The sequence below is a fragment of the Rhineura floridana genome, chromosome 10, assembly GCF_030035675.1.
Source record: "Rhineura floridana isolate rRhiFlo1 chromosome 10, rRhiFlo1.hap2, whole genome shotgun sequence".
Taxonomy (NCBI): domain Eukaryota; kingdom Metazoa; phylum Chordata; class Lepidosauria; order Squamata; family Rhineuridae; genus Rhineura; species Rhineura floridana.
In genome coordinates this window covers 23,814,072-24,069,561 of record NC_084489.1, presented here as the reverse complement: position 1 = coordinate 24,069,561, position 255,490 = coordinate 23,814,072, and the positions used below count along the sequence as shown (strand labels likewise).

Here is a 255,490-nt window from a genome sequence, read left to right as displayed (position 1 = left end):
TCGCTGCCAGCGCTGTAACCTTTCCCACCCATGACGTTACAGAGCGGAAGTAACTCAAAAGGCTGTGAGGCGGCTGGAGCTCTGCTGTTGCTGTGTCGTTTTCTGGTCACTCAGCTGCATTTCCCTCCCTTCTCCCCGACTGGGTTCTCTTCTTTAGTTTCTTTCTTCTCCACCCCCCTCTCCAGCTCTGCTTGCCTGCCATGTCGGCCCCAGGAAGAGCTTGCTGCGAGTTCGGCAATCTGCTGCGCAAGTTCAAGTTGGTTTTCCTCGGGAGCAGAGCAGTGAGCCTGGGGCTGGGGCAGGCTGCAGGTGAGGGCATGGAGGGTGGGAGGTCTTTGGAGCAACAGGAAGCTACACAGAGGCAGGAATACTCCTGGGGTGGTGGTAGTATGCTCTCAAATGTATATGGTGCCTCACAGAATTATATAAGCAAAATCAGGTAAGATATCTCCCCCCCCCAAGTCAACACCTGTGTAAATCTCATGCCCACAAATAGGTTTTCAGGTACCCGATCTTTCCTGGGTGGGCAGCAGATGAGGCTCAGTGTGTGTGATGTCATTCTAGGGAGTTTTGTGAGAAATCCTTAAACAAGTTCAAAACTAAAGGTGCCACAACTGCACGTTAGTTAAGTGTACTAAACACTTCTCTTCCCCAGTCACAGACATAATGCTGCTGCACCACCACCTACTAGCCATCCTCCTCCTGAACTAGATGGTTTGGGCTGAATGGGAAGGTGTGCATTGCAAGCTCTTTTGAATAGGAGTGATTTAGCTTGCATGCATAGTGGCTGCACAGCTTAAAACTACTCAACATGCATTCTATATCTGGTAATTTTCTGCCAGGCAGCCACTACTCATGCAATCTGGATCACTCCCATTCTCAAGTGCCTACACTGCACACCTTCCCACCAAACATGGCGTGCAGGAGGAAGCCAGCCCAGATTGAAAACCTGCAGTAAAGGGACAAGGGAGTGGAGGCAGGAGCAGCTTTTACCGAGGCTTTTATCTTCTCTGATGAAGGGAGAACAGCATTTGGCTGAAAAAGTCAGAAGGGATGTTTTCTTCTTCCCTCCTGGCATGGTTGCTTCTTGAAAAGTAAGAGGAAGCCCTTTTCTTGCGAGGGGGGAGGAGAAAGGGGGGGGGAGAGAAGAAGCCAATGCACTTGTTGCATTGAAATCAAAATAGTGAAACAAATTAGATGTGGAACCAGATTTAAGGTTGAAACTTACATCGCTTCAAGCACACTTCCAATCTCTGACAGCTGCAAAACTGCACCACCCTTCTCATTAACTCAGTTATACCATGGATGTATGAGCTTGCTTTTAAGAACCTGTCAATAGTTAATCATTTGGTCACCTGGACACTCTTGGGCTGCATTCACTGTACATTTATTCCACTATTATTCCACTTGAAACAGTCATGGCTTCCCCCAAAGTATGCTGGGAAATGTAGTTTCTTAAGGGTGCTGAGAGTTGTTATGAGACCCTTGTTCCCCTCACAGATCTACAATTTCCAGAGTTTCCTGGGAAGAGGGTTGGAATGTTAAGCCACTCAGGGAACTGTAGCTGTCTGAGGAGTACAGGAGCCTCCTAACAACTTGCAGCACTCTTCACAAACTACACTTCTCAGGCTTCTTTGGGGGAAAGCCATGAGTATTTAAACCGGAATAATAGTGGAATAAATGCATGGTGTGAATATGGTCTGGTTTCACTCATCTTTACATTGTGGGTTACAGAAGTAATTATCTGAGCAGATTCAGTTGGGGAGGAACATGTTCTGGAGTCGTCCCTGTGTGTGCCTGCGTCCATGTGCACACACGCATGTGGGGGTGGGACTCCCTGGGTGTGGGTGTTGGATGCGTGTGTTTTGGGAGCTCCAGTGTGTGTTTGTACGTATGTGTGTATGAGGTTGGCACATGAAGCTCCTAGTTACCTAGTAAGTTGACTATCCTTCAAAATTTGTTAGATGCTGTTTATATTCTGTAATCTGCCCTGGGACTTTCTGGTGAAGGGCAGATAATAAATATCATCATATTTGTTGTTGAGATGAATAAAAAATGACATTACTTAACTCTTCATTATGTATTTTTTCAATTAACAGAGACTTAAATTACAACAGTTATCATGTGGGGGTCATGAAAGTTTTTGAGTTTAGAAAGGGGGTCCCGTACTGTACTCATAAAGGTTGGGAGCCACTGGCATAGAGAACACATCCTTCCTTCCATATGCCGCTGTTATACCAGTCTAACCAAGAATGAATCCTAAAAAGTACCATCTGTGTACTGTATGTGAATTACAGGGGCATGGGTCTTTATTGACTGCTTCTCACTAAAGTGGAGATGGGGAACCTCAGGTATGGGGGCCAAATGCAGCCCTCCAGGCCTCTCTACCAGCTCTTGAGACTGTCTGTAAGCCACACCCCCTCCCCATGGCACTCATTGTTTCTGCTTCATACCATCCTAAATTAGGACAGAAAGCATATGCATGCTGTATAAGAGTGACTATAAGAGTAAGAAGTTATTACAATTGGAGAAATATCATGCTGCTTTACCAAAGAATTGCAAAGTAATTTTCATAAATGATATCTGCAGCAGCAACATAGTTTACATGCATTGTATAATCTGAATCCACGCACAAAGAGAAGCTCTCAGAATAGATGCCACTGATGAAGACTTGATTCAAGTTGAAACATGTTTGGCATATTGTTTGACATTTGTTGTGCATTTTATCTGCATTTTATTATACAGCCACAAGAGTGGCTGCATACTATAGTCAGCATGGATTTTTTGCGTTCCGCAATGTTAATTTGAAAATAACCCCATGCCATTCTGATGCTTCCCGTAAACTCATTTCAAAACAAAAGCTTATAACACTTATAGCCCTGAACTCAGAAACGCTTGCTTAACAACCCTCTAAATTTTCATGGCAATACACAAAACAGTCAAAGAGAATCAAGAGTTCAAAGTGTAAAAAGAAAGAGAAGAAAACACTCCCCTTTTGGATTTTTTTCCGTCGGAGTTCCCATACTTTGTTGAAATTAATTAAAAATCAGCCATGTTTACAGAATACCTGTAATCCTATTACTGAATTTGCCCCATACTCTGACCTTCATCTTCTGCAGTTAAAAAAATGCCTGGCTGATTTAAAGAAATTTAGCACTGAACTCAATGATAAGGCTGGACATGCTCAGTAAGAACCAACTGTCAGTGTTCAAAAAGCCAGACTCACAGCTGCTGGACTTGCCACACCCACACCAGACTTTTATTTTACTTGAGACAGTCATGGCTTCCCCCAAAGAATCCTGGGAAGTGTAGTTTGTGCAGGGTGCTGAAGGGAGACTGCTATTCCCCTGACAAGATTCCAATGGCCAGAGTGGTTTAACAGTCAGCTGCTCTGATTGAAGCTCTGTGAAGGGAACAGGGCCTCTCCTAGCAACTCTCAGCACCCTCCACTAACTACACTTCCCAGGATTCTTTGGGAGAAGCCATGACTGTCTAAAGTGAAATAAAGGTCTGGAGTGGATGTGGCCAGGGACAGCTTTGGTTTAAATTTGGGTGGGAGGCTACATGTGCCTGCTGTAGAATAAAAAGGTGGGGGAAACCCTGAAAAAGAATGATACTGTTCACAATGTTTTCCTTTTGGAAAGGAAAGGGGCTTCCCCTCTGCCCAGTGCCCACCCATTAATTCTCCACCCCTGTCCCTCCCCCAGGTCAGTTTCACCTATTCTAAACATGATTGCACAGGAGTAAATTCTACTGAACTCAAAAAGCATGCAAATGATCAAACCTGCCCTCCCCTCCTCTCTCCTATCCCATCCCTCTTGCCCCTGCCCTCCCCCTTCCTTAACCCCTCTGTTCTCCTCCCCATCCCCTTTCAATCCCCTCTTTCCCCCTCCCTCTCCTCCCCCATGGTCAGTTTTACCTATCCTAAGCATGATTGCACAGGAGTAAATCCCACTGAACTCAATAAACATGCAAGTTATCAAACCTGCCCTCCCCTCCTCCTTCCTCCCATCACCTTCCTTTTGCTCATTCTCTCCCCCTTTCCTTCCAACCCCTCCTTCCTCCTCCCCCTCCTTCTGCTCCAGTCTTCTCCCTTCCTCCTTCCCTCTACTCTCCCCTCTTCCTCCTCCCCCCCATGGTCAGTTTTACCTATCCTAGCCATGATTGCAAGGGAGTAAATCCCACTGAACTCAATAATCATGCAAATGATCAAAGCTGCCCTCCTCCTCCATCTCCTACCTGCTCCCCTACCCCTCCTTCCCTCCTCATCCCCTGTGGTCAGTTTTACCTATCTTAAGCATGATTGCAGGGGTGTAAATCCCACTGAACTCAATAAGCATGCAAATGATCAATCCATTCTCAGCAAACTTGCACAGGATCTCATTTCTTACTTCCCAGATTAAAAAAGCAGAGAAATTCACTAACAGGCAAAAAACCGTACGGTTTAAGAATGTACCTATAGCCAACAGATATTTCTATCAAAATTTAGAAAGCAGGGAATTTGGGACAGCTATGGTGAATGCACCAGGGTAGCAAGAGGCCTGACCTCCTCTCTGAGAAATTGTACTGCCCTACAAACTTGTCAAAATGCAAACACAATTTGGGTTGGTCTTTCAAATTCCAATCCACTTCCTGTGTAGCTTGGAAGAATTTGGTAACGTGCCTCTGAGCATATGGTGAGTGGTGACAACACCTGCAATCAGCCCAAATAACAGAAACAAGACATGTGCTGTGCTGATCTTGTTTTAGCAGAGAAAGCAACAATATTAAAACAGTTGATATAGTTCAGGTAGTCACTTTAAATAGGTTTGATTTACTTTGCAATTTTAGTGAAGTTTCCTATAGTAAATCATTTTCTTGTGCTTCTGTTTCTGTGAATATGTGAAATACAGCAACACTTCGCAACACTAAAAACAGCTCCACCACTCACCATATGCTCAGAGGCACATGTTACCAAATTCTTCCAAGCTACACAGGAAGTGGATTGGACCGTGAAAGACCAACCTAAATTGTGTTTGCATTTTGACAAATTTGTAGTACAATATCTCAGAGAGGAGGTCAGGTCTCCTGCTCCCTTGGTGCATTCACTATAGCTGCCCAATTTCCCTGCCTTTTAAAGTTTGATAGAAATATCTGTTGGCTGTAGGTACATTCTTAAACTTCAAGGTTTTTTGCTTATTAGTGAATATGTCTGTCTTTGTACACCTCTGCATTTTATTGCTGCGCTGTCATTGGGAGTGTGTGTATATTTTGTCTATAGAGCTAACAACTCACTTCACACTCTGTGTAGTAAAGTGCATTTGCATTTGAAATTGGTCATTGTGTATTCTGTCAGCTATCAGCCAAGACTATATTTTCCACTGTTCATTTCTATATATATATATTAGAATCATATTATGTTTGATTAGACCTTGACTTTATTTGTTTTTCATTATTTGGTCTTTGGTCAAGCATTATTTTCTCCATGTCAGGTTTTTGATTTCTAATTAATTTCAACAAATTATGAGAGCACTGACAGAAAAAAGTCCAATCAGGGTCTGGAGTTTTTTCTTTTGTTCTCTCGATTCTCTCTGAGTTTTTTGTATATCATCATGAAAACATAGAGGGTTGTTAAGCAAGTGTTTCTGAGTTCAGGTGATGGGGAATTTTGTAGTTCGTTGAACTGGGGATCCTTGAGTAAAATCTAAGAACACAGGCTTGCAGCAAAAAGGCAGGCCTTTATTGGATGACAACTATATGCTTGGTCAGTCTCCCTCTTAGTGAGTAGAGAACTGCAACATGGCGCTGGTTGCCTGGGTTTTTTATACATTTCAGGACAAAGACTTTGGCATCTACCAATCAGGATTTAACACATCAGTATGACACAGGCATTACAGTATTGCAAAAGGAATTGCACAGACATCATGTCCTAGTGAATTTGGCAATGTTCAGTACTTCACATAAAAGTACATTTTTGCCATGAGCTGAGTACTTCACCTAGTGAGCTAAGCAATTTTGGTAAGCATTTTAGCTACTGCAATTCTTTCTACATCTTAGAGATATTGAGATGTTCAGCACAGTGTTATAAATTGTTTTGAGTACAAGTAGTTCCAAACAAACCAGCACAGTCAGGGAAGACAGCTACAAGAAGAAAAAGGGTTCTGGTTGGCTACTAAAATTATTGAATGTTAAACTAAACTATTAAAATGTTATAAACCTTTATAGCTTTATAAAAGAATATATTTTGCTTATTGTTTGTATATAATAATTTTCCCAACACAGGACTATAGGTTTTGTAAGATTTTGTTTTGAAATGAGCTTATGGGTAGCAGCAGAATGGCATGGGGGAGGTAATTTCAGTTTAACATTGAGGAATGTGAAAAACCCATGCTGGCTATAGTATAGAGCCACTTTTGTGTAATGAGAAATCCTGACATTTGAAAAGTTAGGTGTGTTGTTCTATGACTATCTCTCTTTGCAGTCTGATTTCTGTCTATACATTTTCACTCTCCAGAGTGCAGTGTTTTTCATTCCTAAGGCAACTGACAGTTCTTGATCTTTTAAAAGTAAAGTGAACTGAAGTCTGGATACGTAATTACCAAGCATATCCCTCTGTTCCTTCTCAAATGGAAATGGACTGCCTTCAAGTCGATTCCGACTTACGGTGACCCTATGAATAGGGTTTTCATGGTAAGTGGTATTCAGAGGGGGTTTACCATTGCCTTCCTCTGAGGCTGAGAGGCAGTGACTGGCCCAAGGCCACCCAGTGAGCTTCTTGGCTGTGTGGGGATTCGAACCCTGGCCTCCCAGGTCATAGTCCAACACCTTAACCACTACACCACACTGGAAATGTATGGTAACCAACCACTGTATTTTTCTCAAAATGTTTTCCAGTTAACTGTTCAGTGATCTAGTCCGTTCCCTTCTCAGTATGCTAACAATGCAGTTCTAGGCACATCTCACAAGTAAGTCTCACTGAATTAAATGGGATGTACTCCCATGTAATCCTATAATGGGGGGGCTGTGGCCCTGCCTGCAGATCTTGTCAGGCTCCAACTCTCATCAGTCCCACCCATCATGGCCAATGGTCAGGAATGATGGGAGTTGTGGTCCAGCAACTGGAGGGCCACAGTTTTCCCACCTCACTTAACCTGGTATCCTTATTATGGTATTATTCTTACTATTATTATTTTGGGATTTTTCTTATGGGCCAACATGGCTATCTTTACTGTTTGTGTGACTAAACCTGACGGTAAGTTTCATTACACTTCTAAATAGGCACCTACAGGAGTGTTCTGTCAATGTCCTCAATCTCTATAAGTTCTCAAAGATCTCAATTAGTGCATGATTGGGTGACTTCAGTTGGCACCATTAGGATATTTAGGGGGATGTTATTAAGACTTATTACTTGTTTTTGCCTTGTTCATAAGAGGCTGCAGCAGAGTAGTCAATCAACCATCCAGTGGTCCTAAGCATGCTGTGTAGAAGTTAGTTTGCTTATTGAGATGCAACATATCCATCTCCATAGTATATTTAGGATTAGGATACCAGCGGGCAGTATTCTAAAATGCCACTAGCTGGTGCTGTTCCTTCATTATGAAAACTGAACTTGTAGTACAATTAAAACATAAGCCTCTTTTGAAAGTGTCAGTATAATGGCTACCCGGGGTGTGTGTGAGTAAGAGAGAGAAACCTTGTTATTTTCCAAAGGTCCTTGTATATATATACAGAGAGAGAGAGAGTTCTAAGAAAATAACATTAATGCTTCTTAATGACTGTGAATGATCACCCGTATGGGCAATCCCTTTGCAGTGGTGGGGGTTTAGACAAAATCTCTGCAGGATGTTGAGAAACCTGAGTGGACAGAGATGAAGAAAGTACCTGATTAGAAACTACGACTTTTTTTTTTGTAGCCATTGGGACCAGAGTGCATCTTGCAACCCACTGTGCACTGCAGTTAGCATTAGAATCTTTGGAGAGTGATTCTAATTCAGTGATTCACCACAATCAGCTGGACTCCTTGCTTTTGATGGCCACACGTTTGGAAGTAGCTAGCAAATGGTAGGAGGAGTCTAGCCCCTCCAGAGAGCGGTGGTGGTCTCAAGTCTGGGGCAGAGCTTTGTCTGAACACCTTACATATCATATTATATATGGTTTGGTGAAGCATGATAAGTTTGATAGAGTTTGGTTATCCTTCCTTCGCTTTGACAATAAAAATAGTCAATTTCTCAGCCCCCCCTCTACCCGTGCAGGGCTCTGGAGAAAATATTTCTTCCAATACTTCTTCTTTTTGGTTTTTAGAACTGAATTGTATATTATTGTTTGTGATGGAAAGGGTTTGATTTATCAACCCATGATGGGATGCCTTAATTCAACTGACTTGTATATGCTCTACTTGTGTTTTGCTTTTTCTCTTTTTCTAAAATTTTCAATTAATTAAAAAAAAAGGTCTCATTAGCATTAGAAAAATAGTTGGGTAGTCTAACTTGGCATTGTTCATCTATTTGGCAGTGGGAAATTGTGTTTGTGCACAGCAGTAGGTGTGCATCTTGCTGCTATGCAAAAACACCTCTCGATCAAGGCTCTCCTTTTACTAGGATATCAAGACATCCTAGTATGGGCATAGTCCATTTGCAGCACACGGAGGATTCCCATAGGGATCAATAGAGTTGTGTCTTCCCACTTTTCACTTCTAATGTACTTTTGCAAAAAGCACATCAGGCCATGGGGGTGGAAAAAGGGGTTTTGGCATTGTTTTAGGCAGGCATAGTAGATGGATTGCATCAGGATATGGGAGAAACAAATAGACCTCCCATTCATTTGATAGTCTGATGTGCTGTGCTTGTGTAATAAGTGGATTATGTCTTATCTGTGTTCACAATTTTAAGAATTCTATTATATCAGGCACAGGGAACCTCTGGCCTGTAGGCCAAGTTGGTGTGGCAGGAACCCTAGTTTGGCCTGCTGCACCACACCTGATGTCATATGTGGGGAACCTTTGACCCTCCAGATGTTTATTTATTTTATTTAATTATTGATTATTTAATTTATATCCTGCCCTTCCTCCCAGCAGGAGCCCAGGGCGGCAAACCAAAGCACTAAACTTTAAAACATCATAAAAACAGACTTTAAAATACATTAAAACAAAACATCTTTAAAAACATTTTTTTTAAAAGCCTTGAAGACATCTTAAAAAAGAAAAAAGTTTACAAACATATTAAAAAGCAATTCCGACACAGATGCAGACTGGGATAAGGTCTCAACTTAAAAGGCTTGTTGAAAGAGGAAGGTCTTCAATAGGCGCCGAACAGATAACAGAGATGGAGCCTGTCTAATATTTAAGAGGAGGAAATTCCACAGGGTAGGCGCCACCACACTAAAGGTCCATTTCCTATGTTGTGCAGAACAGACCTCCTGATAAGATGGTATCTGCAGGAGGTCCTCACCTGCAGAGCACAGTGATCGACTGGGTATATAAGGGATAAGGTCCCAAGCTGTATAGGGCTTTGTACACCAAAACTAGAACCTATTGCTGAACTGTAACTCCCATCAGCCCTGGGAAGCATGTTCAATAGCAGGGCTGATGGGAGTTGTAGTTCAGCAACATCTGGAGAGCCAAAGGTTCCTCAAACCTGGCTTATACCACATTTCTAATGTTGCAAGTGTTGAAGTAATGTTGAATGTGATGCCTTCTCAATTGATCTCTTTATGCCATAGCATAAGGTCTCTCTTTGCAAGTAGCGGCTCTGCTTCTATTATTTTATCATGACAAAAAAACTCCTATATTAAAGCTAAATTTACTGCTTGATACCACCAAGCTATATTTGGAACCCCACACCTCCTTTATCTTTGTATATAACAATTTTGCTGCTACCCTGGGTGGTTTAGTAGCAATTTCTGCCATTTTGCCAATATTGCCTGTGGAACTGATACTGGAATATTTATAAATAAGAACAATATTTTTGGCAGTACGTTCATTTTCACTGCCAAAATTCTTGTTTTAGTAAAATAACTAAATCAGCGTTATTCAAATAAGTGCTATCTAATTTCCCTTCTTGAGGTTTCCTTAACTCTTTGTTAACCCATATTAAAGATATGGGAGCATTGTCTGTGTATAACCTTGGCTCAATTTTTACTCCAGTTGTTTGTCTTAATAAAGCTGGAGAAACTAAAAAGAAAACAATTTCTGAGTCAGAACTGTGTATGGAGGAATAAAGCGTATGAACCTGGGGTAGAGACATACTTACGGTTCTGCAGGTTCCAGTGCAGGTTCTCTTTTCTGAAAATGGGGTACATGATACGAGTCAAACCCTGCCCCTTTTTACTCTAAAAGCTTGAGTGTTTTTTTTAAAAAAAATTGCTTCAAAGAGATTTTGCAACTGATCAGAAGATCAACCTATTTCCCCATCAGATGTGGACAATAGAAACACTTTGCTGTAGGCGACTAGTGTGCTCACAGCCTTGTTCTGTTTCAAACTTGTTTCTCCATGGATCTGTCACATTTAACCCTTTAATACATTTATAAAGGCTGGCAACCTCTTTGTCTGTTGAGGGCTGCAATACCTTGAGGGTAATCTGCCAGGGAAGAGGGCATCATGCTGGTGGTGAGCAGGGATGAAGCTAGCAGTGGGTGGGGCCAGAAGAAAAAGTGAACACTGTCACTCCTTCCCCCCTCACTTTCTCACTCTTGTCTCTCTCTATCTCCCTTTTTCCTCCCTGCTTGGTAGGCTTTGGGGAGAAAGACAGATCTTTGGCAGAGGTCTGAACTTATAACTTCCAAAGGGCTTTTGAAACTGGGCTGAAGGCTGCATGCAACAATGGTGTGGCGTGTGTGTGATTTGGATCTTGGTGCTGGGGGAGGGAGATTTCCCCCAATGAAAATAATTCTTCTGAAACTACTATTTGCCCTCTTAAGGGAGAATTATGTGTATACATAGGTTTCCCTTAATCATGGAACAAATAGGGGCTTTATGAAGGTATTTTCATTAGGAAAATGGCACTGGTAGAAAGGGTTAACCCCCCACCCACCCACTCCAGCACTGCAGATCCCAGTTGGCTGCTATTTGCTAAAATATAAAAAGCTATATAAACAGATAACAGAAAAAGAGAAAGATGGAAGGTATGAGTTGGTTGGTGAGCAGCGGGATGTCTAAATCCATTCCATTTTTTTCTGTGCTTTGGTTGATTTCAAGGAAGCTACTCTTGTGGCCACCAGCCAGTTGGGCACTCTCCATTGATTCAAACTACTTATGAGAACATCCTAAAATACCATTACCCTATATAGAAAGAACGGAAATTGGAATAAGTTCAGCAGAGAGTGTCATCATTTTTTAAAATGTCCCTTAATACATGTTCTTTGAGAGAGTTGTTTTGAATATGTGCTCTATGTCCATAAACAGTTTGGATTTTCAGGGATATGGTAGTTGACAAAGCAAACACAAGCCCTAAAACCCCAGTCTTGGCTCCTGGAAGAGTTGCAGCTGTTTGAGGAACTGGTTCCATTTTGTTGTCATCCCTTGGGAATGAGGAAGATGGAAAAGACTGCTTATCCAGAAGGAAAATATTGCAAAGACGCAAGCTGGGCTTTTCAAGCTTCTCTGGTAAAGCTACTGTTTATATAGGGTAGCCAAATGTTCTTTATTTTATAGAGCTTTCACTACTCCCCATCACAGGGCATTATAAGACTTCTTTGTGGAAAACTATTCAAATGTACTTAAACTTGTAGCTAGGAACATTAAATATATCATTTCTAACCAGACTTGGGTTAATCTCCTGTATGTGCAGTTGGGGTTTCTCCTAACTCTTAGATTTTAGTGTTGGTCCCATGATGATCCATTATATACTCAGTAGGTAGAAGAACAAAGAATCATTGCTGTAGCCATTACAGTTTTCAAGAAAATGTACTGTAAAGTATGCTCAGCCACAGTGGAGACTGAGGACCAAACCAGATGTGATGTTTGTCACATGGTTTGGCCTTGCACAGTTGCTTTTTCTTTTTTCAGGAGTCAGCTTGGGAGCCCAAGCCAGATCATGGTGTGTAGGAAGGGATCTTTAACTCTTTCCCCTGCTGTGGTACTGATTGCAATTCCCCCTAGCCTGTATTTGAAATGGGCTTTTCTTCGATTGCAAATAGTAGGGGCATTGCAAATAGGGGGAATTCCTATTGGGACCACAGTGCGGGTAGAAAGTTATAGCCCTCCATGCCACAATCCCAAACCGGCTCAGTCCCCACCTCATTGCACCAGTTACTTGTTAAAGAAAAACCAATCATGCAATGCCAAAAATGATGACAAATGTCACATCTAATTTGGCCCCGAAAACACCATCCATCTGGCTGTCAGGATTATGACATCACTGTTCAGTTCCTCCATCTGCAGACATTTAGTTAGGTGCACACTCTCATCCCTGCCTTTTTAATAGTTCTGCTGTCACCTGGTAGGCTCCAAGATCTTGCTAGGTTCTTAAGATTAGGAACTTTAAATCATTCCAATTCAAGGAAGATGGGGTCTCCCTCCAGTGACTGAGCTAGATTCTCACTGTGTCTTTTCTCCCTATCTTGACCAATTTTCAGGCACTTTTGAGGATGAGAAGCTTGCAGTCTTATTTGGGTGGGTGAAGGGAGGCACTGAGTAATGCACTCTTTCACCCTACACCTATCTCTAGCAAACCTGCTTGGATCTAGACTGATGGGGAGCAGAAGGCAGGGAACAGCATCTGGGACGGGTTGCTGGATTTGAGTGAAAAGCAAGGCCATGGACAATGAGCAATGTGTCTGTTCAGGATTTTCACAGTCTCCTGCCATGTCATATGTCTGTCAGCCAAGAGGGGGCATGTTCAGTCTCTCCAGGATTGCAGTTTTCAGCTAACTTTAAAGGACATTGAAATGAAAATTATAACACCAGGATGGGGAACCTGTGGCCCTCCAGAGGTTGTTGGACACCATATCCCATCTACCCCAGCCGGTGTGGCCAATGGTAAGGGATGATGGGAGTTGTAGTCCAGGAACAGCTGAAGGGCTACAAATTTCCCATCCCAGCTTTTGGAGAATTCTTACCACAGTGTCCTTTAAGGTCATGAGTAATGCTTCTCCACAGTTCAATAAGCCAGCCCCACCCCTTGGCAGATATAACCAGTCAGTGCAGGCAAAGATCAGGAGCACTAGTGCTAGAGTCTCTGGTTGCATAAACAAATGATTCCAAAAAAACCAAAAAGCTAGGCACGTCTACTGTAAAACGCTTTCTATAATTAATGTAGTCATCTACATTGGAATGAATATGAGAAATTTTATCTGCAACTTGTTTAGCAAATTAATCACAGGGGGCCAGAGAGGATTCTTCCAGCACCCTTGGAGGCCCAGATGTAAAATGCCAGCAACCGCTCAAAACACTGCCATCAGACCACACTTTGTTGATGCAATCACAATGCAGTGGAATGTTTTCTTTGTAGCCACCACTATTGTTATGTCAAACTCCAAGATGAGTTTGAGCCTACAGGCATCCTTTAATTCTTCAGCATTTGATTATTAAGAGCTGAATATGTGAACCGGGTTCATTGCACAAGTAGTACAGGACAGGATTATATTTCTATCACAATAATGAAAGACAAACTAGCAGCTATGAGAATCCAAATCTTCTCTCTAGAGTCACCATGTGCCCTACTTTACAGACGACAACTCTATATTTGAACAGTTCTTTGGTTAAAGTATGGTTTAAAGATAAAATAATCCAAAAAAGGAAGAGCAGGAGGGGTTTTGAAGTTGCTCATCAACAGTTAGCACCTGGGTAGAAGTCTGAGCAGCTACATAGGTCACGTGGTTACAAACATCCCCACTATGGTGAGATGTGTTTCTATTTAAATTATAGTAATTACTAAAATGCATCTGTGGATAAAGTATAAATTACATGCAAATCTATGTCCTCTTTTACGATGGTGCATTTCCTTTTTTCTATTGGTGATACATGACTGGCCACCCTACTTGACTCTGAAATGTTATAGAGGGCTGTGACTACTGGATACCAAATAAAATAAAATGCTGCTCATGAACTTCTGCAACTGGATTCAAAAAGTATAGGCATAACTAGCTATTCTGCATGCAAAGCAACAGAATGGAGACTTGTTTTTCTTGCACAAGTGTTTCCCCCCCCTGCATTATTTCTTGTGCAAGCTGCTTGCATAAAGAAAAGATATTTATTTATTTATTTAATACATTTTTGGCCCGACCTTTATCACTGCCAATCCTGAAGTGGGTTTCAATAGGGTAACATCACAAAATAAAAATGTAGCATTCAACAAATTTTGTGACAACTGATAGGAGCAGCTAAAATAGCATCATTAAAACAACAATAATTAATCAATCCTTTACATTACCACAATGCTACATAAGTATTGTGTTCAAGTGCCCAACATGAGATTGGCTCAGTTAATGGACCCCTAAAAAGCTCAAGCAAATAGGTTTTAAGCTGGTGCCAAAAGAATATCAAGATGACCATACTGCAGGGGTGGGGGGATTCCTCAAACAGGGCACTGCTACCCAGAAGGCCCTTTCTCACTTCACAACACACACAGTGAACTCCCAGTAACGGAACACAGAGCAAGGCCTTCCCTAAAGATCTTAAAGCATGGGCAGACTGATACAGAGACAGGCATTCCTTTAAGTCTTTAGGTCCCAAGGCTTTGAGAGCTTTATAAGTCTTCACCAGCACCTTGAATTGGGTCAAATAACATAGGAAATCAGTGCAGATCCTTCAGAATCAGGATTATATTATTCTGGACAACTAAACCAGTTTGTAATCTTGCCTCTACAATGTACTAAAAACCCAATTCAAGGTACTGTTTCTAAAAATTCAGGATTTTCTTGAGCATTAGTATGTCAGAGTACAAAAATTGTTGAATAATCTATTTTGCTTAATTTTATAGGTTCCTATAACCTTCATTTTATTTTATTATTTAGTGAAATTTAATTATAAAAAGCTTAAAGCGAGTTACATAAAATAAAATATACATTAAAATTATCAATAAAAGCCAGTTAATTTTTTTTAGATTAATTTGTTTTTGATACAAATAAAACCAGTAGTTAAAAAATTATACATTATAAAATAAAGTTACTTCCTAAAATCAGTGCTTTTTTATGACAGTAGTCACCAGTATGAAGTACCGGCACCTCTTTCTTGGCTGCCCATGGCAAACACCCACTGCACTTTTATCAAGGTATGAGTACCAGAGCCTCATTTTATTTTTACCAGAAAAAGCACTGCTTAAAATGCATGTCAACTTTACATCTCTGGGTAGATTTGTCTAAACAAACCAATTTTTAGCAGGCTCTGAAAACAATACTGCAAAGGTGCCTGCCTAATGTTGATGAGGAGGGAGTTCCAGAGTTGAAGTTATGAGGAAGGGGGAAATGTCTTTCACACCAGATCCAGCCAAAGACCCTATGCTGCCTTAGGCACAGCAGTAAATGGCAGTAGGGATGCAAGGTCTCTGGTTTTCCCCCAGAGATCTGGATTTTTGGAGTGTTCTCTGGGTGAGTCACCTTAATCTCCAGACCCTCAGTTTCATTTTTAAAAAGTTAAGTTTCTAGGTGGTTTGGTTCCCCAGATATACACCAAAACATCACCCCTCCCTGCAACTTCAGTTAAATGAGCTTGTGGCTGGCTGCTCTAATCCCGCCCATTCAGGTTTGTAGCCAATAAGTGAAATCAGGATTGTGATTGACAAGGCAGTAACTAGAGCCCTTTGCAACTCAGAAAACTTGTTTTTTCCTGCTTTTCTGAAAATCTCATAAATTGATAAAGGGAGGAAATTATAAACCCCCTCTGAATACTGCTTACCATGAAAACCCTATTCATAGAGTCGCCATAAGTCAGGATCGACTTGAAGGCAGTCTATTTCCATAGCTTTCCATCTTTTTCTCTCTTGTGTGCAGGAGTCAAGTTTAAATTTTCCTGGGCTGTTGAAGAGGGCAGGGTTTTAAAAACCTTCCCAATATGAAGCTTTAATCTAGTACTTGCTTTTCTGTGAGTAAAGCTGCAATGCTAATCCCACATATCTAGAGTAAACCCCACTGAATTCAATAGGACTTACTTTTGAGTATACATGGTTAGGATTGTGCTGTAAATTGATGGGACTTTTGAGTGAACATAGCAAAGAATTGTGTTTGTGTTGTAAATCTTTCTCGTCCTCTCCAATCCTATTTTTAAAGCAATTAAGCAGGGCTTACATAGGTGTCACTGCTTTTATTATGAAGGAAACTAATACTGATTTTTAAAAAATGTTCTGCAATGATCAACTGGTTTTGACAATAAACTATTATATGGGGTGTATGTGTTTTTTCATTTCCAGTGTGTGTGTGTATATGGAGTCTTTCCAACAACCGTGTGAGATAGGCTTGCAGACTGAAAACCAAGGCAGCTCACAATAAGAAATAAATCCCTTTAAAATCCAATAACCATAAAACCAAGACTAAACAGTTGCAAAACAGCTTAAAGTGGCATGATTTTGAATTTTGGGTTGCATGAATGAAGCTGCTTATCACTTGAGGTTGTAGTTCTGTGCACGCTTCCCTGTTTGAGTACACCCCACTGAATACATTGGGTCTTGTTTCTGAGTAAACAAATGTAGGATTGCAGTATAAATATCTTTACAGGTTGTGTAAACAATAAACATATTTTATAGTCATGCTTATATAAATATTTATTCATACCATGTCCCGATAAGCATCTGATTTCACACTATGGTTGTACAGTATTACTCCCTCTACATTTTCAATGTACCCATTTTTCTTGGTGTGTTCATGGTTCCCCTCTGTTGTTTTCATCCTGAGGGGCAGATTAGGCTGAGAGATGGTGAGTAGCCCATGGTCACCCAATAAACTTGTAGCTGATTTCCATTTAAAAAATAATTTTAAAACAATTTTCATGCAGGCACAGTTTATTAAGTATATCCACACAATACGTTTAAAGTACATCCAACTTGCATATAAAGCACATGACTTCCCCTAAAGAATCCTGGGAAGTGTAGTTTCCCTCTTACAGTTATAATTCCCACTACCCTTAACAAACTACAGTTCCCATGATTCTGTGGTGTGATTCATGTGCTTCAAATGTGTTTTGAATGAATAGTGTGGATCTGCACTAGGTATGATGTGCATTCATTAGTGAAATGAAAAGAACAATTTTAAAAGATATATTTTAAAACATGGGAAGGGCTATAGCTCAGTGGTAGGGCATATGCTTTGCATGCAAAGGTCCAAAATTCAATTTCTGGAAAATACTATTGCCTGGAATCCTGGAGAGCCAATGCTAGTCTATGTCATCAGTACTCAGCTAGATGGCACCAAATGGCCTGAGTGCTATAAGGCAGATTCCTTTGTTCCTAAAAATGGAAAGAGACCCAAGGGCCACAGTGACTCTAAAATGTATGTATGTATTTTAATTACAACATTTATATATATTGTAAAAAATCTCAAAGTAGTTTACAGAAAGAATTAAAACAAAACAATTATTGGCAAAAACAGTTAAAGACAGCTATTTAAAAATATCAAAATATAACACCAACAATGAGTTAAAAATAGATAAAAATGTAATACCTTTTACATGCCTGGGTAGGCTTGCCTAAACAAAAATGTTTTTAGCAGGTGCCAAAAAGAGTACAATGAAGGCACCTGCTAATGTCAAAACAGCACCAAAAAGTAGGTGCTGCCACAAATAAGGGACTGATTTCTTACAAGAGCAGAACAAGTACTATGTGACACCCATAACATGGAAAGCACGCCTTGAATTTGGCCTGGTAGCAAATCAGCAACCAGTGCAGATTTCAGAGCAGAGGTATTATGTGCTGATAGGGTCTCACTCATGTCAGCAATCGGGCCACAGCATTCTGCACTAACTGCAGCCCCTGGGTCAGGTTGTGCTGCATGGGGATTTCTGTGACCTTGACTGACTGGCTGCCAGGTTTTTTTAGTTTTGGTTTTTGGCTAGAAATCCTGACTGGTTGTGGGATTCATAGGAATCTTGTTGTGGTTGATATGGTACTGCATTTAGGAAATCATCACTGTCTTGTTTTTCTTTTTCTATTTGCATTTCTATTTGCATTACCTTTATCCTCACTCCCTTTCATCCATAGAAGCAACACAGTGGTTCAATGTGCTCTGTTCAAACCCACCGATGATGCACCTTGTTGTTTGTTTCTTGCCCAATAATGGTAAAAGAGAATTCACATACTGGGCAGCGTGGCTGCAATTGTTGTAGTTCCCAAGCTACTGCCTGTGAAGGCAGACCAAACCATGTGGTTTTCTCTCTGCCAATTATTATTCACTGGAGTTGGGTTGGTTGTCAAAGTGAGTTTATAGCAGCCCACAGAGGAGACAGAAAAGAGTAGAGAATGTTCGTATTCTTACTTATTTCTCACACCTCTTGCTGAAGTGAAGGGTCAAATCTGTAAAGAAATTTGAATGTTAAAAGGTAGGGGCAGGGCATTCCAAGCAGGGGGTTGCCAACCCTACTTGGATATGGATATCTTTGCAGAGGATCCCTAGTCAAGCTTTACCAACAATCCAATCCAAACTACATCTACTCAGAAGTAAGTCCTATTGAGTTCTATGGGGCTTAGTCCCTTAGTATGTTTAGAATTGCAGCCCTTTGGGGGCATCCATCTTTACTCCTGAGTGCTCCCATCTAACATCTCCACAACACTAGGCTCCTTTCTTCCTACAGTGGCTTTCTGGTGACTGGCCTGGCCTGAGGGCACTTAAACTCTTCTTGCCAGAAACAAGTTGGCTAGATTAAATGTTTCCTACCCAGGCTCCATCTTTTAGCTAATATTTCTATCTTAATTTCTAATCAGATAAATGTTTTTGTTTGAATTGTATGTGCCAAGCTTGATCACTGACATAATCAGTAATCGCTGGTTGTTCCCTGAGTTGGTGAGAATCATTTGATGTGAACACGAAACCAAGCCTTCAGTGACATCTACCCAGCCCTGTGGAATGCTCTTCCAATAGAGATTCAGCAGGCGTTGTCTGTGTCAACTTCTAAACATTTGCTGAAAGCCACCAGGCTTAAGCAGACATTTAAGAAAAATATATTTCTGTAATGGTTGGTGATTTGCAATTTTAATTTGTATGTGTTTTCATTGTATATGTAGATGTATAACCATTTTAATGTTGATTTTAGACATCAGCATTTTTTAAAAAATAAATAAAAATATTTGCTACTTTTCATGACTCTCCAAATCAGCTCCCTGGAGAGGCTGTTTCACTCACTCTGGCAGGGCCAGACACATGATATTCTTGCAGTCTAGGGACTCATGCTTTGCTTACCCAAGTTAGTCATAACTAAGTCCCATTGAAGCAAATGGAGTAAATTAGTTGGCACAAAATTAAGACCTGCTTTCAATGAGACAGTGGCAACTGACTGTAGCTGGATTAAAGCCCAGACACTGAGCCAGCCTGAAATGTGCAGTGCAGATGTTCCTTTCTGCATTTCTGTTCCAGAAGGATGTAATAAATGTTTGATGCTGCTGTTTAAAGTATCTGTATCTTCACATCAAAATGATGCATAAAGGCTAATGTATTGTTTAAAGCATGTGGTGCACAGATAGTTTATATACTGCATTAGCTAAAATAACACAGGATAAGACATAAGTAAATACAGGAAGGGCAGTTCTGCTCTAGTTACAGATGTAACAGTGTCAGCCATCCATATTGTCCTAAACTTACCCCCTCCTAGAAAGGGACAAAAGTATATTCTTTGCTCTACATTCATTGCAACTTTCCTCCTGAAAGAAACAGCAGTTTGGGGATGTGGATAATTTTCATCAGCAAAATGAAACAGGGCAATTGGCAGGTGGGGTAGTGCTGCTTTCCTGGTCTTCTGTCACCACAGTCACTGTGGCGTACCGGGAGAGGAAGGCACAAGGTGGTGGTGAGGACAATGTTGGGTCAAGGAGTACTTCAAGACTACGTACCTGTTTCTTCAGAGGGAGTGCAACCCCATCCAGAGTAGGTAACTGATGTATATGCTGAACAGTAGAACTACTCACCCACAGGGCTTCCATCCTAGCAAGATTCAGCTTTAGTTTATTGGCCTTCATCCATCCCACTCCTGCATCCAGACACTGGCTGTGGGCTAGCACAGCTGCACTTGAAGTCACAGAGGAATAAGAGTTGGGAGATTAGAGCTCCAAATCTCCTTATGTCTGCACTCAATGGCTTCATTTAGATGTTAAGCAGCAAGGGGAAAAATATGATACCCTGTGGGATCCCTAGCATAGTTGCAAGGGGACCAATAGGCAGTCCCCTATTACTATCCTCTGAAACCAACCCTGCAGGTAGGAACAGAGCCACAGAAGAACAGTGACAGCTGGAGAGTCACCTGTCAGGTATGCTTTAACTTGCATTGAGCAGGGGATTGGACTCAATGGCCCTATATGCCCCTTCCAATTCTACTGTTCTATGATTTTATGATTCTAATTCCCATCTCCTACAGCCAGTCCAGGAGGATACCATGGTTGAGGGTATCAAAAGCAACTGAGAGATTAAGCAAGAGTAACAGGGTCATGCTCTCCCATCCTTATTTTGATAATGGTCATCTACCAGGATGACTAAGGCCAATTCAGTTCCAAAGCCAGGTCAGAACCCAGACTGGAATGGGTCTAGATCATCTGTATCCTCCAAGAATGCCACCATGATTCTCAATCACCTTGCTCAAAAAGGGGGTGTTAGCAACTCATTCATTCAGTGGCGATCACTCATGGCCGAGTAAGATTGTCTTCCAAGATAAGGTCTTTAACAGTGGGTCCGTAAGTGACTGTGGAGGCCAATTCTGGATCCACACAGCCTCCCACAGTGAAGACATACGTTTCCAGATGGAAGATGGTCACGATGAGGATTTGCTTGACGTGCCTTCCACTTCGCTCGTTTGTCCCGTTCGCCCTGTATTCGTGCTTCTTCAAAGTCCACAGCACCTTTGATAATAGCCAACTTCCATTTGGGACGTTCATGGGCCAAGACTTCCCAGTTCTCGATGTTCATGTTACATTTTTTTAGATTCACTTTAAGAACATCTTTAAACCTCTTTTGCTGTCCACCAATATTCCATTTTCCATCCTTACGTTGGGAGTAAAGTAGCTGCTTTGGAAGACAGTGATTAGGCATTCAAATAACATGGCCAGTCCAGTGCAGTTGATGTTGGAGGATCATTGTTTCAACACTGGTAGTCTTTGCTTCTTCCAAAACGCTAACATTAGTCTGTCTTCTCAAGTAATTTGCAAAATTTTCCAGAGACAGCATTGGTGGGATCTTTTAAGAAGTTCGTGGTGTTTATAAATGGTCCATGTTTCACAGGCGTACAATAAGGTTGGTAGTACAATGGCTTTGTAAATAAGCATTTTGGTCTCCCTGCGAATATCCCGATCCTTGAACACTCTACACTTCATTTGGGAGAATGCAGCACTCACAGAGCTCAGACGATGTTGAATTTCAGCATCGTTGTCAGCTTTTAAAGAGAGATGGCTGCCAATATAGGGGAAGTGATCAACGTTCTCCAGTGTTGCACCATTAAGCTGGATTGATGGTGCTACAGAGGGACTAGTTTGCACCTGTTGATGAAGCACTTTGGTTTTTTTAATATTAAGTGAGTGCCCAAGCTTTTCATATGCTTCTGCAAAGGCATTTAGGATAGTTTGAAGATCTTTCTCTGAATGTGCAGAGACTACATTATCATCGGCATATTGAAGTTCTGCGACAGAGGTTGACATTACCTTACTTTTTGCTTTGAGTCTACTGAGATTAAAAAGCTTTCCATCGGTTCAATATATGATTTCCACACCAGTAGGAAGTTTCTCCTCAATAAGGTGTAGAATCATAGCAATGAAGATAGCAAATAAGATAGGAGCAATAACGCATCCCTGTTTTACGCCTGATCCGACTCTGAATGGATTGCTCTGAAAGCCATTGTTGTCCAAAATTGTTGCTGTCATGTTGTCATGAAGGAGTTGCAAAATATTCACAAATTTATCAGGGCATCCAGTTTTCAGAAGGATGCTCCAGAGAGCGGTTCTATTCACAGTGTCAAAGGCCTTAATCAGATCAATAAATGCCACATATAAAGGTTGATTCTGCTCCCTGCATTTTTCTTGAAGCTGTCATGCAGTGAAGATAATGTCCACTGTCCCCCTGGAAGGGTGGAAACCATTTTGAGATTCGGGGAGGACATCCTCTGAGATCGGCAGGAGGCGATTTGCAAGGATCCCTGCATGGATTTTATCTGCGGTAGTAATAGGAGAAATGCCTCGATAGTTCCCGTAATCTGTTCTATCACCCTTCTTGAAAAGGGGATAATTATGGCATCCCTAAAGTCTTCCGGGATCTCCTCCCTCATCCAGATTTTTTCGATGAGTTTATGAAGTTGTTGTGTAAGTTCAGGCCCACCTTCTTTAAAGACTTCAGCAGGAATTCCATCAGGTCCACTAGATTTGTTGTTCTTCATTTGATTGATGGCTTTACTGACTTCATCCAAATTAGGGGATACTGCAAGCTCATCTCTAGTTTGTTGTTGTGGAACTTGCGAGAAGACTTCATCAGCCATGATAGAGTTACAATTGAGGAGGTCATGGTAATGCTCTTTCCAACGCAGTGCAATAGACTCTTTATCCTTAAGAAGTTTGCTACCATCCATTGAACGTAAGAGATTTGTACCATAATTTGTTGGTCCATAGATGGCCTTTGTGGCATTAAAAAAGCCCCGTGTATCATGAGCATCTGCAAAGTGCTGGATTTCTTGAGCTTTCTTTATCCACCAGGCGTTCTTAAGTTCTCTAGTTCTTCCTTGGACCTCAGCCTTTGCACTGGTATAGATTTTTTTTCTTATCAGCACAGTTAATGTCTTTCTGCCATATCTAGAAGGCTTCTTGTCAATGATATGTTCAATCTCACTATCATTCTCATCAAACCAATCCTGATGTTTCTTAGTTTGGTATCCAATAGTTTGTTCACATGCTGCAATAATGGATGTCTTCAGTTTAATCCAGTGTTTTCCAACATTTTCAGGGAGTTCCATCGGTAGATGTTTCTTGAGAATTGTTTGAAAACAGGCTAGCTTAATAGGATCTTGAAGGGCGTGGATGTTCATTTTACACCTTGGTTTTCTTCCTTGGAGCCTATGTTGAGGAACAATATTAATGGCCATAGTGGATCAAATTAGTCAGTGATCTGTCCAGCGGTCATCAGCACCTGTCATGGCCCTAGTGAGGAGTATATCATGACGATCTCTGGCACAGACAATTACGTAATCCAGGAGATGCCAGTGTTTTGACGGAGGGTGCTTCTTTTATGTTTTAAATTTATTTTTCTGGCGAAAGAGTGTGTTTGTAATAACAAGATTATGCTCTGCACATTTAGTCAGAAGTAGAATTCCATTCAGGTTGTTGTTGCCAACTCCTTCTTTCCCAATGGTTTCTGGCCATAAATCGAAATCATGCCCAACTCTTGCATTGAAATCACCCAAGAGGATAATTTTATCTTCCTTAGGTGTCTCTGATAAGTTGGTGTCTAGCTGGTTATAAAAATTTTCCTTGATGTCTTCATCAGCATCTAATGTTGGTGCATAAGCACTTAGAATAGTTGCCTGCTGGTTTTGGGCAAGTTTTAACCGGAGAGTTGAAAGTTGTTCATTAATGCCAATAGGAACTTCTGACAAGAGCTTCACAAGCTTATTTTTAATAGCAAAGCCTACTCCATGTATTTGTTGTTCTTGTTCAGGCAGTCCTTTCCAGAAGAAGGTATAACCTCCTTTTTCATCCTTCAGTTTTCTTCTCCTGCTGTTCAAGTTTCTTGGAGTGCTGCTATGTCAATATTAAAATGTCTCCACTCCCTCGCGATGATGGCAGTCCTGTGTTCAGGACGTTCACTATCTGTATTGTCCAGCAATGTCTGTATATTCCATGTCCCAAAGTTCAATTGTCTTTTGCAACTGCTAAGTTGTGACCCCACTGGACGTGGTAATCCAGTCAGGGAGAGAGATGAGGCAGACTATGTTTAGGGCACCTTTTCTAGCCTCCTCCCCATACAGGGTGAGCAGAGTGGATCCTGAATAGGACTGCTCATTTGTGGATATAGCTGTCGAACTACTCAACTACCTTGGTTCTTGAGCCAGGACATGACTAGGGGCTTCCGGATTTCACAGTCCTGCCCCCATTGTCATTCGCCATGGGACTTTTGGTTTGGTTTGGTTTGGTTTGGTTGGGAGACACCTGTGCGTGAATTTCTTTTGCTTGGGGAGATCAGCGCACAATGATCAACATGCAATCTTGACAGAAAAAGGCTTTGATCCAATGGCATGGATACCATGACAATTGGAAGTCTTTTATCTGCTGCAGCCTTCATCCGTCTTCACAGCCATTGTAACATATGCACTGTTATCCTCTGCCTGTTCTGCCGTTGAGGACATTCTTGGATCGTTCTTTGTCTGGTTTCTCTCCCTTGACCTTACTGCCATGGGTGACCCTGCTGGGAGTACATGACTCCCAAAGGCATTGCTCATAGGGTTCATTGGGACACACAAGCCCATTCACCACTACAAGGTGAAGATCCAGCGAGGGGGTTAGCAACTAGACAGTAGTTGTCTAATACCATTTGATCTAGAGTGGGGGTTTTCAGAAGTGGTCACAGTATTGCCTCCTTAAGGATAGCAGGCACCACTCTCCTACATAAAGACACATTCCTTACATCCACAGCCCATCTGGTTAACACCCATCTTGGCCCTACCTAGCTTTAATCAGCCAAGAAGGACAAGGGGTCCAAAGAGTTCGTGGTTTGCCACATTACTGGATGCATCTCTGTGGAGTCGTATACCACCTATAAAAGAATTTATACTGACTTTCTCTTATATGTGAACTAAGATTTGATTATTTAATTGTTTGATCAATGTATTATCATCCACACCTTCTCAGAGGGGTTCTGTTCCAAATCCCAAGACCAAGATAACTAGCATGAATTTCATGTTTTAATGATAATAACAGCTGCTGCAAGTTTGAATAAAGGCCCATAGAGTGCAATCTAAGTTATATTTGCACCAGACTGGGGGGACTTGTAAGTGGCGGACTTCCGCCAGGACCCTATTGGCTCAACCAGGGGTCTGCCAGAGATGGCCAGCCTGGCAAATGGAGAGCCAGCAGAAGCCAGCAGAGGAGAAGCCGAGGGGGCAGGACTTATGCATCCACCTCCTTGCATTCAGGGCACTCCTTTGGGTCGTGATCCATGCAAAATGTCTGCTGGGCAATAGGCTGGTGGAATAAAATTATTTCAATGGTGCTAAATGGGGAATGCTTACTCCCTGGTAGGGGTATTCATGGGAGCTGGCTTTTGCTTTTCTGACCCTAGCATGTGGCTCCCGATTGAGCCAGCATTCAGCCGGCCTGGTGGCTCCCGAATGAGAAGTGGATGCTGTGGAGCTTCCCACTGGCTCCTCCTCCACCAGCCCCCCTCCTGCCGGCTTCCATTGATTTGGATTGCTAACAGGAGTTTGGCAGAGGGGTAGTAGGGAAGAAGAGACAGACAAAGAGGGCTCTGAAGCCATGTGCTCTGATCGTGTGCTCTGAAGGGCTCCATAGCAGCTTGATTGGAAGGGTCATGGCCTGATAGCTGCTGGCTGAAAAGGTGTGGCGTGATAGCTGCTAAGAGTGCAATTAGGAGCAGCTGTGTGTGCTGGGAGTTTTCATTCTGTTTCCTGACTCCTGATTGAGCAGAGCAAAGGGAACTATGTCACCTGGTCCAGAGGAGATATAGGTGGGCCACCTCTCAACGAATGAGTGAACAGGGAGAGCTAACAGGAGTTTGGCAGAGGAGGTCAAGTGGGAGATCCCTAAATTTTTTACCTTGTATGGCGCATCACATACCAGTGGGACTCTTATTTACCTGGAAGGAGGACAGGACAAAGCACAGGCCATTCCAATACAAGTAGGAAGAAAAAATGAAAAGGCAGGAGAGACTATGGATGAGAAGGACATTCCAGTGGTGGTGACCTGCGAGATGTGTGCAATGTTTCTTTTCTTGTCTCAGAACAACATGGTGTACATGTGCAACAAGTGCTGTTGAAAGAAAAAGTGAGAGGCCTGGAAAGGCAGGTGAGCACAGTGAAGAGTATAAGAGAAGATGAAGAGTTCTTAGAATGTTGGAACAACAGCAAAGAGAAGTACAGGAGGTGGAAGAACAACAGCATGTTGAAGCAGAAGAGGAGATTGTTGTGGAGAGCAACAATGAAGTAGAGGAAACTCCATGGAAAAGGGTGACAGGAGCAGAAGAGCAAGAAGACACCCTTCACTGATGGAATTATGAACTTTCCAGGCACTTGAGAATGAGACTAGAGGACAGTCTGCAGGGGATGAATTACAGGAGACCCCACACAACAGCGAGCAAGAGATTGAAGCTCAGTCAAGCAGAGATGATGAAACCATGACCCACAACAAGAAGAGTATGACAAGAAGATCCATGGACTCGCCAGGTATGCTTTCTCCCTGGAAGACAGATTACAGATGTGACAGAAGGGTTGCCATCACTCATAAAACCCAGTGACAGGTATCCCTTTCTTCTCATCCATGTGGGAATGAATGATGCTGCCAAGTGGAGCTACAAAGAAATCACATCAGACTTTGGAGCTCTGGGAAGGAAACTCAAGGGCTTTGGGGCCCAGATAGTTTTCTTGTCCATCCTTCCGGTTTTCTTGTCCATCCTTCTGGTACTTAGAAGAGGAGTAGAAAGGGAAAGAAAAATAATCCAGGTGAATGACTGGCTACGAAGGTGGTGCTGACGTGAGAGATTTGGGTTCTGGGACCACGGGTTTTGCTTCCTTTAAGATAGACTGCTGGCAAGTGATGGGTTGCACCTCACTAGGACTGGGAAGAATGCATTTAGTCACAACATGGAGAACTACATCAACTTTAAACTGAATCCTAAGGGGGAGGGAGATGTAAACTTGGCAGTAACAACTAACAACGCTTCTGCATTATAAGAGGAACTGAGGGAACAGCTCTAATGGGGCCCAGTAATAGTTTTGATAAAAGTGTAAGAAGGAAGCCAGGCTGTAAATCACATGGTCTTCAGTGCCTGTATATTAATGCCCAGAGTATGGGAAACAAGCAGGATGAACTTGAACTCTTAATACAGGAAAGTAAATATGACTTGATAGGTATAACTGAAACTTGGTGGAATACAGCGATTGAAGGATATAACTTGTTCAAAAAGAACAGAAGGATTTGAAAGGGAGGCAGAGTCATGCTATATGCTAAAAATGTATATCCCTGCACAGAAATACAGGAGGATGAGCTTGGTAGCTCCACTGAGAATATCTGGATTAAAATTAATGGGGCAAGTAATAAAAGGAATGTGCTGCTTGGAATCTACTACTGGCCACCCAGTCAAGGAGAAGATGAGGATGAAGAGAAACTTTTGCAAAGCAAATTGCCAATGTTTTGAGGAGACATGATATGGTACTAATGGGGGACTTCAATTACCCTGATATATGTTGGAAGACAACACAGCCCCTACAAGAAATTTCTGACTTGTGTTGGAGATAAGTTTCTCCTACAGAAAGTGGAAGAAGCTACTAGAGGATCAGCTGTCCTTGACTTGATTCCAACCAAAAGAAATGACCTGGTGGATGAAGTGGCACTTAATGGGAACGCTGTGGGAAAGTGACCACACTATACTTGAGTTCTTGATTTTAAAGGAAGCAAAAGCTGAGAGTAGCCATATGCGTACCCTGGACTTCAGGAAAGCCAATTTTAATAAACTCAGAACAATGGTAAATAAGGTTCCATGGCAAGCGACCCTAATAAGAAAAGGAGTCCAAGATGGGTGGGAGTTTCTAAAAGAGGAAATTCTAAAGTCAGAATGGCAAACAATTCCATCAAGGAAAAAACGGTGAAGACAGCAGAAGAAGCCAGTGTGACTTCACAGAAAGCTTAGAGATGACCTGAAAACAAAAAGGACACATACAGGAAGTGGCAGGAAGGCCAGGCCAGAAAGGAAGAGTACAGACAGATAGTACGGAATTGCAGGGATGACGTCAGGAAGGCTAAAGCTGAGATTGCGCTGAGGTTAGCGAGAGATGCCACAAGCAACAAAAAAGCTTTCTACAGGTACATCCATAGTGAAAGACAGAGAAAATAAATGATGGTGCCGCTACTCGATGATGACAAAATGATAACAAAGAAAAGGCAGAAGTGCCCATTTCCTTCTTTGACTCAGTCCTCTTCCAAAAGAGGGTCTATGACCCTCCTGGGAAACGTGAAGTTGAAGGGGCAGCATTGCAGCTTGAGATTGATAGATAAATGGTCAACAAATACCTCATCACCTTGAACGAGTTCAAATCTGCAGGGCCAGATGAACTGTATCCTAGAGTATTGAAGAAACTGGATGAAGACTTCTCAGAACCAGTATCTATTATCTTTGTGAAACCGTGGAGGATGGGTGAAGTGCCGGCTGGCTGGAGGAGGAGTAACGATGTCCCTATCTGCCAAAAGGGCAAAAAGGAGGAACCTGGGAACTACAGATCAGTCAGCCTGACATCAATCCTGGGAAAATTCTGGAGCAGATTATAAAGCAGTAAGTCTGTAAGCACCTTGAAAACAATGCAGTGATATTAGAAGCCAACATGGATTTATCAAGAACAAATCCTGCCAGACAAATCTTATCTCATTTTTTATCTCATTTTTAACTTCCCTGATAGATTGTGGGAATGATGGGACATAATATATCTTGACTTCAGCAAAGTTTTTGACAAAGTGCCCCATGTTATTCTGATTAGCAAGCTAGCTAAATGTGGGCAGGATGGCACAACTATCAAATGGATCCAGTGTTGGCTACAGAATCATACTCAAGCAGTCCTTATCAATGTGTCCTTCTCAAACTGGGGGGAGGTAACGAATGGGGTACTTCAGGACTTGGTCCTGGGCCCAGTGCTCTTCAACATTTTTATTGACTTGGATGAGGAGGTGAAGGGAATGCTTATCAAATTTCAGATGATAAAAAAATTGGGAGGGATAACAAATTCCTTGGAAGACAGAAACAAAATTCAAAGGGATCTTGATAGGCTGGAGTATTGGGCTGAAAACAACATAATGAAATTTAACAGGGATAAGTGCAAGGTTCTACACCTAGGAAAAAGAAACCAAATGCACAGTTATAAAATGGGGGATACTTGGCTCAGCAATACTACATGTGAGAAGGATCCTGGGATTGTTGTTGATCACAAGCTGAATATGAGCCAATAGTGTGATGTGGCAGCAAAAAAGGCAAATGCTATTTTAGGCTGCATTAACAGAAGTAGTTTCCAAATTGTGTGAAGTATTGGTTCCCCTCTATTCAGCATTGGTTAGGCCTCATCTTGACTACTGCATCCTGTTCTGGACACCATACTTTAAGAACGATGCAGACAAACTGGGAACGGGTTCAGAGGAGGGCAATAACGATGATCAGGGGACTGGAAAGAAAGCCATATGAGGAGAGAGTGAAATGTTTAGCATGTTTAGCCTGGAGAAGAGAAGACTGAGGGGAGATATGATAGCACTCTTCAAGTACATGAAAGGTTGTTACACAGAATAGGCCAGGATCTCTTCTTGATTGTCCCAGAGTGCAGGACACGGAATAATGGGCTCACAGGAAGCCAGATTTCAACTAAACATCAGGAAAAACTTCGTAACTGTTAGTGATGGAGAATTTTATATATTCAAACAAAAAGCAAAATATATTATTTTATAAAGCTATTAAGGTTTGTAACATTTTAATAAGTTCAGTAGCCAGCCAGAAGCCTTTTTCTTCTTGGAGCTGTCTTCCCTGACGTTGCTGGATTGTTTGAAACAGTGTGAACTCTATTAGATAACACTGAACATCCTTGTGCTCTCCAAGATGTAGGAAAGATTGCATTAGCTGGAATGCTTAGCTCACAGTGAAAATGTACTTTTATGTGAAGTACTGAACATTGCCAAATTGACCAGAACATAATGCAGAACGTACAGTACCTATGCAATGCCTATGCAATACCTGTTCAATGCTTATGCAATGCCTATGTAATACCTATGCAATGCCTATGTAATACTGTAATGCCTATGTCATACTGATGTGTAACCTCCAGATTGGTAGATGCTAAAGTCTTTGTCCTGAAATCAGAGCTTGGAAAAGTTACTTTTTTGAACTACAACTCCCATCAGCCCAATCCAGTGCCCATGCTGGCTGGGGCTGATGGGAGTTGTAGTTTTAAAAAAGTAACTTTTCCAAGCTCTGCCTGAAATGTATAAAAACCCCAGGCAACCAGAGCCATGTTACAGTTCTCCATGCACTCAGAGGGAGACTGACCAAGTGTACGCCTGTCATCCAATAAAGGCCTATCTCTTTGCTGCAAGCCTGTATCTTCAATTCCCTCAAGGACCCCCAGTCCAATGAACTACAAAATTCCCTGTCATTAGAGCAGTATGACAATGGAACCAATTATCTAGGGAGGTGGAGGTTCTCTCCAATGCTGGAGGCATTCAAGAGACACTTGGACAGCTACTTGTTGGATATGCTTTAATTTGGATTCCTGCATTAAGCAGGGGGTTGCACTTGATGGCCTTATAGGCCCCTTCCAACTCTATGATTCTATTCTATGATTCTATGCTCGCCTCCTCCACTTCCAACAACAGCTATTCCAAAAGAGTAAACTCAAGTTATTTCCATGGGGCTTATTAGTTATGCTTTGTCATTTGTTTTTAAATGAATGCACATACTCCTAGTAAAGTGAACTCTGACAGGGGTAGCCAAAGTAGTGCCCTCCAGAAGTTGTTGGACTCCCGACTCCTATTAGCTCCAGCCAGTATGGCCAATGGCCAAGAATGATGGGAGTTATAGTTTATCTGGAGGTCATCATGTTGGCTAGAATAAAAAAAAGACTGCCTAATGTATTTCATCCAGACTGCATTCTCTCTCTGAGCTATAGCTGAGTAATAATTGTGCAGCTAGAATTCCAGAATATACATTTTATACACGTCTTTTCCACTTCTCCTGCTTAGTTATGATGGTCACAAATTATTTCTGGGTTCCAGATGCTTTCTTTGATCTTACATTCTTCAGTGAGGTTTTATAAATGACGCTCCTTTTGCCAAGTTTATTCAAGAGTGCTGCAAGCTGAATATCTCTGTCTCTATTTCTTTGTGCACACAAGAAACTTTTAAAGAGGATATAAATTAATTTACACATCAGACAGCTTTATCACAATTCATTATGAACAACCTCTTTGATCGTCCTCATTTACTATGTTGCTTCCCGATTTCCAAGAATACTCCAAATAAGTTTGTTATATCCATAAATGGTTGGGAATATAACCCTTTCCAGCTTGTGGTGTTGTTATTAATAAAATGATTTTTGACAAGTGTTGGCTTTTAGTACTCGTCCTTAGTTTTCAAATTTTGTCCAACAGCCTTCTAAATGTAACTTTTTAAATGAAAAGTAAGTTCTGAAACACAGGAGGACAGCTGAAAGCTATTTCCAAAGTTGCATACCTATGGTAGTCTGATGCATCAGAACAACAAAGAGTCTTGTGGCAATTTAAAGACACCTGTCAGATATGTGGGATGGGGAGCATCCTTAAAGGGCTGAAAATCCTCAGAACCCCATACCTGTCTTTTACTTCACGAGAAGTATAGTGATTCCCTTACTCCTGGGCAGTAGGTTTGGGTGCTATCCTCTGTTTATAAGATTTTCTAAATACAGACAGTGAATGTGTAGCCCTTTTTTCTACCCACCTGATTTCTACCCCCTCTTGTCTCCCAGGTATTCTCCTCAAAATGGTCCTTCAGTTTCAGGGTCACCACTTAGTATTAGACCCAAATAAGTTCCAATTTCCATCTCCTCAGCAACCTCCTTTGCTCTCCTTTGTCGGAGAGGTTTTCACTTTTGTTCCACAGTCTGTCTACACCTCCTCCATCAGCCCCTTTATCATGCAGTTGTGAAGGAGGCTAGAGTGCATTGGATGGCCAGTCCTGTCGCAACACATTACTTCAAACCTGGCCATGTTTACTTCTGGTTGGGCTGGCCACAAGGTGCTGTGGAGGCAGGCAGGCACCAGCTGCCTCTTCCTCCTCACACACTTTATTGTGGCATAAGCTTTTGTGGAGAACTACACTTCAGCAGATGCATGAAGTGTTATTTTGAGTTGCAGGTATGTATAAACATGGTTGGGAAAAGGAGACTGTAAGCTGTGAAGTTAGATTTGTGCCCATTCATTCTTCTGTGTAGAGATTGGCCTCTTTATCCTGTGTAGAATGCACAAGTGCATTGCAGGCAGATGCATAGTACATTGGAAGCAGGGATGAATGGATCTGTTAATTTTGGTTTTTTGGTTTCTCATTTTTCCAAGCTTAAATTCAGTACTCTACATTTCTGCAGCAATTTGCTATTTTTTAAAAAATAAATCCTCATGAAAATTGAAAATGGACTGCCTTCAAGTCGATCCCAACTTATGGTGACCCTATGAATAGAGATTTCATGGTAAGCAGTATTCAGAAGGGGTTTACCATTGCTTGTCTCTGAGGCTAGTCCTCCCCAGCTGGCTAGGGCCTGCTCAGCTTGCCACAGCTGCACAAGCCAGCCCCTTCCTTGTCCGCAACTGCCAGCTGAGGGGCAACTGGGCTCCTTGGGACTATGCAGCTTGCCCACGGCTGCACAGGTGGCAGGGCATGTGACCCCTGAGCTACTCACTGTGGGGGTGATCTTTAGCTGGCCCTTGACACCTAGGAGACACGAGCGGAGATTTGAACTCACAGACTCTCGACTCCCAGCCAGGCTCTCCTCCCCACTGTGCTATACCAGCTCTTTCATGAAAATTAATCAGGATTTTATTGCAAATTTCTTCTAATAAACACATTTTTGTATGTAGTTTGAACAAATGTACATATATTTGCATGCATTTCCCCCTAATATAATGCATTTTTGTATGTTGTTTTCACTAATATATGTATTTTATGCATACCCAGTCCTCTTACATATGCCTGGAGGGACTCTTCATTGAAAAGTATGTGTTACAGCATTACCATTTCCTTGGCCACATCCACATCAGACATTTATTCTACTTTAAACACTATGGCTTCTCCCAGAGAATCTTGGGAAGTGTAGTTTGTGTAGGGTGTTGAGTGTTATTAGGAGACCCCTATTCTCCTGATGGAGCTCCAATGGTCAGAGTGGTTTAACAGTCAGCCTCTCTTCCCAGACAATTCTGGGAACTGGAGCTTGAGAGGGGAATAATTATCTCCTAACAACTCCTAGCAGTCTTCACAAACCACGCTTCCCAGGATTCTTTGGGGGAAGCCATGATTATTTAAAGTGGAATAAATGTCTGGTGTTGATGAAGCCCTTGTCACTTGCTCCACTTCATTGGCTTCTGCTTGCAGGCTGAAATGGTCTCACGGGCCAAATGGGAATGCCTGGTGGACCTAATCAGGTCTGTGGACCGGATGCTTCCCATTGTTACTGAAGCCATCCATGACACCAAATTGGCTCTTGTTCCTCCAGCCTGAGTCCTATGTAAGATGGTTGACTGAAACCATTTAATAGAAGGAGCTGCTTATAACATTTGCTCTATCCAGCCTAGTATTATTTATTCTGATGGGCAGCATTTTTCCAGGATCTCAGACAGGGATCTTTCCCAGCACTGCTGTAGTTGCCAGGGACTGAAGTAGAATCTTTTGCATGCCAGGCATGTGCTTACTATTGAGTAATGACATAGGAAATCCCCCTAGCAGTTTTTCCTAAGTATTATAGTAGGATCTATAAATGTGTAAAGCTGTATAAAAAAGTCACGTTTATTGATTCTGAAACCCTTGATAAAATCACGTCTCGCATCATATCTACGTAAACCTTTTAAGGTGTAATTCTACACCCACTTACTTGGGAGTAAGGCCCATTGAATGCAATGAAACATTTCCAAGGCAACATCTATAAGTTTGTGTTGCCTAACAAACCACACTTTATTTAATATCCCTTGTCTCATTCATCCTGCCTTGCCACAACCCCCTCTCATTGGCCTGGAATAATAATACAGTTTTACAGATAAGGAATTGAGACTGAACGATGCCTGTGGTCAGTTATACTATCTGTGGTTAATCAGGGGTTTGATCTGAGATTGAAAGTCCTGCAAACAATTATTTTGAGTACATAGACTCCAAAATATACTCCAGGACCTCTTTTACTAGCAACATTTTTTATTAATCCTGCATGCATGTCAGAGAAAGTTTTCCTTCTGGGACAAGCCAGAGTTTACGCAACAGTCTGAGAGTTCAGTCTCAGAGCGTGCATTATTCAGGGAGTATACCACACAGGGGATGTCTTGGGAGGAGGGCTCCCAGTCAATTTCCAACAGGGTGATTGGCCTCATGCTTCTGGAGGAGCTTCAGAGAGGACAGATGGTCGATCATATGGACCTCTAAGAAGTCAGGTGAGTACAATGTTTAGGATGTCCTTCATCATTAATTCACCATCATTCTGTTTGTACTTCTGTTAGAAAAAAAAAGTTATTCCCCATCAGATCTCCAAAGGAATTGGTGACTTTCTTCACAGCGACATTTTAATGTTACTTTCTTCCCAAAATGTACTAATAAAATTTCTGTAAGCATTTTCTATGCATCATTGATAAGAAAGACATTGGTTAATGCAAGATATCTCATCGCATAAAATGTTTAGACTTGAGATGCATTGCAAGTTAAATGTTCTGGTCCTCATGATTTATTCTAGAATTAAAGTGTAACATTCTGAAGAGGCTAGGGTGGGAGGTGAACAAGAGTATTCCCAAATGGTGCTGCTGCTTTATGAAGTAAGATAATCAGGAATCCAGTTTTTAATATGCTTTGAAAAGAGGCAGAAAACCAGACATGTGCATCAAAGCTGTGCGCATCATTTTTTTGTATTTCAGTGCTTTAGCCTTTGTATACGACTGCATGGGGAAGAAAAAGTGAGATTGCACAAGAGGAAAAGTTTCTCCAGGTAAGAAGTATAATTATTCACAATTATTTAAACTGGATGCAATAATATTTGAACTTGCCATACAAATAGGATACTTCTTGCCTTTAAGTTCATAGGAAGTGAAATAAAGAATAAAACGTTTGCAGGAAGATGGAAAGTCAGCATGAGATACCAGAGGTCTTTCAAGTGATGGAATCTGGGTTCCAGCTTAATATGAAATCCAAACAATTGTTCTTCAAGTGTATTTTTTCATCCAGAAGGAGTTCATTTCAGCAAGTCTGTCAGATACATAACATGAGTGTATTACTCTAGCAGAAAATAGAGATGCAAAAATGCCTAACATTAAAGGTCACCTCTAAAGCACACTGTATGTGCTTTAGATGAAGTATTTAGCAGTACTGTGAAAATCAAGAAGATCAACCCTCCTGTTAAAATGTAATATTTTATTTGTTTTCATAGTTTCAAAACTAGTGGTTTTCATAAATCATAATATAATAGTAATGGGTAAAAAAGACAACCACAAATATATTTGACTTTTTTATATCCCAAAAGCTGTTTTTGTACAAGTAAGGTGGTCTGATATTTAATATAATTCTTTTTATTTATAGGATATCTTACCTGCCCTTCACCATATGGTCCTAGGGTGAGTGACAATATTAAACTACAATATTAAAAGCTGTTAAAACAATTTACATCAAAAGAATAGGGCAGCTCCTAAAAATATTTATCTCATGTGTCAAAGGGATGCAATGTAAAGATGTACAATGAGAGCTATATAGTGAAGGTGTCACATGCACAGGGGTGTAGCTGCTTGGGGTCTTGGGGGGTCTAAGGCTGCTTTCCCACTGGACTTTATTTTGTTATTCTGACAACTTCTTACCGGGTAATTTGCGCATTATATTTGACATTTCACATGATGTACAAGCTAGTTCTGGAATTCTAGTGGAATATAGTGCAAGTTTAGCCCTAATTTTAGTCATAAACAAGACCAGAAATAATCCATTTGGAAGCTTGGGAACCCAGATAATTGCATGAGTTTTTCGCTAGCTGCAGCTGCTCATGTGACAGGCATCTCAGCATGCAGTGTGTTCCCACCTTTTAGGTGCACACTTTTTTTTTTGCCTGACAAAAATTGTACCGGTATTCTGGTGTAAAACAGCATTTCCCACACATACCCTGTGTCTATACAACTAAAAAAAAAGAAATTAAAAGATGCTAAAGGGAGAGGGGTTGCATGGCAACAGGAAGAGATCTTAGACTTCCTACACAGTGGGGAACTACATTGTACATGTGTATAATGGGTGAGGGACAAAAACAAGGTGCTGTTCATTGCAGCTATGTGAAAGACAGTTGCATGAAATGCTGGTATATCGGCTGAAAAGGTTACTGTTCCTTAATGCAACAGGTACTGCATTGTGAAAGGAATTTTAGAAATCGGGACAGAAGTGCTACCATTTTAATGCGTTAAACTAATACAATAAGCCCCATGTTTGAAATCAGCCTTAGACCCATTACTTTTTTGGGAGCCAAGTCCCAGCAGGGTCTCTGTTTCTCCAGTGTCCTAGAGCCAATCAGCATGAAAGGGGAGTGTGTTGGCCACTAAGAAGAGTCTGCTAGTTTGCTTCCTTATCCTTTCCTGCTGATTGGAGCCAATCAGAGTGAAAGGAGGTGAGTCAGCCGCTGAGAAGACTCTAGGAGCAGGTAAATAAAAGTGCAGACACTGAATTCAGTAATCCAAGTAATATGTTTGGCAGTGAGAAAGGACAGTCAAATGGTGACAGTGATACAGAAGCAGAAAGCAGTATTGAAGACTGGCCAGATAATTCTATAATCTTAGCTGGTTGTATAATCTTAAAAGGGCTGTGGCTGTGAGAGGGTATAGCTATGGGTGTGAAGCAACCCTTCCCTTCTGAATTTACCACTACACTATTGCATATGCACTTCTGCGGGGATGGAACTCCACAGTTTATGGGCTGCCACAAAGAATGCCCTCTGCCAAACTTCTATGCCCTAAACTTCCAAGGGTGATGGAACTACCAAGAGGGCCCCTCTGCTGATCTTTATACCTGAGAGGTTCATCGGGAAGGAGGCAGTCTTTCAGATATTTGGACCTAAGCAGGGCCAGATTAAGATAAGGAGGGCCCCTAGGCTGATTCTGAACCGCCTCCTGTCCCGTCCCATCCCATCACATCCCCCCGTTTCACTTACCTTTTTCTCCGCTGTTTTTTGCGGTTTGCTATCAATCAAGATGACGGCCAAGGTTTCCCTAAGGGGTTGAAGCCTCTGCCGCCATCTTGGTTGATGGCAGCAATGTGCGCATCCTCGGCTCCTGTCCTGCTTCTGCGGATCGCGGGCCCCCAAGAGCTCTGGGCCCCTAGGCTTCAGCCTACTAAGCCTAATGGATAATCTGGCCCTGGGCCTAAGTCATTTCGGGCTTTAAACACTAACATGAGCATTTTGAATTAGGCCCAGAAGTGATGTGGGAACCAGTGCAGCTGGTAATGCGAGTTCTAAATGGAAGTGCAGCCAGTAATCTATCTGCTGCATGTTGGACCAGTTGACATTTCCAAGTCATCTTCAAGGACAGCCCTAGGTGGACCATGTTGCAATAATGTAGTCTGAAAGTTTCCAGAGCACAGAGTACAGTGGCCAAGTCATCTCTGTCTAATGATAGTGGATGAACATTCTCTCCCTCTCTCTCCCTCTCCCTCTCTGTCAAGAGAAAGACTGATTTTGTGCTGTTTTGCACACTTTTAAAAATAAATTATACAAGGCAATTATGTTTTATACATATGAAATAATGGTGCCCAAGGCTGTTTTTTTTGTAACTGTTATGCTACAATGGAGCTTTGTAATATGTGTATTTGGCATGTTGTTCTGCTATGACTCTTTTGCTACCCTTTGATTATGAAATGCTTATAATTAAGGTATGAAATGAATCCTCTGATCTGGCATTGCAATCTTCTTTAGTTAAGGAGCTAGTGAAAAGACTGTTTTTTGAGGAGGCACAATACATGCAGTGTAATAAATGGAGAACACAAATCACATGCAGCCACTGGGAATCGTATTCTCATTGCCCCAACTGCACTGGGCATGGTTCAGCCAAGTTAAGTACTTTTAAGTTCCATGAGCTTCTTTCAATAGGAAAGTTACGCTCATGGGACCTGTAACAGAAAGTTGGAGTGCTCTTGTTCAGGGTTCCAGCCAAAGGGACAAAAGCAGGGGCAAGACCTTGAAATGGTACCGGGAGATATTTTTACTGAATAATAATAGTCTTAACAAAACAGAGCTGGGTTCATTTTTCAGCCCGAGGGCTGCATCCCTTCATGGGTAACCTTTCAGGGGCTACAAGGCTGTGTGGTAGGTGCAGCTAGAGGCAAAAAGTCGATGGGCCAAGAGATGCATCGTTTACCTTTCTACAGTAGGCTACGTTCCAGCCACACAAAAGCCAGAAGTTTCTACACATAGTACTCCTCTCTCAGTATCCACACACCCACCCACCCATCCACCCACCCATCCATCCATCCATCTATCCATCCATCTGAGCGAGCGAGCGGCATTATTATAGTTCAGGGACACATTCCAACCAGGCAGAGGGGTGTGCCCTGGAGAGGGGGTGTTGCCTGAGGAGAGTCCCCAGCATCAAATAGACAGGCCTGGAGGACTGCTTTCAGCCTCTGGGCCAGAGGTTCACTACACATGTAATAAAACAGTAAAGTGCCCAATGTGTTTTAGATTATGACAACCTTCCTAAGGGGTACAAGACTAAGGAACTGGACAGGAGATCATTTTCAGTAGCATTTTGGGGCTTTGCTTCTTAATTTTCTTCCTTTGGATTTTAGTGTTGCTCCCCTTTTTTCCTTTGGGGTGCTAGCCAGTCATGCTCTATTCAAGTTTACACCATTCTATCCGCCCTGTCCATCATTTTCTTATTCCTTTGACTACATAAGGATCATCACAAGGAAAATGAGTTTGCTATTAGTATACAGGATATATTTCCCTAAAAGAAGCATAAACCACTTCAGGTCACCAAATTTTCCCTCAAAGAATATGGTGATGCATAGGCATGCCATGTGTACATTCTTCTTTTGCACAAAAGTGTGTATGCATACACAGAGGATTGGGCTTGGGAGATTTGTACATCAGTTGATAGTGCACTGGTGGTGGGTACTTTGGGGATATGTGATAGGAACAACTAAGGAGGAATAGACTTGGAGGAATTGCTCTTGAAGGTTTCCTGCTCTCTGGGAACTACCCCTAAAGTACCACCCTGAGATTGTGGCATAGTTCTGGATACAAACTGAAATAAGTATATGAATCAGGGTGGGGTGCGGAACCTCAGGCCTGGGAACCAAATACAGCCCTCCAGGACTCCCTCTGGCTCTTGAGACTCTCTCCAGGCCGCACCTCCTCTCCAGCTGCATCCTCCTTGAGTACAGGCGGGCCCTGCTTATACTGCAGGTTCAGTTCCGGACTGCTGCCGTAAGGTGGAAATCGCCGTAAGGCCGAACCCATTGAGTATAATGGGGTGCGTTGTGCAAAAATGCTGCAAAATGCCGCAAAAGCACAAAACTGGCTTTAAAATGGGGAATTTCCCGCCACTGCATTAGTGGAACGCCAGAAAGCGGGGCCCTACTGTATGTTTGCCTTGAATGCTGATCATACCCCTTGCTTGCCTGGATGGAGGACAGAGAGGCATATGTGAGTGTATGTAGAAACTAGCTTAATGTATAAAGGGTCACATTTACATTCATTGCTCTGCCCACTTTTGCCTCTGGCCCTGCCCATCGCTACCATGAGGCTCCTGGATGGTTGCCCATAAGGGAATGTGGCTCCCAGGCTGAAAAAAGTTTATCACCTCTGATGCAAATAAATAACTGAACAAGTCACTACTGAAGAATGTGAGCTTATGAAGAACAGAAATAACAACAATAATAATTTAAAATTATGTTAAAAGATAATATGCTTGTCTGGTCAGTGAAATGTAGCTAAATCTTACATCAAATACAGAAGTTTCACGGCAGGCATTAACATTTGCCACCAATTTACTCATATATTGCAATCCAAATATTATGATGGCTTTCATTAGGCAATAACATTGGATGGACCAACTATTTTTATGTGTCAGCAACTTTTTTTTTTAATGACATTTCTTTACATCTCAAAATAATGCCTTTTCCCCTTCCCAAAATACAAAACGTGATGAGCACCTTGCTTGAGTTTTTCATATGGCTTATAATGGCATTATTTTAATTGGAGGAATAAGAGAAAACTCTTGAACACACGTTATCTGTATGCCTGCTCTATCCAAGGTATAGATCATGAGGCAAACCCATTCCGCTTCAGACTGTGAAATGTATTATGAGGGAAGAGGCCACACAGAGGATCTAAACAATAACAAGAACTTTACTATAACTAATTATATACAGAGAACAAGGCCCACAACATGGTGCTGCTTGTAAGGCAGGCCTGGAACGGAAACTAAGCAGAGGGTGGCTAGCATCCAAAAGAGAAATCAAAAAAGGGGTCAAAGACCAAGATGCTGGAAAATGGGAACTTTTATTATAGATAAAACCCAACGCGTTTCAGCCTGTTATCTGCAGGCCTTCATCAGGGGATAATAGTTTATAAGATTATAAGACCAGCAAATCACTTTCTGTACTGTAGAAATTTGAGACATTTGATATTGACACAGTACAGAAAGTGATTTGCTGGTCTTATAATCTTATAAACTATTATCCCCTGATGAAGGCCTGCAGATAACAGGCTGAAACGCGTTGGGTTTTATCTATAATAAAAGTTCCCATTTTCCAGCATCTTGGTCTTTGACCCCTTTTGTGATTTCTGGAACTGAAACTGCCACAGCCTGGGGCAGACTCAGCAGTTCGTGGTATGGCAAGCCTGGAGGGCCAATACACTACACCCCTCCCCCCTAGCTCTCATAGTTCTGAAGATACTTGGGACGAGCCCTGGTGCGGGTCGATCAAGGACAATTTTGCATTGAAGCTGACAGTGCATCCCCTAGTTCCCCATTTGGCTTTGGTTCATGCTGGTCCACTTCAGGGTCCAGGTGCAACTGCTCTTGTCTGGCATCAGGAGCAGCTACTGGCTCATTTTCTCTTTCCACTTGGGTATTTCCAGCACCCTCAGAGAGAACTGATGGAGCTGGGCTTCGTCCTCTCATCTGGTCCACATATCGACATAACACATGGCTATCTGGTGTTGGAGCCCTGTAGGACAATGGGCCCGTGGCTTGGGTTACAGTGGCAGGAATCCATATTTCACCAGCACTGTAGTTCCTGACATACACAGGGTCACCTGGGGTGAACACCCATGCAGGTTCTTGAACTGCAATGGACTCCCTTGGTCAGTCCTCGGTCAAGTCAGGATGCAACTGATCAAGCAGAGTCATTAGTCGTCTGTTCATTAATAGCTCAGCTGGGTTTCTTCCAGTTGTGGCACAAGGTGTGATGTGTTGTGCCAGGAGAAAACTTGCAAGGCGTCGGTCCAAGTCACCTTCTACAATCAGTTTCAATGCATCTTTTGTTGTCCTGACCATCCTCTCAGCCTGGCCAGCCTGGCCATTGGTTGCTGGATGAAAAGGGGCTGAAGTGACATGCCAGATCAGTCCATTATCCAGGAATGTGCAGAATTCCGCAGATGTGAACTGGGCCCCATCGTCTGAGACAATGGTGTTTGGCAACCCATGTGTTGTGAAAAGCCTGCAAAAGGACTTGATAGCAATACGAGATGTCATTGACGATACCGGAACCACTTCTAACCATTTGGAGTATGAATCAACAACAATCAAGAAAGTTTGTCCCTGGAAGAGGCCTGCAAAGTTGATATGAAGCCATGACCTGTTGACCATTGTACTGTACTGTCACTGAGTGTTTTTCCATCAAGTCTAGAAAAGTTACAAGAAGTGTTTGGAGAAGCAGCCTTATCTGCTGTGCCTGGCCTGAGAGAGCAGAAATCCAAGGCCAGTAGTTGTCATGGTAACTGTAGATAACAGCTTGGGAAAAGGCTCTAACTGTTGATGTTAGAGTGCTGTCTGTGTCTTTCTTACTTTGCTTTTGAAGAGGGAAGAAGGGGGGGAACTATGCCTTTGGCCGTAATGTCTTAGTAAAGACTCTTAAAACTTTCTCAAGCCTCTGTGAAGTTTCTTGCTCAACTTAACTCCAAAGTAACGTGTTGTTTCACGCAACAATGCTCACACATCAACATGACCATGGCATTTTTGTTGATTCCCATGGGTGCACTGGGGCATGTGGTGGAGCTGGTCTTGAAACGTGACACTTCTCACATCTCTTGATGCATTCTTCAATCTTGCTGTCCATCTTGGATCACCATACATAGCTGCGCCCCACAGCCTTCATTCGCACTATACCAGGGTGTCCGATATGTAGGGCCTCCAACACCCGATGTCTCAACACAGTAGGAATGACAACTCTATTTTCCCCCAGGAGGCATCCCTTGTGCACTGATAGTTCATGTTGTTTGGATACAAATGGTCTAAATTTCTCCTCAAGCTTCCCTAATGGCCATCCCCTCCACACCCAGTTGAGAACACGGGCAAGAACTGGGTCCTTGGATGACACAGTGCCAATATTCCCAGCATGGGGGGGGGTTGGGTAATGACTCTAACAACAGCACATCCAGCAGGTTTCATCAACCCCAGCAGAAGGGAGAGGAAGGTGGCTCAAAGCATCAGCATGGGCAATGCTCCTGCCAGGCTGAAGTTGCAATGTGTAATTGTACGTGTTCAGGAAAATCGCCCACCTCAACATGCATGGAAATAATATTTGAGGTGTCTGCTGGTTAGGGGCAAACAATCTCAAGCTTGTGGTGAGTACCAATAGTGAATGGTTGACCATAGACATAGTCATGGAATATTTTTATGCTAGCCACAATAGCCAGGGCCTCCTTATCAATTTGGGCATAGTTGGAGTGTCTCCACCTTGCGCTGGGCCAGAGAGACAGGCTGGGAATTTTGTTGGTGTACCGTCCGCCCTGCTGCTCAACAAATTCCCTAACTGAGCTGACAGAAGTAGTCTCGGAGGTACTGTTGCAGTCCCCTAGACTGTTGGTACTGGGGGACTTCAACGTCCATGCCGAGACTGCTTTATCTGGGGCGGCTCAGGACTTCATGGCGTCCATGACAACCATGGGGCTGTCTCAGTTTGTTACTGGCCCGACGCATGTGTCGGGACATACCCTTGATTTGATCTTCGCCACTGGACAGGGAGATGGTGATCTGGAGGTTGGGGGTTTTTCATCTACCCCATTGTCATGGACAGATCACTGCTTGCTGAGGTTTAGGCTTACGACGACCCTTTCCCTCTGCAAGGGTGGGGGACCTATTAAATTGGTCCGCCCCCAGAGATTAATGGATCCTGAGGGTTTCCAAAGGGCTCTGGGGGATTTTCTGACTGAGAAGACTGGCGCTCCTGTTGAAGCCCTGGTTGATCTGTGGAATACGGAGATGACCTGGGCGGTTGACATGATCGCTCCCATGCGCCCCCTCCTATGTAGAGCTCATGCAGCTCCATGGTATACCTTGGAGCTGAGAGTGATGAAGCAAGAGAGGAGGAGGCTTGAGTGCAGATGGAGGCGAACTCCTGACGAATGCAATTATGCCTTGGTAAGTGCCTGCTCTAAGCGATATACAGCAGCGGTGAGGGCAGCAAAAAAGAGATATTTTGCTGCCAGTATTAAGGCATCACTCTCTCGCCCAGCGGAGGTTTTTAAAACTGTACGAGGGCTTTTACATCTTGGGCCTCGGGATACTATAGATTCATCTGTAGCCCGCTGTGATGAGTTCTCTGGACACTTCCAAGACAAGATCGCTAGCATTCGTCGGGACTTAGACTCCAATATTACAGCAGTTGGATTCAATGAAGCATCCAGACCACGGTCTTGTCTTCATTTATTGGATGAGTTTCAGTTGGTGCAGCTTGAGGATGTTGACAAGATCCTTGGACTGGTGCGGGCGACCACGTCTGTGCTGGATCCTTGCCCCTCTTGGCTGGTGAAAGCTGGTAGGACTGGAACTGCCGACTGGGCCAAGGAGGTAATCAATGCCTCTTTGCGAGAGGGAGTGGTCCCTGACTGCCTAAAAGCGGCGGTAGTGAGACCACTCCTGAAGAAACCCTCCTTGGACCCAGATAACTTGAACTACTATAGACCTGTGGTGAATGTTCCGTTCCTGGGCAAGGTTCTGGAGCGGGTGGTGGCCGGCCAGCTCCAGGGGCTCTTGGATGACACTGATTATCTTGATCCGTTTCAATCCGGTTTTAGGCCTGGGTTTGGTACCGAAACAGCCTTGGTCGCCCTGTATGATGACCTTTGTCGGGAGAGGGACAGGGGGAGTGTGACCCTGTTGATTCTCCTTGATCTCTCAGCTGCTTTTGATACCATCGACCATGGTATCCTTCTGGGGAGACTCACGGAGTTGGGAGTTGGGGGTACTGCTTGGCAGTGGCTCCTCTCCTACTTGGTGGGTCGTCAACAGAAGGTAGTGCTTGGGGAACACTGTTCGACACCCTGGACTCTCCATTGTGGAGTCCCACAGGGATCGGTACTGTCCCCCATGCTTTTCAACATCTATATGAAGCCGCTGGGTACAGTCATCAGGAGTTTTGGAGTGCGTTGTCACCAGTACGCTGATGACACGCAACTCTATTTCTCCTTTTCATCTTCCTCAGGTGAGGTTGTTAACGTACTAAACCGTTGCCTGGCCGCGATAATGGATTGGATGGGAGCTAACAGACTGAAGCTTAATCCAGACAAGACCGAGACGCTGTTAGTGAGTGCCTTCTCTGCCCAGATGGTGGATGTTCACCCTGTTCTGGATGGGGTTACACTCCCCTTGAAAGAACAGGTTTGTAGCTTGGGAGTTCTTTTCGACTCTTCCTTGTCTCTTGAGGCTCAGGTAGCCTCAGTGGCAAGGAATGCTTTTTACCATCTCCGATTGGTAGCCCAGCTACATCCCTATCTGGACAGTGACAACCTTGCCTCAGTCGTTCATGCTCTGGTAACTTCTAGATTGGACTACTGCAATGCGCTCTACGTTGGGCTGCCCTTGAAGACAGTTCGGAAACTACAGTTAGTCCAGAATGCAGCGGCCAGATTGTTGACGCGGACAAGAAGGTCCGCTCATATCACACCTGTTCTGGCTCGTCTGCACTGGCTTCCTATTTGTTTCCGGGCTAAATTCAAAGTGCTGGTTTTGACCTATAAAGCCTTACACGGCATGGGACCGCAATACCTGGTGGAGCGCCTCTCCCAATATGAAACTACCCGTACACTGCGCTCAACATCTAAGGCCCTCCTCCGAGTACCATCCCATTGAGAAGCTCGGAGGGTGGTGACTAGAAATAGGGCCTTTTCGGTTGTGGCTCCCGAACTGTGGAATGGTCCCCCTGATGAGGTGCGCCTGGCGCCGACGCTGCTATCTTTTCGGCGCCAGGTGAAAACCTTTTTATATTCCCAGGCATTTTAATGCGTATTAGTATATGTATTTGATGTATTTTGCTACTGTTTGATTATTTTGTTTACCTTTGTTGGTTTGATTTTAGTGTATTATTGTATTTATATATTTTGATTGCTTTATTGTATGTACACCGCCCAGAGAGCCCTTGGGCTTAGGGCGGTATATAAATTAAATTAAATAAATAAATAAAAATAAATTCCGTTCTGTTGAAGACATTGCTCTGGAGTAGAAAGCGATAGGCACCTCATGAGAGTCCTCAAGTTAGTGGCTCAGGACAGCTCCAATACCATATGGAAATGCATCAGATGCGAGAATCAAGGGCTTCCATTCATCATAGTGCACCAAGACACTGTCAGACGATAACAGGTGTTTTACATCACGGAAAGCCTTATCATGCCGGGCTGTCCACTGCCATGCAGCATACTTGTCAAGAAGGCGATGCAATGGTTCTGCCACTGTAGCCTTATGTTTCAAGAGGGCGTGATAGAAGTTCAAGAGTCCCAAGAAGGCTTGGAGTTCCTGTTTATTACGGGGCACTGGAGCTTCATGAATTGCTTTAATTTTTTCCGGGGTAGGCCAAATGCCAGTGGTATCAATACTGTAGCCAAGGTTCAATTTGGGAAACACCAAATACACATTTGTCATGCTTGACCCGGAGACCAGCAACAGCAAAACGATGCAGTACATCCTGCACCAGTGAGGCAAGTTCAGCAATGGAGTTGCCGGCAACCAAGACATCATCAAAATACAGTATGGCACCTGGTACTCCTTTGAGAATGTCCTCCATTAAGCTCTGAAAAATTCCAGGGGCCACAGAAACACCAAACTGGAGGTGTTTTACTCTGAATGCTCCACAATGAGTGGTGATAGTCTGAGCATCGGCAGTAGCATCATTCACAGACAGTTGCTGATAGGCCTGGACCAGGTCAAACTTCGCAAAATGTTTTCCTTGTAAAAGTGATGCCAAAAGATGATGCACCACTGGGATTGGATATGGATGCTGATGCAGGGCTTTACTGATCATAGAATTATAGAATAGTAGAATTGGAAGGGGCCTATAGGGCCATCAAGTCCAACCCCCTGCTGAATGCAGGAATCCAAATCAAAGCATTCCCGACAGATGGCTGTCCAGCTGCCTCTTGAATGCCTTCAGTGTTGGAGAGTCCACTACCTCTCTAGGTAATTGATGCCATTGTCATTTGGCTCTAACAGTTAGGAGGTTTTTCCTGATGTCCAGTCGAAATCTGGCTTCCTGCATTCCGTGTCCTGCATTCTGGAATGATTAAGAAGAGATCCCGGCCCTCCTCTGTGTGACAACCTTTCATGTACTTGAAGAGTGTTATCATATCTCCCTTGGTCTTCTCTTCTCCAGGCTAAACATGCCCAGTTCTTTCAGTCTCTCCTCATAGGACTTTGTTTCCAGTCCCCTGATCATCCTTGTTGCCCTCCTCTGAACCTGTTCCAGTTTGTCTGCATCCTTCTTGAAGTGCGGAGACCAGAACCACAAATGCGGATGCTGCCATTGGCCTTCAATGGAGTGACAATGGGTGTCTCCCATGGAGGGTGTGTCACTGGCTCCAAGATGCCTTGCTCTATGAGGTGATCAAGTTCAGCATCAATCTTTGACTGCAGTTCAAACAGAACATGATGGGGTTTCATACTGATGGGGGCCACAGTAGGATACAAGAACAATGAAATAGGTGGCCCCTTATATTTCCCAAGACCTTTATCAAAAACAGCTTTGAAATCATTTAGGATGCTATCCCATAATGATTCACCAATCTGGTGGACCCCCGTGAGAGCAATGCCCAATGGCTCAAACTAGTCTAAGCCAAGGAGACTGGTGCAATGCCCTTGAGCAACCAATAACTGTAAAGTTCCATGGAAATTACACCTCAAGTTGGTAATGCACCTCAACTTCACAGGCGTTCTTTATTGGAACCTGATTTTCCTGGTAATCAGTAAGTTTGGAGTGGAAAGGGACAATTTGTGGGCCCCCACAAGGAAATATTTGCTGGTAGGTTTCCGATGAGATGATAGTATAACCTGAGCCCGAATCAACTTCCATGGTGCATGGAGTGCCCTGGATGGTGACTGTCACCTTCACCTTCCTCACATTGGCGGAGTACTGCAACCCTGGCTTGATGTGGTTAATCACTTCCTATGTGTTGTCACATGTGGAAAACTTCTGTACAGTATGTGTGGTACTGCTTTGTGTCCTTGATGGTGTTTTCCCTTCCACTGCACTTCTGGGGGCATCTGCTTCCACTTTGGCTTGGCATACTCACTCAATATGCCCAACTTTTTGACAATACCGACACTGTACACCTCTGAAACTGCAGGCACGTCATTCATGGGATCCGCCACAGCTCTTACATTTCACTGGAGAAACATGTCTGGATCTCGGAGGTCCTGCAGCACCTACTCTGGTTGATGAGCATTTGCACTGCAGCCTGTGGATCTCTAGAAGTTGTTGATTTGAATCATTAGCCAGCTGGGTTTCTGAACAGGGTGAGTTTCTTGCCAAGTGCACTTCTCGGGTGCTTGCTGCTGCTGCTTCTGTAGTCAGAGCTTCCTCTAAAGCTGTCTTAAACGTGATCTGTCCTTTTGCAAACAGACACTTTTGCAGGCCCTCATCATGCAACCCACAGACCAGGCAATCATGCAGCATCTCCTCAAGGTTTGGGAAACTGCAGTGTTTTGCCATGCGTCTAAGTTCAGCAACATACAGTGACACACTCTCTGTTGGGCCCTGATTTCATTTGTAGAAAGAATTATGTTGTGCTATTTCAGACAGTTTTGGAGAGAAATGTCCTTGTAAAACATTCAGGATATCATCATAAGATGTATTAGCAATACACTGCATAACACAGCACACTTCTTCTCTGACTCTGTAATGCCATTTGCTGCCAAGTAAAACGCCAGCCTGACTGCACAACTTTCCCACTTTCTGGGACCTGCAGGGTTAAATTCTTCAAGATGCCCTTGGGTGGCCATATTCCTCAAGATGCACACTGACCTGGAGTCCTTTGCAGTGATTTCCACAAGGCCCAAGCTGATGTCCTAATCCAGTCTAAGAAGAAATGTTCTCTCCCTTTCAGCCTCTAATGCATGAAGAAAACACTCTGTGTGCCTCATTAGATCCCATCCTCGTCACCAGTGAAATGTATCATGAAGAGGCCACACGGAGGATCTAAACAATAACAAGAACTTTACTATAACTAATTATATACAGAGAACAAGGCCCACAGCATGGTGCTGCTTGTAAGGCAAGCCTAGAACTGAAACTGCTACAGCCTGGGTCTGACTCAGCAGTTCCTGGTATGGCAAGCCTGGAGGGCCAATACACTACAGACTGCATAGGGGAATCACATGCTTGTCTTTGGACATCCCCCTCCTACATATGATTTTTTATAATGTCATGGAAAAGATTTCATATATATCCCGCCCTTCCTCCCAGTAGGAGCCCAGGGCGGCAATCAAAGATGAGGTCTGCATGCTTCTTCCAGATATCTATTTTTTATGTGCATATGGGAAAACTGAATCATGCCACCTCCTTCCTTCAGTCTGAAGTTGTACAATCCAGGAATAGTTTTACCAGTTATTTGCTATTTGTAAATTAGATGTTCAGTTTCTGCCAGGACAATTTTTAAAAACTGTAAAGAAAGAAAATGTTTATAACAATTTATAATAATCTTGATTTCATCCTTAAGAAAGGAAGTTTTTGTTTTTTGAGGGATTTCTGAGGTAGAAGGGCTTCCAATTTAACAAAAATCAAAACCATATTCTGTAGTGTTGATGAAATATTATTACAATTTAACAAATTTCCAAATGTGTGGGTAGGTAGCAGTACATAGTATTTTTTTCGGAGGGAAAATCCAAATTTTCTATTATATTAAGTGAAGGTTAAAGCATTAGTATGATATGTGGTGAAAACTGGTTGGACAATAACCATATCCTGCCCTGGAGGAAGGAATTTTACTTTCTTCACTTCATGTTATCTTCATGACTAATGAATCCTTCCTATTTGTCTATGTAAACTAAAGCCCTGTTTTCCAAGCCAAGATGGACATTGGCTTATATTTAACATAGTCTCCCTTGTGTGGTCCCGACCTTTCTCACCACATGAATAGAATCACTAACCCAGATTATCTCTCTCTCCCCCCCCCATTGCTCTCCGGATATTTGTTTGATGGTGTTGTTGCTCTGAAAGCTGTCCAGAAATGACATGCTTATCAAATGTGATTAAATGCTGTAGACTGTCTGATTGGAAATAAGCAACAGGAAAAAGTGGCTTTCTTTAGAAAAATATACTTTTTGCTCTGTTGAGAACACATTGCCTCAATACCAAGATACAAATGTATCTTCATAGCCATGCAGTTTTAAGGCTTAGACAAGGCCTTTTACTGTATTGTGTATAGTCGTCAATGGTGATACTAGGTGATGAAACAATTTTTTTCTTTTAAAAAATCCCAAATTAGGCTGCAATCCAATACACACTTACCTTGGGCTATGTCCCATTGAACTCAACAGAGCTTAATTTTGAGCAGAAATGTATTGGATTGCAGCCTTAGCATTGCCAGGGCTGGTGCCAGGCATTAGTGGGCCCTGGGGCACCAGCCTGCCTTCGCCCGTGGCACCTGCCCACATGTTTCACTTACCTCTCCCATCACTGTGAATGCCGCGTGAACTTCCTACCATCAACCAAGATGGCAGTGGGGGCATCAATCCCTTAGGGAAGACCCTGCCACCAACTTAGTTGATGGCAGGCATGCGTGCACAGCACACACAACATTCTCAGCAATGAAAAGGTAGGTGGGGTGTGTGTGCGGGCTTATTGAAGCCCACACTGTCTGTAGGGGGGAGGTGTCTGGGAGCTCCCTCTCCTCGATCTGTGGCAGGGTCAGGACCTGCTGCTCCACAGATCGTGGAATAGGAGTGCTACCCTTCCACTCTAAGGAGGAGCCCTTAAGGGGCCCCTCTGGGCTGCAGGGGCCTTGGCCAGGACCCAACCTGGCCACCCTTTGGCACTGGCTCTGAGTGTTGCCACTGAACTAGTATCTTTTAACATGAGAGTGAGATGGCACTAAAGGCTAGGTCCACTTTTTTACATCTACTGTGTTGTTACCATGATATGTGGCCTACTGTCTTCCATATATGATCTGTTGTGATATGTAGCACTCTGCCAAATTGCTACAGCGGGTAGAGACGGGGGAGATATTAGATTCAGTTTGCATTTAAAGATGAATCTACCTAATTCACACTTTCCGAAACAATACATGAATCGAAACACAACCATCCTTCGAAATTTGCATTTCTGTGAATTTTGTAAAGCAGTTTTCTAGTCAAGTAATGTGTACAAAAATGCATATGCTAGGGTATAATATGCATAATATATATATATTAATGAAAATAACATACCAAAATGTGTTATATTAAGGAAACTTGCTTTGTAAAAATGTGTATATTAAGCCAAATGCATATAAACCTGCATATTGGGGAAAATTTGTGCTAAAATGCTGATGAATTTTCATGAGGTCTTCTTTTTTAAAAAATTGCAAACTGATGTGGAAATGTTGAGAACTGACCTTAGAGTGGAAAAATAAGAAATGGAGAGAAACTGGAATGGATAGAGACGCCCAAACCTAATAGCAGGCGAGTGGTAAAAGACTGAAAAGTCAGGCCTAAGGGGAACTATGATTAAAAAGGGCAAGTGTTAAGTTCATCCAGGGCTTTGGAACCCTATCTCAAGAACATATAACAATTAAGAGGCAAAAATGTGACTGAACTCAGTCAATTTAATTGGAGGAAGTTGTATTATTTTATGTGGGTCTATCCTTCAGCAAGCATTTTAAGTTGGAGCTTATGTGAGAAAGCAACAAAGGACTCAGATTTCAAAGTGGGGAAGAATCCAAAACCTTTAGGATGACTTTGTAACATTCATGTTGATGACTAGGTTGGATAGATTTCTTTCTCCTCTCTACATCCCACAGTATCTATTGCCATCCACCCCTTGAGGTTGATGTTCCTGTACATCTATCAATAGCTAGGCTTTAGCTGATGTAGGGTATATCTGTGCACATCTGTCTTGCTATTTGCAACTGGCTTTTCAAACTACTCCTTCTCCTCTGAATTTTATGAAACTAAAACATATTTCAAGTCTTTAGACAAGTCATTGTGGCTTGGCTAGTTTCAAAAAGGGATTTGAGTGGGAGTGTCATTCAAAGGCTCTTGGGGCCATGCTTTGAGTAGTAGTAAAGCAAGACTCTAACATTTTGGAAGCAGTTTCTCAGACTGGTTTCCATAAGGGGGAAAAAGCAGTGCAGTTCAGTTTCAAATAGTTTCTGAAGGTCAACCCAGAGGAGCTTCTGAAATGCTCAAACCCAGCTTGCTTGCATAATCATTCCAGTGGCCTGTGCAGCTGCTGGGGCATATGACATAATAATAAACAGTTTGTCTTTGCCCACACACCCAAGAACACTCGTGACACAAGTTGGAATAATGTTATATTTATTAAATATAACATTCAGCATCAAATGCAAATAAGCCAATTCATCAGATTAAATTGCTTCGGGCAGGTGAGGCCTCCTACAAATGTGGGAATATTCCCACGCCTTCTAAAGGCAAATAATTCTCTTCAGACCTTAACTCCATAGCCAAGGACGTGGGGGAAAACCTCCCTCCTTGCTGCTGAAGTCAGTTGTGGTTCCCACCTCCGCACCATGGCCCCGCCGTACAGGCGTTCACCCTGATGCGCAAGCAGGTCCCACAAGGACACTCCTCAGTTCGCCACGAGGCATTAAGCTTTGATGGTTCCCTGGGGAGTGCCCCTTACCTGTATACTTTAACCGCCTCAAAATAACCCAATATACCTCACCTGCCCGAATTCCATGCCACAAGAGGGGATCAGCTCAAGCTTGGTCCCCTCAACCCAATAAAGAAAACAGACTCCTTAAACCCAACCTCAAATCCTCTAAAAACAAATCACATCCCCACTCAGACAAGTGGACACCGTCGTCCCTAAACAATTGAGGGGAATAAAACCTTATCCTATCATGGGCTATGCACGCCCCCCCAAGGGATAAGATCAAATCCCTGACCTTCCTATTCACCCATTTGCGCGACCTATCAATTTTGTTTGGGTGAAGTGCACCCTTCCATACTCGTCTCACGAGCATATCAGACCACACCAAAATTAAATTAGGATAAGAACGCCTAAGCCACATGAGATCACGCCTGACCTAAGCAGCAAGTCTATACCAGGGGGCTGCACAAGGTCATTCTCCCCCAAATGAATTAACAAAATATGCGGCTGTGCCGCTGATGCCATGGTGCAGCACACCAATGGCAACAACACATCCCATAACATGCCCCTCCGCGACTCCCAGCTAACTGTCGCTGATGCAGAAAGCTGCAGCTGCGTCCCAGAAAACGACGAAGAGGCCCTCTGATGCGCCCAAAACAAGATGGAATGTCCACACAGAACGATCCGCACCGGGACTGGAAGATTCAAAATACCTAAAGGAAAACAAAATTAAATACAACATTAATACCGGACATAAGACTGGAAGGCTGAGGAACGCCACCTGCCAATTGCCTGGATATCGCCAACGCTCATGCCCACGAGGGCAGCGGCCGTGGGCGCTCCAATCCGAAATGAATGCAGCCCATAGACTCCAGCATCGCGACCAGTGGCCAACAAGGCCCGCCGAACAACGGCCCAAAATTGGAACTGAGTCAGGGCAGAACCATCTGCATGTATAAAAAGATAACGCAGGCCCGCCGGCCTTAGAAGCAAGAATTGACGCATGGCAGCTACAGGGCATAATTCCAAAACCTGGCAGCTGCGTAAAGACACAAGACTGCCACGGCCCTTCTGATCAGTCTTAGAGACTCGCAGGGAGAACCTAACCATATCAGCACCTAACATGCAATTGCCAGAGCATAAGGCCCTGTAAGACACATCGCGCTTAGAGAGGACTAACACTTCACTAGGGCGGAAGGCACCATAGAACATCGTCAGACTTACTGCGGCGAAAAGGTGCGCCTCATACAAAGATGAGCATAAAGAACGAAACAATGCCAGGATCTGGAGGAGGACATCGGGTGTGATTGGCCTCCTCCGGTCAGCGGGCCTGGGAGCGGAACGCGACCAACCCTCAAGGACCTTTCTGACCCTAAAATCTACAGAATGATCCGGCAGTCCTCGTGCCTTAGAGATAAAGGCCAGCGCAGAAAGGTGCCCAGCAATAGTAGAAACAGAAGAGCCTTGCCCTTTCAAGTGCGTCATATACTGTAACAATTGATCCACGGGGATAGGCCACGCCATATATAAAGCAGCACTGATTCGGAAAGCTTGGAACTTCGCAAAAGCACGCTGATACGCTGTCTGAGTACTGGGAGCAAGAGCAGATGCAATAGCGGCCCCAACTTCTAAACGCCAAGGTTCCACAAGAAAGGCGGGACCCAGACAGGGTCCAGAGCCGCTCCAGGTGCAAGCTCCCGAAAGCGCGCCATCTGTAATTGGGAAAGAGCATCAGCAATGCTGTTTTGTAAACCTGGAACATGCCGAGCAACGAAAAGGATGTTAAAACGCAAACATTGCAATACAAATGTGCGCACTAGTCGCATAACTCGCGGAGATTTGGAAGTCTGGGCATTAATAACACACACAGTAGACAGATTATCGCACCAAAAGCGTACTGTACGGTTTTTAAATGCCTGCGGCCAAATATGGACCGCCACAACTATCGGGAAAAATTCCAAAAAGGTCATATCTCCGGTGGTCCCAGAGGCCTGCCATGTATTAGGCCACCTATCAGTACACCACTGCGACCGGAATATAACACCAAAACCTATACTCCCGGCAGCATCAGAATGTACTTGTAATTCAGCTTCCAAAAGCAATTCATCGCGCCAAAAGGAAAGACCATTAAAGTCCTTCAAAAACGTAAGCCACATACATAAGTCAGCCCTCATCCCGGCAGACACACGAATGAAATAGGATCGAGAGCGCACACCCTTCATGGCGTCACAGAGACGCCTGAGAAATGCACGCCCTGGGGAAATGACTTTAGAGGCAAACACTGTCCCACTAGTTCCTGTAATTGAGCTAATGTAATCTTTTTTAATACAAGTACAGTCCGGAGACGCTGCCGCAAAGCAAGCAATTTGTCCTGTGGCAAACAGGACGACTGGGCAATCGTATCTAATTTGATACCCAAAAAGGTAAGTGAAGAAGAAGGGCCCTCAGTCTTTTCTGGAGCTAAGGGGACACCCAATTCAGCCGTTAAGGCCTCAAAAGAGCGCATCAAATGTAGGCAATGGGAAGACCCTGCCGGCCCAACAAACAAAAAATCATCAAGATAATGAACTGACAGAGAGGAAAAAGTCCTCCTTCTCAGCGCCCATTCTAAAAATGTGCTAAATGCTTCAAAAGCAGCACAAGATACGGAACAACCCATTGGCATGGCCCTATCTATATAAAACTGACCTTGAAATTTGAAACCCAGTAAGTCCACATCATCGGGATGCACTGGTAGGAGACGAAATGCAGATTTTATATCGCATTTCGCTAATAAAGCACCTTTACCAGCTCTGCGAACTACTCGCACAGCCTCATCGAAGGATGTATACTTAACTGATGCATGACTTGGGGAAATGCCATCATTAACAGAAGCACCTTTGGGGAATGACAAATTGTGTATAAGGCGATATTCGCCCGGCTGTTTCTTAGGAACAATACCCAAAGGAGAAATTCTCAAGTTCTCCAAAGGAGGAGAAGTAAAGGGACCTGAAATCCGGTCAGCACTTATCTCCTTCCTGATTTTGGCCAACACTATAGGGGCCATATACGTGAGAGAGGGCTGATTCTTTGACGAAATAGCAACCCTGGGGCCCTGAAAGGGTATACGAAAACCTTTAGTAAAACCCGCTAGCAAAAAACTAGCAGCAGACCTATTAGGGTAACCTGCCAACAGGTGAGCCAGGGGAATTAATTTAACAGGGCTACTGGCCTTGCGACGTACCGCCGCTGTTGCCAGCCCCACGTTTATGCTGCTGGTGTTCCCCTGTACCCTGGCGAGCCTGCCGGGCACGCTGACAGGAAGAACTGGGGTGGTTGCCACCACACAGTCCGCAGGCGTGTCGAAACCTACATGGACGCCTGAGGCATCGGCCACTGCTGTTAAACGTCCAACAGACCTGCTGGGATTGAACCCACTGTCCGCCCTGACTAGAGCCAGTGGCGGAAGTCTGCGCTCATGCTAACAGGTGTCCACTATCTGCCCTATCACCAGAAGTAGGCCTGGCTGCAGTCATGGAGCGAAGCCACAAACCGGCATGCTCCACGTCCCAACGGAGGGTGGGGTCCAATGCCGCCCTCTGCCTGAAATTTTCATCGTACCGCAACCACGCGGTACCCGAAAATTCTCGAAAGGCCCGATGAATGATATCCTGGTATTTTATCATAGATAGGGCCCTTGATGGATAAGCCTGCGTCATAACTCCCATATAAATCGTGTAAGCGTTCAGCCAGTTAGGCCATACACGATCAACTCTCTTTTTTGTGACAACCTCACGTTCTTTGCCTTCCTGACCCTCTTTAGTTTTAACCTCGTTCTCACAAAAAAGACGAGTAAATAGATCAATGTACTTTCCCCGCCAGATTCTTTCCTTCGTTGTGACCAATAAATGGTCACCCAAAGGAAGAGAAGTATCACCCTGAGGATAAACACCCTGAGGGAGAGGCAAGGAAGCAGTAGGAAGACCCAAGGCAGCCACTGATGGCTGCCAAGGGGTCACAGCCGCAGCAGGCCAAGGGAGCTGTGGTTGTTGCGGAACTAAAACTCCCCCCATAAACACCACTGGTGGGGAGCCACTCTGCTGCTGAGAACCAGCTGAAGAGGAATCTAAAGGACTAACACCTGCAACGTTATTCTGTGTAACAGGAATACGTGGTGCGAGTGTCTCACCTGCATAAGCAGCCGGAGAAGCAACAAGCGGCGAAGCCACCAAAGCAGAGGGCTCAGACGACCCGGGCAAGACACTGGACTGTGGAGACTGAGCCTGTCCCTGCAACAACCCTTCTACAGCGGGACGTGAGAACACGGGAGAGGAGGACGCAAGCGGAACCACAGACGAAGCCACTGCGGATGGGAGAACCGCAGGCTCCTGCGCCGGTGCAGCAGCTTCAAGAACGCCAATCCTAGAAACCAAAGAAGCAAGAATTTTTGACTTAGTGCACTTCTCTGCGAGGCGGGCAGACTTCTTACCTGTAGAGGCAGTACTAGGCCCCGCCCCTGCGTCACAAGGCTGCAAACGCTCCCTTTCAAGCGCATCCACACGCGCCACCAAAGCATGAATGGTGCCCATATCCTCCTCTTCATCAGACGACTGGTGATGCTGAGCTGAGGGGCGCTTAGAAGCCTGCTTCAATATGCGAACGCCTTTCTTCTGTTGCACCTTCCTAGGCGGCATGTTTCTTGCCAGTATCAGAAATATAACAGCAGGAACAACGATTAACGCTTAACAAGTAACCAAAACCATAAGAAAGCAGCGATCAACTTAGCAACTGGATTTATTTTTCTTATATATTTATTTGTTTATTTATTTATTTATTTATTTAAAGGGGGGGTCAGAAATAATTATGAAGGGTGGTAAGGATAAAAGAAATAATATATTTACTATAATAAAATAAATTTAACAATTAATATATTTCCAAGATAATTAAATATTAATATATGTAAACTACTTAATATAATTATTAAAGAACAAAATAAAAACCAAAACCTATAAAAAGCTCAACAATGAGCACAACAAACAAATGAACTATAAAACAACAATAAATACAAGTAAGCTAGAAATTAATTTCAAACACTAATGGAATTAGGAACAGTAATGTACTGGGAGTTAAAATGCAACGCAACCAAATGTGAACTAAATTTAAAAAAACCAAAAAAAACTTTTTTGGGGGGGGGAGTAAACAAACGGAACAATTCCTTAAAGACAAGAAAAATTAACAGCCCCAACTAAATGTTCCCAAACGTTAAATCACAAAGGAAATTACCCCAAGTTATTCAAATCTATCACAGAAAGACGGGCTGTGTGGAGAACGATCAGCTGTGAAGCGGCGAAAAGCCGCCTGTGCTTGAGCAGAAGCCCGCAGCCCAGCTGATTGGCGGGAAATTCAAGCCAAACTCAATTAAAGAATTAAAGCACAGGACGGGAGCACGCAGCAAGGGCAAACAAACGAAAATGCAATAAGGAAACCAAAAAGCCGCGAAGCGGCAGAAAGCCGCTGGGGACGTGGGTGGACGCCCGCAGCCCAGCAAATCGGCGGGAATCCAAGCCGAGTTAAATAAATTAATTAATCACAAAACGGAAGGAAACAGCAGCGACTAACAAACCAGCCAGTTAAGAAATGGAAACGACCACCACGAGATGCAGGCAGAGCCCCTTGCAAACGCTATGCTCAAAGGTGCAGCGAGACAAAAAAGGCAAATGCTGAGGGAAGGAGCGGCTTTAAATACCCCGCTCAAACCCAGACCTAATTGGTCCCTTGATCTCACGTGGCACGCTTGAAATTTCTCTAGAACATTCCCGAGCCTTCTCAGCATTTTGGGTGTAGGCAAAAACGCCCCTATATAGGAACGACATTTGGAGGTAGATTCTAATCATTTGGTTTCCCATAAACAATGTTAGCCTTGGCTGCCGGGCTTTACTTGTCATAGTTAATTCAGAAACAGATGTTTCATTTTTTATTAATTGTTGTCATAGGTGTTTGCCAGAACCATTAGTATTCCCCAGCTGGTCTGTCATTGCCAAAAGAACAAAACCAGAACATCACAGCATTGACCTCTGCAGTACCTCAAGCAACAGTAAACAATGACTTGCGCTAACTATAGTTAATAACCCCCACTATGGTTTGAACTTCCAAATATACAACAGACTAACTATTGTTTATTTTATTTTATTTTTTTACAATAATTTTTATTCAGATTTTCATAAAACATACAAAACAAAACCATAAAACATTCAAAGACAAAAAACAAAATCAAAAATAGTTAGACAAAAAAAAAATAAAAAGTAAAATATTGACTTCCCATTTGTCACAGATCAAATCAGTTATAGGTCTACAATGTATAACAATCCTGTCTCTAAAATCATATTATAAAATCACTTTCCTCCAGTAGTTATCTTACTTAATCATCAAATCTCATAAACATTACTTTATTCTTTCCACAAAAAGTCAAAGAGAGGTTTCAATTCTTTAAGAAATATATCTATCAATTTTTCTCCAGAAAAGCATGTCGATTAATCCATCTCATTAATAATTATAATAATCTTATTGTCATAACCATAGTCAAAATAAACATTTCGATTAATCCATCTCATCAGAATCTGTTAGGTTCAATAATTTCAATAGCCATTATTCTATTATCCCTATTAGTTCCATCTTCCATCTTCCATCTTCAATAGTCTTGTTAAGTCCAGTAATTTCAGTGTCCAATCTTCCATTATCAGTATTCCGTAATAATCTTGCTGTCATAACCATAGAAATATTAACTTCCCATTTGTCACAGATCAAATCAGTTATAGGTCTACAATGTATAACAATCCTGTCTCTTAAATCATATTATAAAATCACTTTCCTCCAGTAGTTATCTTACTTAATCATCAAATCTCATAAACATTACTTTATTCTTTCCACAAAAAGTCAAAGAGAGGTTTCAATTCTTTAAGAAATATATCTATCAATTTTTCTCCAGATAAGCATGTCGATTAATCCATCTCATTAATAATTATAATAATCTTATTGTCATAACCATAGTCAAAATAAACATTTCGATTAATCCATCTCATCAGAGTCTATTAGGTTCAATAATTTCAATAGCCATTATTCTATTATCCCTATTAGTTCCATCTTCCATCTTCCATCTTCAATAGTCTTGTTAACTCCAGTAATTTCAGTGTCCAATCTTCCATTATCAGTATTCCGTAATAATCTTGCTGTCATAACCATAGTCATATAGTAAGAGTCTAATGGGAATTTCCTCTATCCCAAATATTTTCTTGCCATCCATTCTGAATAGGTTGCTGGAATACTGCAGTAAAAACATATCTCTGTTCTTTTTTACAAAATGTACTGGCTCATCTCTTGAAAGTTTTTCCCTTGTCACATGGCTGCAGTTAATTCCATAGGTCTTCTCCATATTAGGCTCCATCACATCATTCCAGTCCAGAAGATTATCCATGCCATTGACAACCTTATCTCCAATATCTTCATTAATTTCTTCAGAGATAACATTGAATTCCAAACAGTAGATTTTATTTCTAAAATCCATAAATTCCAAATCTTTTTCCTGTTCCACGTTTGTTCCAGGCTCCAGGGTCTCCTCTCTCACAGGGACCCCTATTTCTTTAAACTCCTGGATCATTTTGCACAATTCAATTTTCAGCTCCTTACAACCCTGTCGCAGGGTTCGTTTCGTTATCTCAATCTCATCCATTATTTTCTGAAACCTAGTTACTTCCAGATTCTCAGCCACTTTCTTGATTGCCATTTTAAAAGAAAAATATAAGAGAACCACTTCTTATTTCAGCAACAATTGGGTTAATACTCCAAACTTGATGACATCACAGTATAAACAGAACAGCCAGCCTTATCTCACTATGCTTAGGAAAACAAAATGTAGTTCCCAGGATCGAAACAATTAATGGCGTCGTCAGGAAACAGATTCGTCAAAATAAAATAAACCAAAAAGAGAGTAATCTCAGACAATATAATATTCTTCAGAATAGAAATCAGGAATAGAAATCTCTCTTCTGTGTATATCTTTAGAATGCAAATCCAGGACAGCTTTTTGCAACAAAAACAGAGATAAGCTGTTAATTAGTGCATAGCAGAGAAGAGTTATAGCTCACCGAAAAGATGTCCAAAGCCGATCCATCTGGCAAATCTCCTTTTACTGCAACAGTTTAAGTCAAGTAAAAAAATATAGAAAGAAGGGTGCTTGCCTGTTAGTCCGTTCTCTCTCTAAAGAAAAGATGAACGTGTCGCTTTATCAGATAGAGCTTGTTGAAAATCCGTCCTTCCTTGTTGGCTGGACCTCGTCTCATAAATCAATGAAATCTAGTCCTCCCAACAAAAATAGGCTTTGAGGTTAATCTCTTCGTTTCTCCCTGCCCGGGAGAAGTTTCATCAGTCAAAAAAAAAAATGTTTTGACTGATTTATATCTGAATAAGCTTCTTTTGCGGCGGGAGCCCGTCCCAAAAGCAGGCACAGGCTAAGTCACCCTTCCCGGAAGTCAACAGACTAACTATTGTTTAGAGCAGCTTGTCTGTTTTCATTTTCCAGCACATAGCTTCATAAGCCCACTTCCATCTCCATGGTGCAGCAGCCTCTTCAGGTGGAACAGTGGTCCTTTGCCTTGTCAGTGGTTTATGAATTCAGATATAGCAGCAAACCACAGTTAGCATACACTGTAGCTTGCAAGCTGGCTTTAAACCATGGTTGATATCCTGGTCAGCCCCTCACAATCTATAGTTTGCAGCATAGGTTCAGATACGATACCAAACCACAGTATGGCATTATGTCTGAATGCAGCCTATGAAGATGATTATTCCTCAATCCCTGCTTTTCCTGAGCGTGAGTAGAGTCACACCAGGCTGATTAGCAGGTGCCTGTCCAATGGATGCAATTGCAAGTGACGACTAGTACATAAAAATTGCAGGGAAAACATCACAAGACACTTATACTTTTGAGTAAAGTCAATTCATACACTCAGGGTTATAAGAAAGTAGTAAGCCTTAGTCAGACCATTGATCCTTCTAGGACATCATTGCCTAAACAGGGGTGGGGACACTTTTTCAGCCTGAGTGCCAAATTCACTCGTGGGACAACTCCTGGGAGCTGCATGCTAGTGGTGGGCATGGCCAGAGGCAAACGTGGGCAGACCAACAGATGTGAATCTTACCTTTGTACAGCAGGCCACATAAAATCCAGAGATTTGCGCTAACCTCTCCATCCTCCAGCCAGGCAACAAAGAGGCATTAGCACAGTTCAAGCCAGGCAAAAGCACTTGGGGGGGGGGGAACAGGGCAGTAAGAGGCATGGTAGGAGAAGTGTCCTGAAGGCCAGACAGAGTGGCCTGGAGCATTTAGGCCCTAGGCTTGAAGATTCTCTACCCCTGGTCTACACTGCCAGGCAGTGGGTCTCCAGTGTTTTAAGCAAAGTCCCAGCCCTACCTAGAGATGCCAGAGATTGAACCTGAGACCTACTGCATGCAAAGCAGATGCTCTACCACTGAGATACGGCCGTCATATCATGTCCTGAAGTGATAACAGCATAATAGGGGATATAATTTTCAGTATGAATTAATGATGTTCTATCATCAGTATGAATAATAATAATAATAATAATAATAATAATAATAATAATAGTTAATAATAATAATTTTGTTTTGTTTGCTTTGCTTTGTTTTGTTTGCATTGTCTCTAGGGGTGCACTCAGGATGGACAATAGGAACAAAATATTTATTCTTGTGTTTTTGACCATGTTCTGCTCAACTGATGCCCAAACTACTGGTAATGTAATATTCCTACTTCTTTTGCACCTGATGAGATCAGTGACCAAATTTCTGTCATCTTTTAAGTAGAAATAGCGATAGATAGTGAGTGCAACTCACCCCCAATGAAGTCAGTGGCACAACTGTCACACAGTTGAATTAGGTTGTTTATTTTTTTTATCCAAAAGAGGTGAGATAGTTTTACAGCTGTATCCTGGCACTCCCATAGTGAAGTATGCCTCGGCTATTGAACAGCTGCTGCCAGGCATCTGTTGAAAGCATCAGAGTGCTGCCAGAGAAAAGGACAGTAGTCCTAGATCTGTATGGAGACTTTTTGCTTCCTCACTGCTCACAGATCCTGCAGGTCTCTTGTAAAATTAAGAATAACATTTCCTTTTTTTTTTTTTTTACAATAATTTTTATTCAAATTTTCATAAAACATAGAAAACAAAATCATAAAACATTCAAAGACAAAAAACAAAACAAAACAAAAATGATTAAACAATAAAATAAAATAAAATAAAATGTTGACTTCCCATTTGTCACATATCAAATCAGTTATAGGTCTACAATATATAACAATCCTGTCTCTTAAATCATATTATAAAATCACTTTCCTCCAGTAGTTATCTTAATTAATCATCAAATCTCATAAACATTACTTTATTCTTTCCACAAAAAGTCAAAGAGAGGTTTCAATTCTTTAAGAAATATATCTATCAATTTTTCTCCAAATAAACATGTCAATTAATCCATCTCATTAATAATTATAATAATCTTATTGTCATAACCATAGTCCAAATAAACATTTTGATTAATCCATCTCATCAGAATCTGTTAGGTCCAATAATTTCAATAGCCATTATTCCATTATCCCTATTAGTTCCATCTTCCATCTTCAATAGTCCTGTTAAATCCAGTAATTTCAGTGTCCAATCTTCCATTATCAGTATTCCATAATAATCTTGCTGTTGTAGCCATAGTCATATAATAAGAGTCTGATGGGAATTTCCTCTATCCCAAATATTTTCTTGCCATCCATTCTGAATAAGTTGCTGAAATACTGTTGTAAAGTCATATCTGTGTTCTTCTTTTTTACAAAATGCACTGGCTCATCTCTTAAGAGTTTTTCCATTGTCACATGGCTGCAGTTAATTCCATAGATTTTCTCTATATCAAGCTCCATCACATCATTCCAGTCCAGAAGATTATCCAAGCCATTGATAACTTTATCTCTAATATCTTCATTAATTTCTTCAGAGATAACGTTAAATTCCAAACAGTAGATTTTATTTCTAAAATCCATAAACTCCAGATCTTTTTCCAATTCCACATTTGTTCCAATCTCCAGGGCTTGTATCTTCCCTTTATTTTTTCTTTTCTCATCTCTGATCTCATTCTCCTCTCTCACAGGGTCCCCTATTTCTTTAAGCTCCTGCGTCATTTTGCTCAGTTCAATTTTCAGCTCCTTACTACCCTGTCGCAGGGTTTGTTTCGTTATCTCAATCTCATCCATTATTTTCTGAAACATAATTACTTCCAGATTCTCAGCCACTTTCTTGATTGCCATTTTTAAAACCACGAAAACAAAGCAAAACAAAAATAAAGAAGAACCACTTCTTATTTCAGCAACAATTGGGTTAATATTCCAGGCTTGATGACATCACAGTATAAACAGAGCAACCTGCCTTATCTCTCTTGTGCAAGAATGCAAAACAAATTTAGTTCCCAGCATCAAAACAGTTAGTGGCGTCGTGAAGAAGCAGATTCGTCAAAATAAAATAGACCAAAAAAAGAATAGTCCCAGACAATATAATATTCCTCGGAATAGAAATCAGGAATAGAAATCCCTCTTCTGTTTATTATCTTTAGAATGCACTTCCAGGACAGCTTTTTGCGACAGAAACAGAGATAAGCTGTTAATTTCGTGAATAACAGAGAAAAGCTATATCTCACCCAGAAGTTGTCCAAAGCCGATCAATCTGACAAATCTCCTTTTGCTGCAACAATTTAAACCAAGTAAAAAAAATAATAGAAAGAAGGGTGCTTGCCTGTTAGTCCGTTCTCTCTTTGAAGAAAAGATAAACGTATCGCTTAAGCAGATAGAGCTTGTTAGAAAGTCCGTCCGGCATTGTTGGCTGGACCTTATCTCATAAATTAATGAAATCCAGTCCTCCCAACAAAAACAGGCTTTGAGGTTGATCTCTACGTTTCTCCCTGCCCGGGAGAAATTTCATCAGTCAAAAAAAAAAAAATGTTCTGACTGATTTATATCTGAATAAGCTTCTTTTGAGGCGGGAGCCCGTCCCAAAAGCAGGCACAAGCGAAGTCACCCTTCCTGGAAGTCAAGAATAACATTTCCCAAGATAGGTAACATTATTCTGCCTATTCAAAAGAACAGAGAAGCAAATATAGAACACAAGAGGGCAACAGAAGTCCTGGTTAGCATTTAGGATGTGGCTTCATTGAAAATTGCGGAAGGTGGGAATACGCTATTGAGGGGTGTGTGTGAAATCTATTAATTATTTTTGAATTTTATTGAGTGGAATTAAAAAAAAAACCCACACACAAACCCTGAAAATGTAATTAGATAATGAATGCACACATTCTTCTAGATCTAGCATTCTCTTCAGTATTGATTAGCCAGATCTCAGAAGGACAGGGCTTGAAGGTTGTTTGTCCCTTGTATCTTTGCTCCAAGGAATACTGCCTCTGAAGATAGATGTTCTGTTTAGCTAAGATAGCTAACAGACATTTATGGACCTGTCCTTCATGGGTTTGACTAAGTAAACATAAAACAATTTAAGCCAGTGCGCATCAGAATATCTAGTGGCAGCAAACTGCAGAAGTTAAAAATGTGTTAGCAGATGTTATTGGACTCCAGCTGTCCTCAACCCCATCCAGCATGGTCAGGGAAGATGGGAGTTGGAATCCAACAACATTTGGAGGGCTACATGTTTTCCCAACCCCTGGGTTACATGAAGTACTTTCTTTTGTCAGTCCTATATCTAACAAATGCCCGTTGGTAAGAAAGAATGTTGCAATGTGTTTCTTTAGTCTGCAGAGAAGCCTCCGTTGCAGACCTTGTGTTCCTGGTGGATGGATCCTGGAGTATAGGAACGAAGGACTTCAAAAGCATGCAAGACTTTCTATACACCCTGGTTAATGGTTTGGACATTGGAGAGGATAAAATCCAAATTGGGCTGATTCAGTACAGTGATCAGCCCCACAATGAGTTCTTCTTGAATACTTTCCACCGCAAAGAGGACATCTTAAAGAAAATACAGGACTTGCACTATAAAGGAGGGGGTACCAAAACTGGAAAGAGTTTGAAGTTTATGCTGGACAATCAGTTCAGTGAAATGGCTGGAAGTCGGCGCTATGAAGGTGTTCCCCAAATTGCCATAGTGATAACAGATGGGCAAGCTCAGGATAGGATCGATGAACCGGCAAAGGAGATCAAGAGCGCAGGCATTACACTTTATGCTGTGGGCATAAAAGACGCTGTTTTGTCTGAGCTTCAAGAAATTGCTAGTGACCCAGATGAAATGCATGTCTACAGTGTGGAAGATTTTGCTGGTCTGCAGAGTATTTCCCAAAATATACTTCAGGTGATTTGTACTACTGTTGAGGAAGCCTCTCGACACATCACTCAGGTTTCTCCAGGTAAATCCAAAAAGAGTGTGTGTGTATGAACAGTGGTAATTTTTATTCCTCCCTGTAAATAGATCACAAACCCTTTTATATTATGCAACCCAGGCGCATAGCCAGAGGAGGGAATCTATTGCAAACTAAGAATCTGATACAAGATAAGATAGACCAATAAGGGCATTTTCCACACATATCACTGAACTCAGTATGGCTTACTTCTGAGAACGTGTATAGGACTGCACTATGTCACTTACAAATAAATAAGTTAATATTTAGAGAACCAGAGAAACAAAATGAGATCTGTCAGTTTTGAATGCTGTTAATATAACACAGAACATGGAAGATAGCCAATTCTCAGTAGAATGCACATTTTAGCCAGTTGTGGATTTTTACCTTCAAAGTGCACAATTATGTAAACATTATATCTAAAAACAGCCTCTTTTTTCTCCTTTCAAATAACTGCCCTTTTCTGATTTCAATAGATGGATGGTTCTGACCAGAGGTCCCAACAGGATTTTCTGAGCCCACTACACTGTATGTGGATTAGGCCCTCCACCTCACTTGCAAAAGAGGGTTCAAATTTACATGCTTACATTGTGTCATAGGCAAATTTGAATCACCTTTTGTGGGTGGGGTAGAGGGTTCAAAAATATATCAGAGGCCACATGCAAATAATATGTCTGCCAGACAGAGGGCCTGTCCATATGTATAATCTGCAGTGTTATTGCTTTGTGTCCTCATTAATTCACCATCATCCATATGATGTTGCAAGCTACTATGGATTTTTACATTCACAAATCCGCATTAGAAATACCATCAAAAAACCGATATGCTTTTCTGTATTGATAATCAATCGCATTAACGTCTGTGCGCTCGGACACAATGCTGTGGACTTTCCTGCAATAGGCGGTCCATGGGCGTTCCTCCATCATATGCCAAGCTCCCTGTCTCCTTCCCCCCTAATAGCCAGTTGCATTTCCAGTACTAAATTTGGATCCACCCCCTGTCCTTCCTTACAGTTCATTCCTGCTTCTGGGACTGAACTGGGGTATCCTCCTTCTGGCTTCTGTAACTGTATCACATTGGTTTTTTTTAAAAAAAAAACACCTATTTTGCGATCAACTGTAAAATCAAATGTTTAATGAATAATATTTCCACTTAAAAGCTATTTTGCGACATTATGCAAACAATTCGTTGAAAACATGGAGTTCAAAGGAGGAGGTTTTTAAATGAGCTTCATTGGGCTGATAGGGGGAGGGGGGAGAGGAGCAAGCTCTAGTACTTTAATGTGGCATTGATCTTGCAGCTGATCCAGCAGCAGGCAAAGCCTCCCTTTTCCTGCCCAACAGAGCCAGGCAGCCAGATCCCCCCCCTCTCTCTGTGTATGTGTGTGTGTGTGTGTGTGCATGCATGCACTGTAAGTTGTGTTCTTTTCTCTGGGACATAAACTGACTAATCTGGGTCTTCCCCTTGCTAACTTGAAACTGAATGCTTTCTCCCATGGTGGGTGGTGGAGTATTTAATACAATTTGGGAGGAGGAGGCATGAAGGGGAGATTTGGTGGGTGCACTGGGCAGAAGGAAAGTCCTTTCAGAACAGTAGCAGCAGGAGATAGTGGAAAACATTATGGAAAGGGATTTGCCTCCCAGTTCGACAAATCCAATGGAATCGGGAATAACCAGCAGCTCCTATCCTTAGTATCCACTATGTTATATGTAACAGCCCAAAGGTTTATTTTGCTTGCATTTGAGGGGGGGTCCATTAATTTTGCCCTTTTGCACACCCACAAACCTGCACATGCATGGGAATTAAAAATATGCATGTCTGCACTCTTCCAAAAAAGTGTGCGAAAAGCAAATGACTGTTATGGACCAATCACTGAAAAGGGGTAGACTTTGGGCTCATCCAGACGACTGCAAAATGTGTGACATGCCCGCTATGTGTGTTCATTATTTTTTGGTCGTCCAAATGACGTCTCGCGCTGTTACGCATTTTCGTGTGTTAAATCCGCTCCTTGCAATACCGGCAAAAATGCGATTTGCTGTTTAAAATCGGGAATCATCCACTGTGCCTTCAGGAGTTAGGATGCAATACCGCGGACTTTACAGCTGATGGGCGGTTCTTGGGTGTTTCCCCTTGCCCCTTGTCCTCATTCCAGCCAATCACATATCTGCACTTTTGTGCATGTGCGAGAATAAGCCCGGGAAAATTGAACCAATCATCGCAATGGTGGGGTGTTGTGGTGTGTGTCTGCAACTACTGCGCAGATGCATTTTATTTTTTGCCAGCCTGCAAACTGGGCGGCCGCTATGGGTGAGATCTGCAATGCATAGCAAGCGAGAAAGGGGGGATGGTCGGTTTCAGCCTGCCTCCGAAAGCCTTGTCAATTTCATTCTACTTGCTGGGGTTTTTGCTTCAAATCAGAAAAGCATACATTCCTTTAAGTGTAATATGGCAAATGCAAACAAGAAAAGAGCTTCTGGTCAGTTTCAAGCCTGCTCCAGAAAGCTTTGTCAATTTCATTCTCGTGGGAAGGAAAGGGAGAAGAGGGGGGGGACACGTTTCTTGCTTTTTTGGAGAAATAAGTACATTGCCAGAGTGTGTGTAACCTTAAATATCAATAAAGGCAGAAAAACATACATTTGTTTAAGTGTAATATCGCAAATGCAAACAAGAAAAGGGTGTCAATTTCATTCTCAGTGGGAAGGCAGGCGTGAAACCAACCAGCAGCCTTTCCTTCGGAGGCGAGAACTCCTTTACAGCCATATTGTGCTTCGTTGCAAAGGGGGAGAGGAGCATACGTAATTTTTTTGCTGGCCAATTGGTTGATAGGGGGAGGTTTTAGAGGCGGAGCTTGGAAAAAGCGAAAAGAATGTAGGGGTCTTACCACTGCGTGTGCGGGTGTGAAAAAGCGTTTTTTTTAATTGGGAAAGAGCGAACTAAAAGGCAAAGTGAGGACTATCAGATGACAAACCGAATATGGAAACCGTGGATTATCCCACTCCGTTTGGATAAGCCCTTAGAGGAGTGGTCAATGTTAAAGCAATTTAGACAACAACAACAACAACAACAAAAAGCTCACAATATGGATGCTTGAAAATTGGGTTTTCACAATATAAATCTGACCGCAAACAGGACATGTATGGAACTCAAAGCCACCAACCGAATATAGAAAACGTGGATGGGCCCAGAATGTCAGCAGAAAAGCTTTTTCCAGAATTGTATTTTCATGTGAGAAAAGATTTAACCTGTTTGCCACACAGTTGTTAAAGGCACATGAACATTGTGCTTCCCCAATGCCAACCCTAAACCATGCAAGGAGTTTAATGAGTTGTAAACCAGTTATGCTACTGTAGGTCTTTCATCAGTTGATTTTAGGCTGGCAATACAACTCAGTGCAAGACCTTCCTTAGACCCAGATAACTTGAACAATTATAGACCGGTGGCAAATATCCCCTTTTTGGGCAAGGTTCTGGAGCGGGTGGTTGCCAATCAGCTCCAGGTGCTCTTGGATGAGACCGATTATCTGGATCCGTTTCAATCCGGTTTTAGGCCTGGTTTTGGCACTGAAACAGCCTTGTTTGCCCTGTACGATGACCTCTGTCGGGAGAGGGACAGGGGGAGTGTGACTCTGTTGATTCTCCTTGATCTCTCAGCGGCTTTCGATACCATCGACCATGGTATCCTTCTGGGGAGACTCGCGGAGTTGGGAGTTGGAGGCACTGCTTGGCAGTGGTTCCGCTCCTACTTGGCGGATCATCGCCAGAAGGTAGTACTTTGGGAACATTGCTCGACACCTTGGACTCTCCATTGTGGAGTCCCTCAGGGGTCGATTTTGTCCCCCATGCTTTTTAACATCTACATGCAGCCTCTGGGTGCCGTCATCAGGAGTTTTGGAGTGCGTTGCCACCAGTACGCTGATGACACGCAGCTCTATTTCTCCTTTTCATCTTCTACAGGTGAGTCTGTGGATGTGCTGAATCATTGCCTGACCACGATAATGGACTGGATGAGAGCTAATAAACTGAGACTCAATCCAGACAAGACTGAGACACTGTTGGTGAGTGCCTCCCCTGCCCAGATGGTGGATGTTCACCCTGTTCTAGATGGGGTCACACTCCCCTTGAAGGAACAGGTTCGTAGTCTGGGAGTTCTTTTCGATCCTTCCTTGTCTCTTGAGGCGTAAGTGGCCTCGGTGGCAAGGAATGCGTTCTACCACCTTCGGTTGGTAGCCCAGCTACGCCCCTATCTGGACAGGGATGACCTCGCCTCAGTTGTTCATGCTCTGGTAACTTCTAGGCTGGATTACTGTAATGCGCTCTACGTAGGGCTGCCCTTGAAGACAGTTCGGAAGCTTCAGCTAGTGCAAAACGCAGCAGCCAGACTGCTGACGAGGACCAGCCGGTCAGCACATATAACACCTGTTCTGGCCCGTTTGCACTGGCTACCTATTTGTTTCCGAGCCAGATTCAAGGTGCTGGTTTTGACCTATAAAGCCTTATACGGCGTGGGACCGCAATATCTTGTGGAATGCCTCTCCCGCTATGAACCTACCCGGTCACTTCGCTCAGCATCTAAGGCCCTCCTCCGGGTACCAACCCATCGAGAAGCCCGGAGGACAGTTACTCGATCTAGGGCCTTTTCTGTAGTGGCCCCCGAACTGTGGAACAGCCTCCCCGAAGAAGTACGCCTGGCGCCTACGCTTCTATCTTTTTGGCGCCAGGTTAAGACCTGGCTATGCTCCCAGGCATTTTAAGCGTTTATGTTATAATTTAAATTTTTTATGTTTTATTTTTTTCTTTAGTTGCTGCTTGTGTTTATTGTTTGTTGTCTGATTTTATTGTTGGTATTTTGTATTTTAACCTTTTTGTACACTGCCCAGAGAGCCACTCGCTATGGGCGGTCTATAAATGAAACAAATAATAATAAAAAAAGACCAGGTGTGATATTCCAGATAACTGGAGTGGTGGTGCATGGTAGTCAAATAAGCCAATACAGTAGTGGCTGTATATTAATTCTACTCAGAGTACACCCATTGAAATTAATGAACCTAAGTTAGTCATGTGTATTGAATGGATCTACTCTGAATAGGACTAACATTGGATACCACCATTGAAACTGAAGAACCCAAACCAGTCATGTTCACCCATTTCAATGGGTCTACTCTGAGAATGACTAACACTGGATAAACCTTTCCTTTTTTCCTTTTTCTATTTTGAAGAAAAGAGGGGAGGAAAGAATAATTCAGAGTCTTTATGCCCAGTTCCTGGTGGATCTGGTTCTGAGAGAGCATTTTCCTTCACAGGAGCGCATTTGGAACGAGCCTTGTATAGAAATACTTGTGGTTCTGTTCCCTTGGAAGCAATCCATGCAGAGCAGAAATATCCATAAGCTAGGTTAATGTTAGCTGCTGTTGACATCTCTTTCTTAAGAATGCATGAATTTCCTGTGACTCTCTGCCAGTGTCGTTCCAAAGGCATTTCAGGGAGAAAAAAAGTTATGTTGAAATAAGTTCATGGGAAATATACTTTAACCTGATTTTCATAAAATGTTAAAGGCCTTTATATCAGGCCTGCTGCCAGAACAGCTTGTGATTCATCAGGCTGAAGAGCTATGCAGTTTTACTTCTGTTTTTCTTGCTGTCTGGGAATGCAAACATGTGTGTGTCTCAAAAACACCTGGCCAGCCATAGTGCGTGTCTGGAGGGCCATATTTGGCTTGGTGTTCAGGCTTCTCTTTCAGTTAAGCCGATACTCTGATGTATAGCGCCGTCAATAGGATTTGGAACTGAGTTCTTGGTGCCAGCGATGCTTTGCAACACATACTAATCCTAGAATCATAGAGTCGGCATGTACAAGAACCAGAACTCAGCTGAATTCATAGTCCTTCATTACCCCAGGCTTTTTCATTTCCGCAGTGTAATTTGGGAGGGGGGGTCACTTTTTGTTGCTATTGTTAAGCCATGTTTGCTGGGGCTTCTGGAAGTTGTTGACACATCTGGAGGGCGCCAGTTTGGGGAAGGCTGTTCTAGTTCAGCCCCCAGCTTGATGTAGAAAATCCAGAGCTGGAGAATCCCCAACAGATGGCTGTCCAGCCTCTACTTTGAAGACCTCCAGTGAGGGAGAGCCTAACAAACCCTCTAGGAAATTGGTTCCATGGTTGAATTGTGGTTTCTCTCAAGACCTTTTTCCCAGTGTTCAACTGAAATCTCATCTCCTTAACCCCATTAAACCTGCAGAGAAGAAGTCTTTGGCCCCTTTTATGGGACAACCCTTTAGGTTTTGAAGATTTCATTTCATTTTTTATTATTACATTTATATCCCACCTTTCCTCCAAGGAGCTCAAGGTTCTCCTCCTTCCCATTTTATCTTCACAACAACCCTGTGAGGTAGATTAGGCTGAGAGACAATGATTGGCCCATGGTCACCCAGTGATGACAAGTGACTCTCTGACCACCTTACCACACTGACTCTCATGTTCTGTCATGTCCCCCCCTCAGTCACGTTTTCTCCAGGTTAACCAGTTCCCTCAACCTCCTATAAGGATCATTAGAGCAATCGTGTTTAGCACTACTAATGCTGGGGAAGAGAACATTTGGGGCTTTTGAACAGCAAGTTGGGCAGAGCTGCACGGCTCCACCTGGCTTATCTGGGACAGGATGCTGCTTATAGCAACAATAAAATATTAACAACAGCAACATCAGAAGAGCCTAATTACTAAATTACTAAAGGTAATTCTTGTTCATCACACTGATTGCCACAGGGGGCAACCAGATGCCTTTGGGAAGCCTACAAGCCAGCATTGTTCCCCTTGGTCTTCAGAGGCATCCTGCCTCTGATGATAATAATAATAAATACCCTGCTATGGTCCACACATATGCTAACTTCTTTTTATTGCATCAAAATTAAATCCATTTGAACAACAATTCTAATTTGGGTCGACCAAAGAAATATCAGGATGTGTTTTAGTTTGGGGCCAGAAGTAACCTCAAATAGAAATGTAATAACCACCCCCCCGTCTCCCTTTTAAAAATGTCTTTCTCATTTAGCGTGTCGAAAAGCCACTGTGGCTGACATTGTGGTTTTGGTGGACAGTTCAGCCAGCATTGGTCTGGAGAATTTTCAGAAGGTGAAAAGCTTCCTGTACACAGTGATTTCCAGCCTTGATGTTGGCCGCAGCCAGATTAGAATTGGGCTGGCCCAGTATAGCAATGACACCTTCAGGGAGTTTCTCCTAAACCAGTATTCTACGAAAAGCGACATTCTGGAACAAATACAGAATTTGCCTTTCCGGAGTGGAGGCACTTACACAGGAGCTGCCTTGGATTTTATCCGGGAAGGATACTTCACTGAATCTGCTGGGAGCAGAGTACAGGAAAACATCCCGCAAATTGTCATTCTGCTCACAGATGGGGATTCTAACGATGAAGTCAAGGTTCCAGCCAGCAAACTGAGGGCAGGAGGCATCTCCATTTATGTGGTGGGAATTGGTGTCCAGGATACTACTGAGCTTAAGGAAATGGCCAGCAGGCCTTTTAATAAGTTTCTGTTTAGTGTCCACAGTTTTGATATCCTCCAAGATCTTACCAGCAGTCTCCTCCAAACTATGTGCTTTGCAGTGGAGAGCCAGATTAAAGGTAAGCAAAATTGCCTTCTTTGGTGACATAGCATTTCAAGCAGTGCTTTGCTCCTACAGGACTGCACTGATCCTGATTTTTCTGAATTAACTCTGATGGCTTCCATGTCTCCTCACTTTAGAGTTGACATCTGAAGTACTTGGAAATACTTTGGACTAGATGGTAGATTTCGAAAGTTGACTTTGTTCCCAAGAATACCAAGCCTGAGGGTTACATAGTCATTTACTGATTTTGATTGTTCACCTTACCTCTATAGATGACACTGTTTTTCTTTCTTTCAAAACCCATGGAAGTGGTTCGTGGCAGTAAGAGAGATCGCCACTGTATCCCTTTTACAGGAGAGGGGTTGAGGTTGAGAGAGAGAGTTTCTACCCCTAGCCACACCCGAGGAATCAATAGCAGATCCAGAAAGTAAATCCAGGACATAAATATGAAAGTTCCTCTGCAAAATCTCCAATTTAAATGTGTATCAATCCAAATTCATGCTTTCCAATTCATGCTGTCAAAGATCCAAATTAAATATGATGCAAGAGATTCATAACTGGTTTGTCCAATTTTTCTCTGCTTAGGAACAGTCAGTAGTGCACTTGGGGCAAGGATCTGGGGCCAAATGAGTACAATGAGCAGGAACACCCCCCACCCCCCAGTGGAGCAGGTCTGGTGTATCACATTTTTGAAGTAATTGAAGTTATACAAATTATCATCTGAAGACCGCATCTCCATAATAAGATCATTAAGTCTAGAGTTTAAAATTACCTAATAGCACCACTGGGGACAGCTGTAGCTGGGAGGGAGATGGGATTGGGGCTATGGTGCTGGGGGAAACCTTATCTCCCATTTCTCAGATTCAAATTCCCCCAAGGTACTATTAGCCACAGAGAGTAACCTGTTCTGCTTGTCTTAATACCCCCTGTGGCTAGTAATAATGCCCAGAGGGAGGTGATCACATCAAGGAAGCAAGTAGCGATGGGAGAGTCAGCCCTCTCCCCTCAACCCCTTTAGCTCTGAACCAATTGAACCTCTCCCGTGGCTGCTTTTAAAGCAAAGCAAATGTCTAGTGTGCCTGAATCTCTCAATTGTTAACTCAGTGAACAAGGAAGGACAGCTCCATAACTGATCAATAACTTCAAATAAATTATCTCTGAAATACCCAGCTTCCGCTCTTGTAGCAAACTCGATTCTAGACTTGTTAGGACTTTTGTATACTAATGATGAATGATCATAATGAAGGCCAGGCTCTGCTGTGGTTATTCACAGAATCATAGAATTGTAGAGTTGGAAAGGGATTATAAGGCCATCAAGTCCAACCCCCTGCTTAATGCAGGAATCCAAATTACAGCATACCCGCCAAGTGACTGTCCAGCTACCTCTTGAATGCCTCCAGTACTGGAGAGCCCAACACCTCACTAGGCAATTGGTTCCATTGTTGTACTGCTCTAAGAGGAAGTTTTTCCTGATGTTCAGCTGAAATTTGGCTTCCTGTAACTGGAGGCCATTATTCCGTGTCCTGCACTCTGGAATGACTGAGAAGAGATCCTGGCCCTCCTCCTGTGTGACAAGTACTTGAAGAATGCTATCCTATCTCCCCTCAGTCTTCTCTTCTCCAGGCTAAACATGCCCAGTTCTTTCCGTCTCTCCTCATAGGACTTTATTTCCAGTCCCCTGATCATCCTTGTTACCCTCCTCTGAACCTGTTCCAGTTTGTCTGCAACCTTCTTAAAGTGCAGTGTCCAGAACTGGATGCAGTAGTCAAGATGAGGCCTAACCAGTGCTGAATAGAAGGGAACGAGTACTTCATGTGATTTGGAAACTATACTTCTGTTAATGCAGCTTAAAATAGCAGGTGCCTTTTTTGCAGCCACATCACACTGTTGACTCATATTCAGGTTGTGATCAACAACCATTTCAAGATCCTTCTCACATATAGTATTGCTGAGCCAAGTGTCACCCATCTTACAACTGTGCATTTGGTTTCTTTTTCCTAGGTGTAGAACTTTGCACTTATTCCTGTTACATTTCATTCTGTTGTTTTCAGCCCAATGCTCTAGCCTGTCAAGATCTCTTTGAATTTTGTATCTGTCCTCCAGGGTATTAGCTATCCCTCCCAATTTTGTATCATCTGCAGATTGGATAAGCTTTCCCTGTACCTCCTCATCCAAGACATTAATAAGTAAGGCAAGAGTTGCTTTAGAATGAGAATGGGGAACCTCAGGCCCAGGGGCCTTTCTATTTGACCCTCGAAACCCTCCCCAGCCCCCAGCCCCTCTCCCTGGGCCACACACGCATTGGCCCTGCTTCTACCTGTCTTGAATCAGAGTCCTTGAACTCTAATAATGCCTTTTGCTTGCCTGGATGGAGTATGTTGTACAAAGGTAAAATTCACACTTGTTGTTCTGCCCTCTTTTGCCTCTGGCTCCACCCACCACTGATATGTGGCCCTTGGAAGGTTGCCTGGAAGGGAATGTGGCCCTCGAGAAAAAAGTGAGGTAGGCAAGGGAATGAACAGAGTGGCCAGAATCCTGAAAGGCAGCATTCCACGCTACAACATTTTATTGCAGGGCTCACTTCTCTCCATTCTAAAAGCAAAGTCTGTACTTCATGGAGTTCCTGTGATCAGAGAGGTATGAGGGCTATACTAGATATTACACTAGCTGTATATTTGTGTCTTTAAGTGCAGGGGTTTTTGTATTTTTTTAAAGCATACATTGCCAGTATAGGGAGAGCCTGGCCTGAATCAGGGCCCTAGCATGGAGATAGGGGCCCTTAATCCTTTGTACACTGTTATGTTCTGACCTCAGGCCCTTGCCCCTGCAATTTGCATAGGAAAAAATCTCCCATTGAGTCTCTCCCCCCATTCCAATTGCAGTCTGGTTCAGGACCACAGCAGGAGGCAAACAGTTAAACACCCCTGACCTTTGGTGCTAGCATCCAGATTTGAATGGGGTGCGGTGGCAACAAACTGGCAATTTGTATAAAAAAACAAACCCTGCATTTAGGCACACATTCGTAATTGATATAACAAATAGTTTCACCCTAAAAGGTCTTTATGGTTGAAAGGATGGAATGTTGATAGCAGCAAAGGAGGAATGGAAGAAATGGACACCAGCCAAGGAACCAGACTGTGGGTGGGCTACTATAGGACTAGGATGAAGTTCTGCAGGAAGGCCAGGAGGGCGACAGCTAGCATTGGAATATTTTTTGTCAAGTTAAACCACAATGTACAAGAAAGTTTGAACTAAATCAGCCAACAGCTTTTGACAGCCCCAAAGATGAACAAATTTATTAAGACATAATAAATGTTTTAGTTATAAAGATGCCCCAAGAATCTTTGTAGAGATTTGAAAAAAGCTAGAATAAAACATGTTAACAACAAAGTGTATAGGGAAGTTACAATAAACACTGTCAAGCTCATGCACTCTCCTGCCTCTCCAGCCCACAAATATTCAGCCACAAATGCAAAAGTATTCATCTTTTCCTCTTACGTTACTCTCACTACTAACTGGTAGAAGTTCATATTATTAAAGCTGATGCTGATGATGCAGACCAAGGACCCTCCCAACAAGCAAACTACCTAAGCAACTAACCAATGGAAGAGGGAGGACGCTTGCTCTAGGAAATGCTCCCATTCCTTCCCCCTCCAGCCACCAATACCACCAAAAAGCCTCTCTGGAGGGTTGGGAGACCCTCCTAAATGTTTTGCATTTGCCATTTGGGGAGGGGATCCTTTAACATCCAACCACACTTATTGTGTAGTAGCATTTGCAGAAATTAATGTCTAGGAAACACCTGATCTCAGACAACCCACCACAGGAAGGATGCATCCTGGTTGCTAGGCAAAAGGGAAAACTATGGAGATTCCAAGGACTACAAGAAAATAATACAGAAGCAAGGGAAATGCACCAAAGTGGAGGGAAAAACAGAAGCTGTTTAGGACTCCAGGGGTTCCTATTGCCTGGTGTCCAAACCACTCACTTATCAATCACAGCTCTGATTTCACTTATTGGCTAAAAACACTGACAGGAGGGAGCAGCCAGGCTGGTTCATTTCACAGAAATCACATAGAGGGGTACTTTTACATTTTGCTTCATAACTTTCTTTCCAGGAGGGCTTGAGACTTAAAAATGAAAGCTCAGAGTCTGGGGGCCCTTATTGGGGATGCCAATGAAGGCCTTTGTAGGCACCATGGCACCTGCAGCCACTGGGTTGACAACCCTGCAGTATGCATTAGGAAAAGTAATGTCCCAAACTAGAGTATTTTCAGGACGTGAGGGGTTTTTCTTTTATCCTGAATTGCAATACACAACAGTTGAAATTTCAGGAGGGGGTTTCAGAGCTCTTCTGATTGGATATATATGATTATATGATCTCAATAGGGCAACCTTTACCATACTTAATTTTGATAGCTCACATCTTTCTGTTTTGAAACTAAGCTTTTACTGATAGTAATCAATTTCACAACAAAAATTCATAGGATATCATAAGATTGGACTCAACGTAAGGGATTGGATCCAGACTAAGTTGTCCTTTCATCCCACTGATATCAGTGTGATAAGTTAGCCATCATATCCCATTGATTTCAATGGAAACTAAATTAAATGAATTTAGTCTGGATCTAATCTGAGGTCTTGAGAAGCATAAAAAACCCTTTTTAGATCGTAGTTTAAGTATTGCTGTTGAAGACAGAACTTGGGACATCCTAGCAGTGTCAATTATGGGCAATATTCTTATCCAGTAATTAAATATACAAATGTGCACACCCATGTCAACAGGTAATGCCTCACTTCTGAAGTGCTTTCAGAGTATTCTTGAAGGCATCTAATACTGATATGTTTACTAACTTCTTAATGGTGAATAAAAGTTGATGGTCAATGAAAGGAAGCAAGTTTCATAGGATGTTGGAGCCAACCACCTTGGAAGTCATGTTTAATCCGTTTGAACCTATTGCAAGGTATGTCTGGCTTTCTCTTTAGATTCTTGGGATACAGCTTAGGAAGACTCAATTCATACTATATTATGTGTGTCAGTAGTTTGCTTCTTGTCCATGATGTTTCTTCCTGGGGAACACACTTGATTTTTGAAGGGGTGGGGGCTGCAGCTGCTAACTCTCCCTAATGAGCCTTTGCAATCAACCTTACCAATAGGTTTAAACTTATTAAATATGACTTCTGATTTGATCGGCTCTAAACATCCTTTGCAACTCCTTGGCTCAAGCTTTGTCGACCATCTGAGCATGTCAGTATTAGGAACTGCTGAATCATCAGAGACCAAGGCCTGTAGCTGGCTTTCGGCAAGTCACTGTTGGAAACAGGAAGCTGGACTAGAAGGACACTTGTTCTGATCTGGCAGGGCAATTTTTATGTTCTTGTAGGTAGCCTGGCAGAGAAGGTGATCCAGCACTCCAGGGGGCCTTTGTTTCTATTTCTAACCCATTTAAAAATACTCGTTCTGACCAAAGAGCTGTTTTCCCCATGCACTTGTAGCTTTTGGATTGCCACCCTGCTTTCTGAAATTCAAGGAGAGTGGAAGTAGGGTGATTCTAATTGCATTTCAGCAATCATATAAACACACATTATACAATTTAACTTTATGAGCAAATAATAATGTTTGTGAACAATGAACACAGAAATAATTTCAGTGGGTTTTGTAATTAAAATGTGGATTCTATTTCATATCAGCATGCCCTGTTAAAAAAACATCCTGTTGTTTTTTCCTCTAGCATTTACAAAGCACTATGCTGACGTTGTTTTCCTTAGTGGCTCCTCTGAAACAATGGGATCCTCCAACTTTGAAGATGTAAAAAAATTCATTGCTCAGATTGTCGAACAACTTGATGTTGGGGCTGACAAGTATCGGATTGGCTTTGCACAATACAGTGGAGAAGGGAAAAAGGAATTTTTGCTGAACACTTACGAGAGTAAGCAAGATGTTCTCGACCACATCCAGAGCAGCATCGTATTCATGGGAGGCCCCCTGCAGACTGGGGGTGCCCTGCGATTTCTGCATGACGTCTATTTTATTGAGGAAGCTGGGAGCCGATTTAACCAAGGAACGCCACAGTTTACGGTGGTTGTCACCTCTGCTAAATCTGAGGATGATGTCAAGGAATCCATAAAGGAGCTGAAAGAAATGGGAGTGAAAGTTATAACAGTTGGTGTCTTCAATTCTGACAGGGAGGAGTTGGAGGAGATTGCTACCTCACCCTTGGTTTATCAGGCTGATGATGTACAGAGCCTTGATCAGATTCAGAAGACTGTGGTAGATATTTTGGAAGCACCGGTTCAGCAACAGTATGATGATGCTCTGGAGGCAGATGTGCCAGCAGGTACAGTTATGTTCCTGAAGAGATTACTTCATGTTAAAGTAGGCCATAGGCTGGAGAATACTGTAATTCATTCAGTTTCCAGCAAATATAACATTATTGTTATTCAGAAAGTGAGTTCTCTGTGTCTTCAGTGAACATCTGTCACTGTAACAGGGAGAAACCTTCACTGTGGAGAGTTTGTGTAACTTGTCCTCAGCAGATGTTGCTCTCTGCCTGTCCACCAGGCTCCCATATTGTCCTACGAATGTGTGGCCTCACACATTGCTCACACTGGGGCTGCCCTTAGGACAACTGTGCCCGTTGTCTCCTCTCTTTGCCTTTTGCTATTGGAGTCGGAAGATTGGCCATGCTTAGAATAGTCAAGAATTCATGCTGCAGACTTGTACAAACTTTCTGATGGGGCTTACCTATACACATTTCAATCAACGGCGCTCACATTTGAGGAGACGTGTTTAGAATTGAGCTATCAATGTCTCTTCGTAGTTAAGGATTTGGGAACCTCAGGCCTGGGGACCAAATGTGGCCACCCAGCCCTCTCTCTAGGCCACACACCCTTTTCCCAGGCCACATCTGTCACTGGCCTTGCTTCATACCCTCTTCCAATGCTTTTGCCTGACTGGAATGTGTCTTTGAACTGTGTTAATGCCTGTTGCTTGTCTGGATGGAGGATGGCGAAGTGTCTCTGTGTAGAAACCTCTGACACCCATTGCTCCATCCAGCTTTGCCTCTGGCTCTGCCTGTTATATTGATCAGGATGAGACTGAGAATACAATAGAGCTTCTTTATTTAATAATTCTTAAACAGTAAAACATCTGAACTTGTTCTGTACTTGGCCTCACCCAGCAGACACAGCACTGACTAACTCCAGTAACTCAATCAGTCTAGCTCCCCCTAGGGTGTGTAATGCCCTCTAGAGAAAGTTATTTCTTTCTCTGCTGTGCATCTAACCTAAAGACACATTTCACTACACTGCCCACATTTTGCCTCTAGCTCTGCCTACCACCAGCGTACAGTCCTTAGAAGATTAGAAGGTTGCTTAGGAGGGACTGGTGCCCTGGTGAAGGTTCCCCACCTCTGGTTAAGGATTTGATGTCTCTGCCCATATTGAACATGCAGTCATTTCTCTAACTTTTACATGCTTGTTTTGTTCACAGTTTGCTCCAGTGCATCTGTGGCAGACATTGTCTTCCTTTTAGATGAATCCAGCAAAATTGGTGAAAGGAATTATCATCTGACCAGGACGTTTCTGCTCAAGGTTATCAGTGCTCTGGATATAGCCCCAGATAATGTACGAGTTGCCTTGGTACTTTACAGTGACAAACCAAGGTTAGAGTTCAGCCTGGATACATTTGAGCAGAAGTCAGAAGTTGTGAACTATGTGAAAAAGTTGCCGTATCGTGGAGGGGAAACATACACTGGTGCTGCCATAGACTTCCTAAGGAAGAAGGTTTTCACCAAGAAAGCAGGAAGCAGGAAGCATTTAGGAGTTCACCAGCTGGCTGTGGTGATCACTGATGGCCAGTCCCTAGATAATTTCACTAGACCTGCATCCAAGCTTCGCCGGAGTGGTGTCACCGTATATGCTGTGGGCATCCAAAATAGCTCAGAGAGCAGACAGCTACACAAAATTGCATCTCATCCCCCAAGGAAACATGTTGCCAACCTGGAATCTTTTTTGCAGTTATCGAACATTGAATGGAAGATAAAGAAACGACTTTGTAATGAGATTGTTTCACAAACATTTGTCATTCCAGTGCGGTCCCGTACACTGAAGGAAGGTAAGAGACTCATGTCACAATCACTTCCAAGATCCTATCCAAGCAAGCTTGGGTAAGTGCAGACATGCTCACTGAGTGTCTGTGAATCTTCCTGGGTTCGCCATTGTTATGAGCTAATCTACTCTCTCTCTCTCCAGACAACTAATAAGGGACAAACTAGGGTCTCCCCCTGCTTTGGGAAGAGAGGCAATGTACCAAGTGGTAGAAAGCTAACTAGCATGTGAATGTTACAAATAAAGACTTGTCAGAGGATTGGCCAGCCATTGCCACAGTAACATTCACAGGGTGAAATTGGTTTTTAGGTCAAGCACTGTTGCATGAGTCTATGACAACACTAGATATTACAGTGGCATGCCCCTTTATTAAGATTTTAAGGTCTGTTTTTATGATGTTTTAAAGTGTTTTCAGTGCTTTTGTTTGCCGCCCTGGACTCCTCCTGGGAGGAAGGGTGGGATATAAATCAAATAATAAATAAATAAAATATTACAGCCAGGCTGAGAAACCTTTGGTCCTCCAGATGTTGCTAGACTACAACTCCCATCATCCCTAACCTTTTGTCATGCTAGCTGGGGCTGATGGGAAGTGGAGTCCAACAACAACTGGAGGGCCAAAGGTTCCCCAGCCCTGTATTACAATGTGGGGTGTGCCTGTATCCTATGAAGCAGGGAGGCAGAGAGGATTTAAAGTGTAGAATGGGTGGGCAAGAGGGAAGTGGTGAACTGTTCTCCCACCTGTGCTTCCTTTCTAGTTGGTTTTTTCCCCTCCTGGTGGGGCTTTGAGATGGGAAATAACCCCCACCAGAAGGAAAAAAATAGTTGGAGAGAGGTGATTTTAGAAGTTAAAGCCTGGGTGCAGAGCTTGGAAAAGTTACTTTTTTGAACTACAACTCCCATCAGCCCAATGCAGTGGCCATGCTGGCTGGAGCTGATGGGAGTTGTAGTTCAAAAAAGTAACTTTTCCAAGCTCTGCCTGGGTGCATGATGGTCTCAGCACATCCTCCTGCCTGCCCATGTTGTAGCTTAAGTTTGCCCCCTTTCCACTGTATAGGAAATGGTTATGATCTGCATTGTAGCACACAGCCTAGTTTGGCCCTCACCAAGGGCTTCCGTGTGCACTGTGTTAAGTTACCATTTGGTAGATAATTGTTTGATGTGTATTCACTACCTGGTCATTTTTCTTTTGGGAAACAAATTTATATTAGGCAACATTTTATTTCTGGTTTGGGGGGAGGAGCTGAGCATTTTCTGAACATCACAGTAAATGAATTGTTCTTCTCTTGTTTCTTCTTTATTAGGCTGCGAGGAGACTGAGGAAGCAGACATTTATTTCTTGATCGATGGCTCAGGCAGCATCTGTCCACATGATTTCCATGACATGAAAGTCTTCATGAATGAAATGTTTAGTATGTTCCAGGTTGGCACCAACCAAGTTCGTTTTGGAGTTGTTCAGTATGGCAGCACTCCACAAACTGAGTTTGTGATCACCCAGTACAATAACATGGCACAATTAAAGGAAGCCATCAAAGTGATCCAGCAGATAGGTGGTGGTACCAATACTGGAGATGCTTTAAGATACATGCAGGGCCTGTTTAAAAGAGCTTCCAGGAACAATGTTCCCCAGTTCCTCATCATCATTACAGATGGCGAATCCCAGGATCAGGTGACCAAAGCAGCAGAAGAGCTGCGGCAGGAAGGGATTGTCATATATGCCATTGGTGTCAAGAATGCCGTGGAAAAAGAACTGGAAGATATAGCGGGCACAAAAGACCGGATGTTTTTTGTGAATGATTTTGATTCCCTAAAGCTCATCAAACATGATATTGTGCAAGACATCTGCTCTCCTGAGGGTAAGGTGTTTTCCTTTTTCCTTTTAATTTTTTAAATTAGTTTTCAGGAAAGAAATACAAATCAAATAAAACATAAGTACATACAGTCAGATCATCTTGAACAGAGGATATATGAAATATTTGTTACATGTAAGTGTGTCCTCGGTCATCTCTGAGGACATCTAGAAGACTAGGCCTGCACTGTGCCTTATGTTTTCTTAAGTTGTCTGTTGGATAAGCAGTGTGTCCTGTAACATTTTCTCACTATTCTTAGGATTGTCAGTTGGATCAACAATAAGGTGGTTATGTAGCTTTTCCTGGTCCAGTCAAAATGAGCTGTGTTACTTACCTGTAGGAATGTACAATGTGAATGAATGAATGAATGAATGTTTATTTTGGTCCATGACCAGCAAGAATGTACAATGTGAAGGGGAATCATGTGCCCACAAAGATTTAGCTATACAAACGGAATGGAATCATGATTGGCTGTTTCTCCCTAGTATGTGCCCACTATAGGTTTGGGAATTTTATGAATTTTCCAGACAAAGCCCAACAGAACCCAGTTTCTATGTAAAGTGTAAAGCAGGTCTATTTGTTTCATACTTAGGCAGAGAATTACTTTCAACTTCTAAATCATTGCTCCTGGATCTTTTGAAGGAAACTTGGGGGGAAATACCATATTGTTAAATGGTTGAAAGTCAGAAATGCAACACTGAGCCATGGCTTAGGCTCTGGAAAAAACTCTTATCAATTTCTGTTGAGTCATGTGGTAAGAATGAATGACTTCAGAGCAGACTACTGTCCAGATTAGAAGTCAAAGGATATTAGACTGTGAAAATGGTGAATGAGAAGGCATCACTGAACTTAATGATGGGCAGGGCTGGTGCCAGACATGCCGGGGCCCTTGGGCACAAGCCTGGCCCAGGCCCTGGCATCCACTAGCATGGCCCACCTACCTTTCCCTTGAAGTGAATGCTGGCTGTGCTGTGCACGCATGCCTGCCATCAACCAAGATGGTGTCAGGGGCATTAGCACCTTAGGGAAGTCTCGGCCACCATCTTGGTTGATAGCAGGCATGCACCCACAGCACAGCCAGCATTTACTTCAAGGGAAAGGTAGATGGGGCGTGCAGAATCATAGAATCATAGAATAGTAGAGTTGGAAGGGTCCCATAAGGCCATCAAGTCCAACCCCCTGCTCAATGCAGGAATCCAAATCAAAGCATTCCCGACAGATGGCTGTCCAGCTGCCTCTTGAATGTTTCCAGTGTCAGAGAGCTCACTACCTCTCTAGGTAATTGGTTCCATTGTCGTATGGCCCTAACAGGTACGAAGTTTTTCCTGATGTCCAGTCGAAATCTGGCTTCCTGCAACTTGAGCCCATTATTCCGTGCCCTGCACTCTGGGACAATTGAGAAGAGATCCCGGCCCTTCTCTGTATGACAACCTTTCATGTACTTGAAGGGTGCTATCATATCTCCCCTCAGTCTTCTCTTCTCCAGGCTAAACATGCCCAGTTCTTTCAGTCTCTCCTCATAGGGCTTTGTTTCCAGTCCCCTGATCATCCTTGTTGCCCTCCTCTGAACCTGTTCCAGTTTGTCTGCATCCTTCTTGAAGTGCGGAGACCAGAACTGGACGCAGTATTCAAGATGAGGCCTAACCAGTGCTGAATAGAGGGGAACTAATACTTCACGTGATTTGGAAACTATACTTCTGTTAATGCAGCTTAAAATAGCATTTGCCTTTTTTTGCAGCCACATCACACTGTTGGCTCATATTTAGCTTGTGATCAACGACAATTCCAAGATCCTTCTCACATGTTGTAATGCTGAGCCAAGTATCCCCCATCTTATAACTGTGCATTTGGTTTCTTTTTCCTAAGTGTAAAACTTTGCATTTATCCCTGTTGAATTTCATTCTGTTGTTTTCAGCCCACATTTAGCTAGCTTGCTAATCAGAATAACATGGGGCACTTTGTCAAAAGCTTTGCTGAAGTTGAGATATATTATGTCCACAGCATTCCCACAGTCTACAAGGGAGGTTAACTGATCAAAAAATGAGATAAAGTTAGTTTGGCAGGATTTGTTCTTCATAAATCCATGTTGGCTCCTAGTAATCGCAGCATTGTTTTTAAGGTGCTTGCAGATTGACTGCTTTATAATCTGCTCCAGTTTTTCCAGGGATTGATGTTAGGCTGACTGGTCTGTAGTTCCCCAGTTCCTCCTTCTTGCCCTTTTTGAAGATAGGGACAACATTAGCTCTCCTCCAGTCATCCAGCACTTCACCAGTCCTCCATGATTTCGCAAAGATAATAGACAGCGGTTCTGAGAGTTCACAGTTGTGGGACTGTGTGGTAGTAGGGGGGGTGCATGGGAGCTCCCTCTCTGCGATCCATGGCAGGTTCAAGAGCTGACAATGGCACAGATCGCAGAAGGGAGAGCTACCCACCCACCCTAAAGAGGGGCCCTTCAGAGGTCCTTGGCCAGGGCCTGACCTGGCTGCCCTCTAGTGCCAGCCCTGATGATTAGAACCTTATGAATGCTCTGTTGCTGTGTTTTTCACTTGACATTCAGAAGGAATGCTTATTTAGCATATATTTTAGTACGTTTGCCCTTATTTTTTCTTATTTTTTGCATTTTCAGTATGTAAAAACTTGAAAGCTGACATTATTTTGCTGATTGATTCTTCTGAAAGCATGAATAAAGATCAGTTTGACCAGACAAAGAACTTCATTCACTTGATTGTAAACGGGTCTGATATTGGAGCCGATAGGGTTCAGATTGGACTTCTCCAGTTCAGTTCAAATCCAAAAGAAGAGTTCCCACTCAACAGACACCACAACAAGGCTGACTTGAGGAAAGCCATATCCACAATGAAGCAGATTAAAGAAGGAACAAAGACTGGGAAAGCTCTAGACTTTGCCTCTCCTTACTTTGACACATCCAGAGGAGGACGTCTGGGCATAAAGCAGTATCTGATAGTGGTCACAGATGGAGAATCTGATGATGAAGTGAAAATCCCTGCCAGAGCCCTTAGGAACAAGGGTGTCACCATATATGCCATTGGAATACTCAGAGCCAATGACTCTCAACTTGTAGAGATTGCTGGCACTCAGGACAAAGTGTTTTCTGAGGATAACTTTGAATCACTTATGTTTTTGTATAAGACAATACTGTTTGAAATGTGCAATCCTGAGGAAGGTAAGTGGCCACATCTAAATGATGGAACTCCCTAATTTTCTCCCAGCGTTCCACTACCTAGCAAAGAGTTTTTAAAAACTTAAGCAGATATTTACAGGGCTGGCTCCAGGCCTGTATCCAGGAGAGGGCAAATGGGGGCACCACCCCCATGAGCTATGCTTTGCCCTCACCCGGATTTTTTTGGGGAAATTGTCTTTTTGTGACATGAGAGACAATGACAACCTCCATTTAACAAATGATAGCTTGAATATCTGAATATTCTGATGTTCCAGCACCCAGTATATGTATCTTTGTAAACATGGTTTGGTTGGAGAACTGCATTGCAAAATTCAGATATGTGTGAATTTCAAAAGATGACTTTGTTTCGTTTCTCATATTGTTTCTGAAAGTGCAGATTTGATAAATCTGGCTTTAAATGTGAACTGAATTCTCCTCTATCCCTATCATACAGTTTTTGGCGAGTGCCAGAGACTCACTTCTTTTCTTTGGCCTTTGACACCTGAGATATATATTTTTAGGATCCACCCTATTTTTGTGATTTTTGTAAGTTGTTTTAAATTGTTTTAAGGATATATTTTAACCTGCCCTGGGACCGCAGAGTGACTGAAAAAAAATAAGTAAGGGACAAACACAAAACTGATCCAAACCCATTTTCTGTGGTTTCTCCACTTACTTTCCTAAAGTTGAATGCATCAGACAAAAATGTATTAAATCTTTCAAATCTCAAGTGTGCTGTAATAATCAACCACCCCTCCCGGTTTCGTTGGGCATAAATCTTTTGTCATTCCATGTATCCCACGATTGTTTGCCAGTCAGTTATTATTAACTTTGACCATTTGAATTACTAAAACATGATTCCCTAATTATTTTTGCAATACTCTGTGGAAAACTGTTTGTGTCCCTGCAGTTAACAGAGAGGACAGAAGAAGGATGGGTTGACTTGACATCACACACTGAGCTGGGTTGATAACATGTCATGACTTTACTGTTTAATAAAATTTAATCAGGCTTCCAAAGCAAAAAAATAGTGGCGTAGTGTGGGCAGGATACTCTGAAGTTGTCGATGGCCCAAGTGCTAGGAAGGGAAACCCTATTCTCCTACAAGGCAAACTAGAGAGCAACAGTTGCCTAAGAGAGCAGATGGGGTGAGTTGTTTACTCTCTCTGTAAGCCACAGATCTAGGAGTGCTGCTGGATCCCAATCCCCGTGGAAGGGAAGTCAGACTCCTGAGAAGCTCCTGAAGCAGGCCTGTAGCCAGGAGGAGGCAAATGGGGGCACAGCCCCACCTAGAGCTATGCTTTGTCCCCGATAGGATTTTGGGGGGAAATTGTCTTTTTGTGACATGATAGACAATTTTAACCTCCATTTAACAAATGATAGCTTGTTTTAAGAACAGGAGCAATTTAAGAATAGGAGCCTCTGAATAATTTAGTGAATAAGGCAGAGTGAGGGCACAACAAAAGTCTCATCTGAAAGAGCCCCCAAAAGTCTGGCCACTCAAGACTTTCCCTCACTAAGAGTAGATTTTTCATTATCACAATCGCCCTATAATTACTCCAGTGATCCTGAAAAATCCATCCTGTATGGCACTTGAAGAGTTAAATATTAGAACTTTGTATTATGGGCTAGAGTTAAACTCCACCCTTTGGACATTCATTTGCCCTGCTCTTCAGTTTCAATTTCACTTGTGTTCTCTACCCAGCCAGCAAAAAAGAAGCATGTTTGTTTGCCTGCTGTAAAAAGTAGGAGTTTGTTTATTCTGCAGTTATTCTAATGAGTAGAACAGGATTGGGTGGTTATTGCTAAAGGGTGAAATAAAGAGATAACTCAAAGTGATCTGAAACAATACCTACCCTAAGTTACCCTTTACTCTTTTAAAGCACTCACAATAATCATAGTAGCTATTTTCTTCTTCTTTTTCTTGAGTACTTGATGACAAAGGTTGTAAACAGCTCTAGAGGAACAGAAACACTGCTGTGCACAGCATGGATAGCTAGCTGGTTGGCCACATAAGCTGTAACTCGGGCCTAATTTCTGATTTTCCCAATATGTGCAGCTGAGCATGATGCCTTTTCTGGTTTCTATACAGAATCGTCAATCCAGCAACCAGTAAAAAAAAATTCCAGCTGCTTCCCACAATTAGTTTCCTCTTGCTTAGGTAGTCTTTTATGTAACAGCCACTTAAAAAGTTTCCCCTTGATTGTCCAACAGGAAGGAAAATCTAAAGGTCAGGAACAAGACTAGAAGGAGGGACTATCAAGGAGGAGTTAACAAATGCACCCTGAAGTATTTGTTTTTGCTTTGTGCTTTCTAAACCTGCAGTACAAACAAGTTTGGTTTTCGGGTAGAATTTAAAACTGAGAAAACTACTGGAGCATGAAAGCCAAGCTCAGAAGCTCACTGTCATTACCAGAGTAGTTCAGGTCATGAAGAAATGGAACATAGGGACAGGTGAAAGAGGACTGTAGCTACAGTAGGGCCCTGCTTTATGGTGTTCTGTTTTCCAGCATTCTGCTGATGCAGCGGCTTTTAATTAGGGGAAATTCCCCGTTTTAAAGCTGATTCTGCACTTTTGCAGCATTTTGCATCATTTTCGCGCGACGTGACCCATTATAGTCTATGGGGTTCCACTTTACGGCGATTTCCGCTTTACGGCGGGGGCCTGGTCCCTAACCCGCCGTATAAGCGGGGCCCTACTGTATAGGCAAAGTCAAACTTTTGAGTCTGGTGTTCCTGAGGATCTCTCAAGAAAGGGTGACATAATTCAACAGATTAAAGTTCATTGACGTTAAGTTACACTCTCTGAACAGAGGAGGAGTGAAGGGGAAGGTCACTGCCTCCGCCTCCCCCTGGCCCTCCCATCTTCTCCACCAGTTGGGGGGATTGGCTGGCGCTATGCGCCTCTCCCCCTCAAATGCCCCACCTAGAAATGTGGCTGCCCCACCTAACAAGGAAGGCTGGCTACAGGGCTGGCTGGCTGTACCATTAGAGGAGCAGCAGCAAGCTGTTGGAGGACAGAGCTATGTGTACAATGCAACCTGCCCTGGGGCCTCTAATTGAGCCTGTTACCCTCAGGTGTTCCCATTCAACAGGCATCTGAGGAAAGCTATATCTGCAATGATGGTTATAAGAGTCAATTGCTAGCATTGAACTGAGAGTCAACTGTCAGTCCCCTTGGCCTGTGGAAGGGGGCACCATTTTGTCCTTTTTTTAAAAGTAGCAAAATATCTTGAGCCAGCCCTGGGTATTTATTTATTTTTATTTTTACTTTATTTTACTTTCTTGTTTCAAAATGGTTGTAAATTTCCTTGAGTGCTGTGTCTACAGTGGAAGGGTGGGATTAAGTGCCACCAGCTGCTGATTCTTCAGTAAGGTGATTAGATGCCAAGAAGGACAAGACTGTTGTATCTTGAACAGTTGTACAAAAAAGGAGTTCAGCTTGTTCGGCTTCTGTTACCCTGGATGACAAGCTGTACCAGTCAAAATTCCCTCTTTGTTACAGTTATTAAAAATTTAGGAGTCCAATTCTCCTTTATATTTAGTCACTCTGTCCATTTTATGCCGCTTTAAAAAAAATCATCCTTGTAAAAGAGGCTGCTAAACAGAGGTCAAAGAAATATTTGGTGATGGAACAGGGAGAGTAGGAATCCATTTATAACACTTTGTTTTTCCAATTGCAGTGTGCAAACGAACTGAAGTTGCTGATATCATCTTTGTAGTGCATGGATCAAAAGACGTTACAGAACTGCAGTTCAAGGCTGTTCAGTGGCTCATGGAGGCCATTGTGAATGACACGGTGATGGGAAAAGACAATGTACAGTTTGGGGCAGTTATCTATAGTAATATTCCCGAAGAGCAATTCCTGCTGAATAGGTACTCCACAAAAAATCAGCTCAGGGAAGCCATTTCCAAGTTGATGCCTTTTGGAGAGTTCACCTTTACAGCGAGGGCTTTGGATTTTGCAAGGGAAAGGTTTGACGTGGCCTATGGTGGCCGAACATCCTCTCTTGGTGTCACACGGATCATTGTGCTTATCACTGAGGAGCCAACCACACCAACTGATAGGCCCAATCTTCCAGCAGCCTTACAGGCTTTGAGGCAAGAAGGGATCCAGGTCATTGCCATTGGGATAGATGATGCCAGTAGAACAGAACTCGAAGAGATTGCCGGTGACAAGGGAAGGTGGTTTTATACTCCAAGTTATAATGCATTGGAAAGTTTACATGAAAACATCACTAGTGTAATATGTGATGGATCAAAGCCAGGTAACGGAATCCTTGAAATGAACTTTATACACAGCTAACTTATTATTAATATTAATATCATTTCTGTTACCTCCCTAGTTCAAGACACGTGTCTGCAATATGTGTTTGAACCTACTTCTGTGTCTTGTGCGTAAACCCTTCAGGGACAACAGATGAATGGGGGCATTTAGTTGGTGCTACAGTAACCTCTTACCTCTGCAGTCCCTGGCTCTATTCCCAATGGATGACTTCGTACTGCCAGTTTGGGGGAGGTGACTCTGGAAATCAGCACCGTAGCCAAATTAAGAAGAGCTCGCATTTGATTGGAAAATGAACAATAGTTTAGGGCCCACAAGAGATTAAAAAGTGAAATGAAATGTGACAAAGACTTTAGTATAACTCAGCTTAAAGGATATTTATCTCAGGATAATGATTATGCAGGCAGAGCTCAACAACACAGAATGATACTTCAAGGATTATTTGTTCACCAGGAATGCTATATGTATTTTGACAGAGTTGGAACAAGTGTACTTTTTGTGACGAGTACAAGATAAGTACATACCATATGTACACCAAAAAGGAGGATGAAATTTCACAAATCAGGTGTATATGACTATACCCAATTACCTGATTTGTGAAATTTCATCCTTCCTTTTGAGTAGGAAGGTTCAAATGAATCAAAAGTTACATGTGCATGCAACCACACACACTCTCATTCTACAGTCCATCCCACATCATACGCCATATGCATAATGATGAAATAAATATGTGAACCAGCCCTTAGAAGATGCACCATTATAAGTAAATCCTAAACTCTCTGACAGTGTGTTTAATGTGGTTCCCCTGTCAACCTTAGATAGTTCAATGAATTTCTCTTAGGATGCAAGTAACATCTAATGTAATGAGTCTATAGCTTCTCTAGAGACATGAGACTGACCAATTTAATGTGATTTTTTGATTTCTGATGCTTGATTACTGAGAATACTAAAAGCAGTCATCACTAGACAGGATAAGGCGATAAAAAGAAAGGTCTACATGTCAAAGGTTTCAGTCTGCACCTGTCCTTGACTTTGTCGAAGTAAGTCTCACTGGGTTCAGTGGAACTTTTTCCTAGTAGGTGTGTTTTGAGAATAGCTGTCTAACTATTGTAAGGGCTAATTCTTATTTTTCTGTCTTTATGAGGAAAAGCGTGGACTTAATCCTCGTAGCAAAGTGGTTTGTTTCGCTCCTCTGCAGCTTGTGGCACTCAAGAGGCAGACGTCGTGTTTCTGATTGATGGCTCAGGAAGCATATCGGCACGCAATTTCTCTGCTATGAAGACATTTATGAAGGAAATTGTAGACAGCTTCATCATTGCTCAGGACAAAGTCCGGATTGGGGTGGCCCAGTACAGCAAAGATCCTCAGAAAGAATTTTATCTTAATGAATTCGAGACTGACATTGCTATAAAGGGGAAGATCGACAACATTGTCCAGTTGAAAACCAGCACCTTCACTGGCGAGGGGTTGAGGTTTGTCAAAAGCTTTTTTGAGCCTGTCAACGGGGGCCGTAAAAACAAAGATGTGTTGCAGTCTCTAATTGTCATTACTGATGGGCAGTCCAACGATACTGTGGATGAGGCAGCCATTGCTCTAAGAAAAGACGGGATCCAAGTTTTTGCTATAGGAATAGGGATGAGAAATTCCTTTGAGCTGCTTCGAATTGCTGGTGATGCTTGCAGAGTCTATGTGGTGGAGAACTTTGAAGTTTTGCAAACTATTGAAAGGAAGATTGTCAAAGAGATCTGTGATCCTGGGGATCCACCTAGTCAGGGTAAGTTCTCAGCAATAGTTTTTTTTTAAATCTATACATTCTTTCTAGCATAGGAATGTTAGCCAGTCTTCACTGGAGATGTTATTAATAGAAGCCAACAACCTTATTGGGAAAAAATCACCTAGCATACTATGTTCAAGAACACTACAGATGAACCAGAAGGATTACGTAGTTATTCAGTTTATATCCTGCCCTTCCTCCTGAAACAGCCAAGGGTGGCAGGGTCTGACGTTTAGAAATCGATCCAGAGGAGACACTGGAGGAACTGAATATGTTTAGCACAGAGAAAAGTAGATTATGTTTTACTGGTGGGGATGGAAGAAGTAAAAGGGAGAATCGTTGCTTGTCCTAATCTGGGGTGGCCAATGTTTTTGGGCCCATGGACACATTTTCAAACCATAGAAACTTGTGGACCTCTTTCCAACCAAGCACACACTGCAACCTAGTCTATTGGTTACAACAGCATACTTCTAAGTTCTAATTTCAGCAGGGGGAGGAGAACCAGTGGGCTTCAGGGAAAGTCTCTGTGGGTGCCTGTGTGCCTGGGGGGACCACACTAGTGACCCTTGACCTAACCACTGAATAAGATATAAATAAATAAATAAACAAGCTTCCTAGGCGGATTATAGAATACACCATTCCTGGGAGTTTTCAAGATAAATTAGAATGGGCAGCCTTGGGAATTGTAAGATTAGACTGGATGGTTCATAGACTCCCTCCCAATTCTATAATCACCTGATTTAGAACAGGATAAGGATCATAGGGGCTAAGTTGTTAAAGACCCAGAGACCTCAGGACAATTAAGGAGCAATGTTCAGGCAGGCCCAGGGTCTGGTCAAACCTAGTAGATCAGGCCAGTCCAAAATATCTAATCAAACTGATAATCAAAATCAGGGTCATGCATGTCAAACTGCAGACAAAACAGTCTAAGATGAGCCAAGGAATAGGCAGGGACGCAAAATAAAACCTACTGCTGGCCAGGTAGGCAACAGGCCCTTCCTCTTTCTTCATAAAGGACTGCTGGAAGGCTGGTGCCTCTTAGTGACATGCTGAGACAATAGGATGGGAAGTTGATACAAACTATAACAGCTGCCGAGCATAACTGAACTGGCTGGTTTATGCACATTTTGGCTCACAGAGTAGGTATTTTGCCACTTAGACCCCCTTGCCCATCTGCCTTGGTGGGCTGTGCCAAGTGATACTGTGTGCCCTACCCTCTCTTTGATGCATGGCAAACCTCTCTGGGACTCTTGACTTGCACGGATCTAATTTGCAAGGAGGCACATAAACAAATCCTGTTCTGCAATGACATTATTCATGGAAGTGACTTCTGAAGCACTTTCAGAAATCTATGATAGCAGAAGCAGATTTGAACCCCTGTTTGGTATGTGGTGGCAATCGGAGAGTCCCCAGTGCTGTTCAGGGAATTATGACTGCCCGAATCAAGCCATTGTATTTCTAGTAAGCAAAGACAAAGAAGGGTGAATGCTGCACAGGACCTTGGTAAACGAGATTTGGAACTAGCAGGAATTTCAGAAAGGGCTGCTTTAACAGCTGGGAAGCTTTTAGATTAGGAATCTTTCCCTCCATTTAACCTTACACGCTGTTAGCTGGGATGTTTGAGCCATGATAAATACAGTCTGTTGCATGCAAAATGTTGTCAAGCATATGCATAATCCAGATGTTTCCAAAAAAGATGTGCAACCAGAAGGTAACCAGCCTGGGAACTAATAACTGGTTAATAGGGAATAGCAAAATTATACAACAGCACCTCCTAGTGGCTCATTTGTAGCCCACATTATTATTATTATTATTATTATTATTATTATTATTATTATTATTATTATTTCTTGCTCACCCTTCATATATGGTCAGAAGCTGAAGCAGTTTACTGGGCAGGGCAGAGCTGCTACTTGTAGCGTCCCTGAAGATAGGTTGCTGTTGGTTACTGGGAGGGAGAGGGGTGAGGCAAATGCACTGGTGGAGTCTGGCATATGGCAGTTAAGCATAGTATAGTCTTTAACACCCCCCACCCAACTTCACTCATTCCTTTTAAACATGTGTTTATCTTATGTGGATCTGACATATTTTAAAAATCGGGCTGGGATCCAAAAAGTTTCACTGGGTGCATCCATTGGTCTTGGACATGAGCAGTGTCTACTAACCACAATGGTTACGTTCTCCCTCCACTGTTGGAGGCAGTGTGCTTCTGAATGCCTGTTGCTGGGAATCACATGTGGGGTGAGTGGCTGTTGCACTCAGGTCCTGCTTGCAGGCTTCCCATGAGCATCTGGCTGGCCACTGTGAGAACAGGATGCTGGACTAGTTGGGTCTTTGGCCTGATCTTTGGGTCTTCCTATGTTCTTATTAGGTTTAATGTGCTGTTGTGAAACATGAGTTTCTTGAGTAGAGCTGCTTCTTTGAGTTTAAAATTCCCTTGGGCATGCAGAACTAATTTATTTAGTTGAGGCCTCAAGTGCAAAGATGTATCGCTGAACACTAAGTCAGGATCATTCAGACCATGGTGTTCCCGATCTTTATGTACGGATGTGAAAGTTGGACAGTGAAAAAAGTGGGAAGGAGAAAAATCAACTCATTTGAAATGTGATGTTGGGGGAGGCTTTGTGCGTACCATGAACTGAGAAAAAGACAAGTAATTGGGTGTCAGAACAAATTAAACCAGAACTGTCACTAGAAGCTAAAATGATGAAACTGAGGTTATCATCCTTTGGACACTTAATGAGAAGACATGATTCACTAGAAAAGACAGAAGGGAGCAGAAAAAGAGGAAGGCCAAACAAGAGATGGATTGATTTCGTAAAGGAAACCACAGACCTGAACTTACAAGATCTGAACAGGGTGGTTTATGACAGATGCTCTTGGAGGTCACTGATTCATAGGGTCGCCATAAGTCGTAATCAATTTGAAGGTACATAACAACTTATAAACCTCCAACCCATAAGGAATAATATCATGGTGGTGTACTATAAAATCATGAAAACATCATAAATTATAAAATACAGAACAAATGGCTAACACTGGATCAAATTAATTCTTTGAAAACACTTGATGAAACTATCATGTGGAACTTTGGCTATCTAGTGCCTAAGATAGTTTAAGCAGTTTTTATGTCAATGTGTACTGTTTGTACACACTTGGGTTTTTAAAAAAAAAATTAAGTGGGTGGTTTAGTAGAAGTTTTAAATAAAATAAAGAAATAAGCAGTTTCTTTGAAGAAACTCCAGAAAAAGCCTTTTGATTTGAAACATGCTGGGCCCTAATAAACAGATTCTTGTGCATCTTTGAAGTTTCTTCATTTCTTATCCTAGTGCTGCTGCCTTCTATCCCTCCCTTCTTTGGATTGAGGCCTTATATTCAAGCTAATCTTGTACCACTATGGTGGGCATGGGAATGAACCAGTTTTTGTATGTATGTCTCTGGCTTTATAGTGTCAGCCAGTGGCAAATTCAGAAGTGCAGGGTCCCTTCATGATAGCCACAGCCACACACACCTCTCCTCCTTTTTATTGCTACTGGACTGAGAATGAGATCCTTGTTAATGCCTTCTCCTACAACAGACTCCCAAGGAGCCAATAAGCATGACAGGAGAGAGTGTTAGCTACTAAGGAGAGTCATCTCAGTGACTGACTCACCTCCTTTCACTCTGATTGGCTCCAATCAGCAGGAAAGGGCAAGGAAGCATGTTAGAACACTCTTCTCCGTGGCCAGCACGCACACCCCTTTTATGCTGATTGGCTTGTAGGATGCTGGAGACATAGGGACCCTGCTCCCCAAAACGTAAGGTGTCTAAACCCCCCAAGAGCCTAAATAACTACACCCCTGGTGTCGGCACAGGGCAAGGGGAGAAGGGAGAAGCTGACCTTGTGTTTTCATTGCAGAGGTAACTGCAATGCTCAGGGCTTCCAAGAATGCTTGAGGGCCAGCACCTGTTCAATGCCTGGCTGCTACAGACAACAGCTCCCCAATATGGTCGTCCCCACAACCTGAATAAACCCCCTCCCCAGCACTTTCATTCTGGCTGCCTTGAACAGGGGAGGGCAGGGCACCACTTCCAGCTAAACTTGGTGATGAACATTGGACTAGATGGGCCTTTGGCCTGATCCAGCAGGACTCTTCTTGTGTTCTTATGTGTCCCTATTTAGCTTGGAATTAGCAAGTGCCTGAATTCTGTAATGTCTAAATAAAAAAATGTCCATAAGATTCCTCAGAGACTGAGGAAGACGCAGAGAAGTGGCCTAAGCAGAGTACAGTTTTATTATGACAAAAAAAGTACTTTGAGATCTACCAGAATTTTTCATGGCTGTCTGTACTGACCAGCTTGGACAGCTGCTTGAAAGTTTGAACTAAAACCCAGAGTGGATTCACTGCCCCAAGGACATCGGAGCCAACAGCCTCCACTGGAAATAATAGTAATTTAAATTAAGATACAAGCCATCCCACCAGAGTGGGGAAGACTGTGACCAGGTGACCTATGTGGTTACTCAGTCTGCCAACTTCCAGGCCCCTCCTGCTCCCACTTCTTTTATGGCTCTTTAAACCAGGCTTGGACCACACAGCCCTTCAAACAGAGAACTGTCCTCTAAACTCATGGCGATTGTAACTCTGATGTACCTCTACTGAACACGTGGGTGAAGGTTTGCTAGATAAATGGGTCTTGTAAGGCTTATAAAAGGTCCATAACACTGAGGCATTGAGCTGGCCCCAAATGGCAATGTCTTCAATGAAAGAAAAGGAAAACCAAAATACATATGCCATTTTCTGTGGCATGACAAAAAAAAATCTGCAAACCCAGCCATGCCTATTTGTAACCTTGCTACAGTTTCCCTTTCCCTCACGCATGCAGGGCTCCTTAATTTAGGTGGTGGCGATGTGTGGGCAGGGTCGGTTTACTACAGTTTTAGCTTTATGAATATTTATTCCTCTGCATTGTGCTTTTAATTGATTTAAAACTGTGAAGTTGTGTTGTTCTGCTCTCTGTTTTTAAAGTGGCTTTTTAAAAACTTGTTTTAGTTGCTGCTTTTTATTGTAATTTTGGATATTTTAGTTTTTCCTTTTAAAAAAAAAATCTTGTAAGCTATCCAGATAATTTCTTTTATAGGCCAGCCTATAAATAGTATGCATGCATGTATGTATTAATAATAATTAAACAGTATTCACCGTTTGTTTGTTCTTCAGCATTTTTCTATATAATTTTTGTTGTTGCTATCTAAAAGAGCTCTACAACCACCAAATCATTGCCCTATGTGGATTTTTCCTGATGTTCCTGTAGCCCTTTCTTCACATTTGCAGTGAGCGGCTTGTGCAATGTGGACTGTCACCCTTTTTAGTCTGATTATTTATTCTTTATAAATGCAGCTACTGCCAGTCAGATTTTAAGCAAACTCAAGTGGATGCTCAGCTGTCCCAGGGTCGGAGCCAGGCATGATAGGGCCCTTGTGCACCAACACCCCCCTGATGCAGCCGGGATGGAGTTAAATAAGTCCAGCTGTGCTGCCTCCCAAGTTGTCAGTTCAGCACACTAGTGCACTGTGTGCACATGCTTTCACATGCACTGATGTGGCAATATGGGAGGCAGGGCGGCTGAGCCTATTTAATCCCGTGCCAGCTTCATTGGGCAGGGGGTTATCTGGGAGGGTGGAGCTCCATGATCTGTGCTGGTGTCAGGTCGTGGGGTGTGATTTGAGACCTGGGGTAAGGGGTTGACATGTGCTGTAAATCACACCCCAAAACTCAATGTTTGTGTGGATTTTGGAGCAAGAGTTCAGTCCTCCCAGGGGCCCTCTGAGCTCCACTGGCCTTCAGGTGTGTGCCCTACTGGCTTCCTGCTGGCGCCAGGCCTGGGCAGCCCTATATATGAGCCATGCCATGGCACAAAAAGAGGAGATCAATGACAGCTGTATAAAAAAAGATAACTCAAGCAAATGAACAAGAGCGCTGCCTAGGCCAACATGGTTCATTATGTTGCATTTTGTTCCAGGCAGGTTTGTTTTTGTTTCCTTAAGAAGTGGAAATCAATATCTCAAGTAGTCCTTTTATGTTTTGTTTATGCTATGGATCTGTGGAGAAACCCAGCATGGTTGCCAATGTAACTAGCATTTCCTTGAATCATTCCACCTGCGGGAGTGGTATCAGTGCTATTTTGTTCTGTCCCTTACTCTCCCTAGTTTTCTTCAATACATTAATACATGCAATACAATAAAATTTTATAACCATTTGACTCACTTGCTATATCACTGCAGCAGGAGTTAATGGCCAATCTTTCTGCTGCTGATGCTGTTGGAAGTAGAACAAATGTATATCATCAAGCATCTCAATCCACTGGCAGCTTGGTATGGTGTTTCATATATAGGGTTGCCATATTGCCTGGTTAGCCGGGTTTTACCCGGATTCTATGCATGCCACCCGGTGCCCGGCTAGCCCTTTAGGTGGCCCGCATTCTCACCTTTAATTTTAAAAAAAATTAAGTTTCTAGGTGGTCCGGTTCTCAAGATATACATAAAAACGTCAGCCGCCGCCCCCCGACTGTTAAATCTTTCTTTAAACAGTACTGTATAGCACTTCATAGCTTTAACCCCGTCCATTCAGGATTGCAGCCAATCAGGGATTGTGTTTCAGTTTCATTGACCTTAGGCAGTGTCTAGAAAACAAAATGGTGGTTTCACCCCCTGTTTATCTGAAAATCTCATAAATTGGGTAAGTATATACATTTCAGTTTTTTTTCCTCTTGTGTGCAGGAGTCAGATCTTGGGCAGTGTTTTGAAAACCTTCCCAATGCTTGCTTTTTGTAAAAGCAATGCTAATCCCATATGCCCAGAGTAAATCCCATTGAATTCAATAGGACTTACTTTTGAGTAGACATGGTTATGAATGTGCTGAAAATCAGTGGGACTTTGGAGTGAATGTAAAAAAGAATTGTGTTTGTGCCCTCCAGTCCTATTTTAAAGCAAGTAGGTAGGGCTTACTTAGGTATTACAGTTTTTATTCTGTAGGAAAGTAATACTGATTTTTTAAAAACTAATACTGATTTTTCTGCCATGACCAACTGGTTTGACAATAAACTATTATATGGGCTGTATGTATTTATACATCTGCAGTGTGTGCGTGTGCGTGTATGGAGTCTTTCCAACACCCCTGTGAGGTAGGGTTGGAAACCAAGGCAGCTCACAAAAAGAAATAAAGCCATTTAAAATCCAATAACCATAAAAACAAGTATAAACAGTTGCAAAACAGCGTAAAGTGGCATGATTCGGAATTTTGGGTTGTGTGAATGAAGTTGCTTATCACTTGAAGTTGCATTTCTGTCCCTGTTTGCGTAAGCCCTACTGAATACGCTGGGACTTGCTTCTGAATAAATAAACCTAGGATTGCACTATAAATATCTTTACAGTTTGTGTAAATAATAAATATATTTGATAGTCATGCTTTTATATAAATATTTCTTCATTTATCATATTTTTGGTTGTGAGATGCTTAGTTTTCTGCCTTACTCATAGGAATCTTGTTGTGGTTGGTATGGTATTACATTTAGGAAAGTGTTACTGCCTTTTGTGTTTTTTTTCCTATTTGCATTTCACTTATCTTTAACCTCACTCCGTTACAGCCATAGAAGCAACAGCAGCATATGCAAGATAATTAACTCCCATTAGTGATAAGAACAAGAATTTATAATTATTATTTCAATTAAAACAAGAGGCTTATCAATACTTTGAAGAGGACCAGATATTTATTTTCTTTCTGAGCCCAGGACTGGGTCTTTCATGATGCCTGGGGGGGGAGCAGGAGAGTAGTCGATAAGACAGACATCCTGGCATTGGTAATCTAATTAGCAAGGTATGTGTGGGGTTGTTGCACACTTCCAGGCCCAGTTTCATTTTGAGTAGGGAGGTGGAACCTGTGTAGATGTGGTTGATCAAAGGGAGAAGAAATTTTGAGTTAAGCAAAGCTCTGCTTTTATAAAACCTAAGAAACATACAGATACTTTGAATGTCTGAGTGCCTGCACCAGTGGAATACTGGAGGAACCTGTAAAGCTTGCTGCAACAGTATTTAGAACTGAGCATGTGGTGTGAAAGACTCCTTTTCCTAGCATTTTGGCTTCTTGTTTTTCTCCACCCACTACATCTTTGAAATATATCGTATATGGTTAACCGTACTGTTGCCCTGACTTACTTTATGTTTGTTGCTATTTTGTGTTTTTATTATTTTTTTATATTGATTGTGTATTTTTATTGTTTTTATTATATTTGTAAGCTGTGCTGAGCTCTGTTTTTAACAGCAAAAGGGCAGGATATAAATTCTCTTAATTAATCAATAAATACTCCATAGTGTTGGAAACTAGAGTCTAGGCATTTAAGGCTAAAAATGTTGCTTTTAAAAAAAAGATTTCTCACATCTTTCCCCAGTTTTTGGTGGTAATTCCTAGGCACAAAAACAAACCAACTGGACAATCCAAGTATTAATATGCAAATAATTTGCATAATATGCAAATTAACCTGCCCGGATTTGTGGAACTGGAATATGGCAACCCTATTCATATATCCTCAGCCAGTTTAAGTAGATGAGTCACTGAAGTGCCTTATTCAATGCAGACAGTTTACATTAGCTGAATTTTCAGGTGCTTTGAACTTCAGTCTTTGAATTTTCAGCATGTTACTAAGAGATCATAATGAACATGTGTTTCAGAATTGTCTGTCTTTCATAACTGATAGTTCATTTCTCTCCCCCCTCTTTACAGACTGCAACATTGATATTTCTGTAGGAGTTGATCTTTCAGAGAATGTGAGGCCTACATCTGCCTTGCATTTGAAGCAGAAAATGCAAGCATATTTGCCGCGGCTCATGCAGCAAATAGGCTCCATGATCAATATCAGTTGCATTGCTGAATCTCCCGTCAACATCAGGTTTAGGTACCAAGTGTTTTCTGAAAGTGGCCAGTCCTTGTTTGACTCTGACTTTGAAGCATATAATGAGGAGATCATTCAAAAATTCTTGGCTATGCAAACTACAGTGGACACTTATTTGAATATAGGCTTCCTGCAGTCCTTTTGGGACAGATCTCTCAGCCTGGCCTCTGCTAAATTGAAGGTAATAGGAGGTTTCTTTTCTTTTTGTTGCTTTTATGGCTGATGGAAAAGGCATCAAAATATGAACCAGTTTCAGTGGACTTTGAGCCATTCCTTGCTTTGTTCTAGGCATGCCAAATCACCACCTAAGGATTCATATGCTGTAGGAAAATGTGTCCATATATTTTTTTTATCAAGGCATAATGCGGTCCTTTCTGCTGAGGTGGGAGAGCAGTGCTAGAACTCCAACCCTGAACAGCAACCAAGTTGAGTCCTTAAACCCTTACAGAAGGCTGTATGGTGATGGTGGTGGTGAGGTGGGATTAATAAACCAGTTTGCAGAGAACGCAAGAGACAGAGAGACCTGGTATTACCATTGTGGCAACTCTGGTTTTGATGAGCTGCATTATGCGTTGCCCACTGTGACCCAGAGTGCATAAACAGGCCTCCTTGGTCATGGACAGTAGATTATAAGCAGCCTTCTTGACATCTCCCTCCAAGCTGAGCATGGTATTCATTTATTTAGAGCAGGGGTAGGGAACCCTCTTCAGGCTGAGGCCCACATTCCCTTCTGAGTAACCTTCTGGGGGCCTCATGCAAGTAGTGAATGAATGTGAATTTTACCTTTGAACAGTAGGCTTATTTCTACACACAACTGTATACCTGTATGCCCCTCATCCAGGCAACAAGAAGCATTATCAGAGTTCAAGGGCACATTCCATAAGAACATAAGAACATAAGAAGAGCCTGCTGGATCAGGCCAGTGGCCCATCTAGTCCAGCATCCTGTTCTCACAGTGGCCTACCAGGTGCCTGGGGGAAGCCCGCAAGCAGGACCCGAGTGCAAGAACACTCTCCCCTCCTGAGGCTTCCGGCAACTGGTTTTCAGAAGCATGCTGCCTCTGACTAGGGTGGCAGAGCACAGCCATCATGGCTAGTAGCCATTGATAGCCCTGTCCTCCATGAATTTGTCTAATCTTCTTTTAAAGCCATCCAAGCTGGTGGCCATTACTGCATCTTGTGGGAGCAAATTCCATAGTTTAACTATGCGCTGAGTAAAGAAGTACTTCCTTTTGTCTGTCCTGAATCTTCCAACATTCAGCTTCTTTGAATGTCCACGAGTTCTAGTATTATGAGAGAGGGAGAAGAACTTTTCTCTATCCACTTTCTCAATGCCATGCATAATTTTATACACTTCTATCATGTCTCCTCTGACCCGCCTTTTCTCTAAACTAAAAAGCCCCAAATGCTGCAACCTTTCCTCGTAAGGGAGTCGCTGCATCCCCTTGATCATTCTGGTTGCCCTCTTCTGAACCTTTTCCAACTCTATAATATCCTTTCTGAGATGAGGCGACCAGAACTGTACACAGTATTCCAAATGCGGCCGCACCATAGATTTATACAACGGCATTATGATATCGGCTGTTTTATTTTCAATACCTTTCCTAATTATTGCTAGCATGGAATTTGCCTTTTTCACAGCTGCCGCACACTGGGTCAATATTTTCATTGTGCTGTCCACCACAACTCCGAGGTCTCTCTCCTGGTCGGTCACCGCCAGTTCAGACCCCATGAGCGTATATGTGAAATTAAGATTTTTTGCTCCAATATGCATAATTTTACACTTGTTTATATTGAATTGCATTTGCCATTTTTCCGCCCATTCACTCAGTTTGGAGAGATGTTTTTGGAGCTCTTCGCAATCCCTTTTTGTTTTAACAACCCTGAACAATTTAGTGTCATCAGCAAACTTGGCCACTTCACTGCTCACTCCTAATTCTAGGTCATTAATGAACAAGTTGAAAAGTACAGGTCCCAATACCGATCCTTGAGGGACTCCACTTTCTACAGCCCTCCATTGGGAGAACTGTCCGTTTATTCCTACTCTCTGCTTTCTGCTTCTTAACCAATTCCTTATCCACAAGAGGACCTCTCCTCTTATTCCATGACTGCTAAGCTTCCTCAGAAGTCTTTGGTGAGGTACCTTGTCAAACGCTTTTTGAAAGTCTAAGTACACTATGTCCACTGGATCACCTCTATCTATATGCTTGTTGACACTCTCAAAGAATTCTAATAGGTTACTGAGACAGGACTTTCCCTTGCAGAAGCCATGCTGGCTCTGCTTCAGCAAGGCTTGTTCTTCTATGTGCTTAGTTAATCTAGCTTTAATAATACTTTCTACCAGTTTTCCAGGGACAGAAGTTAAGCTAACTGGCCTGTAATTTCCGGGATCCCCTCTGGATCCCTTTTTGAAGATTGGTGTTACATTTGCCACTTTCCAGTCCTCAGGCATGGAGGAGGACCCGAGGGACAAGTTACATATTTTAGTTAGCAGATCAGCAATTTCACCTTTGAGTTCTTTGAGAACTCTCGGGTGGATGCCATCCGGGCCCGGTGATTTGTCAGTTTTTATATTGTCCATTAAGCTTAGAACTTCCTCTCTCGTTACCACTATTTGTCTTAGTTCCTCAGAATCCCTTCCTGCAAATGTTAGTTCAGGTTCAGGGATCTGCCCTATATCTTCCACTGTGAAGACAGATGCAAAGAATTCATTTAGCTTCTCTGCAATCTCCTTATCGTTCTTTAGTACACCTTTGACTCCCTTATCATCCAAGGGTCCAATTGTCTCCCTAGATGGTCTCCTGCTTTGAATGTATTTATAGAATTTTTTGTTGTTGGTTTTTATGTTCTTAGCAATGTGCTCCTCAAATTCTTTTTTAGCATCCCTTATTGTCTTGCATTTCTTTTGCCAGAGTTTGTGTTCTTTTTTATTTTCTTCATTCGGACAAGACTTCCATTTTCTGAAGGAAGACTTTTTGCCTCTAAGAGCTTCCTTGACTTTGCTTGTTAACCATGCTGGCATCTTCTTGGCCCTGGCGGTACCTTTTCTGATCTGCGGTATGCACTCCAGTTGAGCTTCTAATATAGTGTTTTTAAACAACTTCCAAGCATTTTCGAGTGATGTGACCCTCTGGACTTTGTTTTTCAGCTTTCTTTTTACCAATCCCCTCATTTTTGTGAAGTTTCCTCTTTTGAAGTCAAATGTGACCGTGCTGGATTTTCTTGGCAATTGGCCAGTTACATGTATGTTTAATTTAATAGCACTGTGGTCACTGCTCCCAATCGGTTCAACAACACCTACATCTCGCACCAGGTCCCGGTCCCCACTGAGGATTAAGTCCAGGGTTGCTGTCCCTCTGGTCGGTTCCATGACCAACTGATCTAGGAAATAGTCATTTAGAATATCTAGAAACTTTGCTTCTTTGTCATGACTGGAACACATATGCAGCCAGTCTATGTCCGGGTAGTTGAAGTCACCCATTACTACCACATTTCCTAGTTTGGATGCTTCCTCAATTTCATATCTCATCTCAAGGTCTCCCTGAGCATTTTGATCAGGGGGACGATAGATCGTTCCCAGTATTAAGTCCCTCCTGAGGCACGGTATCACCACCCACAACGATTCTGTGGAGGAGTCTGCCTCTTTTGGGGTTTTGAGCTTGCTGGATTCAATGCCTTCTTTCACGTATAGAGCGATTCCGCCACCAATACGTCCTTCCCTGTCCTTCCGATATAGTTTATATCCAGGGATAACCGTATCCCACTGTTTTTCTCCATTCCACCAGGTCTCGGTTATGCTCACTATATCAATGCTCTTCTCTAAGACCAAGCACTCCAGTTCTCCCATCTTGGTTCGGAGGCTCCTAGCATTAGCGTACAGGCACTTGTAAGCAGTGTCTCTCTTCAAGTGTCTTTGGCACTTGTGGTTAGGCTTGTGGTAATTTTGCTCTTCTGAATTTATATCCTGTGCCCCTGCTCTCACAATGCCTACTTCTAGGCCTACCCCTTTTAAAATTTCATCATTTCTTTGGTTTTTATCCCAGGGGGGAGGTTTATTCCGAACCGGACCTTTCTCAGCTCCTGTCGGGTTTCCCCCCTCAGTCAGTTTAAAAGCTGCTCTGCTACCTTTTTAATTTTAAGTGCCAGCAGTCTGGTTCCATTCTGGTTCAAGTGGAGCCCGTCCCTTTTGTACAGGCCCGGCTTGTCCCAAAATGTTCCCCAGTGCCTAACAAATCCGAACCCTTCCAGCCGACACCATCGTCTCATCCATGCATTGAGACTGCGAAGCTGGGCCTGGGATAAAAAAAACACTCAGGAGAGTATATTTTTAAGAATGTTTGATGAGGAAGCTTGACTACATTCTAAGGGTCTTGAATCTAGGAGAAGCCTGCAAAACCTGTGAGCCGCCAACCACAATGCAGCCCGGCACTCATGTATGGTGGCCCAATCGGGCTTTGATAAGTTTCCAGTTTTGGCTGCCTGCTAAGATCTTGCAGAACAGGAGCATTGTTAAGCACCTAGTAGGCTCCAGTGTATGACTGTATAGTTGTTACCTCGACCATTACTGCAAGCCGACACTATGTCCAATGGGTGAGAACCTGACTACATGTTACATTCATCTCTTGAGAAGAAGCAGTGTTTAAGCCATGCTCTGACTGTTCAGAATTCTGAAGGTTCTCCTGGAGACATGCAGAGAAATCTGGAGGGGATCACAAAGCCACTTCCTTGCTTTGCCCATGGTTTGTCTGTCTGGCTATCATATTTGTATTATCTTTCCTTTATTTTCCTTAGGGTTTAGGAGATGGAGGCTCAACGGAAATTTAGTCGCTGAAATAGATAAGATAACATCTATGATCCCCTCTTTCCAAGGAACCCTTTTGAATTCACAGCAGTCAAAGCCTAGCTATGATACAGCTGTTTTTCACATGGTTAATGTTACAGATTGCCAGGATCTGTATAGTTTAAGAAAGTTGAACATCGCAAATAAGCAGTGGTATCATTGCTGCAATTTTCTGGAGTACCATAGCCCCATACATTGTGTCTTAAATTTGCCATTTCTGCTAAGTAGGGCTGTACATATTTATGCCATCCTCACAGTTGTTGTTTCATTGCAGGTTCTCTTAGTTTTTACTGACGGACCAGATGATACCATAGAGATGCTCAAATCAACAGCTGACTTTCTTCGCAGGAAAGGTATCTAGATGCTGGAAAACATCTCTGCACCACCATGATACCCAAGACATTGTGTTTATCTGTAGGCAGAACCAGGAACAGAACAAGGGATGTGTTGATTGCTTTGAGACTGCCTTGCCTATTCCTCTTGCCCTTTATCTTCTGATAAACAAAAGGCATTGTATTGTCATCCATATGGGAGGCATTTAGTAAATGCCAACCACCTTGCATAGATTGCTAGGAAACAAACAGAACCTCCTGTGACAGGTTTATACGAAGCCAACATTTCCAAGCTCTGGAATTTTGATGCATGATCATCGTGCAGCTTGATATGTAGCCTGAGATGATGGCATTCTGAAACTTCCATTAAGAAATAATCTGAAATCCCTAAAGCATGTTGTTTCTTATTCTTTTCCTTTTCCTTCCTTCCCAAACTGATATTAATCTTATTTCGATAAACTATCATATTTCTTTGCTTAACTCCTATTATTTACTACTAAATCATTAAATATTCTAAGGGTAGAAACAGACTCACTGTTCCGCTGGTTCCAGTGCGTCTATACCTCTCTCTTCTGAAAACCAGGACACATGATGCTACTCAAACCCCGCCCCTTTTCCCATGTAAAACCTGGTGGGAGCCACCTGAGTGCAGTTTTTCTTTTAATTCGCTTCTAAGAGATTTCATAATTGCTCGGCTGATAAACCCGTTCTCCCCTCCAGGTGTGCCTAATGGAAATGCTTTGATCCGGAAACTAGTGTGTTTACAGCCTTACTGTGCAATTTCTTCCTGAAAACTGATTTGTTCCCTGATACTATTTGTATGCCTGAACACAACTGATACTTTTAATATATACAGATTATTTCCCCCTCTTCATTTCTTATCTCCCTCCCTCTACGCCATTATCTTCCTTCATATTTTTCTATCTTAATTAATTTCAGTAGATGTGGATTTACCTTAAAGGATCACATGCAGTGGGGTATACATTTCAGTCCTCAAATACTCACAAGGAGGCAATCAATCACCTGTCTAAAAATTTTTGAAACAAAAAGAATGAAGTCAGCTGTTTTAGAATAAGTGTCAGATATTATCAGATTCTGACTGCCTGTACGTGAGAGTTTCTCTTAAAACACGATGGAAATAAAGAATGCATTCTTATACAGCTGTGTTTCAGTTTTAAATCCAGAAAAATGTACCCGCCATCTGTTAAGCTGATTCTGGCAGTCTCCTCCCAGAAGAAAGCTCAGAAATGGTATTTCACATCTGCTTTGCTCAAGTGTGGAGATACAGCTGTAGCCAACATGCTAGAAGCACACCAGGACACTATCGTAATTTTATGGATTTCATTATACTGGTTTGGCCCTATTTAATGAAAGCCATCTATAGACTGATGCAGAAAATGAATTATCTACAGTCATTTTGCTTAAAAGGAAATGAAATCAAGTAGTTAGGGTTTTTTAAAAAAATAAATATGAATAAAATATATGGCTGAACATTATAATCAAAGTTTGTATTCTAATAAGAAATGAATAAAAGCTTACTTTCTACAAATGTATCCGTTAACGTTAAGTGAAAAGTACAACTTTCCATACTATACCGTAGATGGTGATTTCCATGATGTTGAGCAGCCATCAGCAAACTTGCCAGTTCTAAATCATCTCCCAGAATGAGATTTTTTAAACACCCAAGAAGTGCTGTATGGAGTCATTAGGGCTGTCCTTTCTCTATAAAGCTTCTTCCTAAGTTTTATTTTTAATCCTGAATATATAGTTTAAAAATGTCTGCTTTAGAAAATCACATAGCTTTAACACATTTTTTTTTTCAGGACTCAATGCATTTTTAATGATTGGCCTGGGAAACTTTAAGGAATATCATGAACTGCAAGAAATAGAGTTTGGTAGAGGATTTGGATATCAGGAGCCATTGCACATTGGAAGCCTGGAACTCCCGATCATGTTATGGAGAGCGCTTGTAAGTTTCTTCATGGAAAGAGAAGGGAAAAAGATAGGACACCTTTCTTGGTTCTTAATGAAGAAGATGGTCACAATGGCTGGCATTCTTTATTTTGCAGGACACTATCGCTGAACGAGAATGCTGCCATGTTTGCTGCAAATGTTTTGGGGAAGCTGGAATTCGGGGTGCACATGGAACTCCTGGAATGAAGGTAAAATTAGAGGAGAGTGGGGCACATTAGAGTACTGCATGGAGAGTGCTTTGAAAAATGAAGCCACCATGTTGGATGCATCCAGTACTCAATATTGCTTAAAGCAAAAAAGCCATATGTGATACAGATTCCTGCCCCACGCCAACCTATGGTTATACCATCCTAATACAGGCAGGCAGCAGGTATCAGGATTCAGTGACACAGCCTGTAATACAATTAACAGATTTAAGGAAGTCCCTAAAGCATATTTTTCTTTATAACATTTCTATCACTTCTTCGTCAAAAAGCTGTGCATAGTGTGGCTGGTCATCTAGCTGGCCAATGTTGAAAACAGAATGGTTGACTAGATGGCTCTTTGATCTGATCCAGGAGGCCTCTTATTTGTTTTTATGGCATGGTTAAGAAAACGCATAAGTGAAACCTGACTCTAATTTTAATCCAGAAAAACTGCTGTGCTTCACTTATCAAAATGTTGGGAAACCCTCATTAAGTTCGTTCCTTTAAAACTCTCAATAAAACAATGCATATGTAAATATCTGAAAAAGCAGGAGTATTGCTAACAAGAAGTAAAATCTTGATACATTTCCAAGGCCAGGAATCCAGACAAAATCCCATGCCATACATCAGGGCCGGGGAACCTTTTTGGCTCCACAGGCCAGATCCTTATGAGTATCAGCCTCATGGGCCAAATTCAACAGGTACGCTAAACCTCAGTTTTAGCAGGGGGTTCCATCAGGAAGAGACTTTAATAGAATCAGGAAGGGGTTTTCATGGAATCCGGCTGAACGGAGCAGGATTTAACCCCTGCTGATCAGCACCTATTCCTTGTGTTCCTGTTTGGCTGTACGTGCCAATGTAGGATTTAACTCCACCCTCCCAACCATTGGATGATATCACAAATGATGTCAGCTGATGGGTGGGTGGCTGTGGTTTGGGGAAAATGGCCTTGTGGGACAACTTGGACCCTCTGGCAGGCTAGGATTGACCCACAGACCACAGGTTCCCCATCCCCACAATACGTGATCATTTTATCCATTACATCTTAGTCTGGATTGGTGTCTGGATACAGCGGTGGACTGGATAAGGGTCAATCAACTGACCTTGAATCCTGGAAAGACAGAGACCTTTGGGTGGAAGGTTCCAGTGTCTGGGAAATAGGGCAATTGCCTGTTTTGGATGGAGTTACATTCAGTTTGAAGGAGCAATGGGCAGATCTTGATCAATCTTTGTCACTAGGAGCCCAAGTGACCTCTGTTGCTAGATATAGGGTTGCCAGGTCTCCAGTTTTTGGCCGGAGATTCTGGATTTTTGGGGTCCTCCCCTGGTCTCTGGGTGAGTCACCCCAATCTCTGGACTCCCAGCTTTCATTTTAAAAAAAAGTTTCTAAGTGGTCTGGTTCAAGAGATATACACCAAAACATCAGCCGCCCTCCCGCAACTTCTGTTAAATGAGTTCATAACTGGCTGCTCTAACCCCGCCCTTTCAGGTTTGTAGCCAATAAGTGAAGTCAGGATTGTGATTGACAAGGGATTTGTTGACCTCCAGGCAATAGCTAGAACCCATTGCAAGGCCAGAAAACTGTTGTCTTTTCTTGCTTGTCTGAAAATCTCATAAATTGAGTAAGTTTATAGCTTTCAGCAGTAGTAAAGGTCCCTTTCTTTCTGTGTGCAGGAGATGTAGAACAAAAAATCATAGCAGGATCTTGGTAGGCAATTGTTTACTGCAAACAATTTTGAACAGAAATTTAAAAGAAGTGTACATGTAACTTATGATGTCATTACAATGTTATACTTTTCTAATTACAAGGAGTCAAACATGTTTAAATTTTCCTGGGCTATTGAAGAGGGCAGTTTATTTGTCTAATTCATAGCCTGTTTTGTAAACCCTCCCAATCTGAACCTTAAATTCTATACTCCGCTTTCTGGGAGTAAAGCTGCAATGCTAATCCCACATACCTGGAGTAAACACCATTGAATTCAGTAGGACTCCCTTTTGAGTAGACATGGTTAGGATTGTGCTGTAAATCAATGGGACCTTTAAGTGAACATTGCAAAGGGTTGTGTATGTGTTTTAAATATTTCTCCCTCCCTATTTTAAAAACCAATTAGGCAGGGCCTACTTAGGTGTCACTGCTCTTATTTTTTAGAAAACTAATACTGATTTTATTTAAAAAAATGTTCTGCAATGACCAACTGGTTTTGACAATAAACTATTATATGGGGTGTATATATTTTTACATCTCCAGTGTTTGTGTATATGGAGTCTTTCCAACAACCCTGTGAGGTAGGGTTGCCGACTGGAAACCACAGCAGCTCACAATAAGAAATAAATCCATTTAAAATCTAATAACCACAAAAAGGTATAAAGCAGTTGCAAGACAACTTAAAGTGGCATGATTCTGAATTTTAGGTGGGTCACTAGAGGTTGCAGTCCTGTGCACACTTCCCTGTTTGAGTAGGTCCCATTGAATACATTGGGACTTGCTTCTCAGTAAATGTGCATAGGATTGCACTATAAATATCTTTACAGGTTGTGTAAATAAACATCTTTGACACTTATGCTTATATAAATATTTCTTCATACTATGTCCTGATAAGCATCTAATTGTACACTATGGTTGTACGTTATTATTTCTTCTGCATTTTAAGTGTGCCCTTCTTTCTTTGTGTAGCCATAGTCCCTCCTCTGTTGTTTTTACCCTGAGGGGCAGATTAGGCTGAGAGATGGTGAGTAGCCCATGGTCACCCAATAAACTTCGTAGCTGATTTCCATTTAAAAAATTAATTGAAATGATTTACATGCAGGCAAAGTTTATGAAGTAAGTCCACACAATACATTTAAAGCATATCCAACTCGCATTTAAAGCACATTACTTCCCCTAAAGAATCCTGGGAAGTGTAGTTTCTCCCTCACAGTTATAATTCCCACCACCTTTAACAAACTACAGTTCCCAGGATGGGATTCATGTGCTTCAAATGTGTGTTGATGTGCTTTGTGTCGATCTGTCCTAGGTGTACTGTGCATTCATTACTGAATTGAAAAGAACAATTTTAAAAGATACTTTTTTAAACGGGAAGGGCTGTAGCTTAATGGTAAGGCACATACTTTGCATGCAAAGGTCCATAATTCAATCTCTGGAAAAGACTTGCCTGGAATTCTGGAGAGCCAATGCTAGTTCATGTCATCAGTACTCAGCTAGATGGTATCAAATGGCCTGAGTCGGTATAAGGGAGATTCCCTTGTGCCTAAAAGAGGAAAGAGACCTAAGGGTGACAGTGACTCTGAAATTTATTTATGTATTTTATTGTAAAAAACCTCAAAACGGTTTACAGAAGGAATTAAAACAATAAAATTATTGGCAAAAACAGTTAAAGGTATTAAAAAACATTCAAAATAATAAAATAATGATTTAAAACAGATAAAAAACAAAATAGCTTCAACATAACTGGGTAGGCTTGCCTAAACAAAAATGTTTTCAGCAGGTGCCAAAAAGAGTATAATAAAGGTGCCTGCCCAATAGGCAGGGAGTTCCAAAGTGTAGGTACTGCCACAGTAAAGGGTTAATTTCTTACAAGAGCAGAACAAGTACTATGTGGCACCCGTAATATGGAGAAAACATCTTGAACTTGGCCTGGTAGCAATTTGGCAACCAGTGCAGATTTCAGAGCAGAGGTATTATGTGCTGATAGGATCTCACTCATGTCAGCAATCGGGCCACAGCATTCCGCACTAACTGCAGCCCCCGGGTCAGGTTGTGCTGCATGGGGATTTCTGTGACCTTGACTGACTGGCTGCCAGGTTTTTTTTAGTTTTGGTTTTTGGCTAGGAATCCTGACTGGTTGTGGGATGCTGAGTTTTCTGCCTTGCTCATAGGAATCTTGTTGTGGTTGGTATGGTATTGCATTTAGGAAATCATCACTGTCTTATGTTGTTCTTTTTCTATTTGCATTTCATTTACCTTTAACCTCACTCCCTTACATCCATAGAAGCAACAATAGTGGTTCCATGTGCTCAGCTCAACCCCCTTAAACCCACTGATGATGCACCTTGTTGTTTGCATGATGGTTTGTATCTTGCCCAATAGTGGTAAAAGAGAATTCACATACTGGGAGTGTGGCTTCCATTGCTGTTGTTCCCTGTCAACATATTGCACTGCTGTTGAAAGGTCTGTACTGGCTGCCAGTATATGAAATTGTTTTCCAGTGACTCCCACCCATACCTGAGATTCTGCTGGCCATATATTTTTAATGGATATGTCCATTTTCAACAGAGTCCTGGGTCTTATCAGAATGTATCTTTCAAGATATCATGTTGAAGTTCAGTCACGTGCTGATAACATAGCCTGCAGGTAACATTTTCAGTCAATATTAATTTAAAATAGTGTTAGTGTATTACTGAGCTAAGTTCAAAGTATTCCTTTTAGCATATAAAGCTATAAACAGTCCACCTAAAAAGTGATATATAAATGTGTTAAATAAATAAATAAATAAATAATAAACTGCCTAGGACCAGGTCTTGTCCCTTATACACCAGCATAATCACTGTGATCATCTAGCGAAGCCCTCTTAACTGTCTCCAACTGATCTCACATTTATTTAGTTTCTCCATGAACCAAGGCTTTAAGCATAGTGACACCAGTGTTTTGGAATGCTGTTCCTACTGAAATCAGGCAGGGACCCATGTTTCATGGGAAAGGGCTATAGCTCAGTGGTAGAGCATCTGTCTTGCAAGTCGAAGGTCCCAGGTTCAGTCCCCAGCGTCTCCAGGTAGGGCTGGGAGAGAACCCTCTGAAACTTTGGAGAGCTACTGCCAGTCTGTAAAGACAATACTAAGCTGGATGGATCATTGGTCTGACTTGGTATAAGGCAGCTTCCTATGTTCTTATATTTTGCTGCCTGCCAGGCATTTTTAGAGAATTAATTTGATTCCATATTGGCCATTTGTTCCATATGTTGTGATTTTAGAATTTTATGAAGTTTTCATGACTGGTTAGGCTACTGATTTGCTTCCGGGCTACGTTCAAGGTTCTTGTGTTAATTCACAAAGTTCTAAACAACTTGGGCCCAAAGGACCTTAAGGACTGCCTGATTCCTTATGCTCCACCTCGATCACTGAGGTCTTCTGATGGGGAATCTTTGGTGGTTCCCCCATGCCCCTGAGCTTTGGTCAGCCTTTAATAGAGGTGGAGGCTTTAGTATGGCAGGCTCCTTGCCAATAGGGGTTCAGCAGAAGTCATCTCAGCTTTCTTGCAGACCTGTTGTAGAAACTGTATTGCTCAGACAGGCTTTTGGAATGTAACATTTTTTTTACCAACGAGTTTCTATTGATATGTTATTGATGTTTTTTACTGCTTTTATTATAATACTGCATTTTTATGTTGTAATGCTACCTTGTTATATTTTCTCTGAAAGTGCAATTTATACCAATTTTAAAAAATAGAATTAAAATAAATTTGTATACATTGTGAATAAAAATCTAAAAAGGTACCGGATTAAAGTACAAGCTGCTGCTTTTGATGTACAAAGCCCTATACAGCTTGGGACCAGGATGCCTGAAAGACCATCTTGTCCCTTATGTACCTTATTTACCTAGAGGTAGAGGGCTCTCCGACACTGGAGGTATTCAAGAGGCAGCTGGACAGCCATCTGTTGGGAATGCTTTGATTTGGATTCCTGCATTGAGCAGGGGGTTGGACTTGATGGTCTTATAGGCCCCTTCCAACTCTACTATTCTATGATTCTATACCCAGTCGATGACTGCGCTCTGCAGGTGAGGGTCTCCTGCAGACACCATCTTATCAGGAGGTCTGTTCCATACAACATAGGAAGTGGACCTTTAGTGTAGTGGCACCTACCTTTTGGAATTCCCTCCCCTTAAATATTAGACAGGCTCCATCTCTGTTATCTTTTCGGCACCTACTGAAGACCTTCCTCTTTCAAAAAGCCTTTTAAGTAGAAACTTTATCCTAGTCTGCATCTGTGTCCAAATTGCTTTTTAATGCATTTTAAAGCTCTTTTAAAAAAAATGTTTTTAAAGCTATTTTAAAAAATATGTTTTAAAGCTTTTTTTTAAAGATTTTTTTTAAAATATGTTTTTAAGGATGTTTTAATATATTTTAAAGTCTGTTTTTATGATGTTTCTAGAGTGTTTTTAGTGCTTTTGTTTGCCACCCTGAGCTCCTACTGGGAGGAAGAGCGGGATATAAATACAACAAATAAATAAATAAATAAAAACCAACAGTTTTCCATAATGCATAGAACTGAGGCTAAACTAGAGAAGACAATAAGAGATCCATGGCTGGATCTTCTGACAAAAGCACTGAGAACAGAATTGGGCTGGGGCTACAGTACTGGGGAGAGGTTTTTACCCTTCCCCCCTGGACAAACACCTCCCTAGGTGGTTTACAGTATATATAAAATACAGTAAGTAACCATAAAAATACAATGCAAAATTATCATGTGACAGTTAATTAAAACAATGCATGGAAGCTAGTAAAACCTATCACTGTAGCTCAGAACCAGCATTATCATAAAGCCACCAAGAAAAAGCAACTTGGAATAGATGGGTTTTAAAAGTCCATTTAAAAACCTTAATCAAAGGGGCCGTAGGCACCTCACTTTGTAGATAGATGTAAGGCCACCACCAACAAGGCCCCACAGCTGCTATTAAATTTGTCCCATTGGGAAAAACATGCAGGAACCGGTATGTTTTCCCCTAGCAAGGCAAATAGCAGTTTTGAGAGCTTGTTGATTTAGAATGGGAAAACCTTCTCGCACAGTACTGTGCTTCCCTTTTGATTTGCCTCCAGTTGAGATGGCTTTGAATGGTAACACCAGAATATCTGATGTTCTAGCACCTAGTATATATATCTTTGTAAACATGGTTCGGTTGCAGAACTGCAATGCAAAATTCAGATATGTGTGAATTTCAAAAGATGACTATGTTTCATTTCTCATATTGTTTCAGAAAGTGCATTTTTGATAAATCCAGCTTTAAATGTGATCTGCATTTTCCTCTATCCCTATCATACAGTTTTCGGCGAATGCCAGAGACTCACTTCTTTACTTTGGCCTTTGACACCTGAGATGTATATTTTTAGGATCCACCCTATTTTTGTGATTTTTGTAAGTTGTTTTAAATTGTTTTAAGGATATATTTTAACCTGCCCTGGGACCGTAGAGTGAAGTGTAGGTAATAAATTATATTAATAATAATAATAGTTTAGGCCCAAGAAAATACTGGTTGAGATTGATTAAAATCAGCAGCCTTATGCTAAGAGCACTGATATTTAAAGCAACTTATCTGAGAAGAATACGTTATGATATGTTTAGTGGGCTATTAATCTGAAATGGCAAACAAATGTCATTTGGTTTTTATAACTTAACAAAAGACAGAACAAAGACAGAGAACTGCCATAGCTGAGTAGCAGAGCACGTGTTTATCATGTAAAAGGTACTAGGTTGTCCCTGGTATTTCCAGAAAGAGCTGGGAGTGATTCTAGTCTGAAATCCTGGACAGCTGCTGCTAGTCAGTGCAGAAAATACTGAGCTAGATGGATCAATGATCCGACTTGGTACAAGGCAATTTTCTATGTTCCTATGTAAGCATGAAAGAAAGCAGGACACTGAGGTCCACTTAAAAGCCATGATCACAGAATCATAGAGTTGGAAGAGGCCTATGAGGCCATCGAGTCTAATCCCCCTGCTCAATGCAGGAATCCAAGTTAAAGCATACCCAACAGGTGGCTGCCTCTTGAATGCCTCCAGTGTTGGAGAGCCCACCACCTCCCTAGGGAATTGGTTCCATTGTTGTACTGCTCTAACAGTTAGGAAGTTTTTCCTAACTGACTGTAGTACATTTAACTAGAAAAAATAACTAAGGGACAAACACAAAACTGATCCAAACCCGTTTTCTGTGGTTTCTTCACTTACTTTCCTAAAGTTGAATGCATCAGACAAAAATGTATTAAATCTTTCAAATCTCAAGCATGCAATAACAATCAACCTCTCTTCCCAGCTTCATTGGACATAAATCTTTTGTCATTCCATGTATCACACGATTGTTTGCCAGTCAGTTTTTCTTATTAACTTTGACCCTCTGAATTACTAAAACATGATTCACTAATTATTTTTGCAATGCTCTATGGAAAGCTGTTTGTGTCCCTGCAGTTAACAGAGAGGACAGAAGAAGGATGGGCTGACTTGACACCACACACTGAGCTGGGTTGATAATATGTCATGACTTTATTGTTTAATAAAGTTTAATCAGGCTTCCAAAGCAAAGAAAAAGGGGCGTAGTGTGGGCAGGATGCTCTGAAGTTGTCGATGGCCCAAGTGCTAGGAAGGGAAACCCTATTCTCCTACAAGGCAAACTAGGGAGCAACAGTTGCCTAAGAGAGCAACTGTCTGTAAGTTTGGTTTTTGGGTAGAATTTAAAACTGAGATAACTACTGGAGCATCAAAGTCAAGCTCAGAAGCTCACTGTCATTACCAAAGTAGTTCAGGTCATGAAGAAATGGAACATAGGGACAGACCACAGATGAAAGAGGACTGTAGCTATAGGCAAAGTCAAGCTTTTGAGTCTGGTGTTCCTGAGGATCTCTCAAGAAAGGGTGAGATGATTCAACAGATTAAAGTTCATGATGTAAGTTAACACACTCTCTGAACAGAGGAGTGAAGGGGAAGGTCACTGCCTCTGCCTCCCCCTGGCTCTCCCATCTTCTCCACCAGTTGGGAGGGTTGGCTGGTGCTATGTGCCTCTCCCCCTCAAATGCCCTACCTAGAAATGTGGCTGCCCCACCTAACAAGGAAGGCTGGCTACTGGGCTGGCTGTCCTCGAGTAGGGATGGCAGGATCTATCAAAGCCAATTCTCTCAGTTTCTCATTTTTCCATTCTCAAATTCAGTTCTCCACATTTCTGGAGCAATTTGCAAATCCTCATGAGAATTCTTCAGCATTTTAAGTGTGATTTTCTCCTAATAAACACATTTTTGTATGCAGTATTGACTACATGTTTTTGCAAGCAATTTCTGCTAATACAACATATTTTTGTATATTTTTACTAACACATGCATTTTTATGCTCACTTTCCCCCAATATTTGCATTTTTATAAACTTTGATTGCAGAACTGCATCACAAAATTTGGGTAAGTGTGAATTTTAAATGATGCCTGTGTCTTGATTCTCATATTGTTTTGGGAAGTGTGGGAAGTGTGCTTCTCACCTGTAGGAAGTCCCTTAGCAGTAAACCTGCAGCATTCAACCAGCTCTGTGTTGCAAGGCTTTAAATTCCAGTTTAATCTAATTTCTCCCCCCTTGGTGAGAGGGGGTTACAGGGAGCCCACATCTTTCTTAATTTCTTAAAAGTGTCCTTGCCTGATGCCTCAGTCCCAGTAAGACATTAGGAATAGCAAAGCAACCAACCAACTGACCAGGGCCCAAATAGGACAACTTACTTTGCAATGAAGAAGACCTGATGCCAAATTGTGGGCCTGGTAAAATGCCTTCAATTAGCAGCTTTAGTTACCTATATATTTTTAAAAAGTTTTATTAATTTTATCTTTGTTTTTAATGATGCAGGTTTAGGTACATTTGTTTTTAATTGATTTGTGGATTTTAGCCATGCTTTATCTACAATTTTATTTGTCCCTACTTGGAGAGCTTTTTGAGCAAGTGATTTTAAAGATATTTCTAAATAAATAAACCAAATGAAGTTGACACCAAAGTAAAATAGTAAATCCTCTGAAAGTAATGGGAAGGTGGGTGGGGAAGGCAAACTGCATATTGGTCTTTAACCCCGCCTGACCCCTTATAAACCTATGGAATGCAGCAAAGTAGGCCCCATCTGCACTAAACATTTAAAGCAGTATCATACCACTTTAAACAGCCATGGCTTCCCCCCAAAAATCCTGTCATTTGTTAAGGGTGCTAAGAATTGTTAGGAGACATTGTATTTCCTTCACAAAGCTACAATTCCCAGAGTGGTTTCCAGAGCTTGGAAAAGTTACTTTTTTGAACTACATCTCCCATCAGCCCAATCCAGTGGCCATGCTGGCTGGGGCTGATGGAAATTGTAGTTCAAAAAAAGTAACTTTTCCAAGCTCTGGGTTTAACGGCCAATCCCTCTTCCCTGGGAACTCTGGGAATAGTAGTTCTTTAAATGTATAGTGTTGATAGAGCTGTAGTCTACACCTTGGTCCCTCCCCCATCGGAATCAACAAACACTAGACCAGCCAGCTAAGGGGACAGTCATTCTTCATGGGCAATGAAATCTGCAACAAGTCTGCAGCTGTACCACTGTGGGTTGCATTCCCACCTGCCTCTCTCTCCTATACTTTGGTCACAGATGGGTGCTGCTGAATGGAGAGTTGGGAACTGTTCTGACAAGTGGGGGGCTGTAGTTCAGTAGCAGAGCACCTGCCTTGCATATAACAAGTTCCAGTCTCAAGCCCCGGCATACATTTCCTGGTTAGGGCTGGAGATAACCGCTGTCTGAAACCCCAGAGAAGCATTGCCAGTCAGTGAAGACAATACTGAGCTAGATGGACCAATGGTCTGATTCAGCATAAGGCAGCTTCTTATGTTCTCTCTAGGGTATCTATTTCAGTTTGAGTGTAAGAAGTAGGGATGGAAAGATCTGTCAATTTCGGTTCTCTCGCTTTCTCATTTTTCCAATCTTAAATTCAGTTCTCCCCATTTCTGCAGCAATTTGTGATTTTTCTTTAAATCCTCATGAAAATTCTCCAGCACTTTAGTGCAAATTTCTCCTAATAAACAAATTTTAGTAGGCACTTTTGACTAATGTACACACTTTTGCAAGCCATTTTTGTCATATATTCATTTTTATGCACACATTCCCCTAATATATGTCTTTTTGTTTGGTTGGCCAGCTGCATTACAAAATTCGGGTACGTGCGAATTGTGAAGGTTTGCTGTGTTTTGGTTCTCATATTGTGTAGGAAAGTGTGAATTTGATAAATTCAACTTGAAATTTGAACTGAATTGAAATTCTTGCTCATCCATAGTAAGGAGTAAGTTATGATGTATCCAGCTGGGGGGGGGAATATCTTTCAGCATCATTTTTATTTTCAGATGGTACATTATTTCTGTTTGCAGCAGCTCACATAACATGTGTGTAAAGATTCTTACTCAGACACCAAAAAGGTAGAGAAAAGATCTACCATATTTTCCTATCCTTTTCTCTTGTTAATAGCAGGGTGTTCTCTGCAGCAGCCTTTCCCAACCTTCGGGACTCCAGATGTCGTTGAACTACAATTTCCATCATTCTTGACCATTAGCCATGCTGGCTGGGGCTGATGGAAGTTGTAGTCCAGCAACATCTGGGGACCCAAAGGCTGGGAAAGGCTGCCCTGCATCATAAATTTTCATTGCCAGTTTAAGTACATGTGGAATTCACTGGAGGAGAACACTTTGAATACATCACAACATTGTAAGTTTTGGCAGTAGTATTTACTAGAACATCTCTTATCTTAGCCTCCTAATTTTCTGAACTCATTCCATTCCATCTAGACTTAATGTGAGTGTGACTACACTGAAATGCTGATTCATTTTCCACTCTTCTCCAAAATATTCAATTAATTCAGCTTATATGATGTTTTATTTTGCATGGGTATCAATGCATTTCAAATAAAACAAAATAATTTGCTTGTAATTGTTGACTGTGAAAGGTTGGGTTGGTCTGACTTTGAAAAGGTTGCTAGGTCCTTAACTCTTGAGTGACATCCTTCTTGGAGGTACTGCCTTCCTCAGTGAAGAACAGAAGAGCCCTACTGGATAAGGCCAAAGGCACATCTAGTCCAGCATCCTGTTATCCTAGTGTTCGACCAGATGCCTCTGGGAAGGTTGAAAGCAGCACCTGAATGCAACAGTGCTTTCACCACTTGTGATTCCCACCCTCTGGTATTCAGAGGCATACTGTCTCCGACAGTGGAGATAGAACGTAAGCCATTATGGCTTATAACCATTGATAGCCTTATCCTTCATTATTCTCTAATGATTTATTACTAATAGGGCACTTGTGGATGGCAATGAAGAGACAGACACATAACAATTTGCATTTAGACTTGCCAACTAAATACAGACTGGTGATGAGGAGATGCAGTGGTGCCCCTATGCCCATGAAGACTTGCATGGCTGCCCTACTGATTGAACTGAGGGGCCATCTTGGCACTCAGCTGTCCTGGCTAGGTCAAGCCTGTTAGTCCTCTCAGATGAGGGGGGGTTCCATACAAATGGACACTGCCATCCAGCTGATACCTCCTACATCTCTCATAGCTGTCCTAATCTCTCCCATCCTCCCTTAGGGTGTTACCTTCCTTCTACCCTATCATCTAACTGGCTCTTCCTCAGTTACTGGTCCGTCTGCCAAGATGTGACGAAATACAGAAAGCAGATTAGCTAAATCAGGACTTAATAAACTATCTCCTTGCTCTCCCACAGTCCATCTCCTTGAGGAAGGAGAAAAATACGCCTGGAAGGGCTGGCCCTATCATTAGGTAGAATGAGGCAACCATCTCAGGCAGCAAACACCAGGCGGAGCAGGAGAGGCAGCCCCCTGTCCGTCCCTCCTGAGCTTCCTGGCTGAATCCTCCTGTTAAGAGGACAGAGCTGGCTCTGCCACATGGCCTGTCCTGCACCTCCATAACTAGCCAGCTGTCCTCAGGTAGAGCGGAAGACGTTATCCCACTGCTAGTATTGAAATAATATTCAACTGCCAGTTCATTCTGTACATGGATTGTGGATGCCATCTTCTACTTTGCCTCAAACAGGAAAATGTCTTGGGCCAGCCCCAGTGCCTCATAGGCCAATCTAACCAGGCATGCAAAAATTCCTTACCAGTCCCAAAATGGTGACCACATCACTGGGGGCTGTAGACACAACAAAAGGTTCTCTGAAGGAAACCCCCCAACTGTCAGTCTTAGCCCAGAGTTCCCGCCCTTTCCTCATCAATCAGGTAAAGGGTCTCTTCTGATGATGTGGTCTAAGAGGTGTCCACTCCTCTGCTCCTGCAAATGATCTCCAGCTGGCAAGCTACGCAACTTGAGCAAAGGGCTCTTCCGGAGGTTATTGCTAACTAGTGTGTGTGTGCTGGTGGTTTGGAACAATTTTTTTCTGGTGTGTTTCAGAAGCTGTGCCACCTCATCCAATCCTGCTCATCCAGTCGGGACTAGCATTTATCACTACTACCTTTTAATGATGTTTAATCTACCTGGTTTTATGTTTTGATTGCCATTTCGTATTTGACTGTTCAAGGCTCTGCATACATAACATTTTATTCTAGAACCAGTGGAGATGGATATTTTTTCTACGTAGTCCACACACAATCTAGATCTATTGCAATTTTTTTGCCCTTGAAAAGGGCTTCTTGAGAAACTGGTTTCATTCTGAAAATAAAAGCGTATTGCAGATAGAATCTCCATCACCCTGCTGTGTGTCCATTTGAAAACAGAGGTAGGTGATTCCAGCAGTGGGTGTGTGTGTATCCATACCTGCCCAATGATGTTGTGGGTGGGCATATATCAAGATCACAAGCACTGCTTCCTTCCTCATTCATTTGCGGCATGTGCAGGGAAGAAAAGGCATGAATGACCTCATCAAGAAGAAGGTTTTCAAATGCGTTTCAAGTAACTACACTCACCCTTGTGGACAGCAGGAGCTAGAATCATTCTAGACTGAAAGCAGCATGTTGAGGATGAGCATGAACAATTCTGGATTGAGAGGAACTACATCTTTGTGCTATAAATGGGCTAGTATGTACACAGCCTTTGTGATCTTGAGCATCATTTGATAGAAAGGCAGAATGTAAATTTTAAAAAGCAAAGAAAAATAAACCACATCCCCTCAGATCTTCAAAATAAGTGCAAAAAAGCTCTGTTATTTATAAGAAACAACATTATTGAATTAAGTGTGACCCTCTATCTGAACGGTTGTCTTTTAGGGAAGTGTGGGCTTTCAAGGCTATCCAGGCCATCCTGGTGAGGAAGGGGGAATGGTAAGTAACACAAAATTCAGTAGTACAGAAACAGCAGCCTGATTGCCTAAGTGAGAGTTATCTGGTTCCGTCTCTGGAAATCTGCATAAAATATGACTTTTATAACATTGTAAATGTGGAAGATTTATTTCTTCATCTGTTTAAATAAAATTTTATAGCTCACCATGCTATCCCAGTAGTGGAACCTCCAGGGCTGTTTTCTCATATATGCTAATACCAATCTAAGTTCTCTAAGTGCTGCTTGTTAAGAAGACAAAATGAGATCACCCATGCACAAGTGGAAGGAATCAGCAGAACTGAAGGAATCCTGAAGTTTGCAGAAGTACAAAAAAGCTTTAGAAGCCCCTCTTGGTGGTGGTGGTGGTCATAGAACCCGGAAAACAATCCAGTGAGAACTGTGTGCTCAGTGGCCATGGAATGCTGATTGGCCAGTGTGGAAGGAACAGAAATGGAATGGAGCGTGTTGGAAATTGTAATACTCCATACTGCAACATTTTGTTGCAAGTCACACTGGTCAATTGTAACAAACCCCAATGTAATAACACAAAGCCAGATTAAAGCGCCTCCCCATAAAAAACAGCAGCAAAGAAAATAAAGTTAGCATTATGGAAATAGTGTGTGAAGTGCTCTGAACATGCAAAAAGCCCCATACTATTTATTAAACTATATCCTGTCTTTCTGCCTGACACTAGACATCCAACAGGCTGACAATAAGCTAAAATTTATGAAAATAAAGATAAGATTTTTAAAGTCAGCAGTGACTTTCAAAGGCTCTGTGTGTGGGGGGGATGATGGAAAATATCACAATATGTTGCTGCTGCTGAGGCTGTTGCAGCTGCTACTTGTCAAAATTTTATTAATTTATTTATTTATTAGATTTATATCCTGCCCTTTGTCCCAGTAGGAGACCAAGATGTTTCCAAGGTGACCATTGGGGAGATTAATCCTTCACCCCTAAAATGGGCTACTGAGCAACCAAGACTAAGTTGCAGCAGATGTTTTTGTCCTGAGGGGTGCATCTTCTCACCCAGGCAGCTGAACAATCTGAGTGAGGCTCCTGGTTCTTGCTAATAGTAGTGTGGTGGTGTGGAGTGGGGTGATGAAGGTTCTAGAGGGATGGTAATAGAAAATGTCAGTTCGCCAAGCCTGATATATTGTGGCTGCTGCTGTTAGTAGCAGAAGAAGGGGGACTTGTAGCAAAATGTTGCATAGGGAAAGGCTCATGTTAAGGGTGCCAGCCAGCCAACCATGCCCTCTCCCTTAGATATTCCATTGCATTCCCCCTATCCCGCTGGGTTTCCATTCTCCCTCAACAGTCAGTCAGTATCCCATGAGCCACTGAGCATTTTCAATCCTTTTTGGGCTGTTTCAATTTTTTTCAACTTCTGAAAACCTTGGGGCTCCCCTTGTGCCTGCTCACACCTCCCCCTTGTGCATGTTTGGTGCTGTTTTGGCTACCTGAGGGTCCACACTTGGAGAATCAGTTCACTATTTGTGGACAGTGTTGAAGACCTCACAATGCAACACTATAGTGCTTAATTTACCATTGTTGAGGCTGGCAGTCCCTAATTTAGTAAAAGCTGGCCACCACCGTGTGGCAGGGAGATAGTTCAGAAGAGGTCAACCACGGTGGTCACAGGTCCTTCAGAGGCAAAGGCTGGCAAGCTTAAGTAGTGGTTCATGTTGAATGCATGACTTTTACTAATCTCTTTCTATTCGTTAGGGAGACCGGGGTCCAATGGGTGTTTCAGGGATGCAAGGAGCTGCAGGGTGCCCTGGCTCAAGAGGTCCAAAGGCAAGTGAATAGCCTTAAGCTGTCCTTTTTTCTCAGGGTGCATCCAGATCACTGTTCTGGTCGCAATTTGTTTCATTTCACTTTTTGTCCCTCCCTGTCTTGGTATGAATCTTTGTGTAGTTCCAACATGCATGTGCTTCTTTCTCCAAGGTTTTTGGGCTCAGATGCCCTCCCTTAACAAATGCAGAATATGCACCTTTGCACGCCTGAATCCATACATCTGTCTCAATAAATCCATGAGCTTCCTGTTCAGGAGTAGCCAATGGGGTGCCTTCTGGATGTTGTTGGACTCCAGATCCTGTCAGCTCCAACCAGCATGGCCGCTGGTCAGGGATAATGGGAGTAGAAAGTCCAGCAACATCTGGAGCTCATGCCTGTTCTAGTAAATGAAATTAGCAAAATTAAATGGATAAGGAATCTAGGGGAATGGGTGCAAATTCATGATAAAAGCTCTGACCAGCATCCTTGTGTACCTTTTGACTGAGGCAGTTGTTGTTAGGTAATATCTCCTGGATGAGATTGCAAACTCAATATACCCTGATTTTTGTGATTGTAATTTGATTATAATTTGAAACTTGATCCATGTTGATTATAATTTGTTTTAAACTGTTGTTAATGTTGCATTTTAAATTGTTGTGACAAGTGGGGTGAAGATTGGGATGATGATGATGATAATGACCACCTTGTTTTTTGTTTTGTTCATTTCCCCTTCCCCTACACATTTATTTACATCCTTTGGCATAGTATTTTTAGCTTCTGAGAATACTGGTGCAACCTCCCTTTCAACCCATTCCACTTTCTTATGGGAAAGGGCCATTGCTCAGCAACAGAACATATGCTTTGCGTTGAGAAGGTCCCAGGTTCAATCTTCGGCATCTCCAGAAAGGGCTGAGAATGTCCTTGGGCTGGATCACTGGAGAGCTGCTGTCAGTCAGTGTAGCCAATATTCAGCAAGATGGACCAGTGATCTGACTCGGTGTAAGGCAGCTACCTATGTTCTATGTTTGCAAATGTTGGCACTCATATTTCAGAGCGAACCAATCCAGAGGATAAGTCAATATTCCTCCTATTAGTGTCCGTTCTTATGCAAAGCATAAAGTTATCTTCTGTCTCTCACACTCAGTCCTAGGACTTGTGGCAAGTAACAGCAAACTAAAAAACAAGAACACAATAATGCCCCATTTAAAAAACAGCAACATTTTCTCCATGTAACTTTCTGCCACTGAGCTTTGAGGGCAATGCACCCTCTTCTCCCATAGGGGGTGTAAGTCCATTTTAGAAGTCTGGTATAAAAGTTAACGGGTTCCCTCTCTTCATGGTGGGAAGAGATGGATTGGATCCCTTTTTGGTTCCCTGAGCAATGATGGCTGGAGAAGACAATGCCAGGTTGCACCTGTGGAATGAACTACTGTTAGGGATGGGCCTACTTCTTGCACCACAAGCATCAGTACTGTGACATAAGGAGATCTGCTGGTTCAGCTCCTATATCTTGCCTTTACATTTTCTGGTTTCTAGTATTATTAGTTGAGATAGATGACTTCATACTTAGGTCCTGCCCAGAATTTCTGAATTCTTTCTGGCATAACTCACTTACAGCATGTCTCTTTCAAATTTCAGGGAATAAGAGGATACCGAGGAAGGAAGGTATGTAATCTTTTAAAATATGGGAATAAAGCCCTGTCTTCAAAGAATATGCATGAATGTTTCACTTTGGCTTCTTTTCACAAGCACTTAGAAAAAAATGTTTATGAAAAATAGGGTTTTGTATAATAACAGAGGGCCTTGCCTAGACCAGGACCCCCTCCAGTGGGCTGAGGGGGGATTGGATATTTTTGGAGATATCCAAGAAGGGTCCCACTGTGCCCAGGTGGCTCCCTTTGCTGGTGTCTGTACTTCCTAGAAGGTCCCTGGAGCCATGTGACACAATGTGACTTCCTGGACACAGGAGCAGTGCAATGGCATATTGTATCACAGTGCTCTGAAGACCTTCTAGAGGTGTAGGCATTGGTGGAGAGAGAGGACTAGGCATAGAGGGCCTGTAATGCTGTTAAGTGGCACAGACCACTTTTTTTTTAAGATTAAAAATCAGCAAAACAACCTCTGGCCATCTTGTATAATTATGGCAAGAGACAGATGGAGTGGCCGGGGGTGAAAGGCAGAAGGCACCTGGTCCGCCTGGATCCCTGAAACCTGGTAGTGCCCCTGGGCTTGGTACATGGTTTAAATAATAATAAGATTGTTAGGAAGGAATTTTTTGAGAGCAGTCTTCTCCAGTCTGGTGCCCTCCAGATTTTGGACTACAATGTGCATCAGCCCCTGCTAGCATGACCAGCCACATAGTCAGGGATGATAGAAATTGTAGTCCAAAACATCTGGAGGGCACCAATTGGGGAAGACTGTTTGAGACTATTAAATACTGTTTGCATTTGGTCCTACTGGTAGCCTGAGATGGCTTTGGCAGCACTTTGCAGTTTGGATCAGTGATGGGTGTGTTGTATAACCATATATGGACTACATTAAGAACATAAGAACATAAGAAGAGCCTGCTGGATCAGGCCAGTGGCCCATCTAGTCCAGCATCCTGTTCTCATAGTGGCCAACCAGGTGCCTGGGGGAAGCCCGCAAGCAGGACCCGAGTGCAAGAACACTCTCCCCTCCTGAGGCTTCCGGCAACTGGTTTTCAGAAGCATGCTGCCTCTGACTAGGGTGGCAGAGCACAGCCATCATGGCTAGTAGCCATTGATAGCCCTGTCCTCCATGAATTTGTCTAATCTTCTTTTAAAGCCATCCAAGCTGGTGGCCATTACTGCATCTTGTGGGAGCAAATTCCATAGTTTAACTATGCGCTGAGTAAAGAAGTACTTCCTTTTGTCTGTCCTGAATCTTCCAACATTCAGCTTCTTTGAATGTCCACGAGTTCTAGTATTATGAGACAGGGAGAAGAACTTTTCTCTATCCACTTTCTCAATGCCATGCATAATTTTATACACTTCTATCATGTCTCCTCTGACCCGCCTTTTCTCTAAACTAAAAAGCCTCAAATGCTGCAACCTTTCCTCGTAAGGGAGTCGCTCCATCCCCTTGATCATTCTGGTTGCCCTCTTCTGAACCTTTTCCAACTCTATAATATCCTTTTTGAGATGAGGCGACCAGAACTGAACACAGTATTCCAAATGCGGCTGCACCATAGATTTATACAATGGCATTATGATATCGGCTGTTTTATTTTCAATACCTTTCCTAATTATTGCTAGCATGGAATTTGCCTTTTTCACAGCTGCCGCACACTGGGTCGACATTTTCATCGTGCTGTCCACTACAACCCTGTGGTCTCTCTCCTGGTCGGTCACCGCCAGTTCAGACCCCATGAGCGTATATGTGAAATTAAGATTTTTTGCTCCAATATGCATAATTTTACACTTGTTTATATTGAATTGCATTTGCCATTTTTCTGCCCATTCACTCAGTTTGGAGAGGTCTTTTTGGAGCTCTTTGCAATCCCTTTTTGTTTTAACAACCCTGAACAATTTAGTGTCGTCAGCAAACTTGGCCACTTCACTGCTCACTCCTAATTCTAGGTCATTAATGAACAAGTTGAAAAGTACAGGTCCCAATACTGATCCTTGAGGGACTCCACTTTCTACAGCCCTCCATTGGGAGAACTGTCCGTTGATTCCTACTCTCTGCTTTCTGCTTCTTAACCAATTCCTTATCCACAAGAGGACCTCTCCTCTTATTCCATGACTGCTAAGCTTCCTCAGAAGCCTTTGGTGAGGTACCTTGTCAAACGCTTTTTGAAAGTCTAAGTACACTATGTCCACTGGATCACCTCTATCTATATGCTTGTTGACACTCTCAAAGAATTCTAATAGGTTACTGAGACAGGACTTTCCCTTGCAGAAGCCATGCTGGCTCTGCTTCAGCAAGGCTTGTTCTTCTATGTGCTTGGTTAATCTAGCTTTAATAATACTTTCTACCAGTTTTCCAGGGACAGAAGTTAAGCTAACTGGCCTGTAATTTCCGGGATCCCCTCTGGATCCCTTTTTGAAGATTGGTGTTACATTTGCCACTTTCCAGTCCTCAGGCACGGAGGAGGACCCGAGGGACAAGTTACATATTTTAGTTAGCAGATCAGCAATTTCACCTTTGAGTTCTTTGAGAACTCTCGGGTGGATGCCATCCGGGCCCGGTGATTTGTCAGTTTTTATATTGTCCATTAAGCTTAGAACTTCCTCTCTCGTTACCACTATTTGTCTCAGTTCCTCAGAATCCCTTCCTGCAAATGTTAGTTCAGGTTCAGGGATCTGCCCTATATCTTCCACTGTGAAGACAGATGCAAAGAATTCATTTAGCTTCTCTGCAATCTCCTTATCGTTCTTTAGTACACCTTTGACTCCCTTATCATCCAAGGGTCCAATTGTCTCCCTAGATGGTCTCCTGCTTTGAATGTATTTATAGAATTTTTTGTTCTTGGTTTTTATGTTCTTAGCAATGTGCTCCTCAAATTCTTTTTTAGCATCCCTTATTGTCTTCTTGCATTTCTTTTGCCAGAGTTTGTGTTCTTTTTTATTTTCTTCATTCGGACAAGACTTCCATTTTCTGAAGGAAGACTTTTTGCCTCTAAGAGCTTCCTTGACTTTGCTTGTTAACCATGCTGGCATCTTCTTGGCCCTGGCGGTACCTTTTCTGATCTGCGGTATGCTCTCCAGTTGAGCTTCTAATATAGTGTTTTTAAACAACTTCCAAGCATTTTCGAGTGATGTGACCCTCTGGACTTTGTTTTTCAGCTTTCTTTTTACCAATCCCCTCATTTTTGTGAAGTTTCCTCTTTTGAAGTCAAATGTGACCGTGTTGGATTTTCTTGGCAATTGGCCAGTTACATGTATGTTTAATTTAATAGCACTGTGGTCACTGCTCCCAATCGGTTCAACAACACCTACATCTCGCACCAGGTCCCGGTCCCCACTGAGAATTAAGTCCAGGGTTGCTGTCCCTCTGGTCGGTTCCATGACCAACTGATCTAGGGAATAGTCATTTAGAATATCTAGAAACTTTGCTTCTTTGTCATGACTGGAACACATATGCAGCCAGTCTATGTCCGGGTAGTTGAAGTCACCCATTACTACCACATTTCCTAGTTTGGATGCTTCCTCAATTTCATATCTCATCTCAAGGTCTCCCTGAGCATTTTGATCAGGGGGACAATAGATCGTTCCCAGTATTAAGTCCCTCCTGGGGCACGGTATCACCACCCACAACGATTCTGTGGAGGAGTCTGCCTCTTTTGGGGTTTTGAGCTTGCTGGATTCAACGCCTTCTTTCACGTATAGAGCGACTCCGCCACCAATATGTCCTTCCCTGTCCTTCCGATATAGTTTATATCCAGGGATAACCGTATCCCACTGTTTTTCTCCATTCCACCAGGTCTCGGTTATGCTCACTATATCAATGCTCTTCTCTAAGACCAAGCACTCCAGTTCTCCCATCTTGGTTCAGAGGCTCCTAGCATTAGCGTACAGGCACTTGTAAGCAGTGTCTCTCTTCAAGTGTCTTTGGCACTTGTGGTTAGGCCTGTGGTAATTTTGCTCTTCTGAATTTATATCCTGTGCCCCTGCTCTCACAATGCCTACTTCTAGGCCTACCCCTTTTAAAATTTCATCATTTCTGTATTATATATATGTTTATTGCAGCAACAATGTCCCAGAGACTTTATATACAAGGGTGCTCCATTTCATAATGAGCATATTTTCACATTGTTTCAACAGGGTCAAGATGGTGATGTCGGACTTGATGGCATTGGTGGAGAGGAGGTATCGTTTAACAGAAATGTGATGATGGATTTCTTGCATAGCCTACTTTCTTGAATGGTTCAAAGAAGTGATTCATTTTTAAGGAAGTGTTACAAATCAGTAATTGCTTAAAGGCATTCTCCAGATTGATATCCTGGGCGCCTACTGAGAGGAAGGGCAAGATATAAATCTAATAAATAAAAATAAATTAAATAATAAAAAATAAACATTGCTTAAACATTCTCCAGATATCATCATAAATTGGCTGGTATATACTGTATCATCTGACAGACTGGAGGCTCTGACTGAGACAGATTTCCATGATATTCCACAGGTTTCCTGAGATGGGCTTCTTTAAAGGAAAACATGCTATTTTTTCTTTTTCTTTTGGGGTTCTAGGGAGAACGAGGATCTCCTGGATCACCTGGACCAAAGGGCAGCTCAGGACAAAGGGTAAAGATACTTCTATATTTTAACACGCAGTTGGTAGGAGCCACTAGGCGTGTTCTAGGGATGGGCAAGAATTCAGTTCACATTTCAAGCAAAATCTATCCAGTTCACACTTTCTGAAACAATATGAAAACCGAAACATCCATAGTAAAAGACAGAGAAAAGAAATGGTGGTTCAGTTACTCATTGAGGATGGAATGATAACAGATGACAAAGAAAGGGCAGAAGCGCTCAATTCCTATTTTGGCTCAGTCTTCTCCCAAAAGAGGATCTATGATCCTCCTGGAAAATGGGAAGTACAAATTGAAGGGGCAGGATTGCAGATTGAGATTGATAGACAAATGGTCAAGGAAAACCTAATTGCTTTGAATGAGTTTAAATCTCAAGGGTCCAATGGAAGACAGAAACAAAATTCACAATGAAAACAATACAATGACATTTAACAGGGATAAATACAAAGTTCTACACCTAGGAAAAATAAACTAAATGCACAGTTATAAGATGGGAGATACTTGGCTCAGCAATACTACATGTGAGAAGGATCTTGAAATTGTTGATGATCACACCTTGCAGTGGTGAGTGGGCTTGCATGTTCCAATGAACCCTATGAGCGATGCCGTTGGGAGTTATGTACTCCCAGCAGGGTCACCCATGGCGGTAAGGTCAAGGAAGAGGAACCAGACAAAGAACGATCCAAGAATGTCCTCAACGGCAGAACAGATGGAGGATAACCATGTGTATGTTACAATGACTGTGAAGGCGGATGAAGGCTGCAGCAGATAAAGGACTTCCAATCATCGTGGTACCCATGCCATTGGATCAAAGCCTTGTGTGTTGTCAAGATTGTGTGTTGATCGTGGTGCGCTGATCTCCTCAAGCAAAACAAAATCATGCAGAGGTGTCTTCCATAGCAAAAGTCCCATGGAAAGACTTTAGTTTGGAAGACAATCTTACTAGGTCAGGAGTGATCGCCAAGCAAGCATGAGCCAATGTGTGATGTGGCAGCAAAAAAGGCAAAATGCTATTTTAGGCTGCGTTAACAGAAGTATAGTTTCCAAATTGCGTGAATAGTTCCCTTCTATTCAGTACTGGTTAGACCTCATCTTGAGTACTGCATCCATTTTTGGACACCACACTTTAAGAAGGATGCAGACAAACGAACAGGTTCAGAGGAGGGCAACAACGATGATCATGGGACAGGAAGCAAAGTCCTTTGAGGAGAGACTGAAAAAACTGGGCGTGTTCAGCCTTGAGAAGAGAAGGCTGAGGAGAGATATAGCATTCTTCAAATACTTGTCATATGGAGTAGGGCCAGGATCTTTTCTCAATCATTACAGAGTGCAGGACACAGAATAATGGGCTCCAGGTAGGGGAAGCTTGATTTCAGCTGAACATCAGGAAAAACTTCCTAACTGTTAGAGCAGTACAACAATGGAACCAATTGCCTAGGGAGGTGTTGGCTCTCCAATACTGTAGGCATTTAAGGGGCAGCTGGATAGCCACCTGTTGGGCATGCTGTAATTTGGACTCCTGCGTTGAGCAGGGGGTTGGACTTGATAGCCTTATAGGACCCTTCCAACTCTATGATTCTATAAGACAATATGAGAATCAAAACAGCCATCCTTCAAAATTTGCATTTATTCACATTTTGAGGCCCAGTTTGCCAACCAATGTTTACAAAAATGCATGTATTAGGGGAAAGTGTGCATAAAAATGAATATATGAGTGGAAACAACTTGCAAAAATGCATTGTATGGTGAGAAATGGCTTGCAAAAATGTGTATATTAGTTAAAACTGCCTGCAAAAATTATTTATTAGGATAAATTCACACTAAAATTGGAGAATTTTCATGGTGATTTTAAAAAAAATTGCATATTGCTGCAGAAATGTGAAGAACTGTATTTAAGATTGGAAAAATGAGAAACTGAGAGAACCAAAACGGACAGATCTTTCCATCCCTAGTGTGTTCACACGTTATATTCAAAGAGTGTATAATCTGTGTACCTGTGCATACAATTAGAAGAGCTGTCCACTTGTACATTCATATCCACACACGTAACATCCAACAAATGTGCAGTCTGTGTACCTGTGTACACAATTGTTGAGTTATACAAATCAGCAAGTGTACACTTGTTCACACAAGTACTTGTACATGCGTAGAGACAGCTTGTACCTATGTTCACTATAACATGTGAACAAGCCTACTGTTACCTACATATAAGACAGAATCTCTGAAGTTTTGGAAATGACTTTAAATTGTTTAATGATCAAGCTCTGAATATACTGTATATCTAATTTATATGGAAGGACTCACTGGTGTCAGTCAGCATTTCTTGTGTACTATTCAGTAGAGAGTTACACAGACTTCACCGCACTGCAATTAGCGAGCATAAGTATCCTTAACTCTCTTAGGTTGTGGTCACTGACCTTAATAATTTTGGGATGAGATCTGAGGAGTAAAGATTTGTATTCGGTAATATGAGGCAGTGTATCATACTTTAACTGCTTCTTGTCTTTTCTTCATGGTTGAAGGGTAGAAAAGGTCCCAGAGGAAAGCCAGGTGAGCGTGGACAGCCTGGTATAAGAGGGGACAATGTGAGTAATAATTACTATTAATAACTTACTATTATTTTTTAGAATGTAAATAATCAGAAGTAATCTTTGCTATGCTTCTCTGAATATCTGAATACATCATTGTGTGCTGGAGCAACAGTGCCTCTAATATTTAGAAAGATGACTGGAGACAAGGCCAAAATCTTATACAAATGGCAGAGCCAAGGGACTGAGCTGATAATCAGAGTTGGGAAGTCAGACCTGAGGAACACACCAGAAGTTAAGACCAAAGGGTCAAGCCAGAAGTTGCTGCCCTGGGCTCCTGCTGGGAGGAGGCGCAGGATATAAATCAAATAAGTAAGTAAGTAAGTAAGTAAGTTAGCACTGAAGGGCAAAGCTGAAGAACACACCAGAATATGCCAGAGCCAGGAACACCTTGCTGCTCAGGCAAGGTTCCAGCTCAAACAGGAAGCCCTCTACAACTGTTTAGGAGGATCCAATACGCCAGGAAAATGCCTAAGCCACTGCAGAATGTCCAGGTTTCTGCAGCTCACCACCACACGGGGCAGCTGCTAACAGAACTGACTGCTTCCTGTTGTAGCCCTGGCAGCTCCTGACAGCCCCTTTCTCCCAAATGGTATTGTGATAAGGGTAATTACAAAAAGAGCTCTGCTGGATCAGGGCAAAGGCCCATCAAGTCTAGCATTCTGTTCTCCCAGTGACCAACCATATCTCTACGAGAAGCCTCCGAACAAGACCTGAGCACAACAACACTACCCCCACTTCTGGAGGGAGAACATAGCCATTGTGGGTCCCAAGATACTGCTGCCTCTCCAGTGCACCCATGCAAATGCCAGGTCTATGCTTCAAGACATTCATTTCAGTTTGTTGGAAGTTACAAGAAACTGGGAACAATCTACTGTTCTTCTACTAGCGCAGAGGGCAACTGTCCTTCCAAAAGGCATATGAGGTAGACATTATTTTAGATTAAAATCTTTTTTCCGTATCTCTGACCAGTTACCTCATCACCCTTTGAAATTATATCTCCAGCCCTCAAGCCACCTACTCATACTGTATGCCTCATTGCCTCCGGATATTATTTTATTTGTAGTTTTTGATTGTGGGCCAGACCTATATTTCAACTTAAAGTGAGTGTTGATTTTCGTGACCCATTTTTTCCAGCTGTGATAGCATAACAGTGGTCTCTGAAAACACTTCAGAGTTTGTTTGCTTGTTTCAGGGAGTTCCTGGAACAGACAACGATGCCATTGGTGCACCGGGTAAAAAAGGAAACCCAGGAAAGCAGGTAATCAATAGTAATAGTGCTTATTAATATTTATTTGGGGGGTAATAACTTTACATCAGAAAGACACATACCCCCACCCATCACCAAAATGTTGCCAATTTGGATCTACTTTGGATCCAAGTTGCAAACTAAACCTGATTACTAGAGAAGGAAGAGACACATGAACCTGATATTCCATTGATCTCTGTGGATTTTGGCAGATCTTTGGGGTCCACCAAAAACAAATTGAGTAAGATGCCTTTGACAAGATGCTTAGAATTTGAAACTAGGTGAGTTTCTACTGTTTGGCTCCTTCAAAATAGATACAATTTATAAACTTTGATTCATTCATTCATTGCGACAAAGCTGCTAGCAAAGCAATGTCATATCACAAGGGTTGGATGACTGTATTTGTCTTGAATTACATGTCTGAGCTCATCACACATTTCTGATGCTGGAGTACGGGAAAGACACACATGTAATTTCACTGTGCTTTGCAGGGGGATCCAGGAGACGATGGTGCACAAGGAGAACCAGGCGAGGAGGGTGCAAATGTAAGTGCAGCTGTAATAGAGAGAAAATAGATGCGTGAAGTAAACGCTATGGCTAAGTTTACAGGGGGCAAACCCTTTCTTTCAATGCAACTACTTAACACACGCATGCACACACACCCAAATCCTAAAATGATGCCGCAATCCTATAGTGCTTTTCTGGGAGTAAGTCCAATTGAACTACACCTGAGTAGATATGTATAGGATTGCACTGCTTGTGAAAGGTAACTTGCCCCAAATGCTAGAAAATTGGAAAGTTCAGTTTATCAAGAAGTTGCTGATTCATGGCCTATTGTAACATGGGGCCTTTCACTGATCATCTTAGCAGCTTTAGAAAATTATTCTCTTTCATCTACCAGTGACTCTGCTTTCTCCTATACATTTTGTTGTTGTTATGTGCCTTCAAGTTGATTACGACTTACGGCAACCCTATGAATCAGCAACCTCCAATAGCATCTGTTATAAACCACCCTGTTCAGATCTTGTAAATTCAGATCTGTGGTTTTCTTTATGGAATCATTCCATCTCTTGTTTGGTCTTCCTCTTTTTCTACTCCCTTCTATTTTCCCCATCATTATTGTCTTTTCTAGTGAGTTATGTCTTCTCATTATGTGTCCAAAGTATGGTAACCTCAGTTTCATCATTTTAGCTGCTAATGATAGTTCTGGTTTAATTTGTTCTAACACCCAATTATTTGTCTTTTTCACGGTCCATGGTATGCACAAAGCTCTCCTCCAACACCACATTTCAAATCAGTTGATTTTTCTCTTACCTGCTTTTTTCACTGTCCAACTTTCACATCCATACATAGAGATTGGGAATACCATGGTCTGAATGATCATGACTTGGATGTTCAGCAATACATTTTTGCATTTGAGGACCTTTTCTAGTTTTCTCATAGCTGCCCTCCCCAGTCCCAGCCTTCTTCTGATTTCTTGACTATTGTCTCCATTTTGGTTAATGACTGTACCAAGGTATTGATAATCTTGACAAGTTCAATGTCCTCATTGTCTACATTAAAGCTACATAAATCTTCTGTTGTCATTACTTTAGTCTTCTTGACGTTCAGCTGTAGTCCTGCTTTTGTGCTTTTCTCTTTAACTTTCAACAGTATTCGTTTCAAATCATTACTGGTTTCTGTTACTAGTATGGTATCATCTGCATATCCTAAATTACTGATATTTCTCCAATTTTCACTCCTCCTTGATCTTGGTCCAATCCCGCTTTCCTTATGATATGTTCTGCATATAGATTAAACAAATAGGATGGTAAAATACACCCGTTTCTCACCTTTTCTGATGGCAAACCAATCGGTTTCTCCATATTCTGTCCTTACAGTAGCCTCTTGTCCAGAGTACAGTATAGGTTTAACCTCAGAACAATTAGATGCTGTGGCACCCCCATTTCTTTTAAAGCGTTCCATAGTTTTTCATGATCTACACAATCAAAGGCTTTGCTGTAATCTATAAAGTACAGGGTGATTTTCTTCTGAAATTCCTTGCTCCGTTCCGTTATCCAACGTATGTTTGTGATATGACCCTGGTACCTTTTTCTTTTCTAAATCCAGCTTGCACATCTGGCATTTCTCGCTCCATATATGGTAAGAGCCTTTGTTGTAGAATCTTGAGCATGACTTTACTTGTATGGAATATTAAGGCAATAGTTTGATAATTACTGTATTCCCTGGGATCCCAATCTGTCATCCTTGCAGCTCTTTTATACAGTTCTTAAGTGTATTGCTTCCATCTTCCTTTTATTTTATCTTGGTCAGTCAATGTGTTCCCCTGTTGATTATTCAACATCCCTACTCTTGATTTAAATTTCCCTTTCATTTCTCTAATCTTTTGGAATAGGGCTCTTGTTCTACCTTTTTTGTTGTCCTCTTCTACTTCTATACAATAACTGTTGTAAATAGTTCTCTTTGTCCCTATGTACTAGTCATTGTATTATTGTATTTAGGTTTTGACCATGTTTCTGTTTCCTTTTGCTTGTCTACTTTGTTTAACCATTTTAAGAGTTTCTTCAGTCATCCATTGAAGGCTTTCTCTCATTTGAACTAGAGGCATTGTCTTTTTGCATTCTTCCTTGATAATGTCTCTGACTTCAATCCATCATTCTTCTGGTTCTCTGTCAACTAAGTTTAAAGCCTCAAATCTGTTCCTTATTTGATCTTTATATTCTTTAGGGATGTTATTTAAATTGTATTTTGGCATGATGATTACTTAATTGTTCTTCTTTAGCTTTCCTCTGATTTTCGATATGACCAGTTCATGATCTGTACCGCAGTCTGCTCCTGGTCTTGTTTTCACAGAAAGTATGGAAATTCTCCATCTTCTGCCACCAATTATATAATCAATTTGCTTCCTATATTGCCTGTTTGGTGATCTCCACGTTACAGTTGTCTTTTTGGTTGCTCAAAAAATGTGTTTGCAAGAAACAAATTATTGGCTTCACAAAATTCAGTGTCTCTCTCTTGCTTCATTTCTATCTCCTAAGCCCCATTTCCCCACAATTTCTAGTTCTTCTCTGTTCCTTGCTTTTGCATTCCAGTCTCCCATTATCAGCACATCTTGTTTTGGTGTGTGATGAATTTCTTCCTGTACTTCTGTGTATAATCTCTCCAATTCCTCTTCTTCTGTGGTTTAGACCTGTTTAAAATACAGGGCTGATCAACAAAATGTCTCTAAGGAAGTAGAGGTAACGATTGCCCCACTGATGAAGCTCAATCTGCTGACTAACCTCTCCAATGACTTGGATATTTCATGTAGACATAAGGCCTACAATTAGGATGGCTGTGTGTCCTACTTTACAGAGAATAGTTCTCTATTTGAAGGGCTGCCCAGTCTGAGTCTGGTTTAAAGAGCCATAAGAAGGGAGAGCAGGAGGGGCCTTGAAGTTGCCCATCAACAGTGACACCTGGCCAGCAGACTGACTAGCCACACAGGCCACCTGCTCATAGTCTTCCCCATTATAGAAATACAATGCACCTCACTATTTGAATTATAGTAACTGGGTCCTATCCAATGCTGCTGTTCCACTGTGGCAGCAGACCTCCACTTGTGCAATGGAACTTTCCCTTCCTAACCCATCCTTTCCTCTCCCCGCGCATCCCCAAAATTGGCCCCAGAGGGCTGGAGGGCCCTCAGGAACAGATTTTGGTGGCACAGGGGAGAGAAGAGGAAGGGAAAGTCCTTTTGCATGAGGGGAACTCCATGTGTGCTGTGTTGGATACATATGAATACGTAACTTAGCATGTGCAATTTTTTATGCAAATCTGTGCCCTTCTCTTTTTGGTGATGCATTTCCTAATTTGGGTCAATGTGCAAGTGGCCACCCTGCCTACACAATACCATTATTTTTAACTTGTTTCAGTTTGGGATACCATAGCTGTTTTTCCCCCTTTTATTTAGGGTCCCGATGGCCACAGAGGTCCTCCTGGCTTAAAGGTCAGTGCACTGACATGCTGCTGAATGTATTAGTATGATCTTTTGTCTCCTATCTTTGGAACTGATAGGGGAACTTGCATTGTCATTTTGAGCAGGAATGAATTGAGTTCTGTACCTGTTCTGATGTGGCAGCATTCTTGACTTGTGGAGCTAGTAATTTAAATGAGAATGATGGCATTCATGAAAATAAGGACATTTCCAGTATTTGCTCAGCTGCAATTTAGCCAGTAGAAATTGATCAGTAAGGATGATATACTGAGTAGACAAGTTAAAAAACCTAACACATAACATGGCTTGCTTTCACATTGTGAAACCACATCTTGGTTTGTCTCTAATTCTTAACCCTGGTTGAGGCTTAATGGCATTTCTCACATCCTTATTTAAGCTTGTGCATTTTGTGTCCAAATATATTCAAAATATTCTCCTCTGTAGGTATAGCACCTGTGTGGACAGTGCCCACTTGCTTACCCCGATGTCCATATGCCATCTAGCACCTGCTCTCCAATGTCTGTGTGCTGGCTGAGCTAGTGGGACATCAGTAAGGGGGGGAGGCTATGTGCATGCAGCTGAACATGGCTAGCCTCTCCAGATCAGCGGGAGCTGTGAGCACTGCTGGTGTGGAGAGCCTCAACAGGTATTCCCTTAGCCCTCCTTTGTCAATGTTCTGCTCAGTGTGTGGATGTTAAGGATGGCCTCAGGCAGTGTGTGGACATAAGGTGTGTTTCCGTTGCACCCACCGGGCATTAGCTATATGTGTGGGAGGGGCTCTCTCACAAAAAATAATAATTTCAGTGGGGGAGTGCAACTGTACACAGTCGCTACCTCATTCAGTAGAAAGTCTGAGCAGACCATGCTTAATGCTCTTGCTTGTTATCAGCAACCATGTGAAAAGCAGGGTCGACTTGGGTCTTTGATTGTGTGCACAGAGCCTATGCACATGTAATTATAGGCACATATGGTTTTGTGCAGACTGTCTGCAGAATGAGTGGAGGCTGGGAGGGGGGGACAGAAGATGGTCTCTTGCTCCCTCCATTCAGGTGTTGAGGTTTTCTTTTGATTATGTGGACAGGGCAAATGAATACCATCAGTGGAATTAATCATGTTTGATGGTGATAGCAAAAATGTTTGATGTGCTTATTGTGCTTTGATCTACGAAGGTCAGTTCAGCACCTGGGGCAATTCACCCAAATCAGGATTTAAAATTGCTTAGCAAACCATAGTGCCTATGGCTCAGTGGTAGAATGCAAGAGTGCAGACTTAAGGTTCCACATTCAGTTGCTACCGTCTCATTAGGATATGTAGCGGTGTTCAAAAAAAACTTTTCTAGAGGGCAGCTGCCTGTCAGAGTAGTCAGCATTGTGCTATATGGACCAATGATCTGACTCAGTGTCAGAGCTTGGAAAAGTTACTTTTTTGAACTACAACTCCCATCAGCCCCAGCCAGCATGGCCACTGGATTGGGCTGATGGGAGTTGTAGTTCAAAAAAAGTAACTTTTCCAAGCTCTGCTCAGTGTGAGGAAACTGGTGCAGAGGTGAGTCAGACCTTTTTTGAGAACTAGTGCTGTAGTGGTTAAAGCAGGGTTAGGGAAGCTTTGTGTTTGTTTGTTTGTTTATTAAATTTATAACCTGCCATTTTTTCAGCCTGAGGACCACATTCTCTTCTGGGCGATCTTCCATGGGCCACATACCAGTGTGGGCAGAGCCAGATATAAAAGGGGGTCGGGATGGAAGGATCTGCCAATTCTAGTTCGTTCAGATTCTCATTCTTCCAATCATAAACTCAGTTCTCCCCATTTCTGCAGCAATTTGTGGATTTTCGTTTTAAATCCTCATGAAAATTCTCCAGCATTTTAGTGTGAATTACTCCTAATGAACATATTTTTGTAGGCAGTTTTGACTAATGTACACATTTTTGCAAGCAGTTACTCATCATATAATGCATTTGTGCATGTTATTTGCACTCATTTATTCATTTGTCTGCACACTTCCCCCTAATATATGCATACATTTTGTAAGCATTGTTTGGTAGGAGGATTGCATTGCAAAATTCGAGTAAGTGCAAAAGATGGCCGGGGTTTTGGCTCTCATCTTGCTTCTGAAAATGTGAAAGGGATAAATTTGTCTTGAAATGTGAACTGAATCAAAATTCTTACTGATCCCTACAAGGAGGCATGGTCAGAACCAAAAGTGGGTGGAGCAATGAGTGTGAATGTTACCTTTGTACAGTGGGCTAGTTTCTGTACACACTCACCCACCCCTCGCTATCCTCCATCCAGGCAAGTAAGAGGCATGATCAGAGTTCAAGGGCACATTCCAGCCAACCAAAAACACTCAAGGTGAGGGTGTGAAGAAAGGCCAGTGAGGGGTGTGGTCTGGGGAGGAAGGGGTGACCTGGGAAGGGTCCTGCAGTTGACTGAAGGGACAAATTGGCCCCCTGAGCCTGAGGTGCCCCATCCCTGGGTTAGTGTTAGATTTAAACTGTGAGATGTAGGTCCACATTCACTCTCAGCCATGAAGTTAGATGAGTGCCTTGAGCCCAGTCACCACATCTCAGCTTAAACTACCTTACATGGTTGCTATGGTCTCCTTGGAGGAAGGGCAGAAATATCATCATTTGAAATTTATTTTTTAAATTTCTACTACTTGCTGGGAGGCAACAGCAGGAGAGGTCTGTTAGAGGATTTCATTCAGTCTGTATCTTTAAGCGAACTTGACCTGATTCTTACTTCCCAGACTAATATGTGGATTCGGAATGCAGTTACCATTCAGTTTTCACGTCTTTGAATTTTGTGATACAGTCAGCTCAAAAACATACCAAAATGCATACAAAAATGTGTAAAAACATAAAAAATGTATTTTATGGTAAAATACCCTCAAAATGTTTTGAGAGTTTTCTCAGAATGGTGTGGAACAGACTTATGAATGAGCACACGTGGAACTGACACGGACTGGAAATATAACTGATACATCTATCTCAAAGGTCTGTTGCCTTCAGCTTCCCCAGGCACTTCTGGTTGGCCACTATAGGACACGAGATGCTGACCTAGATGGACCTTTGGTCTACTCCAGCCAGACGCATCTTATGTTCTTCATTTTCAAAGTGGGATGAGGGGAGTTTGGCCTCAAAATCAAATGCCTCTTTCCCAAAGCAGAAAAGCTGGCACATCTCTTACCTTTTGCTTCTGTCAACTTTAGCACAATATCCTCTTTGTAGAAGACTTGCTTTACAGTGTCAATATTATTATGGATCTCTAGAGGGCCCTGCAGGCTTTGGCATTTATTTGGAATTCTGTTCTTGTCACAAACACACATATAAAATGTTACAGCAGACTGCCTTTCTCCAAAGTTTAATATTAGTAAGCACTGCTGAATCTTACCTTTCTTTCTTTCTTTCTTTCTTTCTTTCTTTCTTTCTTTCTTTCTTTCTTTCTTTCTTTCTTTCTTTCTTTCTTTCTTTCTTTCTTTCTTTCTTTCTAAAATCCTCCTTGGTTAATGATTGCCTTACGTGTCAATAAATATTTTCAGTTTACAGTTTCTCCTGGTAATTTTTCTTTTATCATTGAACAAAAGCCTTTAAAACAGCACACATAAGAAAAAGAACATTTAGTTGAAGTACCTATGAGGTTAAAGGGATTTTTTTAAAAAAATGCAAGTCTTGAAAGCATGATCATTATGAGTCTGTTTGCTTTTCCTCTCCCATTACTATGTCAAAATCAAAATTAGACAAAGGAGTCAACTGTGTTCCCTACATGTTATTTAGGTACCCTCCTTCACACTGCTCAACCTATGATGAACATATAAGTGCTCTTTAAAAAATAGAGGGCCCATCTTCTCTTTAGAGGGCGCACTACATGCTTGGACAGCTACTAGACCCCTAGAAGAGCCCACTATTGTGTTAACACCTGCCCTGAGTGCTCCCTGCCATGCAATTTGGAACCACCATTTTCATTTCCCACAATGCTGATAGTAGCAATTCCAAGTGCGGCCACCAACATAGGAAATGCCCCAGCACTTTGCTGAGACTATCCCCACCCTCAACACCCAGCACAAGCCCTCTTTTAAGCACATAAGCCCTGAGAGTATATTGCTATAGAGAGTGCATCTAGTGTCATGGCTAAGAGTGTAAGCAGAAAAATTTCAGGTTCAAATTTTACATTATTATTTATTTATTTATTGCACTTGTATACCGCCCCATAGTTGAAGCTCTCTGGGCGGTTTACAGCAATCAAAAACATTAAAACAAATACACAATTTAAAACACATATTTTAAAAACAATTTAAAACACAAATTTAAAATGTAAAACAATATAAAAACAATTTAAAACACATGCTAAAATGCCTGGGAGAAGAGGAAAGTCTTGACCTGGCGCCGAAAAGATAACATTGTTGGCGCCAGGCGCACCTCGTCACAAACATCATTCCATAATTTGGGGGCCACCACTGAGAAGGCCCTCTGCCTTGTTGCCACCCTCCGAGCTTCCCTTGGAGTAGGCACCCGGAGGAGGGCCTTTGATCTTGAACGTAGTGTACGGGTGTTTTCGTATTGGGAGAGGCATTCCATCAGGTATTGTGGTCCCAAGCTGTGTAAGGCTTTATAGGTCAAAACCAGCACCTTGAATTGAGCTTGGAAACATACAGGCAGCCACTGCAAGCGGGCCAGAATCGGTTTTATATGTTTGGACCATCTGGTGCCAGTTACCAGTCTGGCTGTTGCATTTTGCACAAGCTGCAGTTTCTGAACCGTCTTCAAAGGCAGCCCCACGTAGAGTGCATTGCAGTAATCTAGTTTGGAGGTTACCAGAGCATGGACAACTGAAGCCAGGTTATCCCTGTCCAGATAGGGACGTAGTTGGGCCACCAACCGAAGCTGGTAGAAGGCACTCCGTGCCACTGAGGCTACCTGAGCCTCAAGTGACAGAGATGGTTCTAGGAGAACCCCCAAGCTACGAACCTGCTCCTTCAGGGGGAGTGCAACCCCATCCAGGACAGGTTGGACATCCACCATCTGGTCAGAAGAACCACCCACTAGCAGCATCTCAGTCTTGTCTGGATTGAGCCTCAGTTTATTAGCCCTCATCCAGTCCATTGTCGCAGCCAGGCACCGGTTCAGCACATTGACAGCCTCACCTGAAGAAGATGAAAAGGAGAAATAGAGCTGTGTGTCATCAGCATACTGATGGCAATGCACTCCAAAGCTCCGGATGACCGCACCCAACGGTTTCATGTAGATGTTGAACAGCATGGGGGACAGAACTGACCCTTGTGGAACCCCATACTGGAGAGTCCAGGGTGCCGAGTAATGTTCCCCAAGCACCACCTTCTGGAGGCGACCTGCCAAGTAGGAGTGGAACCACGACAATGCAGTACCTCCCACTCCCAACTCAGCCAGTCTCCCCAGAAGGATACCATGGTCGATGGTATCAAAAGCCACTGAGAGATCAAGGAGAATCAACAAAGTCACACTCCCCCTGTCTCTCCCCCAACAAAGGTCATCATACAGGGCGACCAAGGCTGTTTCCGTGCCAAAACCAGGCCTGAAACCCGACTGAAATGGATCCAGATAATTGGTCTCATCCAAGAGTGTCTGGAGCTAGCCTGCAACCACTCGTTCCAGGACCTTGCCCAGGAATGGAACATTTGCTACTGGCCTATAGTTATTAAGATTTTCTGGGTCCAGGGAGGGCCTCTTCAGGAGTAGTCTCACTACCGCCTCTTTCAGGCAGCCAGGGACCACCCCCTCTCACAGAGAGGCATTAATCACTTCCCTGGCCCAGCCGGCTGTTCCATCCCTGCTAGCTTTTATTAGCCAAGAAGGGCAAGGATCCAGCACAGAAGTGGTTACACGAACCTGTCCAAGCACCTTGTCAACATCCTCAAGCTGCACCAACTGAAACTCATCCAAGAAATCGGGACAAGGCTGTGCTCTGGATACCTTGCTTCATTCACCTGCTATAACACTGGAGTCTATGTCCTGGCGGATGCTAAAGATTTTATCCTGGAAGTGCCTAGCAAATTCATTACAGCAGGCCTCAGAAGGTTCTACCATGTCCCTGGGGCCAGAGTGTAATAGCCTCCGGACAATTCTGAAGAGCTCCGCTGGGCAGCAGAGTGATGACTTGATAGTGGCAGCAAAATACTGTTTTTTTGCTGCCCTCACTGCCCCTAAATACAGCTTACCATAGGCACTTACCAGTGTATAATTGCATCCACTAGGAGTTCGCCATTGGCAGTCAATTGAGGATATCTGAAAGAAGGCGTGTGAATAAAATACTTCTTGCACATGACAGGATTGTCTAAAGAAAGTTACTGCCACAAAATGTGGTGGTGATATCCTCTTGCAAAAATGGCTCTAAGAGGAAACTTGACAAATTCATAGAGGAGAGGACTGCTGATGGTTAAATGAGCCTCCAGATTCTCTCTCTCTCTCTCTCTCTCTCTCTCTCTCTCTCTCTCTCTCTCTCTGTGTGTGTGCGTGTGTGTAGGGCAAATAGCACAGAAGAATTGTTGCCTACATGCAGCCAAAAATATTCATGAAAAGCATGTTGTTTCTTTGGCTCTGCCCTATACTACACTGCTGTTGAATGAATGCCTCCTGCCCATTCTACCAAACTCACTAGAGAGGAGACAAGTAATGTAACCAATCATCTTCCAGTTGTTGCTGTGGTTGTGGTTGTATCTGACTATGGTAATACCAACACTTGGCAGAAATTGCATTTCATTCTCTCTAATGGAAGCTGCAGATTGGAAATGCGTATTTTCTTTAGTTTTTTGTGTTTTCTTTTACAGGGTGTACAAGGAGATGAAGGGGAACTAGGTCCTCCTGGGGAAACTGGGCTGCAAGGCCAACAGGTAATGTAAACCTGTGTTGTGTAGCAGTACTTAATGGAGCATGGAACAAATATAGTAAACAGTTTATGGAACACCCCATGTTTACAATGATGATTTGTCAAAGCTAAATTCTGCATATTGCAATGAGTGCTCATCTCACTGGCTCTCCAGTCTGTGAGTCAATACAGGGAGGTTTTCTTTCCTGTAGCCCCTGTGTACTGAAGTGATTGCGTCAACAGCCCGGAGTCATTAAAGTAAGGCTGCATCTGTGGCTTGGCCAACGTGTATCAAAAATCGAATGTACTTTTCTGTCTCCTGTATCACCAGGGCACACCAGGTCTACGAGGAATACCTGGACCTCCAGGACTACAAGGGTTATCAGGTCCCCAAGTATGTCTTAAAATTATGTATCTTACTTCAAGGTTTGCCAGCCTTGTTGGGTCCATGGGTGTATTTGCAAATACAAATACAAGGAGGACCACACTCACTACACTGCAATGTATTTTGTTGGCTACAAGAGAATGCTTCTTTCAGGCCCAATTTGTAGCAGGGGGAGACCATGTGGGCTCCAGGGAGGGCCACTGTGGGTACATGTGTGCCCATGGGCACTACATTAGCAACCTCTGTCTTACTTCATAAAGTGTGTTTAATCATACCCTACAACTGCTTAATTTATTTTTGGCTCTTTAAAAATAAAAACAGTATAGGAAAGGATGGTAGTTATTAAACATACTAAGAATGCACAGGTGGAAGACTTCCATCTTGAAATCCATTTTCCTAGTGACATGGAAATCTATCTGTTCTGTTGAATTTCTTCTCATTTCATTGACAGTTCCTGCATATTTTTGTGCATGAGTACTTGGCTCAGAGTCATGTGCCTCGTAGTCTACACTGTACAATTGTAGTAGAACAATTTGGCTTTGCTTATGCACTGCCTCATGGGTCTTTAATTTTGATACCCACAAAATAATGTAAAGAGTACCCTTGAGCCTGAATTTTGCTCATGTGTAACTGTATGAGCATTTTAGCCAATGCATATTTAAATTTGCAAACCACTTCTAGGACCATGTATAGATGTCACTATGTGAATGGTTGATTCTCAAGAGACTGTCTCCCACCTTGCACTGTCACATATACAATGAGAACAAGTTCAGGTTTTTTTGAATCCATGGCAAAAAAAATTGAGCCTGGATTTAACATTTAGCAATTGTGGGAAATGGTTTAAAAGAAAAAAAAGTCCCAGAGACTGTCACACTCTACCTGTGTACTGCTTGCATAACAGGCATTATCTGCTGCTTAGCATTTAATAATTTTGGGGAATGATTGGGAATTAAATTGAAGACCATAAGAATTAAGGGCAAAGAGAAAATAACAACATGTACAATTTTATAATGTTTGCATTATCATAAACATCATAAATGTGCATCTTTTTTTCATACTAAGGAAGGCTGTCCCCTGATAGTTCATACCTTACAAGAAAGCTGAATGGCTGTATGCCAGTGTGAGAATGGCTAAGGCACCCAGGCTTTTTTCTCATGTTGATTTCATAGAATCATAGAATCATACTCAGCACTGCTTACATAATTGTCTTAACACCTGTAGTGGGGCAGGAAAGAAATAATAGAATCATAGAATAGTAGAGTTGGAAGGGGCCTATAAGGCCATCAAGTCCAACTCCCTGCTCAATGCAGGAATCCAAATCAAAGCATTCCTGAAAGATGGTTGTCCAGCTGCCTCTTGAATGCCTCCAGTGTCGGAGAGCCTACTACCTCTCTAGGTAATTGGTTCCATTGTCGTATGGCTCTAACAGTTAGGAAGTTTTTCCTGATGTTCAGTCGAAATCTGACTTCTTGCAACTTCAGCCCATTATTCCGTGTCCTGCACAGTGGAACGATCAAGAAGAGATCCCGGCCCTCCTCTGTGTGACAACCTTTCATATACTTGAAGAGTGCTATCATATCTCCCCTCAGTCTTCTCTTCTCCAGGCTAAACATGCCTAGTTCTTTCAGTCTCTCCTCATAGGGCTTTGTTTCCAGTCCCCTAATCATCCTTGTTGCCCTCCTCTGAACCTGTTCATTTGTCTGCATCCTTCTTAAAGTGTGGTGTCCAAAAATGGATGGAGTACTCAAGATGAGGTCTAACCGGTACTGAAACTTGAAAACAGACTCGTTGGTAGATAGGAAAGGGAGGTCATTTTCTGTAGTGGCCCCACAGTTCTGCAACTCATTACTGAGTGGACTCTTATCAGGCTACAACTTGACAGTTCATAGAATAATAGAATAGTAGAGTTGGAAGGGACCTGTAAGGCCATCAAGTCCAACCCCCTGCTCAATGCAGGAATCCAAATCAAAGCATTCCCGACAGATGGCTGTCCAGCTGCCTCTTGAATGCCTCTAGTGTCTGAGAGTCCACTACCTCTCTAGGTAATTGGTTCCATTGTCGTATGGCTCTAACAGTTAGGAAGTTTTTCCTGATGTCCAGTTGAAATCTGGCTTCCTGCAACTTGAGCCCATTATTCCGTGTCCTGCACTCTGGAACTATCAAGAAGAGATCCCGGCTCTCCTCAGATTTCTGAAAGACTGCCCAGTAGCTTCTACCATTCATCCCTTCATTCGTTTTTCTGAGCCATGTCAGGCCCCACTAAAGCTTTTCCCTGAAAAGACTTTCCCTGGATAAGCAAGTCCCTCCAAGTACAACTTGTGGGACTTATGTTGTCTATTCATCCACTCGGCTGGATTCTTTCATAAGATGTGGACTAACCCTTTTAAAAAAATGACTTTAGTTCTAGTTGTAGTGTCTGTCTGTCTGTGTCTTCCTGCACAGTGATTTAACAGACATCATCTAGGACTGTTAGAAACCTGGATATGATTATAGAGAAAACATAAAAGCTATTTAACTGCCTGCCAGTGATTACTGTGGTCAGAAAGGCCATTAGCAGTGAAGTAGAAAATGAAAAATTTGCCAACAATTTCGTACGTTGAACAGAAGTCAGGAACTGTTTATTCTTAATGTGACTTTCAATATGTGTTTCTGATTGGAGGGCAGACCAGGAATTGATGGCGTGCCTGGCTCTGTAGGGAAAGAAGGATCTACAGGTCAAAAGGTAAGCATTCCTGATTTCAATAGTACCTTTGTGCTTTGACAAAGTGTCGGAATGCATTTCTTTTAAAGTAAAAAGCAGCCTTTGTTTTGTCTACTATAAACAATAGAGCAGAGCTGTAATATTTTTGTACATTTGCACTTTGTACAAAATGAAACTGCAACTAGTTGTTTGGAACATGTACTCCACTTTTGTATTGATTTCACTGGCTCCGGGTTTATTTCTGCTGCAATTCAAAGTGCTGGTTATCACCTTTAATGCCCCAAATCTGGGCTTGCCAACTTTTTGAGGCCAGTGGGCACATCCGGAATTTTGAGAAAGTGCTGTGGGCATTGGCCACAGAATGGCTGCTATAGGATGCGTGGTATAACAAAAATGGTGGCTCTGGGGACGTTGCACAATACAAAATGGCTGCAACATCTAAAAGAGCAGAAACAGGAACACAAAATGGTGTGGACGTGCCCCTCCCCCAACCAATCAGGAAATAAGCCACCACCACACTCAGTCACAGAGAAAAGCTCTTGGCACCATTCCTCTGATCAGAATGGAAGGGTGTCTAATCCAATGAAATGGGAGCACGTGTAAGGGGCCATGTTCCATGTCAGAAAGGCCAAACCAGTGCAAACAGGGAATATTGAAAGAAATGTAAACAATGCCTATAGATTATACAGCCACAAGAGTGGCTGTATACTATAGCCAGCATGGATTTTTCACATTCCGCAGTGTTAAATTGAAAATACCCCCCATGACATACTGCTGCTTCCCATAAGCTCATTTCAAAACAAAACCTTACAAAACCTATAGTCCTGAACTCAGAAACGCTTGCTTAACAACCCTCTAAATTTTTGTGACAATACACAAAACAGAGAGAATTGAGAGTTCAAAGTGTAAAAAGAGGGGGGAAATCCAGACCCCTTTTAGACTTTTTTCTGTCAGAGTTCTCATAATTTGTTGAAATTAATTAAAAATCAGCCATATTCACAGAGTACCTGTAATCCTATTACTGACCTTCAGGCCTTCATGTTCTGCAGTTTAAAAGTTTAAGAAGTGCCTGGCTGATTTTTAATTAATTTAAGAAATTTAGCATTGCTCAGGCATGCTCAGTAAGAACCAACTGTCAGTGTTCTAAAAGCCAGACTCACAGCTGCTTGTCTTGGCTAATCAGGGGGCCACACCCACACCAGACCTTTATTTCACTTGAGACAGTCATGGCTTTCACCAAAGAATCCTGGGAAGTGTAGCTTGTGAAGGGTGATGAAAGTCGTTAGGAGACTCCTCTTCCCCTGACAGAGCTCCAGTGGCCAGAGTGGTTTAACAGTCAGCTGCTTTGTCTGCCACTCTGTGAGGGGAAGAGGGCATCTCCTAGCAACTCTCACCACACTTCACTAACTACACTTCCCAGTATTCTTTGGGAGAAGCCATGACTGCCTAAAGTGAAATAACAGTCTGGTGTGGATGTGGCCAGGGACAGCTTTGGTTTAAATTTGGATGAGAGACTACATATGCCTGCTGTAGAATAAAAAGGTGGGGAAAACGCTGAAAAACAATGATATTGTTCACAATGTTTTCCTTTTGGAAAGGAAAGGGGCTTTCCCCCTCCTCCTCCGCCTTCCCCTCCCCCTCCTCCTCCCTCCCTCCCCCTCCCCCAGGTCAGTTTCACCTATCCTAAGCATGATTGCACAGGAGTAAATCCCACTGAACTCAAAAAGTATGTAAATGATCAACCTGCTCTCCCCTCCTCCTCCCTCCTATCCCCTCCTCCTCCCTCCTATCCCCTCTCCCTCTTGCCCCTTCCTTCCCTCTTCCTTCCCCCTTCCTTTGCCCTCCCTCATCCCCTTCCAATCCCCTCCTTCCCCCTCCTCCCCATCCTTACTCCAATTTGTAGGGCACTACAGTGTCTCAGAGAGGAGGTCAGGTCTCCTTCTCCCCTGGAGCATTCCCCATAGCTGCCCAATTTCCCTGCTTTTTAAAGTTAGATAGAAATATCTGTTGGCTATAGGTACATTCTTAAACTGCAAGGGTTTTTTTGCCTATTAGTGAATAGTCTTTTATTTTGCATTGTCTGCTGTTTCAAATAATTTCCATAAACTTCTCTGGCCAAGCCTTTTCCTCATGGGAACATAGCCTTGCACCCGAGGCATTGTGTTTCCATTGACAGGTGCTAGAATAAAGTGCTGCTATGCATCCTCACCCATGTTCAAACATTTAGCCCAACGTTTCATAAAATCTAATGGTTTCCAGTATTCAATATAATCAGCAGTCTGTCAGTAAGAAGGTTAGGCTAGAAGTTCTCTCCCTGACATCTAGTTTTCTATATGAAGGGGATTATTCCGTGTGGAGGAGCTTTTCATCATGTGGGTCCCCCCTTACAGTTAGTGGTGGTACAGACCAGACACAGGTTTGCCTCCTACTTGAAAGCTGGCCTATAGAAACCAAACTAATACAATTGGTTGTTTGTAGCTTATGATGTTTGATGGTTAATCTCTTTCTCATGCCATGAAAGGGAGAATATGGCGATCCTGGAGAAAAAGGCCTAAGGGGGCCATCAGGACCAAGGGGCTTGCCTGTGAGTTTTGCCTTTTTGATTCTGAGTCTCTTTACTTGACATTTGTGACTGAATTTCTCTGAGTATCTGAATAAGAGCTGTTGCTCCATTTAATTTTCCTTCATCCTTCGTCTATTCTATCACTATATATTTTGGAAAGTTGTTTGCTCATTATGCATTTGGACACCTCTAAAGATATCACAACCAAACTTTGCATGATGGTTGCTGAGATCAAAGTGCAGCTTTTGGTCTGATGTTTGGATACAATAGGATGCCATCTTGAATTAAGATAGTGGACCAAACCTCTCAAAATTGCACTGATTTTATCCACTGATTTCAAAACTGCACTGATTTTTTGGTTTCTTTGAATTCCCAAGTAATCCTGGGTATGAGGCTACTAGTCATTTTTAATTCACGGCATATGCATTCTTTCTTTCTTTCTTTCTTTCTTTCTTTCTTTCTTTCTTTCTTTCTTTCTTTCTTTCTTTCTCCTCAGTATCACACACGGTGGAGGGAAAAACAAGCTTTTGAGGGTGAAGCATGCTAAAAATCCCTACTGGATTTCCCATATTCAAAATCATCAGTCAAAATTGTTAAGATGATGTACAGTTCGTTTTAGTTTTAAAACATGAGTCATCAAGTCACCTTGGTTTTGGCTTCTTATATGTTGTCACTAAAGCTCAAATTTCCTAACTCAAATCTGCATGTCAAAAGTCTCTTCAGAACTTAAATATGTGAGGTTGCAGTGCAGACTTGACTTTCAGGACTCAGATAGGTTTCAGATCTAATATGAACTTACTAATAATAAATTAAATAACTAAAGGTTGTATCCAGTGTTAGGCTTACTTAGACCAGACTAATTGAAATTAATGGACATGACTAACTTAGGTCCATTAATTTCAATGGGGCTACTTTGAGTAGAACATAGTTTGATACAACCCTAAAAGTTGCTGTTCTTTCATGACTTTAATTACACTCATTCTGCGTAACAGTAGGGCCAGCCCTAAAAGGCTTACAATTAACTTGTTTTTTCATTTTTCTATTCCTTGCAGGGCCTAGATGGTAATAATGGCTATGGTCTACAAGGAAGGAAAGGAGCAAAGGTGAGAGTCATGCTGTGGGGTTTGGGGCACAATCCACTGTCACTATTCAGCAGAGATGGGGAATCTGTGGTCCTATAGATGTTGCTGGACTACAACTCCAGCAGGTCTGTTTTTATTATGTTTTAAAGTGTTTTTAGTGCTTCTGTTTGCCGCCCTGGGCTCCTGCTGGGAGGAAGGGCGGGATATAAATCAAATAATAAATAAATAAAAACTCCTTTGAGTATTAGCTATGCTGGGTGGAGCTGATGGATGATGGTGTCCAGCAACATCCAGAGGATCAGAGATTTGCCATCTCTGCTATATAGTAACACTATGAGGATTATAACTGGTGCTAGTGACAACTGCTTACAACGGGCATTGTGATCTATTAAGGATGTATCTTATTGAACCTTTGTGAAAATAAGATGGGAATAGATTTCGTCTATTGCTGTTGTACTTGTGTTGATGTTCCTGGTGGATTCTGCCCCATGTGGCTATATTAATTTAATGAATAATATTACAAGTAATACACACATTATATTGGCACACTGGGGGTGGATATGGTAACTATTCTCATTTGTTGCAAGCATAGCCCAACTTCAAAAGACCATGCTTACTATTAAGTCTGTTAACATATGTCCCTGATCACACTTATACTTATACTCGGATGTATGACCACCAGAAGCACACTTTCCACAATCTTGGGCCTAGAGTCACAGTGTGCCATGGGGATGTTGTCTTGCACACCAGTAAGAGGGGGAAAATAGTAACAGAACTGAGACTCCAACTTGGGGGATAAATAAAAGTTGGTATTTTTTTTACAAAATAGAAAAACAGTTTATAGATACGCTATAGATGAAAACGATTTGCAGGCACAACCCTACCTAGTCAGGATTGACTTGACTAGTTCTATGGAGAGAAAGAGACAGATGGGATGGGAGGGGAAATACCTTTCCCATATAAGGAGAGGGGAGAGTCCTAGGGATCCATCAGGCTATAATGAAGGCCTAACTGCAACAGGCCAAACTCAACATGTAAATGATGCAGGTTTGGGCCATGCAAGGTCAAGACTGAGCAATTAGATTAGAGCAGTTACTTGTTCTAAAGTGTAAGTAGGAGCACTCTGTGTGTGTGTTTATTATTTTATGTATTAAATTTATATCCCACACTTCCTCCGAGTAGGACCCCAGGGCGGTAAACAAAAACGCTAAAACATCATAAAAACAGACTTTATATTAAAACAAAACATCTTTAAAAACATCTTTTTTTAAAAAAGCTTTAAAAACATCTTAAAAAGCAAATCCAACACAGACGCTGACTGGGATAAGATCTCTACTTGGAAGGTTATTCACAATGCCTCAGGAGAGTCAGGCAGACTTTCCCATCTTGGTGCCTACCAGATGTTTTGGACCACAACTCCCATCAGCCCCAGCCAGCATGGTCAATGGCTAGGGATGAGGTAGGTCTAAGGTTTTAGGGCTGTATAGCAGTGGTTCGTAGAGTGCTTTGATACAAATTCTAGGATGGTTGGACACTCTTCAACCTCTAGACTATGAGATGGCTCTTGTTGCCTAGAAACATCTAGAGAAAAAGCTATGACAGCACACAAAATGTAGGCAAGCCTTCTTAGGTTCCCTTGAGCTCCACTTGGTATGGCTCAAACAAGTGACCTGGGTTCTCCTTGAACCCTTCCAATTTGGTGAAAAGGTAGAATGGCTTAAAGAGAGAGGATGAGGCTTCCCACTGCCCTTAGGTTCCTGGCTCAAACCAAAGAAAATAATGAGCATAGAGAGGAGGCAAGAGTTGAGTTAGAGGATGTAGAGAGGTGGACCAGGCAAGGGTTGGAGCAATTTATCCTAGGAAAAATCTCACAAAGACTGCACCAGCTTGGAACAGTCTAGGTAAGGAGGAGATCCATGAGGGCTAAATAACATGGACCCTTGGGGAAGAATTCTTAAGGGCTTTGTTTCCTTAGGGGAGGAGTTACCTAGACATTGATGGGTTCCATGTTCAAAACTGAATTCAGGGAACCTAAATTCAGATTGATCTTGAGCATGAATGTCTTGTGCAAACCTACTGAGTGCAAAACGGCTCTATGTGTGTAGAGGGAATTCTAACTTTTACTAACGCAGAACTGCTCATTAATTTACTGATAGGAAAGGTACTTTTGTTCTTGCCATGCCTAGTGAATAATCAGATTGGAGAACATACATGGTGGCTGTGTGTAAAAGAAGTCAAGAGCCAAATAAGGTGTTTGCATACATCTAAGTCCTTACACTTTGGTAAACCCAACTCCAGTAGGGAGGACAGCCAGTGTATGCCAGTTTGCTTCCTTTGTCATACTGGTCCAAGCCCTTGCTTGGCATAGACACGTGCGGAGTGGAGCTTTATGAGACAAGATGCTAAGAGGTGTTCTTAGGATGAGAGCAAGGCAGATCACTTTGGTAGCAGGTTCCAATGTCAGTTGTGGAAGGCACAGGGCCACAAGTCCAAACTATTCCAAAATTGACAAGGGAAAAGCAACAGACCTCTCTTGCTAGATCATACATCGTGTTAAAGGCTATTCTTTTTTTTTCTGCTGGGGAGGAAATAAATTTCATTCAAAATGAACATTAAAAGCTGAGTTCTTTACTAGTATAAATGTCTCTTTTGTTGCATTACCTGGAGATATGTATATTTTCTGTCAGTTTTTTCTGTGTCCAGAACAAACAGTCTTTGCATATTATTCAATGAGGGGGAAAATGGAAATTGCAACACTTCTGAGGTATGATAAATAGTTGTGACTGGAAGAAAAATATGAACATCTTGCCCAGTACAGTCTTCTGGAGTCCCATGGCTGTCCAAAAATACAGAGGGAAAAGTATAAAAACTTGTTTCATTGGAAGTTAGTTATTCTGGGAGGATTTGGAAGGATGCTTTGAGAGTCTGAATAGAGCTATGAGCTTTACAGTGATTATCCCAGGATCAGAGCTTGGAAAAGTTACTTTTTTTGAACTACAACTCCCATCAGCCCAATCCAGTGGCCATGCTGGCTGGGGCTGATGGGAGTTGTAGTTCAAAAAAGTAACTTTTCCAAGCTCTGCCCAGGATACATTGTCTTGCTGTTTCTTTAGCTTGTTTCCTGATGGTACATTGCAGACTAAAATCTAAATCTTGCTAGTGCACTAATCTGACCTCCACTTGCCTTATTCATAGAATCATAGAATAGTAGAGTTGAAAGGGGCCTATAAGGTCACTGAGTCCAGCCCCCTGCTCAGTGCAGGAATCCAACTCAAAGCATACCTGACAGGTATTCAAACTCTGTTTTGATGTCAGAATAGCACACTGGTGTAACGTAATTTTTAAAATATCATTTTTGTATTCTTCATCCTATCCAGACACTATCCTCCATGTAGTTATGATCATATGGAGGAAGAAAGTGTACCTTAGGTTTCATTTCCTCAGAAGGTCACTGGAGGCTGCGGTTTCTTGGTGGTATATGGTTTTATTTGCACATATAAATAGGCAGATCCTAAGAGGGAAGGCCTTACAGAATGAACAATCTAAGAGATTCTGCTCCCTTATTAGGTTTCTAGTGAGGTTCCTAGAGCTCGATTCAGCACAGAGAGTGAGTCAAGCCTCTGTGTCTCTTCTTAGTCAAGTTTAAAACAATACTGGCCCCAGGTCTATTATTCTCTTGTACTTACCCTAGCCAGGGCAGGGGGAAAGGACTGCCCCCTTTAGCCTAGCTCTTTATCTTAGCCTTTGACAGCTGAGATGTATATTTTTGGAACCCATCCTATTTTGTGATTTTAGGTTGTTTTTAAGTATTTTTAATATTGTAATTTATAATTGTTGTAATCTGCCCTGGGACCTTTGGGCGAAGGGTGGCTAATAAACTCTAATGCTAATGCTTAAAATAACAACAACAACAACAGCTTCTGGAAGCATCTCCAGCAAGTAACTTCTGTGCCATCCAGTCCCCTGCAAAGACATAGTTAACAGTCTTGGCCAGAGCCATTAACTAACAAAGAGACTGGTCTGATCACTTTACCAGCCTCTTTTTCTGCAGAATCCCATTTTACAGATATAAAAACATAGGCTTTGAGAGAACACCAATGATAACTTCAAGACTAATCCCCCAATCCTATAATACCGTATATATTTATATATTCAATTATCAGTGGATTCTTCTTTCCCCTCCATTAGTATACATTTTCTCAGTGTTTTTATATGAGGTAGGTGCCAGTGTGCAATCAGTGCACGTAACTTGCTCTGGAGAGGCATGTAATCACAGACCCTATTGAAATTATATTTCAACCAATGTAGCTTTCTATATAAAATATAAACTATATTTATATAGTTTATATTTATGTATATTTTATATTTTATACATTTTTATATATACATCTGGATTGCCAATCTGCAATCCAAATAAAAACTGGAACAAAACTGATACTGTAAACAGATTTACAGCACAATCCTCGATATGTCTCTAAGTTCAAGAGGGCTTGCTCCCAGTTAAAGGACACAGGGTACAGGACTGCATACAATCCTAATTCTGAAAAAAAAAGTTGCCTATGGGAAGCTGCATTAAGTTCTTAGGAAAGTTCTGCCTTCAGTGGTACAGGATGGAGGTATATACTCAGTTCCGATACAAGATTTTGGGCTTTAGAATTGGTCCTGAGCACTGCCATTCCAATGGGCTTCTTGGATAAAGCAACTGTGAAATTGCATATGTGCTTAATTTAAAACAAAAAAATAGTTCTTTCTTTATTTAAAAACTGTTTTGAAATAAGCAACATGTAAGTAACATTGGACCAAAGTTTTGTATCTGTTTGTTTAATAACAGGGACGATCTGGCTTTCCTGGAAACCCTGGACTACAGGTATTACATGCACTAGTTCTACAGTGGTTAATTTTGGTTTCCTGTATGAGTTATTCTGAGTAGTTTGTTTCCTATTTCTTAGTGAGACAGATATGCAGTTTGGAGCCATGATTCTAGGAGAATATGCTTCAGCTCTGCTCTGTTGGCCCAGTCCAGATCAATGGTCTGAACCAGCAGAAGGTTAAACCATAACATTTTTTCTCCTCTGTGGCTTTTTGCACCCCTGGGGGCAATGATGCACTCCCCAGGGATATGCAGAGATGGCTGAGAATTCAGTGAGAATTTAGCACCGGAATTTTCAATGGTCTGCATATCCTCCATATTTGCTGAGCGATTCTGTTTGCTTTGAACTTCAGTGGCTTTCCCCTGACACTGTTCCCCCCCCTTGAATATTCCCTCAGATATATTGTTCTTTTATTGATTTTACTCACAGAACAGCAGCATAGGTCTTTCTCTCTCTCTGTGCCACCCTCCACCACTCAAATAATCCAAAATCCAAGTGGGAGGAAGCAAGCCAAGTCTCACCCACATTGTCTCTAGGCTTGCCGAGGAGGAGGTGGAGGTGGGAGGGGCACTGAAAGCTGCTTTCCTCTTTTCCTTTCCAAAAGGGAAACAGCCGGTCTCTGCTTGCTAATGTGAAAACTGGCCAGCCTCAGTCACAGCAGAGAAGGAGGGAGGCGGTGGCAGCGAAACTGCTTTCCTTTCCTTTATCAATATTTAAAATTATCTCAAATTATCAATATTTTCTTTCAAGATATTGATATTTTACTTCTTTCAAAATGTTGGTATTTTCTTTTATTTATTATTATTTATTTATTAAATGTATATCCCACCCTTCCTCCCAGCAGGAGCCCAGGGCGACAAACAGAAACACTAAAAACACTCTAAAACATCTTAAAAACAGACTTTAAAATATATTAGAATAAAAAAATCTTTAAAAACGTATTAAAACAAATAAGCAAAACAAAAATCTTTAAAAACGTTTTTAAAAATGTTAAAAGCATCTTAAAATATCAATATTAATATCAATATTTTTGGTGAAAGGAAAAATCAGACTGATAAAATCAGCGGATAGCAGATAAAGAACATACTCAATCGATACTGCATGTTAGGTTGATGGAATGCTTACAAAGAGGTACCATATCATGGTTCCCATCCCTAGTGTTATGGTATCATTCAATGGAAAGGCAGCTCCCATTATTGTACAAATTAAACTAAATATAGACATATGGGCTGGGGCCATTAAGGCCAGAAGGAGAAACCTTGTTATTCAGTTAATTATTATGGATTTAATAGATTGGTTGTATTATTGTTTTGACATAAATGCGGCTTTGACTTGTATATTTTGTTGTATGCTATGTTTTGATATGTCCATTATATTCAGTATTCTGCTTTTTGTGCAAGAAAAAGATAGGAGCTCCTACCACCAGCTTGGCCCTTTGCTGCACAACTCTGATTCTAATTCCTTTGTAGGGAGAAGATGGTGACCCAGGCATTCCAGGCGATAAAGGTGCCAAAGGAATGAGAGGACAAAGGGTGATGATCATAAACATTATTGGCTGGTTTTGACATGTGGAACTAAAGGGTTCTCTTTTTAATGGTTCTCTGAAAGCTGCAGAATTTTTTTCCAAGTATCTTAAGCTAGAATCCAGTTGCTTCAGTTGGTGACAGATTAATAATGCACAAAAATGGGCACTCAAAATGTCTCCATCCTTTTGGGGGGGATTTTGCTGAATATTCTGTAGAGTGGCGTTTGGAGATGGCTGAAAAAGGAAAAGAAGTATTTCTGTGCACTGCAGATAAGTTTAAAATCTTAACAGGAAAAGACTGGCAGGATGTTTTGATTGACATTATAGATAACAGTTATTTCCTGGGACCAACTGGTGAATGGTAATGGACTTCTACAGCTCAAGAAAGACATTTAATTTCATGTTAGGCATTGCATTATCATTAGGTTTGACAAACTGATCACTAAGTTCCAGGGGGGAAAATGAGGTTTCAGACACAGAGCTTCAGCATCAAACACAAAACAGAGGTGGAGTGGGAAGTTCTCACTGAGTGCCATGTAGTGTGTGTGGTGCTTTATGCGCTGCATTTGGCAACCATGAAAGAATCCAGAGGGCATGACTCTAGGCACCCAAGGGGAAGGGGCTGATTCTAGATGTCCCCCTTCTCCCCTTCACGCAGCAGGTGACCAATACTACCAGAACTAACAGGACTGAACATTTGCTTAACATGAGGAGGATACGTGATTCTTTCAAGGGGTTTGCTGCTGTGAGGCAGCAATTCTTATCTCAGAATAAGGGTCATAATCTTTAGCTAGATTCAGTTATCTTAAACTGTAATCCTGTTCCCTTGGTTTGCAACTGATGAGTATCTTAGGGCTGTGCAGAAATGGCCTCTCAAAAATTCCCAATCCTATTTGGGAGAAATTTGTCAAGTGGAATTCTCTAACATTTTGGGGATAACTGGAAAAAAATATTCTCGGAAAATTCTGTTTTGATGTATTTTAGCTCAGTTAATATTGAATGAAACTATATTGTTAGTTTGTACTGGCGGATGAAGGAAGTAATGGCTAAGTGAGGAGAACTGGCAGGAGCAAGAGCCAAGCCCATTGCTTCCTTTAGCAATATTCAATACTTAATATTGAATGCACAGCTGACCACTTTATTCAGTGAGAGAGAGAACTAAGGTGTGTTAGTGGATTCCTCTGAATATTCTCCAGGGATCTGAAATTTTCCAAGAGTTTGGAAGGAACCTGAAAAAGATTTAAAAAAAGAAAGAAAAAAGAATGTTCTTTTCTGAGATTTTTTTGGGCCAGCCCCAGAAGGTGTCATTTGTTTTCTCTTATGAAGCCTGAACATAGTAGCTATGTTTTAATGGGGTCTTTGCACTTATTTAAGGCCAGTGGTGGAATGCCAGGGACAGTGGGAGATCCAGGAGGCCGAGGAGAGCCTGGAAGAATGGTAATCTGGTTTCAAAATAAATATTTATTTAGTTATAAAAATTTTATCCTGACCTTCTTTGAAGGAGCCCAGATTCATCTGATATTGAAAGGTGATACTAAATATAGCTGAAAATACATTATCAGTGAATAATATTGTCCTGATCAGACATATATCTCTATAAAAATGTGCCCATCACCTTCATCAGCAAAATCAATAGCACAGTATAGATGTAACTAAGTGCTGAATTCAAATTATGTTTTCTTTAAAATTATCTTATTCCCTGGAAGATCATGGGTGTGGGGGGAGAATAATCTTGACTACAATCTAGAAGACTGATGGCAGTTGAAAACTGTGAGAGAAAACTGTACATACAAATCAAGTTATTTCAAAGTGAACTTTCTCTTCTGGGGCAGTTTCACTGACTGCATCATTCTACCTAATGGGTAAGGAGGATTTTACCACAAGTCATTGTGAAGTGTTGAAGAATCTCGTGTAAAGTGTTTACCTGTATTCTCCCTCTGTGAAGTAATACCACAGAAGCTGGAGTGAGGAAGGCGGCATTACAAACTGTCATACTGGAGAATCATTATTGTTCTGATAATATGGCCCAGTTTGCTTGTAATGCTAAGCCAAACCATGGCTTAGGACAAACAAGCAACCACACACGTTTCCAGAGAGGATTGCAGCTACTTCGCTTCTTCTCTACTCCTGCTGGTGCCACAGTGCTGTTAACTAAGCCATGGTTTGGCTTAGTGTCATGTCCAAACCAGGCTCATGGCCTGTGTCCTCCAAAACAAACCATAAGAGGCAAGCTCTCTGAGAACTTGCTCATTTGCTTGTTTGTGTTAAGCCATGGTTTGGCTTAGCATTACATGCAAACTGGTGAATACATGAAACTTGTTTTCTCCTCCCGCGGTCTGTTTATCAGTATGTGTGTGTGTGTGTGTGGGGGGTTATGTATATATGTGTTTACATCTGGACAGAGGTGGGGGTGGGGAAGCGAGTAATTTGATTTCCTAAATGTATACCTACTTTTTTCAGGGTCATAAAGGACATAAAGGCATGCTAGCAATGACGGTATGTGATAAACTGTTTCCTCACTTCTGATACAACACAGACTTCTTAACAAGTAAATATAAAAAAGAAATATAAATGGAATGGGGTTCTTAATGGCTGAATATCAAAAGGCAAAAATCAACAGATAGTGAAGCAGGAATAATGTGGGAGACATGGAGAGCTTAGGCTGAAACTTGGAACTTGGGGTAGTTCCAGCTGATCTCAGTGCCAATAGGGAAATTGATGTCTGCTGCTATAGACCTTTAAAGATTTTTTTTATTGTTTCATGGTTATTTATTATATTTGATGAATTTAATTGTACTTTGTTTATTGTGTTCTGTTTTATACTTTGTTGCTACATTGCCTTGAGATACCCAATTAACAATTTAATGAATAAAATTTGCTGTAGCTTTTTAAAAATGGGAGTTGTGTCAGATGCCTTTGTCTGCAATTCTCTACACACTTACCTGGGAGTAATTTTCATTTAACTCAATATGACTGACTTTTGAACAGGCATGCATAGGGTTTTACTGTTAATCATATTGGCTTTCTCCCCCCTTGTCTACAGCCTTGCGAACTTGTTAACCTTACAAGAGGAAACTGCCGTAAGTAATGACCTCTTCTTAGTACCAAAGGCAGGTTTTTTGGAACTAACAGATGGCCTCGAAAAGCTAATAGTTTTAAATTGGCATGGGTTGATTGCAATAAATATGTTTACCTATCCACATTCTGGAATGCTTTATTTAGAAGTAAGCCCCTTCACTTTCAATGAGGCTTACTTTCAAGAGATGTGATGTATAGATGCAAATGAAGATAAAACTCCTGCACCTTTAATAGCTTTGAAGAGGAGGAATTTCAGTGGCTTGTTTTAACTGTGGCTTGGCATTATATGAGAACCTAGCACCGTTCCTTAATCTTAGTTTTTGTGGCCATCCCACTAAGCTACAAAGGGAGGAGGCAAGAGCTTCTGGCAAACAAACCAAACTTTGAAGAAATAAGTCATGGTTTGATTGATCATCTGTAGGACAACTTGTAGTTAACTTGTGGTTTGAAAAACAAATCATGGCTTAGTGATGTGTGTAAACCAGACCAATGATTTTGTGGTTGGGCTAAGATTTGAACCCAGAATTTTCTGGCTTAAATAAGATTTGCTATGATTTCATTCTTTCTACTACAGCTAGTTCGCTTTATCCAAAGCCAAAAGTGTTTTTTCATTTAATGTTGCAACAAGCCTCATGTTCAATACAAATTCTGTCTGTGCTTTTCTGAGTGTTGTTCTTGGGGATTTTATGTAAATGAACAAAAACAAGAGATAATAAGTGAAATTAAACCAATTTTTTTTATCCCGTCTAGCTTGCTGTACAGGTGAGTAGCTTTGAACAGATTCAGTTTCAGTGGGTAGAAAATGGTTGTCATATCTAAATCCTGAAAATCCTCTAACTTTTTTTGGCCTTGATTACAAGGTATGACCAGGTGTCCGGTATATCCAACTGAAATGGTGTTTGCCCTTGATATGTCTGGAGATGTTACCCTGGAATCCTTTGAAAGGATGAAAGACATTATGACCTCTTTGCTGAAGACTATCGAAATTACCAGAAGCAACTGTCCAACTGGCGCACGGGTGTCAGTTCTTTCATATAACACAAACACAAAATACCTCATCCGGTTCTCTGACTTCCAGAAGGATGACCTTCTTGTGGAGGCAGTTCAGAGAATTCCACTGGAGCGGTCTTCAGGCAGACGGAATATTGGAGGAGCCATGAGGTTCATTGCCAGGAATGTCTTTAAACGTCATCGTCAAGGTGCCCTCATGAGGAAAGTTGCAATATTTCTCACCGCTGGCCCATCACAGGATGTAACCTCAATCAATACAGCTGTGTTGGAATTTAGTGCTCTAGATATCACACCTGTGGTCATTGCCCTCAGTGAAGTGCCTAATATAAGGCAAGCCTTTTTGGTAAGCTGGCTGTCATTGGAGCCTGTTTTTGCATAATAATAATAATTAATGATCAGTCAGCAAATCGTATAGTCTGATGTACTCAGAGTTGATGGATCTTGCTCACTAAATATTCTCCTGTTTTGTGATTCCTTGCTGGACTATCACATATTAGGTATTTCTGGACTCTAAAACATCCCAGTACATAGAACTAGCATGTCAGGGTGAAGACTAGGCTAGAACAACAAATCTCACTATCACTACATGCAGGGGTCTTTTTTAAAATTAAGTAGCATTTAGTCATATGAGCATCTAAATGCACTCTATAAATATTGCAGAAACAGATATACTGCCTCATCTGCTGTAATCTAGCAAGAAAAGGGGGGCAGAAATTAACAGAATGCAGGGTTTTAAAAAAATATATACGGGGAATGTACAAGTCAGATTAACAAAGCTTTTGGGTTGTATATTTCAGGGTATTAAGGTGTTGTTTTTTAAATGATGCCATGTTTTGATCATGTACAGGTTAGATAACTACAGTGCGTTTTACATGGGGCTGCCTTTGAAGAATGTTTGGAAAATACAGCTGCTGCATAATCCTGCTCTCAGGGGGCTGTTATTTGGAGCATATGAACCAGAATTACTACGTAATAATTTCACCATAGTGAAGTTATGCTCAAAAGTTTACTCTGTAGCTAAAAGCATGGGGAAATATAATTCAGTGCTTCCTGTTGGATACTGAATAATTGAAAATAACAGCTGCTTTCTGGTAAAACGTAGAGCTTTCCTCAGATGGTTCTTCAGGAGTATCAATTGAATCTACCTTGAATTTGTTTCCCCAAATTCTTCCTTGGAGGTTTTGATGGCAATTGTTCTTCAGATGTGTCAATTTTCAGAACGTATTTCATGCTGAAGATCAAAATTTGTTGCCCAGACATTTTTGCAGTAGCTGTCAACACTGGACAACATCAGACACAGCAGTGAATGTTTCACAATATCTGACAACTGATTTGCAACAGCTTGTAGTAAATGTTGTATTTGCATGCATTTTACCAAATATCTCATTGATTAGATGATAGAAATCAGATAGGCAAACATCAGATTTTAATTCTGAATTAGAATCTCAAAATGTGGGGAACAGATTTCAGTGACAAAATCCAAATTGTGAAACATGACATTTTGTGAAGTTTTGAATGTTTGTTTCCACAATAGTTTTTCTGTTTCTTGTTCTATAAGAAACATACAAGATTTTGATGTGTCCTACATAGTTATTCTGGAGAAATGTAGAACGACTCTCCAGGGTAGATCAAACAGCTGTTTTGTATTTATTAAGGAGAATATCCTTTCAGTCATCACCAGATTAGCCAAGCAGCAGCAATATGTTTGGACAAATATTTGTGGCCTTGGTTTCTGATGTGTGAAAGTTCATCTACAGATTTCCAATAGATATTGGTGTGAATGGTAATTGTAGAGCTGAATTCATTGCCAATTGGCTGTTTGTGTTTGCACCAGAAAAAAAATCACACTGAAGCAAAATCTCACATTTGGACAGTATAAATGGATCCAACATAGTCATATAATAATGAAAGCATAATTAATCTCTCTGGAAACAAAACATATTCCCAGTATTTCACTCAGCAACTTCACCCCTAATAACCATTCTTTCAGAAAGTATCTGATCTGGCTTTCTCTCATCTCTATCTACATGGCACTGTTTGTAAACAGAAACATATACAGTGCCTTGCAAAAGTAATCAGTCCCCTGACCAATGCTCTCATATTACTGAATTACAAATGGTACATTGTAATTTCATTCTGTATGCTATTTTATTTTGAAACACTGAAACGCAGAATATTGATTATTGTAAGGTGACATTGGTTTTATGTAGGGAAATGTTTGTAAGAAACATAAAAAACTGAAACATATTGCTTGCATAAGCATTCAACCCCCCACATTAATATTTGGTAGATCCACCTTTCACTGCAACAACAGCTTTAAGTATTTTGGATTAGCTATGTACCAGCTTTGCACACAGTGTCGGAGGGATTTTGGCCCATTCTTCTTGGCAGGTTGGTTGGACGTCTCTTGTGGACCACAATTTTCAAAGAGCACCACAGATTCTCAGTGAGATTGAGATCAGGACTTTGACTGGGCCACTGCAGGACATTCACCTTTTTGTTCTTGAGCCACCCCAATGTTGCTCTGGCCTTGTGCTTGGGATCATTGTCCTGCTGAAAAGGGAATTTCCTCCCACGCTTCAGTTTTTTAGTGGACTGAAGCAGGTTCTCCTGAAGTATTCCCTGTATTTTGCTCCATCCATTTTCCCTTCAGTTTTAATAAGATGCCTAGTCCCTGCTGATGAGAAGCATCCCCACAGCATGATGCTGCCACCACCATACTTCACTGTAGGGATGGTGTGTCTTGAGGCATGGGCAGTGTTAGGTTTGCGCCACACACAGTACTTTGAGTTTTGGCCAAAAAGCTCTATATTGGTCTCATCTGACCACAAAAATGTTTCCCACATGGCAGCTGGGGCACTGTCATGCTTTCTGGCAAACTCCAGACTTGCTTTCAGATGGTACTTTTTGAGTAACGGCTTCTTTCTTGCTACTCTCCCATACAGACTAGTGTTATGCAGAGCTCTTGATATGGTTGACTGGTGCACCATTACTCCACTCCCAGCCACTGAACTCTACAGCTCCTTCAAAGTGGTTGTTGGCCTCTCTGTGGCTTCTCTCACAAGTCTCCTTGTTTGAGCGCTGAGTTTTGAGGGACGGCTTTTCTTGGCAGTGCCTGGGTGGTGTGATGCAGCTTCTACTTCCTGATTATTGATCCACCTGTGCTCACTGGGATATCCAAACACTTGGATATTAATTTGTACCCTCTTCCTAATCTATACATTTGTATTACATTATCTCTCACTTCTGGAGAACGCTCTTTGGCTTCATTTTCCTTCAGATGCACAGCCTGACCAGTCATCCTTCAACAGTGGGGTTTTTGTCCTGATAATGTGACAGCAACTTTAATGGTTCACAGATGGAGGCCAATGGTAAGGTAACTGTGTCCTCTATAGGGCAATTTGTTTCATCTGTGTAAACTGGGACCTTCCACAGCACAGGGGTTGAATACTTATGCAAGCAACATGTTTCAGTTTTTTATGTTTCTTACAAACATTTCCCAACATAAACCCAATGTCACCTTACAATAACTGATTTTGAGTTTCAGTGTTTCAAAATAAAATATCACACAGAATGAAATTACAATATAGCATTTGTCATTCAGTAATATAAGAGCATTGGTCAGGGGTCTGAGTACTTTTGTAAGGCACTGTAACTCGTGTGGAAATTGAGGCTAGTAGAATATAGCAACAGTTGATTCCAGCACCCTTTTAATTGCTGTAACATGCATTCTTGAGAGTGAAAGCATATGCTTGTCTCCAATTCCAATAAAACAATGACTTTTACAGAACCTCAGATTTTCCTCTGATTGCTTGCCAATTTTTTAATCCTCTTCTGAGTTTCACAAGTTGTAAACTTGAGAAAAGGCAGTAAGGAAATAATAATTCAAATTTTGTGAACTTTGTTTGAAATAGCAAAACCTCTTAAAAGCTGTCCAGCCAAATCTGAAGGGAATACTATAGTTGGGCCTAATGGAAAGACAAGTTATCTACTTTGAGGTCTCTCCAAAATTTTCAATGTGAACAATATGTGGTACATCCTTAGTTTATCTCTCATTCATGCTCTCCATGAATATGGTTTATTTATTGCCCACAACAGCATTATTATTATTATTATTATTATTATTATTATTATTATTATTATTATTATTATTATTATTATTATTATTATTATTATTATTGATGTTTAGGATTCCAGGACAGTGCACAGCATTATTATAATCCAAACATTACAAAAATCAAATGAAAGTATCTCAAAAAAAACAACCCTGCATATCTAAAACAAGAAACCTAATTTATCACAGCCAGCCCATCATAGCAGTTGCTGGATCCCAGGACATATTTTACGTCCTTCAAGCCTAGGTGAATATATATGCCTTTAGATGAAAATTATCAGTGTGGGGTATAAATCCACTTCCCTAGTTCTAAACTGGGAAAGATGCCATTATCGTGAAGATTCTGTCTCTGATCACAACCCCATGGACCATACCTGGTGATGGAACCATGAGCAGAGCCTTCTCTGATGATCTCAAAGCATGGGTTAGTAGGAGACCATCTGCCAAGTACTTGGGCCTCACACCATTTAGTGCTTTGTACACAAATAGGCAAATCTGCCCCCTATTCTTCATATAAAGTGTGGGGATTGTAGGGCATCTTGGTGAAAAAATGGGGTTGGATTGTTAGTTGCACTCAGCACCCACTGAAATCAATGTGGCCTGTTAGTATTATCAGTTTTTCACAACCGTTTTTGCTCCTGTATTCTTTCACTGTATTCATAAAAATGGTTTCTTCTCCTACCTGCGTAGGTGGACTGCCTGGGTAGGTGGACCATATGACACAAATTCCTGTAGCCTGGAATTATTGAGCTGTCAAAGGCATTGACCAGACCCTGGTTTCAATGCATAAAAAGACAGGGTCACTTTGAATGATCAAGGAATATGTTTATAACAATATATTTGAGCACAATCTAAGTTTGGCAGGCCTATAACTCTCCTGTTGAAATTAAAGAGGTGGATTGCTGTGGCCCCTTTATTTACAGATTTTCAGAATGAGAAGTAATAGCAAAGAAAGTGCCGTCCCTACTGGCAAAATACTTCTACACATGTTTGTTCCTGAAATGTGACATAAGCCTAACTACAAAGAATCAGTGAGATTTTATTGTGATTTCTTTATAAGAGATTTAAATTTCTTTATAAATTGAATAAACAAAAATATCACAGTCACCTTTCAGAAAGTATTTTGTGTTGTATCCAAGTGTGCCCTTCCTTCCATGAATGAAAAGAGTACTTTTGTTCACAGAAATGTCTGATCTAGCAGAGGCCTTTGCTAATGGATGAGGCGATCCATGAGACATTTTTTTTGCTGATTTCCCTCTCCCTCATGCACCCTCTCATGCTGCCTTCCATGCTGTTCTGGAGATCTATCATATTTTGGAGCAGATTTTCAGTGGGTGGAAATGGAAGAATTAATGAAAATCAACTCCCTCTTTCTATTAGCTGAAGTTCTGCTGGATCAAGAGCCCTTCTGTGAATGGAAGGGCCCCACTGGATCACACCCTATATTTTTAATGTTATTTCCTTCTGTTTAACTTAAATTTATTTTTGCATTTAATTAGGCAGATGATACTCATCAATTCCAGTTAGTTGTTTGGGAATCCAAGGAGGATGAGGACTTGAACAACATTTTGCATTGTGCACTCTGCTTTGGTAATTTCATTTATTTCATTTACTCTTAAATTGGTTATATGTAGAATGATCACTCCCACACACACACGCACATGTACTGACAGTTCTTATTAATTTCAGAACTGGAACTTTCCTTATTCATCTGGATGTTGGCTGAGTTTGCATATAGCAAGCACCAGATATTCTCAGTACTGTTTGTTTATCCTCAACTGAAAAGGTACCCAAGATTATACTATGGGAGTTTACAGGTCCAGATGGCAATGAAGACCTTTGGGCCAAAACTCTGTACCCACTTACCAGGGAGTTAAGGCCCACTGAATCCAGTGAGACTTACTTTTAAGTATATACATGTATAGGATTATGTAGTTAATGACCTAGCCACTGTAGAGCCCATCTGGGAGTGTAGGAGCTGCCTCTGGAAAAGCATATACTTTCTCCCAATAAGTTGCCAGGATATCACTGTGAATTTGTAAGTCACTTTGAGTTCATTTTTCTGAAGAAGAAAAAAGCGACCAATAATAACAGTAATAGAGACTTGGCCATATTTCTCTAGACCATATGGATCAAATGTTCTGAATTTCAATATTTCAAATTATTACAGGCCAGCCATCTGGGTATGCCCTAAGACTCTTACCATAAAATGACCTAGACTTGTCATCTGATTTGTACACAGAGAAGGAGAGGGTGTAACGTTGCCATTAAAGATGTAGGCAGCTGGCAATTCACAGTTTGTCTTTATTAATTATGTATTTTATATTTTCTACCTAACAAGCATTGTAACTGGTGAAAAAAGACAGAATATGATAATTAAACTGAAATTGGATGAACTGTAGTTAATTGCCATCATTTCTGCTTTTCAGTGAATTTGATTCTGGTTCTGCTTTGGCATTACATTGTTGTTTATATTTTTTCTGTCTTGCAGTTTGTGTTTTTGTTTTTATTTTCTTGTTTAAGATTTATTCACTAATAGGCAAAAAACCTTGCAGTTTATGAATGTACCTATAGCCAACAGATATTTCTATCAAACTTTAAAAAGCGGGGAAATTGGGCAGTTATAGTGAATGTACTAGGGCAGCAGAAGACCTGACCTCCTCTCTGAGATATTGTACTGCCCTACAAATTTATCTAAATGCAAACACCATTTGGGTTGGTCTTTCACAGTCCAATCCACTTCCTGTGTAGCTTCGAAGAATTTGGTAACATGTGCCTCTGAGCATATGGTGAGTGGTAGCAACACCTGCCATCTCCAAAGATGGAGAATTACATTTTTGTATGTTTGCTGATGTTCTTCTTACTTTGCTTCTTTTCTGTGTTACTACTGTCTCTACAGAGAATCTAACCTAGAAAATTATATTTCTCCCATTATTCAGCCTAGCAATCTGTCTCAAATTTATCTTTATTAATTTCAAAGCCTTTGTATTGGTCAATATCATATGATGGTGAAGACAGCCTTTTGTGTTTCAAACTGGAGGTTATGCTCTATTTCTATTTTGGGCACATTAACAGTTGAATCTGAAACTGCAGATTGATGTAAAATCAGACTGATAACAATATGTTGCTACTTAAGCAATGACTGTAGCTGTTGGAAAAAACAAACTTGGCCTGCCCAAGATGCATGTTTTCAGCCTGCTATGCTTAAACTACTCCACTTAAGGAAAGGTGGGCATGGTCAATTAAAAACATAGAGCACACCTAGAATTTTCCTAGAATATATTTCACCTCCCATTGTTATATCTTGTGCAAACTGAGACACTCCTCATGTCCATTGGAATCTATTCTGCAGAACAGTCAGTGCCATTATTGCACAATTATATTTGGAGCTTTTTTTTAGTGTTACAAAGTGTTGCTGTACTTCACATATTCACAGGACAGAAGCAAAAGAAAATGATTTACTGTAGGTTACTTCACTAAAATTGCAAGGTAAATCAAACATATTTAGAGTGACTATCTGAACTATATCAGCTGTCTTAATATTGTTGCTTCCTCCCTTTGAAAACAAGATCAGCACAGCACATGTCTGGTTTCTGTTGTTTGGGCTGATTGCAGGTGTTGCCACCACTCACCATATGTTCAGAGGCACATGTTACCAAATTCTTGCAAGCTACGCAGGAAGTGGATTGGACTGTGAAAGACCAACCCAAATTGTGTTTCATTTTGACAAATTTGTAGGGCAGTACAATATCTCAGAGAGAAGGTCAGGTCTCCTGCTCCCCCGTGCATTCGCTATAGCTATCCCAATTTCCCCGCTTTTTAAAGTTTAATAGAAATATCTGTTGGCTATAGGTACATTCTTATACCGCAAGGTTTTTTGCCTATTAGTGAATGTTTTTTAACCCAGGAGGTAAGAAATGCGATCCTGTGCAAGGTTGCTGAGAATGGATTGATCATTTGCATGCTTATTGAGTTCAGTGGGATTTACCCCCCTGCAATCATGCTTAGGACAGGTGAAACTGACCACAGGGAATGGGGAGGGGAGGAGAGGGAGCAGGCAGGAGGGGGAGGGGAAGTTTGATCATTTGCATGTTTATTGAGTTCAGTGGGATTTACTCCCATGCAATCATGCTTAGGATAGGTGAAACTGACCACAGGGGATGGGGAGGGGAGGACAGGGAGGGGAGCAGGCAGGAGGGGGAGGGGAAGTTTGATCATTTGCATGTTTATTGAGTTCAGTGGGATTTACCCCCATGCAGTCATAAGAACATAAGAACATAAGAAGAGCCTGCTGGATCAGGCCAGTGGCCCATCTAGTCCAGCATCCTGTTCTCACAGTGGCCTACCAGGTGCCTGGGGGAAGCCCGCAAGCAGGACCCGAGTGCAAGAACACTCTCCCCTCCTGAGGCTTCCGGCAACTGGTTTTCAGAAGCATGCTGCCTCTGACTAGGGTGGCAGAGCACAGCCATCATGGCTAGTAGCCATTGATAGCCCTGTCCTCCATGAATTGGTCTAATCTTCTTTTAAAGCCATCCAAGCTGGTGGCCATTACTGCATCTTGTGGGAGCAAATTCCATAGTTTAACTATGCGCTGAGTAAAGAAGTACTTCCTTTTGTCTGTCCTGAATCTTCCAACATTCAGCTTCTTTGAATGTCCACGAGTTCTAGTATTATGAGAGAGGGAGAAGAACTTTTCTCTATCCACTTTCTCAATGCCATGCATAATTTTATACACTTCTATCATGTCTCCTCTGACCCGCCTTTTCTCTAAACTAAAAAGCCCCAAATGCTGCAACCTTTCCACGTAAGGGAGTCGCTCCATCCCCTTGATCATTCTGGTTGCCCTCTTCTGAACCTTTTCCAACTCTATAATATCCTTTCTGAGATGAGGCGACCAGAACTGTACACAGTATTCCAAATGCGGCCGCACCATAGATTTATACAACGGCATTATGATATCGGCTGTTTTATTTTCAATACCTTTCCTAATTATTGCTAGCATGGAAAACTGACCAGAGGGGAGGAGGAGGAGGAGAAGCGGGAGGGAGGGAGGGAGGGAGGGCTGGACTGGGCAGGGGAGAAGGAAGAAGAAAGAAGGGAGGAGAGGAAGAAGGGAGGAGGAAGGGAAAGGTGACGGGAAGGAGGGAAAAGGCAGGTCTGATCATTTGCATGCTTATTGGGTTAAATGTGAGTTACTCCCATGCAATCATGGCTAGGATAGGTAAAACTGAAAATGGGGGAGGAGGAGGGGGAGGGGAAAGTAGAAAGAAAAAGGAAGGGGGAGCAGAAGGAGGGGGAGGAGGAAGGAGGGGATTGGAAGGGGAGGGAGTAGGAGGGGTTTGGAAGGGGAGGGGGTAGGAGGGGTTTGGAAGGGGATGGAAGAGTGGAAGGATGGGTGAAGGAAGGGGGAGGGAAGGGGCAAGAGGGAGGGGAGGAGGGGAGGGCAGGTTTGATCATTTGCATGCTTTTTGAGTTCAGTGGGATTTACTCCTGTACAATGATGCTTAGGATAGGTGAAACTGATCTGGGGGAGGGGCAGGGAGGGAGGAGGAGGGCAGGAAGGAGGAAGGGGGAGGGGAGGGGGAAGGGAAGGATATTGGAAGAGGGGAAGCCTCTTTCCTTTCCAAAAGGAAAACATTGTGAACAGCATCATTGCTTTTCAAGGTTTCCCCACCCTTTTATTCTACAGCAGGCATATGTAGCCTCCCACCCAAACTTAAACCAAAGCTGTCCCTGGCCACATCCATACCATATTTTCCTTTACATAGTCATGGCTTCTCCCAAAGAATCCTGGGAAGTTTAGTTAGTGAAGGGTGCTGAGAGTTCCTAGGAGAGGCCTTGTTCCCCTCACAGAGCTGAAGTCAAAGCAGCTGACTGTTAAACCACTCTTGCCACTGGAGCTCTGTCAGGGGAATAGGAGCCTCCTCTCAGCACCCTTCACAAACTACACTTCCCAGGATTCTTTGGTGGAAGCCATGACTGTCTCAAGTGAAATAAAGGTCTGGTGTGGGTGTGGCCCCCTGATTAGGCAAGCCCAGCAGCTGTGAGTCTGGCTTTTAGAACACTGACAGTTAGTTCTTTCTGAGCATGCCCAACATTATCATTGAGTTCAATGCTAAAAAATTTAAATTAATTAAAAATTGCCAGGCATTTTTTTTAACTTTTAACCTGTAGAAGATGAAGGTCAGAGTATGGGGCAGGGTCAGTAATAAGACTGCAGGTACTCTATGAACATGGCTGATTTTTAATGAATTTCAACAGATTATGAGAACTCTGACCGAAAAAAGTCCAAAAGGGGTCTGGTTTCTCTCTCTTTCTTTTTACACTTTGAACTCTCAATTCTCTCTGACTGTTTTGTGTATCACCATGAAAATTTAGAGGGTTGTTAAGCAAGCGTTTCTGAGTTCAGGACTATAAGTTTTGTAAGGTTTTGTTTTGAAATGAGCTTATGGGAAGCATCAGAATGGCATGGGGGTATTTTCAATTTAACATTGCAGAATGCAAAAATCCATGCTGACTATAGTATAGAGCCACTCTTGTGGCTGTATAATTATATCTGTTTGTACATCCCATCCATTGTTGCTCATTTGTAGTATGGTTGTCACTCATTTAAAGAAAGATGAATCGTATGAGTTTCAGTTGATTAATCAATTATATCTGCATAAATTTGCATATGACAAAACCAATAGTTCAAAAGGAAAAAAATACTTTGCTTCTGGATGATTAATGCATATATCATAGCAGTTATCTGAGAAGACACATTCTTCCTTTTCTCTCATACAGAATACTCGCCACCTGTTTTTTAAGTATGCATTTTACAAATCATTGTTAAACATTGCAGATTCTTTTGGCGTCAGGATGTCTTTTGGGTCAGGATGCCTGTTTAGTCAATGAGAATGTTTAAAAATGCTTAATCTAACTTATTAATTGACTACTTGCAACATTACTTTCTAAACATCTGGTAAAAATGCATCTTTTTTGTAACATCTGCTCTTTATGAGGATTGCCTAATTTTCTGTTTTGATACTGGCTTATGATTTGTTTGGATTTTGCCATTTTTCTGTTTTTGAGTATCAGATACTTTAATGATGTGTATTTGTATTATTACCTTGGAGGCTGCTTTAAGGGACAGACTCAAAATGAAGGACAGGATATCAACTTAACCAACTAAAAAATTTCTGAAGTCGTTAATCCAAGCATAGCTCCTATCTCTGAGTGAGGCCTCAATATATTGGGCTATAAATAAAATAATACCTCCAGTAATTAAAGTTCATTACCATGCTCTCCATTAGCTTGGATCTTTTTGAGAGGAGCATAAATATATAGACAATATAATATATTCATATAAATGTACACTATAAAGATGTTTGGTCCTGTGTAGACTGTTCTGTGTCAAATAGTGAGCATTTAGATATCATTTGTTAGAAATACTTTTAAAAGAGAAGCAAAGCAACAAGTGAATAGTGCGTAAACACATCTCATTAGCTACTCCATAGAATTAATTACTGTTTAATGCTTCTTCCACAGATAAGTGTAACCCAGCTCCTGAATGTGAAGTGACTGTTCCCCCTCCCATTATAATTAACATGGACATAACCTACATCCTGGATAGTTCCCAAAATGTCGGGAGTGAGGACTTTGAGACGATGAAGGCATTTGTGAGCAACATGTTGGATTGTTTTGTTATTGCTTCCCTGCCTTTGGAGTCGGATGGAGGGGCAAGGGTGGCATTGGTGCAACATGCTCCACGAAATTTCACAGTCGACAGGTTATCAAGCGCCGTGTCTGAAGAGTTTGATTTGGTCACATACAACAATAAAAACCTGATGAAAATGCACATTGACGAATCTGTTCACCAGCTGGAAGGTCCATCAGCCGTAGGACATGCTCTAGAGTGGGCAGTTAATAATGTGTTCTGGGAAGCCCCCAGGCCAAGGAAACACAGAGTCATATTTACAATACTTGGGAGCCAGACAAGTTCCTGGGACAGGGAGAAGCTGAGAAAAATGTCACTAGAAGCAAAATGCCAAGGATTCACCATGTTCACCTTAGCGCTTGGAAGTGGAGTTGATGATGCAGAGATGACAGAACTCTCCAGTGTTCCAGTGGAGCAGCATCTATTGCAGCTGGGCAGGGTTGATAAACTTGAATTGCCATATGCTCTGCAATTTAGTCGAGCCTTCTTAAATCTTTTAAAACGTAAGGGTTATGCCGTTTGGTTTGCTTCCTTTTATGGGGCAACTGGGTGAGTCTGTCCTATGGGTTGTTTATCTGCCGTTCCAGGTGGCCACTTGCATCTTATATAAACCTTCCTCAATCAATTGATATGATAGATGATACTCTTATAATGCAATTCTATACATGGCTATTCACAAATAAGTCCCATGGATTTTATTGGGGCATACTTCCAGGTAAGTGGGCATAGGATTGCAGCCCACTGAACACCATGAGACTCAGTTCTGAGTAAGTATGTATAGGACTGCATTCTTAATCAATATATGTAGTTGATCTCAATATGTAGCTTTTCTTGGTGCGGGACAGCCTTGTAGCTGGTGTTAGTGTATGAAACTAACGTCCATCAAGCTTCTTTAGAAGAGGCTACAAAGTTTGCATCCAAGTATTTTTCAGGGTGCCCTTGCTTTAAAAAACAAAGCAAATACTCACAGAAGCTGTAGCATACTAAACAGGATTATGCAGACGCTTCAGTCTATGCTTTCTGGATGTATCATTCCTAAATCTTTATTGCTGTTGCTTTGGAGCAAGAATTGAACTGTAATTCACAACATCAGTTCAGCAGTATTTGAAGCAGGATTTAAAATTCAACATATTTATGGATAGCCCTGTGTGTCCAAAGATTATAAAAAGGGTGTGAGGAGCCTTTGGCCCTCCAGATGCTGTTGAATTCTGTCATCCATGGATTGCTAGGGCTGATGGGAGCTGTAGTTTGAAAACATTTGGAGGGCCAAAGGTTCCCTACCCCTGTTATAAATCTAAAGGTCCCTAATGCCATATTCTACAGATGTCCATGTTTTAAGTTTCACCTTACCTGGAGAACTGTGTGCTTACTTTGTGCTTCCCTTTCCCTTTCTTTTCCTACAGGAGAAATGAATCCTTATCCTCCTCCAGGCCTGCAGGAAGAATGTGAAAGCTTGGATCGAGGAGACACTTATCAGCAGCTAATAAGGACAACTGACAGGTACAAAAGTTCTGTTCCTCTCTCCTGGGAGAAAACGACAAAAACTTATATTGGGTTTAGCAGATGCAGAAAGCCTAAGTTGAGCAATAATTTGTGTCAATGAATTTTGGGCACATTTTTCAGTATATCTTGTATCTAAAATGGTATTCCCTCCCCTCCTCAAACCATTCCTCTTTTTAGGATTCTTTTCCCTGAAATAGTTTACAATGACACTTTGCGACCATCAAAGTTACCCAGAAAGAACATGCGAGAAAAAATTATGGAGGCCACCCAAGAACCCACTGAGTACAGAGAAGAAGAGAAGCTGTATGATTATAAAGAGCATGAGGATTTCACAGATATCAATGTTCAAGGTGCCAAGAAAACACAGGATGAAGAATATTTTAAGCTAGTACAAAGAACAGGAGGTATGTGTATGTGTGTGTGTTGTGTGTGTGTATGTGTGTCAGTATACATATTGATATACATGAAATGGAAATGGACTGCCTTCAAGTCGATTTTGACTTACGGCGACCCTATGAATAGGGTTTCATGGTAAGAGGTATTCAGAGGGGGTTTAGCATTGCCTTCCTCTGAGACTGAGAGGCAGTGACTGGCCCAAGGTCACCCAGTGAGCTTCATGGCTGTGTGGCGATTCAAACCCTGGTCTCCTAGGTTGTAGTCCAACACCTTAACCACTACATACTTACATACATACTGACTATAATATCCATCACCCTTTATATTTAGTTCCAGCTCCTCTTGGCAGTTACACATTGCTCCAATCTGTTCTGCCAAAACTCTGGGATGGATTGCAGCAAGCAGTATGGTTCTCTGCCAAATTGGTTTCCGTGTGGAATCTAAATGGCGGCATTCATTCCCATGTCTGTCACATCTTTACTGCAAATAAACAGTATTTGGGCCTTCTTCTTGAGGTGGGAACTTTCCTGTGGTATTTCTAAGGAATATGGCTCACATGCTTACCAAAGTTACGCTTTTATTTATGTGGTGATGCTCAAGTCAGTGTACTCCCTCCCTGCTGCCACATACACAATTCCATGGAAGGCAACCTTTGGATTCTACCCCAGGTGTTTAATTAAAGATGATGTAAGCGGTGTCTGTGATAACAGCCCACAAGTAAAAAATAACTTGTCTTTGTCAGCTTGGCTTTAAATGAGTTCCCAAATCTGAAGAGGTATTTTTAACTCTTAGCACATTGAGGTTATTTATGGGGCTTCTTCTGATCAAAATAGGGCAACTTATTGTTCTTCCAGTTCCAGTGCGTCTCCACCTCTTTTTTTTCTGGAAATGGGGGCACGTGATGCTAGTCAAACCCTACCCCTTTTTACTGTAAAACCTGGTCTGATCAGCTTGAGTGCATTTCTTAAAAAATTGCTTCAAACTGATTTTGCAGTTGATTGGCAGATCAACCCATTCTCCTCCAGGTGTGTCCAATGGAAACGCTTTGCTCTAGGTGACTAGTGTGCTCACAACCTGGATCTCGGGAGGGATCGGGGTTAACTATCAGTTGACTTGTTTCTGGTAGCAGGAGCCAAGCCATTGAGCAGCTGTGTCATGCTCCCAGCAGATGTTTTAGCCCAGCATTAGTGAAATCTTATTTGTGTATTTCTTACTTAGAGAGAATTGAACAACTTATTTAAGACGAGTTTATCATTCCCTGACAAAAATAAAGGCTGCAGATGACAGCTCATTTAAGCTGACTTTCTTATACTTTTTACACTGATCTGGGGCCATTGAAGACCATTGGGAAAGCAGTCAGCTAAAAAGCAAGCACTCCTACCTAAGTGATTTCCAATTTGCTTCAAAAATGTATTGTCCATCATAGCTGTTTTTATTTTTAAAAAGAAAAGATGTTGTTGCTTTGCACACTTGCAGTCATTTATAGGGATGCCATCAAGGGAAGGGCAATTAGGCTAGCTTGTCTTTAAGTGAAATTTTGGGATGGCCCTGCTGTCCAAGGCCATGTACTTGTATATTACAAACCCTTTACGAATCACAATGAAGAGCCGTGAATGGAAATAGAGTGCAATGCACCTCCCATTCTAACAGTTTCCACAGCTAGCCTGTTGTGTATTGGTGAGTGCTAAGAAACAGTAGGATGGTAACACAGTAGCTGGACCATAATGTATACTGTTTTTCTGCTGAGGGCTGGATTCCCTTGGGGGTAAATTGTCAGAGGCCACATGCCAGCAGTGGATGAGGTTGAAGCCATTGGTGGGCAGGTCCAGATCCATAAGTGAGCAATCCACTCTCTTCTCTCTCTCTCTACTTCTGACATCCACTTCACTTACTCCCCCTCTTCCTCCCCACCCAGCAGGCTGCCAGGAGAGGAGCAGATTGCTCTTGCCAGAGGTCTGAACTGATCACTTGCAGGGGTATTTTGAAATAAGGCCAAAGTCCACATAAAAATAGGCTACAGGCTGCTCATTCCTGGTGTACACAGAAGTCATTGGAAAGACTGGATTTTGTAGACTAACTTAGATATCAGCCCAGCCCCATCTTTCATTACATCTAAGCTTATGTCATGATGTCTCCTATAATCACATTACTTCCATTAGTCAACTGAAATTCTGTGGAAGTTAGATGAAGGGGATGTTCACAAGTCTGCTACATATACAATATGGTTTCAAGCTGTTGTTTATGTATATGTTCATTATATATTTGTTTATTTTATTTGCCTATATACCACTTTGTCATAGACATTTCAAAGCGGTTTCCATAAAAGTATACATCAATAACAAACAAAATCAATAAAATGTCATGGAAGTCAACCAAAACATTTATAATAATGAATAACAATGTCCTTACATTTCACAACAGTATGAAAGAAAGCCAAGTGGGAGAAAAATCAAGTCATCCTCCAAGGAGCTTTTAAAAATTGATGGATTTTCACCATCAATTAATGGTGAAAGCCCATTAATGTTGTGGCCATTGAGCTACCAGGGGGAGAGAGTTTCATATGGGCCCCCCTACACAATTAGCAACACTCATTGACAGGCCCACAAATATGACCACTTCTCCTGATCTCATTTAGTGATGATGATGTTGACGATAATGATGACAATAATGGAAAAGATGAACTGATTAGAAAAAGGACAATGCAAGACATAGGCTGGGCACAAGATGAAATAGCTTGCAAAATCATGCTCTGGCCTTCCATACTACTCTCTAAGGAGATCCTCCTCCCAACTTAAGGGCCAGGAGATACTTACAAAATTGGAGAGGAGTCTTGAGGTTATTGCCAGCATGAAAGACAGAGTGAACTCCCTCTTTGAATATTACAGAAAAAGTATGGCAAGAAGTTTGACTTGTTAATGCTGCTTTCTATTTGAGAACTTTTTGGAATGTGCAAGTATGATATTGCTCATTCTTTAAAGTCTTTTTATGATTTGGAATAAATGCCCTTCATAATGTTCAAAGGCCCATAAATAGACGAAGCCATTCCTAGACAAAGACAGTCTGACTGTAGTTATTCATGGTCTGGTAATATCTCATTTAGACTACTGTAATGGGATGTACATGGTTCTGCCTTTGAAGACTACTCAGAAACTGCAGTTGGTTTAAAATACAGTGGCACAATTCCTGACTGAGACCAAATGAATGGAACATACCTTGTCAGTCTTCAGAACTGGCTGAAACAGCAGCACAATTCAGAGTGCTGGTTTTTACCTTTAAAGCATTACATGGGTTGGGACCTGGGTACCTTAACTTTCTGAGTATTAAGGTCATTCTGATCCCCCCCCACCACCTACAGAAGTATGGCAGGTTCTGATAGGAGAGGGCCTTTTCAGTTGTGGCATCCAGGCTTTAGAATACTGTTTCCAAGGAGGCTTGCCTGGTGCTAAGTTTTGTGTCTTTTCAGAGCCAGGTGAAGACATTTCTGTTTGCCTCAGCTTTTTTGATCTTTCACTCCTGTGCTCTGATTTTATGCAGTGTCTTTTATGCTGTTTTTTTTAACCATCCTTATTACTTGTATTTGTTTGTTGTTTTTAATTGTTGTAACCTACTTTAGTAGTCTGGAGTGAAGAGTAGAATGTTAAATAACTGTAGCTTAAAATAAAATAAATAGAATTAAGGATTGGAATAGAGCATGTCTTTACTCTACAGAACCCCAGGAGCTCTTGTTCCTCATCAAGGAAAACATAAGACATAACCTATATATTGTGGCCTTCCAGCCACCTTGTTTTGTAGTTCCAAGCAAGGAGCAAAACAAGGTGGTTTGTTGAGCTCCTGGTAGGCTGTCATCCAGAGCTGTGTTTGGCTCCAAACCAAAGCCTGATACAGAGAAAGACTAAGCAACTGCTGCAGCAATATCTAGTTTCTTTTCTAATCACTGGGCCCTTGTGAACATTGAGATCTTTCATTAAATTTGCTTCATACTGTTAGCAACTGTACATATGAGAGGGTATTTCTAAATAATGAACTGTATCCCTACCTCTCCATTTTCTGCTATACTTGAAAAAGGTATGTGTGCCACAGATTTCACATAGTTAACCAAGAAGCCTTTTGTTTTTTCCTAGATGCTTGCACTGTGAATATGGATAGTGGTGAATGCGAAGATTACACTCTGAAGTGGTATTTTGACAAAAAACTGGACATATGCTCTCAGTTCTGGTATGGTGGCTGTGGAGGGAACACAAATAGATTTGAAACTCGAGAAGAATGTGAAGCTTTATGCATTGAAGCATCCTAGTGTGGAAAGTGCCAGCCATAAGCTATTTTCCTAGTTAACCACTAAAGGAAAGAGGTGAACTAAATCCAACCTCACATAAAGCAGGTCATAGAGAGGAAATTTGTTCTTATCTGATATCTGTTCAGATAACAACAAAGAGTCTTGTGGCACTTTAAAGATTGAACAGATTTATTTTGACATAAACTGTCTAGTCCACAAGAGCTTATGTTTTGTTGTTTTTCTGCTATGATAGATTAATAACAGAGCCACTTCTCTGTAGCGTAGTGGCAGACGTGGATTATGGTCACCTATGTTGTGGACTAAGGAAGTGCTTTTGTGACTGAAGAGGTTACCAAGATGTGCACCTTATACAGGAGAAAAACAATAACACCTCAGACATTTGTAAATTAGCTCTGGATTGCCACTGACACAATGCTATGACTAGTACAACTTCTCTGCTTATGACAAGATGTAAAATTACAAGATCTAGTAATAAACGCTTTAATGCAACTGATTTTTCTTAGTCTAGTTTTTTGTTTGAAATAAACATGGTACATTTGAATAAGGTCAATTTTCCTGAAAAAACATGGCATAAACATTCAAACAAACGGCAACACCACCCCACATTCACAGAACTGCAATCTTTATCTGCATATTTGGCGGTAAGCCCCATTGAACTCAATGGGGCTTTCTTCTGAATAGACAGTTATAGGATTGCACTGACAAGTTATTGTCCAGGTTTTTTTAATGGCTGTGTTATTTATCTCCAAAAAACACAGAAGCTTCAATCTGAGATCCAACTCAAGATATAAGAAAAGAGTTGTAATAGGGTAAGCCTATAACAATTAGTATTAACTGAGTGTAGTTATTAAAAACCAATGCAAAGCATTCAATTAAATATAAAGATGTGTGTTTCTAATTTTTTAGCTGTTTTCAGTGTTTAGCTGCTGTTTTAATATTTGTGCTCGCTGCCTTTGACACCAGCAATTGGTAGAAAGGGACTATGTAAACTTTTAAAGTAAAGAAGTAACGTAACATACCTCCAAAGAAAAACTCCAAGGACTCATTGAAATTAATGAACTTAAATTAGTCATGTTAATTAACTTCAGTGGGTCTACTCTGAATAGGACTAGCGTTGAATACCACCCCAAATTTCTCCAATATAGTGAAACAGCTTACCAAAACTAAACTTTACCCAAAATGCTGAATATGTTTTAGCTACCCATCTGCAGCAGCCATTCTGTAAAACATTTTTCTTGAACCTTGTGTCTCCAGGCGTTGTTGGACTACAACTCCCATCATACAACTCAGCCAAGGGAATGTTGGAATTTGCTGTCCAACCGCATCTGGGGACAAAAGATTGAAGAATGCTGTTCTAAAACAATATATAGGCCCAGTTTATATACTGTACTGAATAATGCTAAACCATGGTTTATCACTACATGCGAGAGAGTGCCCTAGCAGAGCCTGAAACTTGCGTGCTTCCCACTCTTCATTCTGCATGGCCAGGAGAATGACTTTGCCAGCATTTAGTTTCATTTTCACCGAATCTCACGCTGGTCACCAATTGGAGATAATATCTGAACACAAATTCTGGTTAGTTTCAAAACAAGCCATCTTCAAACCATGGGTTATGAAGCTGGCTTGTTTAACTAACCAAACCTGGTGATAAGTCACAGTCTCTGGTTCTTGCACAATGACAAGCCAATGTTCTGTGAAAGTGAAACTAAACGCTGGTGAAATCATTCTGTGGGGGGTGCAGGAGGAGGAGAGGGGGAGCACACAAGTGCTTTGGGCTCTTTCCAGTTTACGTTCATAGTGCTAAACCATGGTTTAGTATTACACGTGAAGGCAGTCATAGTTTTATTACACCAGCTTTTATTACACCAGTCTCACGTCTGTGCCCTCCTGAAATCCTTTTGCCTGGCTGGAGGGTGTTCTTGAACTATGGTCATGCCTCTTGCTTACCTGGATGGCGAGGTGTAGAAACCTATAGCCTACTGTATAAAGGGAAGAATCACATGGATTGCTCCTTCCCTCTTTCCCCCTGGTCTTGCCGATGTTTTTGCCCATGAGGGAATGTGCCCCTCTGGCTGACAAAAAATCCCCGCTCCACTCTAAACCAATTTTTGTGTTTTCTGTCTATATTATTTATATTAAAGTATAATCTCTAATCCCTCCTCCAAGGAAATAGGTCAGATGGAGACCCAGTGCTTTGCCCAAGGCTGCCTGGTGATATTCTTGCTGAACCTGAGAATTTGGACCTGAGTTTCCTCCATCTGAGCCCAGCGCTCATGGCTCAGTAATTATACTGCTGTGCTTGGTGAATACAATGGAATAGCTGTCAGAAAGGTTTTTTATTTTTTTCATTTTTCCCACATCCAAAAGCATTTCAAATTGTATAAGTGAATGTATTCTACTGTCTTGTGCACACATTTGCCACTGATCTAACAGTTCTAAAGTGCAGATGTGGGCTCCTTTGCACATGTGAAGGTCCATGTATGCCTAGGCCGCCCTGCTATCTTCTATGAATTGGGCAGAGCTTGGAAAAGTTACTTATTTGAACTACAACTCCCATCAACCCCAGCCAGCATGGCCACTGGATTGGGCTGATGGGAGTTGTAGTTCAAAAAAGTAACTTTTCCAAGCTCTGGAATTGGGTAATGCTCATACACAAAAGAACTGCCTGACTGTACATGTAGAAATTTGCTAGCAATTAAGAGAAACAGCCAGACCCTGAATTCATGGCAAAACTCTGCAGAGCTTTGGCTATGCGGTGCTCCACTTACCCCTAGTAAGGAGAAAATGTGCATTCCTCTGAATGAAGAGGTAAACCTGAGAATTAAATTATAATGGAATTCCGTTTCCAATTCCATTTTTCTAGCTCCAAAAAACAGATTTCCATGGAAGATCCATTGACTTCTGGTTGATACCAGTGCTTCCATGCTTCCTTGATTGTTTTCTTTCATCGAAAGCCATTGATGTTGCCACACATGTATTTTGTTCAACATCACTAAAATGCACCATGTGCTTGATACTTTAAATTTTGAATAAAACATTGTTCTTACAGACGCACATTCTCTTCTTGTTTGTTTCTAACAGTAATGCATTTGACAGCATTACAGGATGTGGCATGCTGGAAACAGGTGAATGCAACTATTGTGAGAATCCCTGCCCTATGCTGCACCAGTCTCAGTGAGCTGTAGCCACTAAGAGGCATGACCATTTTATACCCACTTTATGTCTATGTGTTATTTACTCCTCCTGAACATCACGCACATGGACACATAATCCTTCTTATAATGCATGGCTGAATGGAAGAGCAAATGAAAATAGGGACACTTGTTTCAAATGTAATCAATGGGGAAATGTTTTAAATGAAAGTTGATGGGACAATTTCTTCATTTCCCCAGTAGCTCACTCGGGCAAGAAGCTGCAGGTGTGACCCATAACACAGGAAGACAATTGCTTTCAACTGAAACCTATTTCAGTGAATTTGATAGCAGTAGTACAAATAAACCCATAAGGGCATGATGGAGAAGCAGTGAGTAAACTTTGCAAACCATCTCCAGCACATGCCTATAAAGAATTTTACAGCATGCTACATTCCTGCGTTTTTCAAATTCTTCTTTATGCTCCTTAAAGTCATAAATCCAGCTGTCTAGAGTGTATAGAAGCCTAGCTATTAGGTTTCCCCAAAGGATCTAAAATTGTTTTCCCATACGTTGTATCTTACAGAGTACCAGGACAAAAAACTAAATAAATAAGCATACCCCAGCCAAGCAATGAGTGCACTTTAGAGCCTGTAGTTGGGCTTAGTTGGGCTGCGTACATTCCACTGAAGCCAGTGGGGATTTAAGCAGCCCAAGTGTACAACAGTACCCAAAATGCACAGATGATCACAGCCCAAATGGAAAAAAAAGAGAAATGGAAAGCTGAGAATTTTAGGAGGAGGATGCTTAATATGAACCCAATACCAGATTCTACACTTGTGCAGTGAAGATTGCACAAACAGTCCTGACCACAAGACAGAACTGCTTGGACAACAGAAGCTGCCTTAGATCAAGTTAGGTCATTTGGTCCATTGAATTGTCTATATATTGAATTGACTGACAGCAGCTTTCCCGGGTCTCAAGTAGGGGACATTCCCAACCCTACCTGGAGATGCCAGGGACTGAATCTGAGAGCTTCTGCATGCACAGCAGCTGTTCCACCACAGAGCTAGGACCTTTCTCATGCTCTTGGTTGGAGGTGGTTTCACAAACATTACGAATACATCATTTGGCAACATGGCACTTGGAGCAAGGTAAAGTATAATTCCCTCTGGACAGCCTGCTTCTCAAGGAAAAGCACTGCATCGTAAGTGTAAAATCAGCCCGAGGGGTGGTGTGGGCAAACTCCAGCATGCTATGTCGATGGATAGATTTATTTATTTAATGTATATCCCTCCCTTCTTCCCAGAATTGATAAAACAATTAAAATAGATTTAAAACAAAACATCTTTAAAATATCTCTGAAATATCTTAGATGATAGTTTTATTTGAAGATCTAACCTTGGGCTTTATCATACAAGGGCAAATTGTTCCTAACAACTGCTGGAGTTCTCATGGCATAGAAATGAAATTGCACAGTGCTCGAATCAGTTGGGGCCAGCTCTAGCCAAATAGCTCCCCATGCATGGAGAACCTTTAGCGCTACTTCTCTTTGTTCAGCTTGTGAAACTATCTTAACATGTTAATGCAACCTATTTGATGCAGAGCTGAGGTACCTTGCTTAGTTACCTGGATCTTACAAGGCTATCTGGGGATGCAAGCATTAGTGAGTCTCTCCTAGAAGAAGACTGTTTTGATAATAAAATGCAGGAATATTTATATTATATTTTCCTTTGAAGACCACAAATTTATAAAACATTCCTAGTTTAATTGCTGCTTATCGCAATTGTCGGAGAAAAATTAACTATTCTAAAATATAACAAGATGGTACATTCCTCAATATATCTGAATACATAAAAAATACATTTCAGCTACAGAATAACATAAAATCTCTTAGACGTGGCAAGATACCTGGTATGCATCTGAACATTCAAAGAAATTATCAGTTCAGGAATGTTTTTCAGTTTTATACAATTGTCACAATTGCCTGACGAAGTGGAACCACTTAATTTACATTATAGGTAATTAATGGCCTTATTATCAATTTGATGTAATTGCTCCTAATGGATGGTAGTCACTCTGAGATTTTATGTCTTGGAGATAAGCTTGAAGTTTATGGTTTTATGGCTGGAGATGTTTTAGTGTTGCACCAAAGGTGTTTTGTTTTCTGTCAGATGCCATGATGGTGGGCCCATCATGAACAAACAAAGGGAGGACTATTCCCTGTGTATCAGATTTAATTGTGCCCCATTTGGTTGAGGGGAATTATTAATATGAATATTAGCTCTAAATCCTTCATTGTCTCTGGGTCCAGCTGGGTTAGAAGTGGGAATATCTGCCATACTCTTAGTGTGAATTGCTATTTGATGCCTGCCTGGCATTCATGATTTATCCCTGTCATTAGACTATACATTTGCATGCATGGATGTGATTACAATTGCACACATACAAACACCATTTATTGAATGAATATTGATGTGAATTCATCATTATTATTATCATCTAATGTTGATGCAGTACTGGCCATTGAGTTCAGTGCTGCCAGCTTTACATGCCAACTTGAACTGTTGGTAATGTTTCTTTCAGCTGTTGAGTAAATGGTGCATAGATAGCCCATGGCATGTGCCCTCTGAGCTTACTTCCCCAGGCAGTTTCCTATGGTTCCTTTCCTTAAATCTGACCCTGGAATCAATGTTGGTTGTTAAAATGCGGAAGGGGGTGCCATGCATCCCTCCAAATGTTGGACTGTAACTCCCATCATCCCTCACCATTGGCTATGCTGGCTGGGGCTAGTGGGAGTTGGAGTCCAACAACATCTGGAGGGCCACAGGTTCCCCATTCCTGCTATAGGGTCCCACTGCAGATGGTCACAGTGCAATGTACAGCTTCCTTTTAAAATATCATATTCTCCCTCTTATAGTTTTACATTAAAGCACATAATTGGACATAGCACTCATATGTCAAAAAATCCCTGATGGATGTATTATATCTATATAAGTGGGCAAACTGCTCCTATCACACCCCAAGCCCCAAAACCACTCCTGGACAGAACCAGCTAAAAAATTATCCAGCTCATTTCCTCCATGATCTCTGGCCAGAAGTGATGGACAAACAATGCCAGGAAAATTATTGGACAGATCACCCCATTGGCACTCCTGCATCTTTTCAGCAACCAATGGGAGGTTCACCAGCAGTTCAGATTCTTTTCCAAATTGTCCTTGCAGAGCCATTGCCAATGGGCATTGCTCTGCCAGCTAAAACTGTACTGAGCGGGATGGGGGGGCACCTACACCTGATGAGATGCACATGAAGGAATTAGATTAGGATGTTGAATTCCCCCCCCCCTTTCTAAAAGCTGCAAAACACCAGAACCATCTAAGAAGCTACTGCTCTTGGCTATGGAATTTACAGGATTTGATTGATTCCCAAAGAGCAAATCAGGTTAGTAAGAATTCTCACAGGGAAAGGGTAAGACGGAGGCTCACTCTTCTTCTGTCTTGTGGAATGAGCAAGGAAGACGCTGGAGAAAAGAAAGGTTAGGCAACAAGGAAGAAAAGACAGGGAAAGATCATCCTAGGAGTAGGGCAAAGTGCTCTGGGGATCTTTAAAAAATGCATACAGTTTCATGTGCAAGTGCATTTTATGGCAAATGAATTCTAGAAGCTACCACTGCTCCTGAGATCCTCTGGACAAGTTGCAGTTTTGAACTGAGAAGTATCATCCTTTTCATCTGGTAAGTAGCAGCCTCTGTCTTTGGTGCTGAATAGAACAAGGATGCTTCCTTCCTTCCCTCGTTCATTTAGAAAAATCCAATCTGGGCAACAGAATAGAGCAGGAGCACTGACTTCCTTCTAGATTATTTAAAATTTGTCTTATAAGTGACTCTGCTCTTACCCATTCCCACTGTCTCCCCCAATAATATGATATAGATACATTTATAGAACTTCTTGCAAAGTTTTTCCAGGTGACAGCGTGCAAATAAATACTGCTTAGATTGCATATGCATCAACCTGTATGTATGATTATGATTTATTATATAGCCATATGGTTATGGCTTATTATATATAAGGGTACATATAGTCTATGTACCCTTCAATTAAAAAAGTGATATTTGATAAGAAAGTAAACCAAGTGCCCAACAGCCTTGCCTGTTTTTCTACTCTCACCATATTCCCCTTGCCCCATATTAAAATAATATGGCCAGAAGATGATCTAAACATTGTTTCTGGCATTGACCTTTGTAAAAAAAAAAGGTCTGGTAGCTCTCCAACAAGTTCCTCTTAAAACATCACCAACACTTGATGGCTAAGTGTGCACGACAGTGACTAAACAAATCTCTAGGAATACATAGGATCATAGGAAGCTGCCTTATACTGAGTCAGACTATCAGTCCGTCTAGCTCAGTATTGTCTACACTGACTGGCAGCTGTTCTCCAGGGTTTCAGACAGGAGTCTCTCCCAACCCTGCCTGGAGATGCCAGGGACCTTGGGACCTTCTGCATGCAACGCAGATGCTCTACCACTGAGCTGCGGCCCATCCCCTGAATCAAAGCAAATCAACCCGCAGTTGTGACTATAATGTGATGATGAGGTTTTTGAGTCAAAGACCTTATGGCTTGGATCCTAAGACAAAGAATTTAATGGAAGGAAGGCTTCCCATTCCCTCCTCCCACCTGCAGTCCTCAGAAGAAGTATTTCCAGATGTTAGGGGATGAGCGGGCTCCTGAACAATATTATAAACTTAACTTATCTCAGGATCCAAGCCCAGTGTTAGCTGCTATCTCATCTCACCTTATTCAGGAGAGCCCCACAATCATCCAGATAAGTTTTTTGGAGGGGGCACTGATGGCTGCTGTGGCAGGAGGGATTGGATATTTAGTTTATTTTAGGATTCAAGCCAACGCACACACAACATAACGTTGGTAATAGTTCTTGTACCTGTCACTGTAACCTAAGTGATGTTGCATGCATAGACCTGCTCTGTTTCACATTAAGGCAAATGCTTACTTTACTCTTCAGAAGGCCCAGGCAAACTTTCCATCAGAAGATGCCTGGCTTACTCAGCTGACTGTGGATATCTACACATCTTGTGATCCAGTAAAATATTCAGAAAATGGGTTGCCCAACATCTGTTCATGTGAAAATCTTGTGACCAATTGTAAAGATATGTTGAGCCTTTCCTTAGATGGGAAGGCACACAGATATGTGTTCAAATTTGTCTCATAAGAAGCAATGCTATTGGCTAATTTGATTAATTGTAAATTCTAGCCTTGTTTGCAACGAAATGTATTATAATATAAATTGACCAAAAAGCAGAAGCAAAATCTTCCTTTCCTTGGCTGCATTGGGAAGGGGGGAGCATGTGAATCCTGGAGAAGGCTTTGCTTGTTTGTGTAGTTATTGGACTACAACTCCCATCATCCCTGGCCACTGACTATGCTTGCTGGGGCTGATGGAGGCTGGAGTTCAAGAGCACATGGAGACACTATGTGGGCAACCCCTGGTTTGCATGATGTCTCATGCCATCCATTGCTAGAAGTGGCAAACACACATTTCAATTAGAGGTTCTGTACCTGTGTTAGGAAAGTCATATGGCCAATTTGACATGTGCTGGCAATGCTTTTATAATGTTTTGACATTTTCTGATGTTTTTTGTTAAAGTTTCTGATATTTTAATTTCTGAGGTTTTAGGAAGGAAGAGGAACATTGCGCTGCCAGGGAGGGAGAGCGTCTCGTCATCTGCTGCTGCTTCCCCTGGCTGTCACCACCACCACCCTTCCTGCTGGACTGCTGCTATTAACAGCTGCCACGCCCTGCAGGACCAGGTCCCAGGTACTCAGCCAGCTGTGGCTAACCTTTTCCACCTGTCCCTCCTTGGGCTATACTGTGTGTAGCCACCATATTGGAATCCAGGATGATTATAATAAATTCATATTTTTACATCTAAATTAAGAAGCAGCTTTCAGTGTTTGCAGATAATATGAAATTTGTCCTTATGCTCCATTCAAGATAAAAGAAGATCAGAAAGTTACAGAGGTAATGTGTGTCTTTATCCTCTGAATCATGTGTTTTGGGAATATAACAAGGCCTTAGATGTTGAAAGCTGTGGATGAGAAGAATCCAGACTGAATATATGTCAGGAAGATTAGGTTCACCTGAAAAGAGGCAAAAGACTAATGTCAAAATGTACAAGATTAGAGTTGCTAATACACAGCTAGACCTAAGAACCTGAAGTCTTCCTGTTGTTAGATGCAGTAGATACTATGATAGTTTGCCACATCAGGATCACCACTGCTCAGGCTACAGCAAACAGCTGTGACTTTTGATCAGGCATTGTATGGCACAAGGAATGAACCTCCGTGTGCTCAGCCAGAGGAGATTCAAGGAGTAATTTCAAACTTGGATGCTACAGTATCATCATGATTCATATAGCAACAATTGATTTAGTATTTCACCACCCCAGGACTTGAAGACTGTTTGAGGCAATACAGATAGTTTTAAGGAACATGCTTCTACCAACACGTTGAAAGGAAAACTGTCTAAATGTGCAATGAGAATAAATAAAGCAAAATGGAAAATCTTGATAAACAAATTGATTGTGCAGTTGTCCAGTTCAAACCAAGGATTAAATTAGAATGTTGTTGACCAGCAAATTATGATGCTTTCTAGTAGCATTGTTGTCGGCTTCAAAAACTGTTAATGCAGACTGGGAAGGACTGTCCTGAAAGGGCTACTAGCGAGTTGCCCAACAAATGACACCATAATCAAGGATTTGGGAAGCAACAATTATTTTCAAGAGCCCTTTTTTGGCATCCTCCCTTTGGGGAGGGGGCGAGCAGGGCCACACTCATTGGCTCTGTCCCTGCCTTGCTGTATCCATCCCCCACCATTCATGTGTTGGGATGGAAGATCTGAAGTGGGAAGCCTGCGGTACCTGTGTAATGTCCCCATGCAATTTAGAATCCTGATTGCGCAGCATTCTAAATCTTGTGGGAAGACTACACAGACAGAGCAAGCTCTCCACTTTGGATCCTTCCTCCCAACATACGGACAATGGGGATAGGGTCAGGGAGGATATTCTGGTAGAATGGGGCCAGCAACTGTGGCCCATTTCTCTCCTCTATGTGTGATTATTAAGGAAGAATACCTGACAGGGGCTAACACTGGGTTGGGAAGCCCCTGGCACATGGGCCTGATGAGGCTTACAGTGTCCCCCCATTCAGCTTGGAGTCTTTTCCCATCCCCCTGCTCCTCTCCATTCAGCAATTAGATTTCTTTTTTTAAAAACTTTGATTGGTGCTAATTGAAGCTTTTAAAAGCTTAATTGCCAAACTGGGGGCCACTTTGGGGGGTGTTGAGGAGAGAAAGGTTACACCTCCCCTTTCTGTGGGCAATTTCTCAGACGATCACCTACCTACTGCAATTAGAAAGATCATCTTGCCCTTTATAAACTAACTTGATCACTGCACTCTGCAGGTGTCATGAGCCCCGCGGAGCAGTCCTGGAGTGATGAAGAAGAAGAGGACGAAGATACAGATTGGGACCCAGGGGAGGGTGCTAGCAACTTACAACCAGGAAGTGCGGAGGCAGTAGGCCTCACTATGTTTGACAGTGACAGCTCCTCCCCCTTAGCTCCAGTTACAACAGACAGGACACCAGCTGATCAGGAGCCTATTCCTTCTCCTCCCCTCCACCCTCTCCTCCCAGGACACTGCTGCTGCACACACCTCCTCCAGAGGAGGAGGATCTTGATGATGTGCCACCACCCCCACTGCCCCAGACACATAGACAACTGAGGTGGCAGGCTCAGCTGGCCCCCACTTTCCCACCTAAAAGGAGTGTCCATGTGTGCGTGCAGTCCTGTTCTGTAATAGTTTCCTCACACATGTAGAATGAGCCAGCCCAAACCTACTTAAGGGTTGTAATGGGGTGTGTCTAATTGCTGTGACAACATTACAATTTTGGGTTGGAAAATGGACTGCCTTCAATTCGATTCCGACTTATGCCTATTTATGCCATGTAGCACTGCAGAAGCTTGTGTAATCAGTAAGGTAATCCATGAAGCACACTAAACTGGAGCTTTTCATTAAACATACTGGAGAAAGATACACCAGGGGGTATGAATCTGATTCAAACAGGTTGGGCCAGGACAATGAGAGCCTCTTCCAGACACTATCTTATCAGGAGGTCAGTTCTGCGCAACATAGGAAGCGGACCTTTGCACCTACCCTTTGGAATTCCCTCCTCTTAAATATTATATAGGCAGCATCTCTGTTATCTTTTCAGTGCCTGCTGAAGACCTTCCTCTTTCAACAAACCTTTTAAGTAGAGACCTTATCCTAGTCTGCATCTGTGTTGGAATTGCTTTTTAAGATGTTTTTAAAGATGTTTTAATATGTTTTAAAAGATATTTTGTTTAAATTTGTTTTAAAGTCTTGTTTTTAAGATGTTTTAGTGTTTTTAGTGTTTTTGCTTGCTTTCCTGAGCTCCTCCTGGGAGAAAGGGTGGGATATAAATTTAATAAATAAGTAAAAAAATAAATTAGGGTGTTAAGGGTGCTGCTGGCTTGTGAAGCTGTGGCAAGCTGAGCAGCTCTAGCCAGCTGGGTAGGACTAGCCTCAGAGGGAGGCAATGGTAAACCCCCTCTGAATACCGCTTACCATCCTATTCATAGGATCCCTATTCATAGGGTTGCCATAAGTTGGGATCGACTTGAAGGTAGTCCGTTTCCATTTCCAAGGGTGCTGAGAAATGTGTGAGTCTCTGTGTCTCTCCTAACAACTCCCATGATTCTTTGGGGGAAGACATGACTGTTAAAGTGGTATGAGTGCTATAAATATATGGTGTGGATATTACTCTAGACAAATTTTTGGAAGATAAAGCTGTCAATGGCTACTAGCTATGATGGCTCTGTTCTTCCTCTGCTGTTGGGAGGCAGTATACCTCTGAATACCAGCTGCTGGGAATCACAAGTGGGGAGAGTGCTATTGCACTCAGGTTCTGCTTGCAGGCTTCCCATACGCATCCGGTTGGCCATAGTTAGAACAGGATGATGAACTAGATGGGTCTTGGCCTGATCCAGCAGTGCTTGTACTTATGTCATTACACACGCTGCTTGCAAGCTTGGCATAACATGACTTTTCTAACACAGATAGACCTTTTCTACCTGAGGCACATATATACCATATGTGGGAAAACAATTACTTTCATACAGAGCAATGTTTGTATCCCATCTGTTTGCCTACTAATACTGGATTTCTGCAGCATAATCTCAAGCAAGGATTGAGAACATCTTTTTGAAATTTCCAAAGAAAGACAAAACCAAAACCAAGAGCTCGGGAACATATATCACTGTCTCTCTTGCTTATACTTTACCTTAATTCACTAATACAGCCTCATTCTCCTAAGTCTAATCTCAGATGTCCAAGAACATAGTTTGGCTCCTGACTCTTAATACCATATGCAAAGCAAATTACAGCCATCTGTTTTAAAGCATAAATCCTTCTGTCCTGAGTAAGAAATTCACAAAATATGAATGGAAAAATGAGGCCTCATAAGATGGCAAATCTCATTAACAGCACTGAAAAACAAATATAGCTCTTATTCATACTTCCAAGCATTTCCACATCTTTTGTCGCTCACATGACAAGTGTTCTGAGCATTCCATTGCTCCAGAAAAACCATAGTGATACAGACAATATAGTACCCTCTGCTCTTCTGGATTCATACCAGTGTAAGTCTGCCTAGATTTCTAAAACCTTCAACTCCCATTAGTCATTCTGTGTAAACAAAGCTGTTATGCTTTAACCATTCCACAGCTGAATAGTGATTCCAATTGTCATCAGGGGCTGCCCATAAAGTGGTTGTGTACTTTATGGGGAATCTTTTTCACATAGGGCCACACTGCCTTCTGAGCCACATGGACATGGCCAGAAGCAAAAATGAGTATCACTTTTACCTTTGTACAGTAGATACATTCCCACCATGCAGACTCCAAAGGTTCCTACGCATATCTCTCTCCACCCAGGCAAGCAACAGGCATTATATCACAGTTCAAGGATACTTTGTCATTGTGACAAAAGAACAGATGGAATGTGGGATGTATTGGGACAAAATGTAAAAAGTTTTTAAAAGCCCTTAAAAGTATGGCATAGTGGTGTGGCATAATCCCTTAGTGACTGTGAAGATTAGAACAAAAGAGAAACAATTTATCTAAATGAATCATGAACAGAAAGGAGTGTTCTTAGGAACTCTTCTGGCATTGTTCTAGGACTGCTCTTGGCCACATGCATCTCTCATTTGGGGACTGAGGGTCAGAGTGGGTGGAAAGAGGCAAACCAAGAATTCTTTTCCAGCTCAGTGTTCTTAGGAACTCTTCTGGCATTGTTCTAGGACTGCTCTTGGCCACATGCATCTCTCATTTGGGGACTGAGGGTCAGAGTGGGTGGAAAGAGGCAAACCAAGAATGCTTTTCCAGCTCAGGTCTTAATCTGAGCTGGTAAAGAATTCAGGGCCCAAGTATGTGTGTCTTCTTTAAGGTGAGCATGACAAGCCCCCAAAGCTCATGTCTGAACTTGGGCACAGCAAGCTCTGCCAGCACCTCTAATTCTAAGCACGCTACATCATGTGCATAGAATAGTGATATAATTATGCAAATATCTCCGGATCAAGGCCAGAGCCCTTATTCAGCAGACAGAAATAAACTTATTTCTGGAGTTATGACAACTCTCGAGTAATTGGAAAATAACATAAACACCATGTTTTAATAATATGAAGGATTTTTCAGAAGCCCCAGTCACAGAGATGGTGCATGGATCCTTCCATGTATTGCCTTCTCCACATTAGCCTTCCTCCATGAGGTTGTGTACAGTGTGACAAACCTTAAATTGCAATATTTATTAAAAGTGAAGATTTGCTCACTGACAAAAGGACTTGAAGACCCGCCATCTATCCATATGGGATAGCACTTCTGCTCCTTCAAACATTCTGCATAGGGCAGAGGTTCTGCACCTGCATCTTGTTCTGTTGTAGTTGTTGCCATCATGGGGGGGGGGAATGTACTTGCTCAGTTGCACCTTCCTTCAGACACTTTGGCTGGAACTAGAGGTTACAGGAGCCACATAACTGCCTCCAAATGGTGCAGCATTGTTGTCATCTCCTCTTCCTCTACCCCTCTCTCAGCACCTAGTACATTTTTCATCAACCTGGTGCCCTCCAGATATTTTGGACTACATCTCCCATTAGCCCCAACATTACATGGCTGAGCTGGTTGGGCCTGATGAGAGTTGGAGTCCAACTGAAGAGGGTCATGTGGGTGAACGCAGACCTAGTACTATAAAACATGTGACACTATAGGCCTGTTCTCTCAAAGCATGATGGGAAAGTGGAGCTGTGGCAACTGGCCCAGCCCCTACATCATGTGTAGCAATTAGCTCCAGCCCCTGGTCTCTGCACAGCAGGAATGTCTGCAGAGATGGGGCCTGAAGGCTCCCTCCCTGCTGATGTTTGCTGTGTCCTGCTCCCCCTCATAGATTGGAAGAACAGATAAGGTGTCCTTCTGAAGATGTCTAATGTCAACGTGTCATGAGTTTTCCCAGCCGACTTTATTGAATGCCTCCTCTAGGGTGTGTGTGTGTAGAAACATGAAATCTGAAGGTGTTCTGGTTTCTAGCCATTATTGGGGGAGAGGAGGAGGAGATGTCAGGCTCTTGCTCCCACACCTCTCCCATAACTTCTGATCCTGTCGTTATAGGAGTCCTGACCTGAATGGAATATATAGGGATGGCCCACCATGAAGGAAGAGGAAATAGTTACTTCAGACAACAGATTCAAAGATAAACCGCAATGGCTGCATGAAAACCGATACATGAGATTTTACATTTTCCCTTCACAGCTAAAGCTTGAAAACGTGTTCAAAATATGAAGATGCTGTTAGCATTTATTCTCCTAATTACTGAGACACAAACATCTATGGCTCATAAACCAGGTACAACAATCTTTTCTTGTTTTAAAAGGATCAGGTTTGCTCATCTAGGAAACTAGAAAACCACAAAAAGTCCTTAAGTCCACGAAAAGGTATATTAGTCTGAACAACTGAAGAAAACACCGGGCAGTTCCCACATGTGGAGACATTACAGTGCCCTAAGCCCATGTTCCTTGACTGAGGGAGGGGAAAGTCCTGGGTAGAGATATGGGAGGCACACAAGAGGTTGAAATGCTCTCTCCGGGAAAGCATACCCAGAATTGAGTCTGATGTCTTTTCAGCACCAGATTTTTCAGCACCAGATTCAGCAACACTTTAAAATTTGCCCAGAGTGTTTAGATATTTTTCAGATCTGCACAGTGCTGTTTAATGCTGACATTTCTGGCTGCTCTGCTAGTTAACTTTATTCTCTTGTTTTCTCAGGTTCTAAAATGTATCCTGTTTTTGGTTTTTTGCTTGTCATTAGCCACTCTGGGAGTCCTTGACTGAACAGGAGGATATAAAATAACTGGAATGAAATACTTCCCGCAATGACTGGGCACATGTGCCAAGATGGTGGAGGGGGTGGAAAATAGGATTCTGTTATGGACAATGCACATCTCTCTGTACATGTAAGCACAGCACCTGCATGGGGAGGGATTATGCCCTTGATTAACAGCACAATTATAATGAATGCTACAGATCAGTAACATAGATGAACTACAAAAGCCCCATACAGACAGTCAAACAGAATGCAAATGCTGTGTGCATTTGTGTGTGTTTTTATTTGTGTGTGTGTTGACTCACCCTTTTTGCCCCTGCCTGCAGTATCCATGCATTGATTAGAATGTGTGCACAGGGAACTATGCATATATATTCCAGCATGCATAGACCCCGAATGTGTGTTTGCAAAAATGGAGAGTACAGCTTGTTTGTTCAGAGTTGGGATGGGATCCATTGGCCGGTGCCGCTTCAAAAGCATTCCATTGATCTAACAGATGGTATGGATTCGAGTTTGGTCTTCGTCCACTACCCACTGCTTTTACCGGTTTTATTTTTTCCTTCCAAAATATTAATATTAATATTTTGAAAGGAAATATTGATAAATGAAAGGAACTATTGATAAATGGAAGGAAATACCAATTTTAAAAAGGAAAATGGCTTCGCTGCCTTCTCTGCTATTATAGGCTTGGCTTGCTTGCTCTCCACTTGGAGCTTGGATTATTAGAGTTGAGGGTGGGAGAGAAAGAGAGAGAGAGAGCTGTGCTGATGTACTGTGCTGTGAGTAAAACCAATAAAAGAACAATATATTCAAAGGAAAATTGGAGAGGGGAAAAGTCCAGTGTTGGGAGAGAATCACTGAAGCTTGGTGCAAACAAGATTGCTCTGCAAAGACAGAGAATGTGCAGATCATTGAAAAATCCAAAGCTAAATCTGAATTCAGCAGAGTTCTCGCACACCTAGTTTAGATCCTATATTCATTGCCATGTGTACAGATAAGCTCCTATGCACATGTTCCAATGAACAGAAGGAGATCAGGGCTTGGGCAAAAGATGCAATCCTATTTTCCTCCTTCATGTACCAATTTGTACTCTGAATGACTTCAGAGAGTTATACGACAAGAGGTATAGAACTGAAGAGGATGTAAAGATGTTTGCCTCCCACATCACCCAGATAGATCTTATTATTTCATATGTTTTCTGGTCTCAGAGCCCAGAAAAACACATACAATCACAATTATCTATAAAAGTATCTTCCAGGCTGGTTAGATTGCCATGGTCAAACTTAGTTATTGCACCATTTTCTTATGTTCTGTGAGATGTGAATATTATCATTGCTCAAATACTTGAAGATGTAATGCTTCAGGATTACTTAATTCTTTTCTTTTCATTTCTCCTTTTTTAGCCCCTAAGTCTGCTGATATTGTTTTTTTGGTTGCTAGCAGTAACACATCTTCACGCCATGTCAAAATGTTTATTAGCAAAGCAATCAATAGCTTGCCACTAGGTCCTAAGGAATATCACATTGCACTTGCTCAATATAATGACCATGTGTACAGTGAATTCCAGCTAGATACCTATAAAGGGAAGAATCCAATGTTGAACCATATCAAAAATAAAGTTGTGTTCAAAGGTGGGCCCCTGAAAACTGGCAATGCTCTCCACAAGGTTCATGATATCTATTATTGGAAACCAACCCCTGAAAGTGACAAGTCCAAGATTTTGATAGTTATGACATCTCGACCATCTCATGATGATGTAGAAGAAGGTGCCAAAATGTTGCAGAAAGCTGGAGTGAAAGTCATTGCACTGGGGATGGAGGATGCTTCTTATGATGAACTAATTCTGATGGCCACGAAACAATTTCATTTCTTTTTTCCTAGACTAGAAGAACTAATTTTATTTTCTCAGAACATTTCTGGAATCATTATAGATGCCATCCATGGAGGTATTAATAACAACAACCAAGTTTTAACCAATACAACAGCTGAGAACAAAGTAAATAATGGAATAGCATTAGAAGGTAAGAAATGAAATACCGTGGAAAATATATTTATAGGGAAGATGCTGGCAGTGTTAGAAAGAACCGTGCTAAACTGATCCATCTCAAATATAATCAGGAGCCTATTCAACATACACAACATAGTCATTTAATTTGGCATCTGGCATCCACATAGTCTCCATCTGGTTATAAACATAGTCTTCATCTGGTTATAAACATACCAGTGTGTGATCATATTGGTGATCACATAGAGGTGCCTTGACTGTCTGATCCACACCATGGTCACTAGATTTTTCACAGCTTGTTTTAATACAGCTTCTTGCAGTGAAATCCTCAGAAGTAAATTGGTCATTCAAAAGTAAGCCCATTGAGTTCAAATGAGACTTATTCCCTGGCAAGTGTGTATAGGATGAGTTTGGCGCACAAAAAGAACTCAATATATTTAGCCACTTTTAGACAGTATATGATTAGTTTTAATAGAGAGATACTAGTCATTTCAGACAACCCATATTCGCAGATTTGTCCAACCCTTAAATATGAGTTTGAACTTTCCCTTCCTGTCACTTCATTGTGACAGAAAATTAAAAGAATGGTTGCCAGATAATGTGTGCTTCAAGGGATAGTGAGAAGCAAGCAAGATGTCTCTAGTTTGAGAAAACATTATTGAACCCTCCAAGTTCATGGTTGCTCACCAGTGGTGGGTGGTGGTTCTATGTCAGTGGAGCAGTGGAATTTGCTCCAGGTTTTAGGCAAAACTTTCAATAAGCTGTTCAAGGCGCTGAAACTTAACATTAAAATAGGTTCAGCAGCTTGGACAGCTCATCAAAAGTTCAGACTAGAACCTGGAGTGGATTCCGCTGCCCCACTGACATGAAGTCATCAATTGCCATTGTTGCTCCTTTATAAATATTTTAAATAAAATAAAGTTCAGTGTGTCCTTTATTGTATATAAATGCTGCTTCACAATGGGAAAATAGTAGAAAATAAAACAATAAATTATTCAATCCCACTTGTCAGCTCTGCAATCAACATCTTATGACTGCTCAAGAAAAAGATCTCATCCTGATGAACAAATCCTCTTGGCTCTAGATCAGTGATGGAGAAGCTACAGCTCTCCAGATGTTGGGCTCTAGCTCCCACCAATCTCATGGCCAATGATCAGGGATGATGAGACATTTGGAGGGCCAAAGGTTCCACATTCCTGGTCTAGATCAAAGTGCAGTGGAGAATAGGTCGTTTGGGGTGGCTGCGCATGGGTGCACCATTGATTCATGACTGCCTTTATAAAGATGCCTGAAATAGCCAAGCAATAGCCAACATTCAATTTTGCATTTCCTCTCCACTACAGCTTGCGATGGTGACTCAGTTGCTGATGTGGTGTTCATAGTGGATGCAGGTTCTTCGCAAACCAAATTTGAGAAGATTCAAACCTTTTTGGAAAAGCTGGTGTCTTCTTTGAATGTGAAGGAGAAATGCATAAGGGTTGGCTTGGTGACATTCAGCACTAAGCCCCAGGTGATATTTTTGCTGAAGATGGAAATGAATAAGACTCAAGTTCTGCAATACATACAAAGCCTTTCTCCCAAGGCAGGAAAGGCTAACACTGACTCTGCCATTCACTTTACAAGGGAGAAAGTCTTCACTGAAAGTTCAGGGAGCAGGAAGACCCAAGGGGTGGAACAAATAGCCCTTCTTATCACCCACAGGTCTTCAGAAGATGGTGTGAGTGATGCTGCCACAGTTCTCAGGAGAGCTGGGGTGACTGTGTTTGCCATTGGCATTGAAGGAGCTAATGCCACTCAGTTAGCCCGGGTAGCTACGTACCCATCACACCAATATGTCACTCACCTCAGAACATTTTCCCATTTGCCACATCAAGCTCTGTTATTTCACAAGAAGATTGTGAATCAGATACAGCAAAAGCTTTACATGGACACCAAAAGAGCAGAACTTCTCAAGAGAGGTAACTTGTCAATTGATGCTGTTTTTGGCCTCTCCTTTAGAAGAGTTATTCAGCACTTCCTCAGCAACAGCAAGAAGAACATATCCAGGAGTGTGGCAGATGATTGTTTGAATCTCAAAAACAGTGTGATGATGGTAAACTCACCCTTGAAAGAGTTTGAAGGGGGAAATATTCTTGAAAAAAGAGTTGTGATGCTCAAGAGGCTTTTGGCCAGTTGTGCAGCACCTTTGCCAATTTTCCTCTTGTTTCTGTCTGATGGACCAGAACCACTCTCTTGTTTCTGGGGAATTCCACTCTTCGCCCAATCTAAGTTCCACCTCTCTTCTTCTTTTTTTTTTACCTTGAAGAAGTCCAGGATTTATAAACTTCCATTTAGCCCTATCTTCCACTTGCCCATGAGAGTCGTCTGTGTGACATACGCTGTCCTGCCACTATACCCTGAGGATCCACAGACACCGCTATGATTACTTGTGAATATTCTTGAAATTACAAAGAAGAGAGCCATTGGAAGTGGAACGTATGTTCTGATAACAGTGGCTCTCTCCTTCCATTTACTAATGTGGGGGGAAAATCACACTTGTTAAGATTTTATTGGCCCCATCAGGAAAACCTCCCAGGTATGTGCTAAGCTTGTGCTCTCCCATACACCTCTTAACTAGAGAGCAGGAGGGTTTTGCTGCTTGTAATAGCTGTCAAGGCAGGATGGGAGCAAGAAGGAAGGAGAATTTGGCCTTAGCCCAAGTGAGCATCCCATCCCCATGAGGATACTCATATATCATGCTGATCACATTAACTAAGAGGAGAGAGAAAAGGGTACCCTGACAAAAAGAAAGTGCTTCTTTTTCCTGCTCCCATGTCATGTAACAACAGAGTACCATTGGCTCAAGACACTTGAGGGCCATTTCACACGTTATGTGAAACCTGGGTTTCCTCTCAAGTGCAGACTCAACAGGGAGCTGAGGCCAACCCTGGCTCCTTGGCAAGTGTACTTTATGATCCATGATTTTGCAAATGCATGTTTGCGGCATTCACACATTATATTTTAGGTGTAAACCTTGAAAAGCTTAGGTGTACACCTAAATAGTATAATGTATGATGTAGTCTTTAATGAAATGCATTCTTCTTTCTGCAAAGTAGCTCTAAGAGCCTGCATATCCCTCTGGGAAAACTCACATGTTCCAATATGATATTCCTTTAATGGCTAACACAGTTGTGACTACTTTCCCCCAAACTGTGATGCTCATGTCTGCAGTTGCCTCCCTGTTGTGTAAGGATGGGGAAAGAAATTCAGTTCAGTTCATATTGAAACACAAACCTACCTAATGAGCATTTCTCAAAAAAATACACAAGCTGAAATGTGACCATCCTTTGAAATTCACACACCTCCAAATTTTGCAGTGCAGTTGCCCAGTCAAGTAATGTGCACAAAAATGCATATACTAGGGCAAAGTGTGTATAAAAATTGCATATGGTAGTGAATATAACATGCAAAAATGTGTTATATTAGCAAAAACCACTTGCAAAAACATATTAGGCAAAATTGCATACAAACGTATGTGTGTGTGTACTGCCTTCAAGTCGATCCCGACTTATGGCGACCCTATGAATAGGGTTTTCATGGTAAGCGGTATTCAGAGGGGGTTTACTACTGCCTTCCTCTGAGGCTGAGAGGCAGTGACTGGCTCAAGGTCACCCAGTGAGCTTCATGGCTATGTGGGGATTCGAACTCTGGTCTCCCAGGTCATAGTCCAGCACCTTAACCACTACACCACACTGGCTGTTAGTAGAAATTCACACTAAAACACTGATGAATTTTCATAAGGACTTTTTAGGGGGGGTGGAAATGTAAACTGATGTGGAACTGTGAAAAACTGAATGTAAGATTATAAAAATGAGAAGCAGAGAGAAGCTGAAATTAAAGAATTCACCCACCCCTAGAGTTTGAAAAACAAACAGGGCGAATGCATTGTTGAACTGGTTAAATATATCACCCTGTATAAAATTCTCTTCCCCATAGGTTGTGTGGTTACAGAAGAAGCTGACATTTATTTCCTCATTGATGGTTCTTCGTACCTCGATTATTTTGACTTTATGGATCTGAAATTGTTTTTGAAAGAAGTGGTTAAATTTTTTACAACAGGACCAAATAAGGTTCGCTTTGGAGTTGTGCAATACGCAGAAATAAACGAACTGGAATTCGGACTTGAAGAATATAGCAAAACAAGTGATATATTGAAAGCCATCGATAACATCCGCCAGTTAGGTGGGAGCCCTCACACTGGAGCAGCTTTGACATTCATTCAACCTTTGTTAACAAGGCCACACGGTCAGCATTCCAGAAGGGTGCCCTGCCATCTGATAGTGTTAACGCACCGGAAGTCAGAGGACCATGTTGAGGGAGCTGCCAAGAGATTAAGAGATGAGATGGTCAACATTTATGTCATTGGTGTCAGACATTCTAATGAGTCACAGATTTATCAGATGGCGGAGTCACAGGACAGAGTTTATTCTGTGAACGATTTTGCTTCACTGAAGCATATAAAGAACGATGTTGTTTGAGAGATCTGTGCTGTAGAAGGTAAGATGGATAATCTTCTTATGTTTTATTTTCACACTTTAGGGGAGAGAGTCTGCCTTTAAACAGCCAAAATGATTAGGAGGTATTGGCAGGCTTGAAGAAATCTTGAGATTTACAGAGGTATAATAAATCTTTAGGGGGAAAACCCTAAGGGAGAGAGAAAAACCCAAACCAGCCCCATAAAAATTCCATGTCATGGAATGCTGCAAGATTTCCAGGTGAATCAAAGAGAGGCTGTTATCTTGTTTCAGTTTTAAAAAAGATTGGGGCCCAGATGAAGTGTAAAATACTTTTTGTTAAATAGCTGATGGATAGGTAATACAGTGTAGCTTTGATTAGATTTGGGATGCCAGCATATAGAGGGTGTGAATACTCTGTTGTCCATTTCCATAAAGTTTAAGTAGGAACTTCAAGTGTGTTTCGTCTGAGATTTTAAGATCCTTATTAGCATACTTTCCTAGTTGAAAAGTATTTTATTTATTTATTTTTATACTCCACTTTTCTTCCAAAGAGTCAAGATGGTGCACAAAACGCCTTTCCATTTTGTCCTCACAAAAACCCTGTCAGGTAGGTTAGACTGAGAGCCGCTGGCTGGCTCAAGGTCACCCAGTGAGCTTCATGGCTGAGTGGGATTTAACAAAATGGTGGTGGAATAGTGCTGTCTGGTAGCATACTCCACTTTTCAACTAAACATCACTGTATTTCTCTTTGGCTTCTGTTTCATAATGTTCTTTTTTGTTGTGGTTATCTCTTAGTCATTTTCTTTTTAATGTCCACTGTGTTCCTTACTTGTATATACATATTTTCTTCTCCTAACAGCCTGCAAAGAAAAGAAAGCTGACATTCTGTTTCTGGTGGAGAGCTCTGGTAGGATAGGCCCTGAGAACTTTGCGAAAATGAAGGCCTTCATGATTGAACTGGTGAACAAATCTGACATTGGTCCAGACAGAGTGCACATTGGCATTGTCCAGTTCAGTGGCAGAAACCAAGAAGAGTTCCGGCTCAACCAGTACTCATCAAAAAGAGACATCATTAATGCTATTAGGAGAATGTCTCTTATGGGACAGAACCCACTTACTGGGGGAGCACTGCAATTTGTGTTCAATTATTTCAAGCCTGCCAAAGGGGCACGGGCCTATGTCAAGAAAATTCTTATCCTGATCACAGATGGGGAAGGGCAAGATGAAGTGAAAGACCCTGCAGAAGCTTTAAGAGAGGAAAGCATCATTATCTATTCGCTGGGGACGTTTCATGCAAATAAAATGCAGCTGACAGAGATAAGTGGGAAGCCTGAGATGGTGTTTTTTGTGGAGGGCTTTGATGTTCTGAAGCACTTAGAAAGTGAGATTCTCTTTGGAATATGTAGTCCTTATGATGGTGAGTACACAGCTGTATATTGCATGGTTTCAGACTGCAGTCTTTCAGGTTTGTTGTCATGGAATCTCGTGGGGCAGAAAGAGCACATAAGTACCTTTGAAGAAGGTTTTGCTGGCTTCTGAGTCAGAAGGGAGGAGTCCCTATAGCACAGAGCCTCTATGAACTCTGCTCACCTTGTAGTCCAATGCACTGAAGAAAAGCTCCTCCTGAATAGTTTGCCTTGTTCTCCTAGTTCCTTCTCTGTTTTTCTTCCTGTCCTTCTAGTCTGCATTTAAAGGCAAATCTACATAATTTGCACTCTTTGAAATAGTATGAGAACCGAAACACAGCCATCCTTTGAAATGGTCACTTTTCAGAATTTTGGAGTACAGAATTCCAGTCCAGTAATGTGTACAAAATGCATATGCTGGGGTAAAGTGTGCATAAAAATGCATTGATTAGTGAAAATTCTTCGCTTTGCAAAACATGTGTAGAAATTGCATGCAAAAATGTGTGTATTAGAACAAATTTGTACTAAAGTGTTGGTGAATTTTCATAAGAACTTTTTTTAAAAAAAATAACAAACGGATGTGGAAATATGGAGAGCTGAACCTAAAATTGGAAAAGTGAGAAACAGAGAAAACAGAATTGACAGATTTCACCCATTCCCTTCCTCCTAGAGCTTTGTATTGGTGTTATTGCCAAAGGAGATGAAAGTGAATGAACAGATCACCCTAGGGCAGCCTTTCCCAACCAGTGTGCCTCCAGATGTTGTTGGACCACAACTCCCATCACCCTCAGCCAGCATTGCCAATGGCCAGGAAAGATGGGAATTGTACTCCAGCAACATCTGGAGGCACACTGGTTGGGAAAGGCTGCCCTAGGGGTTCATGGAACCTCCTTGCTTGTTCATCCCCTTGCACACGTGGAAGGATGAGAGCTGCTATCAACCCTAACCCACCTATTATAGCACTGCAAGCCTTTGTGGAACAGTGCTTGTAGCTAATTTATTTCCCCTCCCAGTTCTTTGGATCCAGCCTCTTACTGTTGTAGATAAAGCTGTCTTGTTAAATCAAAACACATGGTGTGGAAGATATGGCTTATGCTGTAAGGTCTTGTTTGAGAGATGTAAATATAGCTGCATGTAAGTGAGAATCAGGAATGTGTTGGAAGACTGAGCGTCTTTGATAAGGCCCAGCTGATAAACGTAGACAAGGTGTAAGTATTTCAGTGGGTTATTGGCCCAGCTAGGGGAAATGTTTAGCTCAAAAGAAACTTGCTATTTCTAGGCTTTGACAAGTCATTGGCTCACATTAAAATGTTGGTTCAAAAGTGTGTTCCTATAAATTTCAGTGACCAACATAATAATATGGGAATAATTTATACCCATATCTATTCAGTGTTCAGGCTTAAGGAGGCCAAACCAATGCCAAATCCTAGTTGTATCTATATTTTACCATGCAAATAGACATAGGGATGGATTTTTTTCCAATATTTTTTTTGTTTGCTTGTAATGGGACTTACATATGGGAACACTCCTGTGAATTCAAATTGTAACATGGAAGCCTACCTATACTGCCAGATAACAAGCTGGCTCAAGTTTTATAGAAGTGTTGAGGGTCACTTTCATAATGGACTAAGGGCAGCATCAACAGCCCTCCTGGACTTGGCTTCACCTTCCTACAATCTAATGTAGCCTTCTGCTCTAGTGACTGGATCTCTCTTAATCCCAGTTTGTCTCCTCTTCAATCTATCATGCCTCATCACATCCTAAAACATACATATCCTTCATTGCAAGCATTTTGGTGACTGTAGTTAGGGATGGGGAGAAATTCAATTCAGTTTTCATTTAAGGATGAATCTATCAAATTTGTACTTTTCAAAACAATATGAGAACCAAAACATAGCCATCCTTTGAAATTTGTATTGATCCAAATTTTGTGATGCTATTATCCAACCAAGCAATGTTTACAAAAATGCATACATTAAGGGAAACTGCACAAAATGAATATATTAGTCAAAATAACATACCAAAATGCATTATATTAGGAGACATTGCTTGCATATATGTGTAGATTAGGCAAAACTGCATACAAAATGTGCTTACTAAGAGAAATTGCACTAAAATGCTGAAGGATGTTCATGAAAATGGTTTTAACTAAAATTCGCAAATTGCTGCAGAAACGGGGAGAACTGAATTTAAGACTGGAAAAATGTGAAACTGAGAGAACTGAAATTTACACCCATCTTTCCACCCCTAACTGCAATTGATTAACAAATTAGGTATCTTAATAAATGACTCGCCCTTTAATGATACTCAGAATTTACCACTTTAGGCAGGCGTCCCAATGTACTCCATGATAGTGCTGGCATAAGACGTACACGTTCACACATTCATAGCTTTAAATTGTGTGACCAAAAATAGCAGGTTCAGTGAAGATCTCAAATATTGGAGTAACATAAATCCTGACAACACAGCTCTACTTATATCCTTTGGGGAGGGCTGGGCATATATCTGTATATCCAGGGCTTAGCATGTATTTGCTGAGACAATAAATCGAGTATTAACATTTGAGAAGCTTTCTTTAGTCATGCTCAGCTGAATTTAGTTTGACATCGCTATTGATGTAATGGATTCCAGATGAACTTGGGGCAGCCTAGTCAAGCATTAGTGTTACTGGCTTTATCCTTTTAAGATTTTCTTTTGAAAATGTGTTCGAGGCACACTTAAGGAGCCTTTTTTTCTCCCCCTCCCCAAATGATCCTAACCTCACAAGCTTTGCTATTATGAAGATGTATTTTGGACATGCATTTGTGACCTATTCTTACTATTATTCTTTCAGAGTGCCGAAGGATTGAACGCTTAGATATTGTTTTCGTCGTTGATGGCTCTGGAAGCATAGATCCCAAAGAATATGACATTATGAAGGACTTCATGATTACCTTGGTGAAAAAATCTGATGTTAGGCATGACCAAGTTCAATATGGAGCTGTCAAATATTCTGCCGAGCCAGAAACATTTTTCTTTCTGAACACCTACAGTACAAAATCTGCAATCATTAAGGCTATCCAGAATGATAAACCTATTGGGGAAACGACATACACAGCCAAGGCATTGCGACACTCAGAAGGTCTTTTCTCCGAGGAGCATGGCAGCCGAAAGCACCGGGGTGTCCCCCAAGTCCTTATAGTGATAACCGATGGGGACTCCCACAATACAGCAGAGCTTGATGAAGTGTCCAGGCGGCTCAGGGCCCATGGCATTGTCATCTATGCCACTGGGATAGAAAGAGCCAAGCCTAGTGAGCTCCTGACCATAGTAGGAGCGGAAGACAAATATTTCTACGTAAACACATTTGAAGGACTGAAAAAACTGTATCCCCAAATATCTGACAATATATGCGGTATTTCAAAACCAGGTAGGTGGATATTGTGTGTGTGTATGTAATTATTATATCCCATATTTCCTTCAAGGAGCTCAAGGCAGCATACATGATTCTCCCCCTATTTATTCTATCTTCACAACAACCTTGTGAGATAGGTTAAGCTGGCAAGACAGTGACTGGCCGAAGATCATACAGTAAGCTTCATGGCTGAGTGGATATTTGAATTTTGGTCTCCCAGGCCCTAGTCCAGCATTCTAACCACTATGCTGCACTGGCCAAAGCATTTCATTTTAAATTAAAGTAACACCCCTCCCCAAAAGTCATATAAAAACACATCCTTTTTTGTTTTCAAAGGATGATCCACAAACTACTAAAGGTGGTGTACAGATTCAGCTAAATCCAGATATTCCAATTTACAGTATAATCCTATAAATTGCAGCTGATCCTGGTTCTTATTAATGTAGTGCTGGATGTTATGCATTTTACATTTTTTACAGTTTCAATTGTTTTATGTACCATAGTTTATTTTGCCAAGACTTTTTTATTGTATTAAGCAACTGATTAATGAAATAAATAATAAAATAATAATAATATACATGCTTACTCAAAAGTAAATCTCCCTTTGTTCAGTGGGGATATGTGTGTGTGTACCTATGTAAAACTGAATAGAATTACAGGCTAAAACACAATTCGGTTTTGTGCTACTAGTATTTTCCACTTAGTTGTATGCCAAAAAGATAAGGTGATACCCAATGTTAGTTATACTCACAGTAGGCCCATTGAAATAAATGCACTTAAGTTAAATACATTGGTTTCAAATAATCTACTCTGAGTATGACTTAGTGGGATAGCAGCCACACTATGCTTCCTATTCTTCACGCATGGTATTTTTTCAGGATTACATTGACAGTTGCGTTGAAACACTTGCACATCATCTGACAGTGGAGCCCTATGTTTAATCAAGACAAATGCATTCACCCCTTCCTCTAATCATAGTACATGCAAAGAATCTGAGCCAGAAACTCCCGGGGGGAATCACATATCTCCCTGAGGGCATCAAGTGCACCTCCATAGGGACTGGAAGCTTCCTTCAAAATTAAGGCAATGCAGCAAAATAGACATTGGAAAAGGAACTTTAAAAACAGTAATATCATAGCTAATGTGTAATACATTATTCTCCAACATTAATTTCCCCCTTCATATTCTCTTTTCTTTTCTTGAGATGTTATCATCTACAACTATAATATATTTCATTGCCCCCACACAAAGAAGACTCGTGACACCAAACTGGTATAATGTTATATTTATTAAAATATAACATCCTAAATCCAATACAATACAGCCAATTATTCAAATCTATATCTTTTCGGGCAGGTGAGGCTAAACCTAACAACGAGGGATTACACCCTCACCTTCTTAAGGCATCACTTCTCATCATCACGTGACTCCATAGTCAAGGACGTGGGTGAATTCCTCCCTCCTTGCTCCTGGAGCCAGCTGTGTGGTTCCAACCCCCACACCATGGCCCCGCCGTACAGGCGTTCACCATGATGCGCAAGCAGGTCCCACAAGGACACAACACAGATCCCCACCGGACACAAAGCCCTGATGGTTCCCTAGGAAGTGCCCCTTTTTCATGATGCCTTAACCACCTAATTTTAACCCCCATATAACTCACCTGCCCGAATTCTATGCCACAAGAGGGGATCAGCTTAAGCTTGGTCCCCTCCACCCAATGAGGATAACAATCCCCTTAATCCCCCCATAAGATCCTCCAAAAACAGGTCACACCCTTGCTCAGAAAGATGAACACGATCATCTCGAAATAGATGTGGGGCATGGAACCTAATCCTATCATGAGAAATAACTGCCCCACCAAGAGACAAAACTAAATCCCTAACCTTCCTATTGACCCATTTCCTAGCTCTATCTATCTTATTGGGGTGAACAGCACCCCTCCAAACCCTTCTCACAAGCATTTCAGACCATACAAGCAGAAGATGGGGATATGATCTAATAAGCCACGTGAGATCACGCGTAACTTTTAGCAGCAAATCCAACCCAGGACGCTGCACCAAATCATTTTCACCCAAATGAATTAACAATATGTGCAGCCTGTCAGCCAATGACATGATCCGGCACACAGCAGGCAGCAACGCATCCCATAACATGCCCCTCCAGGCTTCCCACTGAATCGTAGCTGTGGCAGAAAGCTGCAGCTGTGTTCCATAAACAGACGAGGATGCCCTCCGATGAGCCCAAAACACAATTGAGTGGCCACACAAGACGATCCTGACGGGAATTGGGATGTTTGTCAAACCTACAGGAAACAAAAACAAGTCATCTGTTAAAACCTGACATAAGACTTAAATGCATCGGAACGCCACTTTCCGATCGCCTGTATCTCGCTGATACTCATGCCCACAAGGGCCGCAGCTGTAACTGCACCAATCCGGAAAGAATGCAGCCCATAGACTCCAGCATCGCGACCACTGGCCAACAAGGCCCACCGAACAACGGCCCAAAATTGAAATTGAGTCAGGGCAGTACCATCCATATGTATGAACAAATAACGCTGGCCCGCTGGCCAAATGGATAAGAATTGTCGCATTGCAGACACAGGGCACAATACCTGGACCTGGCGACTTCGTAAAAGCACGAATACTGCCATGGCCCTTTGATCGGTCTTAGAGACCCGCAGTGAAAACCTCACTATATCTGCACCGAATGTGCAATCGCCAAAGCATAAGGCTCGATAAGTCACATCGCACTTAGAAGGGGGCAATACGCTAGGGCGAAAAGCACCATAAAACATCGTCAGAGTTACTGCGGCGAACAGGTGCGACTCATACTGAGATGAGCATAAAGAATTAAATAGTGCCAGGATCTGGAGGAGGACATCGGGCGTGATTGGTCTCCTCCGGCCAGCGGACCTGGGAGCGGAACGCGACCAACCCACAAGGACCTATCTGACCCTAAAATCTACAGAATGATCCGGCAGCCCCCTTTCCTTGGAAATAAAGGCTAGTGCCGAGAGGTGACCAGCGATAGTAGAAACAGAATTATTGTGCCCTTTTAAATGTGTCATAAACTGCAATAAATGCTCCACAGGAATAGGCCACTCCAAAGGCAGCTCCGTGCCTATACGGAAAGTCTGGAACTTAGCAAATGAACGCTCATACGCATTTTGAGTACTGGGAGCCAGAGCGGCAGCAATCACAACCCCAACTTCTAGTTGCCAAGGTTCCACAGGAAAGGTGGGATTGGTACAGGATCCAGAGCCGCTCCAGGTGCAAGCTCCCGAAAGCGCGCCATCTGTAAGCGTGAAAGTGCATCAGCTACTGTATTCTGCAAACCTGGAACATGTCTGGCCAGGAATAAAATATTAAAGCGCAAGCATTGCAACACAAAAGCGCGCACCAAGCGCATGACATGAGGAGACTTAGAAGTTTGGGCATTAATCACGCTAACTGTGGAAATATTATCGCACCAGAAGTGCACTGTGCGGTTTGTAAATGCCTTTGGCCAGATACGAACAGCGACCACAAATGGAAAAAATTCCAAAAATGTCAAATCGGAAGTAATTCCGATATCTCGCCAACTGTCAGGCCATCGCTCAGCACACCACTGGGCTCTAAAGATGACCCCAAAGCCAATGCATCCGGCAGCATCAGAATGCACCGGTAATTTCGCTTCTAAGATTAATTCCTCCCTCCAAAAGGAAAGGCGATTGAAATCCTTCAGGAATGCAAGCCACATGTACAAATCCTCTCTCATCCCTGATGTGATCCTTATGAAATGGAAGCGAGAGTGAACTCCCTTCATGGCGTCACATAAACGCCTGAGGAACGCACGACCAGGGGAAATAACTTTGGAAGCAAAAACTAAGTGGCCACAAGTTCCTGTAACCGGGCCAGTGTGATCTTTTTCAACCCTATTACTAAACAGAGCAGTTGGCGCAGTACTACGAACTTCTCAAGCGGCAAACGTGAGGACTGAGTCACAGTATCTAACTAAATCCCTAAGATAATAAGGGAAGTAGTAGGGCCCTCTGACTTTTCGGGAGCTAACGGAACTCCCAATTTGTCAGTTAAAGTGTCAAAAGATTGCATCAAATGAAGGCTATGAAAAGACACGGCCGGTCCCACAAATAAAAAAAAATTATCAAGATAATGAGCAGAAAAGGAGGACGATACTTTCCTCCTCAATGCCCATTCTAGAAATGTGCTAAATGCTTCAAAAGCAGTGCACGACACAGAACAGCCCATTGGCATAGCTCTGTCAATGTAAAACTGATCTTGAAATTTAAAACCAAGCAAATCCCCATCCTCAGGGTGTACTGGCAAAAGGCGAAAAGCAGATTTTATATCACACTTTGCCATTAAAGCACCCCTTCCAGCTTTTCTAACTACTCTAACCGCCTCATCAAAAGAAGTATATCTAACTGATGCAAATAATGGGGAAATGCCATCATTGACAGAGGCCCCTTTTGGGAATGACAAATTATGAATCAGGCGATATTCTCCAGCCTGCTTCTTAGGGATAATACCTAAAGGGGAAATCCTCAAATTTTCCAAAGGAGGAAAACGGAAGGGGCCTGATATCCGATCAGCAAGTATCTCCTCATGAAGCTTGGCCAAAACTACAGGCGCTAAATTACTATAAGAGGGCTGATTGACTAGCGATGTAGCAATCCTAGGACCCTCATAAGGGATACGAAAACCATCCATAAAACCCTGGAGTATAAAACTAGCAGCCTGCCGATTGGGATAATGCTGTAACAGCTTCGCCAAAGGAGTCAGCTTGATCGGGCTACTGGCCTTGCGACGTACAGCCGCTATTGCCAGACCGCGTTTTGGCTGTGGGTACTCCCCTGTACCCTGTGGAGCCGTACGTGCCCTCTGGCAAGAGGAACTAGAGTGGTTGCCTCAGCACAGTGCACAAACATGTCGGAACCTACAGGGACGTCTAGAGCATCGGCCATTGCTATTAAATGTCCAGCAGACTTGTTGGGATTGAACCCACTGCCCGCCTTGGCTGTAGCCAGAGGCGGAAGTCTGCGCACGTGCCAATAAATGCCCACTATTGGCCCTATCTCCAAGAGAGGGCCTGGCGGAGGTCATAGAACGTAGCCACAGTCCAGTATGTTCAATGTCCCAATGAAGGGTGGGTCTAATGCTGCTCTTTGTCTAAAATGCTGATCATACCTAAGCCAAGTGGTTCCAGAGAATTCTCAGAAGGCCCGATGCACTATATCCTGATATTTTATCATGGATAAAGCCCTAGACGGATAAGCCTGTGTCATAACACCCATATAAATCGTATAGGCGTTCAACCAATTAGGCCACACCCTATCCACCTTCCTTTTGATCACTGCCTCACGCTCTTTCCCTTCCTGACCGTCCTTAGGCTTAGCCTCGTGCTCACGAAACAGGAGAGTAAGCAAGTCAATATACTCTCCCCTCCAAATTTTTTCTTTTGTTCGTATCGCCTTGAGGATAAACCCCATATGGAAGGGACAAAGAAGCAGGTGATTGAGAAGAGGAAATTGAAGGCGGCTGCCAAGGACTCACTGCAGCCGCCGGCCAAGGAAGCTGTGGGTGCTGGGGTACCAACACCCCTCCCATAAACACTACTGGGTGGGCAGCTGCTCCCAACGAAGGAGAATCAGCTGTTTGTATATCCCTGTTAAGGGCAGTGGAATCCTGTGGATGTGTATTGAGAGCTTGTGAGTGCATGATTTGCTCACCTGTATACGCCGAAGGAGAGGCAATCACAGAAGGTGCTGCAAACCCAGAAACCATTGGAGTAAACGCTGCAGCATCATGCGGAACTGGCTGCTGACTTCGCATATGCCCGGCAGCTGACAGAACTGAAGGTGTGACAGCAGAAATAGGTGCTTGATCAGCTGGTAAACACGTAGTATGCGTACGGATTGCTGGCTCCTCACTGGGTACTGCAGCTTCCAGAACCCCGATTCTAGAAACTAAATCAGCAAGAATACGATTTTTAGGCTTTTTGGAAGCCAACCGTGCAGATTTCTTACCTGCTGGAGCGGTACTTGTGCCAGCCTCAGCATCCAGGGGCTGTCTGCGTTCCTTTTCCAACGCCTCCACCCTAGCCACCAAGGCACAGATGGTCCCAAAATCCTCCTCTTTGTCAGAAGACAGGTTCTCCTGTGGTAGAGGGCGCTTTGTAGTTTGCTTGACCACCCACACCCCTTTTTTCCGCTGAGCCTTCCTGGGAGGCATTTTGTAAGAAACAATAAACAACAACAATTATACAAAAGACCAAAATGCTATTACAATCTAATTATGGAGTCAACAAATTATAATAATAATTAGCATACACCAAGTGCCTATAACACTACAACTAATAAATTAACCCAACCTCTTTGGTTATTTATATATTTTATTTATTTACTTATTTACTTATACATTTATTTATTTATTATATACAAAGGGAAAGTGGAAAAAGGATTGAAGGTAAAGGGAAGTGGGAAGGGGGGGTAATTTATATTTTTAACACTAATAAACGGAATAAATAACGACTAGTAAATGAATTTTAAAGTAATGGAATACCTTAGTTATTAAATTAACAGAAACAATACTTATTATATCTTTAAACCTTTGCTCTAAAATTAGTTAGGTAACTACCAAAGTAACCAAAAAGATTAACAATCTAAATGGAATTACGCAACAAGAATAACTGGAGGGTGGGGGCAAATATCTCAACGTTAACTAAAGCAAAGGCAGAATTAATTTAAGACACACAAACTAAAACAGGAACAAACAACCAACCAACTCAAACCCTCGTAACTGAAACTTAAAAGGCAATAACACTAAAGGGAACTAAACCAGGAAATAAGGAAGCCGGATTGCCGCCCCACCGCCGCGGGTGCGTAGGCGGACTGCCGACGCCCAGCTGATCGTCGGAGATCCGATAATAGTAAGTAAAGGCTCGAAAAGGAAAACGAGAGACAAAGGAATCACAAGCAATGAAAAATCTCCGAACGAACGCCAAAGCCGCCAATGGAGCAACGTGGAATGAGAATGAAACGCAGCTGCCGCGAGGCGAAAAAGGCAAGCGCGGGAAGAACGGAGCAGCCTTATATCTGCTGCTCAGCGCCCTCCCTGATAGGATGATTGATCTCACGTGGCTCCTAGCACTTGATTCGAGAATGTTCCCAAGTCTTCCCTGTAATTAAGGTGGGGGCAAATACGCCCCTAATTAGGAACGACATTCTCCAATTTTCATCTCTTTTGCAGAATGTGGAATTCCGGCTGATCTTGTATTCCTGATTGATGGGTCTAACAGTATAAGTGATAGTGACTTCAACAAGATGAAGATTTTTTTGCAAGATATGGTTCATCCATTTGACACTGCTCACAAAGTACAAGTTGGCATTGCTCAGTACAGTTACAGGTACAGGGAATAATTCAGCTTGGATGTTTTCCCATGCAAAGCAGAACTTGAAACTCAAATTGGACTCATCAGACAGATGGAAGGACTTCAGACATACACTGGTGCAGCTCTTGAGAGAGTGAAGCACTACTTTACACCAGAAGGTGGCAGTAGAGTTAATGAAAACATCCAACAGATTTTGCTGGTGATCACAGATGGTTGATCACATGACAAAGTTGTGAAAGCCGCAGAAGATCTGAGAAAGAAAGGTGTTGACATATATGCCTTAGGGGTAGGGAAAATCGACCATTTGCTGCTTAGTCAGATAGCTGGCTCCTCAGATAGGAAGTACACAGTTGATAATTTCAGTGAACAGAAGGTGATAAAAAAAGACTAGTTGATGATATTTGTGAAGAAGAATATAAAACAAGTAAGTATTCTCATTTCAAGCATTCATGTAGTTCTGAATTCCCCATTCTTTGGGGCCTTGGGAAAAGTGGGTATACGATTGTCCATCCCTCCATCCAATCACAGATGCACACATACCTGATTCTAAATTATAAACACTGGATATTGATAAATGCTCAAAGTGAGTTATCCACAAATGTGGGTTTTTTTGGGGGGGGAGCAATGAATGAAACTATTTTCGTAATGTTATCTCTTTCCCCACACCAGAAGCACCTTTATCTCTTGGTGAAGCATTACTAACAGCTTAGCAACACATCTAGATAACTCTGAAGAACAATGTGCAAAACTTGCTGAAATTTGTTAATGAGTGCTTAATGTGTAGAATGAGGATCCATTCATTCAAAAGTCTCATTTTTAGCTTTTTTGATATAGATTGTTTCCTAGTCTTCCTTTCATAATTGTGAGGTTCTCTGTGACTTGACTATTAGTCTCAATCCATATCTCTCACTGCCTGTCTTTCACTTATTTTTTCCCTCCAAGCCTTTTACTGTCAGTTGTGTATGGTAATTCAGTGCTGTTTTCTCCTCCTCATAAAATAGCATGTTTCATGGATGTTGTTGTGGGAATCGATGTCTCCTCACAAAGTCTAGGTGACCATGTATTCCATGGACAGTCCCAGCTGGAAATGTACCTTCCTAAAATTATAAATGCTCTCACATCCTTAACTAGTGTGAGCTGCAGTGCAGGATCACAATCTCAAACCAGTGTAGCACTGAAAGTGACAAACACAGATCCACTAGTGACATCAAAGTTCCAAATTGACAGTGAAAAACTTTTGAAGAGTCTTGTGGGAACCACCATCAAGAATGCGTCTCACCTTAACGCAGACTTTTTGGATTCACTTTGGGAAACCTTCCAAATCAAATCTGCTAATCAAAGAAAGGTATGCTGTATAACTTCATCCTTGTCTACTCAAACCCAACAATGTATGATATCACTTTAATAGGTTTACAATCTGTTGTGCTTTTTAACTTTCCTTTAGGTGCTCCTTGTGTTTTCGGATGGCTTGGATGATGATATAGAAATCCTGGAGCAGAAGTCAGACGAACTCAAGCAAAAGGGTACATGTCAGGATGACTTTGATCAACATAAGGCTTCTCAATAGTAAAAGGAAATAAGAGATTCCTTGCCATTCAGGAGCCAAGAAACTGAGAAGCCAGTAGTGAACGGGTACATATCTTGTGAAAATGTTGAAAGGGGCATGAAATTGACAAGCATATCTTGAAGGACTGGGAAAAGACTGAAGTCAGGTTGATTTATTATTGCATCTATTTTATTTATTACTTTCTGCCTTTCCCAACCTTTGGGTCCCCAGATGTTGCTGAACTACAAGTCCCATCAGCCCCAGCCAGCATGGCCAATGGCCAGGAATTATGGGAACTGTAGTCCAGCAACATCTGGGCACCCAAAGGTTGGGAAATGTTGATTTATATCCCATCTTTCTTTTACAATGGAACTCAAGGCATCATAGATGGTGCGTCTAGGTGGTATCTCATCCAGACACTAACCAGACCCAAATCTGTTTAGCTCCAGTAAGGCGGTTGCATCCTATTACCTCAGATCAACCTCTGGCTCCTCAGAAATTTGAAACAGGGATCCTATGGGACATGTTGCTGTTGCATGACCACGGCGCTGTCAGCTCTGCACTGAGACAGCAGTGCAGGCGGGGCTGGAAATTCCTGGGTATTTACCAGGGCGGGAAAGTCCTTAGCTGGCAGCTTGGTCGTAAATCTGCCAGGCTAACGAGGATGCAGCGTGATAAGGGCAAGGCCCTTTCCAAGCTTACGTGCCAAGCCAGAAGTCCAGAAGCGAGGTCAGTAGAGGTCCGGGTTCAATTGCCAAGGGGTCAGTCCAAGATAAGGTTCAGGGAATCTGGAAACACACGAAGCCACACCTGACGTTGTAGTCAGCAACAAGCTGAACCCAAGGTTTGTCTTTTAAGGAGCAGGTTTGTCAGCAGGTGTGGGCCATCAGCGTTTTGGCCTTAAGTGGACAGGCCTGCCCCTCTTCTGCCTGACCTTCTGCTGTCTACGTTCTGCAGGTGAGGGGGGAGTATCCTGTTCACTGTCTGTGTCTGGCTGAAGGGCTTCAGCTGTGTCTGGGGTGCTCTGCAGCTGAGGGGGAGAAGGAGCTGGGTTCTCAGGAGTTTCCTCCGTTTCTCCTTCTGGGTCTGCTGCTTCTGGGTCTGCTGCTGTTACTCCCGAGTCATCCTCGTCTGATGAGTCCTCCGACGGGGCCATGACAGGTGCCACATATGAGCACCAAACGAGACATGATGACTCCATCCATGTGTCTACCCCACTCATCACATTTAAATCTGGCTTTACTGCATTCCACCGCTTGAAGTCATTTTCTGTGAGCCTCTCTCTGATACAGTAAATGAGCAGGGAAAACAGAGCACAGGGAGATGGCAGAGGACTGCAGGTTTCCTTCCCCTCTCCCTTGCCCATTCATTCATTATTGTACTAGAATTTCATGAATCTTTTACCAACTTCATGTATTCATTTTACCAATCAGGGGACACTCATCGCTGATACCAAACAATAACGAACAATAATATTTTTTCAGAAATTATTAAATATAAAACACTATAATGACATTTTATACCATAAGAAAAAAGCAATAAGGGAACATTTAAACATAGGAAGCTGCCTTATACTGAGTCAGATGCATCTTTGGTCCATCTAGCTCAGTATTGTCTACAGCGGCCTTTCCCAACCAGTGTGCCTCCAGATGTTGTTGGACCACAATTCCCATCTTTCCTGGCCATTGGCAATGCTGGCTGAGGCTGATGGGAGTTGTAGTCCAACGACATCTGGAGGTAGACTGGTTGGGAAAGGCTGGTCTACAGTGATTGGCAGCATCTCTCCAGGATTTCAGACAGGGAGTCTCTCCCAGCCTTATCTGGAGACACCAGGGATCAAACCTAGGACCTTCTGCCTGCTCTACGACTAAGCTACTGTCCTCCCCAGTGAGAAAAGGGGGTGGAGGAACAAGTCAACCCTGCATCAACATCCAAATTAAACTTCATTCTTAAGACTTCCTCCTAATGGGAGGAAGGGTGGGATATAAATAAATCAGAGAAAAGAGGGGAAATAGTTTGCACACATTCATAAATAGGTAAGAGCAAAAGAGAATCTTTTGCAAGGGATACAGCCAAAGTAGCTTCACTAAATATATTGTAAATGGGGATGCACAGAATCTGATTTGCAGAAGGTGATAAATTGTTATCATTAGTGTGGTTATTCCATTTTGTCTTTTCCCCCTCACACTCTTTTATAATTAGATCATTTAGCATTTGCACCATAATCCCATAATTTTGCATTATCTTCCAATATGTTACATAAAGGACTCTAGAAGGTGCAGTCATATAAATCATATCGTTCATTGCTGACTTTCTATTGATCTATAGTTATGGAACAAAATAAAAACTAATCAGATTAAGGTCCTAGAACTTCCTTATCAGTATTTTTATTTTCTTCAGTATTTCTTGGCCAGTGAACAATCCCTACCACAGAAATCCCCTTATCTGTTTTTATGCTTCTGACAATTTGGGCTATGAGTATTATTTATTTTATTAGTCTGTGCAGGCGTAAAGCCATTCTTCCGAATATTCATATTCAAGGGAAAATGAAAGCCTGATGACCACAGATATTCCCAAACAGACATTTTAATATTAAATCCAATGGTATGAGCTCAGTGAATCATAAAATTCCTTAACTTATTCCATTTTTCATTCATACTGTAAAAGCAGCTTCTATATTTTGGGCAACAGATGTTTGCTATTCATGGTAGTTACTGTAGTAGATTAACTGTTGCTCTTCTTCACTGTCTAAAAGTGACCATACAACAGCCCTAACAAACTTACTCGCAGAGACCTTTCTTGTGCCACAGTCCTTCAGTTTTAGTTCTAATTTCACTTTTCATGCCATTCCTGCCTATTTAGGATCACATTCATGGCAATGCCTGTCTATTTAGGATCACATTTCAGCATAATTACCTCTTTATGTGCTTTTCCTTAACTCAAGATCATTTACACACATGCACATAGGCAATCTTGGTATCTATAGGTATTGCATTTTGTCCATAAATCAAATGGTTCTATGTCAGAGTAATGCCTTTGCCTTTTCAGTCCTATGAAGGGTCAGGGATGTTCCTCTCCATGCTTGGTTGGTGTGGGTGAAGGCTGACTTCTGCTTTCTCCATATTCTTTCCTCTAATGGTGGCTAGTGGCTCCATGTTAGTGGGGCAGTGAAATCCACCCCAGGTTTAGTCTGGACTAAAACCTGGAGCAGATTCCACTGCCCTACCCCCATTTCCCTATGCTCATTTAAAAAGTTAGATAGACATCCACCCCTGCTTTATATGTGATCAGAGCAGAGATATGAATTAAATACATCTGGCTGCCCCTTCACATCTAGTGTGGTTCCTAGAGAATATGAGTTTAAAACGAAAGGAGGAAATTATGGAATTGTGACTCCTCTTCAGCTTCATTCTGTCATTTCTTCTCTTTGCACTCAAAACTGCAGCTTCATGGGACAGAATAAATATTTATTCTGAAGTAAGGTGTAGTAAGTTTGTGTGCAATGTCTGCTTTTAAGACTTCATTTGCCTACCCGTTTTTATATGGTTATCTAAACCTTAAATTAGAAAATGCCAAAAGGTATTGCCTTGACTTTTAAAACTCCCTGTGACATGCTTACAAATCACAATTAACCCTTTAAACAGGTTTGGATGCACTGATAACTGTTGTTCTGGAAGGAGCTGCAAATTTTAATGATCTTCAATATATTGAATTTGGAAAAGGGTTTGGATACAGGACCCAACTGAATATTGGCCTGAGAAATATCGCCAGCCAGTTGTTCAAGTACATTGTAACTTGCCGAAGAACCAGGGCAATCCTATACACGTTTGCTCTAAAGTTAAGTCCCACTGGATTCACTGAATCTGACTGTCAGGTAAATGTGAAGGATTTCAGCTTTCAAGGCTCAAATATGGAGAAAGCTGATTAGGCTTATTTAAATCAGTGGGATTGAAATCAGTTACAACTAAAATGGCTTCCACACTTGAGTTCTTCGATGCTGCTGAAGGATTGCCTTTCCATTGCTTCAAAATGAAGGTTCCACACAGCACATCATATGTAGTTATATATTATGCCACAGTGGTCTCCCCCTTGGCCTGTATACTTCTATAATGTCTATTCAGAAATAAGTTCCATTCAGAAAAGATCCTTGCCAGTGTTAGTTGAAAATCTACCAGTTGCAAGTTCAGTTCGTATCATTTTCTCTTTTCTTTCCATTACAGTAAAATAGCACTGTTTGATAAAATGGAAAGAACATTCCTTTAACACTCCTCTGCCTCCCAGGGGACAAAACAGAATTAAATAAAGAGCAATTCAGAACTAATCTGCCAGCTGTGCTAACAGGGAAGCAAGAAAATGATTCTTATTTTAAATGTGTGTTTGTTTTTTAAAAAAATCTGTTATAATTAACCTAGAGAATACTTGGTATTAGGTGACCAACAAATGAAATAAATTACTAATATAGCCAAATCTGCCAACAGGAAGCTTTCAGATAAGGGAACAGTTCCATTTAAAAGCTTCAAACATATTTTGCAGGTGTACAGTGAACAGGCTGGTGGTGTCATTGCATTACATAGCCCCCCCCATTAAATCACCATCTATTATGTCTGAAAAACATGGATGGACAACACAAGAAATGCTGGATAGTAATTATTTGATGATGTCACATGGACTTCTCAGAAATAAAAGCTCTCTAGAACATCAACCTAACTTGTTAAATTAATTTCAATATTTATTTATTTAGACTTTATAAACTGCTCGATCAAAAATTTCTCCAAGCGGTGTACAGGAAAAATTGGAGATGAAACACAACTAAAACCTACATTTCAATCAAAACAAATACACATGCCACCACCATCAACAACAAATATATATGAAAACAAATATACACTGAACCAACATATTTAAAAACAAAGATAAAATCAATAAAACCTTTAAACAGATAGAGGTAACTGAAGTATATGTCTGGGCTGGCTTGCCAAAACAAAAACTTTTTCAGCAGGCATCTAAAACAAATTGCAAGGACACCTGGTTAATGTCAATAGGCAAGGAGTTCCAAAGCACAGGTGTTGCCACGTTAAAGGAAGGAGTTGTTGCAAATGCAGAACAGACATTATGTGACATTTGTAAAAGTGCAAGTTCTGCAGATATCAAAGCAATTGAATATGCACCGATGGGGCAAGGCAATCCCTTAAGTAAATAGCATGACTTTCTTTGGATTGGGGCTAAAACGCCAGTGATCTGATGGCAGCTGACAATGGTGCATCATTAAAAACAGCAGAGAAATCATGTTATTGATACAATCGTCCTATATAAGTATGTTCCCAAAACAATACTTGGCTGGTTGTACTTCAGAATTCCAAGAGTCACTGACCTCATTTTCTTTCTAAGGCCAACATCGCTGAACGAACATGTTGCTGTGTGTTTTGCAAATGTATTGGTGAAGAGGGAGAAGGTGGAGACAGAGGAAGACATGGGATGAAGGTAAGGATCCAGTATTTGGGTTTTAATCAAAGATGTGTTATCTGGGGGGAAAACTCAGATTGTGTCACATGCTCTCAAACCAGCATTTGATTGTAATACTTCTCCTTGATCTTCATTTCAGGGTCTTCAAGGTGTTAAAGGAAGCCCGGGACACTTGGGAGAAGAAGGGGAACCTGTAAGCTATTAAGTTACAGCCATACAATTCTGCTCTGAAAAAGATATGTTAAAATGATGGCCAGGATCCAAAGAGCATGCAACTCTCTGTGTGAAAATGGCTTTGGATTTGTTGCTGAAACAGGAGGCCTCCCCAAGCCACATTGCAAGCCTCTTCTGAACCTTTGGGGAATTCCAAGGATGTCACAAGGGAAGGGTGGTGTCTTCGGTTGCACACTAGATCCTTCAGGGGGACTGCTGCCCCATCAAAAATCAGTTGCAAATCAGTCCCAACCAACAGCACTTCTATCTTATCTGGATTAAGTTTTATCTTGTTTGGCCTCATCCACACCAGAACTGCTTCAAGAGACCGGTTCAGGGTTTCCATCCTCTCTCTGGAATTACTTGATGGAGATGAGAGCTATATTTGCTGCTGTGTATTGTCTACACACACAGCTGGTGACACTTCAGCCCAAAAGTCTGAATGACATTTTTCTGTGGTTTCAAATAGATGTTAAAAAACATTGGTATCTTTTGCCGGACTGAAAAGTATACAAATCCTTATTGTTACAGCCTTCCTTTCTTAATTGTCATTATTGTTGTTATCAGGGCCAAAGAGGTTGCCCAGGACCAGATGGAGAAAAGGGCTACCCAGGTTGCAAAGGAAACAGAGGACCAAAGGTAAACATCTACTACAAACTCTTTCCTTTTTCATGTACTGCAAAATGTTTGTTGCAATTATATTGCGTATAAAGCTCCCCAAATTTACATGTACTCTTCTAATCTTTTTCAGGGGCAGAGAGGAATAATTGGCCGAAAGGTACAGAAAATTGTTTTCTCACCCTTTCCTGAATAAGTTTAAATGAGTGACCATTTATTAAATGAACATCCGCTGGAAACTGTGGGACTTTAATTGATATGATCAAATATGGCTTTCTGTGGTTCTTCAATACACTAAGAAAATCCTAACTGTCTAACAAAACCAGAGCATGAAACTTCAAAAGGTAAATAAGCATGTGATTACCCATGTTAATCCTGTCATAGGAAGTATGTCACACTACTCTTAATTAAGGCTGCAATCATAACTCCACTTAAAAAAGGTAAAGGTAAAGGTGTCCCCGCACTTGTAGTGCGAGTCGTTTCCGACTCTTAGGGTGACGTCTTATGACGTTTACTAGGCAGACCGTATATATGGGGTGGGATTGCCAGTTCCTTCCCCAGCCTTTCTTTACCCCCCAGCATATGCCGGGTACTCATTTTACCAACCACGGATGGATGGAAGGCAGAGTGGACCTTGACCCCTTTTACCGGAGATTCGACTTCCTCCTTCCATTGGAATCGAACTCTGACCGTGAGCAGAGCTTCGGCTGCGTTACCACCGCTTACCAGTAAACCCCACTGAATTCAATAGGGCTTATTTCTGAGTAGATTTGGATTGCATGGCAATTTATGGATTTCTTTGCCACAGTATGTGGGGGTGGCTATCAATTTAGATAGCTTTTAAAGAGGACTGGACACATTCATGGAGGATCAGGCTTTCAATGGCTAGCAGTCACAATGACTATATGCTGACTCCAGAATCAGAGGCAACAAGCCTCTGAGTGCCAGTTGTTGGGGAACATGAGTGGGAGATGATTCTTGCCCTCACTTCCCTCTTGTGGACTTCCTATAGGTGTCTAGTTGGCCACTTTGGGGAACTGGATACTGGGCTAGATGAACTTTTGGTCTGATCCAACAGGGCTTTTCTTATGTTCTTAAGGAACTCTGTCACTACCATGGGATATACTCCTCTGTGGGATCATCTTGGTGTTATTTTAATATTTAGAAAGTAAGCCACAGCCTCTTTATTCCAGTAGACATTTAGCCCTTGAGGGCCTTTTGGCTATAAGGCGGGGTATAAATTTAATAAATAAATAAAATAATAAATTAACTAAGGGAGTTTGGGATAGGGTTGCCAGGTCAGAAGCATCCCTAACCCTGAGATTTCAGGGGTGGGCCCTAGTGGTGTCACTCCCCAGGCACCTTCCTGCCCACCCTACTCTACCGCACCCACTCCCCCAGGCACCTTCCTACCCCAACCCCACTCACCCCCAGCCCACTCATTCTCCCAGGCACTATCCTTCTTATTCCCCCCCCACCACTAACCACTTTCTTTTGTTAGTGCCCCACATTGGGCACTTACAGGCCTCCCCCCTGCTCAATCTTTGGGGAGGCCTGGGCTTGCTTGCCACCACCTCTTGCATGACAACCTCTCACTTGCTTGGAGATGAATCCCCCAGAGACGGGGGAGGACCCCCAAACAGAGTCTCTGGGAAACTCTGGAGAGCTGGCAATGCTAGTTTGGTGTAGCATCTAGTTTTTGTTGCTTTTTTAAAAAAAAAAATCAAGGAAATGTTGATCATACCTTTACTGTTTTAATGTGTCTGTTTAACATAACTTTACATTAGACAGCCAATAGCTGGGCTATAAGTGAAGTAAATCAAGGTAAGCTTACAATCTACACTAACCTTATGGATGGATGTTGTAGCTCTTTTTTTGGACTGTTGTGGGGGTGACTGTGGGAAAGTGGCAGTCACATTGCTTTAAAGCTGCAGTCCTACACACAGTTACCTGGGAGTAAGTCCTGCCCAAATCAATGGCAATTACTTTGGAGTAGATGTGCATAGGATTGTGCTGTAAGCACTGCAGAAATAAAGCCATGGTTACAGTAATGTCAATAACAATTCTTTTGTAAACTTCAGTAACTGAAGTTCTAAAGCGTTTAAGTGGAGGGGTTGACTGTGTAGTTCCTTTAAGCAAAGGGTTGTCTTCAACTAAGTCCTACTCAGAGCAGACCCATTGAAATTAATCAACCTGTTAGCTGAGTCTATTAACTCCAATAGGTCTACTCTGAGTAGGACTAGTATTGAATACCACCCAAAGTTGTGTGATTTTTTTAAAAAATCAGATAGTAACAGAAGGGAATAATACTTAAGAAAAAGTTAGCTGTACATCCGGATAGTGATCTCACCGTGCCTCCTTCCCCAGGTAAGGCACGGAGCTGAATGTAATTTACATGTGAAATGGCAGAAGTGGAAATTGTGGGTCACGTTTTATTGTACTATTCTTTTCATAGGGATTCTCATTACTCTTTTATTATGCCAATTTTGCAGTGCATTCTGGGTAAATCCAATGTTTTTCACTTAGTGCATTTATCGGCAGATACAGGTTACAGCAAAAGTGGCTCGTTTCTGTGCTGCTGCCGTTGTATGCTGGAAAATGACAAATGATATTATATAGGAATCCTGTATGCTGACTGTAATCTCCTATTCAATCTTCATTTTATGTATTTTACATGGTTTTGATTTATTTATGATATGTATGTGCTGATCTGTGACCGAAATAACATTTTACCTTACTATAAACAGCAACAGCAATCAAACCTGGACAGCAAATGGCACAAGCACAACCAATAATCAAGAGAGGGAAAACTCTCTGATAAAGTGCTTGGGTGAATAAAATAGTCTTTGTCTGGCTTCAACATAGATGCCAGACAGACCTCCCTGGGGCCTGGGGACTGCTTCTGATCTTGTAACCATGGAAACTTTACATCAGGCTCGTGCCTAAATCAGAAGCAAAAGAACAACCAGATCCGCTTGAACCTATTTGATGCCAAACACATCAGCCACACACACTGTAGAGTTTATAATATCTTCTTGTTCTAAAGCTCTCATACACGTTTTATTCTTTAAAGGGCAGCCCAGGACCAAGGGGACTCCCTGGTGAGCGTGGTGAGAAGGGCTTCCAAGGAGATCCTGTAAGTTTTTTTTCCCTCAGAGGCAAAAGGCAAGAGAATGGTATGGTGCTTACTGTCTTAATTTCTGCACATTTCATTTCCATATTCAGTGCTTGAATTATAGGGGCAGGAAGCTGGCCCATTTAGCTGTTGTGGTGCCCCTTGTTTTTAGAAGGCTATGAGAGCATGATTTCACTAACAGGGACTTAGGGGATGGGGCTTGTGGATTCCGTCAAGGGCCACTACTTTTCTCCTTTTCACTCAAGCCCTGCTGATACTGTCTCCAGCAAACTAGAATGAGTGAGTCATTGCTAATAATAGTTTAGGCTCCTCTTTTACCCCTTTTAATCCCTGCGTATGGGAATCAGGAGTTATTCACTCGAATTTTATGAATGTTTTGATGGCAAGGGGAAACCTTATTACAGTCAGTTTGATGAATATAGTTGATCTATAGACTTATAGATCAGCCATATCAATCAAAATGTTTGGAATAAGCTTTCCACCACGCCATCTCCCCCACCCTGCAGACCAAATCTGACAGATGAGTGGCACCTGCCACCTACCAATCACCTGACATCACAATGATGTCAGGTGACCCCTTTTTGCCCGCACTGTTTGAAATCAAACCATTTGTACAGCCCACAAAGTGCCTTTCAAAGTGCTCCACAAGGTCTCACAATCAGCTGATCAGCAGTGCCCACAAACCCTGTTTGACTTAGCCTAGTCTTTACATGCTGCACATGTAACATCGTATATGACATCATCAGGTGCAAGGCAGAGGGCGTGGCTTGGCCAAAAATGGTGGACCTAATTAGGCCTGTGAGCTGGAGATTTCCCGCTTGTGTATGTAACAAAAGATTGATTTGTAGACAGCTTACACTGGTGCATAATGGGATTGAACTAGAATAGTATACTAATTTATTAACTACTTTTGATCATTCATCACTTAAAAATGAGCAGTATATACTCCACTGACCAGTATATAACTCTTGCTAAATAAGTAAACAAGTAAATACACAAAATTAACGCTTATTTACTTTTCATCTAGGGTACTGCGGGACTAGACAATGACATAGCTGGACCAAGGGGTTTAGAAGGGGAAAGAGGAAGAGAGGTAAACTGCTATCTTATGTGCTATGTTTCTTTACCATCTCTCTATGAAAAGCAACTTCCATAGAAATAAATGCCTGTGTGCATGACTAGTATGGCTCTGGCAATCACTCCTCTCCCTGTTCAAGGCAAACAGGTTATCAGAGTTTATTGTCATGGGCAGAAGCCACAATCTCTATGATGTCACTCAATTCATATTGAAAAATGCTTCAAATGTGTGCATCACAGCAGCTTATTCAGACAGTTTGTTTTCCATAAGGAGGAACATAAGCCATAAGGAGGGAGAAAACGCCTTCCTTTATATTTCTGCTCTTACATTCTGACACATCCCTCCTTGTGACCTTCCGTCATCCAGTTTTACTACAGATGTTTAAAGATCTTCTGTTTCCCTAAGAGTTCCATTCCTTTCTTCCCTACTGTTTCTTATGCCTGGAGAACCAGAATGCCTCCATGATGTCTCCTCTCTTACTCCAAAACCCTCCTCAAAACTCACCTTTTCTGTGCAGCCTTTGGCACAGCAATGGAGAACCTGTGGCCCTACAGAAAAAGTCCCACAGAATCTGGAGGGTCACAGATTCCTGACCACTGCTTATGCACAATGTAATTGTGTATTCTTCCCCTCTTTACTCCTGCCTCCATTTTTCTTTCTTTGTTGACTTCCTTGTGTCAGTTTCTAGATTATAAGTCTCTTAGGCTATGGACCCATCTTGTCATCCTTTGTAAATAACAGCAACAGCAGCAGTAGTTACCACAACCAGAAACATCATGAGCATTGGCTAGCAGAAATGAACTGGGTCTTCAGGAAGGAAAGAGACTTTCTTGCAAGCTGAATTGGGGATAGGCCTGCACCAACTAGGGAGTGACCCTGAGGGTGGCAGGATTTTCAGTGAACAACACTCTTAATACTTTACAAAAATCCACAATCCCCTTTTCCACCTTTTCTGATTGTAGAATAGTACATGGCACCAAATCAGTCTTAACATGCAATTCTATATATGTCTATTCCAAAGTATGTCCCATTAAATTCAATGGTATTCTCAGGTAAGTTGGTTTATGATTGTACTCTAAATATACTTTATTTGGGAGTAAATTCAATTGATTACAGTGGAACTTACTGCTGGATTACACTGCCCTATGTGTTAAAAACAATCACCACTACCACCCTAGGCACATATAGTCATCTTGCCATATACAATTATAATTATGATATTTCAATTTATATCCCAAGGCAGCAAACATATCAATAATAAAACATTTAAAAAGTATTCTTAAAAACAGGTAAAACCCCTTTTCTTAACCAGTGATTGCCAGGAACACTGTTTTTCAGTCATCAAATACCTGGGTAAACAGAAATGTTTTTAGCTTCCTCTTACCTTAGCTGCAGGATTGCTAGACACAGTCTTGAACTCATGCCAGGCTATAAAAATAATCTGATCTCTAATGTATTTTATCCTTGCTTTATGCATGTAATTTTATTATTGATTTTCATGTTGTTCACTGCCATGACATTTGTTCTTAATGTTAGTGTTCTAGAAATGTTTGCAAATACATGCCAAGAGCATCCAGGCCGGTACTTCCAGTACTGTCCAGGGTCCTGAAACAACCCCACTCCAGACCAACCCCAGCTAACCACCTTAGCTAGTGGCCTCTTGCCTGCACTGTTGCCCCTCAAGGATGACAGAGTCTCTGATGGACCGGAATGACTGTTGGATAGTTGCTATAACCATTTCTGCTGATTAAACCTTTTTCTTTTCTAAAATGTGCCAGTAGTTGGGACCAGTGTTGCATTGTGATCATGCGCAAAGCTTCTGTTTCTAATTTCTGTAAACAGAAAGTGGTTTCTGCATGCAGCTTAAATAATATAACAATAAACATTGTTTTCTGTTTACCAACATTTGGATATTAATGGGACAACAGGTTGTGAGTTTGAGAAAATAAATTTTTCCCCACAAGGGCTCCCATAGGCTTCTGGATAGCCAATGTGAAAACTGAATGCTGGACTACGTGGGCCTGATCCACAGGGCTCTTCTTATGTTCTTAATGCACTTTTAATTTAATTTAAATTCAAATGCAAATGTTTTTTTCTCCAGGGTGAGAGGGGACCAAGAGGCCACCCAGGATTTCCTGGCTCAAAAGGATCCAGAGTAAGAAATTGAGAAAGAATACACTGGCATTGCTTTCTCTGTGAAAGAACTTCATGGCGGTAATTCAAGGCAGACACCAACTGTGTGAGATTCCAATCTCTGGGTCTACTCCCAACATCAGGCAGAGAACCCTAACCTTTACCTTCCACAAATAAAAATCTCTTTGAAAATATTTGAATTATAATTGCATGAAACTTTCACCGCATGTGAAAAAATAATCTCTTTAAATCATTGCCACCCAATTCTGGGAAATGTTTTCAGGCAGAGAGCTATGGTCAAAAGAGTTCCGGTGAATCCATCTCCACTAAAATCTGTGAGAGTTTAGCCACTGATTTAAATAGGATGCACCTTCTGTTGGGTTGTATTCATGCCTTCGTAAGTTCTCCACAATGACTGAGATTCATTCTACTGGATGCGTCATTCAGGAGCTTCAGGTGGTTCAACATATGGCTGCACAATTGTTAATTGATGCCAGATGTGCAAAACATATTAACTTGTCTTATGAGAGCTTCCTTTGCTCCCAGTTTGCTTCTGAGCTCAATTCAAACTTCCTTTGTTAAAAGTTCATGCTGGGGTGGCGAACCCCAGGCCTGATGTCCACATGCAGCCTCCAGGCCTTTCCATCTGGCTCTTGGGACACTTTCTAGGCCACACTCTCTACTCAATGACACTCCTCACCAACCCCACCTTCCTTGAGTGTTTGTGCGTTGACTAGAATGTGTCCTTGAACTCTGATAATACCTCTTGCTTTCCTGGATGGAGGATAGAGAGACAAGTGTGTGTAGAAACTAGCCAACTGTACACAGGTTAAATTTGCATTCATTGGCATGTATCCCCTAGAAGGTTGCCTAGATGGGAATGGGGCCCTCAGGTTGTAAAACTTGCCCACCCCTCAGTTAAACTCAGTTGAATGCTCCCTGTCTATGAACTTTCCCATCTTCCAAACCTTCCCATGTTCTGAGACTGGCAAGGTAGTTGGACTATTAGTTCTAAATTCTAGCCATTTGCAGTATTAGGAATTGATCTATGACAAACTACCCTGGTCCAGATGACTCAGCATGCTAATATCAGGCTGATGGCTACAACAAGCAGAACATTTTTTTTTGTGGTGGCATCTTTGCACTGGAAATTTGTATGAGCAAAGGCTTATAGTATTGTGCTGTTTCAGTGCACAGGAATTTAGAAGCAATCTGAATTTTACCCAATGGGTATACATTGGGAATTGGGTTGCTCTGTAAAATGCAGAGGTAGAACATATGGATCTCTCAATAAACTTACTGTCATCCATTATCCATCAATATATTGTATAGAGGAAGAGAGTTCATACTGTACGTGCCCTCCAAAATTATTTCTGCACTTTGATAATATTTTATCTGGCCTTGCCTATGGCCAGCAATTTAAAACAAAATGCACTTCCAAGAACACTAGTAAGCCATCTTGCCAGAAGAGAGGTCCACACATGATTCATGACTTATAACTGATAAATATGTCAGCCAAGGTCAACCAATATCAAGTTACATCACATCAATATCTCTTAGGATTTTGAGAATTTATTAATGGAAAAGTTATCACTATCAAGAAATGAGACAGGGTCACATTCCTCAAACCTTAGTCAAGATAAGCACTCAAAGCCAGCTTTGTCCCAGGGCAGCAACAAATCTGTGATAACACAATATAATTAAAGAGGAAATAAAACTTATTAAAACATCTTAAAACAATTAAGTTAATCAAAAACATTAAAAAAATTAAAAAGAAATGTAACCAAATAATTGCTTTTAAAGATGTTTGTAAGAGGGTTTATTTTTGAGATGTTTTAAGATGTTTGTAGTGTTTTGTCTGGGAGGAAGGGCAGGACAGAAGACTAAGAAACAAGCAAACAAATTGTCTGGATAGGCCAGCTGAAACAGTAAGGTTTTTAGCAGGTGGCTAAAACAGTATAGTGAAGGCACTGTTGATAGACTTGTCCTTGGGATGTATAAATGCAATCACAAGTAGGCATGATTTACTATTAACAGCTCTATTCTGGGGTTCTTCACACCCATGTTGAATAACATGGGAGCAAGGCAGGTCCAAGTAGCCCCATCACGATGCTCCATGCTCCTCCCCTGATGTCTGCATGTACGATGCAAACATCTGTAGGGAGGAGGCCTTTGTGTGTATAGTTGTACATCAGAAGAGAAGTCCATACATGATTCTCTGAATAATGTGTTCTAAAATGTTGCTGCAGGCATAGAGAAGGTTCTATTTCTTGTCACCATCAGCTATGCCTGAGACACAGAGAAGGACGTCTCCTTCTGATCTAAGAGAGCAGGCAGGTTGGGATGGTAGGTGGTGACCCTTAAGTATCCTGGATCCAAGCCACTTAGGGTTTTAATGCAATCACCAACACTTGGGTGAGAGTGCTCTTGCACTCAGGTCTTGCTTTCAGGCTTTCCATAAGCATCTGGTTGGCCCGTGTGAAAACAGGATGCTGGAAAAGATGGGTCACTGGGCTGACCCAGCAGGCTCTTCTTATGTTCTTATCTTCTTGCTTTGAATTGTACCCAGAAACAAATTGGTGACCTGTGCAGACACTGCAGGAGAGGTGTGACATGGTCCAGTGGGTGTGCATCCACCAACATAATTGCTGTTGCATGTTGGGCCAACTGCAGTTTCTGAAGACTTTTCAAAGTTAGCCCATATAGAGCACATTGCACTAATCTAATCTTGATGTAACTAAGGCATATGTTATTCTAAGCAGAGATGGCTTCCTAAGGAATGGGCACAGTCGGCTGGTGATCATAAACTGGGCATAAACTCCTGGCCACCACTGCTACCTCCTCATCCAAATTTAAAGCCAATTCCAGAAGCAGCCCTAAACTGTGAAAGTGATTTTTTAAATGTGAATGCAACTCCATCCAAAATAGGTCGAATCCCTATTTGAGAGTTCATTTCTCTTCTGACAAGGAGCACATCTATTTTTAAAAAATTAAGCCTCAGTTTGTTAGTACTCATCCAGCCCATTACTGTTTCTAAGCATTGGCTCAGAACCCCAACAGGTTTCTTGGTATTTGATGAAAAAAATAAATGAACAGGATTGTGCTGTCAGGGGTTTTATTTGAAAGACCATAGGGAAGCCATAATCCTCTGCACATCTCCATGAGAGTAAGCCCTGTTGAACTTGATGGTAGTTACTTTCAAGTCAGGGCCGGTTCTAAAGGACGGCCAGGTTGGGCACTGGCCTGAGGGCCCCGGGGCTACAGGAGCCCCTGAGGGGCCCCTGAGGGGCCCTCCGCTCCCCTTCCGCGATCCACGCCCCCCACTCACCTGTCAGCCAGCTTTCTAGCATTGCCCTTAATGAAGATGGCAGCTGCAGCTTCCCTAAGGTACTGAAGCCGCTGCCGCCATCTTAGTTGATGGCAGAGATGTGCGTGTGTAGCATGCACGTGTGCCATCAACAAAGATGGCACCAGAGGCTTCATTCCCCTTAGGGAAACTGCGGCCGCCATCTTCATTAAGGGCAATGGTAAAGACTAGACAGGTAGGGGGCTGTGGGGGGGCATGCGGGGGAGCCATGCGCACGTGCATATGTGCGCATGTGCACACCCACCTACCCACTGGGGGGCCAGGCCAAGCTGATGCCCAAGGGCCCCTGCATGCCTGGAGCTGGCCCTGTTCCAAGTAAAACATGCACTGGTTAACATGAGGTCTAAATGATGGCAATATATATTTCACTTATAATTATCTTGTTATAGGGACGTCAAGGTCAAAGAGGCCATCAAGGCCCCCAGGTACGTATAATTTTTTCTTGCATTTATAATCATTTATAGAAATGCTGTCTTATCATGATGATAATGTTAGATTGCCTTATAAAGAAAGGCGATTTTCATTATTTCACCTGGTTAATACAATTTAGGCAGAATATAAATCTATGAAAGAAGGCATGGGTTATACCCCTCCATTGATAGGGATGTTTTGAAGGGCAATTTTTTCATATTCATCCTTCCCCCTGCCGTCCTCATTGCTTTCCCAAATTTGCTCCCAGAGGGTTGGGGAATCTTTTGTAACAGGATAGAAGGTGGTGCGTATGTGTGTGTGAGGGGTTGCAGCACTGATTCAAAGAACCACACACACACACACACAGATGCACACATGAAACTCTCATGTAAGATGTCTCTTTCCCTTCAAAAGAGGGAGCACCTCTGTGCACACTTCTTTTTCTCCCTGTGACGCTTCTCCCTTCCTTGAAGTGAATATGGAACCTCTTGTAGATGACAGAAGTCAATGTGCCCATGGGAGTTCTAGCAGTATCATGTGATTATATTTGTGCATAATGCTAAACTAGCTGGCAGGGCAGACCGCAGGCCTGTGGGATGTACTCTTTTTTAAAAAAAAAATAGGATTCCAAGATCCACCAACTGAAGCCTGGTGCAAAGGACAGACACTTTTAAAATTAAAGAATTCTGAGCCCAGCAAGGACTGTGATGTAGGAGCCATGGCACAGTGGTAGAACATCTGTTTTGAATGCAGACGGTCCCAGGTTCAATTTCTGTCCTCTCCAGGTAGGGCTGGGAGCAACCTCTGCCTGAAGCCATGGAAAGCTAGTCCCAGGCAGTGCAGAAAGCATGGAACTAGATGGACCCATGATCGGACTCAGTATAAGGCAGCTTCCTGTGTTTTGAGTACCAGATCTGAACACAGTCCACAGGCATTCCACACAAAATGCATTCATAGTTATCCCAGTCTCTCTTCCTTTCTTGGTTTCCTATTCTTTTTAGTTATTTATTTACAAGTCACTATACCATAATTGTCATATTGGATGTCTTATAACAGTAGTAAATAGCAAAGTGGTGAACATCAATCAATCAATCATTTATTACGGTCAAAAACCAGCACTGTGAACATGAATAAATATAATATAATTTATTCAATCATATTCAATAATGGGATAATATAGAAGGATATACTTAATCACCAAGTCATTTAATTAGCCCAGGGGTGGCCAACCCATCACCTATAGGTGCCATGGTGCCTGCGAAGGCCTTCAATAGCACCCCCAGAATTAGTCCAGAATTTGAGCTTGCTTCTTTTTTTTTAGCAAAAAAGCAAGTCTCTAGACTTCCTAGAAAGAAAGTTATGGAGCAAAATGTGCAGGTTCCCTTTTAAGCGTTTTATGTGAAATGAGCCAGCCTGACTGCTACTGCCTGTGTTATTAGCCAATGAGTATAGTCAGAGCTGTGATTGACAAGTGAGTTGTTTGGCTGCCTAGGGTTGGCACTGGGGGAAAACAGGGTTCTTGTGCCTATAACAGCTGTATGGCAGGTAGAAATTCAACAGGTACAGCCTTTTCTAGTCTGGAAATACAATTATGGGAAAAGCTTCACCATGACCACTCTCTAATTTTGTATTATGCTATGCCCCCATTTTGCAGCCATTTTGTGGCTGGTGTCCCTTGCATTCTCTCAAAATTTCAAATGTGCCCTCTGGTCAAAAAAGGTTGGTGACTCCTGAATTAGCCCTTTCACATTCTTCATAAAATAGGAAAAAGCAGGAGGGGAGGAGAGAAAGGAAGAGCTACAAAGAGGAGGAAGAGAAAAAGAGAAGGAGAGAGAGAGAAAAAGAGAGAGATGCTAACAGAATTATTTTACTCAAATTATTCCTAACACAGCATGTGGCAGAATTGCATCTTGTATTTTGTCATTTTGATAGTGAATAAATTTACTCAATGTTTGTACAGATAAATCATATTGCTGTCTCCTTTCTATTTTTCCTTTTTTAAAATAATTTTTGTTGAAGTTTTAGTCTCTTTGCTCGTGCAATGCAAAATTTCAAAACTCAGTTTGTTATGGTAAAAGCAACCAACCCTTTCTCGAAAAACATTATTTATTTGTTTATAAAAATATTTGTATGCTGCTACTTTGTGAAAAACATCAAAGCAGTTTACAACATGTTAAAAACAACCACCACCATAGAATAAAAAACATTAAAAATACAATAAAAACAAAGGTCAACTGGTCAAAGGTCAAATATATCTAACAATGGGAGGCCATAAAAGGAAAGGGTTCTCGAGGAACAGGCTACCTTTCCTCATCCTCAACTCAGTTGCCAGCACACCCTGAAAGAATACTTGAGACACACTAATAGTGGAGAAAAGGTTATATTTATTTACATATAACAAATGTATAAGAAAGGGCTCAATGACGCCAGTCTATATGTACAGGCAGATGGAGTGATATCGACATGTGGGAAGGAAGCATCTCTCCACACCCCTGGGCACACAAGCCCCCGCCGTGTTGGTTTTCCAGCCATGGATTAGGGGGGAAATTACCCCTTCTTGCTACCCCTGAAAAGGATGAGGGTGCAGAACACCTCAAATATAGGGCTAAATTGTCCCCTCCCATTGGGCACTCCTGCTCCAATGGTCTGCCAACTCCTTCGGGAGAGACCAACTCAAGTTTCTTTTAGGCAGGGGGAGAAGTGAGGCAAATCTGCCCCTGCTAAAAGGCAGGAACATCATTCCCAGGAGGCATCATGAGAGCATGCATGCCTCCCAGAAAGGATTTGCATGTTTGCAATTATTATGAGCTGATATATAAGTATTTCTTTTTTAAAAAATCCATGGTTGCCGCCCTGTGCTCCTACTGGGAGGAAGGGTGGGATATAAACCTAATAAATAAATAAAATAATTGCCATTCCTTTCCCAGTTTGAGCTGAGGAGACTTTGCTCATTTCTAGAATAACCGATTGAAGACTCTCTGTAAATCCTCTGAGATAACGATTTGTCTAAGAACTTAGAATTGTTGGGGGGAAATCCAAATAAATACAATAGCTCTACCAGTTGTAGACTGACATTCACAGATTTCTTTTTTTAAAAAAAAGTTTGTAAGCTAAATCTCAGATCTTTAGGAAGCAATCTGAACAGATGGTGGATCAATCTTTTTTCTGTTTTTAAATGATAATTGTGCTGCTGACAATAAATGAACAATCTTTTCTCTATCATCAGGGTAGATTATGAATAGGTAATTGACAATCATTGTTTTAATTTCATTCAGTATTAGAATCCAATAAATTATGATTCTAGGAAATGCCCCAAACACGTGAGACATATTTGCAGTGTTTATATCACAACTTCAGCATGTATCTGTTGAGTTAGTATATATTTGGCTTAATCTATATGGATAGTAAGTATCACCCACAGATCAATTTGTGAAAGTTTTCTTGGAGGTTGATGTACACCATGAGCTGTGGGATATATTACCAACTCAATGTCATTTGAGGGATGTTTATGTGCAGTTCATTTTCCCAATTATTCTGATAAGAATGTCTGAAAATGGAAATGGACTGCCTTCAAGTCGAGACTGACTTATGGCTACCCTATGAATAGAGTTTTCATGGTAACCGGTATTCAGAGGGGGTTTACCATTGTCTTCCTCTGAGGCTAGTCCTCCCCAGCCGGCTAGGGCCTGCTCAGCTTGCCACGGCTGCACAAGCCAGCCCCTTCCTTGTCCACAACTGCCAGCTGGGGGGCAAATGGGTTCCTTGGGACTATGCAGCTTGCCACGGCTGCACAGGTGGCAGGGCACATAACCCCTGAGCCACTTACTGTGGGGGTGATCTTTAGCTGGCCCTTGACACCCAGGAGAAACGAGTGGGGATTTGAACTCACAGACTCTGGACTCCCAGCCAGGCTCACCTCCCCACTGTGCTATACCAGCAGTAAGAATGTCTCCAGGCCAGATTCAAAGTGCTGGTATTGACTTATAAAGCCCTGTACGGCGCGGGACCACGATACTTGTCGGAATGCCTCTCCCGCTATGAACCGGCCCGTACACTACGTTCTGCTACGAAGGCCCTCCTCCAGGTTCCAACTCACACTGAGGCCCGGAGGGTTGTGACAAGATCTAGGGCCTTCTCAGTGGTGGCCCCCGAATTGTGGAATAGTCTCACCGAGGAGGTCCGCTTGGCGCCGACACTGTCATCTTTCCGGCGCCAAGTTAAAATCTTCCTCTTTCCCAAAGCATTTTAACTGTACTTTTAAACTTAATATAACTTAACTGGATTTTGCACTGTATAGTTTTTCTTATTGTATTATTGTATTTTTCTGCTGTTCACCGCCCAGAGAGCTATTGCTAGTCGGGCGGGATATAAGCCTAATAAATAATAAATAATAATAATAATAAGGGCATCTAAATCTATGACGAGTCCATATAGTTGGTTTAGAATTCCTTTGATTGTGTGCTTAGTTAACATGATTTTAAATTTAGTATAGTCTCTTAAGTGACTCATGCCTTGCTATGATAGAATTTACTATATGTTTCACTTGAAGGTATTGGACTATCAGGATATGCGACTATTTGTCTCTTTAGTGATCTGTCCGTAACTCTTCATTAATCCATTTTGTAACAAAAATTTGATCTCAACTAGATCCTCCTCCTCTCACATCTGTTTGTTTCCTAATAAATGTTTATATGTCTGTTGCTGATTATAATAAACTGCAGTGTGATAAATTTACTATTATAGTTATGCCAAACTTTAAATAAGGCGATTAGATTGAGTATGAATAGTGTCTTCTCTATTCCAGTGCCAAAGTAAATGTTTAAGATGTGTAGATTATGCCTGTTCTTCCAATCTGGTGGCTTTTTCTTCAGTGAGCCATGAGGTTAAATGGTTCAACTTGGTTGCTTCATAGTATTTTTCAAAGCAAGGAAAATCAACACCCCCATTTTCTATTGGTTGAAATACACTTTTGGCTTTAATTAATTTTGGCTTTAATTAGAGCCAAGCTATCTTGGTGTCAGCATATAATTTAGAGTGGACTGGAAAAGTCATGTAGCTGTTCTTATCCACTGGGAATCTGAAATCCTTGTCTATTGCAAATTACCCAGAGATTTACCAGTAGATCCAGATAATCCTTGCGCCGTCCTGTACAAAACCATGGTTTAGAATATCAAGGACAAGCTGCAATGAGCCTTGGCTCACACACTCCCCATCCTTCTCTGGTATGGCAATGAGGATGAGTTTTGAAGCTTTCTCTTCCATTTCATACTAACTGTCATGGCACCCAAACCCAGACAAGCAGCAGAAAGTCTTAATTATGATTAGTGGTAACTAGTAACAAGCCAACTTCAAGCCATAGTTTTAGAGGTTGGCATGCTTTTGCTAAGCATAGCTAAAATTGGCCACAGATTAGGGTAATGCTAAACTATGGTTAATCTAAAATTAAAGTGGAAACTTTTGATCTCCTCATGACCACACCATCTTAGAAAGGGGGGATGCATGAGCCTAAGGCTTGCAGCTCACCCTCAGAATGCTACTAACACTAAATTTTCCCACCCCAGGGAAGGTTCCGACATGCACAGTTAAGCTAAATAACCCAGTGTAGTCAATGTATCTATCATACCCTCTTAAATGTGAAGATTCTAGAAAAAGCATAGAAGATCCCACTAGAAATGTGACAATTATTTTTGTTATTTTGGTCATACAGGCTAAAATAGATGAGACAATGGCAATCCATAATTAGATCTCTTGTTCTTTAAATATTTGTAAATGTCAGCTGTAGGTACCCCCCCCCCACACACACAATTCAGATCTGGTCCTGGACCTTGGCATTGGGGAGGTTAGCGTTCTCCTGTGCCATTTTCCTCATGAAAATTGCTCTTCTAGCAATAGCTAGCAAATAGCTGCTAGCGTGGGGGAGGGCAATGTTATCATCTGAAAACAGCATGGGAAGAAAAATTAACCCCAATCCTGTGCTACATTTCCAATCTGAACTGGGGGCTCCCAGACCTGCTGTTTGCAAAAATGTGAAGAGAGGAGAGATTTGACCACGGATATTTGCCATCTTGACTAATGTGCCCTCTAATTAAACTTGTGCCTTGATGAATACAGCTTTTAAGCACTTTCTTTCTTTCTTTGCTATAGGGAAGAAGAGGAACCTCTGGTCTTAGTGGTTTTCCTGGACCGCAAGGATTTAAAGGTCCACAGGTCAAAATTAAAACTGTTCAGGTGTATTGGTGCAGAGATATCCATATTTCCACAGTCTGCATCATCTGCATTGTAGAGCCAAGTCCGTAGTGGTCAGTGAGGTGGCAAAGGTGGGGTGGCATTGTGTACCTGCTTTCTAGATGCTGAGGCTTACTGCCACTTACTGAGAGAGAGAGAGAGAGAGAGAGAGAGAGAGAGAGAGGTGAGGTGAGGTGAGGTGTGGGGAGCTCACCGTAGTATGGCTGTGGCAGCAGAACCAATCTGAAGCTCTTGCAACCACATTGCCACGCCTGTGCTGTGCTGAGCTCCCTTCCCCTTGCCCCTTCCCCTCTCCCTCTTGGTAACCAGCAGTGACCCATGATGTTCAGAAGCGAAGCATGTAACGCCATCTTTGCCGCTGCATTGACTTCTACTGGAGAAAGTGGCTAATTATCCCATAGTTGTGCTCAGCACTACATTAGTTAAAAACAGGCCAATGGAAGATAAGATGATGAACAGTGCAGTCCTACCCTCCCTGATTGAAGTGGGGTTAGGGTTCCACCTGTGTCTTCATATATCAAGCAACCTGAAATATTTAAGTATAGCTGAAGCCTATTAGATCACAGAGAACAGACCATGTTTAGTAGACTAATAGATTGCTCCACAGTTTGCCTCTTCTCAGTTAATCTTGGCAAACACTGGTGAAATTAATTTTAACAATAAAAAAGAAAAGAAAGCTTTATGCTGCATTTGGAAATCATGAGAATACTTGTGAGTCTCTTATATTTTATTTTAATAACTTTTTTTGGAATGGAAGTGTTAATTTGCCTGCTTACTCTGTTTCAAGTAATACGACACCTCATAGAATTGGCCTCAGGAATTCCTGCACTTGAATGTGAATTTGTGGCGGATATGGTGAAGTATAGAAAAGGGACTTTCAAGAAGGTGTTTAGTTTCTAAGCAAATCTGAATCTCAAGAGATGCTAGTTGGTTAGACCAGGTGTTTAATGAAAAGTTTAACTTCTTGACCAACACAGGTCAAGCAGGTCAATTGGGTCATTTGATGTTGTAGCTGTGAACTCTGGAACATTCATAGATAGGAGTAATATAACCTTAATGCATAAAGATTCTGGTAGTAAGGAAATCAGTCTAAACCTCAGTGAAAATGGCCTCCCAAAATTTTCTATCCTATTTGTGAATAGTGAAATTGAGTGGGGTATTTTACCAATTTTTTGAAGGGAGCAGAACTCTCCAGCAGTTGAAAGGGGGTGGCAAAAATATTAATGCTCAATTTTCTGTTGTTGAGAATTTTGGCTCTGTTAATGCTGAATGAAACTATATCATTTGTTTCTAGCGGTGGGTGAAGAAAGCAACTGGCAAAGAGAGGGGTGTCTGGAAACATTAGGAACCAAACTCTTCAGCAATATTAACAAAATATTGAACAATTTAAACTGAATCCACAGTTGCAATAGAAATTTTCCACCCTGTTTGCAGGTGGGAAACTTGGGAAGCCTATTTTGCTGAAGATTCCCCAGTAGAGGAGAAGCTGAAATTCTCCAACAGTGTGGAAAGGGCTCCTGAAAATATGTTTCAGACAAGGAGATGAGAGTCTTAAAAAAGGAAGATCCCCAGTGAAGCTGTTCAGAGTTACTTCATAAAGATCCCACTGAAACACAGGCTTTGCACTTTACACCAGCACCTGCTTCCACAATTGTCAAGTGAAGTTAAAATCTACCTCATTTCCATTCATCCTTTTTAGTGGGGATGGAAAAAGGATGGCATCCCAAGACTTCATGTTCAGTTCCTAAATAATTTTTAAGCACAGAAATAAGATAGAGGCATGATTTGTTTGTATTCTATTTTCTCTTTTTGTGAAATATGATTCTAGGGTGAAAGAGGAATTCAAGGAATGAATGGAATGAAAGGAAGTCAAGGAAGTATGTAAAAACATAGCAAACATTTTATTTTCTCATTCTTCTAAATTGCTACCTTGCTTTACAGCCTAATCACTCAAATCAGCTTACAATTAAAATCCAATATATATATATATATTAAACAGTGTACAATAAAGCCCACCAGTATCACACATCCCATTTCAACCACAACAAAACATTCCCTAGAACTTTCATCTTTGGTTTATTCTGTTTGTGCCCTAGGTGCAGGGCTGCAAGCCTACAGGACCTTATGGAGTCAAAGGCTGGGTAAAACATGGCCACAACGTTATTGATAACAGAAACAGAGGGGAGGTTCCCAATATGTACAACAAAAAAGACAAAATCACAGGAACAAAATGAAACGTAGTGTTGGATGAATGAATAAAGCAAACCAAGGCCACCGACATAATGCCAAACATAGATTACTATATACACCATACGGAAATTATCCAAACAATACAGCACATGTAGACAACAAAACAATTCTTCAGTAAATACAGATCTTCAGGATTAAAACCCATTTCATTCAACTACTGGAGAATACATATGAATGGCAGCTAAAGATCCCTTATTTTCTTCCCTTTCAGGGAAATATCTATACTGTGAACCTTGCTGCAGTTTGATAAATGCTTCTATGCATCTAAATGCAACCAAAAGTGTTGTAATTCCAATTACCGTGTTCCAATCATAACTAACTTTTCAGTCATCAACAGGGGCATTTGGTCATTCTGAAGCATACAGCAATACTTGTGTGAAAGAGAAGAGTGGAGTTTTGTGCTCTTGTCCTGCCCCCACCATCTGGCCCTGTACTGGCTCCTCCCCAACTCCGGGTGTTCAGAGCATGTCTACTATGGGGCAGCTTCCTATAAGTGCATAGGCTGTCCACACGAGAGGGAACTCTTGAGTGCTCACAGAAATTCAGAACAGCTGAATCTTTTCACACCGTGGAGAGGCAATGGCAGGTGGTGCCACTTGCTGGTTGTATGCCTGTAATGCAGGGGATGGCAGCAGATTATAAGGGGGGGATTCTTTGGGAGGAAAGGTGGAATATACATGTAATAAATAAATAAATAAATAATGCCATACACAACAATATTTTACCCAAAGATGCATAATTGTGTTACAAATCATTATCAGTTGGAATGAATGCAAATAAAATACAGATTGTTTTCAAAGTGTGGGCAACAGATAATCTGCTTCGGTGTTGCTTTGCAATATCAAACGTGGTGGTTTGGTATCTATCTGTTTGGCAGCAAACAGGAGCACTAACAATAATGTAGTGCAGAGGTAATAATAATAATAGGAGACCTGTGGTTCCTCAGATTTTGTTGGATCCCTATTCTCATCATCTCCAGTAAGTTGATGAGTCAGGGATGGCCGATGGCCAGGGTTGATGGGAGTTGCAATCCAGCAACGCCTGGAGGGCCACACATTCCCCACTTCTGGTGTGGTGGATACTGTATACTCAGGTGATTCCCCACATATACAGAACTCTGAGAAAGAAAATTAAAAATCCCTTACATGGCCAGACAAGGGCAGGCGGTTTCCAGGACCTACGGAATGTTGATGGCATCTGAGCAATGGAGTACTGAGGGTGTTAGTTGTTTTTATAACAGGGAATGGACATGCATTGGCCAACTCAAGTCCATAATATCTTATAATATAGTGGAAGGGGGAATTATGATATATACCAAGATGTTAAATTTTTTTTTCAAAAAACCATCCACTATACTAAAAGATTCAGGAGGAGACAAAAAGGACACAATTTCTCTTTCCTGCTGCCCTGAAACTTTCCCCCAGTGAATATATAGCATACCTTAATAGGAGTGCTTGTTGTTCAGGGTTCCAGCCACCCATCAATGCCTTCCACTGGCATAGTATAAGCTGTTAGGGACTCAGGTAGGCCAACTCTTTCACTCCTCCTGATTTTCCATTTTTCAGTTGAACTTTGTGGGTTCTGGAGGGCAAGCGCACTAAGGCATGTTGCATCATCACTGGGCTGTCTGAGGATTTTTTCCCTTTCCTTTTTATTTTAATATAAATATAAATGTGTACATGGTACACATTTCTATAAGTGTACAGTCTCTTAAGTGTGTAGAAACCAATATGTAATTTTGGAATGGCCCCCTTTTGCTTTGAAACTGATAGGCACTCAACTCAACCCACTGAGTTTGCTGTTGACATAGACCAGCCGTTCCCAAACTGTTGTCTATGAGCTTCATTCAGGTGGTCCTAGGTGGGTTTGTGAAGAACAGCAGAAGGAACAGCTTTGAACAGGGCATTAAATATTGATTTTTAATTGTGTTTGATTGCTTCTTATATTTTTATATTGTATTTTATTATTTATTACTGTATTTTGTATTCTATTCTATGGAATGCAAATTGTAATACAATATAAGAAATAAAAGAAGCAATAAAATGCGATTAAAAATCATGCAGCATCTAGCACAGTGCATTACAACTGGTACAATGGGCAGAAAAAACATTAATTGGTCCACTAAGACCCTCGGCAGTTTTCAAGTGGTCCTTGGGGAAAACAAAGTTTGGGAACCACTAGTACAGACAAATGGAACCTATAACGCATCTAACAGACATGCTCCTGTTCAGGGTTCCAGTCAGCCTGCCAATCTTGCCCCCGTCCAGGATACTGTAAGCCTTATAGGGCTTTGTGAGCATCCCTGTGCTTCCCCTTTCCACCTCCAACATTGGGGATGTGGTGGAAAGGAGAAGTGTGTGGAAGCTTGCAAAGCACAGGGCTAACACCCCTTGTGCTGTGGTTCCCAAGTTTAGGAACCCCATGCAAGGGATTTTGACAGGTGGGTGGGACAACCCACCTGTCCATCATGTGATGTCATAATGACATTGTGTGATTGAGCTGTGGGTTGCCACACCTACCTGTCAAAGTCAGCCCATGGTAAAAAAACATTTCCCCATCCTGCTATAAGGGAGTCAAGCAGGCCAGTTCATTGTTGTCTCCCCCCCACTCCATTTTTCCATTTTTCCATTTTCCCTTTCCTACTGACATTGAGTGCTCTGTGACCCCTGACACTGAGCATGTTCAGTCCTCATTGCGCTTTGCATACTTTCTGTTTTTTAAAAAATGTTTTGCACCGCAGGGTTCACTGATTGCACTAACATTTCTCTCTCGTTTCTAATTAAAAGAACACGTAGCTTTCGTGTAAAAGGGATGTGAATAAGCCTTGAATGTTGGTGAAGGGAAGAAGTGAGCTGACTACAAGAGTTCACAGTTGGATATAAGTAGCTAGTGTGAAATGACATCAAATGAATCCCATGAGAAGTCTAGAATATGAGGAGAGACTCGGAAGATAAAAGGGTGGTTGTGCTATATAGGGAGAGAGTGGATGAACTCTATTGGAAGACACCTTTGGAGAAGCTGAAGTTGGAGGGGAGAGAGAACTGACAAATGCCCTTTTCCTTGCTGTTGACCTTAAAACAGTACCATACGCATGACTATTTTTTTCAATCATTTGTGAGTTACAGGGGCAAAAAGGATTTCCTGGAGCTATGGGTCAGAAGGTATTGTTCTTTTAAAAAATTACAATATAAAATAAAAAGGCAACATCTCTACTGCATTTAACAGTTTTCTCTGTGATTTAACATTTTGGTAACTATATATGCAAATAAAATTTGACAGCAGATGAACAGTCTTCTTGTTATAAAAGGGTAATTATTTGGCTGAAAGTTCATTAAGAAAGTACATAGTGTTCCTGATTGGCAAATGATACTATGCCTTAGTCAAGAGATCCCAGACAGCTAGGAGCATGCTGTAGCACTCCAGATTGTCACTCACCAAATCGTTCATCAGTGATATCAGTGATAGAAACATCTTCTTTGGACTTATTCACAATCAAGCTGGCAATTACAGGCATCAACATAAATATTTGGGACTAGAAGTGACAGAGTTTGTACAATTAGAAATCTCTTGAACTGCTTTTAAAAAATCAATACCAGATCTGGATTAGGACTCAGGCAGTGGGCTACGGGGGGACTTTGCCCTTCACTGCAGTTCTGATACAGATTAGGTCCCATGTCTGCTAACTGTGTGGGAGAGAAAGCTCTCATTTGTGCCTCCTTCCGATCCTTCCACTCCATCATTTGATTATCTTTATTTTTACCCAGTTTTATTATGAGTAGGTGTATTTTGAGCAATTGAGTAGGGGCTGTTTGAAAAGCCTTAGCCCTTCTTAATTTCTGTGAATGACATTAGGTCAGGAGGGATGGCTGCTTTCCCACCCTTAATTAGGAATGGACAAATCATGTGGATTTTGGTTTCTCTGATTTTCTCATTTTCCCTATCTTAATTTCAGTTTGCTGTATTTCTACATCAGTTTGTGATTTAAAAAAAAAATCATCAGCATTTTAGTGTGCATTTACATATCGTATGGGATTTCACCTGATATAGACATTTTTGCAAGCAAGTTCCTCTGATATAATGCATTTAAATATTTACATTTCTATCCATTGTTGTGCACACTATCCACTAACGGACACTCCCCTAACCTAATATTTTTGTTCACATTTTGTGTCTGGAAAACTGCATCATAACATTTGGAGAAGTGCAAATTTTGAAGGGTTGCTATGTTCCAGATTGTATGATGCTTCAAGACGTACAAATTAGGCACGTTTGCATTGAAATGCAAACTGAACCAAATTCCCATCCCTATTCTGCTTGTGCTCCTACACAGAACTTTTTGTTTTCTGTCACTTGGCATGGAGGAAGAGCTCCCACCATGTGGAATGACTGAAAACAGGGCACCTTGCCCTGAAAGGGACACTGCTAACAGTGTGCTGTCCTGGGTAGAACACCTTCTCTCATACTGCTTTGCAAGTAGGGATGGGGGAGGAATGCAATTCAGTTTTCATTCAGAGCTGCATCTTTCAAATGCACACTTTCCAAAATAATATGAGAACCACAACACAGCCATCCTTTGAAATGTGCTCTTATTCGAATTTTGCAGTGAACAGTGTTTACAAAAAATGCACATTTTAGGGGAAAGTCTGCATAAAATGTACCTTAGTGAAAATAGCATACAAAATGCATTATATTAGGATACATTGATTGAAAAAACGTGCACCTTAGTCAAAACTGCATTCAAAAATCAATTAGGAGGTGCATTCAAAATTAATTATTTTTATTAATTATTAAAACAAGAATTTTCATGAGGATTTAAAAAAATTAATTTGCATATTGCAGCAGAGAACTGAAGTTAAGATTGGGAATATGAGAAACTGAGAGAACCACAATTGACAGATCCTTCCATCCCTATTTGCAGAAAAGGCAGGTTTTCTTTATGCAGAAAGGAAGTGCACTATGTTTCTTTGCTGACTACGGCGGAAGGGAAGCCATCAGAGCAAGTGTTACTCCACATTATGTTCCAGTGCATTTCCCCATCAGTTTTCTTATCTCAAAAAGTCCAGTCATCTGGAGAAGCAGGTTTGTTGTGTAAGACCTCCCAATCAGCTATACTTGTGCAACCTGAATTTGCGGGTGTGTGACTGAATCCTACACCAAAATAATGTTTTCCAGTAAGTATTTGGTATATTTGTTGTTAGTTGCTTGAGGGTGCTTTGGTACAAAAGCAGGCTATAGATATTTTAATAGATAACTATAAGCTTCTCATGGCCAATTTCCCTCAAATGTATTTTGTTTTATCTGTTTCAATTAGGGTGATGTCAGCGACCCTGACATTCCAGGAGAATGTGGGCCAAAAGGAATCCTTGGGCAAATGGCAAGCCAATCTTTTATATTCCATTAATATCAAAATGAATTTTGTATCTTCACTGGGTTTGTAAACAAAACCAACCCTAATACTGCTTACATCAGTTGCGTATGTACTTTTAATCCTATCCACAAACCTGACATGGAAAAGGATCTGGATTTAAGCCCTTCATATCATGAGGGTTTGTGTGATTTAGTAGACAGAATGTTGGCATTAGAGGACATAGGTTTGTTCCCTTCTCAGCAAGGCCAGCACAAGCTTGACTGGGCCCTTGGGCACCAGCCTGCCCCAGGCCCACAGTGACATAGCCTAACCCACCCCCCATATAGGTTGTGTGGTTAAGCCCACCCACATGTTCCACCTACTTCTCCCGTCCCTGTGAATGATGCCTGCCATCAACCAAGACGGCGGCAGGGGCATAAGCCCCTTAGGGAAGCCCTTGCTGTCATCTTGGTTGGTGGTAGGCATGCTCATGCAGTGTTCATGTCATTCACAGAGATGGGAGAGGTAGGTGGGATGTGTGTGCAGGCTTATTGAAGCCCTCACTGACTGTATTGGGAGGGTGCCTGGGAGCTTCCTCTCTATGATCTGCAGCAGGGTCGGGAGCTGACACTGCAGAGCATTGCAGAACAGGGACACTACTCTCCCTAAGGAGGGGACTTGAGGGGCTCTTTGCCAGGGCCTGACCTGGCCGCCCTCTGGTGCTGGCCCGGCCTCTCAGCCATGAACTTCACTGGCAACATTAATCTAAGGGTTGTTGTGGCAATAAAATGGGGAAAACCTAAGGATGCCCTTGAGACCTCCTTGGAAGAAGGGTAGGATATAAATGTAATTAATAACAGAGAAAAACTGAGATTAAGTTGGAGTAATTATGCTTTCGTTTTTCTTAGGGCACAAAGCAGCACTCTCCTAATACCAGTAACTTATTCTTAGGAATAACTCTAGTTCAGTTATTGGCTGTCCTGGATCTTACCATTAGGATTATTCATGTTTTCTACAGTGCCAAATATGTGAGGTTAAATGGATTTTAAAGGGTATAACCCCCCCCATGTCATTGCTTTTAGGGTCCGGCAGGTGCTACTGGCCTGAAAGGTACATTGGGAGATCATGGTCCTCCAGGACATAGGGTATGTGAATCTATCATGTTTGCTTTGTGCAACTTTATTTGTATGGAAAACTCAACCAGTGTGAAAACGAGCAATAATAACAGTAGGCTATGTGTGATGTATAATTTTCTCCTTTCCATGTCAACATAGATAATGCATATATTCCTTTCCTGAGTGGATTGGGTTATGCTGGAGTAACTGGGTTCTTAGAACAGGGATGGAGAACCTGTGGCCCTCCAGATGTTGCTGGATTCCAATTCCCATCAGCCCTAGCCTGCAAATGGATGGGGATAATGGGAATTGTCCAAAAACATCTGGAGGGCCACAGGCCTCCCCATCCCAATCTGAGAATAAGGCTCACTTGTTTGTTTTACAGATTACTTGTTTCTTGCCAGTATGCCCTACCTGCAGCCTCAATATGTAAAGACAATTGTAATGTGAGAGCGTCAGGCTTAACACAGTGTTATATCAGTGGATATACTTTGTTAAGCAAAGCAGCAACTGCTCTAAAGACATTTTGCTGTGCTTGTCGCTGAAACTGGACTCATCTTATGGAAGGTTATATGCTACTTTAAGGAACTATAGCTGGATTCCTAGCTGTGCCTTATGTATCTATTGGAGGTGAAGGACAAATATTGAACACACATTAAAATAAGTTCAGAGCAAGGTGTCAGTACAGAGAGACAAGGACTAAGACACTATGTAAAGTGAGTTCTGCATTTACTTTATGGATGTATGCATGGATGTCTTTGTGCATATGTAGTACATTTGAGACTTATTGTATTGTGGTTTATGCTGGACAGCCAGCCAGATGGACAACTATTAAATTTAATAAATAAATAAATATGCTTTTAAACATGTACCACATGAATGGGATTCAGCTCTGGCAACAAAAACTTACTTGTACCATTCAGGTTGTCATTTCTCTACATGTATAGTGAACATCTTTTGACTTGTTTTTATGAAAGATACATAGGAGTCTTTCAGCCAGGCATCGCAGTTATGAATGTCAATTTAAACTGGGGGCATACCTGTTCAGCAAGAACACAATGATTTAATATAACCATTTCACTTTAAAATCTGTTGCATTTATAATCCTTAAATGGACCACCCCATAATTCTACGGCAAAATAAATCAACAGAACAAACAATTATGCTGAATGATCAGTTATATTCTGCTACATTTGCCTCACTTAATGGATTCTCTTTTAACTTCATTATCAATTTTGGCTAAGCATAGAAAGTAATTTCTTGGCAATTTATTTCAATGTAATCTGGCTTTTTTCTTTCTTTCCAGGGTATTAAAGGAGTAAAGGGTGCAGCTTCCTTTTCAGTATGTATCCATCACATGTACCGTATATTTTCAGAAAGATCCTATAATGTATTTCTCAGATTACTGAGGCTTTCTCCTCTTTCTCACTCTGCAGCCATGCGAGCTCATTGCTTATATTCATGAGCACAGCTGTAAGTACTGATTCTTAAGTGGAGAATATCCCTGTGCAAACATTCACTTATGCATGAAGGGGGAATCATTGCCCTATTGTCATAGGCAGATTGCTCTATGTTTAGGGCGGGGCTTTCATTCTGACCTCCACACTGCTGGTGGACCTATTAAGTTAGTCTGACCCCACAGGCTTATGGAGCTGATTAGTTTTTAAATAGTTTTGGGAGATTCTTTGGCTAATCTAGTTACTGTCCTGTCAAAACTTTAGTTGACTTATGCAATAGGGAGGTTATCGATATGTTAGCTTTTCTCTTCCACCTGCCAGAATTCAGTCATCTCCATCATTTAAAGAGGGGTTGTAAAGGTTGCAGGGGTGATTACTCAAGCACAGGTGGAAGAAAGCACATGGTGAATCAAATTAAACATGAAACAGGAGGCCCATCCGAAGGCCTATTCTATGATTGTGATGGTAGCAAACAACACATTACTTCTCTGCCACTGTTGCATCTGTACAGTCTCATCCAGCCGAATCTTTTGATGTGGTTAAAATAAAAAAGTGTACATTCTTCCCACTTCTTTGGAAGAGTTAGGAAACACACAGACACACAGTTTTCAAATATCATGTTCCCATATGAGAATTCATTGAATTGAACAGCAAATAATACATTTTCAAATAAATACAAATTATTGCACTGCTCCCCGTAAACACCCAACCTCCATGTATTGGTCAGAACGTGTGCATAATGACCTATGTGAATAGGCAGGAAATGTGTGTAGAGACCAGAAAAAAACAGGGAGTATTGATCACACATTTCCCCTACCTGAATAGAGCACAATACAATACTCTGATCAATTCACAGAGATCAGGAGAATAGAGAGGACTGGGCCAACAGGATGATGATCAGTTATTCTTCCCTATGAGGTATTTGGAATGATTTCTGTAGATCAGGAGTGGGGTACCTGTGGCCCTCCAGATGTTGCTGGACTCTAACAGCTCCAGCAAACGTGGCCGATCAAGTGCTTAGAAAATGCATAATTTATGCCCTTATGAGGCAGTTTCCTGGTCAGTCCTTAGAGACCTTGTTGGGTGAGAGATGATGGGAATCTTAGTCCAGCAACATCTGGAGAGGTGCAGATTACCCACCCTGCTGGAGATGGATACAACCCAAAGCAGTTATTCTGGATTGGGTAATCCAAATTGCTTTTTCTGGAAAGGTCTATGAAGAGGATACGTACTGGCTTCTGTATAAGGATCATTCCTGAAAATATTGTGTTAATTCCAATGTAATATGTGGCATGTTTATTTGTCTATTGACATCATTCCAAAACAGGCCATGGAGGAAAAAAGCTGCATCTCATCCAGTCATTAATATGTTTTCTGAAGCACTTAATGTGACTTGGATCTAGGTGATGTAGATTGCATCACAAAGTTAGTTTCCAGGCCCAGATGATTCATGGTTTTAATGTCACGAATAGTTTAATTCTATTTTAATTGTATATTTTTGTATGTTTTTTACCTATGCGTAGTTTTTATTTGTAAGCCGCCCTGAGTTCCAGTTTTGGAAAAAGGGTGGGGTAAAAATAAAGAGTAATAATAATAATGAAGGTGCTCACACTAGTGTTTAAAGCCCTAAACAACTTAGGTCCAAAATATCTGAAAGACTGCTTCCTTCTCTACAGACCCTCTCGGGTGTTGAGATCAACAGAGGGGGCCCTTTTGGTAATTCTGCCACCCTTGGAACCTTGGGGATGATGGCTAGGAGAGGGCATTCTCTGTGGCAGTCTCTAAGTTGTGGAACTCCCTCCCCACCGAGGTGCATCTGGCAACCTCGCTGTATAATTTAAGGTGAATGCTGAAGATGCACCTCTTTACCCTGGCCTTTGACAGCTGAGACATGTACTTTTAGGACCCACCCTATTTTGAGATTTTAGGTTGTTTTAAATTGTTTTTAATGTCATATTTTAAAATCATTGGAACCCGCCCTAGGGCTTTTGGGTCAAGGGTGAGTAATAAATGATGATGATGATGATAATAGCAATAATAATATCTATACAGACCTCTGGGAAATTAAGATGGTGGATAGCTGGGATCTCACCAGTACTACACTTTGAAGCATACCTAGCGGCCATATAAGCAAAGTTTAAAAAGAAATTTTATGTTTGAAAGGGGACAGGGGAAAGAGATCTTGGGCCTGTTGCAAATGACCCAGGGATTGGATCCTCTGGATGATCCCTATCAGCAATCTGGCTCAGGGGGTGAAAAACTTGCAACGGGGAGTCCAATGTCCTGAGATCAGCATAACACATAGACCTCAAAGAATTGGAAAGGCACATAAGAATGTCTCCGTTCAGGGATGGTGGAGCTGTGGCTCTCCAGATGTTGTTGGACTCCAGCTCCCATCAGCCTCAACAAGCATGGCCAGTGGCTAGGGATATTTACCACCTTGTGATATTTTATATGAAAGTGTAGTTTGTTGTATCTCCCCCTGCCAAATCCTACCCTCTGGGAGGAAAAAAATATTTTTCCTTTAGATGTTCTTATCCTGCATGCTGCCAGAATCTCCACTTCCATGCTCTGCCTGGTGCAAGTAGAGATCCTAATTCCACACACCGAGTTAAGCAAAGCTGTTGCTAGGGTCCTTGTTTTCTGCCCTGCTTCACAGCCTTTGCTTACAAAAGGCCTTGGCAGCAGAAAGCCTCATCCCCTCTGGACACTTTCTAATCTCTAAAGATCCCAGCTGTGAGTAACTACCAGGAACTGTTTCTCTCTACTGGGAATTTCCTTGCAACCACTAAAAACCATTTCTGTCCTTGTTTGCCTTATGTCAGTCTACTGTATAGCTTTGTCACTAATCACAGTTAAACCCTTTTGGTAACTAGGCCAAGAATAAGGCATGTGCTGACAACAAATGAATTTTATTCATTTGTAAGAAATATAAGCAAGTTGACTCCATATTCTTGTTCCAAAAGTGGGTGGTTACAAGATTACTGGTTTCATTTCTCTTACTCTTTGCAAGATCTCCTCAGAGAATAAAAATACAAATCTGCCTATCCTACCCTAACTGCCCCCTCCTCAATCCTCGGCCCAGATACTGCATATCCACTATCTCCCATTAGGCCAATCAGCGCACAGCATTCCTCAACATTCCAGCCCACTCACTCCTCTCCCTCTCTCCTACCACATTTACTCTAATATAGCCCTCTTTCAAACTTTATTTGTTTAACTGATTATAACAAACCATGAAAAGTGAAACACCACACAGTGTGTAAATATTGCAATGAATAAATAAAAATAGGAATGTTGGTCCAGTAATATCTGCAGGACCACAAGTTCTCTTCTGTTGTCTTAATCCAAGCCCTCTGCCTACATACAGTATAAGGAGTTTTCACCAGTCTTCTGTCTGTTCAAGTGAGTCTATAGGGTTCTATAACAACAAAGCACACATATCTTACTGCTAACCTCCATATATCTCTTGAAGACTTTTTTTTATGTTGACAGGCCTGTTTAGCGGTTTAAACTTTTTAAGATAAGCTAGTTGTATTTATAATGATTCTGTATTGTTTTTATTAGATTTTATGCTTTTTGTTAATTTTGTTGCATGCCACCCTGATGTTTTATATGAGGAATGGTCTATAAACATTTTTTATAAATAACTAAATAACTGTGAGCCAAACCAAGCACTAGAAGGGAAGGTAACATCTCCCCCTTCTCACTATCCCCAATGGAGGCTGTGAATGAATTTGATTTGAATCCTTTCCTCAAACAGAGCAGTCTGTCAGACCTTATGTGCAAGATACAGCCTATCCATCAAGCAGTTTGTAAATTGATATACATTTATATACCACCTAATCATTAGCATTTCTAAGCGGTGTACATAAAAATAAACCATACAGAGAATAAAGCAATAAAAAGGCACCATAAAAATAAACAGAAACCCAGACACTATCTCAAAAAGCCTGCTTGAATAAGAAAATGTTTGTCCTGTGCACAAAGTTCAGCAAGGAAAGTTTCTATCTAATCTCAGTGGCTTGGGCCCACAACACTAATGCACTGATATGTAAAACATTTGTTCACTTCCAGATAAATGTAAGCCAAATACTACATGCAAACGTACCAGAAGAACCCACCCGCTATGGGCATACGTGGATACTGCTTTCATTTTGGATACCTTGCAGACAATGAGTCCCAGTGAATTTGAGAAGCTGAAGGGATTCTTGAGCAGTGCATTTGACAATTTTGATGTTTCCTCTGAGCCAGTGACATCTTCTGTAGGTGACAGGGTGGCTGTGGTTAGCCACACTCCACCATCCTTCAAGCCCCAGATGCAGCATCCTCCAGTAAAAAAAGAGTTTGACTTGGTGACTTATGGCAGGACACAGTCAATGAGAAGACATATCCAAGAATCTCTTCAACAGCTGGGGGGAGGAGCTGCCATCGGCCATGCCATCCAGTGGACAATTAACCATGTTTTCTCAGGAGCTCCCAGCCTGAGGAAACACAAGGCCCTCATTGTTATATCTGCTGGGGAAACAAGTCAGTGGGATAAAGAAGCATTCAAAAAAGTGTCTCTGAGAGCCAAGTGCCAAGGTTATGCCCTGTTGGTGCTATCCTTGGGACAGGCATACAATAGGACAGAACTTGAGGAGCTGGCAAGTCGACCCTTGGAGCAGCATTTGATTCAGCTTGGCACACTTCACAAGCCTGAACTGAAATATGCACTTATGTTCCTGAAACCATTTCTATACCTCCTTCGGAGTAAGTTATTGATATGTGGCTTTTAAAGATATGCATAATGCCCTTCCCATCTTTTTAAAAAATTGTTCGCTTATTGCTGCGGTTGCTAACATGGTGCTCATGGGCACCAGTGCACCTGTTACAATGGGTTAAAAATTAAAATGTCACTGAAATAAAATCAATTGATGCGAAATATAACATATGCTTGCTTTGTGCAAAATACAGGAATTTCTGTTTATCTACTTCTTCAGCAATTAGAGATGCTATTGCTAGCTTGTAGGACCAAAGGTCAAGGATAAAGGAAGTCTGAAGATGAGAACAGAGAAGTGGAAAATTAAACAATTTTAGGAAAGCATTGCATCATGTATTCTTGATTACTAATGTACTTTGAGCTTGTGAAACCTTAAAGATTATGAATATGACGCGTTAATAGCCTATAAATATGATACTTGTCAACTGTTCGGGAGAGCCACTTGATTGAGGCCCTCCCTTTGCAAAGGTATATTAAAGGCACACATTTACTGTTGTCTGGTCTCGTCTCCATTCCTTATTGGTATCTCAAGGAATTGAGAGCCTATATCAGTCAGGCCTCCATTCAGGCCTGACTTCTTTTGTAACACACCTACAGACACCTACCAGGGCATCTGCCAGGCTCTCTCTTCTGTCCCAGATTATAAAATATATAATTTAGAAGTATAAGTTACAATTTTAGAAATTGTCGTTTACTCCTCACAGAGCTATTGTTCCCAGCACACTTAACAAACTACAGTTCCCAGGATTCTTTGGAGGAAGAACAATTTTAAGGGTTTTTTCCACAATAACCAGAGGTGTGTGTGATCCTGAAGAATAATCATGTGTGGACTAAAAAATATCAAGATGGGAGGCTGTGAACTGTCCTCTCTAAATGTTGTCTTTCACTTCAGCTGATGTAGAGCCAAGTCCAAATGCAATATTTCAGGTCTTTCAATGTCTATTATTATGCCTGTAAGATTCAAGATAACGGGAAATCTGAAAAATTACCTAAAACAATGGAAAAGCATTGCAAAATTTATTTCAAAATTTGGTAATATTTTTTTACTATATCCTTTGGTCATAACAGGTGGAATCAACAGCTATCCACCAGCTGAACTCAGAACAAAATGTCACAAGGTCACCTCTCAAAAATCAAGATACACTTCAAGGAATCTAAGCCTCATGTAAGTCCAGCCACTTATTCACAACGATTATTATAAATTAGGAAAATGTCCCTCATTATCACAGAGGTGTATGTGTGTGCAGGGAGGGCTGCACTACACACCCTGAAGAATCCTTGCCAAGAGGTTACCGAGTATCAAGAATGTAGGGCAGGTTTTTGCCCTTTTGCATCAAGAGTGTCCCCAAGTGCAGGGCTGTAGGTTTCCCTATAGGAGTTAAGGGGA

The 255,490-nt window shown here is 41.8% G+C and overlaps 2 protein-coding genes across 2 annotated transcripts; both read left to right on the top strand.

The window, feature by feature from the left end:
• Positions 1-34,309: 34,309 nt before the first annotated feature.
• LOC133365554 (collagen alpha-6(VI) chain-like) lies at positions 34,310-181,135 on the top strand. Its single transcript, XM_061587620.1, has 41 exons — positions 34,310-34,439; positions 34,914-34,984; positions 35,572-35,606; positions 61,961-62,046; positions 65,085-65,693; positions 72,727-73,314; positions 79,031-79,636; positions 80,791-81,414; positions 82,709-83,260; positions 85,881-86,438; positions 90,119-90,703; positions 91,919-92,494; positions 101,248-101,597; positions 106,530-106,608; positions 108,411-108,556; positions 108,657-108,749; positions 122,706-122,759; positions 124,483-124,554; positions 126,172-126,198; positions 130,320-130,364; positions 130,743-130,796; positions 133,327-133,389; positions 134,588-134,653; positions 135,133-135,186; positions 138,594-138,629; positions 145,417-145,479; positions 145,786-145,848; positions 148,499-148,561; positions 151,062-151,124; positions 152,156-152,206; positions 157,017-157,052; positions 158,526-158,588; positions 159,956-160,018; positions 161,042-161,077; positions 161,625-161,661; positions 162,520-163,013; positions 168,284-168,374; positions 174,312-174,983; positions 175,884-175,980; positions 176,161-176,387; positions 180,501-181,135. The coding sequence occupies exons 3-41, from the start codon at positions 35,596-35,598 to the stop codon at positions 180,671-180,673; spliced, it is 8,226 nt and encodes a 2,741-aa protein (XP_061443604.1). The 5' UTR covers positions 34,310-34,439; positions 34,914-34,984; positions 35,572-35,595; the 3' UTR covers positions 180,674-181,135.
• Positions 181,136-195,723: 14,588 nt separating this feature from the next.
• Positions 195,724-255,272, top strand: LOC133365517 (collagen alpha-6(VI) chain-like). The gene is given in 28 exon segments (XM_061587498.1): positions 195,724-195,790; positions 197,672-198,289; positions 199,617-200,231; positions 202,249-202,809; positions 203,629-204,186; positions 207,009-207,584; positions 214,820-215,335; positions 215,338-215,385; positions 215,963-216,306; positions 216,406-216,484; positions 220,152-220,297; positions 221,896-221,988; positions 222,110-222,163; positions 222,751-222,822; positions 222,935-222,961; positions 225,875-225,937; positions 226,965-227,030; positions 229,117-229,170; positions 232,905-232,940; positions 239,071-239,133; positions 241,001-241,049; positions 241,634-241,707; positions 244,548-244,583; positions 246,734-246,796; positions 247,852-247,914; positions 249,191-249,248; positions 253,419-254,093; positions 255,172-255,272. Coding segments are annotated over 28 exon segments (5,775 nt in total).
• Positions 255,273-255,490: the final 218 nt, after the last annotated feature.

Bases quoted from the DNA above. Each gene is read 5' to 3' on its own strand.
- LOC133365554 (XM_061587620.1), top strand. The intron at 126,199-130,319 runs GTATGTAATCTT...TTGTTTCAACAG, and splicing joins GAGGATACCGAGGAAGGAAG to GGTCAAGATGGTGATGTCGG. The intron at 161,662-162,519 runs GTAAGTAATGAC...CTTGATTACAAG, and splicing joins CCTTACAAGAGGAAACTGCC to GTATGACCAGGTGTCCGGTA.